We start from the raw sequence: 288,358 nt of genomic DNA on the forward strand, positions 1-288,358 counted from the left end.
ACAAAGTCTGACACAACTTGTACCTATGTCCACATGCGCATATCCGCATATCATCTCTACGCAAACACAACCAAAGCATACAAATAAAATAAAAACAAAGCAATGATAGTCTAAATTGAAATGGAGGAAGCAATTTGTCTACATTGTTTTTCTTCTATTGTCTTTATGTTTAGTTGGTTTTGTTTTTAGCACAACAAAGCAATTGTTTATATATTTATTTTACCCTGTTGTACAATTCAATTTGTAGATGGTTGTGTTGGTGGAAGTAGAGAGATGCGTGTATTAGCATAGTTGGGCACACATACCTCTGCATGCATACAAAGATGTGTGCTATTGTTTTATATATTATATTTAGTTATTTGCTTAGGAAAATGTATTTAACACGTAGACTCATACTAATGCAACTATGCAAATTGTTTGAATGTGCCCATGGAGCCACTGAAATGGCAGCGTAGCAGATATCTATATTCAGATTATTCTTAGGAGCATACAAAATAATTGCATAATACAAATGTCTGTTTTGATTAAATAAATAACGATTTTCATTAGTGGGTGGAGTGAAAAGTGAGAGATGAAAAATGAAGCAAGAAGATTGAAAACCCCATGCGACTCCGTTTGAAACCCAATAGCGTCAATTAAGCTTGAGAGTTTGCTCAATAGAAATTTGTTTTTAAAAATACTGGAGATATTACAAATCCCATACTTCCACTTCCATCCGGACTCTGATTGCAATTTATTAATCGACAAATGTTCGGCCTGGTTTATGTCAAGGAAGGCATATGAAGACTTATCTATTTATGCTGACATACTCATAGCGACATAAATGAGGAGTGACAGATTGGCTGGAGATACGTTTTCCGGATACTCTCCTCCGAAGTTAACAAGAGTTTGCATAGGTGACAAAAGTTGCAAAGACGTGTTTAGAAAAATCTCCAGCTGCTCGAAATAATAGTCTAAATAACTGCCTTCTCCTACAAAAGTTAATATTATATTATATTTCATAGGTCGCCTGTATGTTGGAGCTTAGTGCTGAGTACCCCATCGTAGCCGAATGAGTTGGTGCGTGGCTACCATTCGGAATTCAAAAACATTTTTCTATTAGGAAAACCTTCGAGTGTATTTCTGCCATGAAAAGATCCTCATAAAAATATCTGCCGTTCGGAGTCGGCTTGATGCTATTGGTCCCTCCATTTGTGGAACAACATCAAGACGCACGCCACAAATAGGAGGAGGACCTCGGCCAAATACCCAAAAAGGGTGTACGCGCGAATTATATATTTGTATATACCATCGAACTCTGTCTAATTCGCAAGGGTAGCTGCTAAAGTTGTGATGCTGGATGAACATACCGAAAGGAGAATATCACACCGTTCACAGGAAAATGAAAAAATTTTCTTCAATGCTGTTTGTAATATTTTATAATAAAATATCAATATTTCATGTTGGAATTCGAAAGTAGAGTTATAACAAATTTGCTTACTTTGACAATCTGAATTAAGTGATGCTTCTGATTCGGATTCCTGCCTGCCTTGAACAGCTGTTCGTGACCTGCATATTATTTAATTATTTTTGGTTTTTTATTTTAGTTCGTAGGAGCTTTGTTCAGCTGTGTAAATAAAAAATGTATACTCATATCTAAACTAGTTAGTTATGTCGTAAAAAACCATAACAATTAAAACCATAATAACTAATTCTGATATTTTCTTTCCCTTTACAGTTGACGCCCATTGCAGTTCATCACAGTACAGATCACTGCCATAACTAATCAATAATGACACAAATAGAAAACCTTGAATTCAAGTAGAGTACTAAAGTAAGTCTAAGTAATAATTAAGCACAGCGCAGCAAAATATATTAAAAAAACTAGCCCAACTCAATGTTGAGTTGGAAATCAATGTAAATGTCGCCGATATAAAATGACAAAGTTTAAGTAAAATAACAAAATATTGGACTGAAGTGATGATGGCACAACGGTAAAAGCCAAAGAAGCGATTGGTGAAGTACATAAGGCTAAGTGTTAAAGTAAAATCAACACACGCAACAGCACAAATTAGTTATAAAAAACTTACAAAATACATCTCAAATAAAGCAACGGTGGCACTTGGAAGCGGGCGTAGCAGCATAAAACTCTTGGGTTGTAATGAAAGCAAACAAAGAAATTTAGAAATTAATAGAAAAAACTTTATAACAAAATATTCCAATACACTTAAGTAAATAAAAACAACAAAATATCAACAGATATCACTGCAAGAAGCCGAGAAATAGAAGTTTCTCATACATTTGAACACAAAATCCAGTACTCGCCATATTACTAAGGCAGCTAAACATCTATACCAAAACTGAAATACAGCAGCGCTAGTTTTTTCAATTGACTGCAAAAACCAAAAGCTTTAAACCTGAATAAAACACTAATACGTTAGTGGAGGCTTTCGTGAGCAGATATCAGTTTGAGAAGCAGAGAACTTGAGAACACTTCAAAGTACTGCAGTTGAATTGGGAAGTGAAAACTACAAGCACTATTGAAGTGAAAGCTTAAACAGCCAGTGGCAAAACAGTACCGCAAATGAAAGAAAATGGTCTCGATCGACGACGAAGACGATCACAATCACCATAATGCCGAAACTGAAAGAACATCAGGAAAAACCACACTACAGACTCTCAAAACAAGCAGTGGTGACTACCGCCGCTGCACTGCGACTTACAGCGACAACAAACGCAATACAACTTATTCACATTTCTTACGCAAAACACGAAGAAAAAGCAGCAATCGTAGCTTTAAAGCATCCACGCCTACGTCGAATATACGTAAGTGTCAAGCGCTAAGCGCCTACTGGCATAATATACTGACTTCACGTAGCAAAAGCTTTATCGGCAACACACGAGTGGGCAGCTTTCACATTACGCAAAGTTTAGAAAGCTTGGCAGCTACTGAAAGCGATGTCAAAAGGAAGGCAAGCAATACCTGTACCAACAACAATCCGTTAAGCTTCGAAGGTGCGCGAAATTGCCACGAATGCCCTGAAATGAAGCTAGAATGGAATGTAAAACGCAGCAAGAGTGAAACTAGTTTAAGCAATAATTGCAGCGAAGGAGCTTTCAAGCACACACCAAGTTGTTGCAGTAGTGAAAGTGAAAGCGCTTTGAAGGAGTGTAAGCTTCGAGCAAGCGAAGTAGAAGTGAACCTAAAGCATTTTAAAAGCAGCGTGAGCAGCAATAAAGCTAATTGCGACAGCGCCAGCGGCAGCAGCAGCAGAAGCGGCCATAATAGACATACCAAATGCGCTTGGACTGACAGAAGCAAGAGCTACGTAACCGGAAGCAATAATAGAGAGACAAATGGCAGCTATCGCAGAAGACCACAAACCATTGAAAGACTGTGCAAACGCAAAAAAAGACGCTTGCGGCGGCGTCGAAAAAGAAAAGAATACACTAGTCAACAAAGTGAGGAGGAGAAAAATCCGAAATATACAATAGCAACAACTAGCGAGCAAGTAGCAACAACATATACAACAATTTTATCACCAGTAGTGGCATTTAATGTACACGAAACTCATAAAAGTGCAATTGATTCACACGCACAACCGGTAACAGCAACAACAGCAGCAACTACACATCACGACACGCTTGGCGGCGTGTCAACAATAGCAGAATTGTCATCAACATCAAATACAACAGAAATGCACAAAGATACATTGCCAGCTACAGCGACACTTCCCAAATTCACCGATTGTCATAAGCACAGCAATAAAAGTTGCTGCAGTGGCAATTCAACTGGTGTGCAACAACACTCAAGAAGTAGCAATAAAATGGCGACAATAAATACGTGCTCAGCAGCCGTAGCAGCGACATCTTCACTTTCATCTGCAGCATGCGACGCTGCATCGCCTGCCATATGCTTGTCGGCCTTTTACGCCACCACCACGTTGCGCCTATTTTTAACTACATTGACAACACTCATTGCCAGCACAACACCAACAACATTCACAGCTACAAAATACTCATGGATATTTTTATGGATATATGTGAATTTAACTGCTAGAGGTGAGTACCCCGAATATTTGTTCAGTCTTTATCTCAACTCTTGAATCAATGATCCAAAGGGGATATGCTTACATATATACTTAGTCCTGCCATAAGTTCTTTTACAAGTTGAATCCGTTACTTATATGAAATTATAATACTTTTTTAATGAAGTTTGGTTTATTTATTCATTTAAGTATTAAATGGTTAGCAATTCCTTTTACTCAAGCCTTGAAACGATTAGGCTATTCAGCTATTGGTGCACGCACGGCTTCCCCGGATATTGACGTCGCTGCTTGAGCTAAAGATTATTTGAGAATCTCCAAATTTTTATGAGGTCTTCGTCAGGCCAAGTTCTCTAATTCTGACTACAAACTGTAGTCCAATGTTTATTATTATATTTAGTTCGTCAAGTATTTATGGTTGAAATTCGAAATGTCAAAGCGCAGGACATGTTTTCCGGCCGGTATAGGTGAGTACGTCTGTGCATGATTACCATTCCGTTTTTCACCGGTTTGATATCTACTGTAAATGTAAAACATCAGATCTTTGTCTTATTGATTTTCTTAAACCAGTCGCTCCTCAATAAAGCAACGAAAACCTCCGAGTGGATTTCTGCAATGAAAAAAAAAAAGATTCTATTGAAAGCCATGCATTGATCACAAAAGGTGTTAAACCATAGTTATTTGCATTTTGAGAACCAGGTTTGCATCAGAACTTAAAGGAGAAGCTCTTCCAAACATGAACACTAAATAATAACTTATGTGTGTAACACCTTGACGCCGCCAGATAGAATGTGCTAAAGCTGGGTTTAGTACATATGCTTATACAGGGTGGGCCATATAGCGTTTGATTTTCGAATCGCCTATTTTTTTGAGAATGGTAACACAAATGACATGTCAAATGTGTTCATAATTTACTTAAGGATTTGGCATTTACGAAATGGGAGGTTATACGCTTGAACAAAATTGGGAAATATTTCCAAGTGGTGAGTCTTCTTCTTCTTTTCTGATTTTCACATCGGTGGCTACGTCGGCAAATTGTTGGATTTGGTGCACAGAAAGTCTACACGTTACTGTAGAGAAGCAAATGCATCCACAACGAGTCACTGTTTGGTGCGATTCTTGGTCTGGCGGCATCATCGGGCCATTTTTTTTTTTGAAAATGAGCGAGAAGCCGCGGTTACAGTAAATGGCGAGCGTTACCGTGACATGCTCAACGAGTTTTTTCCAAAAATTGAAGAGGATGACATGGACGACATTTGATTTCAACAGGACGGTGCAACTTGTCACACTGCCAAAGTTACACTCGAACTTTTGGCTACCGTTTTTGAAAACCGAATAATCAGCCGAAATTCCGATATCAATTGACCGCCTCGGAGCTGTGATTTAAGCCCTGACACGTTTGATGCTTGAAAACACGAAATCGAAGTTGCCATTCATGAAATTGGAGCCCAAACAATCGAAAATGTGCTTAAAAATTGGGTTTATCGAATGGCCTACTGTAAAGCCAGTCGTGGCAGTCATTTGAACGATATTATTTTTCATTCATAAATGACAATGTTCAATCTTCAAAATAAATAAAAAAATGTTTGAAAAAATATTGATTAGGTTTTTTTTTATAACCGATTCAAAAAGCAAATTTTACATGGCCCGCCCTATATATACCGCAGTATACGGCAGGTTCTTTTGTTAGGTCTCTGAGTGTGTTATAAAACCCAGTTATTTTTTTATTTATGATAAGATATTAATTCCTTATTACAATAAAAGATTACAATATTTAAAATTAAAAGGTGTAGTGAAATTAGATTATCAACCTAAGCAACCTTTAAATTGCTAGACATACATATGTAGTGGGTTGTCAACTAAGTAATTGCGGATTTCACTCATAGATGGCTTCAGTTGAATTTTTAGGTTTGCAGATGTAGTACAAATATAGTTGGCAATTCAGCTGTCAATCAGTAAAACAGTTTTTTCATCGGTTGCGTAGTTTTTGTTTGGCATGTATCAACTATCATACATGCATTGAAAATCACTTAAAACAACTTAGCTATGTTCAGAAACTCGATACATGGATTCCTCACGATCTGAAAGAAACGCATTTAACGCAACGCATTAACAGTTGCGATTTGCTAAAGAAACGTAACGAAAATTATCCATTTTTAAGGCCACTGATAACTGGCGACGAAAAACGGGTTGTTTACAACAATATCAAGCTTAAAAGATGGTAGAGTTGGCCAGGTTAACCAACTCAAACAACTTCAAAAGCTGATATTCATCAAAAGAAGGTTTTGTTATCAGTTTGATGGGATTACAAAGAAATTATCTACTTTGGACTCTTACCGCCCTCTTACCTCAATTCTGATGTCTACATTGAACAACTAACAAAATTAAACTTAAACTATGCAGTTGATGAAAAGTGGCCCGAATTGAACATCGTAAAAGTACTGTATTCCATCATGACAATGCAAAGCCACACACATCTTTGGTCATTCGGCAAAAAATTTTGGAGCTTGGTTGGGATGTTTTGCCACATCCACCAAATAGTTCTGACCTTGCGCCATCTGATTAATTTTAGTTTTGATCTTTACAAAACTTCTTGAATGCAAAAGATTTCAATAATGAAGATAACGTACCTGATTCACTTTTTTGCTAATAAAAACCAGAAGTTTTATGCTGCTTGAAAGACGACAAAAGGTCATTGTTCAAAATGGCCAATTCATTGCAGAATAAATTTATTTGAATATGAATTTGAAAAGGTCGAGCCAAGGAGCACCAGGAGATTTGGTGGCTCCTAAAACACTCAGGCTTAAAAGCCGATTGTATTTAAAGCTCTGGAAAGGGGGTAGATAGTCAAGGAGGGAGGGAGAAAAGTATCAGAGAAAGAGATAGGAAAGAATAGAGACAGAGATAGAGATAGTTAGTCCTGTGAGAATTTTCCAGATTCTTTGGCAAATCTGTAAATATCCTCCAGTTTTAGAGAACGAATATTACTCATTCTCATGACATCGGAACCCAATACTCGTAGTCGCGCTCTAGCAAAGGCAGGACACTCACAGAGAAAGTGCTCAGTGCTATCCGCCTCCTCCAAGCAGGACAGGCATACCGGGTCCTCGATGATTCCTATGGTGGTGATATGCTGACCCCATGGGTTGTGTCCTGTAATGATGCCGACCATCAACCGAATGTCTTTCCTTCTAAGTTTTAGTAGAAAGTTTGACAGTTTTCTGTTCGGACTTGTCAAAAAACACTTTGCAGTTCTGCAGCGTTATAGACCGGACCATCGCTCTTTATGTAGATTGCCTACATAATCGTTGATCCGATTCTTGATTCGTGCGGGACTGATTCCGATTATTGGCTCTGGTCCCTGTGGGGGCACCGCTGATAAATTTATTTAGTTTCATTGTCTTTGATTTTCTAAAAAAAAGCCGCAATTACTTAGTTGCAACCCAATCGAAGTTAAAATTAAATTTGAACAAAATTAATAATTACACAGGCCTGCAAAATCTCGCTTTTTTACAGCTTTTAAAACCGCTATGGGTGTTTCTTGAAGGTATTTTTATGCTGAAAACGAATATGATCTTGAAAATGTTCCAGCACGTCAGGATTTTTGGCAATTTGAGGTTAAATAGTCAAAAATGCAGATTTTGGCCATTTTTTTAATTTTTTTTGAGCAAGGTAAAGTTTTTTTTTTAATTTTCCACAACGGCATCGCAAAGTACTACTCTTTAGCTTTAAGGTCCTTTTTTAAAAATATTCAAAATAGTATAACTTTTTTTATATTAATCGCAAAAATATTTTTAAAAATGAGTTTTAAAGCTGAAGACGAGTATTTTGCGATGCCGTTGTGGAAAATTAAAAAAAAACTTTACCTTGCTCAAAAAAAATTTAAAAAATGGCCAAAATCTGCATTTTTGACTATTTAACCTCAAATTGCCAAAAATCCTGACGTGCTGGAGCATTTTCAAGGTCATATTCGTTTTCAGCATAAAAAAACCTTCAAGAAACACCCATAGCCGTTTTAGAAACTGTACCTCGCAGGATTGTGAAATATATCCGATACATTTTGGTACATAAACCTTAATTTTACTTAATTGTAAAATGTGAAAAATTGATGGGTGATATAACTTTTTAATAATTTTTTTCGTAATCAGGACACCAAATTACAATGTAATTAGTTAAAATTATCGAAAACATTTTTTGGTTGTTGGCCTGTGTTATGAAACTAAAATAACAAATATTTGATTTCTTACATATACAGTAATTTTTTAATTGCATTTGAAATACCTGTTTTGCCTGTACCAGAAAAGTCCAAATCCAAAAAAGTTTTGAGATAATTAAAGCCAGGCAACGAGTGGCCAACGAGAAAATCTTAAAAGTCAAACATTTCTGCAAGGAACATTCAACTTATTCTTTCTAGAAGAATCGGGCAGTCAATTTCGCCATTAACGAGATCAAAGACAAATGATACTGCCTCAAGAGTACCTCTGTCACTTAATGAGAAAAGACTAATCAGACGACAGTGAGATTCGTATGATGGTTTCGGGTCTGATAAAATGAGTGAATTGAGTGCGAAGCGCACGGACATCTTTTGAACCCTCTTCACTCGATTTACATAGACTGCATGATAAGGTCTCCAAACAAAAGCAGCATAATCTAATTTGGACCAAACAAATGTAGTATAATATCTTAAGTTTTACATCTTATAATTAATAAAATATTTATTTTACGTTGTTAGGGAGGTGTTAGCATCAGATTTTTGGGATACGAAAGGAATTTTGGTTGCGTATTACTTGCAAACTGGTAAACCAATAAATTCTGCATATCGTTGCAACCTTTTAGGCCAGCTTAAGGAAAAAATTCATGACAAAAGACTCAGTTTGCAAAAGAAAAAAAAAAAGTTCATCAGGGCTCAATAGCATTTTGACAATGGCTAAAAGCCATGAATTAAAGTTCGATTGTTGGAACACCTACCGTATTCACCAGAAATAACCCCTAGCGACTTTGAATTGCTTCCAGATCTTCGTCAAATGATGAGGTCATAACATCTGTGGAGGCGTATTTTACAGTCCTTCCAGATTCTCGGTTCGGAGATGGAATTCATAAATTGAAATCTCGTTCGAACAAGTCCGTTGATGCTCAGGCAGACTATGCGTCTTTTGTTTCTATGCAGAAAGGTATTTGAAGCGGCAGGTCACGATATTTTGTACAAAAGAAGTTAGAAGTGGTTTTATTACCTCTGTGGTATTTTTTACCCAGTAGCTACGAACGCCGGGGTAAAGGAGTCTACTACGCTCTAAAATTTTGGATCATCGTTATGGTTGTTCGATCTGGCTTTTCCAGTTAAATAGTTTTTTCTAAACCCAACCCCTATATTTTTAAAATCCTTGTCTTGAGTGCTGTCAATTAATTTTTTCGTAGTAAAGTGAGGTGTCTATACAGGAAAAAATAACAGGCATTTCAACATGCGGATCTCTCTATTAAAAATAGAGTCAGTTTCCAGCGAGTCCTACTTTTTTCACTCGTCTCCAAACAATTTGGAAACAAATCGAAACAAACACTACTGCCGATTATATCGTTTTTTTTTTGAAATCTGCTTTTATTCTTATTGGATTGAAGTGGGTATTTTTTGAAGGCGATGATAAAATTCTGGGTAAGATTTTTTGCTCATAAAAGAAAAAAATGAGGCACAAATTGGCCATTTTTTAAGGCATGCATTTTCAATAGTTGGCGGAAAATAGCTAAACAGCGTTAAAAGTTCCATCCTTTTTGTCAGTAGAGAATAATTCCTAGACGGTACCTTTTTCTGTCATCTTTTTGACACTTGTCAAGTAGACAAACGTACAATTTTACAGAGAAGAACGCGTTAAAATGATTGAAACTTATTATGAAAATGGTCGATCTTTAAGAGCAAAATACGCAAAATTCGTGATTGCTTTTGCTGAAAATAATATCCCTATGAACCGACAATTCAAAGGTTGGTGAAAAAATTACAAGAAAGTGGTTCTATCGGGTTTCGGAAAAGGAACTGGCAGACTAAAAACTGGACGTTCTGTTGAGAATATTTGAGAATATTGCTGCTCTAGCGCAAAGTGTTGTTGAAAAACTTTCAATAGCGATATCTCGACGATCTCAGCAATTAGGAATTCATAAATCGACTATATGGCGGATTTTACCTATAGATTTACTCATGGTGGACATTTAAATGATGTAATTTTGCATATACTTAAAAGAAATTCAAGTAGTTTTAGCTGAAAAAATCTTAATTTTTGCAGATTTTATTTTAAGACAACGTCTAGGTGCGTCTTTTGTGAGACGCTTTGTTTGTATTATTTTATTTTTTTTATATTTTTTTGTTTGTATTATTTTACATACGGGATGTATGCTTTTGCTTTTCCTGCACTTCCTACCAGGATTGATGTCAGTTATTACAAGTGAAATGCTGCATCACACTGAATTGTGGCACATGTCCGTCAATCAAGCACACGACTTATAAAAAAGTACATTGCCTCTTAGAGTAGGTTTAGTGATTTTTTCTGACCGACTTACAACTACAAATGCTTTCTTCGTAAACGTGCGCTTATCCCTTAAACTACATTAAATCCAGGTACACAAACGTATGTATATAGAAGAATCCAGCAATTTTGTATAATCATTCGCATTTGTATATGCTTCTATGCGAAAACCCAATAGCATTTACGGTGGCGGCTCGAGGGTATGTAACTCACGCCAAGGCACAAACGCTTGCTAACTCATAAATTTATTCACACGCTTACCCAACACTTAAGTTGTCTTTGGCCAACTGGCAAACTTTGTAATGGCTACAACACACCAGCTTTTACTATACTTGCAGTCACATGGTGAAGCAGTGAAACTGCAAAAACCGCATTTGGTTGCAGTCATCCGCCTAAAAGAAGACACGACCACCGCCAAGTGCGCTAACTGAGCATAGCCGTCCATCCCAATTTGAAGTATTTCTGACAAAACAAATTTTCAATTTTTGTTGTTGCACAAAGTTTCTGACGCATAAAAGCGACAGGTAGAATTTTCGTGCCATTTTATAGTATTTGTACTTGTATTTGTATTTGTTTTTTTTTTCTTCACACTTGTTGCTGTTTTCTTTTATTGCTGCATATGGGGCCCCGGGTGTGCAACAAAAACAAAGAAGGAAAAATTTCATGCACTGCTCGTGTTTATTATTCAAGGGTGTCATTGTGGCAGCTCTCATTGTTTAGTAGCTTTTGTTGCCCCAAACGCAAACACACACACACACATACAACTCATGCCAATGCAAATTTGCCTTTTTCGTTGGTTGAACGTGATTTCTTTGTCATATTCTTCCTTCCCGTCTCAAATAGTTCAGCTCAGTCAAGTCAGTTGAGTGTCTCGCTTTTGTGCTGCGCTGCGCGCTGTGCCACACGTAAATTACCCTTAAGTGCACTCGAGCGCCACCGAGTGCAACTCAAGTTCTACAACTTAGAAGATTTTCTTTAAAAGTCTCTTCAATTTTTAATTCAATACGAATTTGCATTGTGGCAAATGATAGGTGGGAGCTGAGTGCGGCAGTGCGCTGAGGAGTGGTAGATTGTGAGTGATTTGCTTGAACAGCAAAACAAACGGCTGAGGATGTTGATGAAAATCGAATTAATTCAGCAATTGATGACAGGGACATATTGGATGGGCTTGAGAAGCACTTTTAAATGGAAAACTCATGAAAGATTTGTGCCAATGCCACTCAAGCGTCAGCTGGATAGAAATATTTTAATTAGAGTTTTATTTTAAATTGAAGGTCGCCGTAAAGCATTGAATATACAAAATTAATAACTGTTTTTTAAGTATGTTTGTAATATTATATTTAGTACGCTGATATTAGCTCTCTATTTGATTCTACGCCATTCGCATTGCCCTAAGTGCACTTTTATATTAGCACCAGCACGACGCAGACGTAAATATAATATAATATTATATAATATAATAAGAAGTAAACTGAAAACAATTTAAAAATAATTGAACAATAACCAATAATAATTTAGATTTAATTAAAAACTTATTCAATGTTCAAAATTTGATATATAGGTTTTTAAAGTTTTGAAATTTTAGAAAAAGAATTTTGTTGGTAAATTTTTTCTGGTGAATATTTTTTTTTGTAATTTCTGGAACCCATCCCCCTCCTATTACTGTTAAGGGGGAACACCACTGTGGGGGTCAAAAAATAGTCGATTTTTGGGAAATCCTTTTTGTAAGTAGGAATGACTCTTCGAAGATCGGACAAAAGCAATTTATTATGGGAGGTTGAATTAGTTTTAAAGGTTTTTTTCGAAGATTTGGGGCTTTATTGTGAAAAAACGGTACAAAATATTTTATTCGAAGTATTGGCCATCGCTAGCTACAACTTTCGCCCATCTTTCGGGCAATTTCCGGATGCCGTTTCTCCAAAATTCTGGCCGCTGCTTGGCTATCCATGACTCAACCCATATTTTGGTAGCCTCGTACGAGGAGAACCGCTGGTCCGCCAAATCGAGACTCATATGCCGGAACAAATGATAATCGGAGGGAGCTATGTCTGGACTATACGGCGGGTGGGGTAACACTTCCCAGCCAAGCGTTCCAAGGTATTTTTTGACAGGTTGAGCAACATGCGGCCGAGCGTTGTCATGTTGCAAAATAACCTTGTCGTGCCTTTTTACCGTTTCCGGCCGTTTTTCTTTCAATGCCCGGCTTAAACGCATTAATTGCAGTCGGTAACGATCCCCCGTGATTGTTTCGCCCGGTTGGAGCAGCTCAAAATATACGACGCCGACCTGATCCCACCAAATGCAGAGCATGATTTTCTTGCCGTGAATATTCTGCTTGGCCGTCGACGTTGATGCGTGGCCGGGCAAACCCCATGATTTTTTGCGTTTTGGGTTATCGTAGTGGATCCATTTTTCGTCGCCAGTCACCACCCGATGCAAAAAACCCTTCCGATTTTGTCGCTCGATCAGCAATTCGCACGTAAAAAATCGCCGTTCGACGTCGCGCAGCTTCAACTCGTACGGGACCCAATGTCCTTGCTTTTGGATCATTCCCATCGCTTTTAGACGCTTGCAAACGGTGGATTTATCAACGCCCAATGATTCAGCAAGCTCTTCTTGGGTTTGGAACGAGTCCTCGTTTACCAATTCCCCCAATTCCGCGTCCTCGAACTTTTTGGGCTGGCCAAGACGCTCCTTGTCTTCGGTGTGAAAATCACCACTTTTGAATCGTCGAAACCAGTACTCACATGTTGAAATCGACGGAGTATGGTCTGGGTAGGCCTCCTGCAGCAATTCACGGGCTTGGGCTGTATTTTTTTTCAAATTGAAGCAGAAAAGCAAAGCTTCTCGCAAATTGCGTTTCGACCGCATGAAAGTTGACATACTCGGAGCACGAAAACACTGCGTTGTTTATACTTCAGCGAAATGACAGATACTGATAAACAAAGCCTAGGGATGAGGCTTTGTCATGAATATATATTCAGTATTGCCAACGCGATAAAGTGATAAATAGCGCCATCTGTGTGTCACCTTTAAAACTAATTCAACCTCCAGTATATATGTATTAAACTATGTTGATGTAAATTTTTATTAAAAAATATTCAAAATTGACAAATTTATGTAAATAAACGTAACGAGTTAAAAAACTGACATCGTCTGGAAACGATACAGCAATCAATAATCATATGAAATCAAAAAACCAAAAATTTTATTCATCTACACAATAGTGGCTATCGTTGTATACATACATAGCCGTTTTTTTGTTTTTTGACAAAATGGTGGTGATGTGAATTTCGATGCGTGTTTTGCACCATTTTTTTGATTTTCAACAGGCCCAAAAAAATAGTTATTTTCAAAATTTTGAAAATCGGCTAGGTACAACGATAGCCAACGCGACAAAAAAAATTTTGGAAAAAAGAAAATTCAAATCGGTTCATTAGTCTTCGAGAAATCGTTGCCACCGTATCAAAAAAAGTCGTTTCGAGAAAAACGCGTTTGAAATAAAGCATCGTATTGTAAGCGCTATGGGGCCGAGTCGACGGGCGCTCACTTAAGTGCACATACAATCGAGAATAAAACGAATTTTTACCACATTTTCTTGAGTAGTTATACTAACAATTTATGCAAAAAAATCGATTTTTTTGAATTTTCACAGTAGCGTTCCCCCTTAAGGTTTGTAATAAGTGTTTTTTTAAATGGCAAGCAAAACTGTTTTCCAAAAATTTTCAACAAAGAAAGAAATAGCATTTTCCTAATATATATATTTGAGACCAAAAAAATATTTTTTCTAAAAGCCGGCGATGTTTCACTTTAAAAATTTAAACATACCAAAATTTTCATATAATTTAAAGATTCCATGTGTCGCATCGAAATATCATCTATATGAAACCTTTTATTGAAAGTGAAAATCAGGAACTGCAAGATTTTGTTGCCGGCCGGATTGTAGTTGCCTAGTAGCTGTCATTAAATACTCCTTACAATACTGTAAGGGTACATGGCTCTTTGTGAAGCTCCTTGAAAGCCGTTCGGGCTTTACTTCTATCCTTCATAAAACTAAATAAAACAGTAAAATTAGCTGCGCTCAACATCCTATGAATTTTATAGTCATCACAAATTCATAGGCTACTTTTGTGGAAAGAAGTGGTAAACCAGAACCAAAATTACCAGATAGATACCTATGAAATGAGACTTTCAGCTATTAGTCCATAGATGTAGCTAGGAGTATTTTTAAACCTTCCCAAATGTCTTGTTTTTTTTTGTTTGTCATCTGTTAACAATATTCAGTTCATTGTTTGTTACGTTTCATACAACAATGCATTTTTGTCGCTCTTAAAAATGTCGAATTTCGTGCCTTCAAACTACGATTTGCGGACATCGTGAAACCACTTGTGAAATGCTGCTCTCCCGGTTCAAAAGGAAGTCTTTTTTGCATCGAATTGTTACGGGTGATGAAAAATGGGTGTATTTCTCCAATCCCAATCGTATGATCCGCCCGGCCACAAGCCAAAAACAACGGCCAAACCAAATCAACGGAGTAGGGAAGGGTCACAAAGGCCTTATAGGAAATGCAATAGTATAGTAGAAGCTAGAAGTACTGTTTGCTCCCATGTAGCTAGGAGAATAATATACAAAGACCGCTAAATATAACACAGAACGAAATGGACGACTGCACGAAAAAGCAAGTGAAAACTGAACTGAAAAATTCATATACAGAACTACTGACAAAAAACGGACTCAGTACGTATTTACGCTCTCACGAAAAGACTACAGAACTATTACAGGTATGCTGACAGGTAATAATCTATAGGCTGCACACGCTTACAATATAGAGATTGCTAGCAATGGGAAATGCAGGAAGTGTAGAGAGAATATAGAGGAAACTATAGAACACATTTTGTGGCTTTATTCGGGACTATCAAAAACGCGCCTGAAATGTCTGGGAACCTCACAGGTTGAGGGTTTCGGAGGATATCTGAGACATGCATCTTCCAGTGCTGCTTTAAATTGCTAAAAGCGTTGACATCCTACGTGATGTCTGCTTTAAATCTTAATAGAGGTCAGTCAGCCGGGTTAACCTAACCTGACCTAACCTACAGTGGGTTAAAGTTTAAAAAATTTGTATAGTAGCATCTGAAAAAATGACTTTATTTTTCAACACCAGGTTTTAGCTACCATAGGCGTTATGATTTCATAAAATTGATTTCATGTTCAACAAAAAAAAAAAAAAAAAAAAATTCGCGCGAATGATAATGTATTGAACATGGAAAAATCTATATCGCAATATCTAATCGCAATATTGCCTAACTTTTTTGTATCTCTCTTTTCGATTTTGTACCACACGCTGAATCGTATGCCAAGAACCATTTTAAAATTTAATTCGCTCAGCTTCCCCTAGCTTCCTTAAACTCAAATCCACTGACCTTAATTCGACACAAGTATATACTTACGATAATTAATTATGCAGCAGGCACAAACCTAGTATCTATTTGCAGGCTCTTCATGAATTCTGAGCGAACTCACCACCTCAGTGACAAAGTAAACAGAGAAAATAAAAAATGTGTCCCACTTTATTGGCTGCTAAGCAAAGCCGCCTCCTTTTCTCAGTTAGCAGAGAACGTGACACTGCGTCCTTGTGAGCCCACATAAATCCCACTAAAGTAAATTTTGAATAAATTCCTGCTAATTTCTCTATTATTGTACTTTAATAATTATATAAGTATAAGTGTGTATTCATACTCACATACATATTTATACACTTGTGGTCAGATAATTAAGTCACTCCGACTTCTGCAATACTCGCGAAATATTTTTCATGCAAGTTTTTTTTTAATTTTTTGCAAAACAATAAATCATTTTACATATACCAAAACTCTTTTAAATAAAAGCTTCAAACTTGGTTCTCAATTCACAAAAATTCAACGAATTTCAAAAATTTGTTTCAAAATTTTGTTTTAACTTTTAATCAGATTTAAAATTTTTTTTTGTTAATTTTTTATAAAAAAAGTAGTTCATTGTGTATCAAAAATCTTACAAACAAAAGTTCTAAACCTTTCACAACATTCATAAAAATTTAACAAAATAAAACAAAATTATCAGCAAAATTTTTAGCTTTTTAATCCGGATTGTAAAAAAAGATTTTTGGTGTGCAGTTTTATAGCCCTTTGAATTTTAGTTTGTCAGAGTGTAAATTTTCAGAAGACTAATTTTTTTTTGCAACGATGTTTATTTTATGTAAAAAAAAATTATCAATAACGTCGCAAAAGAAAAGAAATGTTTAAATCGCTGCGATTTTAAAGCGGATTTGAGTTTTCGCTTTCTTATATTAAAAATTTGTATACTATAAAATCGCATACCAAGAAATTTTTAAAAAAATCTTACTGAGAGGTTAAACATTTTTGATATTCATATTTTGAAATTTGTTAGGTTCTTTTTAATTTTTTACAATTTTAGGAATTTGATTTATAAGGTTTTTGTTTCACAATGAATTCTCTTTTTATAAAAATATAGAAAAAAATTAGCTCGAAAAATATTTCGCGACTATTGTAAAAACTAAGGTGACTAAATTGTGTGACCATAAGTGTATAAGTGCTTGTATGTGCATACTTTTTTCAATTAACTTAGCCTGCCAATTTGCATCGGCGGCCTTGTAGCCTTGAACATATCCAAATATTTGCTTTACGCTGAAGTGGCGCTCTACTCAAATCTACCCTTCTCCTTATTTGCCCATCTTTCTCTTTTCATTTTCATCATTTTAATTGGCAAAAAAAAGTAATATGCTTGAAAAAATTAGGTTAAGCAATATTTATGTATGTATGTAAATATTTACTATTCCGGCGTCATCTCGGATCTCTCCGCGCGCACTTCAATGCACAACGTTCCTTTATTTATTCACGAGTATGTACTAAATAGCCGCCAGTTAGCCTGGGCTTGTGTCAAAACTGCAAAATTATTTAAGCCTTATATTTACCAATGAAAATAAGCCGAAAAAATAAAAAAATAAAACAGTTTAATGAAAAGGCCTGTGTCGTAAATATTCGTCCCGAATAGCCATTCAAGCGACTAAGCCATTGAATGACCAATGGCAATTCAACGCAATTCATTACTGACCCAATGGCCGCGCTATGCCCACTGCCGCTTCCAGTCGGTGGATAGACCAAAATGAAGTTTAGTGTGGTTTTCCGCATTGCGGTTTGCTTTACTGTTTGGAAATTTATCGTTGCGCTTAATTGGCGAAAGTGGGGCAGACAAATTTCACTTTGCTTTTTTAGCAATTAAATTGAATACAGAAATAGATGAGAATGTTATGACTTAGTTAAAGTAATGGTTGTTTGCAATAGTAAGCTGAAGAAGGCGTGGAAAATATAGATAAGCATACAAACAAATAATTAGCGCCGTAGAGGATACCAATTTGCACTTTCGCTCTGTGCATCTGCCTGCCCGAATTCTTCTGTATGCATAAATCTTTACAGTAGGACAATTTCAGTTAATATTTCCAGTGCACGATATCGAACCTCGCACTCCCACGTCTTAATTTTTCAATTAGCCTACCATTCACAAATTTCTTATGGAACTCGAAACTTTCTTCCAAGAGATCTCACGCAAAAGTGGCCATTTCTTTTCATCAGCAGAATCGGAGGTTGCCTCAACAAATGCTATTCTCAAAACATATAAAGTTCAATATAAATTGCAAGTCGTAGCTTTCCCAGAAGTGTATTGAGGGACTTCTATAGTTCCTTTCCCAATCGCATCTATGTATTTATTCATCATCGACAGTATGCGCGCCTCTAGCAATTTGTCAAAATCGATTGGCTTGAACACCAACATTGTTAGTTATTCGGCTTCCATACTCGACTGCTTTATAGTGCCCAGCATTTTTTATGCGGCAAACTGTCAAAATTGGTCACATTTCTTAAGGCTCAAGAGAGCGCTCAAAATGAAAACAAATTTCTTACCAATTCGCTGTTCCAAATGAGCTCATTTACCGTTCTACTGTGTATGCAACATTTGGTTATTAATTCATTGCTACCCCCGTCTCTAAGAATTACCTGTTGATCTCCGAAACTATTTAACCGACTTAATTTCAATAAAACTTCACCAACGGCAAGTGATAAAGCAAAGTAAAGTTAATAACTTCATTGCAATAATGATAGACTTAATTTTTTTTTGTTTTTGTTTTTTTTTTTTGGTGGGTGAGGTAGGGTACAAAATGCCTTTGCGCTTACAGCGACCGTCCTCTACTGCGTCGGGTGGTGTGGCCACTAAAACGATCCCTCCTCTCCTTCTGGGGATACACCCTTCCCGGTCATCGCTCAGCGCTTTGCAGTATATGCACTTGGAATCGGTTTCCTTGCCCATGAGGTATACGTAACTCCGGAAGTATCCGTGGCCCGAGAGGAACTGAGTTAAGAAGTAGTTGACTTCTCCGAATTTCCTTTGGACTCATTTGTCAATTGATGGAATAAGTTTCGCCGTCCATCTGCCACTCGGTTCAGTGTCCCATCGGCTTTGCCACCGCAGCATGGTTTGGCATCTCCGTTCTGAGAAGCTAGTGATGGCGTGTTTCTTCTTGGAATCCCACGCATCCATTCATTCCCGGGCCATGAGGTCGACGGGTATCTGCCCACTGATCACGAAAATTGCTGCGCCTGAGACTGTTCGTTGACAGCCTCCAGTGCTTTGCGCTTCGCTTTGCAGTTTAGCACGATTCCCCATACTTCGCTGCCGTACAGGAGAATTGAGCTTGTGGCCGCCGTAATTAGCTTTCTTTTACTCTGTGTTGGCCCACCGATGTTTGCCATTAATCTAATATACTTAGCATACTTTTTATTTGCATGCTGGCCTCAAATGGCATGTGGCCTCGTGTCATAAGAATGACTTCAGTTTTATGTTTGGTGAGTTCCAGGCCGTGGTCCTCAAGCCATATTTGCGTCCTTTACATGACTTGGTTCAGCTTCCTTCTAGCGTCCTCAGTGTCCCGAGCTGGTATGACCGCCGCTATATCGTCCGCGTATCCCACTACATATGTATCTTCTGGCATTTCTATGCTCAATATCTCATCGTAGCTCAGATTCCAGAGATCGGGGCCGAAAATAGATCCTTGAGCTGCGCCAGACGTATCGCTTTTGTTTTCTGGCCATCTGGTCTGTCGTACAGCAGTTCACGCTCACTCAGGTAGCCCTAGAGAATCTTTAGCAGGTATACAGGTATTCGAAACCTTTCTTATAGTGCCTTCGTATACTTGAAATTAGTTTTTAGGCATCCAAGTAGTTGTAAGTCAAGATAATCTTTTAAGTATACCTCAGGCAATCAATTAAATATATAATATAAAGCCAGCGTGCAAACACCACTGCCAACACACTAACGAAGTATATACAAGGGAACACACACAAATTTCGGAATTAGCTTGTAATAATCTCGGGATCCCGAAATTTTTTAAATATCAAGTTAAAAAAAGTAAAAGTTGGCTTGTTACAAAACTTGTTAACAACAAAGTTTCCAAAAAAGCTTGTTTTAACTTACTATATCTGGTGTTTTTTAGGAGACTGAGAACTTAAAATTATAATACAAAACAGAAATATTCTTGGACTGAATTTTTTTCAATAATATCTACAATAGTAGATAATTTTATGGCATTTTTTTTAATTGATATCCGGCATGGATTCGCCACGGCTAGGAGTTACATGGTCTTTTCGATCAGTAAAATGTTTGACTACTTTTCCGAATAAATCTGTTTGATAAATCTAAAAGAGCCCAAGCAGCAAAAATGCGACGCAAATGGTGGTCATTTGGCTTAAATTCTTGCACGAGCTGTATTTTTTATGCACGCAAGCTAAGATCCTTGTGTGAAATGTTCGCATAGTTGAAGGATAAATGGCCACAAGTTGAGAATAGTCACGAATCGACTGTTTGGCGACTTCTTCAACACTTCTCTCTATGAACTTCGTGAATAGATTTATTTATTTCAATATAAATACATAAATTTCACCATAAATTTTCACAATTTGGAAACGTAGTTCTGGCGTTAAACGATTAATGATAATTTGTCAAACCTTACTAAACAGGAATGTCAACATAGTTCGCCATTTTCAACTGCGAAAAAATAGTTATCGATATCGATAGTTCTCATACATTGTTTTAAAAGAAGTATTTGCTGATGTATCTCAGCAATATTTTAAAAAAATTAATATATTTTAAATGCAGTGGTTCCACAAGTGATGTATCAAAATGGCGTCTATTGCGCTATTGGTCTGGGCTGTGTCACTCAGACAACACCTCCAGCACCACAATTACCATAGTTCATCCTACACTAAAAACCAAAGTTTCAAACTTTCTGCGAAATTTTTTAAAACTTATCAAAATTTCATCGTAACTCTCAACTTTTTTAACACAAAACATTTAGCATTTGTCTCGCTATGCAGTTTTAAAGGCCATTGGATTTTAGTGCTTTTTTAGAGTGACTACAAAATAACATTGACTCTTGACAATTTTTTTCGCTAAACCGTTACGCCTTTTTCTCATACTCAATTACATGCCCGAATTGGTTTGTATGGAAGGAAAACCCTTGCACTGCCAAAAAAAAAAATTGTAAATAACGTTATTTTGTGGTCACTTGAAACTACACATTTGTTATATGTAACGGACTTTGAAAGTGCATAACGAGAAAAATGTTAAAAATTCTGGCTCAATAGTTCAAAGTTTTGATAAAATTTTGAAGTAGTTTGAAATATTTGGAGCAAAGTTTGAATTTTTGCGTAATGTTGTTTTTGTTGTAGTATGAACTGTATGAATAGTGGTGAGTTTATAATTTTGCAATAAAGAGTATAGGAGAGTACATCTCTTGGGTAAAAATGACTAGTGGTTAGGGCAAGTGAGCCATAATATTTTTACAATTGTCTCAAAAGCGATATTTAATCGGCTGGTGCAATTGTACTCGAATACTAAATTTCCCCTTTTTGTCCTGCTACTAACTATGAGTGTGCAACATTGCCAATCTAAGATCTAGGACTGGTTTCTCCCGAAACCGGTTGCAAAAGTACAGAAAAGTTGTACGAAAAGTTATAAATAAGTAGTACAGGCTTAGTTTTCGTATATTTGTGTATATTTTATATTAATTATTACTTTTAAAAGCACCTTGTAATTGCTTTCCTATTTTTGATATAAGAATTTGTGACGCCTATGGGTTTCCACTAAATTAAAAAATCTATCACCTTAAGATTTGTAAGATTAGTAAATAAGCTATATAAATCAGTTTGTTTTAAATTTCAATTGGTTAAATGTTTCAGTTATTGAATTTTTATTTATATTAAAAAAAAGGTATCTCGCATGGCTAGCACCGGAACGGATCCCAGGATATCGGAGTTACTTCAAAAATATCTTGAAATGCCAGTATTATTAGCATCAGCATATGTGCATACATGCATGCGATGCACTTTTAAGATATACATAGGTATTTATGATAAATGGCTTGTTTGCAAATTAAAGGTATCGCTGTAGAACTATCAGTACAGCCACCACAACTGTTTATATGGAAATATTGGAACAATTATATTATTTGCACCATTATGGTTATTTATAGGAATAAGCATGCACTATATACAAATTTGAATATATTGTTCATATTTGAGAGTATTCACACGCACACACATGCGTGGTTGCAGATTTACTTATACTCTTATGCTGGTCATAAATTTCTTCTGTTCTGCATATTGGTATTTTATGGCAGCAAAGCAAAGTCAATATATTCAAGTTCCACAATTGTGAGTATGTGTGCACATGTATGAATAATTGAGGTGGGGGTACTCGATTCATATAAGATGAACCTGCACACATACAAAACATCGACTTGTTTGCATAATATTAGTTGGCATAACAGCATACTAAAATACAGGCTGTTCTCAAATTCAAGTAGGCATCCCCAAGCAGCAGCAGCAGCAGCAGCAAACAATGCCAGCGTCTATGCACCCATGCATGCATGCATGCATGTATTCATTATGCATTTGTAATATCCGCCATGCAAATATGCAAACTATGTGTGTACGTGTGTTCGTAAGCAGTTTCAACAAGCAACCAAGTGGGCACCCGTATATCGCACACACACTTTCATAGCAATAACAGCTGCTGGTCGCCACTCAACGTGCATATGCTTATGCAAATTCAGCTGCTTGGCATTTTCGTGTCCACTCAAGCATAATAAGCAGCTCGAGTAGCGCTTCCCTGCTCAACTTACATGCGTACTTAAGTAAATTCTATTTATAATTAGAGCTAACTTACACAAAGTATTTTGTGTGACCACCAACCCGCTTGCTTCAAATTTCAAATGCCTGAATAGTCATTTCCCAATGATGTGTCTACCAAGTCAGCACGCCAAGCGCCGTGTTTAGCCATCCTCCCACTTACTTATCTACTTGGCTCACACTTGCCGTGTTGACCAACGCAGTTGCTCACTTTCCCACACGCGCAGCTTACTTATGTATCACATAATTGTTTAACTAATTTAATTATTCAAAAAGCATTGCTAATGCTAATTTAGGTTTGTGTGAGTATTGGCATATAGGTATGTATGTGCATGTAAGTTGCTTTGTACATCCACTTGAGCTGTCATAGTTCCCCTCAATTCGCCGCATCCCACTGCTCTACTGTCCTTAATATGCAAAGTGAAATTTGTCACAATAGCAGAGTGCACTCGACGTACATTTCAATGGAGATTATGTTTAATTGGCAGTTTGAGCGTTTTGATTTCTACCAGCGGATAAGCAGGAAATTGGAGCAGCTTCAAAGTTATAACAGGCAACCTGCTTTACTGTACTTGCGTACTTTTTATGAAAGATGAGACAGAAAGTGATTTTAAATTGAATTACAGAAATGGGATGATAGTTTTTTTGGATAAAAAGTCACATTGGGTAGTCCATTAATTTTTGTGTTTGCAAACAGATTAAAAATGCCAAAAATTATTGGAATGCATGTCAGAAGTTTCTGAGAAGTAACAAATTTCAACGATAAAAAGAAAGATGTGAAAAGTTGTATTAGCTGTCACCTCGTGCATTATTACTCCAGGGGTTCACTACCATCAATAGAACCTCGATGATTAGAAGAGCCATTTTTGATGTGCAGCAACGAAAAACGAACGTGGAATTTTCTAAGGCTTCTCAAAAAGAAATTAGCTCTTCACTTGCAAACTGATAAAGGACCATTGACTACAATTATATAGCCACCATATTCGTAGCGGCCGCCGTAGCCGAATGGGTTGATGCGTGACTACCATTCGGAATTCACAGAGAGAATGTAGGTTCAAATCTCGGTGAAACACCAAATTAAGAAAAAAAATTTCTAATAGCAGTCGCCACTCTGCAGACAATGGCAAACATCCGAGTGTTTTTCTGCCATGAAAAAGCTCCTCATAAAAATATCTGCTATTCGGAGTCGGCTTGAAACTGTAGGTCCCTCAATTTGTGGAACAACATCAAGACGCACAGCACAAATAGGAGGAGGAGCTCGACCAAACGCCCAGAGAGGGTGTACGCGTCAATTATATACATACATATATATATATAAATATATATAGGCACGCAAAACAGTTTCTGGGAAGTAAATGTGATGGATAAATAGACAAAGCTGTCAGTGCTGCTAATGCCCGTTGCCCGTCATATAAGCAGGCAAACTTGGCCAGAATGGAACCATGACCGTATAAAATCGCTATCGATGAATAAAATAAAAGGGGTAATAGCAAGGCAGTGTTTAATTGGATGGCATGCAAATAAATTAAGGGTACCACATAATGACTGTCAAGTTATTGAAGAAAAAGAAACCGAAAGAAAAAGCTTTCCATGCTTAGATTCGTCTTTCTTGATAGCATTCAAGAGGTCTCACAAATATGGTTGCCGAATTTAAAAAAGTTCAATAAATCCACAGGTTGGTTAAAAGAAGGCTTGGGAGTGTAAATGATGAGCTCCTGTGGTATCACAATAGGACTGTTCTGGCCTAAGTGTGTTGTATGAAAGCCACTAAACGTAACCTAACCTAACTTAACCTAACCTAACCTAATGAGGTGGTGATAATACCGAATCATATTCAAATATCTGGTATTCGAAAAATGTGCTTAAGCTCTTTGTGGGAACTGTTTTAGCTGAACCTGGACTGTTGAAGCACAAACTTGTGGGACGAGCTGACTGTAAAGATCAGTCAAAGATCGAAATTTTTATGGTCTTCTATGTTGCCTATGGGAGTTTCCTGCAGCTCTTGATACTCAATACGGAATGCATAAAAGAAAATCGGAAAAGAACATTGATTTGATTTTATAAAAGTGCTCGTAGTACAACGGAAATGAAAGGAACATTTATTCGACGAGTGAGAACATGGAGTAAGACATGCACTTGCTGACTCAAATTGAAAGTTTCCCTGAAGTGAAGTAAATTACGCAGAAAAAAGCGCTACAACTCCTCAATGCGACATCTAACGAATTGACTCGTTCGAATCATAAAATGTCCATCACCTATCTATTCTAAAAAACAGAGAGACAGGCGGATGAAAGAATGAACGCAACGTCATTTGGCTGTATCATCTACAATAAAGGAAGTGTGCGTCATTTCGCTTGTTAGGCAAAAGTATGATACGATAGCAGACAAGCAATCAGCTCGACCGGCAAGGGACTGGAATTCAGTGAGTGCACAAAACAGACTTCCCTAAATTCCTGAGCAATTCACTTCCTCTCCATGCGTCTATCTTCTATTTTCGTACGCGCATATGTATGTGTGTGTGCACAGTGCTTAACACTTGACAACGCGTTGGTGTGCATTGGCGTGTTTTCGTGCCAAAATAAATTGCTTACTACCACATACACACATACATACAGATATATAAATAAATACGTATACATATTTATTTTGCAGCGCTGCTGCTCAAAAATTTCATTCTCTCTCTTTCTCTGTCCCCGCTTTGGCGATAGCCAAGTTACTGTTAATTTTATTTTATTAGGCGGTGCTTAACTTCAATGATGCGTTAACAGCAATTTCGGCTCTCTGCTTTACTCTTTTATGAACGATTTTTTTTTCTTTCCTTTATTGCTAAGCAGGCATGTATGTATGTATTGCGAGGTTGTGCGTAAGAATTATTCCTTCAAAATTGTTTTCTTTCAGTTTCTTTTGCTTTTTACTTGCTTGCTTCCGTGCTGTCCTGCCTTTTTTGTGAGGCCACGGGAAAATCAGGCGCACATTTTACGCTCGTATTATTGTCGTTGTTGTCGACTTTGTGTGTAAAGTAAAGAAAAAGCTTCTAAGCTAAGCTGTAATAAATGTGTATTTTGTAAGCATACAAACAGACATACCTACGAGTACATAACATTTGGAGACAAACTATGCTACAAGAACAAAATGTTAGAAGATTTATATGTGTCTGTATGTTTAAATCCCCTGCTTTCAATGACTTAGTTTTATCTAAAATGTAGGCTTAGGCATTCGCTGGGTAAACTCTTATGGGTGGGTGGATATTCTTACAAATTTTAGGTTAAACTCAAATTAAGAAAAATAATAATATAAAATATTTCTTCTCATGCTGTTTGCGTTTTAAGTTAGAGAGGTTAATTTGTTTTCTAAGAAAAAAAATATTTTTTTTAAGAGACAAAGTTTTGCTTTGAGATTATTATCACGGCACAATTTTTTTCGAAGCATTCTGGTGTCCAAAGTGTGCCATCATGTCATAGTTTTGGGAAAAAATATTTATCGCAACTTGACTTTCTGGAGACTTCAGCTTATACGCAAATCAAAACGCGCATCGCTCAATCGAAACACCCAAATCAAAGGTGAATCAGAAGGACATCGAAACCGTCGAAAGGTAACACAAAATAAACTTGACATTTTTAGACCTCTGTAATTTTAAGTTGAGTCGATTGCGTTTTTTAATATGATTGCAGGGTAAACAATAACCAGTTGGAATCAAAAAAGCTCTTACAGAATCAAAACTTTTGGCTGTCTTAAAAAAAATCTCTGGAAACCTAAAAGATTCATACCGTGATTTAATAAATAATATAAAATAGCTCTGAATAAGCTGATCCCATGGTTCGTGGTTTATTGACAACAGATGCATCTTTATGAGCTGCGCTACAACTCCAGAATAGAAAAGGTCCAGCTTTCTCATGATGAACATCGCTCAAAATGTGAGCTTTTCATCACCATTTTACAAGCGTGTGCTCTGTTAGACTTCCATTAAAGCGGCAAATGAAAGACGGACTATGGAAACTAAAAAGGCGTTTCAGCTGCTATCACTTCCAACGCAGCTTCACCGATAAGGAATTGAAGAGTATTGAGTACTACATCTGTAACTGTCACTTTCTGTCTGAATTGCGACAACTTTACGTGTAAAATACTTCCCTGAAAACATAGCGGAACTAGAAACGGGTAGCATTCGTAATTTTATACACTTCCTTAATCGCACTAAGTGGTTTTACTTCAAAGAAAAGTAAGGAAGCAGTGAAGTAAGAGCTCTTCTAATTATATGAAACACCAAAGTCAAATGGTCACTTAGCATTCACCACAACACAATTAAACGAGTTCTAGTCATCTGTCAGCTATATACTCACACGTTCTTGATTCACTTCTCCATATATTTAACATAGTGTTTAACACATTTTTTCACTTAATCCCTACAGCTGATCGGCGAAATACCTGCCTAGGCGATTTTAGGCGATTTCAACAAAGCGCGCCTTTACACATTTCCTCTGCATCGGCCTAGAATTAGAAAGAATTATTATACAAAAACCAAAGTCTTTCCCCACACTGTAATTCCGAAACAGAGGTTCTCTTAAGCAAATCTTGGCTTCACCAAAAGAGTGATTCGAGTCGTGCGTCCCTTTAAAATACTGAAAACGCGCAATTGACAGTTGTAATAAGAAATATTTGGCGCCCAGTTTATCGATTAAAAGACAGCTGCGTAGTTTAATGAATATTTTTGGCACCTGATGCTACAGTCTAGAAAGGCCTTTATAGGCCCAACGAAGTTGATCAACTTCAGCTCGCTAACAGAGGTTTCGTCGTAGACTGATTTTTCTGACTGTGTGGCAAACTGTACACCCCAAGGCTGACGCCAGCCAGCATGAATTTGATATCATGAATTCGGTAGCGCTTCTACCTATTTTCTGAACACTCACAAAAGCTGTGTTTAGTCGTGTGGTCTTTATTTTTCGTGATTCTGTGAGTAAACTCTGGTAAAAGTTTTTCCTGAATTGAATTTAGTCGACATTCTGATAGATTGAAGTGAACGAATTTACTAGGTGGCAAAGTATTTTTCCCATACAAGGCGCATACCAAATTTTCACTTTTTTATATGGCAGCTTTAGAAATCTTCTTACTTTACTCTGTTCGGCGCATATCTTAGCTGCTCTTATGGGGCATCACCAATTTGTGCACGAGCATCTACATATTAAGAGACTGGACTCACGGCTCTTTAGCCAAGCGCACAATTATCCAGTGGTCTCAGATGCACACTTTGAGCTAAAAAACAGGGCCTCCTCGTACCACCTACTGTCTCAAAGGGATAAGAACTTAGAGATGCGCAACATAACATTCGATTTGCTTCCAAACGAGAGAATGTAAAATATTCTTGTGCAGCTGCTTTCGCTTGATTACAAAGTATTTTCATGCTTTTTTTGCGTTTACCTTTAATTCAATTTTTTGCTGTTAACTTCCATGCTTTCGAGCTGCTGCTACATTAATGCTGAGTGAAAGATGCGTTTTAAAGCAGCTTCTGGGGTATTTGAATAATTTTTCACAGCGCACAACTGCATTTTTTTTTGCTTCTTTTCTTTGTCTTTTTGGTGTTGTTTGAAGAGCACTAAGTGAGCAAGCAATTTGGCTATTTTTTCCAATTTCGAAAAAACCAAATGCTGCACAAATCTTAAATTGCTACAGAAAATGCTTCCAGAATTGCAAAAAAAAACTAGTGTGAATGTATGTGTGCATGTCCAACTCATTTAAGGCGCGTTTTCGTCACGCTCCAAAGCTGATTTGTATTATTTTGGTGTTGTTAGCAACTCTATCAGCTGATTTGTCTCTAACGGCACAGCGAGCCGATATCAGCTTTCGATATTAGATTTGCAAGTGTGTTGAAATAAATACTATTTGTGTGTGTGCGTTTGTTTATGCTTAGCAGTGCATTTAAGTCCGTTTGGTAGAGAAGAATTCTACATATTCGCCCTGCTCTGTGTGGATGTGTACGCGTGTGAAGTTTCGTTTTTGCATCGCTTTCCTCATCCTAAACAATTTAATAGCATCAGCACTACGAAGCAACTACAACAGCTGTAATGCCTTCCCATCAAATATTCGCATATATTGGAAGCTTTTAAGGCGCGTTCGCTCATTAATGCAAGTCGCGGTCGCATCAACGCTCACGCCCGGCTCTCCCACTGGGTAAGGTTTTTACTATGCTTTTATGTGGGTGTGTGTGTGTGGACGTATGGACGTGTGGCTTGTGTGTCCATATTTGTTCCATCCGCAAAGCATTGCGGTGTAATTTATTATGATTTGTATGAAAATTAATATTTAATTTACGCTGTTGCGCAACTCGCCGCTGCGCTGCTGGCGCCTTGGTCCAGCATGTCGTAAATTTGCATATCTACCCCATGGCACATTGGACTTGCGTGGTGCGAGTTAAATTGTGAGTCCACTGCGACGTGGCGCGCTTGGCGTGTGTGCTGCGGTTGGTTTGTTGGCGTGCTTGCAGTCGTTTACACGGACACATTCTTTTGTGGGCAAGTGTGTATGGATGTTTATCAGTGTATGTGTGCTGCAAGTGCGCATGTTCGTGTAGGTTAATTGAATTCGCTTATAATTTTTGATTTATAATTAATTTAATTACAATGTTCATAAATATTTATAGCTTTTAATAATTTAATTAAAATTAGTGTGGCTGCGCACAAATTACGATTGACCAATTTAAATTAATTTCGGTTACTTTGAAATTGGCTAAAATATTTGATATCGATAACGGGAAATGAAAAGCGCAATTTGGCTTTAGTTGTTTTTTGAGCTTGAGCTGTTTTTTGTGCTTTAGCTGATATGAATTTAGTAAATTTAATGAATTTTGAAAGAATATGTAGTTGGAAAGCCCGAGGTGGCCCAGATCGATAGTCATAGCCATTTGAAAGAAAAAAAAATCAGATACAAATCAGTGTCTGAAGCATAATTATAATAACCTCAAAGCTGCATGAGCTGTAATATCTTTAATAGATAATTTTATGCAAACGCTTCTTAACAATGACTGCATAGACCTTTGACTGCATCTTTTTCCAGGTAGAGGGACTTTCATTTGTAGCTGAAACTTTATTTCTATTATGTAAATTGAAGGGCCGTAGCCGTGTGCGTGACTACAAGTTTCAATTATATCCATCAATGGCATAAACCAAAAATTATTGTAAGTTCAGAAATCCCATAAAAAAATCCCATACGAACTTTCAGGCTGTAGATCTGGTTTATTTCGTTTACTATAAGTCTAAAACATAATTATTGTTTTTTACAGACCACTTAGATCTAATATGAGCTTAAATTACTATTGTACTATATTACTATAATTATTAAATAAATTAGTAAAACGAGTTTATAAATTTCTAAAATTCATTCTTTCAAACCGAAAAGTCAAGCGGAATAGAACTCGAGATCTCATTGAATTCTCTTAAAACGTGGGTAATAGGAGCATTACGCGCATAATTCATGTTAAGAAATTTAAGATGAAATGGATAAGTATTGCGTAACGTTTTAGTAGGTGAAAGTAAATGCAACGTAATAGGGATGAGCAGTCCATTTCTCCTTTAATTACACTAAGCACTGCGCTATTTTTAGATATCAAGCAAGCATTCGATAAAGTTTGGCACCCAGGGTTACTCTATAAAATAAAAAATTGGCTTCCAGCTCCTTACTATTTAATTATAAAGTCATATCTTAGTGGTTGTACGTTCTACGTCCATGAAAAAGATGAATCTTCAGAGTTGTACTCAATTAATGCTGGAGTTCCTCAGGAGCGTATTAGGCCCCGTTCTATACACAATATTTACCGCTGACCTACCGATTAACAGTAACAGCAACAGATGCTGATGATACAGCTTTTATTGCCACAAACTGTAATCGTAATGGCGCATCACTTCACCTACAACAACAACTGAATATGGTTGAAAAATGGCTAATGAATTGGAAGATGGAGGTTAACACTCAGAAGTCTGTTCAGATAACGATTACTTTGAGAACCGGAAATTGTCCTCCCGTATTTTTGAATGGCTCTACCATACCTGAAAGTGAAACTGTCAAATACCTCGTTGTACATTTGGACCGAAGAATGACCTGGAAAACCCACATTAAAGAGAAACAGTAACAACTCAAGTTTAAAACGAAAAAAATGTACTGGCTCTTAGGCTAGCGATCACAACTTAGTCTCGTAAATAAAGTACTGCTCTACAAAGCTATCTTAAAGCCAGTATAGACATATGCAATACAGCTTTGGGGAACAGCGAGTAACTCAAACATTGAAGTCCTGCAAGTCCTACAAGTTTCAATTATAAGATACCAGGCTATGAAATGAAATCACCAAAGCCTCTCGAAGATACCTAGACAGACTGTCGTACAATGAAAACATACTAGCAAGAAATCTTCTACACAATAGCATGGATGTCAAACGCCTTAAAAAAATTCATATTTTGGATCTCTCAAACAGATTTGAGGAAACATAATTGATTTGTAGCGAATACAACTGTTTTACAATATATTGATTGGTCTCAATGGAGCGCAATCAATCCTGTCATAATTCTTATATTTAAAAATATTCCTGATTGTCAACTGATAGATTGCAAATAAAATTTATTCATAAAAAAAAATTACACTAAAAACAAAAGACAGTGAGAGTATAGACCTTCTACTCTCTAGAGACTTTAAGTTAATTAAAATCAAACGGGAATGAAATTTTAACGACCTGAAATAAAACCGAATGGAAACAAAGCGAGGCTAATTTACGTAATAGAATTGCATGAGAAACTCAATCAAATGGTTTAGAAAAGTCTGTATAAATACAATCGGCCTGAAAACCTTCAGCAAAAGTTCAAAAGCAGTATTCACCAAAAGCAGCCAAGTTGGAAACTGTAGACCTACCCGAGATAAATCAATGCTGATTAGGCGAAATTAAGCTCTTAGTTGCAAAGTACATTTTTTCTTTTACAATTCCTTCGAAAAGTTTAGAAATAGTAGAAAGTTTCGAGATCGACCTGTAGTTGCATATATCTTTCTTTTTGCCACTCTTGAAAATAGTGGTGATAGTTGTGATTTTCCAATCGTCGATAAAAACTCCCGAAGATAGAGATTTATTAAAACCTAATTTGAGAGGAAAGACAATAGCCGGGAAGTTTTTAAAAAAATTACGAACAGCCCATCCTTAACAGTCTGTGAAGAAGGTTTTAAACCCAAAATCCCAATCTCAATGTCCAGGAAAACAAGGTTTAAATAGACAAATTCAAGGATGAAAGTGGATTATCATGACAAGGAGAAAACAAGGACGAATCATCACTAGTGAAATTAGATTTGAAAAAATCGGCAAACAAATTGGCTACGTCCACAGGAGTAGACGCTGATTTGTCATTAAAGCGAACCCCGGTAGAGACTCCAGCGCTTAACTTTTTAGATTTAATAAATCGCCAAAAGGCTTTATTTTTATACATATTTAAAGTTAGTGACTTTTAAAATACCCTGTATATAGAAAAAATTTAGTAATACTCGATCAAATTATAGTTTCTTACTACCAATGAGGAACTACTAATGAGGAACTAATTTTTAAGATTTATTTTAATCTAAATTTAATGTTGTTGTTTGACGCCTTATGCTCTAATTGGAGTTAAAAGAAAAATATTAGTAATAATAATGTTGTTGATCTCAATCTTCTGTATAGCAAAAACTGCGCTATAAAATTTAGGGTCTTTACAAAGAACATCGATTTTCTTTATCTCCGACATCATCAGTGAAATAATTGTATAAATGTAAAGCGCATTTCCATACCACAAAAATCTGCGGAGTAATAATTTATTCTTTCTGCAGTGGCTTAGATTAGATTAGATTAGATTAAATTAGATTAGATTAGATTAGATTGGATTAGATTAGATTAGATTAGATTAGATTAGATTAGATTTGTGGGGGGTTGGACAAGTCCAAGCACTCAGTCAGTAGACCATTGTACTACACCCGGATATATTTCAGTAGAAAGAATGGTAGGACGGATATATTAGTTTGAGGTCACTCTTCCACAAATCTCTTGGATTCATTGATGAATATTAAGAGATCTGGAAGACGAAGAGTATGAACTTTATCCATACTCATTGTATCGCAACCCAATATCCTAAGTCTGATTCTGGCAAATACAGGACAGCTACAGAGAAAATGCTCTGCAGTGTCGTGATTCTCAAGACAGGATAGGCATATCGGGCTGTCTACGACCCCCATGGTAGCCATATGCTGACCACAGACGTTGAGCCCTATGATTACACCCACCAGTACTCTGAGGTCCTTTCTGCTGAGTTTTAGGAGAAAGGTCGCTGTTTTCCTGTTTGGTTCTTTCACAAAGCTCTTGGCTACTCTGCACGAGTTCAACTCAGACCAATGATCTCTGTGGGTAGACCTCATGAAGCCGTCAATACATAGATGACTCTATGTGGAATAGACACCTAGAAAGGGTTCAGGGCCTAGTGGTATACTTGAAAAGCCTTCATTTGCCAATTTATCAGCTAACTCGTTCCCCGCAATACCACAATGTCCAGGCACCCAAATAAGACTAACTTTGTTGTGTTTTGCAACACTGTTCAGTTTTTTTCTTATATTCACCGACTAACTTCGTAGAGCAGCGTGGGTTAGCAAGGGCTTTCAGTGCAGCTTGACTAACACTACAAATTCCAATACTGCCCCGCCACTTTTTCTCAATTAGCCGGTACGCCACATTCAAGATGGCATAGACCTCCGTAAGGAATACCGTGGCCATCTGTCCTGTGGCATAGTTTAATTTATTTGTTTTATTCTCCGATACGTGGAACATTAAAATAATTTATGAAATTTAAAATTTTAGAAAAATATGTATTATCATCGTTAAGTATTTTTTTTTAGTCTGCAAAAAATCATGTATAATATTTAGTTTTACTTAGAAAAAATAAACAAATAAAATGAAACTACGTGGCGATGCCATAAATGTTTACTATTTTTTATGATTTATTGTTGTAGAAACTGTGTAGAAACTGTGTTTCTATTATTTTTAAACCTAATAAACTCGTTTCTGATATCTCTTTTATTGTAGAAGTTATGTTACAGAATGTTAGAAAAATTACGACATTATTTTCATTAGAAAAAAAGCATTAGCATTTGAAAAATATATTTTGCGCTAAGATTAAGGGGGGACCCTCATTTATCGGGTCAAAAAAATCGATTTTTTGGAAATAATTTTAATCTATTCTACAACTATTTAAGAACATACTTTCAAAATTTCAAGTCGATATCTGTATTTTTGAAGGAGTGACAAAATTTTTAACAGGACGCGACGGGTGGCCTGATCGCCTGTATCCAAAACTTTAAACGCGTTTTTCTCGAAACATCATTTTACGATTTTGTGTACACAATTGAGAACGCTGTATTGAACCAATCAGGCTTTACAATAGCTCATTTTAAAGATAATTAAATTGTTTTCAATGTGACATTAAGTGTTTTTTTTAAAAAAAAGATTTTCATATTTTTTTGTAATTTTAAAGTCAATTTTTATGCATGAAAAATCACTTTTAACATAAAACTGGGTAAAAAATATCAATTTCGACATTTTTTTTTAAAATCAAAATGTCACATCGAAGGTATTATCCTAAAGTTTTAAAAAAAATTTGGTTTTTTTATTTCAGAAAAAAATTCAGAGCGCTAGAATGTACACAGATAGAATGAGGTGCCATGGACGAGGTGTATATTTCCATACTTAAAATGTTTTTTTTCTTCTCCGAAAATTTTTGTAGACAGTCAAGACATTTATTAAAGCACTTTATGAATTACAAAACGTTTGAAGTTATTTTACCTGAGAAAAAAATTCCCAAAAATGATGCATTTTTAGACCGTCTAAATGAGGGTCCCCCTTAAGAAGAAAAACTTGGATTTTTATAGAGCAAATAATTCTACAATATAATTAAGGAAAACATTTTTAAATTAATATTGTTTGATGGGTTAAAATGTTCAGCAGAAATCTGGGCCATGATTTCTTAACATAGAATTGTTGAACATATTATATCATATATCTAAGCTGTAAGGATCGAATATTTTTCTGTGCCGATTTACCATAAGAATGGATAAAAGAGTGACTACTTTCACGCATTTTCTTCCTAAAAAATACGTTCGACAATTTTTTATATGTTGAAAAATTTGACTGATATTGTGAAAAAAATTATCAAAAAATTAACGGAATTTGCACCTACTAGCACTCTTTCCAATAAAATTGAATGAGCTCTAACACTGTTTACCAAAAATTATTCTAAAAATTCTGATTAAAAAGTTTGAAGTTTTGGTGAAGATTTTCAGAATTTTCATAATTTTTGCACAAAGTTTGAAAAATCGATTTATATGGTTTTTTTAATGAGTTAAATTGATGAATGAGCTAAATTTTTATAAAAATTTAATAGACACTAAATAAACAAAAGTAAAATAGCCAAAAGTGTTCAAAATTCCGCACACCTATTTTATTGTCCACGAGTCATGTGTTTCGCTGTTGCCTTATTCCGAGCTACCCAGCTGCAATATGAGTAATGGAGAAAAATAGAAAAATAACTTAAAAGTTCCCTGAATATCTTTTCTGAAATAATCCACTCCTACTTTTAAAGTAGCAACATTTTATGTCTGCTCTAAATATTTTTTATTTGCTCAATTTTCGAAGCGACGTATTATTTGCCTAGCAGTCCAATACCTAATAAATATTTAAAAAGCAAAAATTTATTTAACTCAAACTTGTGCAAGTATGAGTGTTTTATGAGATATTCGCAACGAGAAAAATTACTGCGGCACAAATAGCGCAAACAAATAAAATTTATTGAACTAAAGCGAACACAACAGTCACTCTGCGCACAAATATATACCCCGCAGAGAAAGCTAAGCTACTCAGCAAATATTTTAATTCATGAATTGGTATTTCATGGAAGAAGGTTGAGCGTGACTAGAATGGAATTAGTTGCATGATGGCCAGTTTGAGGCTTATGTCAAAGAAATATTTTTCCATTGCTATTAAAATGCACTTATATAGGAGTGATTTTAAGGGTGTTAAGGTTGCACGGAAAAAGGCTTAAATAAAAATAATTATTGGCGGTGCCAATTAGTTTATTTTTCCTCCATTATGAACTAGTATAACACTGATGCATAGGCCGACTAGTTCGGGAACGGGTATGTGGGTGATACAAGGACTGAGAATTGATATACGCATCCTGCGCATCGCCATGTTAAAAGTAGCAGTTGGTAGCAGTGAAAAAGCATAGAAGACGAACCACTACAGCTGCAAAGTAAACTCGTCATCAGTTAGACCAAAACTAGTGGGTTTGACGGCAGGGTACTTGTTGCCAGCGAGCGCCACAAAAATGTGTTATTGCTGTGATTTGAATAGGCCATTTTCGATATGGAATTTTCATAAAAATCAAAAGCAGAGGAAGTGATTTATTTTGCATGTGTGTGATATAAAATATGAGAGTGTTTGCATGTAAGCATTTCTAGCGTATTTGTATGTGAATATAGGGGAGTTTGCGTAGAAAAGTCGACAGTTACACACATCTACTTACGGTGTATGTGAAAGTGTATGAAATCCCTCCCTACAAAGCTTACAAAGCATTCACACGTATTTACGTTATTATGTATGAAAATATGTGCAAATACATAAACACAGACATATAAAAAATTAGTTCAATAGTAATTTCACAACCTACTCCTGCTCATCTGGGCTATCGTCTCCCTATTTTATTGCGCTTGTTCCCAATTGTGTTTCCTATCTTTTATGGCACTTTCTGCTACTTGGCAAATATTCATATATTTATAAATTATCGTTCCTTGCTTTCGCATCCGTATTCGGCATTCGGCAGCAGCTTAACAAACGCAACTTTTCCGATTTCTGCTTCAGTAATGAGTCTAATTTTCAAGTACGCAAACATTTTTTCGGCACTTCGTTTGGGGCAAAACATTTTGTGGCGCCACTTTTATGCTACGTATGTGCATATGTGAGTGTGAAGCGAAGATAATTATCTTGTTTTTGCTTCAAACTATAACCAAATGCGAAGTGTTAGAACGTAAAAAATTCGACTAGGTTGGGCCAGAGTGAATGAACTGGCCCAACAGAAAGCCAGTCTCATGTTCATTACGATTTTGGTGTTCAGTAGCTGGATATGTCGCTTTAGTGTCATTTTACACTATAAGTTTCCACTAACAACCCTTTGGATATAAATTGTTGCTTGTATTATCTTTAACTTTCATATTTAAATAGAAAAAAAATGTTCTGCAATCTTGGCTTTGCGTGACCTTTGTGGTTAAGTTTCAAGGGCCGGTGTTGATTTTGAATAAAATACAATTTTTTTTAAGAAATTATTGTCATGTCTCTTTATTTTGTTAATATTGGTATGCATAAATTACGTATGGAACAAAATATCGGCCCGGCCTGGGCGGCACACCTCCATCCGATGGTCTAAATTTTCGATGACGCTGAGGCATAATTGAGGTTCTATGCCATTAATGTGCCAAATTATCTCATCCTTTAGCTCTTGAATTGTTGCTGGCTTATCGACGTATACGTTTGCTTTCAAATAACCCCAAAGAAAGAAGTCCAACGGTGTCGTTGACGTTTAGGTGTGGTTCACATCGGCCCTTGAAATTCAGCAACCCTTTACCTTATCTTGTAGACCTTGTATGTTCACATATTTTTTATTTGTTCATTTTTTTCATAGCAGTTTTGACTAACCTGCAGAAAGTTGGCTTCAGTACCAGAAACAAGCGTAAAAAGTAATATTTGCATCACGGTTTTATTATTTGCGCTTTCATGGCCTTCGAAGATAACTTACAACACTCTTAAGTGTCAGTGATGTATTTTGTGACACCAAATGCCTTTTAGTCAGAAGCTTGCAACATAGGTGATAAGTAGTGGCGGCTTTATTTGTTTATTATGAAAATTCTTATCAGAATCAAAATTATAATTTTACTTCAGTACTTCATTTAAAAACAAGTTACAAACATAAAGCTTAAAGACTTGGCCATTTGAAGATTATTGATAGCTGTGTAAAATTTCATTTCATTTTTCCAACGATTTTTTTTTCTACTTGCATAATCAAAATCAATTCATTATCAACGAATTATCCTATGATGATAATATTTTGGGATTTCCATTAACTCGTATAAAAGCAGACGTATGGCTCAAGAATTATTTTAGTTTGGTTATTTATAATTTATAGTTAAATTTGTAGTCAGTAAGAATTTTTGTACATTACGAAGAGAAATTCTCTGTTGTTACATTACGAAGAAATATTCTTAACTTTTCAAATATTGGATAAAGTTTATGTAATTCACTCTTTGTCATATCATCTTTCTGAGGTCTTTCTGTTAACAATTTTCATTATAACAGAAGGCATAAGGTAGGAATTGGAGGCTAGCAATAGGTGCAGTGCTTGAAGAGTGGAATTATCTCACAATCTTCACACCCGTCAGGCTTCTACAAGGCTTTAGACTTTTATTGAATGGCGAAATTTAGTTTCATTATGCAGTAACCGGTTACCGCACACATTCCTTAATAGTCACTACTTGAACAAATCCTTGGTGCTTCATCCTTATTTCTACTTTTTGTTATGATACTACAAAGCATCGATGTCATGTAATATTTTTCACTTACTCAGTGAAAGGTTTAGTATTATGAGGCTTGTTCTTAAGTATTATACAAAAATTATTTACTACATTAATGCTATTGAAATAGTTGGAGTTACGACGAGATTAAAGCATTTTAAGCAAATTCAACCAAAACCTATTAAATGGAAATTGTATCAACGGACCTTTTTGGAATGTTTAAATTATGCTAGATACAGTCTGTCTAATAGAAGTGTGACCACCACAACTTGGAAACTATTTGAACCATTCGATTCTAACAGACTGAACTGTAGGGGCTTATAATATTTATAATATGCCAAATATTCAATAAATTGTAAAGCTACCACCATTAGCTATAGTGGTTTCAAATGTTCGAGCCATATTTCGTGCCATCTCCAAATAAGTCGAATTTCTTCATATTTCGTGTCATCTCCAAATCAGTCGAATTTGCCTTCATAACTGTTTGGTCCTCTATATTTGTGTTCCCTTGAGTGTTTGCTAAACCATTGCCTAAACTCTTTGAATACGGTTGGCATCAGGCGACTGTGAAGGCCAACCCAATATTTCAATCCCATTTTGCTGTTTCCACTCTGCAGACCTTCCGCTGCGATGCTTGAAATCGTTGTCTTCTTATAAGGTTGGCTAGTTCTTCTATTGTAAAAATCTTTGCAGCTGTAGGTAATAATGCTTTTGGGTAAATTTTATTCATCAAAACTTCAGGCAAGTTGGCGGTACGCAAAAATAAACGGCCAAATCCTTTTTCGGAAAAGCAGCCCCAAGCATGAACCTTAACTGGATGGTTAACCGTTCGTAGAAGTTGTCGATTATCAGCAGTACACCATGACTGACATATACAACTATTCGCTCAAAAGGTGGATTCATTCGTGAATATTACGTTTCCCTAAGTCCGTCTTGAAATTGCCTTAGCCCATGCAAGTATTTTTTCAATGTGTGATAATGAGAGCAGCGGATTTTTCAATAAAAATCAATAAACTTCTGATCTTGCTTTTGAAAGGTATTTGTTTTTGGAATCATCCGGGGGAGCCGGCAACGTTTTTAACTTCGATATTCCGTTGGATCCATTTATTAATGAACATCTTCGATTTCTGTACTAAACAGGCAGTGCTTGGAATCGAATCTTCTTTATGTTGGGCTACCTGCTTAGAATATTTAATTAAATTATTCTTGGAATATTATACCTTTTTGGATAACGAGGAATTTGTACTAGTTTTATTAATAATTTCAAAATATCTTAATGAAAATTCGTAATTTCAAAATTTATAAACCAGACATTTTTAACTGTCAGGGCTTGACTCATACTTTACTGATGATTTTTATTACTTCACATGTGCTTTAACTAAAACTGGGAGAAAAAATGCAGGCACTTGAGCTAAATTTAAAAACGTTAACGTAAATTCGAATATTCCGATAACGGTTAGGGTTTAGAGGTTGTGTCATATAACCAAAGTAAATAAGCTTAAGTATCCAGAGCAATTTTCCCTGTAATCCTGTATATATATTTATATTTATATTTATATTTTTTAGTATTCTTTCCACCGTCTAGTCTATATTTCACTACAATTCTTCCATTCTGTATTCCATCCTATCATATAGCATTTATTTATCATATTAAGAAGAATGAAATGCTTCATATTCTTAGCGATAAGCTTGAACAGATAGTTGAATGAAAAGTGGGAGTGGCAAGATATGAAAAGCAATAATAAATTTAGCAGTAGAAACGCGACTGCTGGAAAAATTATCATAAAAAATGAGTGCACAAAATTATGCAAACATAAATTTTCAACTAACTCTCTCTGCCTCTCTTTGTTGCTTACACTGTAAGTAAGTAAAAGTATGCTCACCGTGGCAATTTCTTCTTATTATGCTTCCGTTTGTCCTTTTCGAACACCTCTTGAAGTATGTTTTCTATGCTTTTTTTTATTTTTTTGCTTTTTTCGTTTTTATTATTGTTTTGTTTTTGTTTCTTTTCTCTTAATTTAGCACGGTCGACAGTGACTTACGTGCTACACACATTTGCGTTTTCCTATTTCTCCACTCATTTTTCTTGATTTCATTTTTCTGGTCGCATTTAAATTAAAACACTCCAGAAAAACAAAGCGACGCTTACCCTCCAGCGTTAAAGTGACACCATGTTGTGTGTGTATTAGTGCGCGCAGACTTACATACTTACACACGCACATATATTATAATATATATATATGTGAGTATAGAAATTTACTTGAATGTGGGCATGTATAAGTGCTTTAGTTTCTCTCAAGGTGCCACTAGTGTGTGTTCGTGACAAGTGTCTTGCGTAGTGCGTGGGATGTGCGAGACAAGCTTGTCGCAATTCCAGTTAGTACGAGAAAATGTGGGAAATAAAATGATTGTGTCTAAAACTTTAATGTTAAGTAGTTGGTTGTAACGTAAGGATTTGTAGGCACTTCAGAAGAGTGAGAAAAATGTGAGTGAGTACTGCCCTGCAGGCAAAACATTGACACCGACTACCATCAGAGTGCAAGAAAAAATATAATTAAGCGCTAAAAATAGTTGACAATTTCTTAGTATGATACTTTAAACGCGCAATTCTTGCACGCGTAAGGTGTAGAACTTTAAGTCCGTCGTTTTTCGTTGGATGGCTGCAGTGGTAAGGGCTGATCGAAATAGACAGATCTAAATTTACTTCACAGTCAGTTTGGGCATCTGTGAATATCATCGCAATGGGTATTTTAAAAATTTACTCTCGGTCGAAGATGATATAATAATTTTTAGGTCGTCCCTTTTTGGAATTTTACATTTTCTGTTTCAATTGAAAAAAAAACTGCAGCTGCTGCACATTGAATGCTTTCCTTAACTCTGGAATGTTATCCAAATTTTTGTTTTGCGTCGAAAATGACCTACTTCAAACTCATATTAAATGCATTCTGTGTATAAATAATGCTAATAATGGATTTATTATTTTATTTTTATGTTTATTATAATAAATTTTTAACCAATCTTGGCAATTTATTTTTGAGAAATAATCAAGAAAATTATTCTTTGCCGTATCTCTTAAGAACAATTTGCCACTAAGCCCGCCGCTTTTTTTCTTTTGGACACTCAAATTCGTCTGTTCATGCTAAAAAATATCGAAAAAATCCATTCAGACTGCACCTGTACTTACTTTTTAAATTTTTTTTTCAACTCTTTTTATAATTTTCAAAATACGTTTTACGTTTCCATTTTTGTATTCATTTATTTTATTTTGCTTGGGAGAAATATTTTGACATTTGTAGGTAAAGTTGTTCAATGCTTTCCATGGCCAATCCCAATAGTGCCATAGTTGAACTTAGCAGCCCCTCAGCACGAAGTCGTATCGCTTTATGCGAGTTGGATGCAACTGAATATATATTGGTATATTTGCTTTACATGTAAATCTACATTTAAACGAGTGTTCTTTTGTAACTTCGAATTTTTAGAAAAAACGACCATGCACTTTTTTCTTATTTTGGAATATTACACTCACAGTTATTTCGTTTTGTTCCTGCACAAAAAATCGCCTACCTAAAAATAGATATTTTAAATTGGTATATAAAATGTTCAATGAAAGAATAAAAAGATTGTTGGCAATGTCTCGAAGAATTGTATTAATATAATAAAGTTTCATCTGGTAGATATCTGGTTGAAAATACTTAACCTAACTAAGTACGGTGTAAGAACAATAAAAAGTTGTTTTTTAAATTTTTTTGACACAAAAAAATGGTTTTTAGTTGTTTATAATTTTTTTTAATAATATTTCCGTTCTTTTTTAACGCTTTTTTTCTGCTCTTCTCCATCTGATCTGTTTTCTGTTCTTAGCAGCAACAAAAAACAACACAAAAAGATAAAATTCTGAGTTATACTGGTTTTTCGTTCTCGGTAATGCAAATCCTGCATGCCAGTTTGAAAGTTTTCTCTAAAAAAAGTGCATGTAGCGTAGTACACATAAAAGAAGTGAAACTTTCATGCAGACAAAGAAAGATGGGAGACCCGAGAGAGAATGAAAGAGAGAGAGAAAGAAAGAGAGAGAGAGAGAGAGAGAATGAGAGAGAAAAAATATATATCTAAAAAAATTCACAAAATTTGCAGAGAATACAAATAGACAAAATTTACAAAAAACGGAGAAGGGTCGAGCGGTGTAGGTAAACGCCGGACCCAAACCGTGGCAACAACGCGCACTACTCCAAGCGTTTATCACCTGCACTAGCGCAGCGATTCCAAGACCGCAGCAACGGCACAAATTACCGCAAGGCAGTACCAATAAATCTGACGCCGAAATGGATAACACTTTATAGTACGCACAAGCACTAGCGAAGAAACGGAAATAGGGGCCAAAAAGTAGGCATAAAAAAAGCCTAAAAAATTGGGACCAAAAAACGCCCCAAACAGTAGGGACCAAGGAAATATAAACCAGAAAGTAGGCACCAAAAATATATTTCCTACAAATTTGGTCCAAAAAGTAGGCAGTGTTATTTTTCACTAGAAATTAGCAACCGCAAGGAAAAACTCAAGAAAAATAGCCTAAAGTGTATCCAAGATATATAAAGTATAGCTCTCTCTCCTTTTCCTCTACGTTATATTTTTTTTTTCTCTCTCGCGGAACGAAAATGCCCAAAACGTTGCATGGCCTTGAAATTTTACTCTCCATTCTCGCTCGTCCATCAACGCCTAAGAAGTTTCATTTCTTAAATAAAAATTTGCTAGTAAATATCTGCAAAGAAAATGTTTCGTGAAGTAATTTCATCCTGACGGGATATTAGGCCTATATAAATTATGCGACTCATATCGAGTTATCATTTTTTATCACTCTTTTGCCTGCCCTACCTCGTGTAATAAGTCACAGATGGAAAAATAATTAATTAATTCCAAAAAATGCTTTCAGAAATAAAAAAAGCATAAGCTCCAAACACATACACACACACACATACTTACAAATGCTGCGCTTGCTGGTAGCTCCCGAATAGTCGTGCAAATGTAACTCTGTATGAATAGTATGGCTGCGTTTGTTTGTGTGTGCGTTTGTGTGTGTTCATAAGTATACTTAACATGCCTCACTGGATGGTAGGCCTGGCTCAACACGCCTGGTTGGTAAGCTATAAGCTGGCCGCCTGCCGTTTTCGCCGAAAGTGTTGCCGCAGCCGCTATTGCTTTGTTCTGTAAATAATTTTACTTTTTCGCTTTTTTTTTGGCAAGTTTTTTTGTGCGACGCCTATGCAAATTGCGACATGGCAGTAGCAGTAGAGTGTCCGCTGTAATGCCAACACTGATACTCGCTTTTTGTTACAACTATAACAATTTACATATGAATTGAAATGCACAGCCAAACCGGCCTACTGTGATGGCTTATCGCACTGAGCATTGCAGTTTGCACAGATTTGTTCTTCCCTTTCTTTTTTTGTGTTTTTGGGTTTTGGCTTTTCTCGTTTTTGCTTTTTTGTTTTGCTCTGCACGGCACTTCACACAAAGAAAGTGCAAGGCGTAAGAGTTGCATACAAAAGAACTTTCAAGTGAACAAAGTGCGAATGTAACGGCGCCACTGGCTGTTGTACCAACACAATGAAATGCAAATATAACAGAATTGAAATAAGATTAAAAAGCAAACAATGGTAACGGCATTGCAGAAAGGCCAAAACTATTATACTGTGACCGCAAATGGATGTAATAAAAAACGGAGAAAAGGAAATGTTTCGAAAACACAATAAATGTGGGCATCGCTTTAATTGCATTTAGCATGAAGCACCACGCCTGTTTACACACAAAAGAACTGTAAAAGTTTTATTATTTTATTAACTGTAAAATATGCACGAGTCTTGTGGGTACTAAATCCTGATTCTGATTTAGTTGGCGCAAAAATTGAATTATTAGTATTATTTTACTTTAAAGGGGTAAAGGGTTTTCCCCAAGGTGTTATGAATGAATGGATTGCGCTATCGAGACATGATTAACAATTTTTAATGGCTGAATTGGGTGGTATTGATTTGGACAACGTTTACTTTCAACAAGACGGCGCTACTTGCCACACAAGCAACGAAACTATTGATTCTTTACGGGAAAAGTTTCCGGACTGTGTTATCTCTCGAAAAGGTGATCACAATTGGCCACCGAGATCTTGCGATTTAACACCTTATCACTTTTTTCTTTGGAGCCACGTGAAAGAGAAGATCTACGCCAATAGTTCAGGGTCGATTCAAGACCTCAAAGATGGAATTCGTGAGACTATCGAGGACATGGGGCAGCTACTTTGCAATTCGGTTATGGAAAAATTTCATGAAAAGGGTATTGACTGTGGTCGTGGTGGTCACTTGCTTGATATTGTTTTCCACTATTAACCTTCCATACCTTCCTCTTTATAATGAAGTAAACATCCGATCATTTATATTAAAAAATAGCATTTTTCTTTGAATATCAAAATAACACCGCTTATCGGAAAAGCCTTTAGAATGTTTATCCAAAGTTATAAAATGCTGTATATTTTTGAGGGCGCAACCCTAAATGCAATGTGTCTCAAGCAGTCCTCAGTTGAGTCCTGTTTTACTTTTACGATTCTAAAAACTGATGGACAGACTGAAATAAAAGTAAGGTTGTCGCTTTAATCGGCACAAGCTTATGTTGCTTTGTCGTATATCCTCTTCTCTTCTACCCTAAAACCTTAAAAAAATATTAAATAACCAGTATAAAAATTTGTTTTCATCGTAAAGCTAATTTTCTATTTAAAACATTGAAAATTTTTTCATTTCACGATTTTTCGCTGTTTTCTTAGTTGGCATAGAAAATATATACAGTAAACCTCTCTTGGTCAGACACTCACTGCCGGTCAACTATTTTCTGCTACCGAGAGTTGTTCGTTTAAGAGAGGGTAATTCGTGCCGATACCTAAGACTTGTTGTTGCAGGTTTACGCCTTATAAATGCTAGGAAAGCGATGCAACGAACTGAGTATTATGGAGCGCGATTGTGAAGGAAGCACTGGCTCACCCCGAGCTGTAATTACTATGATGATGATGGCTTAGCAAAAAAGGTCCGTCCAAGGAAAGTGCGCGTCTAACAAAAGCGTCCGCTGGCAGGGGTTGCACTCTTGTATTTTCTATTTCAAATAAGAATTGAGATCACCATCACTGTTGCTTTTAAAAGACGCCGTAGGAAAATGCTTAGAAGTACAAAATTTTATATATTATTATTTTTTAGAATTAACAAAAAAAATCATGTACTTTAAAGGTATATAGAAATATGCCAAAAACCCCATTAGACTCCCTGGTTTTTTTTTAAACCAATGCTGGAAATAAAAAAAACTTGCCTACGTTTAAAACTCATTATCGCATAATAAACTACAGTGTGCCACTCGTACGCAGTAACTTTTATCGAGTCGCTTGCATTCTATGTGCACACAAGCTTGCGTTTATTTTTAATATTTTTTTTGTTTTTGCTTCTGCTGTTCTTCATTTGCTTTAATGAAACTTCGTTTGGTGGCTTTCCATCTTGCCAATGTAAACATTTGCTATTTGTGTTGCTCTCGCATTTGTAAGGATATTCTCTCATTTTTCTCTCACTTGCTGCCCTGCCCCGGTTGGCGGTTATTTGCATATTCTATTCTGTATTGCTTACATGTACTTTAATTTTCACTATTTGGTTTACTGGCACTGTAGTTTTCTGCTTGGCTGGTTTTATGGCTTTTAAGTGGCCATTCGAGACTGCTGCTGCTGGCTCACCGGCGAGTGCGAAAACACAAATACTCGTGTACGTAATAATTGTTGCCGAGGCACAGGGCAAAGCAAAACCGCAGCAAAGTCGCATTGCAGTCTGAAGTGTAATTGTGTGAAAAACATAAGATTATATTATATTTGCTTGCATAGAGCACTTGCCATTCTTTCTGGACTGTTTTTTTGTGTAAACCAGAGGTGAATAACCTAATAGAGTGTAAATTTTAATTAAATTTAAATAGTTCTATCTACAAAAATAGTGGCAAAAAAAGAGATTAGCACTTAAATAGCTCAATCTGGGTAGACAGTTTTAATATTAAGGCATGAAAACAAACAAGTTTCCCTTAGAGTTAATTGCGAATGGTAGCCGAGTGGGTTTCTGCTTGCCTGCTATTCTGCTGGTACAGACTCGATGGCCTATGTGGTCATATAAAGTAAATGATATTGCAGAAAAGTATTATTATTTTTGTTTCCTCAGCAATCAACGATGTACAACATGCATTAAAGCTCTTGTTTATGCTAGGTCCGCGGCAGCTACACAGACGACACCGGACAAAGAAACGGACTCTTAAGTTGACGTGACACAAGTCTGGTGGAAGGGTGGGGACTGACCTAACTGAGATGCTTTCCTGCAGAAATAAACAAAACTGTGTTAAAAATTTAAGTGCATGCAACTTTTGACGGACTGAAGGTGAATAGTAACGGACGTATAATCTAGTACATACTTAACCGCTTTCCGACGATTTACTTAACGGTAGTACCAGGAGGGGATCCTTACATGTAAAATGTTTAGTTAGAGTTCTATAAATAAAAAATAAAAAACACAAAGAACATAAACAAAAATTTCTCAACCTGTCGCCTTCAGAAATTATTTACTAACCTAAAAACCTGCACTAAACAGTAGGTCGCTCGATCTATAGGGAAGGTAGGGGGCCCACTTTGACGAAAACAGCATATCATTGTTAGGATAACAATTAAAAATACAGGGAAGAAAGGATAGGGGGAGGGGTTATGTTTGAGAGTCATGGAGAAGATCGCACTATGACTAGGGGAAAATGGGGAGTTATGAGACACAGGGAGTTGTGAGACATTGTTACCTTTCGGCATTATTCATTTGTTTACATTCGATTTTAAGTGTCAACAAGTGTTCTCGATGCGATCTCACTTTTCAGCTAGCATTGGTCATATTTACACGCATTCGACGCGTCTCTCCAGTTACTGTGTTTTGGAATTTCTCGGTAAGTTTTTTTTTTTATTTTTCATCTTAAGTCATTTTTATTGATTTAAACCATGGTGTCTCACAACTACCCACATTTTTGTATTTTGTATTATATTTTATATTATTATATACAATTTTAATTTTAAGGAAAATTGTAGTTTTGTTAAATAGGCCAAACCAATAGCTTCCAGTATTCATTGACTAAAGATTCCATCGTTGACATATGCAGAATATTAAGATTTTGAGTAATACGGGTCCAAAAACAAAACCCGTCTCACAACTCCCCATTCTCCCCTACTTATGGGTGTGTGAACCGCTTAATGCTATTACTAAAATGTATGGTGTGTGACATTTAAACTCGCTATGTCCGCATGTGTAGCAAAGAAATGAGAGCAAAGATGTCTGAATCTTAGCGTAGCGAAAGCAGGGCAGCTAAGAAGAAAGTGTTGGGATAATTCCGCCTCATCTTCCGAAAAACTATCATAAAACAGAAAAAAAATAGACTCGCAGCAATACCAAATCTTACCGAGTGGAAACCAAACGGACGATGTCTGGAAAGGACACACAAAACTCGAGAGCTGGTGCTTTATTAGTCTTTGAAGATCGTTCGAGCTTCGTCAACATACTTGTGGTTCACAAGGATCTCCCGACTTCGCACATTTGTGCACCAACCCATTACCAGTACAGTTAATGCGAATCCAACCATTTCAGAAGCAGATCATATGTTTTTAAGGTAACCCCAATTACCTCATTACCTCACGCTATCTCATCCGTATAGCAGTCTCCCATAATTTCGCTCCAAATATGAACCCAAATGAAGGTAATACCGAAGTACTCTGGTCTAACCGAAGGGGAACTCAATCATTCCTCGGCCACTTTCGAGCAAACGAGTACATATGTATTTCCCTCAGAACATCTCGAAATCAGAAAGCACCCATATTAATGTCAAAAGGGCAATGTGTCCCCAGACAATCTTGACTATAACAGTGAGAAACCAATTTTTTTTGCACTTCTCAGGAAAGTCTACTACTTCTTATTAAGTTATCACAAAAGATCCCTGGAAACATCTGAAAGCGCTTGGTTTGATGAAGATTACAATTTATTGAACTCATTGGCACATACATAAGTACAAGTATACATATAATCTGAGCTATGGAGAGCGCACAATAGATATTTCTGGTCGCAGTGCTAAATCCTCTCATAATTATAATAAATACACATTTAAACGTGCAAAGCAAATAAAATTAAAAAATACGAAAGGGAAATTTAAGAATTTAAAATCGCATACAACTTAAGTGCCTGTATCTGTACATTCGTTCATGATGTGTAGGGAAATTGACGTGAAGCAGCAACTTTCCATTCGTGTTTGTCACATAAGAATTTATGTACGTGCTTTTGCTTAAAAAGCCAATGCCGATTTATGTTTTATGTGTCTTGAAAGTGTGATTTCGTGTAAATTACAAGCGGCAGCTGCTAACTGCGTGTCAGACCAGCCACGGCTGTGCCTTATTGTGCATACATGGAAGCGTGGGGCGTATACGCAACTTTTCGACAGCTGGAACAACGCAGCTCAAACAATACAACTCGAGTAAAAGTTGAACAGCAAAGAGCGTAAATACAAGAGGCGTAAAACGTATATCAAAACATGGAAAAACTGATAAATAAGAACGGTAATGCATGCACCCACACAACAACAAAACATAACAGCAAAGGTAGAAGGTACGAACACGCCCAGTAAACTTTGCTAGTACTCGCAGGTGGAAAGCGGAAACTGGGATTTGTGTGCGTGTGGTTAAAGTTTAACGGCTGTGCCATATATTCTTGCATGCGAGTACACAGTCAGAAAATGAATATAAATAAGTGCGCATGTATGTTTATGTGCTTGTGCACGCATGTGTTGCCTCTACATAAACGCATGGAAACATACGCCAAAAAAGCGTCATGTGCACGTGTGTACTTGCGTGCATGTTGGCTCAAAAATACCATAGACAATGCGTGCGAGAACTTGCAGCAATACGTTGCAGGTGCCACAAATGCCACAAGCGACAGTATGGCTACCAGTTTCACTAACGCCTGCGCTATTTCCTGCATTCTTACACCCCTGCAACTGATTTTTACTGACTTTGTGACACCTTATTGGTGTTTTACTATTTCACAAGCAAAGACGCACACATACGCAGCTGCACGCACACTTGCAGAACAAATAAGCTTTATTGCGCTTTCATTCAATCGGAAGCAAGCAGCCAACAAATCCATTATTTACCTGGGTAACACTGAACGAGTGAGAGGGTTGCTACATCTGGTTGCCAGCTAACGAAGTCAATTCAACGGAACTGTAAGCAAAATTTAAAATTTAATATTTGGGAAGACAAATTTGCCATGACTATTTTCAGAAGTAATTGAGTATGAATCGCTTTGAGTTTTATTAGATTACACTACCTTCCGATTAATTTTTTTTTAATCTGCTTTCAACCACTTATTTAGACTATCTGAGAGAAATAATGAAGATTATTAAAAATAAGAAAGTTGGATATTTTCTAATTGTATATAAAAAAGAAATCGATTGTATATAAATCGAGAAATCGTAATATAAAGAAAATGCACAAGACCGCCAGAAAAGAGAAAAAAATGCAAGAAGCAACGCAATTTACCCACTTAAAAAGTGCACTTTGGTGTACCAAAATTCAATGGCCGTTAAATTATCTTATCCTTTAGCTCTTGAATTGTTGCTGGCTTATTGACGTACACCTTTTCTTTCAAATAGCCTCAAAGAAAGAAGTCCAACGGTGTCAAATCACTTGATCTTGGCGGCCAATTGACATGGCCGCGGCGTGAGATTATTCGCCCATCAAATTTTTCGCGCAAAAAAGCTATTGTTTCGATAGCTATGTAACAAGTCGCACCGTCCTATTGAAACCACATATCGTCCACATCCATATCTTCCAATTCGGGTCATAAAAAGTTCGTTATCATCTCAGGATAGCCAACATTATTCACAGTAACTGCCTGACCGGTCTCATTTTGGAAAAATAAGGCCCAATGATGTCGCCGGCCCATAAACCGCACCAAACAGTCACTCTTTGTGGCTGCGTTGGTTTTTCGGCAATCTCTCTTGGATTATCATTCGCTCAAATGCGGCAATTCTGCTTATTAACGAATCCACTGAGGTGAAAATGTGCCCCATCACTGAAGATGATTTTCTTCACGAAGTGCGCCATATGCATTTTGATTTGAACGCCCGTTTTCATAATAAGCCTGAATAGCTTTAACGCGTTGATCGATTGCGTATCTTTCCATGGTTCAAATTGAATTAATTTGAAATTGAAAAATGTCAAATCAAGTGCGGAAAAAAGCTTGACGTTTAGGTGTGGTTCACATTCAATATCGGCCCTTAAAATTTAACCACCCTTTATGTAATTTTGCTCGCCATAGGGCCAGCCCGGTTTTATAACTTGTTTATATTTTATAACTATTGCTATTTTGTTACATAGTGAGAGCTTTAATCTTAGTCCAATTAGCCATTTGTTTTTTATTATCTCTAGATAGATTTCATTTCAGTTTCATATGCTCCCTCGATCGAAGCTTACCCTGACTGGGTATTACCAAGTGTTTGTCCATTATTCAATGGAGCTTATTACAAATTGAAGTTTGGCTGCGATTTCTGTCGGCAGCGAAAGTGACGAAGCCTATTCGGGAAAAGCTATTCGGGGGTATCGGCAAGTCGCTAGTGTACAAAAGGTACAAGAAGGACCAAGAATGCTTCCTTGCGGCACGCAAATAAATTCTTAGTTGATTGAAGCATTATATATAAAAAACATATATTAGAAGTAAAACTGCTTACAAATTTTTAATCATAAAAGTAAAGAAATATTCTACTAATCTTCGGTGCCTTTTGATCAAAGCCAAAACCAATATGATCCGCACTTTTGCGGCGGTAGTTCAGTGGGCCTCCATTAACAGCATATCTCCGTCATTCCCTGAATTACCACTTTGTGTAGCAATTTGCTGATCTGAAGATATTAACGATCATTCAAGGAAAGGAATTATAAAAAATCTTCGAAATTTTTAGCAACTTCAAATTTGTACCTTATAAACAAATTTATATATTAAGTTATTAAACTGTATGCCGAAAATGTTGCTAAATACTTAAAACCGTGATTTTTTTATTTTATATATTTTTATTTAGTTTGAAATTTGGATTTGTATAGCTTTTGCTGGACCAGTATTTAAAACAGTATTTAAAAAAAAAACATATTATACTAAGGCTAAAAAAGGAAGAAAAATACTTAATCCTGTTCAAAATGTTAAGATCATCGTTGTTTCGCAGACTGTATATATATAAGTAGTATGGCATAGGCCGACGATTTCAGAAAACGCCACAAGAAAAATTCTAAGGAGCTGGATCAAATAGTGCGTGCTTGGCGCTCAATCCGCGTCAGCTCCACGAGAGATAGCCATACCCACAAATCGTTCATAAGAAATTTTTAAATTTGCATTACTGGCATTTGGCGATTTACAGATATTTGCCATCAAAAGTTTTCTATAGATTACTATTTTTATAGTTCTTAATACTATTTTTTATTTGATAACAAAAAATTGATTTAGTCAAATGAGTTGTTACATTAGTATAAAAAATATGCTATTAGGCAATGTAATTAACGCTTCATATATTTAATATTAAAAAGAGAAAAGGAAAAATATTCAAATTTCACTCATAAAAATTGACTACCTGCACTCGATGGAACGTATCACATCCGTCACTACCATTTTTAATGCCCAACAGTTTGCAACCATAACAGTAGCAACAGCAGCAGCATAAAATGTCATTAACAATTTTTGCTAATAGTTTTGACAACTTTGACAATTTTAAGCGGATTAAATGACGTTGACGTTGGTTTGGTAGCTGCTGCTGCAGTGGCAAGTATCGCAAGCGCTGATAGGCGAAATTTGCGAGGCAGACCAAAATTGGGGCACGTCGGCACAATGCAAAGTCTGCGAAAGTAGTGGAGCAGTGTTTGTGGCTGTGTGTTTGACTGTGTGCGGGTAGGGGTCGACAATTGCGCCATTGGCAAAATTAATTTTCCAACCAACTTGTACCCGCTCACTCTATGAAATCGCAGTAGCTATGGAAGTTTGCATGTGTCTATGTATGTGCGTATGTGTGTATGTGTAAACGAGTGCATGAATGAACTGCGCGTAGAGTACCAGAAAAACTTTAAAATTTCCACAATTCAACGGCAAAAAAAGTTATGCGCAGGAAATAATAAACTTGTGTTATTCAATATGATAATATTTTTTCACCAACAATAAATTTGCTGAGAGCAAAAACCAACGCATGCTGAAAGTTGTAAGTGCATTAATTTTGTGGGTGCTGGTGCTTGGTAAAAGTGCAAATATTATCATAGACGGGTGGGATTTGCAGAGTTTTTGGATGTAAAATTTCGCTATTAATCAATGAAGTGAAGAGAATTTGCTGAATCTTGATATTATAAAGGAGCGAAATGTAATGTGGATGAAGTGTTGAAATCGACATTTATTCGAAAAAGTTAATGAGTTTTTGTGTAGTAATTAAAAGTCAGTTTTCACAAAGTTTTGAGTTGACTCCATAATTAATTAGCTTTTACTGCAAAAATGTTTCACTTCTCAGATACTTCTGAATGTTTTGAACCGGGCTGATTATAAAATTTTAAGGGTGCTTACCCTCTTCTTCATCTTATTGGGCAGCGTAGGCAATATTTTGCCTAAAGTGTTGGGCTTCAGAAAGCTGTCTGCACAATGGGTGCCTCATTCGCTACCATTTTAACAAAACCTCATTCGAATGCGCCTGTGCGACTTTCTCAGCGTTTGTGGACTTTGAGTGTAAATTTATCACTACAGACGAGACTTGGGTCTGCCACTATGATTCTAAATCCAAACAGTAGGCTAAAGCGTGGTGTGAACCAAGTTCTTCGGCTCCGAAACGAGTTCGTGTCCAGAAATCGCCCAAGAAGGTGTTAGCATCAGTTTTTTGGAATGCGAAAAGAAGGTTGTTTGTGGATTACTTACCAGCAGTTAAAACAATAAATTCTGATTATTTAACATTTTAGAGCAGCTGAAGGGAAAAAAGCGTAAAAAAACTCTTTTTCATAAGGACAATTTCTAAAATCCATGAATTAAAGAACCCACCGTATTCACCAGATTTGACCCCTAGCGACTTCCAGACCCTATAAAAAATTCATAAAATTCGCATTTTGGGGCCTTCCAGATTCTCACATCAGGAATGGATTTTATTAATAGGAATCTAGTTGGAATAAGCATATTGATGTTTGGAGCGACTACATTGAATAATAAAAAGTATTTCAAACCATTAAACTATGTTTTTTTTTAACCTAGTACTTTAAAGAGTAAAAAGCAACAAACTGCAGTAATAAAACAGAAATGATTCTTTAAAATATGCAGTACTAAATTGAATTACGTGATTCGGTTCTTTGTTATGGCTAAAATAGACAATGGAAGACTGCAAATCTAACCTTATGAAAATATTTTTGAGCATTTGAAGTATCAATAATTTATAAATTTTAGAAAGGAATCTGAATTTTTTTCCCTACATTAGTTTAAAGCCAGCTCAACAGTATAAATTCAAGTCCTAAAGAATAAATATATCAGCGCTTTAACCCTTGAAACACGTGCTCACTTCTTTTACTTTTTATTTTTGATTATCCTAATTTTTCATTTCCTAAGCCACGTACATTTTTTATTCAGGTTCTTCTCCTGCGGTGATAAAAACGTTTGTACTATTTTTATTAGGCCAACAAATGTCACCTTGGTGCTATTAAAATGTTGGCATATGGAATAGCGAAACGTACGAATGCTATTTACCCTTTCGGCAAGAAAACAAAGACAAAAAAAAAAACACAGAAAAAAGCATAAAAAAACACAGGGAAAAGTGTAAAAAAACACAGAAAAAAGTATTAAAAAAACAACAAAAGAAACAAAAAACAGAGAAAAAAGAACAGCGCACGTGGACCATTCGAAGTCAGCGAAGCGTAAGAGGACGGCCGCCAAACCCTTGGCTGCCACAATTTATAAAAGGAACTCATCCTTTTTAAACTGAAATAAACCTTTAATTTTACTTACCTCTTACCTCTTGCACACATACACGTACTTATCTTCAATATCTGTACGCGTGTGGGAGTATTTATTTAGAATAAATGGCTCGCCGCTCTTTAACGGGTAACTCTTCTTTGTCGTGCCAGTAGCATTCGACTCGTCGCAACTTGTGCTGCTTTAACCATTTTCTTTGCATATAAAATTTCAGCTATTCCGCCGTCTCTCAACGCACCCATCTTCACCACATACGCATTTTTAATTTCTTTCCGGATGCTTTGCAAAACAGCTAAGAAATTGCAATTGAGCGCAAGTGGTTGGAGTTGGAATACTGCTGCCACTTAGCTTTTGTTTTTACTTTGACGCTGTCGGGGGCCTTAGCTTTGGCGGGTCTGCAGCGAAGAAGGCAACAACAATTTTCATTTTTATTGCTGTGTTTTGTAATTTCTTATATCCGGTGCGGAAAGTTTAGCGCCTTCAGTACGCAGTAATTCATATTTTGCCCACCTCTGCCCCGATTGTTGAGTACGACTTTCTGTGAAGCTTCAGAGTGGAGTACTCGTATTTCGCGCAAAATACCAATGACCGAGAAATTGTGGCTGCTGCCACACCCCACAGTCTACAGTCAACCACAGCTATTCAAACGCCACAACCAACGAAAAAGTTTCTTTCAAACAGAAGAGGGGGTGAAACTTTGCTGGTACGCGAAGTTTGGGGAGGCAGTTAGTTGTAGCAAATGACTACTTCAGTTTACAGTTAAATGATACTCGTATAAAATGTGCATTTTTAATGCTGCAATAACCGAGCTCAACAAAAGCAAATCAAGAGAGAAATGACGCAAAGTAGCAACACCAGCGCGTGAAAAATGTTAACTGGTTTTTAGAAACAATGAAGTGTCCCGCGCAATTCAAAATTCATTTTTGTTTTAAGTTTCTGTGTTTAATTCCTTTTACAGTAATTTTAAGAATATGGCGTTAAACTTATATTTTATGCAAAATATGTTGGTTTGTGAGTTCAAATAAACAGCTGGCTTAGAAAAGTTGTGTTTGCAAGTTGCCACGCCTACAAGTATACAATTGTTAGTAGCACGAAGAATATAGAAGAAGCATATAAAAAGCTCACCCAATGAGAGCAAGATCATGATTTTTCTGTTGAGAGCAACATTCCTGTCGTAGCATGGCTGTACCACTCAATTGAATAGCGGCTCATACCACGTTGTTCCTCTGGACAATTTCACGAAAGGAGTCAGTCATGACGATTGAGTGAGAATGGGTTCAGACAAGGACTTCTTAACTAAAGGGGTAAGAAACACAGATTGTGTTCGAAACTTTATTTGCAACATTTGTGAAAGTGCTCTTATTACTAGAATAATTTCAAGGTCAAGTGCAACTAAATGGGCAGCTGATTTTCCATTGATTAACTTTGCGTTATCCGACGAGCCACTAGACTACTCGTAATAAATGGAATGAGCAAGTCAACCAAAAAGATGAATTGGTCTATGTGTCTCATGCCGGCATTTTTTTTAAAACAGAACGAAATGCACTACTTTACTATAGAACTGCCAAAATCAGTACTTAACACAATTTAAAATCAAGTTCTAACCCATAAAACATTAGAAAAGAATGGCCAACTCCCCAGGACAAATTGTAGATTAATAACTAGCAGAGGTACTCGCATCGGACTCTTACTCCAGCTCACGTGTGTAACAAAAATTTCCTTGCCTAGTGAAATATGATTAGCAAGTAACAAATCTTGTGTTGAGGGCTAGCTGTTATAGTGTCTGCGCTATGGCCCACTTTTTACATATTGCGATTATTTTGCCTTGGTTCTGCGTTTTTTCACTCATTGCGTTAGGTTAGGTTAGGTTGGTATCGTTGCCCAAGGAGTGAGCACACTTGGACGTAGAAGGATTCGTCCTTTCTGATACCATTGTCAAGGAAGTGAGGTGAAGGGAAAGACCGATGAGGTGCAGGCAGGCGGGTAGAGGTGAGGATGGAATGGTTAGGAGCGTGCGGATTATGAACGATGACTATGTTTGCGTCAACCCCTTCGTGCTGCTGATGAAACTCATCAGATTTTTAATGCCAGCGCCAGCTATATCAGCAGGCGTGGCAAAGAAGTAAGAGCTAAGATGCCTGAATCTTAGCCCCGCCAGAGCAGGGCAGCTAAGGAGAAGGTGCTGAGATGATTTCATCTCATCCTCCATACATCCAGCACAAAAAGGACTCGAGGTGATTCCAAGTCTCACAGCATGCATTCCTAGCGCATTGTGTCCTGTGAGAGAACCCACGAGATTGGAGAGCTGATATTTTATCAGCCTCAGAAGCTCGCCCGAGCGCCTTCGGTCCGCACGTGGCCAGAAGGATTTCGCGACTTTACACGTTTGTGTATTTGCCCAGCGCTCGCTGAGTTGGCGTGATGCCCCTCCTTCCAGGAGCAGACCGCAGGTAGTCAGGGGGATCCCAATTTTTTCCCTCCGCGGGGAAATCACCTCACATGACCCTTGTATGACCGGCTCATCTGCCTCACAGTTTCCCGCAATGTCGCTGTGACTGGAAACCCAAATGAGGCTGATGTCAAAGAATTCGGACGCAGTCGAAAGTGAGGTCAAGCATTCCTTGACCAATTCCGAATGCACCGTCATAGACCAGAGGGCCCTTATTGCCACTTGGCTGTCGTAGTAAATATTTACTTTCTTGACTGTTAGTACGCATTTGAGCAGCCAATCAGCTGCCTTCTTGATTGCGGCTACCTCTGCCTGGAACACACTGCAGTGGTCCGGTAACCTGAATTTTAGTCTGATGGGGAGCCCTTCGCAAAAGACTCCTCCGCCAACCTTTCCTTCCAACTTCGATCCATCCGTGAACAAGTTCACCAGACCCTGCCTCCAAGTGTAGCCCTCCGTCCACTTTTCCCTTGACGGGATGTGAGTGGAGAATGTTCCGTTTGGACTAAATGAGGGTATGCACTGGTCTATTGACAGGGGGATGAACTCAAAGTTTCTAAGGATGCTTGAGTGCCCATAAGTGAGGTTGAGCTTATAGCTCCAGCCCCTCAGTCTGATTGCGGTACGTGTAGCGGAAATTCTGCCTGCGATATCTACGGGTACCACATTTAACATTGCATTGAGCGCCAGAGTAGGAGTCGTTCGAAGCGCCCCACTGATTCCAATGAGTGCCGACCTCTGAACTCTCTCCAGATTCTTCACCAATGTGGTCTTCTCTAGTAAGTTCCACCAGACCATGACTCTGTTGCGTTACATATTGAAAAATTAACTATTTTCTTAAGTTAACTCAACCATAAAATTAGCGCTTACATCATTTGTTGGGACCTACAGCTTATGCCGAATCCGAGCGGCAGATCATTTCTTATGTAGAGATGGTTTCTATGGAGAAATTTGCGGGGAGCGACCACTATTAGAAACAATTTTTTTATAATTTGATGTTTCGTGCCCGCAGTTCATAGTCACGCATCAACCCTCATTTACTTATAATCATCTTCAATGAGTATGGCTACGCTATCCTGGAGGTACTTCATATAAATCCCTGCCAGTTTCTTCAGAACACGTGCCAGTTTCCGTTGAGTAGGCTTAGTGGATTCAGTTCTCTTTTGTTTTAATTTGCATTTTATAAAGTGAGAACATAAACGTCACATAAAGTGAAGAGGAACACTTCCGTGGACACTTGAATGCTGCCTTTAGCGAGAAACCTCCTAACCGACTCTGCAGATTGAGAAAGCGCATTGTTTTTGTGGAGAACCTATGATTTTTTCTACCACAATTTTTTTATTCTTTCGCGAACTTTTGCCAGAACATAAAGCCAGTAATTTTTGCTAATAGTTTGACCATCAGGGAGATAGAAAAGTGTCAATCTTATAAATATCGAGAAAAGGTCATTCCAATTTCTGTGACTTCTTTTTTTTACTCTCGCTGCAGTTTGGTTCCTCCCGTGCGCGGATTGCAGCTTTCACTCAGAATTCTATGTAAAGAAAACAACGACTCGTCACATGCCATTATATTTGCCAATGAATTGGGGTAATTTTTTGTATAGGCGTTGCGAGTTTCTTGTTGTTCAAGAGTGAAAGAACATCATTGGTCCAATCGTTGTTAGTCTTAATCTTTTCCCGGTGAACGAGCGAAATGCCCATGACTGATTTAGTGAGAGAAGCGAGAGTTGCTGCAGAGCGATTTCTTGTGAAGTTCAAAGTATTTGGGCATGGCCTTAATGTTTCTGAAAATTGGCTTCTGAGACGCTTCTTACATATGAAGAAAATATCGAACTATGGTTTAACGGAGAAAATGAAAAAAAAAAAGTCAAAAATCAATGTTTTTTTGGCCATTTCAAATTTGCACTTTATTATAATAAAATTTAATAGGCTAAAAAAATGCGTACCCAAAAATTTTTCAATTAATTCTGATTAAAAAGTATGAAATTTTTAAGAAAACTTTATGAGTTTTTTTTTTAATTTCACCGAAGTTTGAAACTTGTATTTAGTTTAGCTCTTTAGTTTCATAAAAAAATTATTAAATTTAAATAAGGAACAGAAATTACCTAATGCTATAGCATTTTAACGCTGTCTCCATTTATATCGCGCACCAGATGAACTTCATCAGTAGAATAAAGTGATGAACACAACGGTAAATAATCACTGCTCGATCTTTGCTTTACCCCTAAAATATAGCTTCCCTATCTATTTTCCTGTTTTTCTCCCTTTTGGTCAAAGTTGGCTCTCGCTTGGGCAACCATATAAACTGACCTTACCTAAGGAATATTAAGGAGAACGCCTACCTCTCATAAGTTGCTGGTTTGAGCTCAAACCAATTAGGCAGAATGCTGTTTGTTTCCACTACTGATATTTATATTCAAGTACAAAATTCCTGGGTAACACTGGCGAATGGCCAACACTCCATTATTTACGTCTGCGCACGAACTGAAGACTAGCCAATTTATTTCAGGTTCTTTCATACTTATCGTTCATTTCAAGATTTTCATATTTCGCAGTCTTCATTGACACTTTTGATGCTGCCCTTAGTTTTGTTTTTGTTTCCTTTTTGTATCTATGATAGCAGCAACTGAGTGCAACATGTCAGAAAAATTTAATTACACACGAGTACGTCTATCAAAAGGACTCATGAAATGCATTTCACTTCCGAAGCTTTCAATTTAGTTTTTCATTTCACACTTCCCCTTTTCTGCAGTCTCAGCAGCAGCCTTACCGCCATCACCCAACCGAAACCGCCCTCGCCGCTAAAAGTACTGTCGAATTTATGCACCCGCCAAAAGGGGGACCGAAAGCATGATTTGCCACTTGCAAATACCTTTCGCTTGCGTCAGCTGCAGCAACGAGTCTTTAGCTTCTGAAGTGCTTACGTTTCTCGTTTTTGCTTCTTTTTTAGTTTTGCCGCTGATGCCACTTCGTTGCAAACGCATCTGCTGCGGATGGCTCCAAGAAGCAGTAGAAGGAATTCTAGTTTCATTCATTCGAGCTATGAAATGTGTCTGGATGGAAGTTAGCAACATATTTCTGCTTGTTTGCTTGGCAGCTTCTTACATACCGCATTATTTGTTTTTTTCGTTAGTTTCGTTAGCATTTTACTTCAGTTTGCTCTAAAGTATTTTCGTACTGTGACAGCTTGAGCCAACTTTTTTCTGCACGAAAATTCACTTAGTGCGCCACGAGCAGGCAAAAGCAGCAAAAAAAAGAAACAAATAAAAACGAAAGCATTTATTCACTTCACTTGCTACTGTTGTTGTTGTTGTTGTTGTGAGTGAAGTTAAACGGCCAGTTGTCAGTGAAGTAGCCCAGGCACTGTCGTTCGCAGGCGTCTTGCATTTACGTGCTCGCCTCGCTTAAAAGCTCGCACTTTTTGTGCAGCCACTTTCTTATCTACTTCATATCTAAGTAATGTGCGTGTGTGTATGAATGTATTCTAAACTTTTATGTGTTTGTGCTTGCAACAGCATGAAATTCTGCTAATTCGCACTTTTCTTCAAGCACAAAAGCAAAACCTTGCAACATTTTAAATGGTCCATTTTAGCTGCGGATTATTCACTGCTCTGCACACATACTAATGCAGCAGCTTAGGTAAGTGAATGGAAACAATGAGGTGATAGAAGTATGCATCGCACCTTAAAAAGTGCACTAGCACGGATTAGGTTATAGTTTTTTTATGCCGCGCCTGGAATTTATTAACAAACAACAAATAAAACAATTCATTTGATATGACTGCCCTTTTGAGCGGAAAACAGCTTTCACTGTGATCTGTGATATGAATTTTCTCAATAATTATCTTGCAGGGGCGGCATAACCATGAAAGGTCTTGGTAATTAAAAATTTATTTTCATGAGCCTCATTTCTTAACTGTTTTTCCTTCAACGGAATTTTGGAACCTCTAATTCACACTTGAACTAGAAATAGGAGCTCTATAATTTGCGCTTTGTTACACAAACAAATAGAAATAGAAAAATAAAATATTCCAAATTGGTTAAAATGTTGATGTACTAACCCATTTCGACGCGGGGTATATGCAGGTACGAGAATAGTTTGATGGCAAACAGATGACACTACCTGAGCGTATATTAGGGAAAAGCTACGAAACGATCTAAATAATAACCCATGGGGGTTGGGCTACAAAATCGTTATGACAAAGCTAGGAGCCAAATCCCCTGCTGCTGATATGGAAACCGACGTGGTAAGCAAAATAGTCGACACACTCTTCCCAACACACTGTGCTGAGAGGGAAGAACTCGAGTATGAAGCAACGGAACCTGTCCCATTCACAGAAGAAGAACTTATGGATGCTGCAAAAGCAGTGGCATGCAATAAAGCGCTAGGACCTGATGGCATAGTTGCAGAAATATTGAAACTATTGGCAATCGAACGCCCCATTTTGCTGCTAAACATGTACAACGCATGCCTAAAAGAAGGAATTTTTCCAGAAATATGGAAAAAACAAATACTATTACTAATCAGTAAGGGAAAGCGAGACCCAACATTAGCGTCCGTTTATAGACCGTTATGTATGCTGGATAGCGCAGGAAAACTCTTTAAGAAGCTGATAAAGCATAGGTTTAGTGAAGCCGTAGAGAACAGTGGCGGCCTTTCTGACAGGCAGCATGGTTCTAGAAGTGGCAGATCTACCTTAGGAGCCATCCAAGATGTAATAACTAGCGTAGAACATGCCCAAGCAGGTCATCGATACCCCAAACGCTTAGTATTACTAGCCACACTGGATATTAGAAATGCTTTCAACAGTTTAAGTTGGGACGACGTAATTGAAGCCTTAAAGGTAAAATTCAAGATCCCGAATAATCTATTGAAGATTATTCGTAGCTATCTAAGTACTCGCATGCTCTTATACGAAACGCGAGAAGGGTGTAAGACTAAACAAATAACAGCAGGTGCGGCCCAAGCATCTGAACTCTGGAATATAAGCTACAATGAAATCCTTCGAATAGAGATGCCTGAGGATGTGCATTTAGTGGAATACGCAGATGGCATTGCAGCTGTAATAATCGCGCGAAACACTGACGAAACCAAAAGGAAGTTAAATCAGGAGATGATCCGAGCTCAAACATGGCTAGAAGACCATGGATTAAAGCTGGCCACAGAGAAAATAGAGCTAATCCTTCTAACGAACCGACGTATCCCATTAGAAGTAGACATGCAAGTAATCGATGCCACTTTACCGACAAAAAGAGTGGTCAAGTACCTAGGAATGCAATTAGATACAAGGCTGACTTACTGAGCGCATATAAATCATGCTGCCACAAGAGCTACCAAAGTCAGCGGCATGCTAAGTAAGCTCATGGCAAACCTTGGAGGTCCAACGCAGAACAAGCGAAAACTTTTAATGGACACGACGAACTCGATGGATGCGAAATATGGGCAGATTCGCTTAAGGTGCAATGCCGGCGGAAAATTCTGCAATCTGTGCAACGCACCTGTGCTCTCAGAGTGGCGTCTTCATACAGAATAGTATCTGAAGCAGCGGTGTTAGTTATCAGCGGAACCATCCCTATAGATATTATAACACAAGAGCGCAAACGGAGATGGGAGGCAAAAATCACAGGAATCCCAGTACCACGTTTCTCCGATATTAGAGTTCAAACACTCACACTTTCGCATGCAAGATGGAACTCTGAACGGTATAGTAGATGGACAGCGAGACTAATACCCGATATAAAAAAGTGGGTAGAAAGAAAGCACGGTGAGGTTAACTATAACCTCACACAGTTTTGGTCCGGATATGGGACCTTTCGCAAGTATTTGTGGTGAATGGGAAAAGTGAGCCAACCAAACTGCATATATGCAGATACTGAGTACGGTATGCGGAGCACACCTTCTTTAAATGCGAGAGGTGGAACGTAGAGAGAACAGGTCTGCAACGAAAAAAGAAGCGTGAAATGGAAAGTTATGCTGAAAAGCATTGAGCATAGGTTTCTAAAAAAAAGGCGACCCTGGATGCAGGGTGAATACGTAAGTGTCCTTCTTAGGACGCCATCTTGGCTCTCTACCTCGAAGCAATGCGGAAGCAGACCCGGGGTGGAGGGAAAAATTCAAGGGAAGAGGAGGGATATTTTTAGTGGAATCACCACACACATAGTAGCGACGGTTACTATATGGTGCGAAGGCATTTTTAACCCAACCTTACTGCCCAAAAAACAAAAAAAAAATTGGGGTCAAAATTTCATCCGTCGGCGTATCCCGAGATTCGCGAGTTTCAGTGCATGGCTGTTCAGCAAATCCAAGGCACCCAGGGTACCCTTAGAAGGCAATTAGTTGCTAAATACTGATTTACTTTATTATCAATTTCGCCCAATTTTTGTTACCCTTCAAATAGTTATGATTTATTTTTCAACTCTTTGCGGCATCTCACTTGAAGCATTTAAATTGCTTGAGCTAAAAGGATTTTACGCTTAAATTTGCATTTTTTTTATTTTTAACGTTCACTTCTAAGTCTCCTTTTCGCCCCGTGCTGCTAGCTAACCTTCTTTTTGACCGAAAAGCTTTGAGCTTAAGTATTATCGGTTCGTGCATGCCTTCAAATAAAATTTATTCGCCTCTCGAAACATTTTTCCACTACAGTTTGCCGCAGTCAAGCTGGACAATTTATGCGCACATTTGACAATTTATGAGTAACCAATACATAACTAATACACACGCACACACGAAAAGCATATCGAAATGGGTATCTCTGTATAAATTGAACGTTTTAAAGTGGCCGGAAAAATAGTAAATGGGAGGAATGCAAAAGCTGCACAAGTAGTGGTGAGTGTACGCACTGAAAGAGCCCACTGAAAGCCTTTGCGTTATGCGCATGTATGAGTATATTAAATATTTGTAGTTTTATGGTATTTCCACACTCACACGCACACAATATATAACATACATACATACATATATCACCGTGGGAACCTTGTATTTCAGGCTTAACAGCGTTAGCGGCTTATCCTGCTTGCCTGCTTGCTTGCGTATTTATGCCTTTAATGTACCCGAGTATTTGTGTAGATTTATGTTTTTTTTGTTGTATTCCTTTTCATGAATGCAGTGCACATTTCTTTGTATGAACATAAATAGATATATAATATCCAAAGTTATTTTCGTGTGCTCTGCTGCTTATATGATTTGGCATTATCGTAAATTAGGCACTCATTATTTCTTACTTAGGCGATAACACACAAACGCCAAGTGGATTTTTATTATTTATTTTCGCATCTGTGTCTTTTTTCACTTTCTCCAGCACATTTCTCACTCGTTCCTTAAGTGCTTATTCGCTGGCTATAGATATCCAACTGGCACACACAAGCATACTTTTAGGCGTATTATTAACCTTTTGACTTCCTCTTTACTCTTATATATGGCAATCAAGTGTCTTTTGAGCATGCGAAGGTATGACCACATTTTACGCACACAAAAGCATTCAAACTTTTTTATATCGTGCCACTTGCATTGTCAAAATCAGCTGATTGAATTTTGATTTATGACATCGTATGGTTTGTCAGAAATGAAAATATGAAAGCACGCAACATAACCGCAAAAATCCACGCTAAATTGGATCTTAAATCGTTCGTACACATTGACCCAAAATGGAATCGTAAGGATATATTTATATTAAAGCTGAGTGTGCGCCCTACCGCACTCACACTTAAAAGCAATCAAGCGCCATAAGAGAGTGCGTTCGGGTATACGTACGAGTACATACACACACATCCATACAATAGTGACAACTCAATCACAACTGTGTGCGCAATCAGGCACACATTTTTCTTTTAACCTTGCCAGCTTTTGTAGCAGTTAAGAGGGGGAAAAGCGTGAACAGTGTGAGGGTAGCGGGCTCGTGAACTAAGCAGACCTCTTTTGTGGCTGTTTTTGTAGACTAATGTAAGTGCGGCATTTTTCGCCTTTTGCACACAATATTTATTGATTGTTCATATAATTCACTTCAACCATGACAAACGATTAATAATGTTAGTGGAAACCTAATACGAAGGCCTGATCATGTAATTTGTTGGAGCAGCTACGTTTTTCTGCTTTGGCTTTAAGGCACAGATGAGTTAATTAAATCGCATTGTTGTGATTTACTCTTTATTTATTTTACTTAGTCTAACACATCAACTGTAGCTTATATTCAGTGTCAGATACTAATTGCAATACGAGTATAACATAGAGGAATACTAAAATGGATAAAATTAGAATTTAGTATATACAATTTATCAAAATATTCGAATAGAAAAAGATCGAAGAGAAAAGAAAAGTACACAGAGATTCATCGCAGTAGAGTTTAGGAGGCTGACGCGTGTCAAGGAGTTACAAACCATCTTTCACTCAGCATAATAATGCATAAGTGACGCAATTTTAAGGAAGAAGGGAGCGGCAGGAAGGGAGTGGCAGACACTAAGGCCATGAAGAAGGGGGGAATTAAATTTTTATACAGATGGTTCCAAGCTAGACGATAAAGTTGGCTATGGAGTTTTCTCGAAGGAATTAGGACTGGAACTATCCGTCCGACTACCAGACTACTGCAGCGTCTATAAGGCAGAGGTTCTAGCCATAAAAGAAGTGGCTACATATCTAAATACGCACGCCGTAACAAAAACGACTTTAAATATATTCTCGGATAGCCAGGCGGCCATCAAATCAATGAATGATATTAGTGACGTATTCAAGGTCAGCCTTATTTGGGTTCCGGGGCACATGAGATATTGAGAGAAACTGTAAAGCTGATAAGCTAGCCAGAAAAGGTACTGCTCTTCAACTGCTCAGCGATAAAAGTACCATTGGAATACCTATGGCCATAAGTAAACTAATTATAGAAAACAACATTATCCAAGAGGTCATGGAGAAATGAAGATACGTGTCTAACAGCTAGGCTACTATGGCCGCAAATAAACAAGAAAAGAACAAAGGAACTGCTTAGTCTCTGAAGAGACAATATCTCGAAGATCGTGGCTTGTTTAACTGGCCACTGGCTATTTAGCAGGCATTCCTCGAGACTAGAAGTTTTCTTGCAGAAGGAGATGAGGAAGAGGAAGAAACAGTTGAGCACTTTCCTTGCAATTGTCCAGCTCTAGCTAAAATCAGAGCAGGTTGTTTAGGCAAATACTTTTTAATTCTCTTACAGAGCTGTCTGGCGTTTCATAGGAGCCACAAAATGTTTCCACGAAGGAAGGTAAATGAAGTTCCCGTGTAGCACAGTGATATCACAACGGACCTGTGGGTCTAAGTGAGTTGGTCGTGCAGACCGACTACCAACCTAACCTAACCGAACACAATTTTAAAGTGCTGTTCGATTTGAGTAGCCCTGAGCGTAAAAGGTTATTAGTTCCATAGGTTGACGGTATAAGTTAGCGTACCACAGCAGTAGGCAGCAACGGCAACTAAAGCTAAATAATATAAACACAGCGCAAACAACAACTTAAGAAAGCATAAAAGGTGCAGCTCAAGTGGCTTTTTTTTATTTGTTTTTGAGTTTTTCTAGACGAGCTCAAGTGTTGGATGAACTTGCTATAATACCAGAACGCCTCTTTGGGTTCAGAAAGGAACACGGAAGACCTAAGCAGTGCCGTCGACTTGTGGATGTCATCACAGATGCGCTAAAATATAAAAATTACTGTTGCATAGTCCTTCATGATGTACAGCAAACGTTTGATAGAGTTTGGTGCGCTGGTACTTTATATAAAATAAGAAAATAGCTTCCGGTTCTATTAATAAAATTGTACTTAAGTGATGGTCACTTTTACGTTCAACAACAAAGCGAGGAGGTATCCTCAATAAAAACAATTGATGCTGAAGTTCCACAAGAAATTGTTTTGGTAAAACCTATCAAAAATGTACCAAACAATACTAAATTGACAACATACGCTGCTGATATGGCTATTATTGCAATCAGCAGTTTTCCGCCAAAAACCTCTCAACATCTAGAATAAGAGCTTGACTTTACCGAAACGCGGCTATTGCAATGGAAAGTTCGAGACAATTTGGTTAGTTCAAACTACTTTTGCATTGAGGAAAGAAGACTGCACAAAAGTGTCAATTAATGGTTCGAAAATCCCCACAAATCGAAACTGTTAAATACGAGGGCGAGGGGTCAATAAGTCCGTGACTTTTTGTATTTCTGACCTCTTTAGTGAAAAAGAAATACTGCTCCTGTCAACAGGCATCTGTCAGTTGACTCCTGTTAAAATTTGAACGTGCTGCGTCAGTTAGTTTGTGTTTTACAGCTACCTTTATCGGTCGACCACAAACGCAATCGTGTAACAACTTCACAGGAAGGTTTGGCGTTGTTTAATCGTAATATGGAGGAGTTTTTGCGCCGTTTTGTAACCGTGGACGAAACATGGATCCATCACCACACATCAGAGACCAAACAGCAATCGAAGCAGTGGGTTTCTAAGGGGGAATCGGCTTAATAAGCACACGAAATTCAGTTTTTTCCATTTTCTCCTCAAACTACTGGGCAGTCTGATAAAGGTAGCTGTAAAACACAAACTAACTGACGCAGCACGTTCAAATTTTAACAGGAGTCAACTGACAGATGCCTGTTGACAGGAGCAGTATTTCTTTTTCACTAAAGAGGTCAGAAATACAAAAAGTCACGGACTTATTGACCCGACCTCGTATCTTGGAGTTCATCTTGATCGAATTCTAACCTAAAAAGTGCACAAGAAAGAAGAGCAGAAGCAACTTAAAATTAAAATCGAAAAAATGTATTGGCATTTGAGTCAAAATTCCCAAGTCAGTCTTGAAAACAAAGCGCGCATATATTGTACAAAACTATATTTTAACCTATCTGGACTTATGCCTTTCAAATTTGGGGTACAAGAAGTCAGGAATTTTACAAAAATATCAATCGGTACCCTTCGTACTATTGTAAGCGAAATCCATAAGTGATACACAAATCCATAGACTATTTTAGCACCCTACTAACTCAGCATTGAATTAGTCTAGATGATAGCATATTTTAAATCTCCTATATGGAGTTTAAATCTATTCAGAAACAACATATTTTAAGTAAAAAAATGTTAATTTTAAGAGTTTTATAGTTAGTATATAAAAGCTCATTAAAGACTAGCTATTCCTGGAGAAAATGTATTTTAACAAATTTGCTTATTGCCTCTAAGGTAGATTGCAAATAAGAAATGAGTACAAAGCGAAGAAAAAAAAGTTGCGCAGATGTAACAACGGAGGCACGTGCAAGCAATGCCAAGCACTAGCAGTGCAAAAGCGTGGGAATCGCTGATCCAGCTAAGAAGAGTCACTCGGCAATCCATGTGAGGAGCTGGGAATTAGGGAGAGAGGCCGAAACACTGATCCAAACGGTTGTATTAACTCCCTCGGCATTAATGGCTGCCCTTGCATAGCAAAGGAAATAAAATTTATTAAACCGAAAACGTTGACGTTCCAACATTACAAAGTTGAATTTCATGTGCAAAAGCTGTTGGGTGCCAAGTGAATCTGTGAATTAATTAAAAAATAAAAAAAAAATGTAGACTTACTAGGCTCATCGCATAGCACACATACCGATTTTATTATTAGTGAAAAGTACTAACGCGCCCATCTACGGACACAGATGCTATATGAATGTCCGGCTGTGGCTATGACGAAATTGTTTTTCTTTGAGAATTCTATCGTTAAAATCTTTCCTTAGGCAGCCGGTATGTCCCATCTCTTTTATACTATCGAACGAGAAATGCAAGTGTCCTTTCTTGCCGGTTTATCTCTTGGATGTGATAAGTGAATTCTTAAGACTTCCAGTTAAGGAAAAGGCCAATTCACGTCAATATGCTTTACATGCATAGTTATAGTCTGGTTGGCGAAACAACTTTTTAAATTATCATTATTTGTTATTATCTTCTATGGTTCCAGCGAGGAAAAGGACTTTTTTATAAAAGCTTTTAAATAAAAATTACAATATCGATAAATATATGAGAGGAATAACGTTGATTCGCAAATAATCATTTAATACATTAGTATTCTTAAACTAACTTTCATTTTCTCTTCTCTCATTGCAGTTGGTCTAGCAGGATATCATGAAAAGAGACTGCTACATGATCTTTTAGATCCTTATAATACCCTAGAGCGTCCGGTTTTAAACGAGTCGGATCCGTTACAATTAAGCTTTGGTTTAACTTTAATGCAAATAATCGACGTGGTGAGTACAATTCAAATTTAATAAATACTAAGCAAATCATATCGAAGTTTGTAGCTATTTAAAAAAAATTATATCTAAGCGTCCACGAGATCAAAGCTGCGATTTTCTGGAGTTTTTTCTGGAAACACGATTACATTTACTAACGTTGGGGTTAATATGGAAGCGGAATTTAATATTTTCTGATATATCTTTTTATGGTAGGTCCTGTAAAAAGGCGATTTACTTTGAGTAATATCTCTCTGAATTGCACCATTTAAAATCAAAAAAATTAAAAAGCATTTCTTTGACAAGGCTTTAGTATTTAAGCAGAAATCGGCCTTTTAGAAAAAAAAAAAACTGATTCTTAAAACAATTTTTTTAAACTTAAAGTATTTCTCTGGCCCTATTTGATAAAATAACTTTGCTGAGTAGATTTTTTTAAAACTTGCCAATATTAATAAATTTGTGGACTTGCACTTTTTTGTGTGAAACAGAAAACAGTTAACTGAAATTTAATGTAATCAAAATCTGACTACAGCATATATTAAATTTTTACTAAATCGATACCTTAAAAAAATGATATTCTTAATAAAAAAAATTAGTTATCTGACAATTAATCGAAAATCAAAAAATATATTGGAAAACATTCATCAGAAATTTAATCGAAGCCTCATCCATAATGCTATTGCAAATTTTTGCAAAAAATTATATTTTCAATAAAACAAATTTATTTAATATTTTATGAATGCGGAATTATTTATATGGCTATTAGTCGAGGGTGTAGTAAAAAAATTTCAAACTTAAATATTTAAAAAATGGAAACCATTCATCTGAAATTTAATTTAAAGGGGAACGCCACTACGCGGGGTAAAAAAATAGTCGATTTTTGGGAATGTTTTTGTAAGTAGGAATGATCATTCGAGGATCGGACAACAGGCAATTTATTATATATGTATTAAACTATGATGATGTAAATTTTTATTAAAAAATATTAAAAATTGACAAATTTATAAACAAACGTAACGAGTTAAAAAAAAATGCCATCTTCTGGTGGCAGCGATACAGCAATGAATAATCATCTGAAATCAAAAAACCAAAAATTTTAATAATCTACACAATAGTGGCTATCGTTGTAGGTAGCCGGTTTTCTTTTTTTTTTTTGACAAAATGGTAAAGATTTGCATTTCGATGTGTGTTTTTCACCATTTTTTTGATTTTTAACAGGCCCAAAAAAATAGTTATTTTCAAAATTTTGAAAATCGGCTACGTACAACGATAGTCAATGCGACAACATAAGTTTTTGGAAAAAAGAAAATTAAAAAAATGGAAAAAAGAAAATTAAAATACGTTGCCACCGTATAAAAAAAAGTCGTTTCGAGAAAAATGCCTTTGAAATAAAGCATCGTATCGTAAGCGCTACGGGGCCGAACCGACGGGCGCTCACTTAAGTGCACATAGAATTGGGAATAAAGCGAATTTCGCTTTAAAATTTTCTTGAGTAGTTATACTAACAATTTATGCAAAAAAAAAATCGATTTTTTTGAATTTTCACACTGGCGTTCTCCCCTAAACAATTATCGAAATAATATATTAAATTTTTGCAAAACCGATACTTAAAAAAAAAATTTTATAAAAAAAATTTAATTCATAAATTAAAAAATATTTATCTCATACTTATTCGAAGGAGTTGGTTGGTTGGTTTTAGTGGTGATTCTTCCAGAATCCAAATAGTGCTTCCGCACCATTTTGTTGCCACATTCTCGTTACTAATTTGTTTACCAGTTATTGACGGCGTGACTATATCCAGTCCGTGCGGTTCAGGAACCTTATCAGGTTGTTGACATCTAAGCCAGACAGTTGTTCGAGACTCTCGAACAGCGGTTTACCCAGGGTTAACATTCTGTCCTTCCATAGGGCAGGTCATTCACAGAGGCTTTTCCTCTGTTTGTTTCCTTTTTCTCCGGTTGTTTACAACTATGGCAGTATGTGTTGTGATGGATGCCCATTTTGGCTGATTGTTCTCCGATAGACCAGAAGCCAGTTATGACTGCCGTTAGTCACCAGGCGTCCCGTCGTTTCATGTTTATCAATGTTGACGATTGCTTAAGGTTGTAGGTGGGCCATAACGTTCTGCTAATTTTGCATTTCGTCTGGTTTCTCCATCTACAATCTCCTCTGCAGGAGCGTTATTCATGGCAGATCCCCTTCTTGTCAGTTCATCCGCTTTTTCGTTACCTTCAATGCTCCGATGTCCCGGCACCCAGATTAAGGTAACTTTATGGTTTTCACTCAAGGTGGTGAGACTATTCCTACATTTTTCCATCACTTTAAAGGTTGTAGTTGCAGCTTGGCTATCCGAAAGAATAGCGATATTGCCCTGAAAAGAGAAATCCGTGATTAGTAGCCTACAAGCTTCCCCAACTGCCAGTACTTCCACCTGGAAGACACTGCTGGTATTAGGGAGATGCGCAGATTTTTCAATTCCAAGTCTATGAAAATATATACCAGCTCCAACACCGCGTCCATTTTACTGCCATCCGTACAGACTGTAGTGTCGAAGTTGTTTAGAGAGAATTCCTTATTCCATTCTTCCTTAGATGGAAAGAGAGTGGCAAAATTCCTATTGAAAGTTACCGTCGGGACGATGTAGTCAGTCCTCACCGAGATTAACTGAGCTTGTCGCAATAATAGACTTGCATGCCCATAAGTTTTTTCCTTCCAGCAACCCACTTCATTTAACCTAAATGCACTCATGGTTGCCGTCTTCTTAATGTGTAGGACTATTGGAATAACGTGTGTTAGTGCATTTCATTCGAACGAGTAATCTCAATATTATTTTTAACGCCCTTTAAGCAAATTTAAAATTTTCCTAAGTATTTATCTGGAACTTCAATAAAAGCTTAAGCAAAATATGAATTTTTTACAATAGCTGTATTTTAATTTTGTGATTTTTTTCTAAAATAATTAGGGGCTCTTAATATAGATTATTTAAGGAGAAAAAATGCGAATTTTGCTGAAGAAATCAAAATTAGAATTTTTAACAAAACGGAAAATAGATTTTTTTTAATCTTTATATATGGAATATTTATGGAAAATATTTAGCAGTCATTTACTTTCGATGAATCATTTATACACCCGCTACTTTGTGTTATTTTTCTACTCTATTTCACATGACTCAAAATAAAACTTCTACTGCTACTTATCCGCATCTTTTAATTAATAAAATTGTGTGTATGGATGTGCAAGTACCTACACGTTTATGTAAGTATGCATGTATGTACGTGCATGTGTGCATGCAGAATTAGCAACTGCTTAATCTACTCGGCAATTGAAAATCCTAAAGCAAATTGTTTTCGTGCCTAAAAATAGGCTTAGCAGGAAATAAAAGGAATTTGTATGAGCGCCTAGTCAACTAGAAGTTTAATTGCGATGACGTGACCCACTAAAAAGCAGAAAGATAAACAGCACAAAAGGAAAAATAAAAACACACATAAAATGGGGAAACACAAGAGTTCCAAGGAGTAAAGGTGACAACCGTAACATAAGGAGCGACAGGAATAAGTGCCGGGCATTCACTTGCTTGTGTGGCTGTGCAAATGAAGTTGAAAAGTGAAAGTAAAATCTCGCTTAATTATTTTCACAGCCACTTTAGTGAATGAAACACGGGGTCAACTCAACACGTCAGCAAGCAGGCGACAGTGCACACCTGTGTGCATGTGTTAGTAGATAGATAGCAGAGAGTGTTTGTGCATGTATGTATGTGCGCTGTACTTCTGCTTGCTGTCAAGTAAAATTTGTATGCGCCAACTTGTGTTGCGCAACAAAAACAACAACCACAGCGCACAACTGGCAACAGCAGCCTGAATGAAAATACTGAATGGGCGACAAGTGACAAGCTCACGTGGACTAATAAGCGAAATCCCAGTGGGTGGAAGAACAAATAGTGCGACAAAAGCGAGTGAAGCAAAAGTATGGATGTCGTTTATATGTGTAAGTTTATGTCTACAGGCAATAATAAAAGAAAGTAAAATAGAATGGAGCTTAAAAAGGTAAAAGTGAATTTTAGGGAGTGCGCAGCGAGGAAGGGAAACCCGGTTGGAGCAAACGTTGGAGTAGCTAGGTCAAAAATTTTAGAAATGGGAATGGCATGAATGCCTAAGGGAGCAAGAGTCCAGTAGCAAATGGCGAAAAGAGTATAGCATGAAAGCGATTGATGCACAGCTGACACAGATACTTGGCGATGATCCTGTGAGACTGAAACTTGTAGGTAGTGGCGAAGTCCTGGTTATAGGCTATTAAACATATATGACTTACAAAAATACATACATATACGTAGTCAAGCTTATAAGAAGCTGGATGTGCACGCCTGCTCAGCTACGACTCATAATAAATATTTGTTTTACTTTGCTAATAAAACGTTACAAGCGAAGAAATCGCTAAATAATGGCGAAAAACAGGAAAGAAATTTAGTGAGTACGCAAATAGAATGACAATCCAGAGAAAAGGAGACGCAGGGCGAAGTTGTAAGTAAATAAGAACAGATATGAATCAGAATTCCAAAAGAAATTAAAACGGAACTATCACAAAATGGCAGCAAAAATACCTTAAAGTAGACTCTGTTTAATACGATCGCTTTATTGAGTAACTGAAAGTCGTTCTTAAAGCGCCAAATGAAATCCTGACAACTGTATTAAATTTATTGTAGCACAGCTTCCATGAAGTTAGAGCAGAAGTACTACATACGGGGATAAAAGTGTTTTGATGTAACGAAATTATTTTCTTTATATCCCATACTGAGTAGGTACTTTTTGAGCCAATTTAAGGTAGTAGTCTGGTAACTTATTTTGAAAATTTCGAATTTCGGTTTTTTACATATTTTGAAAGTGCGTTATATTGGTAATATACTGTACAAATTTTAGACCGAAATTCGAAATATTGACGAAATTATAGCATATACATGAGAGCGCTCGTACTTGCGCGGATCAATTGCTAAAACTTTAAACGCGTTTTTATCAAAATAACGTTTATCCGGATGGCCGTCGTGAAAACAAATTTTCTATCTAACGGATTGAGCTGAAATTTAGATATGTTTTTCTACACATCAATAGTTCTGGCGAGTAGTAGATTTAATTTATTTCGTCCCTAACTTTCCATTTTTTAGTCCGATTTCCACTTTAAAAGAAGGCAATTTTCTTACGAAGTCCGCCATTTTGTTATTTTTTGTCCAAATCATTTGATCTTACTACCCGCCAGAACGACAAGCACACTGATTAATTAATAAGCAATTTGTTTTTTCTGTATCAGATGACCACAAGTGACGAAATCACGCCGACCAGCCACTGTACCTCTTCTTTTTGCCGCTTGTTGCTGGTTGATTGGTTGGTTAGAGTGGTGATTCATCCAGAATCCAACTAGCGCTTCTGCACCAATTTGTTGCCACATCCTCGTTACCAAATAGTTTAACAGTTATTTGCAGCAGGGCTATATCCAGTCTATGCGGTTTAGGAACCTTATTAGGTTGTTGACGTCTACGCCCGACAGTTGCTCGAGACTCTCGAACAGCGGTTTGCCCAGGGCTAACATTCTGTCCTTCCATAGGGCAGGGCATTCACAGAGGAAGTGGAAGATTGCTTCCTTTTTCTCTGGTTGTCCACAGCTGTGACAATATGTGTTGTGAGGGATGCCCATTTTGGCGGTTTGTTCTCCGATAGACCAGAAGCCAGTTATGACTGCCGTAAGTCTACAGGTGTCCCGTCGTTTCATGTTTATTAATGTCAACGATTGCTTGAGGTTGTAGGTGCAGTGTACAAAAATAGTATCAAAACATTAAAAAAAAAAATTCAATCTTTTAACAATTTTAATAATTATTTTTCTAATGCTCGTAAATTATTTTGGAGAGATTGTCGAAAGTGTTTGAATTTAACATCTTCGTTTTTTTATTACATCAAAACACATCCTTGAATGTGGGTATTTTTATGAAAAACTCAAAAAATCTTTAAAAACAAAAATTATATAATATGTATTCGAATTCGGTTTGGTATTTTTATTGTTGTTCTAATCAACGGTAAATGCATTGCATCGATAAGCAATGGCAAATCTCCGGGTGTATTTTTCCCATGGATAAAGTTCGCATAAAAAACTATCTGCCATTCGGAATCGACATAAAATTGTAGGCCCTTCCATTTGTCGAAAAACGTCAAGGCTCGCACGATATATATATTATAAAAAACGAATTTTTTCTATGAAAACGTCCAAAAATTCTTTTGATTCCTGCCCAAGTATTCATCAAGGAGTGCCTAACGTCATTTTAAAATTGTTGTCAAACTCTCTAAAGATTTCGAAGTACCTTTTTCTTCTAAGGCTATTATTGCTAAAAGTTAAAAAAAAAATCAAAATACTACCCGCATTATTTTGTATGTTTTATGGCGTCTTACCTATATTTTGACATAAGCATTCCTTTAAACGAACTGTACACTGCGATTGACTTGAGTGTAATCGCGGAAACCAATAGAAAATGATCTCCGACAACTAACTGCAGGATCTCCAAAGCGCTCTGGCCTGACTTAACCTAAAAAGCATCAAATGTCTGCCAGTAGATCAACTACCGGCGTCCTCAGAGGTGTTATAACGGCTCACTGCACTATTGGCACCGTAGCCAGTAGAGTAAGTGTACCTCACAATGACTTCTGCAGAAGTTGTGAAGATGAAGAAGAAATTGTGTAGGTACAACACCTTCTCTGTGAATGTCCTGCACTTCCAAGAATCCGTGCCAAATATCTTGGCAATTATTTCTTTGAAAACTTGGGAAATTTGCAAATTGTCTCACTGGAGGGTCTTTAAAAAATCTAAGCGTTTTAAACAACTTAGTTAGGGGATAGATATCAAATGCAGATATCACAATGGGCTCCGAGCCACCGTGATAGACCAGAAACCTAACTGAACACGCACTTTAATTTTCTCACATATTTTTTTCAAATATTCGAAGCCGCAGCCAAAATGGAATAAACGGTGTACAAATATTGGATTAACGTTGGACGGAGAGGATCTGATAATAATTGAAAATTTAATGTTTTCTTCCTAAAGGGTTAAATTTTTAGAACTTTTATTAATCAGCCGAATTTCGTTCTGAATTCCAATTAAACAAAATCGAAGTGAGCTGTTATCTATTGATTTTGTTAACAGTAAAGCCAGTTGTTAAGGTCGTATGAAGATTTTGAGCTTTTATCTCAATTAATTTTGCAGTTCCGGAATATGGAAGGAAACGAATGCCAAATTCTATTTAAGGCATATAAAGCTCCTATTTTTTCAAAATAAAATACTAAGAATTATTTTCACTAATTCATGTAAAATGGAATTGCCATGGGATAAAGGGTGGTTAAGTTTCAAGGGCCGGTGTTGATTTTGAATAAAATACAATTTTTGTAAGAAATTATTGTCATTTCCCCCTTATTATGATAAAATTGGTATAGCTCAATTACGTATGAAGCAAAGTATTGGCCAAATGGTTGCCACGGCCTCGGTGGCACACCTCCATCCGCTGGTCCAAATTTTCGATGACGCTGAGGCATAATTGAGGTTCTATGCCGTTAATGTGCCGAATTATCTCATCCTTTAGCTCTTGAATTGGCTTACCGACGTACGCCTTTTCTTTCAAATAACGCCAAAGAAAGAAGTCCATGTTGTCGTTGATGTTTATGTGTGGTTCACATTCAACATCGGCCCTTGAAATTTAGTTACGCACTTTGAGTTTGGCTTAGTTGATATTTGGTGTGCATTATGTAACTGCACTTCACAAGTGTATTTATAATGATTACATTACATTTATTTATTATTATAATAGTATTTAATAAGCTATAAAATTGCTTACCCAAAGTCTTTCAATAAACTTGAATTAAAGCCTTTGAATTGGGATAAAAATGTGTATGGAGTTTTTCTAATTTTTGCATAAAAAGTAAAATTTCGATTAGTATGCTTTCTGTTAGAAAATATGCTGTACTTTTATTTAGAAATATGCAAATTCAAGAAAAATAAGGAAAATAGTAAAAAGTCGGACAAAATGCTGACGTGCTATCGTTTGTATGACATACGAGTTACATAAAATATGAAGCTTTTATTCCATTTACAAATTTATTCCTTTTTTTGGGTAAAATGAAGTTAGCACGGCTAAATTACATTGCAAAAACAACCCCGAGCTGTTCCAAATTAAAAATTTTAACCATAGTAATGCATACTGGGTTTGACTAATATGGAAAAAAACTGAAAACTGTTTAGTAATTCTGCTTCACTGCACACCCTCTGTACTAATTTTGCACTGAGTCCATCCAACTGTGTTCGTATAATGAAATTTCTTATCCCGCTTAATAAAATTACTTGAGCAAAAAATTAGAAACCAAAGAATAATATCATTAAGGGGAACACAGCAGCTCATTACAAAATAAAAAATAGTAATAATTTAATGAAAACGAGTAAAGATATGTAACAAAACAGAGAGAGCAAAAGACGCAAACAACACCAAAATAAGGAATCAAAGACAGGAAAGGAAAGAACTACAACAATAAATACATCCAAAAAGATGCTTAAGGCAATACAAAACCGCTAAAAAATTATAATTGAAAAAGCAAAAAAAAGCAACCTAGTAAATGTGGCATCGTAACACTCTGTCAACAGAAAACGCACACAAACACAACAAAACAACTACAAAACCAAATCTCATTAGCCACACTGGCACTGCAATAAAAATTGTGCACATAGAAATTTCAAATACACAAACGACTACAACAAAGAAAATTCCCATTAAAAATAGAAAAAGTTGGCAAGTCTTTAGCAAAAGTTTATTGAGTGGCAAATGAAAGAGGGCATAAAAAATTATTGCATTCAACACGCGACAGAAATAAAAATCATGAAATATGCGCTTGTAAAATATTTGTTTTGAAATTTGTATGTATGCGCATATTCGGATACTTACTTATTTATTTAGATATTTTAGGAAATCTGTTTGTTTTGCAGGGTAATAATAATACTAAAATTTTATTTATAAAATTCGTGTTTAAAGCTCCATAAAATAAATAGCTTTGGTTATATTTCCAGTCGATATGGCAAGCCAATGAAATAATTATGGAAAATAAACTGAAAGAAATAAATAAACTAAAAGAAAACTAATCAGAATGCCAGTAGGAATAAGTTATGTGCGCCAAGATTACCAATAAATTACAAGAATAAATGAGAAATTAGAAATTACTGAGCCTCCTTTAAGCTCTATTAAATGGCAATTTTGATGCAAGTTAAATGTCAAGTGAACGTACAACTCCAAGAGCAGATCTACTCCGATATTTCCATTCCATACAGTGTGTCAAGGCAGTGTTTTGACATCTATTAATCTAGCGAAGTTCAGTTATATTGCTCAAGAAAATATATATTTTTTGCTGTTAAGAAAATCTGTTTACATTTGCAGTTAATACCGTTTAGAGTAACTTCGAGTATTGTGATATAGGTAATCCTTTTTCTGCTATTACTCCATAATTTCAAGCTTTTATTAACTTATTATTGCTTAATACAGTGTATTGATGTATTGTGTACCTAATTTTGAATTTAGAGTATTCTATTTTCAGCCAACCGGCAGATTTTCCACTGAAACCAGAAATAGTCAAAAAGGGAGGTTTGTAAAATTCGGCGGATAATGTGATATAGTCTATTCGGGTAAAGTGATATATGGTATCACATTACACGCCTATACTCCGGGAAAAGTTAAGCCCCAAACAAACATGTACAAAAGTAAGACCCATGAAATTCGTTTATAGTTTCATCTATTATTCAGAACTTCAGTGAGTGACCCTCTTTCCGCTGACGTCATGCATCCAATAAGTCCTCAAAACCGCGACTCCAAATCCTCAACATACTTTACTAATTCCATTTCTAAATCACATTACCCTCCCATATCACAATACCCGAAGTTACTCTACTTATATGTTTTAAAAAATTAAATATGAGTCATAGACTGAATAGATTTTTCAAAATCGTAGTACTGAGCTTCTTGAAAATAATGTGTTTGAGCTATGCTCGACCTTTTCAGAGATTTTTTATAACTTTTTCTCTAAATATGCCCATAGATTTTATATTGGACTAGCGGACCCGACAGACTTCGTTCTGTCAAATAGATTTTGAATGTGTCAGTTTATATTTCGACCTTAAGACGTTTTACTCTGCTGACCCTTACACACCGCCCTATCATCATGGTGACGGTTCTGTTCAGGAGAATTAAAGAAAAGGGTCAGCTCGAGTGACCTAAGTGTCTTCACTTCCACGAACTTTGGCTTTTGGGACCCACTAACAACCCCGACTGGGATGTTTGCCAGAGGGCTAAGAGGGGAACTTAAGGTCCAAACCTGATTGGAAAATAATCTAAAGGGATAGTGGGAACTTAAAGGTGACAAATATTTATAAAGTGGGTGCTTCAATGAAAAAACAGAGAGATAATTAATTATTTATTATTATTATTATTAACATAGGGTTAATAACCGATATATATTCATAAAGAATAATAAAATAAAACGTATGTAAGTATTTTCAGTAATCGCTCTATTGTAAATCAAGTGAGTCATAATTATTAACAAACATCTGTTTTATTTTTATTGTAGTATATATATATATATATATATAATTGGCGCGTACACCCTTTTTTGGGTGTTTGGCCGAGCTCGTCCTCCTATTTGTGGTGTGCGTCTTGATGTTGTTCCACAAATGGAAGAACCTACAGTTTTCACCGACTCCGAACGGCAGATATTTTTATGAGGAGCTTTTTCATGGCAGAAATGCACTCAGAGGTTTGCCATTGCCTGGCGAGGGGCGACCGCTATTAGAAAAATGTTTTTCTTAATTTTGGTGTTTTCACCGAGATTCGAACCGACGTTCTCTCTGTGAATTTCGAGGTAGTCACGCACCAACCCATTCGGCTACGGCGGAATGAAATATTCCTTAACTCGTTCTGAAACTAAAACAGAAGAATGACTATTATCACTTTTCTGTGAGCGCGTTAGCTCCTCCAACTCAAACATGCACACACACGAAGGCGCCATATTTGTATGGGAAAAAGAAAAGGGCTATTTTAGGGTTTTCCCGGAAATTATTCGAATTTTTCTCGCCGTACAAACCATCCTTGGACTGCAAGGAACATTTTAAAAAAATACTTGTTAAGATTGGTCGATGCGTTGTTGAGTTATGCGCTTACAAACATTTTCAGATTCATTTTAATATCATGGATTAATATCCGGACTTTGGGCTGGTATATCCAAAACTTCAAAATATAAAAAAAAAGAAAGTGTGTGGTAGTTCACGGAACCCGCACGATTGAAGTGAAACTTCTTTTATCAACAAATCAATAATTTAACTATTATTTAAATATAATGCATGCAGAAGTCATGGAAAGCATGGAATGGAATTTTATTAAACAGAATTATTTATTTATTTTAATATAAAAAGAAATGAATTTATTGTACTCAATTACATTTGGTTCTCGGCATTGTCATTATCATTATTGGATTCGTTTTCCAAAAATGAAACAAGGGCTTTATGGTAACTGAAATACGTAAAAAATGATCTACATTCTAATCTATCAAGGTATCGATGAAATACTGCATCAATGGTAGTTCCGCATCTTGTTGTTGGTACTACAAATTATCACTTATCGTACAACCGGAGGATTCACTGTCACGGTGTTCAACAGTAGCTCTTAATTTTTTACGCTCCAAATACTCACGTTGCCGTTCAGCACCTGTTTTCGGTTTCCGTTTTTGTTGATTTGATGCCATATTTAACAGAAATCAATCAACAAAACAAAATATGTTTGTAAGATTTGCTCAAAACTACACACACACTCTATGACGCGTCTCGCGTTACTAATAATATTGTGTTTGGGATAACTGTCAACTGTTTCCACCGAAATGCGTTCGCAAAGTGTATGGTCTTTGGTATGGTAAACAGATTTATGATACATTATTTTGCGGCGACAGCACAGCGCGATAGCCCAGCGGCTAGCAATGTGGGCTTCCGATCCGAAATCCTTGGTTCGAATCACAAGAAAATTTTTTTTTTTTTTTTTTTATACATTTATTTCAATTTGTTTTATGATATGTTTATGAGCAGATTTTTTTCATGGCAGAAATACACTCGGAGGTTTGCCATTGCCTGCCGAGGGGCGACCGCTATTAGAAAAATGTTTTCATTAATTTTGCTTTCACCGAGATTCGAACCAACGACCTCTCTGTGAATTCCGAATGGTGATCACGCACCAACCCACTCGGCTACGGCGGCCATCAATCAAATGTCATATTTACAAATTACATTCGATAAGACGACGCGCCACGCCAGTCTTTTAACAGATGGCGCTGGCATAGCGTGAGTTTTACGTAGTTTAGCGTAGTTTTACTCCTCACAGCGTTTCATCCACGCCACGCTTTTAACAGATGGCGCTGGCGTAGCGTCACATATCGATGAAACGCTATGGTTTTACTCCTCACAGCGTTTCATCCTTCGAGACAAAAGAAGTTTCACTTCAATAAATAAATTATTCGCTCATAACTATTTGGCCGGGCTCCTTCTGCTACTTCTGGCGTGCGTCTTGATTTTGTTGCACAAATGAAGGGACCTACAGTTTCATGTCGGCCTCAAATGGGAGATGGTTTTTTGGTGAGGCGCTTTTTCAAGGAAGAAATACACTCGTAGGTTTGCCATTGTCTGCCGAGGGGCGACCGCTATTAGAAAAAACAAATGGTTTCTATCATTTTGCTGCTTCATGCAGGGATATTTGAACCAACACACTCCCGAATAGTAGTCACGCACCAATCCTATTCGGATCGACAGACCAATACTTTACTGCCATTTTTTGTCAGGAATGAAAATAAAGGGTTTCTTATAAGAGGTGTTATTTTGATATTCAAAGAAAAATGCTACTTTTTAATATAAATGATCGGATGTTTATTTCATTATAAAGAGGAAGGTATGCCGTTAATAATGGAAAATAACATCAAGCAAATGACCAGCATGACTACGCTTATAGCACAATATCCTTTTCATGAAATTTTACGTTCTCGATAGCCTGACGAATTTTAAATTCCATCTTTGAGGTCTCGAATCGACCCTGAGCAGTTGGCGTAGACCTTCTCTTTCACGTGGCCACAAAGAAAAAAGTCACAAGGTGTTAAATCACAAGATCTCGGTAGCCAATTGTGAACACCTCTTCGAAAGATAGCACGGTCCGGAAACTTTTCCCGTAAAAATCAATGGTTTCGTTGCTTGTGTGGCACGTTGCGCCGTCTTGTTGAAAAAAAACGTTATCCAGATCAATACCATTCAATTCCGGCCATAAAAAATAGTTAACCATCTCTCGATAGCGCAATCCATTCACCTGTAACTCCTGTTATTGGGAAACCTTTAAGGGGTTACATGGGTTTCGTTGGTTCAAAAAATCGATTTATTTTTTTTTGCTTATTAATTTCTACAACATCTCAGGAATATTATCCTAAATTTTCAAGTCGATCCGAATAATAAATTCGGAGATACATCCTTTGGAATGTGTGCGCTCCAAGCCACTTTTATTGTTACTCAAAACTTTAAACGCATTTTTCTCGGAACTGTGTTTTCAAAGTCGGTTGTCAAATTTTCTCGAAAATTACTCAACCGATCTTGATGACATTTTACACAGGTGTTCGAAATACAATTTACTCGTGCTTGAACGAAGGATTTTTTTTTTTTCAATTACAACTATTTATAAAAAACAAAATGTCAAGCAAATTTGACCGAAATTTTAATTTTTTTGCAAAAATGTCTGCCAAAATTCCAATTTTTACTTTTTTTTCTTTCCTTCGTTCAAGCACAAGTTTATGGTCTTAACTAAAGCACTTATTTTTGTTGTTGTTGAGCCTGTCAGGAGTTATGCTGACAACGCGGACGCACCTTTTTTTCGAGGGGTCACCGGAAATGACGTCACAATGGAGGAGTTTTAATATTTTTTTTTTGAAAATTTCAGAAATTATTCTTTAAATATGTGTCTATAAGACAGAAAAAAGTTTGAATTAAATAAAAAATTTTGACATAGAAAAAAAAAATATTGAAACTAGGCCTTTTTTTACTCGACGAAACCCATGTAACCCCTTAATAATATTTTTTTTTTAATTTTGTTCATACTTTAATCAAAGCCATATAAACCAAACTCTAAAACTTTATACAAGGTTTAGAAAAATTGTTTACTTTTTAATTTTTAGAAAATTTTTGCAGACGGCATTTGTTCTATTTTCCACATAACTAAGGAATGGACTCAAAAAATATTATTCGGGCGAAAATCGTTATAACATCAAATTTATATAAAATATCAAAATAGTTTTTATTATTATTTTCTTGTTTATTAAGCACGCACGTTAAACAAACAACGTATATCAATTCTTTGATATAAACAAAATGGCGCAATTTAAGTTTGACTCGTCTCATTAGGCGATGGACATCAGTTTTTGTTACGATAGCTGCATTCTCTACTAATTAATTTTAAGCTGTTTTTCATTTTTAATTTATTTCAATTCATCTTTAGCAATTTCCTTTTAACAATTGCTCCATTTTTTTGAATGAGCCGCAATCGAGCGCCATTTCTGAGTTGTGGTCTTTTTGAAAAATATTTAGCCCGTGACTTTCAGGCCAGTTTATGACAAGATGGTTATAGCTAGACTAGCCTAAAAAGTACCAGAACGGAACTGTGATTTTATTTTATTTTATGAATGGCAGCAAAGGTTTTTGCAAAAACTGATTCACATAAATATCTTGATTTATAATGCCATTGATAATGAACGTTTTGCTTTTCATACCACACTGGCAGATGACTGGCCAAATCAAATAATTTTTATTGGAACCTGTCCGAAAGTTTTAAATTAAAGGCACCCAGGACACTTCTTCTCTTCCATTTAGTACACGGGCGCTAAGGCCTGAATCTGCTTAAAGACTGTTTTGACGTCTGTTCCAAAAGTTATTAGCGAGCAAAGTCATTAAAAATCAACTCCGTTTTGGGCGCCCAAAACTTGCACTTATTTTACTAGAATTTAACGAGTCTTATTACTGCATATCCAAAATTTTTTAAAAGATGCAAATTAAAATGTTCAAAATTTAGATAAAAATTAGTGAATTTCTTTATAGTTTGCATACAGTTTGAATATTTGATTAATGGGGATTTCAGTTAACGTATGAAAAAAATCTTAAAAAGAAAAAAAATCGAATAAAAATATTAAAAGATAATAGTCATGCAGATAGTTATGCTCGTCACTGTACATACAGTGTTGCCCATATTCGAAGGACCCGACGGATTTCGATGACTCTTTGGGCCCATTCCAATCGACGGGGCTTGTCCGCAGGCAACAATCTTTGCGTCAATTGAATCTTATACGGGAATAAATACAAATCAATGCGGATAATTCGTTGTAAAGTGGTCCGCGCAATGTCCAACTGCTGAGAACGGCGATTTTGGGATGCCCTTGGCGGCGCCTTGGTCGGTTTTGATTTGGCCTCTTTGGATTAAAAAGAGCATCACAGTCGAAAACCTTTCGTACAAACGTTTAATGGTGTTCTTAGAAGGCGCACTTTTAACATTATTTCATTTTTTATACGCACGTTGAGTTTTCACAATTGACTTCTTTTGTTGAATGTAAATTTCAACAATTTGGGAGCGCTCGCGTGGCGTGTACTCTCCATGGTAAAAATCTGCTTGGACTGACAAATGCAAATGAATAAACAACACCAACAAATCTGAACATAAGCAGACGTGTGTGCATATTTACATATGAGCTGACGGACGTCCGAGACGAGTTCAAGCATTTGAAATAAAGACTTGTGTTTGAACTACTCGTACAAGTAATGTAACCACATTTGTGTTTCCGTGCGCTATTCATTACAGTATACATTTGTACTATATCGGAACATAGGCTCCGCCAATCGCCTTTGTAAACAAGCGTGGTCGCAGATAGGAGAGGCCAGAAGCGAAAGCCGTTGCATTCTTCCCATTACTATGAAAACACATCCCGCTTATTTGTTTGCCACACATAAAAACTGGCTTGTAATGCACCATGCAAATATGCACATATGTGTGTATGTGTGTACGCGTGGCCTAAATTTCAAAAGCTTTCACTTTCATCCTTTTACATTACGCATTTGAACAAACTGACGCATCCTGGCGCACTTTGATTTATCCTGTGCGGCAACACTCCATCCACACTTCACGCGCGCCAAAGTCTAGCTTCCTGATTTGTCTGCGCTGTGCACATATTGAGCAAACACAAACACAAACACAAGTGTCTATGTGCGTACATGTGAGCAAAGGTAAACTCATTCAGGATTTTTCGTTTGGTTTATCTACTTTCAAATGCACTTCACTAGAGCATTTGTGTGGTTTTACATAAGGAAATGTAAGTGTAAGTGTGTGTGTGTGTGCGGGTGGTTGGCAGTTTTCAATAGCTCCCTCAGGAATGTGTATTTAGCTTTTCCTTCAACTACATTACAAATATGTTTTCACGCTACGCTGACACACACACACACACCCATTCCTACCCATACATACGCATGTATGTATGTTGGTGTCAGTGTAAAGAAAAGCTGCAACTATGTTACTTTATTATGGGTTACCTGTGGTCACACACAGCAGCCCGCGCCTGTGCACAGTTCAAAATGGGGCGTTACAAATATTTCTGTTAAAGTTCTGCAATTTTGCTTACATTTTTACCCGCATCAAATTTGAATGAAAATATCAAAAACAAATCAAAATTAAATTCTATAAAAATGCGTTCGTATATATTTGTCCTATATACGGCTGTCATGCACACTTGCATAATTCTTATTTATGCATCTCCTTACTGACACACTAAATATTCTGTTATATAACATGACGACCGTAACAAATGAAGTATGCATTTAGGCTTTCAGTAACAGTTTGCCAACCTGTACGAAGCAGTCGGTGTGCTTAGGAGTCATAGTTGCTCATACATAACTACACACACAAGGCAACAAGTGCAACTTTACTTGACACTCGATAATGGCACAATCACGTTGCCACATTTGACAGCTGAGTAAGAGCACACACACACACGCATATCCATGTGTGTTTGCTAGCAGTGTGCCAGTGTGTGAGTATGCAAAAAAGGTGAATTGCTGAATCACAGTTTGTCCTGAATTAGAAAGTACGCTTTTGTGCGCATATGTGGCGCATTGACAGTCCTTTCAATTTCTCCAGTGACACCGAAATGTGGGTCGTTAAAAGAAAAGTCATTGCATTTACAAATAGGCTGGAATTGCCACAGTAATGCGCTGCTTTAATTTTGAATTGAATGGATATTTTGAAATTTTTAATTAAAAAATGTTTAAATTGTTTAGTTTTGGAAATGATGAGTTTGAGTGGTGCAGATTTTTATCAATTCGATGATTTTTTTTTACATTTTGTATTATATACAGGATTAATAGGAAAGCCGTCCTAGATAGTTAAGGGCATTAGAATTTAGGTAACTTTTGAGTAATTTGGTTCTATGACAAGATTTCCGAATCTTTACTGTTTTCAAGATATTCGGTTTTAAATATTGTTTAAGAAAAATTTCTCTTCTTTGCAGTCACTTTTTTTAATTCTTTGCTTAAGATTTCGATTTTTTTCTGTTTTTGGTTGGTAAAAGATCATCACCACTTAGCATTAGCCTTCTCTACGATATTCCAGTTGGTTACTTCGAGTGTTTTTAGGTCTTCTTCTGTGCAGTCCATTAATCGCCTACGCGGGCGACCTTTACTTTTCGTAAGATTTTTATCCATAGATTTGTGCTGCATTATTAGTCTTTAAGCATGCGTATCTTGCATTCTGCCCAATCCATCTTGGCCTTTGCGCTTTGATGAATTTGACAATGTCTCCGCCATGCATAAATTTTAGTAACACTTCGTTGGTTCGTTTTATGTAATCACCTAGTTCGTTGAGCTTGGTGCCATATATCCCCCTGAGTATCTTTTCTCTAAGACTCAGAGCGATTATTCTTCGGGTGCTGTCATGGATCACACTTCCGAGTCATATGTAGCAATGGGTCTCACTATTGCTTCACATACGAGTATACTAAGTTTGCAAGTTCTAGCTAGTGTCTTTGATTTAAATAGGTCCATGTGGCAAGAGTATCCTGCTAGTGCTAAATATTTCGTTGTATTCCGGCTGAATTGTGGCTTTTACTTGTGTGCCCCTTACGCCATTGCAAGTCTAGTAAGCTTTCTGTAAACTTCAAGCTCAGTAAATTCCTCTGGGATTCTTTTATTCAGTCCGTCGCAGCTACGAGTTAGATGGTCCACTCGATCAGTCAAATTTTTGAATACTTTTTCCGATGAATCTGACAGTGTGGCAACAATGGTGGCTTGAATATTGCAATAAATCGATTGTAAAGCGCGCAGTATGGCAAGCTGTGCCGTCTTGTTGAAGCTGAATGTCGTCGATATTTATCTGTTTAATTTTTGGAATTAAAATTGACTTAGCTTAGCTCGATACGGGCGCCACTCACCGTAACGGCAGCTCCTTCCTCATTTAGAAAGAAATAGAAGCCGAAGATGCTCCATGAACTTCTGGCACAAATTTATTTTGTTTTTGAAAGGAAATTTCCACAATTTGGAAGCGTTGTTGTGGTATAAGCCATTTATGATGACTTGCCAAGCCTTACTGCACAGAAATGTCGACCCAGTTTGCCACTCCCAACTGTCAAATCAAAGTTATCGATAACGATAGTTCTCATGCAGCTAAAAAAATACCCGATATAATAAAATAGGCATTTAAATCAGTATCGTAGATTTCATATTCTCGCAGAAATCTTTAGTTATTAAAGATATGAAGAAGTTATCCACTTAATGTCGAATTAAAAAAATATTCACTCCAGTCCTTATCGAACTTAAGAGGCACTAAAAATGTTTGCACCTGTGAAGTTTCTTCTACGAGTACTTAAAGTGCAGGTGATTGCAACTCTAAATACATAATAAAATGAAATTTTGTAATCAAAAACAAAGGCGAAAACTTAAAGCGGCGCTCAAGAATGCTTTTGACATACTAACCCAAGTGAATCGTTGACACTCTTCAGCACTTTGATGTGATGCCTGCTTGACTTGTTGGCGCTCGCCTGCGATATGATGCGTTGCCTTGCATGTGTTACACATTTTCAGTTGAATTGTTGCTCCACTTCAGTCATAATAAAGTTTGTTTATGTTGGAAGTATGGATACAAAAAAGCTTTTAAACAAAAAATGGCAAGGAAAATAAAGAAAATTAATGAAGAAGAATTCAGACGGCAAATGCCCGTTTCAATATGCACGGAAGCGGCTGAAAGAAAAGCAACAACAGCAAACTATATACACAAAGAGCAACTGCATGGCCAACCCCACCAATTGCGAGAGCTTAAGCTTAAATGAAGGCATATCCTTATTGTGCCTATAGGAGTTTACAAGTGCATTACTCGCTCTTGCTGTTGCTTTTTGACGCCGGCTCCCACGGCGTATATCCGTTGCAGCGACAATACTTCGATGCTTTGTACCTCCTCTCATACAAGCACATTTGTGTGCACATAGTGATGTACGTAGGCTTGGCTGTATAGTTAAGTGCATAGTTACCTGTATTTCATTTTTAAAGCAGGTTGTCGTTTTCTGGACAAACTCTGCAACTCTCTGGGGTGATCTTTAGACATATGGGCATATGAGTGTGAATATATTTTGCTATATTTTGTACACTTTGCATAGCTTAATTCGTTTTTAGTAATGCATTTTTAAATAGCTCACCGTTCACTCGTTTTCCGAAACTTCCAGATTTTTCTAATTCTAACGATTCTATTGTGGTAGTACAACGTCATGCCTCATTTTTGATAAAGTCAATTCTTGAAAATGTTGATATTATCATTGAAATCGCCAGTCTGACTCGCATGTGGAGATTCCCTAGAAAAAAACTTGAATCCAACTTGGCTAATCTTTGGTTTTGTTTTTCTACAAACTTTTAACTTTAAATTTTCGCGAACTTTTTTAAACCCTGAAACATCATTTTCACAACTTCTTATAATATGTTTTATATGCTATTTACTTTATATATGTTTTATTTTTGTTTTCAAATGTACTTCACAAGTTTCGCAAGTCGTTGCATTTCCCTAGTGTCCATCACCGCAAACTTTTCATAAGTGATTGCATTGAAGCAAACGACATTTTTTTCAGTATACTCATTTCTCAATTCAAATACAGCAGATTTTGCTTCAATTCTCCAACTTAACTTTTATTTATTCCATTAAAAAAAAATTCCATTAAAATTGTACCACAGAAATAAAAACAAAAACACTGTTGTCTATGTACATCAATCATTGAGGACTTTGCTTTATTGCAATTCTCTTAAACTCCTAGATTTCAATTTCCCTAATACAAACTAAAACCCACCTTGCAGAGGTCAGCACTGCTATTTACAAATTAAAGGTTGCCTCTACTCAAGCACTAAAAAAGAAAAGCAAAAGTAATAACCGACACCAAGCGCTTGTACTCGTAACAGTATCCACATCAGAAACAGACCAGACTCTCAAGGAAAAGTAAGAAGCTACATGCGCATAATTTCCACACTTAGAGAGGTCAACTGGAAAAGGACATATGCATTAAAGTGAAGAAAAACCACAGACAAGCAAGGAGACTAAAGTGGAATGTACAGCTACATACATACATACACGCGTACATGCACAAGCACACTCGACACCCTCGACATAATAAACGAGCACGCGAAACGAATAACAACCGTAAACTGCCAACCAACCAACCGACCAACCTGCCAACCAGCATGACAATGTTAAAAGCGCAGCATGTGAGTACAGCAAGAAAATAAATACAAACATATGCAAATGCACACACTTACGCTGAAATAATAGCATCTTAAAAGCAAGCGCGTAACAAAAAACCAGCGCATGTCCTGCAAAAATGACAGCTGAAAATTGTATTTGAATAAAGGAGTACCACAATTTATGGCACTCGTATTCGCTTTCGCTTGTGCTGTAGCTGGCAGCCGCAGCCGAAGCCACTTCAGCGCCACCTTAACGGTGTAATTTAATATACAAGTATTATATATATTCCCGTATACAGCACACTGGTCTCAATTCAACATTTTGCGGCACAAATATAAAATTTCCTTAAAAATTATATGCGAAATTCGTATTAATTTTCGTTAATATTAACAACTGAATTATATTAAATGAAAAATGTGTTTTGAATAAATTTTGAAATAATTACAAAGCTGATTTTTATAACGAAGTTACTATTTCTCCAGTAAAGAGCGCTGCTGAAGTTTTCTTATAAAACTTCGTGTCTGATGAAAATTTTGACGATATTCAATAAAAAATCTGAAATTTTTTATATGTTTTTTACTGCTACCGATTTTTATACTCACCAAGAATATTAAAATCTCGCTTTTTCAGTAATTTTCTTTAAAAATTATTCCACTTTAGCGTTAGTGGAATAGTTGCAATTAACTTTGAACAAATCTCTTTCTTATGGCATTTTATTGATGACTGCAAGATGGTTTACAATTTTCTTCTTCTTTATTTGCGCTGTAACCGCCTTAGCAAAAATGTTCCGTAAAATCTTTCTCTCAAACACTCCAAGGGACGCCTCAATAGATGTTGTCATCGTCCAAGCTTCTACGCCATACGATAAGACTTTTCTTACTACTTGTTAATGCGGTGAGTCTTGTGGCTCGTAGGCCATTACGCTTACTGGAAGCAGCATATTTAACCTGACGTGAGCTGCCATGGAATTGGCAAGCAGCGTGCAATTAGAATATAATATAATAGTTTCTAGGCTTGTTGAGAAGTGCAGAAATGTGAAAATTGAAACGAAGTAAGTCCCAGTGGTGTAGAGCTCGAAAATTTAGGGTATTTTCAGGATTTTTTTTTTTTAATAAAAAAATGAAAAACGATATTTAAATTTTTTAGGCTTTTTCTACATAAAAAAATGAAAAAAAATTATTTTTTTTGTTTTTCAATTTTAATAATTTTAAAAATCGCGCTCAAGTTGGGGCTCCCAAAAAATCGGAGCTGGACGGTTTTGCCCATTTTGGCTCTTCTATTATATTTAACTGAAACACAAAAACCAAAAAAGTTATTAATCAGTATGACTGTAGCTATGTCCCGTACTAGAATAAAAACAAAAAAAATTGGCCAAAAGGCGCGGTTTTGAATTTGACACTCTAAGAATCGAGTTTGTTTCAGTTTTTTAATCAAAAAATACGAAATAATTCAAATAATAATATGATTCTAGTCCGGGCGATAGCCATTGATATTGTTAACAAAATATGAAGATTTCGGACGATTCGGTTGAATAGTTTTTTTTACAACACAAGGCCGAAGCAAGTCGTTTCGAGATAAATGAGTTTAAAGTTTGACGTACAGGAGCGCGCGGACCGCTCTCTACCTAGTTAATGGGCTGTAAAAGCTATAATATTAGAAAGTTTTGCATAGAAATTTCCTAGTATACCCTTTGATCAAAAAGTACCGGGAAGGTGAAGTTGACTGTTTGCTTCGATTGCCAAGGCAAAGTGCACCATGAGTACATTCCATCGGGCCAGACAGTCAATAAAGAATATTATTTATCCGTTTTGAAGCGTTTGAGAGATGATGTACGTCGCAAACGGCCGGAAATGTGGGCAAACAGTTCTTGGATTTTGCATGATGATAACACGCCATCGCACCGAGCCCAAATTGTGCTGGATTATTTGACCAAACACCAAATTAATACCATCGTGCAAGCACCGTATTGACTTCATATGGCCCGGTGTGACTTTTTTTGTTTCCCAAGTTGAAGTTACCACTTCATGAGCGGAGATTTCAGTCAATAGAGGAGAACAAAGAGAATGCGACGAAGTAGCTGAAGGTCATCCCTTCGTCGGTCTACCAGGGGTGCATGGAAGACTGGGTTAAACATTGGCACATGAGTGTCGCTTCAGACGGGTCATATTTTGAAGGAGATAAGATAAATTTGTCTGAAATTTAACTCTGTTTTGTTTTATTTAAATATTCCCGGTACTTTCTGATCATAGGGTATTCTTAAGATACTATACTTTCGAAATATCGAAAAAAACAAAAATCGATTTTTTGAAATTTCTAGACCACCTCTTAAATACTAAGCAAATTTCATCTCAAATTTCATACTGCAGGCGAGAGATATATTAGAGGAATTTCATGTTAAATGATCTAAGAGTTTTGGATATTGTCTCCAATTCATCTAAAACTTGGTTTAGTATAATAAGATGAAAACTTAAAAAAAAAAAATACAAATTTAATAATTCAATGTTGAAAATTTTGGTATAGATTTTTTTATAGTTAAATATCTTCGGTTATTTCAAACACTTTTAAAAATTTTTAGTTTTATATTTTAAAATAACGAATATTTAAAAAAATGTAGAAAAAATTAATATTATGTTATAAATGTTCAACAAATTTCCTGAACATTTTATTTTGACACCACAGAGCCCTGTTTTTCACTAAGTAGTATTTGAATATAACTCGAAAATGTATTGGGGTCCCATTATGAAACTTGCAGAGATTACTGGTCATAGTCTCAGCTGTTAACAAAAACGAATAAGAAGCAAATCTAAGCTGCGATGTTTTCAAAAATTAAACAAAAAAAAACTCCAAAAAATTTTGAAAAAGAAAAATTTTTGTTACCGATTTTTTTAAGCACATACATTTATTAATATTTTATACATATTACATATATTATATATGTTAAAAAATTAAAAAAAAAATCATTAATATAAAATATTCAAAGCAGCCGAAGATATTTGACTTTAAAAAACTCTAAGCCAACATTTTTGAAACATTTTCGGTGTACTTCTTATTGCACTCAATCAATGTCCATGGATCATTGGATCATTCGTCATGGTATTGATTAACAAGAATAAGTCAATTAAACATCTTAAATTGACATTAGGTTAGGTTGTAATGATTGCCCAGAAAGTTGGACAAAAATGTTTGCTTCATTCTTTGTGATATTAAATTGACGTCAAAAAATCACCAATGACAGACTTTTCTGAATCCATAATTTTAACCAATCGTCGTGGTATTCAATTTGCCTTCCCGCAAGGTCAATATTTAGTTTGCAATTTCGGGCACTGCATTTTTAAAATTTCTTCTGTTAACAAAATATGAATAAGTGTTTTTCTGCTCAATTTTATACTTCAAAAATGTTAGTGCTTTTTTACAACTTTCCTGGCTTTCATAAATATACAGGACAGTTTCTACATTTACGAGTTTTTGACAAAAAAAATTAATTTTCGACCAGTGTGCGCTCTTACGTAGTAAATACCTAGGTCGCGCCTGTCCATATGCTATGCTTTGTCTTATTCTTCTTTCCCGCAAACTTACACACACACACATACCACATCGGCATACACACCTATATACCTATGAACAACATAAATATGAATGAAAAATAATGTATATGCCACTCTTCATGTATTTGAGACTTTATTTAAGCGCATACGTATGTGTATGTGTGCGCGCGCATGTGTATTTATGTGCGTATGGGGACATGTCAGCGACTGTGTCACTGTAACAATGAACAGGTTGGCTGCTTATGCTACGTTCGTTAACTTTTGTCTTTACTCGAGCTTCGCACTTTGTTTGCTATAATTTTGCATTCAGTCGCACATTAATTCTTGTAAATGTCACTTGCTTTCAAAGCACTCCCCACACACACATACATGCACACGTGCAGATATGGGTAGTGTGGCAGAAGATGACTTTAAAATTAATGACTTTTGGCTTTTATTTGTCTTGCTTCTACACTTACTTACAAATATCACCGACGTAAGGCGCCATTCATTAATTTTGCTTTTGGACACTCTTTCGCATCACAGCTTCCTTTGCTTGCGCGTTCAGTTGGCCAGCCAGTCGGTCATCATTCCAAGCTGTCTGTGACGATGTCTCTGCCGGACATGCTGACATGGGTAGGGCAGCGACAACAATAAAACATTAAAACATAACTGTAAATGCACAAAAAACAAAAATCGTACAAGAATATATGAAACTGTGTCGTAAAGTTTATCTGCATTTGTTGAGATATGGGGCTTTTAATAAACCAACAATGTTTTTTTTTATTAAAAGAACAATAAATCAACTTTGTGTGGGAGACTAGTTTCCTTTAACCAGCTGTCTAAATAAAATTTCTCGGCAAACCGTTTTTCCAACCGGACGAAGGAAATTAGACAAACCTTAAGTATAGCTGTTAGACAGCGCACAGTGGAATCGATTAGGCAATTAGGTGGAAAAAATTACAAAAATCTAATTAAGCAAACCAAAACTTGTCCTGAATACAATTACTCACGATTATCCATTGAGAAATCTTCTGCACTGTCTTGCTGAACGCGACTGCTGTAAGTTGCTTACAGCGCGTACCTGAGTCTCCGTTAATATGCAGTGTTTGTTTCAACTAATGTCTTATCTTAAAATTGTGTCATTATATTTTTCATTAAAATTAGTGCAAAATATCAATGGCGCACCTTTAGAAGCTGCAAAATATAAATTTTATCATTTCTATGATAAATGAACACTTGATCCTTCTGTTGTCTGTTTTAACGAAACTTTTCATATTCTTCTGCAGATGCAGCTAATCGTTTTGCAGATTTCTTTCGCTCAAAAATTGATGTAGACTGTGATTCGGCTCATAAGCGTCAATTGAACATAAATTCCTTTGTTAATATTGGTTCGTTAACCTTAATTCTTTCTGATGTTGAAGATGGAGTTCCGCAACTCACGGCATCTACAAATTCTGATGCAGAGTTAATAGGGCTATCTTTATATCTTTATAAAAACTGTTCAGAAATTGCCTATCCACTTTGGGTAAAAAACAATCTTAAGGCATTTGTTGACAAACGTTTGAGGGCATCTGCTTATTTTCTCCGTTCGTAATAAGAGGGACGATTTTACGCTGGTATTGAAAATTTAAGGTTTTGTTCTTAGCGACGAGAGCGCCACAGTCGGTTTAGCGCTGTCACATCTTTTTCCCCCAATTTAATTTTAACTAATTTTTAATAAAAACTTAAATCGTTCTTTGATAGAAAAAAGGCGAGTAAATGTTCCTAACTCAGCGAAATCATCAAATTTTTTTCAAAATTTTCAGCTTTTTAATCAGTTATGGGTATGCAGTTTTATAGCTCATTTGATTTTGATGTAATAAAGTATTCCTTCCATCCATTGCAAAATAATCATTCTGGTTACGAGTTTTTCGATCAGGAGACAGCCATGTAGCTTGGTGTGGAATCTGGTGCTGCAGACTAGTATGTTTCGAGCTCTGGCGAGGTCGATCAGCCTCTGTCCGTTAACGCATGTTTCATTATGCAGGTCCGACTGTGGGACCAAAAATTCCCTCCTTGCTCACCGTGTCGCTAAGCACGATTTTTATGACGCAGCATAATATTGGGTCGCATCGTCCTTTTCCCCGTTGGGACGTGGCCGCAAATCAGCAAGAGATTGAAGAATCTCGCTTTGACGTGGATTATTGCGAGACTCTCGTACTTGGCGACGAAGTCTCTCTCCCACAACAAATCCAACACCGGATTTTCGCTCATTTACATGACAACTGTAGTAGACGTCCCACCGTTCAATTTTTTTCTTGCCATGTCTGGTCCATCACATCTCTTGAATGGCAGTTATGCCAGCTTTTGCTCTTGGGAGGACACCAACCAGCCGGGCAGAGATATGTTCGTAATCTTTAGTATAATATTTGGTATATTATTCAAAGCATAACGTAATTGACTTGACTCTGCAGCTAATCCAACAAAATGGAACATCGACTCCAAACACTACCTGTTTAGTACAGTCAGGTGAACATTTTTCTGCAAGCGGAAGGCGCTTTAGGTGTGCATTCTGTTTTTTAACCGATTCTCTCTTAATTCGAATAAATAGTTCCTTAAAAAAATTTCGCAGTCCTCGGCAATCAATTAATCAAGTAAAACTAATGGCTCACCCAAATAAATAAAAATAATTCTGATCCACACATTGGCGCTAAACTGAGATGACTTTTACGTTAACGCACAATAAATCGGCACATGTTCATCCACAAAGCCTTAGATGTTATCTTTGTAGGCTGCTCAAATATTAACCAGTTTGACGTTCAATTCATCGAAGCAACGAATGCATTGTAAAAACCACTAAATTATCCATTGTTAATAATAGCAGACAATTACGGCATTTTGTTGCCTTATCGATATCTAATAATAAACTCGCCACTAAGTTCATCATCAATGGGCGATCGTTAATCTAGAATTAAAATTAATTGACTGCAAAGGCGCAATTTAATATACTCGATAGCTGCACGGCCACCAAAGGATGCCAACTCCTGCTACACTTTCACATACCAACCCAGTAGCGTTGCACTCACCGATGAGTATATCGTTGTTTTTATTTCTCCAACACAGTGTCGCAACCTGTTTGTCTCTGCTTCGGCTATCAAACAATCTACTCATACTCAGACGACACGATTCATCGATTGCTGGACTGTCAACAACTTTGCCGATAATGATTTTGTAATGAACTGTTCGTCACACAAGCACACAAAAACACTTAAACACTTAAACATTTCTACTTTTACACATACATACTCGTGCTTATAAATACATACATGTCTACGAGCGCATAGTAGATATGTCAACATTGAATTTACGAGCACTTCATCTCTACCGATGTTCTCATATATTTATCGTTCATAAGGCGTAAGCGTGTACATGGCTAAGCATTTGTTGCTGTTGTGGAGGTTGTTGCTGGCATTAATATTGGTGACAGTAATGATGCAACTCTGGTTGGCTTTAGCATGCAACTCTGGCTGGCTGTTTACTGCAGTAATAATGATTAGTTAGTTATTCAGTGGTCTATGATTGAGTTTCACTGCAGCTCTTTAAGGCGTTGATTAAATGCAGCTGTTGCTGCTGCTGTTGCTGTTGTCCTTTTCTGTTTCTTTGCTCTTTTGTTGAGATATGTGAAGTGAAAGGCAACAAATACGAGCTGAATATATTGCCTTACAATCATAACAATACGTTTAGATATATCTACCCTGCATTAGTGAAGCACTCGCCCTGCTTAAATGGATGCCAGATATCCTTTTTATGCTTAGAGGTTTATATGTTTAAGTACATACATAATTTTATCAGTTAATTAAATCGATTTTAAGTGCTTACTGTTTGCATTTAAACTCCGCTGGTGTGTTATTTCTATCTAAAAATATAATTACGAATTATTAGTTCAGTACTTGAAGAAGTATTCGGTGCGATAAAATTACAAAGGGATAATACGATGTAGCTAAAGTAAAAGGCTCTAAGTCTGTAATCAATTATTACAATATTATAGAAATATGGGAATATTTGATTAGAAATTTCATAAATTGCATTGCATTAGCGTAACGTATCCGTCTGTCGTGCGTTAACTTACATGTAAATATTTGAGTGGAAATAAAAATTGCATGGCGTTAAGAATGGCTTATTTTTATAACTTAATTTTCTATTTCTTCACATTTAGAGTCTCTAGCGCTTATTCAAGTTAAAGCCAAGTTCAAGTAAGTTCGTGCTCTACTTAACACGCATCATTTTGTGCAAAAAATGTGAAGGACAATGCATTTTTTTCTATTTATTTTTCGGTCTATTCTGATTTTTTCTAAAAATTTATTTTCTATTCTATTTCATTTTTGTTTTTGGGGTACCCCATAGTCCATAGGGGTAAGATGAGGCTACCTGGGTGGAACGATAAGACAGGGTATTCTCCCATTATTGGCATAAAATAATCGTTCAGCACGTACCGATAAGATACCTCTGTGCTTACTTGCCCTCGACGATTTGCAAAAAAATAAAGTGCAACTACCCCACTGTTGACAATGCACATCAAACCGTCACTTTCGGTGACTGTGGGTGTAGACTGTGTGTGTAGATGTTTTAATAGTACTAACCAATAACAAACAGTGTTGTTTATTTACATAAATATAAAATTCCTGAGAAGTTCAAATGAACGCTGCTTATTTTTGTACATATTTTGCTAGTGTTCAGAGACTAGTCTTCTATGAATGCAAAATGCAGCTAGCTAAATAGCTCCAGTTAGTAATATTGCATTGGAATAAGTCCGACTGTATTTTAAGCGTCCATACGTTTTTATTTCTTAGCTACAGCCAGCTACTGTCTCAGCGCACTTTTCACTCAGTTAACTTTTTTTCATTGCATTGTTCAAAATCTGGTACCGAGGTATTTCTGGCTTTTGCTTTAAGCAATATTAGATATGTAAATCTTTTTATCAGTTATTTGTATTGCTCAGTTGACTCAGATGCCTTTTTACAATGCAAAATCTACTTTGCTCGAAGGCCAACCTTCAGATCAGCTTACTAGTTTCCATGTTTTCACACTCCTATGGAGACAAACAACATGATAAAACGGGACAAAGGTACAAAATTAATATTTTAAGAGACAGAGCAAAACGAGATGGCTTGAGTGCGATGCAAAATGATGAACACCAATTTCATTTCAAATGGAAATTTATTGTAAATTATTAAAAGCTCGAGAAGGCATCGAATGTCAATGTTGAAAGAAAAATGAGTTTTAGCAGGCAGTAATAAAGAAACTGTAAAATGTCAAAAGTGATGGCAACAAGCAATAAATGCAGCCAGAGCGCAACGTAGAAGTGGAGGAGGAGGGGACGAGCGGGCGAATAAATGTATTTGCCAAATGAATGAAACTTGAGTAAGTGCACTAAGAGTGGCATACAGACACTCGTATATAGATACATATGTACCGTTACACTATTTTATTGGCACATGAAGCATATTGCTTACATATGTAGTTGTTGATAACGCCTGCCAGTCTGCCTGCCAACGCGATGGCTGTTCCAGGGCAGAGCAGAAGAAGTTCTATCGTTTCACAGTATTGCACTTTGCGCTGCCAACTCTTGTCACTTTCGTCACTACAACACATCGCATGTTTGGATGGGTGTGCGGCTACACAGAATGTTTGTGTGAGTATTGAGGGGCAGGCGAGGAACGTTGAAAATGTAATAAACTTGCGAATTCAGAACTGCAGCCACGAGGCAATGATTGCAGAGTCGTACACGCCGTACACATACACAGCTGCATTTAACTTTTTTTGTGAATTTTACGTTTTCAAAGTTGCATTCATGTGATCATTTTTAGCTTTGGGCCTGTAATGATGACTGTTTGTATACTTATGTGTGCATGAAGGTAGGAGTGTGAACATGGAGGCTCGTATGAATTCTGAAATATACACAAGCAATGTGTCTGCATATAAAACTATATTTACAAAAGATTTGTTCCGCAACGAGCTGCCAGAAAGCGTCAAAATTTATTTTACCTTCAAAAGTCATTCAAGCGTAAATCAAACATTTGCCATTACTGAGGTATTAAATGACATTTTTTTTTTGCAATTTCATACTCTAGTAAATTGCGTTGTGAAAGGGAAGGCTACAGAGATACTGGCGCTGGTAATCGAATTAAGGGAAGAATAACGTTTTCGTGAATCCAAAAAAGGTATCTTACGCACTCAAAAATGTCATTTTTTGAAATGTCACAAAAGATTCGACTCATATCAGTACAATATTCTCGTTAACTGCAGTGGCAAATCTGCTCGTAATTGAATTACTGCAGTGCAATGTGCTGAATTTAAATGTTACAATATCAGGGGTAAGAAATCTGCTAACAGATCAATGTTAAGATATCAGTGCTAAAATGTCGATGTTAAAATATCAAAGTTAATAAATCACTTTTAAAAAATCTCTGTTAAATGGCAAATGTTAATATACCAATGGTAAATTACACTGTCCTGCATCGGTTTTGCGAATAAGATGGGACCTAGTGATCCCGAAGGGAATTTTCAAAAATTTTCCATCATGTCAGGTTTTCGAGAAAAAGGGGGTTGAAACCCCTAAAAATAGCGTATTTGGCCATTTTTCAAAAATTGTGGAGCAGAACCCTGACATGCTACGATCTTCGTTATTGTCAGTAATTGAAGGTTGAACTTTGCCCTTTGAAATAAGCATAAACCCAAATTGTTCGCATGCACCCTTAGAGTAGGGGGTGTACTTATGTCTACGGGGGTAGAGAAAAAAATGAACATAGGAACTTATCTACACCCAAGATAAGATATAATGAAAAGTGCAGTGTTCCTAAGGTATTTAGTGTCGCTGATTACACGTTTATACGTATTTTTTTTTTAATCTCCATTTATTTCATACAATCTCTCATAACAATAACAATAAGTACTATTTTTACCTACAAGAATAACTTAAGAGTAAGAACTCCCAGTGAAATTCGTTACTTAATAATGAACATCATATAACATATATATTATACAATTTTATAACTTATGCATTTACGTATATTACGTTTTAAATCTTTGCATTAAATCGTTAGGCTGACATTTTTGTAATCTTGAAGAGTAGCTTATCTTGGAAAGGTTATTTGCTCGGTTATTCGCAAGTCGGTTGTTGTATCTCTGGCTGAGGTTGTTTATTTCTTCGAAAACTGCCGTAACCTTTAGGTCACGGTGTAATATCTCGTTTCGTACAAACCATGGCGCATTGGCACACATGCGGAGCACCTTTGACCGAAATCATTGTATAATTTCTCGATTTGATTTTGCAGCTGAGCCCCACAATTGAACTCCATACGTCCATATCGGTTTCAGAATAGATTTGTAGATAAGCACCTTAATGTCTAGTGTAAGTGCTGAATTGTAGCCAATTAACCAGTGTAGTGATCGCAATTTCAGTCCAAGTTGCTTTTGCTTTAAAAATATATGCAATCGCCCAGTAAGACGCCGGTCTAATAGAATACCTAAATATTTGCCATTATCTGTTTGAGGTATTGGAACGCTGTTAAGAGATATGGCAGGGCATGAGCCATTTCAAAGTGTGAATGTTATCTGCGCGGATTTGCTTTTATGCGCGATTTTTTCATCCAGTCGCTAACACTGTACGGAATTTCTTGTAGATAATCAGAAGCTATTGAGGGAAGGGTACTCCTGGCCATGACGACAGTATTATCTGCATACGTGGCTGTGTACGTGTTTTTTGATAGGGGTAGGTCTGCCGTGAACAAAGTGTACAAGACGGGGCCTAGAACACTTCCTTGTGGTACACCTGCTCTAATTGCGTGAAGGGTAGTGATTTCGTTGTTTACTTTAACAAGAAAATGACTATTTTGCAAGTATGATTTTTTGAGCATATAACAGTTGTGCGGTAAACCTTGCTTAAGCTTGTATAGCAGGCCTTTATGATGCCAGACTTTGTCGAAGGCTTGTGTTATTACTAAAAATGCCGCTGCACAGTGTTGCCTCCTCTCAAGCGCTTGTCTAGCGAAATCATACACACAATTAACTTGCTCTATGGTGGAGTGATACTTACGAAAACCAAATTGGTGGGCTGGAAAGAGATTCCTTTGCGCAATAATTGGATTTATACTTTTTAAAAACAGCTTTTCGAAGAGGTTAGGCACAACAGGCAACAGACTTATTGGTCTGTAATTGGAGACCGCGCTCGGGGTCTTCCCTGGCTTTTTTATAAGGATGATTTCAGCAACTTTTCACTGAGTTGGGAAATACTTTTGTAACGTATAAAACTGTAATTTATAAATAAGTATTGGTATAATAAACAAATTGCAATTAAAAAATAAGCAATTTCATTACTTCGTACCACTCATTTTCCACTTAATTCTATTTTATTTTAAAAGAAATTAAGTTGACCACAAAGAAGCCATCTGCTTCAAAACGTACCATAGTTTATTCAATATTAATATTTATACTTTTGGGACAGTTTGTAGTTAGAATCATATTTTTTAAATGCCTTGTATTTAATTAATTTGGAACAAACTAAATTTAAATCAGAAAAATTTGTTCTCAAAAGTACGTGGAAGGAAAAGTGATAATACGAGTACCTTAAAAGAAAAATCTTTGAGTTGAGTTATCTAAATTTTCCCAGAACTCAACAATATCGCTTCCACTATAAAAATGAATCTCGCTTAGTAGGATTATAATTTCTACTTGACTTTCAAAATCACACAAAAGGCATTGCGTATCACCAAACGAATTTGCAATCATCAAATATTTTCTTCCAATCATTTTATTCATATTTCCAAATATGTCGACTATAGCATAGGAAAATTACCAGCATAGCCGCGCTTATGTTACTTCGTTGATGTCAGAACAGCAACTGATTTTAAAAGCATGAGAATACGCGGGTTGGGTGTACTGCTCGCACGAGTAAACTTTGCTGGTCTCCGATTTAAAGGGTGACATTGTTAACGGTTTTAATGCTAGTTCCTCTTTTCTAAATTTGCCTCAAGTCCAATAAAGCGTCGTAAATCTCGCTAGTACTCTGCGCCTAACTTTAGGCAGACATGACTTACGGTATGAACTCTACATTTCGTCTCTGCAACATCTGGCAGCGTATATCCAACACAGTACCTATGCCAGAAAGTGTGCTTGCTTGCAGAAGTGCGAAGTAGTACTTGGAGGGAACAGAATATAATCCCGACAAAGGAAGGGAAATCGTTGATTTGAACTTTTTAGAAAATGTAACAACTTTAATTAACATTAACATAACATAATATACTTTAACATAACATAACATAACATAACATAACATGACATAACATAACATAACATAACATAACATGACATAACATAACATAACATAACATAACATAACATAACATAACATAACATAACATAACATAACATAACATAACATAACATAACATAACATAACATAACATAACATAACATAACATAACATAACATAACATAACATAACATAACATAACATAACATAACATAACATAACATAACATAACATAACATAACATAACATAACATAACATAACATAACATAACATAACATAACATAACATAACATAACATAACATAACATAACATAACATAACATAACATAACATAACATAACATAACATAACATAACATAACATAACATAACATAACATAACATAACATAACATAACATAACATAACATAACATAACATAACATAACATAACATAACATAACATAACATAACATAACATAACATAACATAACATAACATAACATAACATAACATAACATAACATAACATAACATAACATAACATAACATAACATAACATAACATAACATAACATAACATAACATAACATAACATAACATAACATAACATAACATAACATAACATAACATAACATAACATAACATAACATAACATAACATAACATAACATAACATAACATAACATAACATAACATAACATAACATAACATAACATAACATAACATAACATAACATAACATAACATAACATAACATAACATAACATAACATAACATAACATAACATAACATAACATAACATAACATAACATAACATAACATAACATAACATAACATAACATAACATAACATAACATAACATAACATAACATAACATAACATAATATAACATAACATAACATAACATAACATAACATAACATAACATAACATGCTGTTCAAGCAAGGTAACGACGCATGAGCAAGATAACGACGCATTTTTTGGTGCGTGCAGCCGGCTACATAGAATTATAAGACGTTATCACGTCAAAAAATAATAATAACATTAAAACAACAGGTATTATTAACAAACTTGGTTTTATTTTAAATTCTTCAAGTAAATCAAATTAATAATAATCAATAAGAAGGCATATGCAAATACAAATACGTGAATTTATATTATATATGTACATATGCGCATATACATACACATATACGCTCACTTAAGTAGGAGAGAGCAAGATGTCGAACGTTGCCGTTCGTTTGCTTTGTTTGCTTTGTCGTTCGTTCCGCGCTTTCGCTTGCAGTTCATTCAAGGTAACGGCAATGAGCAAGGTAACGACACATGAGCAAGGTAACACTAATGAGCAAGGTAACGACACATTTTTTCGTGCGTGCAGCCTGTTAAATCGAATTATAAGACGTTATCACGTCAATAATCTTTAACTAAATTATCCAATATTTTCCTTTGAAAACAATTCATTTAAGGGATGCAAAACAAATCACTTGCCGCCTGGTTTTCATTTAAGAACTAAATACACTCCTCACAAAAATTAAGGGAGCAAGAAAAAAATTCAAATTTTTTCAGGTTTTTTGACGGACTGTATCTATGTGAAAAATGATCGTACCAGAAATTTAAAAAAAGCATTTTGAAGCTCCAGGGCTCTACTTTTCGAATCCGTGGAGCAAAAATTTTGCCAGGCCACGGTTTCAACGCAATCTGAAAAAGTATGACGAAAAAAAAATTTTCCAAATTTTTATCTTTCTTTCTTGGGCTCCACGGGCTCGAAAAAAATTTTTTCGATAAAGCGATCATATGGACCAGAAAGCCTGATTATTCAGCTTCATTTTTCTTTTTTTAAATTCTTCCTACGTCCATGTGTCACGGAGATATCCGGAATTGAACAAGAAAGGACCCTTTTGTCCTCAAGCAGCGATATCTCGACAACGAATGGTCGCATCGGAAATTGGAGGACGGTTTTGGAATCTGCAATAAATTCCCCATAAAATTCCGTGTAGACGTTTCACGGCGAAATTTTTTTTTTCTTTCAGTACTTCCCTGCAAAAAGTGGAAAAAATTGAATTTTTCTCTTGATTTGGAAAATCGGCTGTATCACCGCAAATATTGAGCATTGAGCAACGGTTTTCAGGGTTTTTTTCACCTTAATGTATCCCTAATAACCCTGTAAATTTTTAGATTGATCCACTGAACCGTTTTTCCGGGCCGATCAATCAAAATTTTTAAAAAAATTTAAGGAACAAGATGTTTACCCTTAAACATTTTGTAATTTTTTTGAAATGGAAAAATCTTTTTTTCTCTCACTTTTTTTCTCAATTCTGCACCAGATACTGCATTAGTTCAAAAAAAGAAACACAAAAAAAAATTTCGAAAATTTTCGAAAAAAAAATTTTTTTTGAAAAAATTTTTTTTTTAAATTTGAGTCAAATACTGAAATTATTCCACATAAAAGTGGATTGGAACATCCACCGCCGGCATTTGCGTTACCCAAAGCGCACCACGTGGAGGTTGCTCGGTCGGATTCACGCTTCTTTTGTGCTTACGCACGTGTATGTGTGTGGTTTTCTCAGAGAATGAGACCCCGTGGCTCGTCACTTCCACAGTATTTTGAGACTCCAAACTCATTCTCTAAAGATTGTGTGTGTGTGTGTGTGTGTGTGTGTGTGTGTGTGTGTGGGCTAATACCGCGTATTGCCACCTCTGTTCCTCTTAACAGCCTGCAACCTTTGAGGCATATTCGAAATGCAGTTTCGAATCATTCTCTGCGGAATCCGTCGCCACGTTTCAACTAACGCCCGCTCTAATGCAGGTAAGGTTCTAATGTTGGGGTGAAACCGACGTAATCGACGCTTCAGGATATCCCAGACATGCTCGATTGGGTTAAGATCAGAGCTCATCGCTGGATGCCTCAACAACGTTATTTTGTGTCTTCCAAAAAACTGACGGGTGATGTTTGCTGTGTGAGGGCGAGCATTGTCTTGCATAAAAATGAATCCCCTAGTGTTTTGCCGTAGAGGCAAGACAACGGGTCGCAAGATGTCGTCAATGTAACGTCTAGCATTCAGATTTTGGCGGATAATAACCAAAGGAGTTCGCGTGAACCGTGAAACTCCTCCCCAAACCATTATTGATCCTCCATTATAAGCAGCTACGGACTGAGTGAAGTTTCGTGAATCCGACCGAGCAACCTCCACGTGGTGCGCTTTGGGTAACGCAAATGCCGGCGGTGGATGTTCCAATCCACTTTTATGTGGAATAATTTCAGTATTTGACTCAAATTTAAAAAAAAAATTTTTTCAAAAAAAATTTTTTTTTCGAAAATTTTCGAAATTTTTTTTTGTGTTTCTTTTTTTGAACTAATGCAGTATCTGGTGCAGAATTGAGAAAAAAAGTGAGAGAAAAAAAGATTTTTCCATTTCAAAAAAATTACAAAATGTTTAAGGGTAAACATCTTGTTCCTTTAATTTTTTTAAAAATTTTGATTGATCGGCCCGGAAAAACGGTTCAGTGGATCAATCTAAAAATTTACAGGGTTATTAGGGATACATTAAGGTGAAAAAAACCCTGAAAACCGTTGCTCAATGCTCAATATTTGCGGTGATACAGCCGATTTTCCAAATCAAGAGAAAAATTCAATTTTTTCCACTTTTTGCAGGGAAGTACTGAAAGAAAAAAAAAATTTCGCCGTGAAACGTCTACACGGAATTTTATGGGGAATTTATTGCAGATTCCAAAACCGTCCTCCAATTTCCGATGCGACCATTCGTTGTCGAGATATCGCTGCTTGAGGACAAAAGGGTCCTTTCTTGTTCAATTCCGGATATCTCCGTGACACATGGACGTAGGAAGAATTTAAAAAAAGGAAAATGAAGCTGAATAATCAGGCTTTCTGGTCCATATGATCGCTTTATCGAAAAAATTTTTTTCGAGCCCGTGGAGCCCAAGAAAGAAAGATAAAAATTTGGAAAATTTTTTTTTCGTCATACTTTTTCAGATTGCGTTGAAACCGTGGCCTGGCAAAATTTTTGCTCCACGGATTCGAAAAGTAGAGCCCTGGAGCTTCAAAATGCTTTTTTTAAATTTCTGGTACGATCATTTTTCACATAGATACAGTCCGTCAAAAAACCTGAAAAAATTTGAATTTTTTTCTTGCTCCCTTAATTTTTGTGAGGAGTGTAGTTTTGCATTGAAGATTTGCCTGCCTCGCTCAGAACTCCCTCCAGGGTGTTTTCGTATTAGTTACAAGCATTAAGAAAGCACTTGAGTGTCTTGTATCGACTGAAATCATATCGTCAAATTGAAGTCTCCGGGCATTCTCTAGCCATAAATGCGTGTAGAATAGGAGCCCAGAAATTCAATGGATGTGTGAGTGTAAGTAACTTGTAATATATGCACACAGCATTGGGAGCTCGGATGCGTGTACAGATAGACAAACTGCTAGGCAATTTTAAATGACAGCTCCTTGTAAAGGATTTAATAAAATTTGCAACGATTTAGCTCTAATTGATATTTTCGGCGAACAGTCAAAGCGAAATGAATGTAAACATAAAGGATGATTGGCAGCAAATATTCGAGCAACGAAATGTTTTGAATTTTTTGCAAAAACAATTTAACTAAAGGCGTAGTTTCATAGCGTTTGTGCATAGCGGAAGAGTAATTCATTTATCAAGCAAACACACAGCTATGGACAACGAATTCCAGCAATTCCATGCAGAGTTGGGGCTTATTTTACATACATACGTTTAGACTTCTGCTGTATGTGCACACAAATGTATTTAGTGCTATTCCAAATACGTACAATAACAGCAAAATGATCGCAATTAATTGCTTTTAGGCAAAAACAATAGCAACCACGCCATGCTGTTCGTACATACATGCATACCGAACAAAAAATAAATAAAAATGAATCAGCTTTTAGGCGTATTTGCCAAAACTAATAACGCACTATCTACTACAGCTACAAGGCTGCAGCGCCTAAAACGCCTTTTGAGCATAAATTACGTAAATAGAATTTGAATGTTGGGGATTTCAGCATCAATATTTCGCTCACACAAAGACAATATTTAGTCAGTCAGCTAAGCGGAAAGCGCGCGTCAATCCAATTCATTCAAATGATACAGCTGTTGGCCTGAAAATATGCTACTTTGTTTTTGTTTTTTCTTAATTTGCGTCCTTTTCAAATACGTAGCTTGATTTGGTAAAAGGATTAAGTGACTAACAAAATAGTGAATAGCACAAACGTATATAAATATTGTGTAAACTGTTTTATCAGCAGATTTGCCAAAGTACATTTACTCGTCTGCTTTACTTTGAGCCCAAAAGTGTGCTCAGAGTGATATCATTTAGTTTTCGTTGGGCGCTGCTATGCGATGCTGTGTGTTTTACGTTAGATATGTGAGTTATTTATGGCAATGCTTCTCTCAATTTATGGCGTTCGACATTGCATTGGGTGCGCTGGGGAAAAGCATGGGTATAGCAGTAAATAACTGGCTTATATAATTAATATGTGAGTACAACCGGTGTTGCCTTTATGATTTGCTACATTAAATATGATTTGCAGAAAGTCGGTTTAACGAGAAGAACTTAACAGGCGGTTGATAAATTTGCAATATTTGAACTGCCCTAAGCCTACAGTCACAAGCTTCCTATATTTTTGTTATAACTACTATAAATAATTCGCGGCTTGTGGGTGTTTGGCCGAGCTCCTGCGTCTTGACGTTGTTCCACAAATGGAGGAACCCACAATTCTAAGTCGACTCCGAAAAGTAGATAATTTTTTGTTACCGAGCTTTTTCATAGCAGAAATACAAGCGGAAGTTTGCCATTGCCCGCTGAGGGGCGGCCGCTAATGGAAAAAAATATTTTCGAAATATGGGTGTAGGCTGTAAAATAGCAGCGCTTCATTATATATGCTTCAGACATAGAAATAGATTAATTTGAGGTTTTCACTTCGACCTCAAGGTCTTTTGTGTCCTCTACTCATCACAGTACCTCATCCAGACACACTTAATTATCAAACTTAAGATAGAGCTGAGTTGGGCGAGCGTATGTACCTTTCTTTTGGCTGCGACCTTCTTTACGCTATTAGCGCTGCATTCAAAAAGGAGGTGGGGGTGCATTGGAGTCTGCTCAAAAACGACAAGAATCAGTGGACCATACCCCGGTTATGTGCAGATGACTACATAGTCTGCAGTGGTCTGTGGCAATGCCTCAAATTATCCTTAGCTAGGGTTATGAGTTGTCTAAACCTCTTTTGGTTATCATCTGACTGCGCACTCTAGATACAGCATTTTTAAACGACGTAGCGGACATAGCGCATCTAAAACTAACGAAGCTCTGCTCGTTTATTAAAGCTACCGGATGGTTTGAAAAGGAACACGTAGGGAAAGGATATGCTCCAGTAGTATCATAATAGACCTGCGAAAGGTCTAAGTGTGTCTTTATGACAACCACCCTACCTACCTATCTTCTGGCGTAGCCCCATAGTTAGGTGCCAGATAATCTCCCTTAGCTTTAGCTGGGGCCCCAACTCCTCTTGTTAATGCATCCGCCACTTTGCTCTTAGCTATACCAAATTAGCCGGATGCGATTGTGCGTCCCTAACAGATTCAGTTTCTCAATACACTCAAGCACCAGTGAGGACTTAATCTCACAGTGTGGCGTAGCTTTGAGCATTGGGTGCCGCTCAGAATGGCAAATCGCTTATTCCGGAGATTTTTCTCTAAGTTTATCTTTTCATATAGACAGATGACATTATTCCTTCATTTTTTTAAGTAATTTGTGGAATTTTAAGTCTTAAGTAAATTTTATTTCCTTTAAGTAGGTCAAAGACTTTATTGAAGAAATTTTATAGTATATGAACTGCAATGCTCCAACTTTCAGTTAAAAATGTGTTCGTCAATTCCAGTATATTAAAGTCTGTATTTTGTTTGAAATTCCAATTAGAAAAATCCAGTACTGGCGTAGAAGTCATATCATGCAAAAAACTTTAATTAAAATGTCGGAACATTTCCAAAAATACTGGAAATTTGTTGCCTAAGTGCAACTATGAAATGTCTATCATTGACCTCAAATTCATTTCACTTGGACATAAAAAATGTGAAGGTATGCGAACTTGTAGAGCAAAAACCAAAACCGAGCAACGTTTGCAGCAAAAGTGCAGGGCTCACATGTGCACGCCTAACAATATGCAACAAACTTTAATTATACTTCCAAATTTTCTGACATGCCCAACTTAAAATCTTACACATAAAGGCTAAAAAACTTGCAAACTTTCAACAAGAAGAAATATGCCAAAATTTTGTACAATCAGACAAAATGACATACCGATAGGACGCACCAAAAGAAGAAACATGCAGCCCGGCAGATCCAAATAGAAAGTTTCGGAAATCACAAGAAGAATAAAGCAAAAGCAAAAGCAAAGGTAGAAGCAACAAAGTGAAACACTCAGCAAACAATTGCCTCCACCAAAGCTCAAACTCCAAACGATATGCAGCAATAAATAAAGCTCACTATGTTGAACATAAGTTTGAGCTGAAATGACAGCAATTGGAAGATTGTGCGCCCGAACAGGTCTTAGCTTCTCGCTAGCTTTGAGAAAGTAAAAATAGGAGAAGGGTGAGTAAAATGAAAAATGGAAATTTTAAACGCAGCCGAAATATATGCAAATATTCTGCTTAACTTTGAGAGCCACTCACTCACACGCGTGCAGCCATCGACAAAGCATTCATCAGCTGACATACTTTTGGGCGTAAGCAGATAATCGCATGAGTTGGTGGATAGAATGGCAGAGTGGCATAATAGCTGAAAAGTATGCAATAATCTGCGCATGCAAAACACAAAAGCGAAGGTTGCAGTAGCGCAGCAGTGAAAAAAATGTGATAAATTAAAATTTTTGCTGCTAAGAAGAGAAGAGTGAGCTGGAGAGGATCAGCTGAGAGTACAAGGTGGCGGATAAGTATGTAAAATACGAAATATCAATTTGTGTCCGTATGCTTTTGCACTTTCTATGCAATTTTGTATGAATGCACACACACTTGCAACCCCATTTGTACGCCCATGAAGTGTGCTGGGTGTGAAAAGTGCATAATGCGCATCGAATTGAGCTGCCAGCATTTGCATACTTGCACATGTAGCAGCGAGCATTCGATTGAACTTCAGTACCATCCCCTCAATCTTGCACACGCACACACACATACAGGCATATCTTCTCCACCAACGACTGCGTCTCAAATAATAGCCTGAATGCTATCCCAGCACATGGCTTGGAGCGCCTGATGATCCTTGACAACGTCAGCAGCAGCAGCAGCGCAGCAGTAACAGCGGAGGAATCAGCTACGGTCCAAGGCGTTACACGACAAATTGAAAAATTTATGAAATTCATATGCAAATATGTGCAGATTTTGACATTTTTCTTCGCCAAAGTAAACATTCAATGGCATTTATACTCAGAAGGTTATGCTAAATAAATGGCAGGAGACACAGAGTACGAAAGTAAAACAAATGAAATGCGAGAAGCAGAGGGCAAAAAGGTGACACTTTTGTATGCAAATCGTATATCTAAATGTGATTGGAACTATAAATTGTCGATAAGAGGCTAAAGTGAATGCTATTTTGCGCAGTTGGGGGCGAAAAAGCTGTTGCGCCTTCAAATATGTGACGTTGAAGATAAAATTGAAAGTAGCACATAACTATAATGAATGCATGCGCATTTGGTGTTCTTAGCGTGGAAACAGTGTAAAATTTTAAGTGCATAAAGCGCTTATGCGCCAAAGTGAGGGAGATACACAAAGTTTGGACCTTGAGTCAGATTATGAAATTGTGAATTTATGATGACTGTTGACTGATGTTAACTACAAACAAACATGAGCATTTGTAGGAAAAAATACTATAAATATATAATTAGCTATGGATAAATTAGTTAAGCGTTATAAAACAGGCTCGATTATGCTTTCGAAACAGAAAACTTCTGTGGATATTCAAAATGATTTAACACTTTTCTGGAACTTCTCCATATTACAGGTATTGGTGTCTATATAAATTTTCTTAATAATTTCTACAAAGTGGGACCATTGAAATACACAACGCATTCGAAGTTAAAATGAAAAGTATCATTTTGATCAGCCAATCATGCCACGGCTGACCGCCTATTAATTGCCACTGTAAATTGCCCGCTATTGGCCAGTAATTGAAATTAATTATGCACAGCATTTCTCGCAATTGCTTCGCTTTCTCCATCCTCCTGTATATCCCTCCACTTTTCTTATGCGCCAGCAAATTCTTGCTTTCCAAGTATGATGAGGAAAAAAGAGAAAAGCGAAAGAAGAAAGAAATGCTTTGCTCAGCAAACAGAAAGCGAGAAAAGCAGAAGTGGTAATAAAGAGGTACTGCAAACGTTAGGGTATAAATAAATTGCTAAAATAGGATATACTTGAAGATACTCAACAGCGTAGATTATTGATAAACTCAGCTGAATGGATGGTAGTTGGGAGGCCAAAGCGGGCTGCAGCTGTCTGACCAGTGCAAGTAAAGTGGCAGCATAAATTAAGAGATAGAATAAAAAAAAACTTACAATTAAAAGGAAATAAAAAATGCTGCATTGGTGACGTAGATTAGGTCAGGTTGCCGTTAGGCGGTAGTCGTTATAAATCTAAAAGGCCCACCAAAATGAGTTTGCTTCGTCTGTGCGGCAGAGTATGTGGCTCACAGTTCACTTCTTGTATGTATTTCTGTATGCATCCAGGTGTTATCTCAAAGAAGCGTCTAAATTGGAACCAGCACCTCGAAACGGTGATAAAACAATTCATTAGAGTCATTTCAAATTGGCGCGTACACCCTTTTTGGGTGCTTGGCCGAACTCCTCCTCCTATTTGTGGCGTGCGCCTTGATGTTGTTCCACAAATGGAGGGACCTTCAGTTTCAAGCCGACTCCGAACGGCAGATATTTTTATGAGGAGGTTTTTTTCATGGCAGAAATACACTCGGAGGTTTGCCATTGGTGTCTCACCAAGATTCGAACCTACTTTCTCTCTGCGAATTCCGAATGTCAGTCACGCACTAACCCATTCGTCTACGGCGGCCACCAAAGCTGTTACATACTAAATGTGAAATAAAGAGTTTTCCAACAACCGGTGTTATTTAAATATATAAAGGGCTATCGAGAGATGATTAACGATTTCTTATAGGCGAAATTGGATGGTATTGATCTGGACAACGTTTATTTTCAACAAGACGGCGCTACGTGCCACACAAGCAACGAAACCATTGATCTTTTACGGGAAAAGTTTCCGGACCGTGTTATCTCTCGAAAAAGTGATCACAATTGGCCACCAAGATCTTGTGATTTAACACCTTGTGACTTTTTTCTTTAGGGCCAAGTGAAAGGTCTACGCCAACAGCCCAGGATCGATTCGAGACCGCAAAGATGGAATTTGTGAGGCTATCGAGCAGCCACTTTGCAATTCGGTTATGGAGAATTTCATGGAAAGGATATTGTCCTGTAAGCGTGGTCGTTCGTGGTGATCACTTGCCTGATGTTATTTTCCATTATTAACGGCATACCTTCCTTTTTATAATGAAATAAACATGCGATCGTTTGTAACACCTCTTAATGGAAAACCCTTTATAACCAGAATTTGTTTAAAGGTTAGTTTAGAAGAAGAAAAATGAAATTTTAAGCAAAAAGGCACTAAATTTAGATAGATACATTTCTCAAGATTGCTGCTGTGCTGACAGTTAAAAGTAGTGTATAAATCCAGTTCATTCTGATCAAATGGAATCCACTCACCTTTCCATTGCTTTTATATATATTAAAATTTATTTATAAGTCGAAGCGGGCAGAATAACAATAATTTAATAATTTAATGAAGCAGGAAAACCTGTTGAATATTGGACGGAATTATTTTCAACGGGGCATATTTTTGCTCTGGGTGATTGCTATCCAATTTTTAAAAATCTGAAAGATATTAATTTCGTAAGGTCCATAGAGGCTTAAAATATTCCATAAAAATTTCTCCAAACATTTTTTTTATTCCTTTTCATCGCACAGTGTAACGAGTCTCTCGAGTGCCATTTTTTTTTCAAAATTAAAATTTGGCACTTATATCGAGTAGGATTTCAATATCTGTTTAGTGATATAAGTACATGGTAGAGGGCTCATAATTTGCAAATGATAATTCATACAATCCAAAGGTACGCTGCGTAGGTGCTTGCAGATGTCACTCCTTCATCAGAAGCTTAAACAATTTAACGGGTACTTTAAAATTTCTCTGGGTATACAGTTTTAAAGCCGATTAAATTTTAGACTAACAAAGTGATAGGCTTATGTGGCTACAAAATACCGTTAATTTTTGATACCATTTTCTTTTTTTGCTCAGGTGTCACGCTTTCCTTTCATACAAAGCAGATAATACAATTTTTGAAAAAAGGTTGTAAAAATCCATGCTTTTATTTAAATCTTAATCCGCAAATTGTGCTTTGAGGGTTGTGCTAGGGCTATCTTTCCTAGCAGGCAAGATTGGAAAGAGGGGGGAGTTGGTGCGGACATAGATGCCTCTGTTTTCACTGACGGATCCAAAATGGAGTCTGGAGTGGGAGCGAGGGTTTACTCTAAATTAGTCAGCACTTCGGTCTCCTTTAAACTGCCGGAGACAAGCAGCGTCTTTCAAGCAGAGGTCTTCGCGATACTGCAGGCATGCAAAATGCTTCGGCATCGCTGTTAGGAGGGAGACATTAATATTTTTTCCAATAGCCAAGCTGCAATCAAGGCACTGTCGTCGCCGTATTGCTGCTCTCTTCTCGTGAACTCCTGTAAGGAGGAACTCAAACGTCTCGAACGTGCAGGAAACATTTCCCTTATCTGGGATCCTGGACACAGGAACATAGAGGGAAATGAAATTGCCGATGAGCTTGCCAGGAAGTGGTCGGCCGAACCGGTCCCAGCTGCCCCCTTCTCAGACATCGGTATCCCCTTGGCCGTCGTTAAAGGGAAACTACACAACTTCTTTCTAAGAAAAGCGCAAGACAGATGGAGCTCTGTCTCATCGTGCACTATTTCGAAAACACTATGGCCTCAATACGATAGAAACAGAACATTTAAGGTGATGGAAATCCCCCGCCATTCAATTGCCGAACTAATTGCGGCGTTCACTGGCACTCATGCGGAGAAGCTTGGAATTCCATACAACCCCTATTGCAGAAGCTGTGGGTATCCTGCAGAGAAAGAGACTGTGGAACACTTTCTCTGCAAATGTCCGGCTCTGGCGGCTAGGTGCTTGAGATTCCTTAGCATGCCCTTTGGGGATGTTTTGAAGAAATTCTCCAGCCTAGATCCCTTTTCTCTCCTCCGCTACATCAACAGCACTGGATGGCTGTAGACGGTTTTCTCACCTCCCTAAATCCTTTCACAGGTAGTGCTCCACATTATGGTATCAAAACGGCACGTAAGTGCTACTTGTAGTGTACCTGGGGTACTCTTGCCATCCTACCTACCATTTAAATCTTATGTTGAGAGGCTTAGAGGATTTTGACGGCTAAAAAATTGTTTTTAATAGTTCTAAACACCGCCGAAATTATTTTTTATATATTTTTTCAATATATGTTTGTTATTTTACATCTAAACTTAAAAAGCAATTTGCCATTTTTGCAGTCTCAAGGAGTTCTTTATTTCGCGCCTGTGTCCTTTTGAGTGCCAAAGTTGTTTTAACGTAGTTGGGTCAGTTACCTAGAGCTGTTTTCATGTAAGATAATATTTTTGATTCACCAAACTGAAGTACTTTACAATGCATTGAAAGTTTGCTTGTAAACAATTTTTTTTGAATTCACTAACCCAATGTTATAGCACTTCAAACGTTTACCACTGAAAGTGTTTGAAATTAATAAAAAAAAATGATGCAGCTGAAAGACGTTCGGTTGATGGTCGATATTATTACAGGACACAGCCCATGGGGTCAGCATATGACCACCATTAGAATCATGCAAAACCCAATTTGTCTGTCATGCTTGGAGAAGGCGGATAGCACTGAACACACTATTTATATGAGTGTTCTGCCTTTGCCAGAGCACGGCTACGAGTTTTGGATTCCGATGTCGTGAGAATGAGTAATATTCGTTCTCTAAAACCGGAGGATATTTACAGATTTGCCAAAGAATCTGGAAAATTCTCACAGGACTAACTATCTCTATCTCTGTCTCTATTCTTTCCTATCTCTTTCTCTGATACTTTTCTCCTTCCCTCCTTGACTATCTACCCTCTTTCTAGAGCTCTAAATACAATGGCACTTTTAGCTTGAGAGTTGTAGGAGCCCCCGAATCTCCTGGTGTTCCGTGGCTCGAACTTTTCAAATTTCAATTTCAATTCAACGGTTTCCAGAAGGAACAAAACAATCTGTTTTTTTGTGGTTGTACACTTAAAATAAGCTTCGAAATCATAGGTAAACTTTTACAACTGTACGACATGACCAACTACCCGGTCTGGGGCATACCATCGTTAATGATTTACTGAGAGAGGATTTCATTTCATTTCAATTTCTTAATGGTAACCTAGTCCGATATTTCTAATTTGATTGAATGAGATTTAAAACATGGCATTGAAGTGGAATGGTTCATTAAATACCTAATTTTTTTTCATGTTCCTAATTTGTTTGTCTTATTGCTCAAGAGGAAGCATTGAAGTTAACTGCCGAATGAAGGCCACATACTCCATGGTATGAAGGCCCTACTATGACTAATTACAATCCATAACAAAACCATAGGTGACAATTGCATGAAAATCATCAGAAGATTCTTTTCGTAATCAGCCATTTTCTTCTCCTCATTACTATGCCACAATTGAGCAATATAAACTCAAAAACTAGCAACTTAACTTGCGCAAATTTTAATTGCATTTAAATATGTTGATTTTACATGCATTCGTGCCAAGCCTTGGTGTGCGCCTAAATGTATGTCTGGAAAGCTAAATTGTTCATGCATTTCCGGCACAGTTCCAATAAAGCAAGCACCACCTCCACTACTACTGGCGCTTGAATGGAATTCGCACTGCAATGAACCAGCAGACAATTTTCGCCAACATCTGCTGCCAGCCAGTCCACCAGCCACCAAATGTTTTGCTGCTGTTGCGGCTTGTCGCTGGCGTTTTTGTTGTGGCCAACTTACATGTGTGTTGACAAGTTTTTAATTAGTGAGCGCAAAGATGTGTGCCCGCATATTTATGCTGCATGTAAGTGCATATGTGTGTGTGTGTGCAACATGCATATCTGTAAGTGCGAGGTTAGTGACACATGCAACATGTCGCTGCCGAAAATTTGTGCGCTCACAAATGCAAATTTATAAGCTTTTATAGCAAACATATGCAAGAGCGTAAGTTATATATTATAAGTAACTTTCCCCTTTCGCTCTCGCTCTCTTCATTATCTAACTGGAATAATTATTATAGCTATGTAAGTTATATATTTAATTGTTGTAATTGTTGTAATAGTAAATGGGGAACTCTTTCTCTCTTCATTTTAAGTATAAATCTAACTGTTAAAATAAATTGAATAAGTATAGTTTTTAATGTTAAAGGCAGTCTTCAAAGTCACCTTGAAGAGTAAAGAACAAATTATTTTGAAGTGTAATCAAACTTGTTCCATTTTAATAAAAATAAAACTAATAAAAATAAAACTTTAACAAATTTATTTTATTTTCAAAAATAAATTTAACTGGCGACGAGGATGGGATATGTTAGTTAAAACATATCCAGTGATAATCGGAAAAAGAAAATGTTAAATTTTTCAACAAACCGATGTGAACTGCAAATTACAAGCGATTTTGGTGTACCAAAAAAGTAGAGCTAAGTAGAAGAAGAAAACGGAACAGTAAAGGAAATTTTTTAATTCATCTGTAGAAAAAGTACGGTTAAAATTGTGAAAGTGATCGAAAAATATATAAGAAGGACGAATTGGTAAAAGTTACTAAAGTGTGGCAAAAAGCGAAATTTTTGTAAACTTAAAAACTAAAAACTAAACCAAAAAAAAAAAAAAAAAAAATATTTCGTGTAATAACTAATCCGAAAGAATAGTTCTAACAAATTTATGATCGTTGAAAATAATTTGAACTTAGCGCAGTTGAGTGCAAAACGGCAAATTTGTGCATAATTTGTGAGCAATTTTACTGCCCAAATTGATATGACTACTGTACATATATATATTTAAAGCGGACAAAATCTTTGACAAACAAGAAAAAAGATTGGCTTCGTAAAAAAACAAAAAAAAAAAGGAAAAGAAATTACTAGAAGTTAAAAGTTAACGGAAAAAGAGAAGAAAGTGTACGGTGTGCATTCCAGTGCTAACGGCGTGAAAGACGAAAGAGAAAGCAAGCCAGCTATCATTAGAGAAAGAAGCAGAGCAGCGTTTGCTTAGAACAAACAACAACACCCACAATGGCTTTGACGCTAGCTGAGAGCTTGCGTGAAGCGAGGAGCTTGCCTGCATTTAACGGGAGCAGTGAATATACGCTCAGCAACTACCTGAGGGACGTCGCAACTGTGTTGCAGCTAACGCCAGCAGAACATGTACAGACAATAAAAACAGTATTAAGCAACAGACTGCAAGGTAAGGCGTTAAAGGCGGTTGAAACCTTATTTAACCCTACATGGGAGGGTATAATAGTTAAGCTTAAGGAGGAATTTGGAGTAAAAAGAAGTTTTTTTAATTTAAGAAGTGACGCTCTAAACGAAGAAGCTAGAAACATTGAGGAATTACATAATAAATTAAGTAAAATTTTAAGTTTAATGAACACAAAGTATAGCTTAGAACCTGACATTTTGTATACACCTGAAAATAATGAAAAATTAATTTTTGATATTTATGTAAACTACTTACCTATTAGTATTAAATCTCTTTTGCTACAAAATAATATTAGATCTATTAACATAGCTTATACATTTTATTTAGAAAATAATATATTAAAAGATATAAAACTAGTAAATAATAAACAAGCGAATAGTTTTGTGCATAAAAGTTTTCAAAACAATAATGGTTATCCAAATAACAATACCTTTCCAAATAATAACTTTCAAAATGCAAATAATTCATTAAATAGGAATGGTTTTCAAAGATTTCAAAATTCAAGCACCTTTCCTAATTATAGTAGCCGTAATAACAGAAATAATAGTGGTGGTTTTAATAATTGTAACAGAAATTTCAGAAATTTTCAAACGCAAACTTTTAACACTTTTAACAGAAATAATCAGCAACAACAACCCCAAAATTATGACTTAGAAAATTTTAGTAATTTACGACAAAATCAACAAAATTCATATAATAGACATTTAAGTAATAATGAAGAACCAATGGAAATTGATGCAATTCACGTTACAGAAAATTTTCCTGTGCAGCCTCGAAATTATCATTACCCATAGTAATATTAACTATAAATAATACAAAAACAAGATGCCTAATTGATAGTGGTGCTGCTACTACCCTCGGAGATTATAATTTTTTTTCCAATATAAGAATAAAGAAAAGTTTAATAAAACCAATTTTATTAAATACCCTGGTCGGTAATAACATTATTAAAGATGAAGTGATAGTAAATGTGCCGGATGAATTTAAAGAAAAAAATAGCACCATGTCTGTTAAATTAATTAATTTTATTGATAAAAAATTCGATTGCATAATAGGAATAAATATTTTACAGCCCTTTGGAGCTATAATAGATTTTCAAAATAATACTCTTAAAGTAAATAATAACGAAATAAAACTAATTGACTATAAATTTAACATTTCTTATGAGGAAATTAATTATATAGAAAAATTTGAGCTGGATAAATTCAAAGATTTAATGCCTACAAACTTAAATAAGGAAGAAAATAAGTTATTAGAAAATTTTTTACATAAAAATAAAAAGACGTTCTATATTAAAAACCAAAATTTAACTACAACTACCTGTGTAAAACATAAAATAATAACTACTTCTAATAAAATAGTATACTGCAAGAATTATAGGCATCCACAGATTTTAGAAAATGAAATAGAAAAGCAAATAAATGAAATGTTAAAAGAAAATATAATACGCCCCAGCAAATCGCCTTATAATTCCCCTTTGTGGATTGTTAAAAAGAAGTCCGATAATTCGAACCAGCAGAAATGGCGATTAGTTATAGACTTTAGGAAGCTAAATGAAATAACTGTGGATGACAAATTTCCTCTGCCAAATATAGAGTCATTATTTGACAAGTTAGGTAAGGCGCAATATTTCTCGTCCTTGGACCTTGCGAAAGGCTTTCATCAGGTTTTGATGGAGGAAAGCGACATTGAGAAAACGGCTTTTTCAACGCCCCGTGGTCACTTCGAGTTCATTCGAATGCCCTTCGGTCTCAAAAACGCGCCCGCTACATTTCAGCGAATGCTAAACTACATTTTGGCTGATTATATAAATAAAATTTGTATAATTTATATGGATGATATACTAGTCTTTTCAACCTCGCTAACCGAACACTTAGAAAGCTTGCAAAAAGTATTTAATAAACTGAATGACTACAATTTAAAGGTTCAAATAGATAAGTGTAGATTCTTATCGAAAGAAACAAACTTTCTTGGTCATATCATAACAAATAATGGGATAAAGCCCAACCCCGAGAAAATTAATATAATACAAAACTTGGAGCTACCAAAGTCAGTAAAAGAAATTAAATCGTTTTTAGGTTTAACCGGATATTACCGGAAATTCATTAGAAACTATTCCTTTGTTGCTAGCCCTATAATAAAATATTTAAAAAAAAATAGTAAAATTGATATTAATGACAAATCTTATATTGACGCTTTCGAAAAATTGAAGAAAATTTTAACAAATCCACCAATATTATGCTATCCAGACTTTAATAAAAAATTTGTATTGACCACGGATGCAAGCAATGCTGCTATTGGCGCGGTGTTGAGCCAGGATGGCAAACCAGTAAGTTACGCCAGTAGGACTTTAAATGGACATGAAAAAAACTACTCAACGCTGGAAAAAGAATTATTAGCCATTGTATGGTCAGTGAAATATTACCGTCCATACCTTTTTGGTCGAAAGTTTCTAGTTCAAACTGATCATCAGCCTTTGAAATGGCTTTATTCACTTAAAGAGCCCAATTCTAGAATCATCCGATGGAAAATATTATTAGATGAATTTGATCTCGATATTGAATATATTAAGGGAAAGGAGAATAAGGTAGCTGATTTTTTGAGCAGAGTTGAAGTAAATCATAGTACGGAAGAAAATGTAAATATTAATTTCTTTAGAATAAATAAAATTGTTAATAAATATAGGACGCAAATAAGAATAAGTAATAAAAATAAAGAAACCGAAATACTTTTTAAAAAATATAAAATAATATATGTGTCTGAGAATGACTTAAATAATACTCATTATTTGAATGATTTATTTAGACGTGAAATAAAAAGAGGAAAAATTGGGGTATACTCGGAGCTTGACAATAATAAATATAATATAATACAGAACAAATTAATTGAATTATTTTCTAGTAACAATAAAATAAATTTCATAAATTGTACAAAAGTTGCTAGTGATATTGAATCCGAGGAATCTTTATTGAATATCATTGATGATATTCATATTAAAGGTAACCATAGAGGAATCCAGGAGAATTTCGAAGAATTAAAAGATAATTATTATAATCCTAAATTATTAAAATTTATAAATAGATATTGCAATAACTGCAGAATATGTAATGAAAACAAATATGACAGAAAACCAATAAATAAAATATTTCAACATACTCCAACACCAGAAAAACCAAATGAAATAGTACATATAGATATTTTTCAGATACAAAAGACTAGTTTTTTGACAACAATAGACAAATTTACGAAATTAGGAACGGCACATAAACTAAATGACAAAAATATGGTAACAATTAAAACTAAAATCGAAGAGCGAATCGCATTTTTAGGAAAACCTGATAAAATTATTATGGATAATGAATTTAATAATGCACTTATAAAGCTGTTCTGTCAAGAAAATAATATAGAAACTCATTTTACAACACCGAATTCGCACACAGGAAATTCAGATGTAGAAAGAATGCATTCGACTCTCTTAGAGCATATAAGAATATTAAAAAACGCTGAAAATATTAATGACTCTGAAGAATTAGTACTAAAAGCAGTTAATTTCTATAATAATACAATTCACAGCACGACTAAATTAAAACCAATTGATTTTATAAATAAGTTACACATAAATTTAAAAGAGGTTAAGGTAAGATCTGAAGCAATTAAAAAGAAAACCATTGATAGAGAAAATATTAAAAGAGAAAATATTACACTTAATTTACAAAAATCTAATTTATATATTAAAAATCCTACTGCAATTAGACAAAAAACTGCTAAAAGATTTAACAGATACCACCACAGCAACCCTAATAAAGTAGACACTGCACAATTTAGACGCCCATTAAAGTCTATAAAATAAAATAAAAATAAATAAAAAAAATAATAATAATAAAAAAAATGAAATGGATTTGTAGAGCAAAACATGGAAAACTATTCGTTAATATTTTTTTTATATTAAATCACACTATATTTATTTTTTTAAAATGTAAACTATAGAATAAGAAATGAATATTTATGGCTAATATAGTTTAATATTTATCTTGGAAAAAAAACCGCTAAACAACTTAAATATATTTCAAGTTATTAGTTAAGTGTGATTTAAATCTGTATCACTATAAGAAACTATTAAATTTTCGGATTGTATATTATATTTGTAAAAGATTCGACGAGACTCGAATTCTTTAAGGAGAGGCGAGTTATATATTATAAGTAACTTTCCCCTTTCGCTCTCGCTCTCTTCATTATCTAACTGGAATAATTATTATAGCTATGTAAGTTATATATTTAATTGTTGTAATTGTTGTAATAGTAAATGGGGAACTCTTTCTCTCTTCATTTTAAGTATAAATCTAACTGTTAAAATAAATTGAATAAGTATAGTTTTTAATGTTAAAGGCAGTCTTCAAAGTCACCTTGAAGAGTAAAGAACAAATTATTTTGAAGTGTAATCAAACTTGTTCCATTTTAATAAAAATAAAACTAATAAAAATAAAACTTTAACAAATTTATTTTATTTTCAAAAATAAATTTAACTCGTATGTATATGTGTGTGTGTGTGTGTGCTCCACGGAAGCAAAAGCGACATACGCAAGCAAACTAATCTACATATGGACGCACACACACACACAAAACGGAATTAAATGTGTATTTGATTTAGCTGTTGCGCTTCTTTGCATGCGCTCGCGAACGAATACTTGTGTGTGCGTCCGTTTGAGGCAATAAATTTGTGTTTGTATTTTGTTCTGCTGTCATGAAGCGAATTTATTATAGTTTTCCGTCTGCCGCGCAGCCGACCAACCGCTCGAGCAAAATTGAGAGGCGCAAAAAGGTAAAGAGAAATTTGACTTAATAACAACAAAGGCAAAGCGCAACTCTGAAGCTATGAGTGCTGGATTGTGGCGCGCGCAGGAAAAAAATGTCATAAATTACCTGCCTTCCACACCGCATACCCGCAGCTGCTGTCCGTGACTTCGCCGGAGTCTGACATCCATGACCGCAGGCAAAATATGTCCGAATTAATGACATCTGCCTAGCAATGATCGCTGATTGGTTGCTTTTTTGGTTTGACTGCTGCGAAATACCATTCCCATAAATGCTTGTTTGCCTTATTTGACTGGGAGACTTACAGTGCAATTTCACATATTTTTTTCCTACGAATGCAGAGGGATAACCGGGTAGAAAATCAATGTAGAAAAGCAATATGGAAAAAGCAACAGTAGTGCTCAACTAAATTAAATATATGTATGTGTGGTTTTTTATATAAGTTGGAAAAATCATTGATTTTGCAAAATGTTTAACTAATGAATAGTCCTAAAAAAAGAACATTTTGTGCTTAATACCAGTTTTCCATTGCTATTTACGTGGTTGTGTCAAAAAATTTTGCACTTTTTACATATTTAAATATTTCATTCATTTTATATTTTAGAACAATCTGGCCATCGTTTACTTTCATCTTCAGATAATTTGATTGATATCTTAATAAATTTTGTTTTTTTTTTTTTTTTGGCTCAGAAAATAGTCGGCTAGTTAACTTATTATACAAATTGTCAGGTCAGGTCAGTCCATTAGTTCGTGCGTTTTTTAAAGATGGTTTTAAAATTAATAAAAAAGATGTTTTAAGTATTTATTAATCAATATTATATTTTCCTTCATTAATTATAATGTCTTTCCAACGTTTAGGAACATTTTTAATTCCCTGCTTAAAAAATTTGTTGTCCTTGGAGCCAAAATACGCTTAGATATCCCTTTTTATAGCTGCTTTTGAGGAGTAGTTCTTGTTACTCATATGGGATTGAAGTCCACGCCAAAGGTGATAATCACAAGATGCAATATCCGGAGAGTATGGTGGATGCGGAATTAGCTCCCGTCCGAGCTCGTTCAGCTTGCCAAATGTTTGCCTTGCGGTATGAGGTCCGGCGTTGTCGTGGTGAAAGAAAACTTTGCGTCTATTCACTTAAGACCGTCGATTTTTGTTAAGCGCCTCAATCAGGTTCGAAAGCTGATGGGAATAATAATCAGCAGTTATTGTCTGGTTTGGTTCCAGAAGTTCATAATAAACAATACCGGCCATATCCCACCAAATAGACGGGAGAATCTTCTTGGGGTGAATGCCATCTCTTGGGGTCGGTTCTGGTGTTTCATCTTTATCTAACCATTGGCGTTTGCGAACAGGATTATTGTAAAGGACCCTTTCACCCCTCATCACCAGTAACGATACGGTTCAAAACACTTTCATTTTCAAGCCGTTGCAGCAGCTGAGAACACACATTCACTCTCTGCTGAAGGTTGGCGACGGAAAGTCTATGCGGAACCCATTTTCCTAGCTTTGAAACCTTTCCCAACTGAACCAGGTGCCTGTGAACTGTTCCATACGATGAATTTAACCTCTGAGCTATCATATCGACTGTCAAATTTGGCTCAGCTTCCACGAGTTCGAGCAAGGTGTCGGAGTTAAAGACTTCAGGACGACCAGTGCGCGGGGCATCCTCCACGTCGCTGTTACCATTTCGGAATTTTGAAAACCACTTTTGCGCAGTCCTTACACTGACGGTATCCTCTCCGTGAACAGTGTTTATTTCTGTAGCAATAGTTGTTGCATTTTTACCACTTTTATAAAAAAATTACAAAATATGCCTCTTATACGCGGTCGAAGATTCCATTTGATTTTTTAACAACTCGTGCTTCTATCCGCGATTAAAATCACTTGTTGAATGCACAATATATCGAATATAAATAGTTCCGTTATATTCCGCGAATAATTTTTTGGATGCAAAAATAGTACAAAAGTGAAATTATGGGTGAAATACGCACGAACATATGGACTGACCTGATATAATAAATCAAGCAGAAATTTAATAATGCAAGTTTCAAACCTTCAACAAGATTTATGAAAATTTTCAAATTTTCAACAAAATTCCAAAACTTTTAATCGGAATTTCAAAAAAAAAGTTGGGTACCCTGTATTTTTGCCCATTCAGTATTTGTAATATCTGTGACCGATCCCATTCCCATCTTTCCCCACAATTTAGAATAGTAATGTAAAGCGGAGCGAATGCTTCAAGAAAAATCCTCCTTTAAACTTCCCAAATCAGAAACTAAATACTGTTAATGCAACTTTGACCCACCAGATAGTGAACATATTAAGTAAAATAAAAGCCATCAACATGGAATTTAGTTATTCAATGGGTAAAAGCTCACCTGAGTAAATGGCCAGCATCGCAAAAAAGAGAGATCGCAAGTAGAAACTTTTGCTGCGATGGTAAAGACTAGCCGAGCTTAGAAAATGGTGTTGAAGTATAAGAAACGCATACGTAATGCTAGATTAAATAGAAACAAAAATCAGATGCATAGTTTTGATAAATAAACGCAAACCCCACTGATATTCATAAAAACACAGAAGAAAAGTATATTCGCCTAACATTCCATAACTTTCATGTTGTAGATTAACACATACATGTGTGCATGTATATGTGTAGCAAGCATTGCATTTCGGAACTTCATCTCTAACCTACCATACCAACAAAATTTATTAAACTTATACAAAATAACGCTTTTTGTTTTTGTTTGGCATACTCTAATTGCAATTACCAACTTCTCACACATCTCAACTCACATGTCAATGAACCTGCTGACATGTGGCTGTAGAGGGAGAGCACATTGAACTCAAAGCATGCGAAGACCCATTAGATGGGTTGGAAGTTGCCACATTAACCGCAGCTACCGACTAGCACGCCAACCACCTGCTATCAGGTGACGAAGAGCAAACACTGCACACTATTTTTTTCCCAGCTATAGTATACTCAAAGGCGCTTATACGTCGTATTAGCTTCGTTTGGATACAAGTGGTGCCACGCAGTAGCAACATACGAATTAAACTGCACTAAGTCAGCCAGAGCGTTGCGAAGAAGAAATAGGAAGTCAAACATACAGAAGTGGAGGAGCTGCAGTGGCACGTGAGCTCTGACCACAACCGCAGCTGCTGAGCGCAGCAAAGCAAAGTAGACGAGCTGTATGCATGAGTGCTGGCTACAGTCTGAGCCGCTTATTTAGACACGCGTTTGTGTATGGGTGGCTTGCTTTTGCCCGACTCTAAGGTTAACTTGGAGCCAAAAGTATGCAAATGCAGATTTTCACACGCCAATCAGAAAGTAACTCAAAAAAAGAAACTCACAAATGCAAGTACACACAAATGCACATACTTGAAAGTGTCAAAGCACTGGAGCTGGAGAGCTTTAATTAAAATTACAAATTCTCATGGAATGCATAATTGGTGTGAAAAAATGCAGTGAAGGCGAGGCACGAGTGCCGGAGTGATGGCAGCAGTTGGGTAGAACATTTGCGGTTTGTCACAAGCAGCAGCAAAAAATCAAACCGTGCAAATGAGATGGCTTTAGTGAAGAAATGTGAAAACTATAATTTAGACACAAAAAACTGCCACCTCAGGCGTCAGGCGGGGAAACCAACTCCACTACTGGAGCGAGAAACATTTTTGCCCTGCAAATAATTCGCTCGCCTTCGCAGTTTCTACTACCCTTTCAAATTGCGAGGCTCATTAATTGCATAATTTGCGCTTTTTTCTGCAAGAACGATTTTGCTACAGACAAGAATTCTTTCTTTAAGAAGATGCAAGTAAAAAGTGAAAAAAAAATTATGAAAAAAAAGTTCAAAAGAAATGCGAAACCACCTCGAGGAATTGCCTCTGAATGCAATGTAAATTAATATCTGAGACAAAGGCGTTGACGTTAAGCGATGGCGTCAAGAAAAAATTAGCGAAAGAGGAAAAAGTAAGCGCTGAGGAAATCGAAAAAGGAAAAATGGAAGTAAATAAGCCGGTGACGAATGGCGAGCAACAACGGGAATAACAAATTAAAACTTTAATGAGAAAACTACACAACTACAAATGTAAATTATAAATTCACTTGCCTTGCCGCCGACAAGTAATACGATGTAAGCTGAAAAAATTGTTGCATATTTTAGGGCGCATGAAAAATCTCAAATTTATTTGGGTTGAATTGTGAAATGGCATCTAGGGATAGTTTTGCAGGATGCAAAAGTAAATTAAATTGATATAAATTTAAAAAGTGGGTTTTTGTTTGACTTTAAATAGTTTTCAACTTTTTTTCTTACATTGCTGCTAACGGAGTGTAAGCTGACGTACGAGTAAGTGTGCAATGCATTGCTACAGTATTATTTTGCAATGCTTTTCACTGGTTCGCAGTGCAGATGTGAATATTACTCGAAAAGTTATGGGAATCCCACCATGAAACTTTCGGGCATTACTGACTACAGTTTCAGCCATGAAATAGTTGCCATATTGTTAATAGTTATAAATAATCTTTGGTATTTCAAATTAAAAAAAAATATGTAAGCCGGCTTTCTTGCATTAGTACCTTGCGTACCAATCGTTACTTGCAGCGCGGCGAGACTCAGAGAGATAGGAAGCTGGACACCAAGGTTGTAAGGTCACAGTAAGATCCTCCTACAAAGACCCTCGCTGCTCAAAAACAGATAAGACTACACAGTCCCCGACCTTAACTTCAAGAAAGACTTTACGGTACGTTTTCCACCGAGAGCCGAATGGAGCAAAGGGAAGGTGATTGAAAGATACGATATCGAAATCTATATCGATGGTTCTAAGATGAACTGTGGTGTGGGAGCTGGCTTCCATTCGGAGCCGCTCAACCTATCTCAGTCAATTAGACTTCCTGACTATGCCAGCGTAATCCAGGCTGAACTTCTAGCGGTCAGAGAAGCATGCAAATCATTCAAGCTCTACAAAGAAGTTGGTGGCTACTCATCTTTTCAGACAGTCAAGCAGCTATAAAGGTCTTAGACTCCAACCCCATTTCATCCAAACTAGTCTTACAGTCTAAAGAGGAACAAGAATTACTTAGTCATCGGCTTGAAATTACTCTGATATGGGTTCCCGCTCATGGGAACATACGGGGTAATGAGATAGCAGATGTGCTAGCAAGAAAAGGTTCAACACTAGAAATAGCAAAGGCGGTGACAGTCTGCACCCACTGAACACATTAAAAGCATCCATTGCTTCACACTATCATGCTTTAGCTGAAAGAAGATGAAACCAAATAACTACATTTATTACAACAAAAAACACATGGCCGTCATACAAAATCCAAAGGACGATACACCTGTTAGGATGCTCTCGGCCAAACATTTCACGCATCACTGCAACTCTTACAGGTCATTGGAAAGTAGGGGATCATGCAGCTAGGCTCAATCTACCCTTCAATCCTGTCTGCAGAAGCTGTCGAGCGGAAGGAGCGAAGGAAAGTCTTTTCTACTACATATTTGAATGTCCAGGGTTAGCTAGCGCACGACTCCCCTCCTTCGGCAAGCCTTTCTTTCAGCAAATTAATGAGATCTCAGACATTGAGATAAAGAATTTGTGCTATACTTGGACCTCACTAAATGGATTTGACTTAGAACAAAAAAAGTCAAAGTTACTTGAAAAGTACATTTTATCCCAAAAATTGAAAAATATGTATATAAAATTTTTTATAAAGACCGGAGACATTTCATTTTAGAAACTGTGTACCCAAACTTTTGATATTGCATAAATCCCGAAATAGTAAAATTTTTTTAAAAAATGTTCAGTTTACTTCCTATTATATACCAACATACAACTAAACTAGTTTTGGATAAAATTTACTATAACGCCCCGAATACTTGGATCACTTTCTTGACCACCTGCATGCCACTACAATGCGCTTAGTTGAGCTGAAACTTCATCCGTGACAATAACAGAAAGTCGCAATGGTGATATCAAGGCTAAAGGGCTAGTGTGGCAGAGTTGCAGACCCTTTTTTCAGTAAACTTCCACAACGAAAGATCGTCCGCTGCAGTGGAGTTGTGCAAGAAGCAAACGATCTTGGCATGTGCAGGAAAATCGTGAAAGCAACTGCCTTACAATATCAACAAAACTGGTCAGTTGCTATCTCTTCGACGGGAGCTTATTGATAATGACGGACGTCGAAAAAACCGATCGATATTATTGTACCTTTATATTTGGCCCCCTTTTCCACACACCTAGAGCCATAATCCAATATCGAGTGCGAATCTCTAGTAAGGAGAATTGCGAGAATTGAATCACTCGTACTACAAACAACGGGCTGTTAACAATTTTTGAAGAAATCTACTAAAAATAAAGATTTCCGGGATTGTTTCGTAACAGATTTCACTAAAATTAGAGTACTTATAGTTGTTTGTAAAGTGAGTCACTCAACTTCATGACCCAACTGAAAAACGTGTTTCGAAAAAAAAATTATTTCACTTCGACTGGAACTAAAATAAGGTCACTATTTCCTCTCTGTTTTCTTTAACGACACGCCGTCCGAGTTTTAACTACGAGTATATGCTCCGTACTGGCGGCCGCTGTAGCCGAATGGATTGGCGCGTGACTACCACTTCGAATTCGAAGAGAACGTGGGTTCGAATCTCTGTGAAACACCAAAACGAAGAAAAAGTTTTTTCTAATATCGGTTGAGTGTATTTCTGCCATGAAAAAGCTCCTCACAAAAATAAAAAAAATATCTGTGGTTCGGAGTTGACTTAAAACGGTAACTCCCTCCATTTGTGAAACAACATCAAAACGCACGCCAAAAATAGGAGGAGGAGCTCGGCCAAACACCCAAAAAGGGTATATGAGCCAATTGTATATACATATATCGAGGGTCATTTTTAAAAACTCAGAAAAGTGAGCGAAAATAATTGTTTTTCTTTCGAAAGAGCAAATATTCCACTTATTTATGGGAAAGGATTTCATTCGTGCAGCTCCCATGGTGACGGCTTCTCGCTGAAACCTGAAACTTACGAATGGCTTACTCGATATTTGCCCTTAAAGACCTTAAACGTTAAAGCACTGATCGCATAACAGCGGGCATTTAAAGAGTCAAATCGAAGCTCCGAGGTTGGTAAGTTCCATCTACAAGACGGCTGATAGCACGATAAAAGCAGAGGTATTCTAAGTCCGTGCCTTCAATTTATCCCCCACAAAAGGCTGTTCATAATGTATATGTAGTATTCATCGTTGACCGAAATGGCGCTTTGGCACTGACATTCTGTCAAAATATTAGCGGTGAAAAGCTGTCACTGTGAAAATAAAATATATTAAAAAGAAACACTGTATGAACTCGCCCTTATACTATATACATATCTAAAGGCCAGTTGATATTCCCTTTAAAATTTCCAACCACTGCCATGCAGCTTTTATATTGGTTCACTAACAACAATTTCAGCCAATTTGAGTTCAAATTATAATTTTCAAATAAAATATTCGTACATGGAATCTAAATTTTTAATATTTTAGAAATGGCTAAAACACTTCAGGCACTCAGAATTAGTTATGAAGTGTTGAAAATATAATGCAAGCAAGAAATTTTGTCTTTGTAAAGTATTCAAACTACTCAATGCTTCCAATTAAAATATCCCAAGACTAACTGTACATATAAAGTCATATGAAAAAAATTGTTAAATTGTAGTTCAACTATTTTTGGTAGTCGCTATATGCTTCAAAGCAATATTCCGTTATTCTCATAGCCATATGCTTTTAGTAAAACTCATACAGAAACAAAGAGATTAAATGGCTTGTGCGTTTATAGGCGGCAATAAAAGTTAACGCACAGAAAGCATAAACGTACTTCCTTGCACATCCACACACACACATTGCTTAAGCTTGCAAACGTGCATATAAATATTTTTATATAAGTTCAAACGCCCAGCAAATGCACTCAAATACATGCAACAATGATTTTTATACACTTTTCTTTACTGCAAATGAACTTTGTTGATACGAATGCTCGTGTTATTGCTCGTACAAGACTACTGGCCAAAGTCCAGTACCCATTCGAGGAGTTTTTGAATTGCGCTACAACAATTACAATGGCCAGGCAATTTACAAGTCAATTTTTGGTCAACCACATTTGAATTGGCATTTTGTAGTGTCAGCAGCAGTTAAACACTTTGTCAGCTGGAGTAGCAGCATCGGCAAACACAGCACTGCAAATGTCATCGGACGTTGTGTTGTCGGACGTTCGACACAGTGCTGCAATTCAAAGTGTGATTATGTGCGTAAGTGGCAGCGAAGGAATATTAATTCCAAACTTTATTCGTTTATGTAAACTGGAATTCGAGTATGGACCTATTATTTGTTACACTACTTTGATTTGAAGCAGAGTAGTTGAGACGCACCATATCGCGGAAATAAGGAGCAGGTTGTAGGTCTGTTGTCGGTCTGTTTTGCGATCAATGGAAGGATAAGGTTATGAAAAACAGAGACTTTGGGGATGGTTTGGCATATACTGTACGACCTGCTTATCAAAGTGCCCTGGAGCTAAGGGAACGGAGACTTTGGCAAGAACAAGCATTTGGCTGTTCTAAAAAAATTTAAATATTTTTGAAAATATGAGAATATCGCAGGAATGCAAAAGAGAAAAAATACAATAATTAAAAATTCAAATTGATCAGAAAATGAAAATGTGTAATGAAATCCATAATTTCTCGTGCATAAGAAATGTTTCCTGAATGGCAAAAAAAGTAGCCTTTTGAGACATAAGGCAACATAGGTATTTGCGGTAAACCGTATTTTATGCAGATAGCGAGGCTACCTTATCTAATACTGACACCAAATCTTCAACATTTATATGTTCTCTCAACCAGTAGATTTCTAATAATTTTAAGCAGTGGCTATTCATTTGCCAAGCACATATTTAGGATAACTAAGTCAGCTGACAACTCCTTTTTCTCATGTCTGGAGTACGAAGATATTGTTCTTCACTTTATCAGTAGTTGTCAGACATCCTCACGCGTCAGGTTCTATAAACTGTATTATGATTTCAATGAATTAATGCAAAGGTATACTCCCTAAGTGCGAACGAATGTGGTGCCCTTATAAATTAAAAACAAGTAAATAAAAAAGTATGATATCTGAGCGACTCCATGTCAAATGATTCAAATATTTTGGACCTGGGCTTAAACTTTTCTGAAAATTGTTTTATTTGCAGGCTTGACTATAATAAAAAGTAAACTGGAAAAGTTTTGAACAAATAACTAAATTTTGAATACAATTTTATTATATATATATATATATATATATATATATTTTAAATTTTGTTAAAAAGAACAAAAGGTATTTCACTTTAAAAAATTCAACACAAAAATTGTGAAAAATGAATTAATCTTAAAATTATTGAACTTTTTTCTCAAACATAAATCTAAAATTCTATTCAAAATTTAGTTATTTGTTCAAAACTTATATATATATATATACTTCAAAATTCATAATTATAACTTTTTTTTAGCTATATTTTATTCTAAAAAATAATAAAAAAATAATTTTTTTGAACAACTATTTTATTTTCTTATTAAAAATTTTTGGAAAAATATTTTAAATTCTTATATTTGGAATAATATTTAATATTTTTGTTAAACATTTTTGGTAAAAAACTTTTTCTTTTAATTTTTGGAAGAACATCTCGCCCAAATATTTTTCCTACTTTTTTTTCTTTCATTAATAACTGAGACTATATTTGGCCTTCCCTGAAAGTATTTTTCACATCAAATTGATGAAAAGAAAATTTCACTCAAAGCTTTTTAACAAAAAAAATTTTTTTCCAAAAATAATATTTTTTAAAATGTATATTTTATCCAAAAAGAGAAAAATAAAAATATTATAAAAAAAGAACCTTAGGTATTTGACTTCAATAAACTCCATACCAAAATCTTCAACATTGAATAAACCTTAAAATTATTACATTTTTTCAACATTTTTTCAATTATTTCTACTTACATAAATAAATATATACTTAAGCCTACAACCGAACAAATTTTCAGAAAAATTTAAGTCCACGTTCAAAATACTTACATCACTTGGTATCGAATCTCTTAGAGAAAAAGGAAAGGACAAACTATTTATTAAACTCTTCAGAGAAATTATCTTCCAAAATGGATTGGGAATAAGTGAGAGAATAAATTCTATGAGATTACGAGACTCAGCGAGCGTTTGCCAATCGGTACTACTTGCAATCTGGTTGATCTGTAAAAGTTCAACTCTCAAGAGTTTCTCTTTTCCTTGTTCACTTCTCTCGGACCTCGACAAAACTCATTCTTGCGTTGGGTAGGTGATTTGCCTGGCGCTACCAGTCATAAGTAGTCGTTGGTTAGGAACAGCGCCTTCTTACTGCTAGGAGCGCCATCTGTGTTTCACATTTTTCTGGCAGAAGGATCTCATAGATGGTTAAGGACTTCGCTAAATTTCATGTGTCTGCTGGCGCCATTGACGTCATGCCACTGATTTTGCTTGTTTTAGCAGTCACAATGCAAATAATGCGCTGACTATTGTGAGAGAGTAAGGATGGAAAGTGTAAGGTTTTGGGGTTGAAGATTTTTTTTTTAGAAACAGGAAAAGTAGGTAAATTTGCCGCTGGCCGCTATTATATGGTCTTACTCAATTCCTGTATCAGTTTTGTAGTAGGATAAAAGCATTTACACTAGAGACTATGCCGATCAAAGTCCAATCTCGCTATTAAGTTTCTGTAAGACCGAATGTGACTGGAGCGGAATCGGAACGCAACTTGATTGCTACGGATAGTATGAATGCAAACATTTTTTTGCTATATGTTTCAGACTGGAATTACTAAGCTGAATTATGTATTTTAATTTTTCAAGGGCACTTAAGCATTTGTTGAAACAACAGTGTGCAGTTCCTAAGTTCTTATTTCTCTCCAGAAGTTTAGTTTACCATACAGGACATAGTTTTTTTCTTCTATGTTTTATCCTGTAAGAATTATATTTACAACAATGTTTGTATTTCTATTATGTACGGTCTTTTAACCATATATATATATATATATATATATAATTGGCGCGTACACCCTTTTTGCGTGTTCGGCCGAACTCCTCCTCCTATTTGTGGCGTGCGTCTTGACGTTGCTCCACAAATGAAGGGACCTACAGTTTCAAGCCGACTCCGAACGGCAAATATTTTTTATGAGGAGCTTTTTCATGGCAGAAATACACTCGGAGGTTTGCCATTGCCTGCCGAGGGGTGACCGCTATTAGACATTTTTTTTCTTAATTTTGGTGTTTCGCCGAGATTCGAACCGACGTTCTCTCTGTGAATTGCGATTGGTAGTCACGCACCAACCCATTCGGCTACGGCGGCCGCCATAACCATATTAACCATAGATTCTATTAAATTAATGAAATTAAATTTAACTGAAGTTGGTAATTTCATTTGTAGCCTCGTTTTAATTGCCTTTTTAGTGCCACTTTTCAGTTGCGACCACTCCCACGCGAATTGAAAAAATAGGTTAGGATTTAGTAACGCTTATAAGAGCTAAAAAGAAAAAAATCTGTATGCTGTACACAGCAAATAAATTGCATTTGAAACTCACTTTTCAGTCGAAAAACACTACGTCACTATAAACAATCAAGTTTTCACTTTGTGTAGACTAATTGACACATATGTTTGTATACTGAGTTGATGGGATAAATATCCCAACGCCTACACACACACAGACACACCTAGCCAAACTTCATGCAGCGTAAACTGAAAGCTTTCCAACTCAATAAATGCAAACGTTTTTCTTTTTTCGGAAGCAAACACGCGTCTGTGTGTGTTTGTATGGAAAGGAAATGCATCAAGCAATGTCGGAAATTGGGTTAGATACGCAAGTTGGTCAGCAAAATACGCATAGCCACACACAAACATACGTGCGAGACAAAACACACGTGCGCAAAACACTAAACTTGCTTTATTTGTATTTAAAAAGTTTAGCCTCGCACCCAAACTGTGCTCAAAGAAATCCAAGAGTTTTTTTTTATTTATATTTTTTGTCACAATATTTCTTTTATAGAAAGTCTGTTGGTCGTCGAAGGCATAGACTACGCATTCATTATACGAGTATCTCCCTTTGTATTTCCCCCTCACACTTCCTGAATTTTGCTACTCTTCATAAATGTCGCTCAAGCTTCACTGGACGCCGATAATTCTGTAATTCGATTAATGAAGCGCATCGCAATCAGCACCGCTGCTGTCTTCCTTTGATTGACGACTGCCAAGGAAGTATTAGCAGTAGCTGTGTGGAGCGAATTGCGAGTGAAGCAAGATGAGAGTGGCTTCCCGGATGTGAAGCTTAATGACTCGTTTGCTGCTGCGGATGAAACTGCTGCGTCTGTTGTGTGTTTGTGACTGTTAAAGATGTTTTTTTCTCGTACTCAGTTTTCTATTAGCACTGCTCGTATGTGATTTCTGGAAAGCGCTACTCCCACCAGCGAACAATTTTAAACTTGAAACTTTTTTGGAAAATTCATTTTCCCATTTTGTGGCAACAACTTTTGATTTGTTTGAAAACTTTCAGGGAAGTGGGTGAAGGTAAAAGAAAACAGTTTACAATTTCTCAATGGACATTTTTAGCTAGTTTCTAAGACACTTTTTATAATATTGAATTCAAAATATTTAATAAACACCGAATTTTTCGTTTTTTCTATATTTGCAGGATGAGAAGAATCAATTGCTCGTCACGAATGTTTGGTTGAAATTGGTGAGTAAATATTTATGACTTGCGATCTTAGCAAAAAATGTGTACTCATCTTAGGTGGAAAAAAATTAATAAATTCAAAATTATTTCATACATTCATTTAAAAATAAATAATAAAAAAATTAAGATAAAGATAAGACTCTTGAAACTTTCTGGGAATGATTAATACCTACAGTACCTGCAATCATCGAAACGGCATAGATACATATATTTTTTAGCACATAGACTGGTCTTTAAAATTGTACGAAGGTCTGATTCTGATGGGCATAAAATAAAATTAGTGCCCTTAGCTTGTCACAAAAACACCAACATCAACTACATGACGTAAACTTCAGAGAACTCGAACCTTTTCAAAAGCTAATTTTTACCCAATTGATTGGGCATTTCAATAATTACAATAATTTTTTACTGCAAATATTAAAAACATTTCTGATACTAACCTCACTTTTCCAATTTTTTTTGAAAAATGTAAATAAGCAAATGTTAGCTTGATATGATTTTTGTACATGCAGAGCTCACTTAGTTCCTAGTGAGTACAAAAATTTCAATAGTTTTCGAAACTTGTGAACTATCTGCATAAATAATTCAGCCATTTTGAAGTTGAATTTCCCAATACATGCGAGCTGTGCACTCAACTAACTTCTCAAATCTTTGAGCGTCAAGTCAACAAGTCGAGTATAAATTTGGAGCATTAGTTTTTCTAACTACGTTAATATATATTTTTCAAATTATTAATCTACGAGTTTGTAAGGTATGAAGCCCTTAGGTATGAAGCCCTCACAAAATCGAAATTTTTTTTCTTCACTCATCTTATAGTAAATCATTTCAAGAATGTTGTGTCAAAATTTTAAGTGGATCGGAGCAGAACTCTCAAACTTATAGCCTTTGTAGGCACTCTACCTCGAATGCGGAGCATCGATAATTTCTCAGAGTCATTTTTTCAAACGCGTTTTTCCCGAAACGACTTCTTAAAAGTCGGTGCCAATCACAACTCCGAAACTATTCAACCGATTCTTTTCAAATTTGGCACACGTTTTCTAAATCAAAAATACCTCCCCCCTACACTGTTTTTTTTTATTTTTTGTTTTTTAAGGTGGTTTTTCACTTACAAATATGGCGAAATTTTTCGCCAAAAATGCTCGTTTTACGTTTTTTTTGCCACCAAAACTACAAAAATTAAAAAAAAAAATTTATTAATGTAGGGGGGAGCATTACGTCATACTTTAACTGAAAAATTCGACTTTTTTAGTTTCAGATGATTCTACGACGAATGCCGATTGGCACCGCAGAGCACCTCTCGAAAAACATATCTCCAAAAAAACTCTGTCATGGGCTTATTTGTCAATATTTTATTATTAATATTTTTTAAAAACTTATTGAAAAGATGTACAATAACATGTAACTGATTTTATTAAAGTATCTTAAGCCATATTTCTGTAAAAAATTCACAAAAAAAGTGTTTTTTTTTAGCGCTAAACCCTACCTCCCCCTTAACTCAGCGTGCGCTGATCAAGTACACAAACTTGTAAGGTCGCGAGATCCCTCTGGCCACGTGTGGATCGGAGGCGTTCGAAAGAGCTTCAGAAGTTGACAAAATCTCAGCTAACGAATGTCGTAGGTGTAATCATAGGACACTATCCGCGGGGCATGCATGCTGTGAGACTTGAAATTATTTCGAGTTCTTTTTGCGGATAGAGGATGGGGTGGAGTCATCCCAGCACTTTTTCCTTAACTGCCTTGCTGTTGCGGGTTTGGATTTAGGCATATAGGTTCTCACTTCTTTGCTACGCCTGCTGACAGAGTAGTCCTTGATATTAAAAACCTGATGAGCTTCATCAGCAGCTTAAATCGGTTAGCACAATCGTAGCTCAGTCATCGTTCGTACTCAACGAATACTCTACCCCCTCCATCCCGCCACCCCTCTACTCTCTCTCTCTCTCTCTCTGCATTTGTTCTATCGGTTTTTTCCACCTTACCTCCTTTGCAAGGGTATCACAAAGTTGAATTTGATTTCTTCGTCCAAGTGTGCCCACTCTATGGACAAAAATTTTAACCTAGCCTAATAAAATAAAAAACTTATTTATTTCTTATAACTACTCGCATTAGTTACTCACGGTGTTTCGCATTAGCGGATATTTTAATTTAAATTAATACAATTTTTGCCATTTTCTAGTTTTTTCATCAAAAATTTCTGCATAAATACTTGCTTGCTTGCTTCACTTCCTCATTTAAAGAAGAAATAAAAAACTTTAATTCGCTTTTCGCAAACAACTAACCAAATTGGCTGTTGACCTAATTCCTTGCCTCTTCTAAACGCTGCTGAGTAGTTTCCAAATATCAACCTCATTCACTTTAAATTACACTCACTTCCACTCCAAATCCCACATGAAAAGTGGTGCCAATTTAATATTTTATTACACCACCTACAACGGGGTAAAGGTGTGTGAGTGTGTTTTCAAAGTTATTTATCTGCTCCTGTATATCCTGCCAATTCGATGCAAACTGAATGGCGTATTTTGGTAGGAAAATACCAATTGATTCCAGAGCAAATTAACTGACATTTCGAGCGAAAACTGAAAAGTGAAATTGGAGCATGCACACAGCCGTGCACACATACACACACAAGCGCATATACAGAGCACCGTAGACAAAGAGCAAATATTTTTTGTTTTTTGCTTTTGTTATGAAGAGCAAATGCAAACAAATTCTTTAACCAACTGACAATATCCTGGATTACGTTCGCATGTGGCGGAGTGCGGTTACTTATAAGCACAAATACACTTAACAGTATTATGCACATTGGATGTTGTTGTTGACAAGAATTTTGTTGTTGTTGCAGTTTGCTATATTACGACTGCTGTTGTGTTGTTGTGCTGTTGGTTTTATTGCTGCACTCTGTGGTTAACGGAAATGCATTAAACTTATCTTGTTTGCATTTTTGTGATAATGGAAAATTCGCATAGCATGTCACGCCATGCCCGGCAGCAAGAAGCGGATAGACAGACAGATTTACATACTAGCATATTGGCGTACTGGCGTACTGGCGCACAGGCAGCAGCCGAGTGAAGGAATGCACTGTGTAATCGCACACAAGCGCACTTGTACCTAAGCCATGGCATATCCGTGTGGTCTCACATCTACTACCTCATCGATTTGTTGCTGCTTTTGCCACATTTCACATATTTGTTTGAAAAATATTTTATGCAGTTAACCGCATCTGCCACTACCCCACAAACTGCTTTCTCCATCAGCTCACTGACTGTACACAGCTACAACCACTACGGCAAGAGCTCAAATGTGAATATAATACACAGATGCCCAAGTACACTTGTATATGTGTGTGTGCATACTTACGTGCTCCCTAGCAGCAGTCCATGCCTGAGAATACTTCAATTTAACCAATTCGTTTGGAAAATTTTTGCTACCCGCACTTACTTTTTCCTCTGTCTCGATTAAGTAAATTAGTTTCATGTTGCAATAATTGAAAAATGTGTAGATCTAATAATTCTGCAGTGCCTAAGTGTGGCAGCACTTAAGTAAAGTGTATTGTGACTTTTCAATTAGAATCAATAAAGGGCTATTTGTTGTTATTATCTTTTACAAAAATATTTATAAAGCTCTACAAAGAGTCTGTAAGTAAAAATATTCATTTATGCATATAAATGGAGAATATTGATATTAATAATGAAATAGAAGAAAATTGCTTCAGATGGCTGTTCTGAATATACTTGAATTGCTTGCAGAAGAAAAATGTGGATTTCTAGAAATCCATTAATTTCTGTGTAGGTAATTTATTTTACTTTATTTTTATTTATTTTTTGCTCTATTTTTTTCTTAATTAATTTTGAGATTTTTTTGTGCAACCAAGTAAACAAGCACTCGGCTGGGTATTTATTTCTTTATTTATAATCAAAAACACAAAAGTTCTTAGTGACCCTTAATTATACTACTACTACTAATACAACTTTTTGTATAAAATAAATAAAAGAATTATGACTAAAATAATCAATAAATTCATAAATGTATATGTTGCATTCTATAAAAACGACAAATATTTTTTTTGTTTTGAATGGAATTCGGGCTGTCATTAAATTCACGAAGAACTGGAAAATTAAGTGCATTGGGCGTGAAATCTGCTTTTAAAATCTTGTGACTAAAAGCGTAAGAGCTTCGTAAAGTTTTCACTAGGACAAGAGAATTCATTAATTACAATCAATGTGTCCTTGAATTAAATTAAACACAAAGGGCAACCATAGATACGGAAGAGCGTTTTTCTCTATTCAAATAACCATAAGTTGATTGTAATAGCAAGTGGGGGCTATAAGAAGGAATAGGAATAGGATAGATCCATTAAACAAAAAAAGAAACGATTTGTAGGACAGCTGATGGTAGCGCACCGTCGCACAGTGCCTTCATTATCAGTGAATCGTCGTCCAAGAATGAAACGAATACCATCCAACAGCCATCGAATTCACCTGATCATGTTCCCTCCGATTTTTTCTGTTTGATCGAGTCAAAAAACCACTAAAACAATACGGAGAACGCGTTCTAATAGCTGCAAGGAAGTAATGGAAAAATCGAAGCCGGCTCAGATGGTTATACTGGAAATAGAGTTCCAAAAATGTTTCGAGTACTGTATTAAACGCTGATATAAGTGCGTTGCGGTTGATGTGGAGTAATGTGAAGGCGATAATATCACTTTTGAGGGATTAATTATATTTTGAATTTTCCGAATATATCCCAAGAACTTTTTAATCAAGTTCGTATTCCAACTTAGAGTAAACGAACGGTATTAGCAGTAATTTATTTCTATTTCGTCCACCACACCTAAGAGCGATCATCATTTTGAAATAATGTGCAATGAATGAAGGTTGATGGGACTTGAGAAAAAGAAACTCGATTCAAAAATTACCACCACATCTTTGAGAAAATATGAGAAACATTTTTTAGAATATGAAATAAGTTCATTAAGATATGAAGCCTAAAAACGGAGCAAACAGATAAAGGCATATTATATAAAGGCGTTTTCTATAATTTTGCTTTGATTTATTTTATATTATCTTATTTTATTTTATTTTATTTTATTTGAGCTTAATCCATCTCGGCTATTGCCGGAGATTACACATCCCATGTCTTCTAAGAGATTTTGGCAGTCATACTTCTGCAAGTTTTTTATTAAATGCTTAGGCACTAATCCAGTATAAGATATAATTATTGGTATTATATTCACTTCCCTCAGTTTGTTCATCCGTTTCAGTTCTATGGCCAAAGCTGCATACTTCGATACTTTGGTGGAGTATGTGCTTTGGATGTTGCGATTAAGGGGCACCGCTATATCGATTACTTCGATCGTTTTATTTGTCTTGTCGAACAAGATAATGTCAGGTTTGTTGGCAGCTGCTGTTTGGTCTGTGGATATAAATCTGTCCCAGTACAGTTTAAAATTTGCATTTTCGATGACTGCCTTTGGTTCATAGTTAAAATACAAGACTTCTGCTTGTAAGAGACCGTGTTTTATCGCAAGTTGTTGGTGGAGGATCTTTGCTATATTGTTATGTCTCATGACATATTCACGGGGGGCAAGGACGCTACATCCAGCAATTATATGGTCGATTGTTTCGCCGTAAATGCCGCACCTTCGGCATCTATCTTCTATTGCCTCGCCATGTATCGGCCTTCGGAAATTCCTTGTTGGAATAACTCGGTCTTGGATAGCGATTGCGAAACCTTCTGTTTCAGAAAATAGTTTTCCTTTTATCAATCATAAATTGGATGATTGTGCGTCTATCCATTCCATTTCGAGATCATGGGGATGGGCACCGTGTATTGTTTTTGCCTTCCATGCTGCGATCATTTCTGCTGGGGATTTAACCCCCTCAGGTACAGGGAAATCCTGCTCCATCAGACTTAGCGGGGTAAAGCCGTTATCTGCCATAGCTATAGCTTTATATAGATGAGACTCGTTACTTAGAAAATATGTACGTAGCTTTAAAGTTTGCGAGAAGTGTAGACGCGCTATATTAATTATTCCTCTTCCACCAACGGTTCGAGGAAGCGATATTCTTTCCACAGCGCTTTGAGGGTAATGGCTTTGGAACTTTGTAAAAGTGGTGCGTATCAGCGTTTCAATCCGAAGGATATCTGTCTGAGACCATTTTATTACTCCAAACGAGTATGTCAAGAGAGGTATGGCCCAGGTATTAATTGCTTTGCATTTATTTCCACTGTTCAGACTAGTTTTTAATACAGCTTTCAGTCGTGCCTCAAATTTGTTAATGAGGTTTTTCTTTACTAGCGTGTGGTTGATTCCTTTAAGTTGCAGAAATCCTAAATATTTATACGATTCGCTGCTATGCAAGTTGTCTATAATAATATTTTGATCTACTGCGTAGTTTTCTTCGGTTTCATCAAGCTGACCTCTAATTAAATGTATTATTTTGCACTTATCTGTCCCAAATTCCATTCCTACGTCATCACTGAAAGCTTTAGTGACATCTATCAGCTCATGAAGCTTATGCTTTTTGTTTGCGTAAAGTTTCACGTCATCAACAAATAGAAGATGGTTGAACGTATGCTCTCTTATTTCTGTTTTGAGTGTAAAGCCGTTTTGCTTATGTGTAAGAAGCCTGCTAAGCGGGTTGAGGCCAATGCAGAACCATAGGGGGCTTAAGGCATCCCCTTGGAATATACCACGTTTGATTGAAATTAGTTTTGAAACAGTTCCATTTAAAACCAGTTTAGTATTCCACTTGCTCATTATGCGACCAAAGAGGGCAACAGTGGCAGCATCGACTTTGTAAATTCTTAATATTTCTAATAGGTAATCATGCGGCATTGAATCAAAAGCTTTTTTGTAGTCAATAAAAGCAACGCTTAAGTTCCGCCTTCTTCTCAGAGCTACTCCTGTGATTACAGTGTCTATAATAAGCTGATCTTTACAGCCCATTGTGAACTTCCTGCAACCTTTCTGTTCTTCACATAAAATGCCGTTAATTTCACAATGTTCGTATATTCTATTAGCAATAATTTTTGTCAAGAGCATGTATGTGGTACTCAAGCAAGTAATTGGGCGATATTTTGCTGGATCAACAGATGGTTTGCCCTTTGGGAGGAGATAGGTCACTCCGGCTGTAAGAAATTCTGGGATGACAGCTGTATTTTTCAATAGCTCGTTGTAGCATCTTGCGAGTGCTTCATGCATTACTGAAAGCTTTTTAAGCCAGATTTTGTATAGCTGATCGAGTCCAGGGGATTTCCAGTTAGCTGTAGTACATATACTAATCTTTATTTCCTATGCTGTAATGTCGCTACGCTGCATTGGTGCTACGTTGTCCGATTTTTCTTTTTCATTGGCTAACCAATTCGCATCAGCATTGAAGTGTTCTGCTTGTACCCATATTTTCTCCCAAAACTGCTCTATATCTTGTTGTTGTGGATACGATGTCTGAGATTCCGCATTGCTTTTTTGTTCCAGATTTCTATAAAAGCTCTTTTGATTTTTGTGAAAAAGCTGGTTTTCCCTCCGTCTCTGATTACTTTTGAAGTATCTTCTTAATCGTTTTGAGTAAGCGGCAAGTTGCTGCACTTTCCTATCAACTATCTCGGATAGTTGGTCAAGTTCTATAGTCTGAGGTTTAAGCGGCGTGATGATTTTAGATATATGCCTACACAACCTTTTAGATCTAGCACCATTCTTAAATGAAGTAAGCCTCCCTAAAGATTCTCTTAGACCGGCAATTCGTGTTTCGAGTCTTCTTTGCCACTTGGGAACTACTGATGTTTTTTGCGTTGTTGTATTTTTAAATGTTTGTACCTTTGGGTGCTTCCCCAGTAATCGTACAGTAGTGAGGGCAGAAACATAAATAAGAGTGTTAACATATTCCAAGCTGGTGCTATTGTCCACATAGGTTGGCAGAATTTTTCAGTTAAGTGTTTTTAGCACTTCGTTTAACTTTTCCGATGCGCCTAATCGGGGTATCCTTGGTCTTTGTAAAGGATCCATACCTTCATAATTCGCCAGATAATTATTGAAAGTGTCTTTTACTTTCCGTTCTTCATTAGTTTCTGGACTATCGCTTTCAGTACTTTCATAAATCAAGTTAATTTCAGGTCGCAAGTTGGTGAATTCCGCTAAATTTTCAGGCTGTGGGTTGCGGGCCTCGGTTATATCTGGTATTATTTCTTCTTCACTTCTTTCCACTCGTAGCTCGTTGTGTATTGCACTTTTAATTTCCTCTTGCTTTTCTTTTCTTACATATTCGTGTTGGAAGATTGCTTTTTTTCTTGTAGCAAGGCTATTTTCGGTAAGCTTCCCATTCAGATGTCTATATCTTCTTAGAAACAGGTCTAGCATTCTCTCACGATAGGTCGTCATGTACTCCGGTTCTTCACAATTTGTGGAAATGTAGTAGCAGCGCAGCACATATTCATTCATTTCCGTTGTCTATTGAATACGCTGTCTAACACGGCCTGCTCTTGTGGTCCCAAGATTAACTTGAGAAACACTTGTCGCAGTGTTGGGGTTTTCGTGTTGTTGTGCCACTGGCGACTCCGCTATCTGATGTCGATGAGCAGAGCCCTCGCCGGCAGCCGTGGCTTCTGCCGACACTTGAGCGAATATCCTCGCTCAGCTGCAATCATTAGATTCCTCTATAATGCGGCTCTCCGTTTTTCGAAACGGGTAATTGCATTTTAAACCTTCTGCCAGGTGGTTTACAGATTTCCTTCTGGGTTAACTGTGTCCTTCAGACATGCATTCACACAGCCGGCATGTTAGGCATTTTAGCGGTATGTTTTCTTCTTCGCTGAAACTTCGGAGCCGTGGAGTCGTTACTTCCAGCACCCCTCGGTGAGGGATTTCCGTGCGGGGTCGTGACTAGAGGCCGCGGGGTTGTCATGCCCGTCAACTCTCTAATGAGAGATGCCCTTGCGGGGTTATTTTTTTATTTTATTTTATTTTATTTTATTTTATTTTATTTTATTTTATTTTATTTTATTTTATTTTATTTTATTTTATTTTATTTTATTTTATTTTATTTTATCTTATTTTATTTTATTTTAATTTAATTTATTTTATTTTATTTTATTTTATTTTATTTTATTTTATTTTATTTCACCTTATTTTGATCTATATTAATATCTTTATTTGATTTTAATTAATTTTCTTGTATTTAGTTTAATTTAATATCTTTTTTTCATCTTATTTTATTTTATCTTTTTTTAATTATTTTTTCTTTTTTGTCTCACAACATTTTATTTCTTTTCACCCCATTTCATTTCACTTTATTTCACTCTCCCCCAATCCTTTCAACCACATTGGGTACGTAATTGGTTCACCCTATTTGCTCAGATATTTGCTTCCTTCATTTTTACAACCCACACTTTTCTCTTTTTTTCTATGTGTGCCCTCCAGGAGTGGAACGATATGAATCTGCGTTGGAATACATCCGATTATGGCGGTGTTAAAGATTTACGTATTCCGCCGCATCGGATATGGAAACCGGATGTGCTGATGTACAACAGCGCCGACGAGGGTTTCGATGGCACATATCAAACGAATGTGGTGGTGCGCAATAACGGTTCGTGCTTGTATGTGCCACCAGGCATTTTCAAGTCCACTTGCAAAATCGACATCACGTGGTTTCCGTTCGATGATCAACGCTGCGAAATGAAGTTCGGCAGCTGGACTTACGATGGATTTCAGGTTTGAATCAGATGACAACCAATAAACACATAAGTACACACACGCATACACATACTTATAACGCACACAGTACCATAGATATTTATACACAAGCCCATGTATGTATATAGAAATTAAAATGTTAAATGAAGTGAACAATCGGATTGAGAGAATGAAGTGTTCCCCACGGGAAGTGGAAATCCAAACGACAAGACGAGGGTGACCAGCTGTGGTGATGGAAATGCCATGAAATGAAAAAAATTCTGGTCAAGTAAAGTTGTAAATACTCAATGCATCGGAAGGAAGTATGCAGCATTTAATTCTTTATGCAGCGAATGTTTTTAGTCAACTAATTTTTATACGATTTTGAATAATTTGAACGAAATTTTAATTTCTTATTTTGTTCCTTTAAAGAGTTTGCATTCAAAACATATTGAAAACTGGTGTATTTATTAATCATACTCCGCACTTTCAACAGCTGGACTTGCAATTACAAGATGAAACTGGCGGTGATATCAGCAGTTACGTGCTCAACGGCGAGTGGGAACTATTGGGTGAGTAGCGCCATACTAGAACCTCTGTAGTAGTTGTTGTTGTGTTTGTGTATAACTAGGTGACACAAGCACAGATTGTGGTTGTTGCTGTAATTTTGCCTCAAACAGAGGACATCAAAAATTCATTCATATGTGTACACACGCACACACTCTCATAAAAAATAGGGGCATACCTCCTTCTGGCGGTAATAAATACAAATCTACTAACTCTTTACTCTACTCATAAAATGCTTCAAGCTCTTGTGCTTCTTTATAAAGATATGTATCTATAAGTATTCAGCTCTACATATGTACGTACAAATAACAACAAACATGTCAACGCTTACAGATCAAAACTTTTCGCATTGTTTCCTTTATTATTGTACTATCAAATTTCTTCATTAAAGAAAACTACAGCAGCGAAATTTCACTACCCTCTCCCTTCATGTGTCTCTACTCTAAGTCTAAACATTTCCCTGCTTCCTAACTATACAGCTTACTTTGAACCAACCGCTAACTTAATGGATACAGCAATTTTTCAACAGCCCAACAACTCTGGAAAAGTATGTGCAAGACCAAAAAGTATAGGGAATACGCTTTCCTCAACACTTTTCTGCCGAATTTAATGAATTAGCACGGATATTTTACTGAAACTAATTAATAGCATAAACTAAGCTCAAAATAAAAATATATGATACTTATGTACATACATATGTATTAAAAATACTATCAAATGACTACTTAGCTAACTTACTTTTATTTTGGACGAATGAGTGCCCCCTTTGCTCGATATACGTGTTACCGCGAAAGTCGTCCTAGACACTTACAGATATTATTATTTGGGTAATTTCTGATTCATTTGGTTAAACTTACAACAGGACATCCAAAACTGATGTGTTTTTGAGAAAGTCGGTTTTTAAGATTATTTGAAGAGAAGCATTTTTGTGTTTGCTGGTGCATCCTCCTTTTCTAGGTGTTGGTTCAATTGTCTAATTCTTTCTGTTTTTAGTTAAATTGTAAATAATTAATAAAAATCATCAACAAAATTTGAAACAAGTGCTGACAGTTGAAAATGGCAGTTTGATAAAGTTTTGAGTTTACGATTTATAACGAAATGTTTACTACTTAACATCATGAAAAAACAATTTTATATGGAAACTTTTCTGAAAAGTATTAGGTTGGGGAACAACTTCGTAGCGTTTTTTCCGAAGACTTTTATTTGAACAAAACACTAATAAGTATATCAATAAGTTAATCAATTATATATTCACCGTTCCTGTTTACAATCTCTTCCCAACTCTCGACCAATTGCCTTGTCTAGTGTCAAAGAAGTTCTTGAGCCAGTTTTTAAGGGCGGCTTTGTTATCGAAGGCAATGCCCTTCATATGGTTTGACAGGGACCGGGAAAGATGATAATCGGTTGGTGCAAGGTCCGGAGAGTACGGCGGATGTTGAATGAACTCCCACTCGAGCTCTTGAATGGCAGCTTTGTGCAACACGAGGCCTGACGTTGTCGTTAAGCAGGATGGTTTGAGCATGCCGATCAGGCCATTTCAGTTGAATAGCCTCAAACAGGCCATGTAGCTAGGCAATGTAAAGCTCCTTGTGCTCCCGGAGCACTATGTCCTCCCAGTCCCACCAAACACATGCCATGATCTTCTTTGGATGAAGATCCGGCTTGGCTCTTGGCTTTGGCGTATCTACTGGAGCCACTCCTTTATTTGCTTCATATTGATGTATAAGTACCATTTCTCATATCCTGTGACGATTCGGTACAAAAAGCTATGTTTATGACCGTATATTTCGTTGTGTTGTGAGAAGAAGCAATTTGAAGGCGACTTTCTTTGTATTTTTCGTTGAGCTCGTGAGGCAGCCAGGCTGCCAATTTTCCGATTAACACCATCGAATAAAGGTGCTTGAGAATCGTGCGCCGATCATAGCTCATTTTTTCGGCCAATTCACGACAAGTTCTGGCGACTGTTCTCCTTCAAAAGTGATTTGAAATGTTCTTCATCGAATTCAGAAGATCATCCGCTGTGGAGAGTTAAGTATTCGGACAATAGCCACTTCAGGTCAGAAACGGAAGTAACATTCACGCCCTATTTGACTTGACTCAGGCTGATAGGCTGATGGCCTATGCTGCTGGTTGCCTTTCAAGCAAGTTTCAAGTAAATGAAAAACTAATAAAAATATTAGACTTGATAGGTATACTGAAATTCAGTCGTATCTGGCTGCTATTTGAATTACAACAAACCAACGATTGTGGTTGCATATTCGGCAAAAATATGGAGGGAACTTTTCTAAATGAACACTTACTAAATTTTATAAATTACTCTGTACATTATTATTTTTTTTTTAAGTTTTATTAACACTTCATGGAATAAAAATCAATTTTTAAGAAATTTCAAGAAAAAATAGGAAACCCGCTATGTGAAATCGATGCAGCAGCAAAACTTAAACAGAACAGTTTAAGTTAAGCGCTCTCAAGTATTGCTTGTTGATGGGCAAAATGAACTCCAACCCAAAACATCGAACAGCAAATGTGGCTTAGGAGTTACTCGTATTGAACATTAGTAAAGTGTACGGGTCGGCATGGCGTATGAGTTATGCCCACTAGCTTCAATTTCAGCGATTTTCTGCTTTCAAAGCGAAATTTTGCAGAACGATTATTTGGTTCTCAGAAGTTATATAAAAAAAACAACAAATAAAAACTATAAATAAATTTATAATTTAAAGCTATTCATGTTAAGCCCTTTATTGGCCTCTTTTCAACCAGAAACTCAAGCCTAACTCCATATTTTCTCTTGATCAAGCGCGTGTAATATACTTTTTAGTACTCGTTTAACCGCCAGCGCGCTTGATTTATGCACTCATTTTTCAATTGCTATTTTGGATAACATTTTCCTTTCACAGCCTTAACTGCGAGTAAAACTCCAACAGTTCGCAACTGTAAGTATCATTTTACTTCCCCCAAAAAATAGACAACTTAAAATTTAGTGCCAGCTAACTGGCTATGCGCAAGTATTTATACGGCAAACAGGAGCATAAATACTTAGGCACATACAGAGATACCAGTGTGAAGGAACTACCGAAATTTCACAAACCTACCGTCCCACCTGACAAGTCTGGTGGTAAGCCTTAAAATCCGCAAGCAGGCAACAGTCGCCGCGCCGCCACCAAGAGAATTTATAGCGCATTGGGTTTGCAGATTTTATTGGCATTTATGTAATTTAATGTTCAACGTTTGCGGGCAGTTTTTGCCACTTTAATTGAATTTATGTATTGAGGCGAGTTACTGGTGCGGCAGCAAAGTGGGGGAAAAGGGTGAGAAATGTGGTATATTTTTGTAAATCTCGCAAAGTGTGCAAAAGCTCTTAAGTATAGCCGATTCGGCAGAAAAGTAAAGTGGTCATTTGATAGTCAAATTGTGTTATTTATGTTAAAAAATTGTACAAGAAAATTACTCTAGAGGCAGTGCTAATTACTTGAGTTCCTATTGACAATTTACTTGTTATTTCTCTACTTTCCTATCTCAATAATTTCCTAAAACGCTTTTGCTTTAAAACAAACATAACACAACTACAACAAAGCCCATACAGAAATAACCATACCTATAAACTTTTAGAACTGCACAGTCGAAAATCTCTAATTTTTTTTACTAAAACTCATTTCCACTCTAATTCATCGAATTCATGCGAATTGACAGTTTAGAGGGCTCACAAGCAAACTGCAGGTTTATTCATTCCAAACTGTAGTTACCAAAAAAAGAGAAAATACAAAGCTCACCCACTTTACCCACTCACCAATCAAACGAAAATTGTTTAAGCTAAAAAACAATTTCGTACAAACCAAAAATAAAAAAAATACAAAAAAAATAAAAAATGTATTCAAAAGGGCGCTTTAACTATTCAAGTCCGAAATAGCCGCGTAAATGTTTCGCTTTGTAAAACTTTGATTTTGGGCAATAATTGAAAGAATTTCAGTGAAAATAGGCAACTGTGTATTCTAATACAAATTTGTGCCATTCAATTTGTCAAAGAATACGCATTTGCGCATTTTCCTTTTTCAAAAAAACCTAAATCATTTAATTCGAGGTAAGCTTTTTCCCATCACCAATTCATAGTATCTCTATTAAATTTCCATCATCAATGTATGTAAATATGTTTTTTGAAAAAATAAAAAATAAAAATGTGATTACTTTTATACGATTTTGAGGCATGCGCGCATATAAAATTGAGCAAAATTATAGCAGCATTTTAATATGTAAATATGGTATTGATGAAAACGAATAGTTTTCTAAATGCAAATGCATTTTAATGACAATTTCAATAGTGAAATAAATTTCTGAAATGTTTTGCAAATATAATTGTAAGTACATAAGTATTTATTTAATTATTTAAGAAATGGCACATCTGAAAACAATATTTTCTACACTTGCGTCCACATAATAAAGTCACTTTATAATTCTACAATATACGCAAACTATTCTTCGTAAATTTTTATGAAAATATTAACATTGCAGCAAAAACCATGTAAATCAAAGCTACAAATTTTGTGCAAAACCAGCAAAAAAATTAAAAAGTATATTTTAAGGTTTTCAGCTTTTTAATCAGAATCCTTAGAAAAATTCTGCGTATGCAGATTTGAACGCCATTCTATAATAATTTTTTTTTTTTTTTCCTTGCATGCAACGTTGACAATTTTCTTCCATATAAAACGAATGTTCGGAAATCATTTAGTTAGATCAAGTGACTGGATTGTGTGAGCACAAGAGTATGTCGAAATTCGTGAAAAAAAATATCTCTCTGAAAGATTGATCTAATAACTTGACCCTAATAATACATTTCCACTGTAATGAAATCAAAAATTTCGACGTCGAAATCTCACTAATCCATTTTGATGTTGCCCGGTTTTGTAGACTGTTTTTTTCCACTTATGGTATCGGTTGTGTGTAAAATGCACAACGGAATAAAATATTTTCTCCATATTCTGCATTCAACATCCACGATATTTCTTTAAAAACCTGCCCTGTTTCTCTTCATATCCCGACGAGGCAAATCGAGGCCATGAAAACCATGTATTGATTGCATTCTTATTAATTTTGATACGACGATCGGAGTTTCGGACACAGGGAGTTATTTAAAGGGTTGTCAGTGCAGTAAACTCCGTTCTTGCTTCTAATGACAAACTGGTACCTTGAATCTCTTTTAGAAGTCTGTATGCCTTTTCTGAATATTCTAATATTAAAATATTGAAAATGTTTGTCTGTATTTTTTCTACAAGAGAGTATTAGAGCAATTCGTAAACTCCCTTAGGTGCTCTATCAAACTTTCTACACCGAAGTGTAAGGAAGGTTTATGCAGAATCAGAATATCGATAATCTTAAAGCACTTTATCTAAATTTAGTGCTTGCCTTAGAGTTATTTGCAGGTCCATGCTTCTTTCCTTAGCATTGCTTTTAGTTCCTGCGAATCTTTTAAGAAATTTATATATTTTAGACTCCACAGCCAGTGGTCGTGATGAGGATTTTTTACCAAACCTGTCCTCCGTCAAAACAGAGTTAAGCCTTAAATCAATTTCACTTTAAAGTAACTCCAGTATTTTGAAGTTGATGCACCACACAACCCTCAAAAAAACTTTGAAATTTCTCCGATCATATTGGCTACTGGCTTCTGCTTTCACAATACTTTACAGCAACAAAAGTGATAAGTTAAAAAATTCCAACAAAGTATTGATTTTTTTTCTGAACTACCTTAAAACTTTTCTAAGGAAGAAAAAACATTTGTTCAAAATCGAACGCAAAGTTCTACGTTTGCTAATTTGAAATGTGCGTTTGGCAGTGCGAGTTTTGTAGCAAAAAGTGTTTCAAACAGTTGAAAATTCATTACGTATATATGCACGTATGTATGTGTGTATGTGTGCGTGCATATATTTCAACTAAACTTGCAGTTCTAAGGAAAAAAATTACTTAGAACTCGGAACAAAGCAAAACTACCTTGAATAATTTACAACCATACATTCACCTATGCCTGTATGCGCTTATGTGCCTATGTATATGTGTTTACGCGTATGCCTGTGATGCAATGCAATTGAATGAACTTAAATGCCTACCTGCCTGCCTGCCTGCCTGAATGCTGGCATTGGCATGACGGCAGATACGTTAGACGAAAATTGCTAGAAACTGAATTCCAACTACCCTCAATAAACATCTGTTTCTGCTGCTGGTAGGCATACATTTGCATAGAAAACTTTATGTTCAAAAGAGTTAAGTTTTACTTTTGATATTTGAAGCAGAGAAAAATGGATTCCGGCAATTTTCTTGTAATTTGAAAATTAGAATATTAAAAACGCAAACTGAATTTGTTTGTTGTTGAAAAATGAAACTGGAAATTTCATACATAACTGCCGTTTGAAAAATGCACTAAATGTGCCAAATAAAAATACTCATATGTGTAGGTGGACTAAGCCACTTTAAATAAATTTTTGAAGCTTAACTCTATTTTTGGGTAGAAGAAACAAAACTGCCATTTTAGATTCCAATTCTTAACTCTATGTTACTTTGTGCTACAATATTTACCATTTTTATAAAAGTGTGTGAAAATCCACTCAATGTTACGTATACGAACAACTATATGAGATCCCACCTGCGAGCGACTCCACGTCAAGTGATTAAAGTATTTGGCACATTGGCGTCAACTTTTCTAAAAACCCGTGTATTTATATGGTCGAGTGCAATAAGAAGGAGGCCGAAAATATTAAGCAAAATTTTTTCATATAATAATTTTGAGATTTAATCAGTATTGAAAATTTTAGTATAAAGTTGTTTAAAGTGATATATCCTCGGTTATTTTTTTAAATTTTGGGGATTACATTTCAATTTTTTTTTTTTTTTTGTGTTTCGATTCTTTTTTATTTAATCCTAAAATATACTTGAAATATACATACGTAAAATAACTTAATTTAGGGAGAAAAGTTGGTTTTTGTCAAGTTGTCAGGACAATGCATTATCCGTCTCTAAGTATAGGGTTTTCCAATAAGAGGTGTTATTTTGATATTCGAAGAAAATACTATTTTTTAATATAAATGATCGGATGTTTATTTTATTATAAAGAGGAAGGTATGCCGTTAATAGTGGAAAATAACATCAAGCAAATGACCACTACGACCACGCTTACAGGACAATATCCTTTTCATGAAATTTTCCATTACCGAACTGCAAAGTGTCTACCCTATATCCTCGATAGCCTCACGAATTCCTTCTTTGAGGTCTTAAATCGACCCTGGGCTATTGGCGTAGACCTTCTCGTTCACGTGGCCCCAAAGAAAAAAGTCACAAGGTGTTAAATCACAAAATCTTGGTGGCCAATTGTGATCACCTCTTCGAGAGATAACACGGTCCGGAAACTTTTCCCGTAAAAGATCAATAGTTTCTTTGCTTGTGTGGCACGTAGCGCCGTCTTGTTGAAAATAAACGTTGTCCAGAGCAATACCATCCAATTCCGGCCATAAAAAATTGTGAGATTATTCTCTCGATAGCGCAATCCATACACCAATAGAACCTGTTATTGGAAAACCCTATATTTTGTGGTTAGTCATAAAAGCATAAGAATACAGCCTGTGATAAACTGCAAGTAAATATTTCTATGGGTTGAGAGAACTCAAATTAAACTTCCTCCTCTGGATGATTACCGACAATGCAATAAACTCTTTCCAGAATTATCAGAGTTTGATAAAATTTGATGTAGTGACAAAACCGATTATTAGAAATTAGGCTTTGGCATTTCTTCCAATCTTCATCTAATAGATTTATCTGGCAAATAGCAAACCAGTTGCAAAACAATAATATTGAATACACACTAAAACTCTGGCCGCTATTCCGTGAGGTTACGTTGGAACACCCAAAAGTTGTTGAACATCAAGTGTTCTACGAGACTCCCTGAGAGGAGGAAATTTAAAAATATCAGGGGACTGGGTTCAAGATCTACTGCAGTAATCATCAGTAGCCCAAATATAGGTAATAAAGTTGGTAGTGGGCTTTGCTTTCGCTGATCTTCCGTCTACGACTCCCCTGCCTGTGTTAAGAATAACAAGAAGGGGGCTCTTTAGTTCGGATATGTACTGCTCTCAATGCAGTCTACCATAATATACTTTGAGATCCATTTCAATTGCATCTCATTGAAAGTAGCCATGCAATGTAGAAGCTTACTGAAACAGATTTCTGCGATTAATGCGACGAATATGGTATGAACCTCCTTATGAGCTGCCAAGGAAGGTGATTATGTTCTAGTCAATAAGCTCTGCTCATAACATAAACTTTCCTCTATCTGAACGCAAGCTCTGCCTTAAACAGCCATGCCCTATCGGCCTGCCAACTGGCAAACTAGGAAGCAAACGAATTTGAGCCTAAGACAATCTTAGGAGGACGTATGATAAACGTCTAACTATCTGCTTGAGCTATAGAGATGAAGAGAAGGTGGTCATCGGCGCTGTCTTGCTCTGTCAAAAGTATGACATCTCTATCTTAGAAAGCATTGCTTTAAATGCCTGCCATATTTCGAGTTAACGGACAAAGTGTGTGAGAGGCAAAGATGATGTGCCTCTCGGTAGCCGCGAATGGTGGTAACCACTGCATCTTAGCTGAACTTACCAAAAACACGTAGTATGAGACAAAGCTCATTAATCCCCTTCACTTCTGATTCCTGAGATATGACGTCCTATTTTTTCCTATTTTTTCTGCATATCTCCGCGTAAATTCGCGCTGTGTCTTATTTCCGCCACGACTACCACGCCAATTAAAATTATCGTCTGCTTTCCATAGAGGCTGGAAATTCTCTCGCTTTACTGCATCTATTATTTTTGACTGCGCCTTCACTTAAGTGACAGTTAGTAGAGCAGCTCAAGTACTCCGTTTTCAAGTTTATAAACTGAACTTAGCATTCATTCAGCTTCCCCTAATACACTGTAAGTATCTATGTAGCTATGCTGCTGAATCAGACCTTGCACTCTTAACTACCAGAAACGAGAAGAAGCTCACAAATCCATCGCCCCCCCAATAAATGTATTGCTGTGCATGCTGCGCCTGTTTGTATGCAACAATAAACTATTTCACAAAAATAAACCCAGGCATTCATTCCCGTCTCCCATGTTGCGTATGTGTATGTGTGTGTGTGTGTGTAAAAAAAAGCAGGCACAGCACGCTATGCAAAGCGGTATCAGCTGGTTAAAAGTTTTGTGCAAGGCTTTGTTTTTCAAACAGAAAAAAAAATTGAAAACAAATTCTAAAAGTAAAAAGAAAGAAAAAATCAAAATGGAATGCCACGAAAGTCGGTTGGCTTGCAAGCAAACACACACAAACGCACAGTGTTCGACAAAAAATCGTAGGTATAGCGAGAAAGTATGGAAAGTATGCTCGAGGCTGGGGCAAACCTGAATGTAGAGTTTGCGTGCAACAACAACAAAACAACAGAAAGCAACAGCTACCAGCTCGCTACCTCATCGGGGCAATCACTTTGCGTAACTTTGTTGTTTGCTTTTGAGCATCGCCGTACTGCAAACCGATCACTTTGTACACTTAACTCTTCCCCCCCTTCCAACCGCTTGCCCCATGCAAATTCCCGCTTCGCACACTGGAGGCAATTCGGCCATAACTAATGCTACTTCATTGTTTAGCAAGCGAGCGAGCGCGAAAGAGAGAGCAAGCAGCTTTTGCTGGTATTTTATTTATTTAGTGGGGATTATTTTTCATCTTTCGCACAGTTTTTTCGTTCCGTTTTATTTCCACTCTTTTGCTGCTACCTACCGCTCCTCTGTGGGAACGCGCCATCGGGTAAATTTTCATGGCGAAATTTTTCGCAAATCCACCAGCTTTTGTGGTGAATTCTTTACAAGTTTATGCAAATGACAATTTTCGTTAGTTTTCATGCACTCTCAGTATGTACAGTTGTGTCGCAGCTCATTGCCGCACCTTCCCGCTCGCGGCATCTCGTAAATAATGGCTTTGTATCAGCGTGTATTGCATTAGTATGTGTGCCAGTGTGCTGCTGGAGGCACTTAAACTTTAATAGACCGCAACTCTGTGAAAGAAACAACAATAAAAACAAGAAAACGATGAAACCAACAACACGAAAACAATAGCTATAAAAACAAGTTAGCATAAAGTTGTCAGTGTTCTAAGTGTGTTTCTTCCTCTCTCTCCTTATTCTGCATCTTCCCCTTTTCCGGGTTTATTAGCCGGAGAAATGGTTTCAGCTTTGCTCGCATTTGACATAGCGAACATGCTTTGTTCTATGGAAATAAATTAATGGCCGTCTGTTTATGCTTTAACGTATCAACGAAAATAAATTGACTTGTGTATGTCGGGAAATTCCCATTGAGCAAATGAATAGGAAAAAATGTTATGATATACTGCGGAAATATTATTAGTTTTCAAAGCAAACAGCTGGCGTATTATTATTAGAATATTTTGCAATTCATAATAGTTGACCCAGTTTGGTTTAAAGTCTCTTTTGTATGATTTTGTATTTCTTATATTCTTCTTTCGAAATTCTGACGTTAAGAGTTGCATATCGAACTATCGTGCAAAGAGTACTCTCAAAGATTTTTGATCACATAATAAAGGGTGGTAAAGTTTCAAGGGCCGGTGTTGATATTGAATAAAATACAATTTTTTTGGAAATTATTGTCACTTCTCTTTATTATGATAATACTGGTATGGCGTATTACATATAGAACAAAATATCGGCCAAACGGCCGCCGCGACCTCTGCGGCACACCTCCATCCGATGGTCCAAATTTTCGATGACGCTGAGGCATAATTGAGGTTCTATGCCGTTAATGTGCCGAATTATCTCATCCTTTAGCTCTTGAATTGTTGCTGGTTTATCGACGTACTCCTTTTCTTTCAAATAACTTCAAAGAAAGAAGTCCAACGGTGTTAAACCATATGATCTTGCCGGCCAATTGAAATCGCCGCGACGTGACATTATTCGGCCATCAAATTTTTCGCGCAAAAGAGCCATTGTTTCGTTAGCTGTGTGAAACCACATATCGTCCACATCCATATCTTCCAATTCGGGCCATAAAACGTTCGTTATCATCTCACGATAGCGAACATTATTCACAGTAACTGCCTGACCGGTCTCATTTTGGAAAAAATACGGCCGAATGATGCCGCCGGCCCATAAACAGCACCAAACAGTCACTTTTCGTGGGTGCATTGGTTTTTGGGCAATCACTCTTGGGTTATCATTCGCCCAAATGCGGCAGCCGCAATTCTGCTTATTGACGAATCCACTGAGGTGAAAATGTGCCTCATCACTGAAGATGATTTTCTTGGAACGCACGTTTTCATAATAAGCCTGAATAACTTTCACGCCTTGCTCAATTGTGTGTCTTTCCATGGTTCAAATTGAGTCTGTCTGAAATTTAAAAATAGCACATGAAATGCAGAAAAACTTGACGTTTAGGTGTGGTTTACATTAAACATCGGCCCTTTAAATTTAACCACCCTTTATTTATACTGTTTTTATAGGAAAATCAACTCAATTTTTTTTTTCACCTATGATAACATGGGTTCCTGGCCATTGTGACATTGGGGGGAACTTCAGAGCCGATGAACTAGCGAAAATCGGTAGCAAATTGACTGATGAGTACATAGATAATGATAAAGGTATACCCTTGCAAACATGTAGACTACGTATCCGCGAGGAAATTATCAGAGTAGCGAATAAAAGATGGCGCAACGAAGCCACTTGCAAAATAGCCCGACAGATGTGGTCGACTCTCAATGCTAACCGCACGGAACTTCTACTAAGAAGAGATAAGCACAGTTTTAACACACTGATTTTAGTTATTACGGGGCACTGTCTAATCGATAGGCACCCCCAGAGAATGGGTGTGCAAACACATGGCTTCTGCAGAAGCTGTCTAGACGAAGAAGAGACGATCCCGCACCTTCTGTATCACTGTCCCGCTCTGTCCAGACGTATACTCACCATTTTGGGCGGACATTTTTTCAACGAATTAGAAGACCTTGACTCTGTCGAAATTAAGGATCTTGCGAAATTTTTGAATAGCACACACTGGTTTCAGGAGAGATAGGGGCTAGTTCCCGACCCGGCATCACAATAGGCCATGAGCCTGAGTGTGTCCTATATTACAATGGACAACCGTTTCAACCAAACCTCACCTATGCAAAAATTCAGTGATCAATGAAACTGAAATTTTGTGAAAAGCCTGCTCTTCATCATGATTTTGAGTAATATTTGTTGATTTTGTTTTAAAACTTATCCATATGTTACAGTTGTTGAACGAACTACCTGTATAGCAGACTATACAAGGTTTTCTCAATAAAAGTTTTAGGCTTCGCAGGCTACGTGTATCCCATTTTCGAATTGGTATAGGTGTTCTCAAGACACATATGTGGACATTATATTTTTATGTATATATTTATTAAAGTTTTAATTTTTTTAATTATGTTTTTAGTGGTTTTTCGCATATAAAAAAAATTAAACTTATTTTAGTTTGGCTGGGGATTTTCTTATCAGGATTCTCATATATTCATTTTGAGCTCAACAGCAGTTAATTTACGTCAATAATTTCCAGACGTACAATATCGTCTAAAATAAAACTCCCATGATAGTGGGGAGAAGTGACCGAGACCAAGACCAAAGAAATCACGCCAAATTCAGTTAAATATGAAGGTTTTGTTCACTTTTTTCTTCGATCACAATGATATGGTGCATCGTGACTTCATGCCAGAAAATAAGATAGCGAATCAAGAGTATAACTCTGAAGTAACCCCGGCCATTACAGGTACAATATATACCTATGAAACCGGAATGTCTCACCAAAAACATTTATGATTCAAAAATTATAAAAAAATATAATATATTACTCGAAGTTACAGCCATTGTGAAATACACATTTATGAAACCCTTTTAAACACTTTATGAATACCTTGGCAAAACCAAAAATAGATTTTCGAAAAAATCTCACCAATTACCAAATCTTTAGAATGCTTCTGACAGGGTATTAACGCAGTAACGCTCAGCTAAGGGCGCTCAGTCTGCTCCTACTGAGTGCTGAATAATGACAAATGAAGCGTTGTGTATTTTTCTCTTCATGCATATATCCATTGATTAGACTAAACTAGGTTCGATTACTGCGAGGACAAAAAGACAAACTCAGTATGAACTTTTGTTTCATGAACCCTAAACCATAAATCTGCATTATTTTACTTAATCCACTTCTTTTTCATCAAACGCTGAATCACATAAATCAATGAAAAGCCAATAAAGAAGAAATTACAGCAGTCAAACTTATTTCGTATGCAAACTCTCCGGCAAATCATCACGAAACTTTTGCTACCGAAATTGTTGCACGCAATTGTTTTAATTCACAAGAAGCAGAAGCATTAAAAAGGGAAAATAAAGCACAAAAGACAAAGAATAACCCTCCTTTTAGTTCTGAAGGATAATAAACTTTCGAAAATGCGAATCAATCAGACAGAGCTGATAATCAGCTTGCGAATAAAAATCAGCTGGAGGGAAATTGGAAATAATCAAACAAACTTGCAGCATATTTTGCATTAAATTTGCATTTGCACTTTCAACATCAAGGGAGGATAGTCAGCTGGTGTGGAAAAACTACTAATGTTCACAATTTGTCTGCCCGAAAGGTTTTAGTTTTGGCGTAATTCCATTTTTATTTATTTTTTTTCTAATATCATCCTTTAAAAAAGCCAAATTATTCTTTTCCATTTCCATTGTCCATATCACTCACCTGCATTTGCTTACAGCAATTCTGCCCAAATAAATGGTCAGGTGCAGCAATTACTCTTTCTCCACAATTTGCTGCTATTTAATCCCGACGGCAATAAATTATTGCTAACAGCTGCATTCATTGCAACACAGAAATTAATTTGTGCAGTTGTACATACAAATATTTGGGAGTTAAAGCATAGAGCGCTACCAGCTTACGCCAACAATGATGTGAGCGCACGAAAGTATGCTTTGTTTTTCGCTTTGAAGAGAGAGCAATAAATTCTGCTTTTGCAGGGTATTTTCGAAACGTGTTTCTTTTTGTTACTTTTGTTTTTTTGTTTTTCAAAAGGTGATTAGTGAATTTTTGGAAAGCAAGCGGAAATAAATGGTCAAAATTCTAAAAATATAAATGCGTAAATGTAGCAAAGCATAAAACAAGTAAGTAAATTGATGGCGTGGGAATGACATATTCTAAGGTTTGTAAAAGGCCTCACCAACAATTTTATAGTTGCTCGAAATGTATTTAAATAAATTAAAGAGTTATAATTTTCGAATGATTGCGTGTACATTTTTTTAAATTTGGTTTCATGAGATATTCATGGTATAGAGAATAAGGTCAGATACTTTTTAAACATTTTTCGTCAACCAATGCTTTTCCCCCCAACCTCCTTGTAAAACTCTAATATCATCCTAAAAATGTTCAACTTTTTCGAGGCATGAAAAGGATGTATGTAGGCCCGGTTAGCCAACATTCCTCAAGAAAATTGGTAAACAGTAGAAAACTATTTTGGGGATAAATGGCAAGTGAAATAGGACATCTTATTTTAATGCTTGCAAATAGGTTTTCAAATAGTTTTTCCCTGGATTTGTTAAAACGAGCGAGCATTAGCTTCTTGATCGCGCGATTTGCAAACTTAAAGAAAGCCCCCAGGCTTTTAAAATCTCATAATGAAAAACGTTCCTTAGATCCCACCAAATGTGAATTGTAAACTTTATCAAAAAGTGTCGCCTATTGAGTAAGGGCACGGTAAGTGAAAACTTCTTTCCACAATAATAGAGCGATTTGTCTAAACAAGCGCGGTTTTGTTAAGGTCGATGGCCTCCAATCTTGCGGAGTTTATGGAAGATTTGTTCGCTGATTTTCGAAGGGGATATCTTTTCGTCAGGATTTTCATTGATTTTCTTAAATATTTGGTGAATTTTCGCACAGAGTACCACTTCCTAAGGTATCTGGGAAAAGCACGGGTCACAAATCATCATTTAGGTATCTGGTACACAAGCGTTTATTAGACCTTGATCCTTTGCCATCTGTCATTCATCACCCAAGTAAAATCTAAGCTAGACTATTTTTTTCATAAAAGTACTGTATGTAGATTGGAGCTACTTTTCCCAATAGATGTAATTTTAGTGCACCATTTTAAAGCCGCAGCTTTTTTTCGTTAGCCAATTCGACCCCTGTTTAGTACAAAAATCTGTTTTAAAAATTATTTGACGATTAAAGTGTTTTACTAAACTATTTTTCAGAAAATGTCTAGGGCTATTACCGCAGATACAGAAGCCGTTTAGTACAAAATGTTTAGCACCAAATTCAGTTTTAATACTTTATTCTTATAGAAAATGCCATCTGCTTAACCATTTCGGACCGGGTAACAACCACCGGGAACATTTCGAGTTTAGTGATATGTCTAGCTTCAGTGCAGGCTCTGAAATTAGAAAATCTGAAAAGGAATTCACCCACCACACCGCATGGGTTCTAGGGGGGTGGGATATATGTGTTCCATTAGGTGTTTTGAGCGGCATCTTTAAGTCCCATTAGGTCTCTATATCATACTAATAAATAAATACCAAATAATAAGTTGGATGTTTCGCATCAACTAAAATTATGTATTTCATTTATTTTGGAAAAAAAATTAAGTGCAATTATATTTCATTTTGAACAAAAATTAAGTGAAATTATATTTCGTTCAGATATTATAGCAATCAACGCTTATGATAAGAAGTGAAACAATTGTTGCATAGTGGAAATTCACATTCTTCACATATTGTTTTAGTACGCCTTTCAACATTTTTGAGTCGACAGCCAGCGCATCGTCGTCTTGCGCTTCCTTCGATTGGTAGATGAGTAGCGAACTTTCCATAAGTCTTTTTCTTTTTGGAAATGTAACGAGACCTTCCACTGCGAATATTGGCGGCCGTTTTCTGACCTTCGGCTATCAGCTCTTCTGCCAAAATTATTACAAAATCAATCAATGGCATCTTTTGACGACGTAGCTCTGAATATAAAATCCATGAATTCACACCGGACATCATCAAAAGTCGATAAAAAACTTTCTTCCACCACTTATTGGATTTTCAGTTCAAATCATATAAGCCGGCCATTTGATCTGCTCTATCGACTCCTCACATAATTTCACGATAAAACTGTATCATCCTAGGACATGGTGAAGGTATTATTTAGCCATCCCTCTACCTTTTTCCTATGGTTGTCATTTCATCATCGTGACAGCTGCTTAGGAGGCGAACTTCTTTTGTATCCAGCCATTTCGTGTACATTAGTCCAGAGCTGCTGCTCCTGAACACCTGCTTTACCTTTTTTTCAATTTTTGTGTTATCTTTGGCAAATTTTTCCTATTTGCCATACAAGTTCCAAGCGGAGGAAAGGCTAAACTTTGTAAAAGGTTAACGCTTATAAAAAAGCAATCAAAACATAATGTGACATCTGCTTCCCGTATGGTGCTTACCAAGGTTAACTACTCGTTCGCCTAGCGTTCCAATAGTAGGCCCTTCTTCTTTTCCACAGTCATAACAATAACCTGTCAGGGAATCGCAGCGCATCCACATTTGTATACCTCTCTTTGTTGGTTTACTGCTTCAGAGATGAAAGCTCTTTGAATTTTGTCATTGATTCGTCAATGCTTTGATAAGAGCTGCCGGCGCGAGCTGCTTGGAACAGGCTTTTCAAACATTTTACCATATCATCTACATAATATGTTTTGCTAGCACCAACAGGTTTTTCCGGAGACGAGAAATACATTTTCGAAGAAATAGTTAAAAAGCGATCGCGAGCAATTGCCGATTTTATAGCTTCGTTTCCCATTGCTTTATGTTTGGACCAGTAGTGCCTCATCTCAGGTAGACGCATATATGACATGATAAGTGTACACCCGATAACAACTTGGATTTCACCGATATCGGTACGCTTCAACGAACGATACTTCGGAGATTTACGCAATAGCTCGAGGAGCTCGTTTGTGCACTGTGTTGTGTAAATAAGCAAGCTCCATTTAATTTTCTCGACATATTTCAAGGTTTTTCTAAAACAGGTTTATGATTAAATATGTTAAAAATTTCGAAAGGTTATAGAATGTCGACAAGCTCTAAACGGGACATATTTATACCAATAAATAAACCTAACGGGACACATAGATCCCATGAATAAAAATAATCGAAATAAGACTTAGAAACTGAAATAATGCTACATTAATTAACTTACCCAGTTACGGTGATCCAATTCGAACTTAGTTTTAGTAAAATCTACTATTTTTTACATTTATTTTCACTGAAATTGATTCAAGAACAGTCACGTTTAGAAGCGGCGTTTGTTTACTACTTTAGCATAAAAAAACACAGAACCGTTACCTGAACCTACCCTCTGGTATAGACGGGACAGTTTTCAATGAGTTTTAATGGAAAATTTAGACTATAGTTATAAGAAAACTTTTGCTGGGACGTATGTGTCCCAACAGATCCGAAAGGGTTCAGGCAATATAAGGAAAAGGTAAATTAATGAGATTTTAGTTATAGAGAGATAATAATTAATTTTCATATTTTTCAATCCGTCCTCATGCTCATAATTCTCAATTAAAACACAAATTTTGGTATAAATACTAATATATATTTTTAGTATATTTTCACATTCTCTTTTATAAAATATTTGCAAAACATTTCAAATGAGAATTTATAGCAAATTTTTGGCTACAATTTATTTTGCATTGTTTCTGTATTTAGAATGTAAATAAGTTCGATAGCAAGTAATGAATATCAATACGCTTTTGACATGCCATTTACGCTATTTATAGATCAAAGTACAAAATATGAATTTATGATTTTTCATTACCTAAGATATAAATTATTTACATACAATATGCACACTTGATTAAACAATCCTAACAAATAGCCAACCATTCATGCAAATCCAACCATTTCTTGAGCAAATAAATCACAATACTGAAATATGCACGAACACACACACACATGAACAAAGTGAAATGAGTTAAGTAATGCAGTGCAGTGTATTAGAGATAGTTTGCTAAGGAATATTCACTTACCATTTACCTATATTTTTTAGAAATCATACGTTTTTTACTCAGATTTCGTTTACATTTCAAGCATGCAAAAGTTAACCACAAATCACTACTCATAAAACCATTATTGGATTTTTGCATTAACAACAAATATAATCATATACAAATATATCATTTCAAATATTCACACACACACACACACAAACAAAGTTTAACGCTCTTAGCATTCACTCACTCGTTCGCTAACATTCACTTCGCTTCGCTTTTCACTTCGGTCCGCATAACATTATTTCACGAGTATGCTAGCTTTCATTACAGTTACATTTTCTACTTACCATTTATCAATTTTTAAATTTAAATCAATAATAAATTAACTATTTACATACGCTACATTTCACGTCTCTCTTGCTTTGTTTGTATTACTCGCTCGAGTCATTAATCCAGCAGTCATATTTTTTAAAACAATTTCCATACGTTTTTGTTTTTCTCTTTCATTGAATAATTCCATTGCAACTAAATGCATTTATAAATAGTATTTCATCAACTGAATTGCAATTTTCCACTTACTTTTGTCATGTAGGTAATTTTTACTAATTCCATTTCCATTCAACCCATCTCGCAGGTGTTCCAGGCAAACGTAACGAGATTTACTACAACTGCTGCCCCGAACCGTACATCGACATCACATTTGCCATCATCATCCGGCGTCGTACGCTGTATTATTTTTTTAATTTGATTATACCTTGCGTACTGATCGCATCAATGGCGCTGTTGGGTTTTACGCTACCACCAGATTCGGGAGAAAAACTGTCATTGGGTAAGTAAATATTAACAATTTGCGTGGAAGAGTCAAATACTCTCTCACTCCTTATCTCTCAAACTTTACTCCCAAGTAAGCTTAAAGCATATATGGAACTGGTCGTAGTAAGCTATGAACTACTCGCGGTACACACACTTTTTACCTTCGTTATTCCGTACAGGATTCAATTTCGTAGTGATTATTTCAGAAATGAGTCAGCAAAGGAATATATGAGAACAATAGATCTACTAAAAAAGGATTAATATATGGAGATCACAATTAATATTGAAGATCTTTGGAAGCTTAAGGGGTTACATGGGTTTCGTCGGGTAAAAAAAGGCCTATTTCCAATATTTTTTTTCTCTGTATTTATTCAATTCAAATTTTTTTCTGTCTTATAGATACATATTTAAAGAATAATTTCTGAAATTTCCAAAAAACAAAATTAAAACTTCTCCAATGTGACGTCATTTCCGGTGACCCCTCGAAAATAAAGGTGCGTCCGCGTTGTCAGCATAACTCCTGACAGGATCATTGAAAATGAAAAAACAAAAATAAGTGTTTTCGTTAAGACCATAAACTCGTGCTTGAACGAAGGAAAGAAAAAAGAGTAAAACTTGGAATTTTGGCAGATATTTTTCCAAAAAAACTAAATTTCGGCCAAGTTTGCTTGACATTTTGTTTTTTTTTTTAATTGTTGTAATTGAAAAAAATGCTTCGTCCATGCACGAGTAAATTATATCTCGAACACGTGTGTAAAATGGCATCAAGATCGGTTGAGTAGTTTTCGAGAAAATTTGACAACCGACTTTGAAAACACGGTTCCGAGAAAAACGCGTGTAAAGTTTTGAGTAACAATAAAAGTGCCTTGGAGCGCACGCCTTCCAAAGGCTGTATCTCCGAAACTATTATTCGGACCGACTTGAAAATTTAGCAGAATATTCTTGAGATGTTGTAGACAATAAAAAGAGATGTTGTAAGACAAAAAACATCGATTTTTTGAACCCACGAAACCCATGTAACCCCTTAAGAAAGGTCAAAAGCGCGATGAGATTGAGAAAGAATGAAAAATGGGGAACTGAATCGGTATTAGGAAAACACCCGTTGTGAAACCGGAATTCAAACAAATTCAAGCCTAGGTAGCGCTGGGTGTAATTTTAACCAGCCGTGTATTTTTAAGATTTTAACATGTGCTAACAACATACACACCATAATAAAAAAAATTAAATTAATCAAATTGACCTTTCTTTCGTCCAACCTAACCCAGAATACTGGCATCTCAAGATGATGTTCCTTGTTAAGAATGCTTTATCGTACAAAGTACTGAATAAAGGAAACGGTAGAGGCGCCTAATATTAAAGAGACGGCGGATCTCACTTGTGAGGCAATTAGAAAGTGTGCACAGACAAATAAACGAAAATTAAAACGCGTGTCTAGATGTTGTTTCAAAACAAAAAAAAATTTAGAAATTTAGATTCTTGCAGGTTTCACAATTTTCATTCAAAGTACGGCTGTTAACAACTATATAGATAGTAAAAGTACGTAAATGAAAAGTTATATCATTCAAATGCCCACCATGAGCATGTCTCATTGAGTGCAGCAATCTCGATCCGAATGCTGTGTTTGAGCTTTGCAATCTTTGTTAGCTTATTCACATAGACTTTACTTTTCAAAAAACCGCACTCCGGTTTGTCAGTACTTTTTTTATACTCGAGACAACCAGTCTCTTGAAATGTTTCACCAACCTTTGAATTGTTGACTCATTCAGATAATTATTTCCACCAAAAAAAATTAAGGATTTTGCTGAATTTTGTTCTTAAAGATCGATCATTTTCATAATAAGCTTCAATAACTTTAACGCGTTGTTCTATAGTGTAAAACTGTACCTCTGTCTACTTGAGAAATATAAAAGAGGAAAGAAAAAAACAGGTTCCGCCTGGGCGTTATTTACTACTAACAACGATGTGTCTCTTTTTAAAGATCGTTTAGATGCCTCATCCAGCTGGACCGACCTTCAACGATGGAGTACTCACTTGAAGAACAGCTTTCTGTTTCCAACGAGCACAAGAACAAATCGCTCAGTGGCTGATTCAGCTGAGAATATGAACCATTTTTTATATGCGAGATACTTTTAACTGCAATGTAGTGTGCCCTTCCTTTCATGAAATAATTTCTACAAAAATAATTTCAAGGCAGGTCTTAGTCATAGCCCAATAAGGTGTTGAGGTTCGGTGTGATTTTCTTATAGGGAGTAATGAGGTCAGGAGGATCCTTATGATAATACTTTTCCAAATATTGACCATTAGCAATAAAAAATAATTAATTTAGGGACTATTTCGTTCAGAAAATATATACTATTTGGCATCCACGTAGCAAATTGGGTGCTAAACACTCTGGACGTTCTACATCGTGTAAAAGTCCCAATATGCACATAAAGAAAAATTTGTGTCAAATTATGGCATATTTTCCACATTTTCGAATATTTTTCTTGAATGATTTCCAAGCTAAATAAAAAAGTATTGCAAAAATTTAATTCTCAGTTCCTTCCATTATAACATCCATAGCCTTACAAAATAATTTCAAGCAATGAGCGGCTACCAAACTTTCCAAAATTAGTGAAGATATTTTAGGTATTTTGTTATGGGGAAATTAAAACAAAAAATTTGTTAAAGCAAGAATAGTAACAAATCTGTAAATAGCTCAATTATGATCAATGGCCTAAACGAAGTGAATTATATTGACTCTGCACAATCTTTCGTCCAAAACAAAATTCAATAGCTAAACTGTACAAATTCTTGAAGTAGATATTTGCTTGAGAATAACTCAGTCATATTGAATATCGTCCCTATATTTCATGAGACATCTCTATACTTATGCAAGCGAGTGAATGTGTGACTAAAACCGGCTGCAGAAAATTGCATATTTAGCCTTAAGGTGTGAATTATTTGCTCGCAAGTATAAACTTTCGTTAGTGTAATGCAGCTGCATATCCTAAGAAGTTACTGGAAGCTGTGTAATTGCGGAAATACTTCTCCACTACTTCATGTTGCAGAATGCATGCCTATGCCCACGCGTGTCTACATTTCCATATAAGCACGTTTGTATGTATGTAAGTGCACTTATAAAACATATTCAAAGCTACAGTTGCTTCTCCATCACTGGATGCTTGCTAGCGCTGTGGTTGGTTCGGTAATTTCTTCTTCGGAAGTATAAAACATATTTTCTCAGCTAAATCATCTTCACCGGCGTCGCTACTTAGTTTGCTCGTTATCATCATAAACTTTGCCTCCTAGTTATTTTATCATTTTCGAGTAGTTACTTCATCATTGAGAGCAAAAAAGAGGAATTAGCGAATGCTTTCTGTGAATGTCTTGCATATTTTGCTAAAACAAAACTAGCATTGCATCAAGTATTTAGCTAAATATGTAAGCAGCAGTTGGGAATGTGCGAGTGCTTGAATCATAAAGGCAGTGCGCTTGCCTATAGATACAGGGTGTGAGAGGTAGATCAATATGAATTCTTAAGAGAAAAAGGCTCCTGATAATTGAAATTACAGATTGCGCAAATTTTTAGACGTGTACTGGCTTTTGGACCCGTTGCGTTTTCAACTGTGCGAGATGATACCAAGGCAATGGGGAGTAAAGAACGGCTAATTATCCATGTTTTTGAGAACTGATACCTATTAGATCTGCCATCTTGAAGTAAAGTCACTCATATGAGGATTGCACCGAAAAGAAACTGCCCACTTTCAAATTCAAATTATTAGCAAAGTCGGTGTTTGATAAAAATCATCTGCCATTCCCAATCGGCTTAAAACTGCAGGCCCCTTCATTTTCGGAACAACATCAAAACGCGCAGGAGAAGTTCTGGATGTGAGCCCAATTATAAAAAAAGGTGTTTGAATGCAACTTTGGTAGTACCATTTGAATAACCATATGAATTATTTTTTTTCATCACTTTCATATTATTTCTCTCATCGGTTCCTTTCTCATGTTATTTCTTCTGTGGACCGATTGTTTCGGGTCTCTTTTGAGCGCATTGTGATTAGTGATGAAACTTACGTCAAAATTGGCTATAGATCATTACTTGGTCCACAGCACTAAATAAGAGAGAAAGTAGTACAGTGGATGAGTAGGTATGATGCATAAAAGAGCAAAAATTCAGAAAAAATATCCATATGGCAGGCTCTTTGTACTTCTAGACAAATGGTCTAGAATCTAGAATCGGTCGGAATTTACCAAAAAGAGTGCCCTAATCACCGCCTTATTCCATTTTATAAAAAACACAATATTTCAGCATGACGTTGGTCCAACTTAGCTCCTGTGCATTATTGAAGAAGAGCAACAGTCAGATATAGAGCAAAATAATAGAACTCACTAAACACGCCAGTATTGAGACCAATAGAGAGATATTGGGCTATTGTGAAACAAAATTTTAAGAGGGATAGGTAAATTGCTGGTAATCTTAAAGAGTTAATAAAAACGTGACTCAAAACAAGCGGTACGATCCCAAAAGTGGAAGAAAAGGAAAAGTTCAGCAGAAATTGACAAAATATTTGTAAGCTTTGCGTACTGTTGTGAGTGCTGCCGCTCACATGTATACACTAATATAAGCTTAGTATACTACACAGAGAAGAGAACGATAATTGAGGAGATTGCACTTGTTTATGCGATGAGTCAAGTTTGTGAATTCAAAGCAGATGGTCGATCTACAAAAGCAATAGGAGTAAAAACCTTTAATTGTTGATTTTTCTATTTCTAGGTTAGTCGACCGCGTGCAATTACTTGTTATGAACTTAGTTCGATATTAATAATAAAGTTTCTATTTCTAGATAAATCGTATTGTGTGTTTATTACTCCCAATAAAACAACATATTCCATATTTTTTTTACTTACGTCACTAAAAATAAATAAAAAAATTTAAAACACAATTTTTCTTAACGCACTAAAAAATTAATAATAAAATTGGGAAAAAATTTTACTTAACTCCGTATAAAATGAATAACAATATTCTTTACTTTATTAGCTAATCAATGTATGCAATTTCTTTTCGGTACAATCCTTAGTTGCACTTATGCAGGTAGATATGAAAGCTTATTTCGTGATACATGCGCAATGCGGGTTATCTATTGCCCCATAGCACATCAAAGTCCTTATAATTTCTGGGAACTAATCAATGGGCACATACCTGGTATCTCGAACACCATCTTAGAGTCTGTTCAAAGAGCTTTTGTGCGTTTTGCTTTGCGCTCGATGAAATTCAGTGATCCCATTCCGTCCTATCGCTCTCATTGCTACCTAATAACTCTCATATCCTTAGAGTCTAGTCATGTTCTGTTGTCGGTGTGTTTTGTCTTACATATTTGTGCAGACTACATAGATTGTCCGTATCTGGTCAAAAAAATGCATTTTAGTGTTCTCTTACGTATTTTCCTTTGTAATAAATTGTTGGATGTGGATACTGATAAATCTGTTTATAGGATGAATGCTTCTTTTAGAAGGACGCTAGCTCAATTAAATGCTTATTCTTCTTCCTTAGACTTTAATTTTTCTCACTCTAAGTCAACTTTTAGGAAGTTACCTGATTTTGATTTTTCTTACTCTTAGTCTACTTTTAGGAAGTTAACTGAAATACTGTTGTCATAAGGCCTTTGGTCTGTAAGCATCTTATTTGTTGATTAATTAATATATAAACCTAAAAAAAGAATGAAATTATCCACATTTATCCCCTGAAGCGGTATTGACTTGAAACAAAGCACCGTCAAGCTGCTAACGCATCAATTGACGTCGATGCAAACATTTTTGAAAGAACTTCTCGTAAGAACTCCGCATGAATCCTAAATTTAGGTGGTACAAACAACTTAAACTTTGTTTTCGTCAACACAATTTTTTGTGCCAAAGCGCTCGAACAGTGGAACTGGTCTCGTTTTTGCGCCAGCCTTAGACAAATTTCGCTCTATTTATTTACGGCTTTTCAAATCAAGTTGAAAATACTGAGAAAAAAAAAACGTTAAGAATTCTAGATACTTAAAATTTATCATTTTTCATATTAGCTCTGTGAGTTCTGAGTGAGGTTGGCAACTGAATTTCTCCAGCTGAAACATCTCAGACCTTTAAATTCAGGATTTATTAGTATTCCTTAAATGGGAGAATATTGGACCTGATTTTTGATATGATAAGGGGATATTACCAAGTTCTGATCGGAACCGTAATAAACTAAAAAGAAATTTTCTTATTTTAAGAAAAGTCGATCAATTTGCTGAATTCAAGAAGCCCTCGAACGATGTATACTAAAAGCAACTGAAAGTTTCGAATGATCCATTCAGTTTTTACATTTTTGAGTTAATTTAGTACTCCGTTCTCGATTTTAGTTCTTTTTTCATTCTTTAAGCAAAAGTATTTCCCAGCCCTCAGTTGGATATTCTATTCTTAAGTGCCTACTTTTAAAAAATACTAGATTTCCTTCCTTGCTTCAGTCATTACCAAAAGTGTATTTACTTATTACCTGCACTCAGCCCCTGTACGCTAATGTTCTCTTAAGTGAAAGCATATTCATTTGAGCAATACAGATACTGCGTGTGCAGGCAAAACAAAACTCCAGCCGGTAATAACCAGATGTAAGGGGAGGGAGGCGACTTGTGTGCAATGAGTGCAAGTCAAACTGCTGCGCGGTATTTAAAAGTATTTTGCAAATAGTTTACGTGGCGAATGATCAACTGTAGAAAACATGGCGGCAATCTAAAGATGCATTCTTTAGTGGACGACCGGGGTGGTGTAGATGAAGTGTTTGTGTTAAGCAGCATTCCTTGGCAGAGCATCTAAGTGGAGACTGAGCACTGACTGATGGTGCAGTGCACAGTGAAACATTAAGAAGCGATTTTTTCTTAGTAAGAAAACTTAGAAGATACAGTTTGAGGGTGTCTCGAATTTGAAATGAGTCTCCAGCTACATTTCTACAACTTCAGACGGGTAATTGAAATAAAAGCTAAATGATCTAGTTGTAGATTGGGTCAAGTGGGGAACTTCGTTTGAATATTTTCTCAAAGCTAGCGTGATTAAATTAAAAATGTGCTCAACTCTGTACAAAATGAGCAAGTAAACTTGGGTTTGCCACATACAATTTTTTTCATTATAAAGGGTGATTAAATTTCAAGGGCCGATGTGGAATGTGAACCACACCTAAACGTCAACGACACCGTTGGACTTCTTTCTTTGGGGTTATTTGAAAGAAAAGGTGTACGTCCATAAGCCAGCAACAATTCAAGAGCTAAAGGATAAGATAATTCGGCACATTAACGGCATGGAAGCTCAATCATAATAAAGAGAAATGATAATAATTCCTTAAAAAAATTGTATTTTATTCAAAATCAACACCGGCCCTTAAAACTTAACCACCCATATACGATTTTTTCTCTAATATTAGCATTGCAAGACCCCATTTTCCTCCGGTTCGTTTTAGAATTAATTATTTCTTATATGACAGAACCAAATCCAAATCCTATAAAAATGGATTAAAATTCCGTTCGTTTTGCGCCAAGCATGAGGAAATCACTGAGTGAGCATATATTCAAATGCCGTAATGATGTCAATCTGATTCGAGGGTTGCCACTTAAGGTTTGAGAGAGAGGTAAATATTTATGCTTAAAATTTTTTTGTCCTAAAATAATGTTTGTGATGATCAATACGCTTCTGCTCGCACTTGAACCAATTTTCGCAGCAACCGCCGTGAGCCCTTGCCAAACGGTATTCAATGCGAGCAAATCTTGTCGTCAGCTAAATATAGGGTGATCAATCATGAGGTGCTTTTTTCAATAGTTAAAAAAAAACAAAAATGTAAATTATGTTCAAAACCTTTATTTATCATTTGAAAGGACATTCTTTGACATTTACTTTTTGAATATGACTTCATTCAAATGTTGGCCGCAACTACGCTTAAGGTGGTCCATTCTGAAGGTCCAATTTTCAATCACTCGTTCGAGCATTTCGACTGGTATGTCGTGAATAACACTATAACCGCTATATTCTCAATGCTTCTTGCTGGACGTGGTCTATTCGGTCGAGAATTATCCACCAATGAATATTCGGATTCAAATTTGTTGATGGTAGTTATGTCGAATAGTGTTTAAGCAGGCCGATTATGTTGACCATAATGCGGTCTAAGCGCACGAAAAACATTTGTCACAGAACGCTGATTTTCATAATACAGTTGAACAATTTGTAGACGTTGTTGCGGTGTGAGTCTTTCCATGATGAAATGCCAAACACTGTTCAACAAATCCACGATGACAGTTTGCCACAACTCGCGCGCGATCTGTAAAAAAAACGCAAATGAAAAAAACTCCTCTTAATTGATCACCCTATATTAATGCAATATTAGATTGATACAAGTAAACCTAATGGTGATTGTGCTAAGATGTAAAGCGAAATATTTATTATTGTTTAAGAAAAAAATCAAAGTTACTTACTTTTCTATTTTAAACTAGATTCTCTTTTTAAATCCTTTAGGAATAGTTCCGATTGATCAAAATGTTGTGTTCAAAATTTTCGTACTTGGAGATAGGCAGAATAACAGTTCTTGAATTTGAAGATAACGTCCTCAAGCAGGTCAATGGGGAAAATATGTGTGAAAATGCCAGCAAACGCTATTTTGGGCTAAACGCAATCGGGCTGGGAGTCTTCATGCAAGGAGCAAAAATCTTGCTTTTATGTCATACCATGAGGTGGATTTTAGAGCAATCGACAGAAAGAATATTCCGAAAGAAAAAATGCATGCGCTTTACATCAACATATGTTGCCTTAGATAGATAATGTGATGTGAATTGATAGTGTTCGATGTGGTATTTACATGCAGTGGCAAGGAAAATGGAAAAATCCTTCTGAATAGGAAAAGGTGTGGCTAATTGATGCCCATCAGCAAAAGACTATACTCGACTAAAATTGTTTAAGCGGCTAGAAAGCTTTAAAAATGGCACTCAAAGTAATTTGATTTCTACTGAGAACAAAAACCTTTCCTACTTTTTTTTGCGTAGTTCTGCTCAGCAATAACGCCACCCAAACTAACTTTGAAGTAGGTAGGTAGGTAAGATGGCAAGAGTACCCCAGGCACACTCCAAGTAGCACTTACGTGCCGTTTTGATACCATAATGTGGACCACTACCTGTTAAAAGGCACGCCAATGAATCTCAAGCGCCGGACATTTGCAGAGAAAGTGTTACACAGTCTCTTTCTCTGCAGGATCCCCACAGCTTCTGCAATAGGGGTTGTACGCAATTCCAAGCTGCTCCGCATGGGTTCCGGTCTCCCAGTGACTAGTGAACGCCGCAATTAGTTCGGCAATTGAATGGCGGGGGTTTCCCATCACCTTAAGCGTTCTGTTTCTAACGTATTGAGGCCATAGTGTTTTCGAAATTGCACACGATGAGACGGACCTCCATTTGTCTTGCGCTTTTTTTTAGAAAGAAATTGTGTAGTTTCCCTTTCACGACGGCCAAGGGGACACCGATGTCTGAGAAGGGGACAACTGGGACCGGTTCTGCCGACCCCTTCCTGGCAAGCTCATCGGCAAATTCATTTCCCTCTATATTCCTGTGCCCAGGAACCCAGATAAGGGAAATGTTTCCTGCACGTGCGAGACGTTTGAGTTCCTTACAGGAGTTCACGAGAAGAGAGCTGCAATACGGCGACGACAGGGCCTTGATCTCAGCTTGACTACCGGAAAAAATATTAATTTCTCCCTCCCAACAGCGATCCCGAAGCTTTTTGCATGCCTGCAGGATCGCGAAGACCCCTGCTTGAAAAACGCTGCTTGTGTCCGGCAGTTTAAAGGAGACCGAAATGCTGACTGATTTAGAGTAAACCCCCGCTCCGACTCCAGACTCCATTTTGGATCCGTTAGTGAAAACAGAGGCATCCATACCCGTACCGACTCTCCCCTCTATCTAATCTTTCCTGCTCGGAAAGATAGCCCTAGCATAACCCTCAAAGCACAGAGAAAGAAGGGGAGATCTGCTTCAAGATGCTACTATGTCCTACAGGAAGTTGTCTCCAATGGCATATTTCCTTCAACCTAATGAGCCGCAATGGATTTAACCTGCAGATCCACAGCAAGTAAATGCAGAATGACGTTGAGTGCAGCAGTGGGTCATGTTCTACAAGCACCAGTGATGCCCACACATGAAGTCCAAAGTACGGCACGTGGCTTGAGACCCCATTTTTTACCGAACATAGATTTGCAGGCGTAGAAGGCTATACTGGCCTTTTTAACTCAATTTTCTATGTGCAGCTTCAGTGGAGCTTGGGGTGAAGTATTACACCAAGATACTTGACTTCCGATAAAAGAGTAAGACACTGGTTGTTAAGTCGTGTATTTTCTGGTGAATAGCATCAACTCCGTTCTCCCATCTACTGAGGCCAGAGCACCTTCCAAAATTTCCGCCATTACTGATGGGAAGGGACCTGAGACCATTAGAGCCAAGTCATCGGCATATGCTACATTGGGGTTGGGTAAACCCTTGTTTAAGCGAGTTAAAGCTTCATTCACAGCTACTAGCCAAAGGAGAGGCGAGAGGACGCCGCCCTGCGGTGTACTCCTATGTAAGAATCTAGTGATTCTAGCCCCTCCTGCCACATCATTTATTTCTCTACCGCCAGGCAGGGACAAGATCCAGAGGTAGAAAGGTATTTGCACCCCTAGCCTATTTAGAGCAGTGACAATTGACTCGGACGTAATATTATTAAAGGCGCCCTCTATGTCTATAAAGGCCGCCAAAGTGAATTGTTTTCCGTCCAGAGATTTCTCTACGGTCCCTATTACCTCATGTAAGGCTGACTCGGTAGATTTCCCTTTCAGGTAAGCGTGTTGGGCTGGAGAAAGTGATAGTGATGTGATAGTCGATCACTCTTTCAAACACCTTGAGAATAAAGGAGGTAAGACTTATAAGTCTGAAGTTCTTGTCCAGGACGTGGTCTCTCCTTCCTTAGTAATGAAGACCACCTTGACTTTCTTCCAGCTAGCAGGAACGTGGTTCAGCGAGATACACGCCGAGAAGATCTTTTGAAGAGCGGAAACCACCAAGGTTTTAGTCTTCTGAAGCATTACTGGGATGATACCTGGAGATTTGAAAGGGGAAAAGCTCTCGATTGCCCAGTTTATTCTGTTGACGGACAGGACCGGTGTCAGGGACATCGCAGGTAACCCCTCCTGCCGGTTCTTTGAAGTAATTCATACAAAAAATTATCCACTTTATCCATTTTTTTGATGGAATTTTAATAAATACAAAAAAAATTAGGGTATCTCTTTTTCCAATTTGTTATGCAATTTTAAATTCTGCCCCACTTTTTTCCACGTGCACTCCGCTGCTTCAGACTTAAGCGTGGCGTACTCTTCACTAGCGAATTTACACGTAGTTTGGGCACCAGTAATTTCCGAGTGGTATGTTGGCTAAGTATTTATGTTGCGCTCAAGTGGATTGAAATTAATGTAGTTTAATTTAAGTTTGAAGCTGGTAAGCGCAGGCTCTCAAATGTATGTAAGTATTTACTCTGCAGATATACAAAACAATGTTCCCGTAGTACATAGGATATACACACAAATACAAATACACGCTGCGTTTAGTTGTCAGTAGTCAAATGTGGCCGCAAAGTAAGCGAAGTACTTCAGTTTTACATGACTACTCAAGTAGCGTTGCGGCATAGTTTTCGCCAGTTTAGGGATCGACAATTTAGCGGAAAAAAATGCGCTTTTGCAGAAATTTTGCCTGACTGTAAACGCATAATTGCAGCAACATTTTACTTAACTTCGGAAAATGTTTTCCACTCTTTTTGTTTACTTACTCTTTTTTTTGTTGGTATTAGCGGTAAGTTGTGTAAAACTCCGTGCAACAACATACTCGGCAGTGCTGCATACTTTCTAGCGCAACTTGCTTCTGCACTTGTCTACACACATCACTCACATATACATATAAAGAAATATTCTGCAGGCGGACTTGTGTTTACAGTAAAAATACCAAATGAAAATTTTTTGGCTTGGTTGCTTTTCTTTCCTTTGTTTTATTTTTTCGCATTACAAATATTTGCTTCACATTAAGCAAAATTTTAGTTTAATTGCTCGGTTAGCTGGTACACGCACGAGTACTGATGAGTGCACTTCTGGCCTTTTCTGCCTTTTGTTCGCATTGTTTTATTGATGAACGCATTGATGCATGTAAACTCTGGTTTGCTTTAAAATGCTTTAGCATTGAATTGAAGTGCATAATGAGCAAATGCAACACAACGCTGGCGAACTTTTTAGGCTCGGTACCTGTTCTTCAAACTCCGAAGAGCCTGTTGTTTTTGTTTATGGCTTACATTTACAGACATGAACAGCTGCGCCCATAAAAGTTTGTGGGAAAAAGTTCTGCATTATGCTATGGCAAGTGGCTGCTGTAGAATTTTCAAGGATTAGCTTTTAATTATAATACGTTTAAGTCTTTACGCCTAAAACTAGGCAGCAGATGCAAGTGCAATCTCTACATTTCACACTCACACAAACACGCGAACTCAAACAAGGTTTTATTTCCACTTAATTTCATTCATTTGATTGCAATATTTTATTTCAGCACTTCGCCATAAATTGTGAAAAAACTAAAATGCTCAGTAATGTTTTAATAATTGAGTCACTGCAGCAAAGAAATACTTGCGGGTACTAAAATTTGATGGTGGAAATAAAAGGAAGATCTTAATTAAAATAAAGACTAAACTAAAAACTACTTGAAATATTTAATACATTTTATTAATTTCATTAATTTTATTTACGTTTTTTATGTTTTTTTTTTAATTTTCGTTTTTGTAAATTTAATTAATTAAATTTCATATATTTTGTTTTTATTAACTTTATTTTAGTGTTATATTTGATTTGTTTTGTTTTCCTTTTGTTTAATTTATTTGTCTTCATTTAATTTAGTTTTATTTTATTTTAATTGATTTATTGTGTATATACATTTTTTTTCTTGTAATTATTTTATTTCTCTTTTATTTGTTTTTTTTTTTTTTTGTCTTTATTTAATTTTATTTTAATTGACCTAGTTAATTTTATTGTAGAAATATTTTTATGTTTTTTATTATATTTTTATAGGTACTTTCTTATTTGAGTTCTTTCTTGGCTTTATTTAATTTAAATTGATATGATTTATTTTATTCCAAATACCCAACTTGCGGAATGCCACATAGACCGCAAGTTGGGTCCGTTGTGTTGTCGTAAAGCACATTATATTATATGATTTCCCCACCTAACCGAGATTTTTACTATAGATTTTGGTCCAAGATATTAATTCGCTTCGAGAATTTAATGAGAGATTCGATTTTCAGGTCCAAGAATAGTGAAAGATTTTCAATTGTTGGAGAGCCTAGAAGAGCGAGTCGACTTCTGGCTAGACCGGGACAACTACACAGCAAATGTCTGCTCGATACTTCCTCATCTTCGTCCTCGCAGTATCTGCACAGGTCGTTTTGAGGAACCCCGAGCCGACGTGCGTGAGTGCCCAAAAGGCAGTGGCCGGTGATAAGAGATATTATATGCCTTAGTTCGTGTTTCGAAAGATTATAAGGGTTTTTGTCTGTTTCAGATTGTAAGATGGCCAGATTTGTCTGGTCGTAACGCAAGCAGTTTTCACTCGCCACCTCCGATCAGTTTGTCTATACTTAATTTTATTATATTTTAAATTGACCTCATTCTAATATCCTTCTATAATATATAATCGTTTTGTTTTCATAATTATTTTATTTCTCTTTAATCTAACTTTTTATCTTTATTTAACTCAATTGATCCGGTTTATTCTATTCTAAATAATTTTTAAATTTTTACATTTTTTTTATTGTATTTTTATAAATTTTTTATTCCTCTTTTAGTAGATTTATTTAACTAAATTTAAAAATAATAAATTCTTTTTTTTTGTAACTTAATTTAATTTTACATTTTATTCCTTTAATTATATTTTATTTTTAAAATTATTTTATTTCTCTTTATTTGAGTTTTTCGATTTAATTTTTATTTGATTTTATTTCAGATGATCTGATTTATTTTCATTCTACATAATTTTTTGGTTTGATTTGTTGTTTGTGTATTTATTCAATTAACTTTTGTCTTATTTACCTTTTATTTGTTTTTGTAAATTTAATTTTTATTTGATTTAATTTAATTTAAATTCAATTCATCTTATTTATTTTATTCCGTATAATTTTTTTAACATTTTTCATACTATTTTAAATAATTCTTTTAATGGCCTAAATTTTAAAAATTTTAAAGTTAGTTTGAAATAATTTAATTTTGTTTTCTTTCAATAGATCTGATTTATTTTATTCTATATAACTTTTTTTGTTTGATTTGTTTTTTGTTTTGCCAAAAAAAAAACTTTATTTAATTTTGACCTATTTTATTTGAATTTGGTCGTATCTTTGTTTAATTGAATATAATTTGAGTTCAATCGATCCGTTTAATTTTTTTATTTTTATTTCTATCATGTTTGTTTCTAATTTGTTTTAATTATTCTATTTTACTTCACTTAGCTCATTTTAATGTAATTATTTTTCTATTATTTTTTAATTAGCTTAATTTAATTTAATTTAATTTAATTTAATTTAATCTTTTGTGTAACAGAATTTCTTGTTTTTGAGAAATTGAGTTATCTTTTTTTGTTATCTCAATTTTTTTCAATTTTTCTTAAGTTTCTTGATTTTTTTTTTTTTTTTTTTTTGATTTTGATTTGATTTTTATTTATTTTTGTTTTATTTCAGTTTGCCTTTATTTAAATTTTTTGTTTTGTTTCATTTCACATATTTCCAAACATTGCATTCTTAAATTATCCCATTATTTTAAATACTAATTTTTAATATATTCAAATCCACAAAGAAACTGTTCCCCATTATCATTCATTCGTACAGGAATTGGTGAACGAATTCTACGTCTTAATCTGACACTCTCACAGAAATAGTTATGTGGGGCTCTGAGCCTGATAATCAATAGTTTAGTGCCTAAGTAAGCTCTCCACAATTCGTTCTTCAATTGTTTGCCAAGAGACATTCGACCCTCCTCATGTGACCACAAAACCACCTATCGTAAGTAGCTTCTCTCGCCTTAAACCAGCTAGCGGTAACAGGAAACCAAGAGCGGCTTGTATGCTTGAACTCGGCTCGGCTATCCTTTCTCAGACACTCGTTTGCTTCCTCATTTGTGAAAAGGTGAAATGACATTAACCCAGTACAGACGGCCACTGTGCCAGATAGATTGTAAATTAGGAACTTGAAATTTGAGTAGGTTGCATAACTGGCGCATACATCCTCTGTTGGGTGTGCCGGCTGAACTTCTCTTTCAATTTAGAGGGTACAATTGAAGTTGTGCTAGAGATGAAAAGCCCTACAATTTCCTGCTTCTGATCGACACGAAATGACAGAAAAATACTCGGTTTCTCTTTTTCTTGCTGGCTGCGATAGGAAGAACACAAGAATGATATTAACGCAAATAGCCACAAAGCACAAGCGACCAACTTTTGCCTCGGAAATTTCATAAAAATGCATCAGTATCAGACGATAGCCATTTCTTGAATGTAGTGTTTTCATATATTTTCACTGTTGCAATAAAAATTGGCTTCGTGGACCCCTTTTATATTTAGGCGACCCTTTTATATTCAGGCAGTCGCAGAAGGGCAGTCATATAATCCGCTTCCTACAAAATTTCGCCACTGAGTGTTAAGGTTAAGCAGAACGCAAGAAGTCCAGTAGTAAAAAGATTTTACTTATTTGTTGTAACAAACTCTATACCACAACTACAAATCAGATCACATTTAAAGCAAACAAAACAACAAAAGATGCTACCAACACTGATGGCATTAATTAGTAAGCTAACAATGCACAATTAGAACAACAAACAATCATCACGAGCCAACAGCTAGAGCAATAAAATGCAATGGAGAGCAGGAAACGACTACAATGAGTTGTGCAAATTATCCAGTGCAAATCCTGTCATCATGCAGCAACAACAAAATTACACGACTAATGCAATGACGGAAGGAAACATTGAGACAAAAAGGCACCGAGACGGACCGGAGTGACTGCCGGCAGTCACGTTAGCACAACTAAAAATGTAATAAGCAACAACAATACTGATAAAAAAACTGTAAAAACACGGTTGGAAAGAGTAGCCAACTACGCGTCATTAGTATAAAATTCAGGTCAAGCTGAATTAAAAAAGTCAAACTTATTGATATAAAATGAAATTCTGCATTACTAAAAATTTCTGTTTGCAAACGAAATTCTACCAAAAATCATACATGAATTAAATTATTTTCATAGGATTTGTTCGAAATTCTGTTCTACATAGCAACGACATTGTGCCTTTATACGACTTTGTCGCACTTGTCCCTGCTGATTCATTCATCGTATTTCTGCTTGTTCTTTCTCGCTCTTTGGGCAGTTTTACTTTTGCCAATTCGACATAAATGAAAGGAAAAGAACCAAAGAAAAATAACTAAAAAGTAAAGTTGAATTGAAGACAAAATGTCCCAAGGGCCAGTTAAAACAAATGGTATGCCACAGCCTTTGACCGAGTATGATTGAATTAAAATGTAGCACACACACACGCACACATACAGCACACCTACAAACTTCTAAGGAAGTCAATTGTGAAAAGTGTGGCATTTGCTGTGTAGCAGCATGTAGCTACATATAAACGAAAGTGTGTTGATATTAGTTAGGCCGAGGCAGGAAACTCAGCTGGAAACGACCGAAAGCGTACCCCTTCGATGTTTGAAGATAGCAAGTGGCAGAATGTTGGTGAGGTGTGCATAACATGCTGGCGAATCTCTGTGGTTTCTGTTGGTTATCAGCAAAAATGAGTTGCGGTGGTGCTGGTTGGTTGGTGTGCAAATATTGACACCCTTTTAGAATAGCAATACTCCGAGGACGAATGATGAATTGCCCGCATACAATGCCAGAAATTGTGAGGGTAAATTTCATGCATAAATATATGTAGATATTTCTGAGTGTGCGTAACAAAGCATTGCCATCTTACATACATACGATTATATTATTTATATCTACGAATGTATTTAAGTACATGAAATAATAGAGACATTTTCGTTTAATGCAAAACACTAAGAAAGCAAATGTGGGGGTTTCGAAATACATATGCACGGGAATATATATATATGTATGAACATATGAAAATATATATATACTATATATGTATGTATGTACAATACGTATGTATATAAATGCACGTACTCGTACATGCAGTAGATGGAGTGTGGCATGTGCTGATCACAAATCTTTAAATGAAGTGTAAATATCTTCCACCACAACCACACAATCACATTTCACTGATTCCAAATGCTCGTAGATTCCAAAGTTGTTGCAGTGCAAATACCTGAAAAGTTAAATAGTGAATTAAACTTGGCAAGGACATGCCTTGAATTGTGTATATTTGACAGAAAGTAAATTTGTCCTTGGTGCATTTAGACTGGTGAGAAAGCAAATAAAAGAATGAAATTGTGAAACAAAATTAACACACATGCCTGCCTGAGTTGGATATTGGACGCCTGTCAGAGAAAGAGTTGCCATGAGAAAAAACTGTAATCAACGATTTTCGCAACTAGAGAAGCAATGCACTAGTCTAAATGCACCAAGGCCAGCACTTCTTCAAACTGCTATTGTTTCACCCCAGCAAATCCCAAAGGGGTTGATGAAATGTGTCCGAAGGGATAGACAACTGTATTAGCAAAAGCCCAATAAACTAAGCAATGCCTTGCAATAATTCCATTGATCATTACTTCATGAGAAACTTAGGTACGATGACTACATGACTCTATCTAAGAACTCCCACCTTAGTTGGGAGTACCTTCCTGAGTAGTTATACAGCTAAAGAATCAAACATACCTTTCTAAAGCGACAGCACAATCCAACTGCTTATACTTAAGTACTTTCTGGAAGAGATCATTTGCGTATTCCAATTCGGAAGTGATCAACAAAATAGAACAGCGTTGGATGAAGTTATAAGCCTAAAAGTAGACACTGTGGGCAAAAAGTAAGGTGAATTTATTTATCAAACTTCGCGGGATTAAAATTTCGCTCTAGTTATTTTTTTTCATGATTTGGCAGCACTGTTAATAACATCTGGGCCAACTTTCATGTGAATGTCATTATCAGTAATATATTTACGCTTGTGTTTACCAAACGACCAAGAGTGCATTTTTCGATTTTTACAATGTCTGATTGGATTGAGCAGAGAAGTGCCATCAAATTTTGTTTGCGGAATGAAATTTCGGCTGCGGAAACGTTTAGAATGTTACAGAAGGCATTTGGTGATTCGACCATGTCGCAGAAAAATGTTTATAAGTGGTACAAAGACTTCAAAGAGGGTCGAGAACGTGTTGATGACTTGGAGCGCTCCCGACGACCATCGACGTCAACAGATGACCAACACGTCAATAAAGTGAAGGAGTTAGTGCTCAAAAATCGTCGGTTGACTGTTAAAGACCTTAGTGATATGATCGGAATATCAGAAGGATCTGTGAAAACCATTTTGAAAGACCATTTGGGCCTACGAAAAGTCAAATCTCGTTTGGTACCGAAAACTCTCAATTTCTTGGAAAAAAGTCGTCGCGTTGATGTGTGTGAAACAATGCTTTCAGAATATCAGGATCAGCTTAAATGCATCATTTCGGGAGATGAGACTTGGATTTATGCTTACGATCCTGAAACAACCGAGCAATCAAGCGAATATCGTGCTAGAGGCGAGGCCAGACCGAAATGAGCACGTCAAAGTCGTTCAAAAATAAAGGTCATGATGACAGTTTTTTTCGATTTTCGTGGTGTGGTGCACTATGAATTCCTTCCACCTGGCCAAACTGTTAATAAGGAATATTATTTGAGCGTTATGCGTCGTTTACGTGAAGCAATTCGTCTAAAAACATCAGAATTATGGGCCAACAACTCTTGGTCTTTACATCACGAAAATGCACCGTCTCTCACTGCACTCGTTCTTCGTGAGCATTTCGCAAAAAATTCCACGCATATCATTCCGCAACCACCGTATTCGCCTGATTTGGCTCCGTGTGACTTCTGGCTATTCCCAAAACTCAAGAGACCACTCCGGGGAAGGCGTTTCGAGTCGATTGAGGAGATAAAAGCTGAATCGAAGAAGGTGCTGATGACTATACCGGAAATGGACTATTTGGCATGTTTCGGGGATTGGAAAAATCGTTAGCATAAATGTATTTCATCGAGAGGTGATTATTTTGAAGGGGATGAAATTGATTTACAAGAATAAATAAAGATTTTTCATTGTACAACCAAATTCACCTTACTTTTTGCCCACAGGATAGCCCTGGTAGTTAGTGCGATTACATTAAATTAATCTACATTTTGAATTATATTTTAATATGTAAGTGAGTCATATTTCTTCTTCTTCTTAGCATCACAGTCCGTAGTGAACCATTGCTTCATTCAGAACCTAGCGCCATATGTCTTTAACTAAGGCTACCTCCTTCCACTGCCGCACGTTTAGCTTTTCAAGGTCAACGTCCACGCCTTCGAGTCATCTATTTTCGGGCGTCCTCTTCCTCGGCCTCCAACAGGGCGTAATTCAACTGCCTCTCGAGTTGTTCTCTTTGGGCATTCTAAACACGTATCCGAGCTATCTTATCCTATGAGATTTCATTAATCTTATCACAGCTTTATTTTTTTTCTAATAGTTCCAGCTCATGATTATAACTAACTCGATAGGTACTGTCTTACAGTCTTACAGGTCCATATATTTTTCGCAATATTTTTCTATAAATAATAATAATAACAATAAAAAAAATGTATCCCAAACAATTAAGCGGTTATTATTTTTACACGGACTTTTCGAACAACCCTCGTAGTCAGTGAGCCAGCAATACAAGTGACTTCCAATCGTTTCAAGAATGTGAGTTGAGGTTAAGCTCAGCTGTTGGAAAATGAATTAATTTGTGTGAGAGGCGTAGCACTGAGATGTTCTTGTATCTCATACGTAAATAAATTATTGAATTTTTAGGAAATTATTACAGAACTTTTTTTGAATTATTATATGTATGTACAAGGTGGCGCAAAATTAATCACCTAATTTTGTTTTGTCATACCTTTCTGGCTAAATAATTACTTCTCTGTTTGTATGCCACCATTCGCAAATACAGGGTGGCTGATGAAAGCCGCTACCAAAAAAAAATTGAATAACTTTTTTTCTTTCTAAGTTATCTGTTCCGTTTTTGTTTTAATTTGCAGATTGATCTTTAAAATTTATTAAAATGGATAACTGGGACATGCAAACAAGAATTTGGATAGTCCGCCGCTATGACGCACTGGAGTCCATAGTTTTGGTACAGAGAGAGTACAGGCGGATGTTTGGCGGCGATCCCCCGAGCAGATGGACCATAATGAGACTGGTGAATAATTTTGCTGAGCAAGGAACAGTCACAAGAAGGCCTTATTATCGAAACCCACCAGTTCGGATGGAGGAAACGATCGCTGCTGTAGCTGCAGCTATACAAAGCAATCCAAGGGTTTCAACAAGAAGCTTATCTGCTCAACTTGGTGTCAGCCGATAGTCTTTGCAAACAATAATGCACAAAGATTTAGACTTATTTCCCTACAAAATTCAAATGGTTAACAAACTGAATGCAGCAGACTTGCCGATTCGCTTGGAATTTTGCCAGAAGATCCTGCAAATGGTGGAAGAAGACCAAAACATGTTAAACTGCCTTTTCATGTCTGATGAAGCCCATTTCGAATTAAACGGCAATGTGAACAAACAAAATTGTCGAATATAGAGTACTTCTAACCCACAGATACTCCACGAGACGGAATTGCATCCTCTTCGCGTGACAGTGTGGTGTGCGGTTTCTTCACGCTGTATTGTCGGGCCTTATTTTTTTGAAGAAAATGGTCACACCGTTACGGTTACTGGAGACCGTTATTTGAAAATGCTGAAAGAATTTTTCTATCCATAACTACGCCGAAAAAGAATTCCTTTCAACTCTGTGTGGTTTCAACAAGATGAGGCAACGTCTCACATAGCCCAGACTGTTATGACAGAGTTGCGACGAAAATTTCCCAATAAATTGATTTCAAGAAACTCCGAATTTCGTTGGCTCCCAGGTCGCCTGACCTTACTGCACCTGACTTTTTCTTGTGGGGTTTATGTAAACAAGAAGTTTATAAAACAAAACCAACAAATTTGGATGAACTAAAACAATCCATTCGGGCAACAATTGCGGCTATTCCTGTCGCAACTCTCAAAGCAGCAATGAACAACTTTTTACTATGATGCCGCACTTGTGTCAACGAGCATGGGGGGCATTTAAATTCAATTATTTTTAAAACTAGTTAAGCTACATTTAATAAAATTTAATGACCTTCAACTTGAAAAAAAATAAATGAATTCCATATACTAAAAAAAAAATTATTTGAGTTTCTTAATGTAGCAAAATTCATCAGCCACCGTGTAATATACATCTTACGAAAGGGTGAATAATTTTGCGCCACCTGGTATAAACATAAGAAACACTTTATTTAGCAATTATTTTAATATTCTTCTTTTCTTCTTTATTCTTTAGTATCAATTATATTTAACAGTGAAAAACTTCTTTTTAGGTGTCACAATTCTACTCTCGCTCACTGTCTTCCTCAACATGGTGGCTGAAACAATGCCCGCCACATCCGATGCCGTGCCACTCTTAGGTAAGCGAACATAATTTTCCGATTTTGATGTGCTTTGTAAGTGTTATTCTATGTTAAGTTACTGCGAGTCAAATGTAGCTAATTTTAGTTTGGAAGAAAATATTTAAAAATATATGTAAATCTAATATAAAAACTAGACAAAACTATTTGACAGATAATTTCAACGTTTTTCAGTTCTTTAAGAGAAAACACACTCATTAACATTAATCTGTATAACACCAGCAATGAATTTTCTCTAAACTGTTAACAAAACTTTAAACTAAATTCGTGAAACACCCATAATACTCAACTCTGCTACTCCACTACTCATCTTCACACAAGTAACAGCATCGTTTCCATGCTAAACGCGTACTTATGTTAATTTACATGTCCGCTTACATTACATGCACACAATAACATTTGCGAAACTCGTACTTATGTCAACTTACATGTACTCTCACATTACATGCGAACCATAAAATTTGCTATCGTTAACTGTCGTTCTCGCTGTAGTTTTGTCGTTGTACTATCATTTTCGTGTTTGGTGTGTTACCCGTTGAGCGTTGCGCAGACATCTGCGTCCAGCTACTATTAAATATATTCATGCCTTATCAAGCATTTCAACCAAAAAATATACTTACTATATTTAAAATAATATCGATGATTTTATAATATTAAAACTTTGACACGTTAAAAGTTAAAACTTTAGCAAATTAAAACAATCAACAGCTATGACAAATTTTTACTTGTGTGGCCGTTTCAAGCTAAGCGCCATCAGAAAATTGCAAAAACAAAATATATTGAAAATATGAAATAAACCACGTTAAGCTTGCTTCGCGCGACACAATGAGGCTGTTGAATACTAAAGAAGGAAATAATAAACAAAATAATGTGTTGCAATTATATGCGCCTTTTATATAAAACTCATATCAGCTAATTAATATGCACCGCCATTACATAAAAAAAAGAATACGAACAAATTATATTTAAATTTCAAACAATTCGTTTTATCTCAGCTCATAACTTCACTATAGCGGATAAAATCAGGATACGAAATTGCATTTTTAATTTAAATTATTTCTTATTTGTATGAATTCTCTTAAATATGGAAATTTGTTACTAAAAAATGATACAAAATTCTCATTACTCACTTGCATCTACTTTTTTGCTTTGAAACTTTTTATTCGACTTCATCGCAGAACTGCACATTTTCAGATTTTTTGCACGTTTATTAACTATAACTATTTCAATTTAAAATCAATATCAATGTGTGTCTTTAAATTGTAAAACTATAAATATATTTATATACTTATACTCTTAAAAAGACAATTAAACAAGCTATTAAATATCAATGAAAACCATTTGCCCAAAAAATGTGCACAAATTGAATTTAATATTATTGGCATTTAAGGGCGACAAATGTCTTTGGACACGACCACCTTACCTAACTAAAGTTCGACATATGAAAAAAGGCTTACTAAGCATATATGGATTATTTGAGTCATATTCCACGTAGACGAATAAATGAATCTCTAATCTCTACTGCTAAAGAATGCCCTGCCTGGCTGAATTCTTTCAGTCGAAGTTCTATAACTCCTTCAGCTTTCCTTTAATTTGCTTGAAATTTTCACAAAATTTTGACGTTAGCCTCTTTAAATTTGTGAAAAACACAAAAATCGGTTTTAAAAACAATATTACTCTAAGATCAAGATAGTACTCCCCAAGGCGTATCTATTGAAGGTACTGTGATTAGAGTAGTTGATTTCTTCTTCTTAATTTCGCTAGTAAAACGGAATGACGGAAATTTGTTATTGTGTTGTGAATGCGCGACAAACTAATTTTATCAAATTGTCATTCATTCCATTCTTTTATTATCTTTCTCTTAGCATTTCTAATTTTAAAAATTTTGTTGTTGCTCGAATGCCAGCATCTTGAATATATTCACTTTGGCACTTACATTGTAAAATATTCCAAGGCATCTATGAATGAGTAGAGGAAGAGGAAGGCCTCCTCTGCGTTGAAAAGATCAGGTGGAGAAGGACTTGGCTTCACTTGGTTTGTCCGCTTTGTTAAACTCGGCCAAAATCACATAAGCGATTATCGCGCCAATTAAGAAGAAGATCTAAGAATGCAACACCACAGCCAACCTACTTCTCTGTTATTAACTGTAGAAGAGTGGCGAAAGAGAAAACACTGAATGCCACTATTCATAGAGGCAGATTGTTTTCAAGTATGTGAACAAAGCTCATCAACCAATACGTTCGTATTAAACTGCTTGTAACCTATTCTGAGGGGCCTCTTGTCCTATTGGGGTGGCCGCAGTTCCCACCTCGTGAATTCTACAGCTGGTTCTTCGCTATATTTCTAGAAAGCTTCTGGGAAAATACGAGCATTTTGCAGTCGTCTGGTAGTGACTGTATGCTCAGATTTGGTACCGGACCACCTTTTTCTAAATTATCCACTTCACTGCACTGAGTATTTCAAAAACTTCCGAATGACAAACCGTTGGGTCAACAACCAGCAAGTACGAGAATCTGTCGAATTGCTCCAGACTTTATTGAGCTTTTTGTTGCTTTTTCGATATTTCAGCAGTATGCGAATATATTTCGTCAAATTTTCAAAAAAAAAGTATGCCCTACCACTCGATTGTTCTCTAAAAGGCAGACTTCCTCACAGGAACTACTTCTGGTACAAACTACGATGGATGTTTATTCAAAACTATATAATACCTGTTATGCGCTCCTGTCATCCAATACAATAAATCACATCATATCCCAAGATAGAATTCTATGGCCGGTGAAAAACTTTGAGCCATACAAAGCCGCCGGCCCAGATAGTATATTCCCTGTCATGCTGTGAAACACTTCAGAAACGAAGCCACTCCAGTGGCTGGAGGCCTTTTTCAAAAAAAGCCTTATGCTAGAGCCCATTCCAAAAAGCTGGAGGGGCTTAAGGTGATTTTTATCCCTAAAGCTGGTAGGCGCGGTCATGATACAGTGAAAGACTTCAGACCCATCAGCTTCTTCTTCTTCTTAATTGGCGCGATAACCGCTTACGCGATTTTGGCCGAGTTTAAAAAAGCGCGCCAGTCGTTTCTTTCTCGTGCTAACCGGCGCCAATTGGACACACCAAGTGAAGCCAAGTCCTTCTCCACCTGATCTTTCCAACGCAGAGGAGGCCGCCCTCTTCCTCTGCTACCACCAGCTGGTACCGCATCGAATACTTTCAAAGCCGGAGCGTTTGTATCCATTCGGACGATATGACCCAGCCAACGAAGTCGCTGGATCTTTATTCGCTGCGCTATGTCTATGTCGTCGTAAAGCTCATACAGCTCATCGTTCCATCGTCTGCGATATTCGCCGTTGCCAACGTGCAAAGGTCCAAAAATCTTACGCAGAATCTTTCTCTCGAACACTCCAAGCGTCGCTTCATCGGATGTTGTCATCGTCCAAGCTTCTGCGCCATACGTTAGGACGGGCATGATGAGAGTCTTGTAGAGTATTAGTTTTGTTCGTCGAGAGAGGACTTTACTGCTCAATTGCCTACTTAGTCCAAAGTAGCACTTGTTGGCAAGGGAGATTCTACGTTGGTCACCATTCAGGTCATTCCATTCAGAGTTGACCCATCAGCTTATCCTCCTTTATACTCAAAACTCTCGAGCGATTGTTGGATGTATATCTCAGAGAGAAGATTACTAGCACACCGATTTCACATTCCAACCTGCTTACTTCAAAGGAAAATCCACAGAGACAGCTCTTCATGAGGTTGTAAGTGCGATTGGGAGGAGCATAGAATACAAAGAATACTCACTAGTCGCCTTCCTCGACATAGAGGGGGCGTTTAACAATGTTAGCACAAGATCCATAATTAAGGCTCTTAATATGTTAGGTCTCATAGGTCTCAACGAATGGATAGAGAAAATGCTTAAAACTAGAATAATCATCGGTGAGGTAGGCAGCAGTAAATTAAAACGCTCTGTCCACAGGGGAACCCTTCAGGGAGCGGTCTTATCCCCTCTGCTGTGGTTATTAGTTATCAACAATATCAAATATCTACGAAATTCAACCGAAAGGGAATTAAAGTAGTGGCGTACGCGGATGACATAGTGCTCTTGGTATCAGGAATGTTTCCAACCATAATCAGTGAGATTATGGAAGGAGTTCTGGTATTACTCAGTAATTGGGCCACAGAATGTGGTTTAAGTGTAAACCAGAGCCAAACTTAACTGATGCTATTCACTAAGAAAACAAAGATACCAAACTTTAATCCCCCAAAACTAAACGGCGTTAGTCTTACGTTAACCCAATAGGCAAAATACCTAGGTGATATCTTAGATCCTCAAACTCAGCTGGAGGTCCAACGTAGAGTACAGGGTAAAGAAAGCGTATATATCATTTTACACGTGTAAGAGAATGTTGGGAAAAAAATGGGGTATCCAACCAAAACTATTCAATTGGTCCAACACAGCCATTGTAAGGCAAATACTAATATATGCGGCACTAGTCTGGTGGCCCGCAACAGAAAAGAAATACAACCAAATCTAGCTGAACAAGATACAAAGAACAGCGTGTATCTTAACTACAGGAGCGCTTAGCACCAGTCCTACTGAAGCACCTAACGTACTAACTCATCTGCTACCATTAGATTTACATATAAAAACAAACGCCACCTGCCGCCCGGTGAAACTCAGAGGCATAGGAAGTTGGACAACAAGGTCGTACGGTCACAGCAAGATCCTCCTACAGGGACCTCCTCTGCTCAAAAACAAATCAGTCCCCTACCTTCAAGAAAGACTTTACGGTACGTTTTCCACCGAGAGCCGAACGGAACAAAGGGAAGGTGATTGAAAGATACGACATTGGGGTCGGAGCTGGTTTAGGAGCTACTCAACTTATCTCAGTCAATTAGACTTCCTGACTATGCCAGCGTGTTCCAGGCAGAACTTTTAGCGATCAGAGCAGCATGGAAGCAGGAACTAGAATTACTTAGTCATCGACTTGAAATTACTCTGTTATGAGTTCCCGGTCATAGGAAGATACGGAGTAATGAGATAGTGAATGAGCTAGAAGAAAAGGTTTGACACTAGACACTAGGCACCACCTGTTATCCGTTCTGCTACTTTCAGATTGGTAAAAATTTCCGTTTGGAAAACAGTTGCCCTTCCTCCCATTGCGTAGTGGTACTTATATACCATCCAACTCCAGAACCTACGCCCTTCTTGGACCCATCGGTAAAGAAAATATGCGTCAAATTTCTTTGAATGCTGTCTGGATTACTTCATTGCTCACGCAATAGAAATTTGAAAACAAAAAATTATCTATCAACCCATGAAAGTTCCATCAAAATCGGTAGAGCGGCTTCGTAGGCTATTCGCTCAAACAGACAGAAGAAATTTGGCAGGTTTTATGCGCTTTTTGAACTTAAAGCAGCCTTTGCTTGAAAATCGCAGCTAAACTACTGGCCTTCGCGAAAGATTAGATTATATAAGCGACACAAAGTGAAAGTTCTTTAAATTTCTCGCTTCGTATGATTTATGCTGCTCAAATTAAATGCAAAAGTCTTTGCACCCCCCGCTCTTTTCATCTCGAAAGGCAGGCTTTTCATGTCGAACTTAAATGCCAACACATCAAAATTGTCCAAAATTTTATTAAACCAAAAAAGAAAAAACCATATTAAAGATGTATTTTCAACTAAACAGAGCTTTAAAAATTGTTGTTTTTGAATTATTTAAAAAGTAATGTTAACTTAATACATATTCACGAGTATTTACTTTGCCGCTCGCTCTTCTCTATATACCCCAGTGTTTAACTATTTAATAAACTTTGTTTACAAAATAAAAACATTCTTTAATTCCTCTTACAAATATATAAATGCAGCCGAGCTTTCTTATCGACATATTGTATCTGTATATGTACGTGTGCAGAGACTTTATAACATATTAATGTATATGTATTTGTGCGTTAAAAATTTGAAGTTTTGAAAAATTGTCATATCTACTCACCTTCATATCTCACTAGCATACCAGTATAAACATTTATCAAATATTAAGTAAATTTGTTGAAAAATTTAAAGTTGACAAACTCTTCTTAAAACAAGTCGGTTATTTGCTCTACTAATGTACATTTTTTGTATATATTTTTCTTTGTTCTTCTTCCTATTACATTTCTTCGCTAACTTAATTAACTCGCGACCCCCAAACTATCAACCAAACCACAACCACTGAATGCCATTGTTCCGCCACTATTAAATAATAATAAAAACTAACACGAAACACCGAATACCGCAATTCTAAATCATATTCCGCATATGTTTCTTAAATTTTTTTTGGAAATTGTGTAAAAACAAAAAAAAAAATCGCCTGAAAATATGAAATTCTATATATTTTGCACAACGAATCGCGACATTTTTTAATGAATAAATGAAAATAAATCGATTGCGGCAACAAAAATTAATGTAAAATATAAAAAAACAACACTAAACTTTTTTAAATGAATTATTCTACTGCGTTTTTCAAATATTGTTACAATTTTTTTTTTTTTCAAATTCGATTTTTAATTACTGAAAAACACCAAATCCATAAATGTCTTCACTCTGCACTTTTCAAACCGATAAAACTAAAACAATCAATCCTTCAAATAAACCAAACTGTCATTTCCAAAACCAAAAAATAAAACAAAAAAATGTTTTTTTAATATAAAACTCACACGCCCAACCAACCAACAGGTACATATTTCAATTGCATAATGTTTATGGTAGCTTCATCCGTTGTGTCAACGATTTTAATATTAAATTATCATCATCGAAATGCTGATACGCACGAAATGTCCGAATGGGTAAGTTTTGTTAATGCAACAACAGCAAAAACTACTACTACTACTACTCCTATAACAAGTACAAAAAACATTCATTCATTCAATCAGTCACTCGAAAGTGTCAACAAAATTTATTAGGAACCAAACTGCTTCAGCAAAAATGTATTGATATGTGTTAAGTAGTCGCGAAAACACCTAAAAGTATGCAAACTTGTGCGAAAGTATACTTTTCGCCTACTTTTTGTGTTTTTGCCTAAATGTATGCTTGTGTTTTGTGTTACACTGTGTTGAATTCAATTTGCTTTATATTGTTGTGCTCCTAGTGTACTTTTATTTTTTAACTTATTATTTTTTCACAGTATTACATTTTCTATTTCTTGTGGATGTTGTATCTCCAAATATTTTACTTTTAATAAAATTAAGATCAGAATTCTATAGGTTCAGGTTTATGTAGACACAGCCTTAATAAATGCATTAAGTTCAGCGCACAAAAGTATGCAATAATATCCAGCCGCATTAATCATTTACGATAGATAGGCAGACACTTTTTCGCTTCACGCTGCCACTGAATTGCTATTTCAGACTTCCAACGAAATAAAAATAGAAGGTCATGGTTATGCGAGTAACGCTATTTGCTTAATATTATATTTCAATCGGCTAACACACCTACATTCTATTCCTGACTGGCTAGTGACTTAACAAAACCTTACAACCATCGAAGATTAGATGAAATAAATCATCCGTGGGTCTCATCAAACGGGACGTTTACCCGTTTAAATCCCCTGATCTCCGAAATTCTCATCAGGCGGAACTGATAAAATGTGATGATCTGGGTACTTACTGCTAATTCTCGGCTTAACTTCAGCTTAATCGATTAACTGCTCAGGGCGGCAAAAGCCCATCACGAGCTTACGGGTAAAATCACATAATATTATAAGTTCAGTACGAAGCTTCATCAATATCTATTTTGTTACCTCTCTGATATAATATACTTGTGTCAGCGCTTTCACTAACCATTCATTCTCATATGCTTTTGGCCCAATTTTGTGCTCTTCCGCTTTCTAATACTTGTACGCTACTAATCGCAGACCTCTCTTTTAAGAGCAATATTGCTATTTTTTTAGATAGCCAAATTGTAATCCAGGCACTGGATTCGGTTCCATCATCACTGAACTGGTGGAACGAGTCAGGAGCAACCTGAGCCTAACCTTAATCTGCGTCCCGGGACATGGCAACATTGATGGAAACGAAAAAGTGGACGAGCTGGCAAGAGCCAACATTCACGCAGAATTGGCATTCACCCCACTGGGATGCTACATATGAAACTGAAGAATATCTACAGACTCACGGCAGCGATATGTGACTTCTGGTCCATAAGGGAGCATGCAGCCAAAATGGGTATCCCTTGCAATATAAACTGGCATAGTTGTAATTAACCGGAGGCACGAGAAACTATCATCCACTTCTGCTGTGAATGCACTGCCCTATGAAAAGCGATTATGTTAACACTTGCTAAAACGGTTTTTGAAAGCCTTGAAGAGCTGGCTGGTGTAGATGTAAAAAAACCTTATCAATTGCACAGACTGGATATAGTCGTGTAGGAATAACCCGTAAAGCTTGTTGGTAGCGAGGATGTGGCAACAAAGTGATGCCGAAGCGCTAGCTGGATTCTCGGAGGATAACCAATTCAACCTAGCAACCAAGTTCCCTTAAGAGCGTCCCAGTTATGTGCACATTTTTCTCAAATATTGACTTTTACAGAAACTCTACTTTTCAGTCAATCTCAAGTAGATTTCCTCCTTAAAACGTCTGACTTAACTAGTCGGTGGCCGACTCACAACTGTCCCACTAAGTAGAGTGCGCGTGCCACCTTGAAAGCCAAAAGATTTGCATATGATTACTCCCATTCCAGTAAGACAACGCACCGATTTGAGTACGGAAAACAGCAACTCAATTAGGGTTCCAAATGTGCCACATCAGTCGAGCTAGTGCGGTTCACAGGAACTTGGAAGCTTTCAGGCCACATTGTGGCAAGTTTTGGATTAAGATTTTAATTTCTTGTTATTTTATTAAGATCAAAATTAGCTCAAACGAAACTCTGAGGCAGTGAAACCCCTTCGGTAGGGCTCTGGAAAGTCATAATTTTTGGAAAAGCCCCGTAAATAATGCTAGAAATTGGTTCTGCAATTACTAATTTATTTGATTTTGCATAGCAAATCTGCAATACTTAGAATAAGTGATATGAAGCTTTTCTGGGATAAATGTATTTCAAATTAGATTAGTTTCATTCTATTTTTGTGTTAGTAATCCAGTCTTATATTAACAATTCTTTTGATTCTTTGGTGACCAGAAGCTGACACTAATTTTATACGAAGACGAATAAACTTGCCGTAATAATTAGTTAAGAATCGCATTGCGTATGCATGGAAAACTGCCTTCAAATCCTTGAATCTCAGATGAGATTATAGTGGATTCCACTCTTGTAATATCCCGCAACAAGCTTCCACTGGTACTCTGCTGATTAACCGAACTCTTGCTGGATTTATTAAATTAAAACGAGTACCATAAAGGAGTTAATAACTAACAGATAGGCGAGTGTGTCCAAAAACTCAGGCACTTTCCGAGAATAATAAAATCCGACACCAATTCTCCTGTACTGCATACTTCCAGGCGCGCCACTGCAACTGGCATAGGATTCTGATTACAAAAGCCACTTCAGTCCGCCGATGTAGGCTGCTTGTTTTCTTGTACTCGTACTTATTATTTATTCCATATTTTACTTCACTCAATTTAATTTCATTATTTCATATAATTTTTTAATGTCTGCCTACTGCCGTTATTATGATTATATATTTTTTTGTATTGTTGTTATTGTTAGACATATATTTACATAGTATACGAAATCAAAAGAAGAAAATGAAATTCATCGCTGCCATTAACGAAAAAAAAAAAAATACAAAAAAATCGCTCGCTATTGTGTGTGTGTATTTTTTGTGTGTTGTCGTTAAACGTCCACTGCCTACTATAAATGTAATTTATGTAATGAAAAATATCGTAATGTTGATGTTGGGCCCCGTTCAGTGAAAAAATAAGAATAAAATGTAATAAAAAAATGCGAAAAAAATTACAAACCTTAAATCGTGTGTTTGTGTGTGCTTAAGTCGCCGCTTTGTAACGGTGTGTGTATGTGTGTGTGCGCACACTCGTTGGTGGGTGTGCGCGCCCAATGCAACACAGCCTGTAGCAACACCACTGTAGTTCTAAAAAACACTAATCAATAGCTTCTCCACACAGCTAAAAATTTACCTACTTTTGGTGTGTTCATCTGCTTAAAAAATACTTAAATATGCAAAATAATACTAATTTTTATTTTTGAGTTCACTGTGCTTGCATTTCGTGTTTGTGTTACGCAAGCATAACACAAGGCGTGCTGACCTTTACTCACACACTGACTTTGCTTGTACTTTTTGTGCTTCATTATACTAATTCTACTACTCAGCATTTCGTAGTTAGATTATCTACTAAATACGCTTATGTGAATACTACTTAATTATGTAAAAAATATATACTAATTCTTTGTTATCTGTATTATACTATTATTTATTTTAGTGGTATTTAAAAACTTTTTTGACTAGCATTTAAAAGTTTTCTGAAGCCTAAAAAATTTCGGTCGTAGTCTAAGCTTGACGTCGCTCAATTTATCTGCCCTAATGCGCGTTCCACCTACATGAAGTATGTCTGGTCGTCCTCTTTCAATTATTTGGCAACAAGGGACTTTTTCGATCGTATTTTGTTTCACTTAACCCTTTTTATTGCGCCATCCAAAAAATCCAAATTTTTGTCTGAGTATTTATTTTAGGACCAATAACAATACAAATAATTTTTTTTTTTTATTTTTTTTTGTTAAGTGCTTCTTTTTAATGTTGCCATATGGCAACAAATGTTTTGTATTCGTTTCAATCGCAAATAAACTTCTTCTGCAATCTAATGCAAGTTAACAGCTTACGAGAAATTTGTTGCCATATGGCAACAAGCTTAGTTTTAAAAATTAGCACAGCTTTTAAAGCTGCGAGCGAAAAAATATTTATATGCCAAATGACAGATTGAACATTTTTCTATATACTTTATTCAAAAATTGTTGAAAACATTTGCCCAAAATGCCTCAAAAATCTAAAAATGCAAGATACAAATTTCAGAGTGAAGTGCTTTATGCCAGAAGGCTTTCTTTAAAAATGTTGTATTACCGATATATAATGGGCGGTTATTATTTATTTTATTTCTGTTTAACCATTAAACTTCAAATTTTGAAAATATGTAACAAAAAAGTTGATATTTTTTTCAAGAGAGTGTTGACGGCCTTTTAAAGTTTACTGTTGCCATATGGCACCAATATCGCGAAAGGGTTAGCACTAAAGATATATTCCGATAGATCCTCGACACGAGTTCTAAGGACAAGACCTCCCCACTACACCCGCTGTATTCAAGTATTATTTACCATTCAACTGGCATTCAGTTTTGCGCAGAATTCATCACTAAAATCTAACTTTAATAATGATGTCATAAGATGTCGAGAATACATCTTTGCATCCTTCGATGATACTCAGTTTTTCCTCATCGGCGTATAAATGATTACATATTCTCAAAATATAAATTTATACAGGCTGCGTACGGTATTTTTTCACACAACATTAACTTATTAAATATCTATAAAATGATATGAAATTTCCACTAGCTACAATAATCTTCTCGATTCAAGTGCGGAAAAGATTGCATGTCCGAATCAAATGCTCTTTAATCATATTGATCATAAAGGTATTAATTTCAGCCTTCAGAGAAGAAATTATATTATGAGGATGCTGATTGGTTTCCCCTGCTCAACTATGCCTCTTACGTAGTAGTCCAGGGAATTAATGTCAGGCAATGGTTTGAGGACATGGAATTTTTCAGCCGCAATCTTCCGTCGCCTTTGCTTCGTGTGAAGGAGCAGAGTCTTACTGAAAGATAAATAAGCTATATAAGCGTACACTATCTATCCAGAGTCTCCCTACTGTTTAAAGAACCCCGCTATATACAAGAAAATTCGATCAAAATGCTTGACTAAAACTAGAAACTTAGTGTTCATGGCAAACAGAACCTCTGTAGGATTGGAACATAGCCATCTGACATTTCTGCGGTTGGTTTTTTGGTATTGGTCAAAAATTTGTTCGTCAAAAAGAAACCATAGCATCTCTTTGTATAAAAGACGTTTTAATTGGACAACTCACTACTCTTGCATTTGACCGGACATAAATTGTCTTCTGCACACATCGTACCACATTTGTACCGTAGATCTTAATGGACAACTCGACGGATAAGACTCTAAGCAACAACAAGCTCCCTCGCAAATGCCCTCATTGATATTGATGGGTCCTCGTCAATGATTGCCTGCACTTGTTGAATAAATTCTGCAGATCGAACAGTATCAGAAGGTTCTTCGTGTTTTGCATTTTGCAACAGATTTTGCATCGCCGGCAAACCTTATGAACGAATGAACGGGTGCACTTAAGAGAATTAGTTATTTCTGAATTGTTGTGATTTTCACATTCAGTGACGATAGGTGCGTGTCTCTTCATATCTCTTATCTCAAAAAGAGCTAAAAGAAAAATAATGGCTTTGGAAGTCAAAAAAAAGATTTCAAACTCGCAACTTAAACTGAGGAATAATGAAAATATATACTTAATTAAACCATAAGCTTACATATAACTAAATTAATAGATAGAGTTCAATAGTACAGCAAATTCGAGATCTAATCAAAATCACACAGTGTGCGTTCAATAGGGGCATTGGTTGTGAACTTATTTAGATATAAAGAAGAATCATTTTTGGAGGTGTAAGAAAATGAATATTTGAAACAAAATTTGGCAATTAATCAGTCACCCTTATTAACAAGATTGCAAGATTTCTTAGAGTAAGAGTAGCACCAAGAAATCTTAGTACTATATTTAATACTTTCTGCAACACTTCATGCCGGAAATGCGAGAAAGTTTGAATGAGGTTTTCGAAATAGTATAAACCGACTACTATTTCGAAAAATCTTATTCAAACTTTCTCGCATCTTTGAGACTTTGAGTTCTCAGTAATGTTGAAGTAATAAAGATGGCGGTTGTCGTGTCATTCCTGCGCAACTGATTTAGCATTAATCACCACGAATCTTTCATTCCTACGATAGTCGATTCTACGTGACCGGAATGAACCGGATTTATATTCGGCCGAGAACTTATCACTCCAGCACCATTCCTCGGACATGTATGGAAAATATTTGTGATATAACATCACAAATCTCTATCTTTGCCGCTGTGTTGTCTGTCGTTACAGGTTGCTTACTGAGTTTGCTGTCTTGTTACCTTGAGTACCAATGTATAAGTCCAGAATTTCTTAATAACCCTATTTTCTCCTCATTTTGCTTCCACCTTTTATTAGGTGTTTGGCCGAGCTCCTCCTCCTATTTGTATTGTACGTTTTGATGTTTTTCCAGAAATAGAAGGTCTTATAGTTTCAAGCCGACTTCGAACGTCAGATGGTTTTTATGAGGAGCCTTTTCATGGCAGAAATGCACTCGGGGGCTTACCATTGCATGTCGTTGGCGATCGCTGTTAGAAAAAACTTTTTTTATTATGTGATATTCATTCACGGATATTCGGACCTGTGCTTTACCGAATATTAGTCACGCACCAACCCATTCGGCTACGGCGGCCGCCTATGTCTCTTACTAGGCTCATTGTATTTTATTCATTCTCATTCAACTGAATTATTTACCAGGATAGCTGGTTGTGCGTTGGGTTTGGGACCCGCCACTTAAAAATCCCCCCCAATGAAAAATTTAAAAAAGCCTCGGATGAGACCTCCCTATACTGATGACGACCCCTGCAAACGAACTAAGGACTATGATTTCCCCTTAATGGGGAAGGTGCCTCTGCCCGGCTGGTTGATGTCCTCGTGAGAGTAAAGGCTGACATCACTGCCATCCAAGAGATGCGATGGACGGGGCAAGGAAAGAAAACCATAGGACCTTGCAACGTCTACTACAGCTGCCATGTAAAGGAGCGAAAATTCGGTGTCGGATTTGTTGTGGGAGAGAGACTTCGTCGCCAAGTACTGTCGTTCACTCCGGTGGACGAGCGTCTCGCAACAATCCGCATCAAAGCCCGTTTTTTTAACATATCGCTAATTTGCGCCCACGCCCCGACGGAAGAGAAGGACGATGTGACCAAAGATTCCTTCTATGAGCGCCTGGAACGTTGCTATGAGCGCTGCCCCCGCCACGACATAAAAATCGTGCTTGGCGACTTCAACGCCAGGGTGGGCAAGGAGGGAATTTTTGGTCCCACAGTCGGAAAATTCAGCCTGCACAACGAAACATCCGGTAACGGACAGAGGCTGATCGACTTCGCCGGGGCCCGAAACATGGTAGTCTGCAGCACCAGATTCCAGCATAAGAAGATTCACCAAGCCACCTGGCACACGCCTCTGTGCAGCAAAAAACGTACATCTACCTACGCAAAGAATGTTCGACATCGAAAAGCTGCAATCACAACAGACAGCCAGAAGATTCGCCACTCGACTCTCACTCCTGCTCTCAGAGAGTACTGCCCAACAAACCGGCATGCACGAACAATGGAGCAGCATTTCTCGTTCTCTACGTACCGCCGCCGAAGAAGAAATCGGATTCCGGCGAGCCCGAAAAAACAATTGGTACGACGAGGAATGTCATGCTGCCGCAGAAAGAAAGGATGCCGCCTATAGAGCTACGCTGCGATCGGGCGCAACGCGAGCCATGTGGGATCGCTACAGAGAGCTGAAAAAGGAAGAGAGACGTATTATCCGAAAGACGAAACGAGAGTCCGAAATACGTGAGTGCGAAGAGCATGAGATGCTGGCCAATAGGAACAACGCCCGAAAATTCTACCAGAAAGTTCGGCGGCTTACAGAAGGTTTTAAGACCGGGGCGTTTTCCTGTAAGAACAAAGACGGCGAACTGGTGACTGACGTACCGAGCAATCTTAAATTATGGAGGGAACACTTCTCGAACCTATTAAATAGTGACAGCTGCGCATGTCACCGAGAAAGTGAAGATCCCGATACCCCAATCGTTGACGACGGAATTGTCGTTCCGCTACCCGATCATGACGAGGTGAGAATAGCGATAAAGCGGCTAAAGAACAACAAAGCCGCGGGCGCCGATGGACTGCCGGCTGAGGTATTCAAACATGGCGGTGGGGAGGGGTGCATGCAGTGGGGGTAAGGTGCATGCATCAGCTCCTATGTAAAATATGGTCGGATGAAAGCATGCCTGCCGATTGGAATTTAAGTGTGCTCTGCCCAATCCATAAGAAGGGCGATCCTGCAATTTGTGCCAATTACCGCGGGATTAGTCTTCTAAATATCGCCTATAAGGTTCTAGCGAGCGTATTGTGTGAAAGGCTGAAGCCCACCGTCAACCAACTGATTGGACCTTATCAGTGTGGCTTCAGACCTGGAAAGTCTACCATCGACCAAATATTCACAATACGTCAAATCTTGGAAAAGACCCATGAAAGGAGAATCGACACACACCATCTTTTCGTCGACTTCAAAGCTGCATTCGACAGTACGGAAAGGAGTTACCTGTATGCCGCGATGTCTGAATTTGGTATCCCCGCAAAACTAATACGGCTATGTAAGATGACGTTGCTCAACACCAGCAGCGCCGTCAGAATTGGGAAGGACCTCTCCGAGCCGTTTGATACCAAACGAGGTTTCAGACAGGGTGACTCACTGTCGTGTGACTTCTTTAACCTGATGTTGGAGAGCATCGTACGAGCCGCAGAACTTAATCGCTCAGGCACAATATTTTATAAGAGCGTACAATTGTTGGCGTATGCCGATGATATCGATATCATCGGCCTTAACAACCGCGCTGTTAGTTCTGCCTTCTCCAAACTGGATAAAGAGGCAAAGCGAATGGGTTTGGTGGTGAACGAGGACAAAACGAAGTACCTCCTGTCTTCAAACAAACAGTCGGCGCACTCGCGTATCGGCTCCCACGTCACTGTAGACAGTTATAATTTTGAGGTTGTAAAAGACTATCTAGGAACCAGTATTAACACCGATAACAATGTCAGCCTTGAAATCCAACGTAGAATCTCTCTTGCCAACAAGTGCTACTTCGGACTAAGTAGGCAACTGAGCAGTAAAGTCCTCTCTCGACGAACAAAACTAACACTCCACAAGACTCTCATCATGCTCGTCCTAACGTATGGCGCAGAAGCTTGGACGATGACAGCATCCGATGAAGCGAGGCTTGGAGTGTTCGAGAGAAAGATTCTGCGTAAGATTTTTGGACCTTTGCACGTTGGCAACGGCGAATATCGCAGACGATGGAACGATGAGCTGTATGAGCTTTACGGCGACATAGACATAGCGCAGCGAATAAAGATCCAGCGGCTACGTTGGCTGGGTCATGTCGTCCGAATGGATACAAACGCTCCGGCTTTGAAAGTATTCGATGCGGTACCAGCTGGTGGTAGCAGAGGAAGAGGAAGGCCTCCTCTGCGTTGGAAAGATCAGGTGGAGAAGAACTTGGCTTCACTTGGTGTGTCCAACTGGCGCCGGTTAGCACGAGAAAGAAACGACTGGCGCGTTTTTTTAAACTCGACCAAAATCGCGTAAGCGGTTATAGCGCCAATTAAGAAGAAGAAGAAGATGGTCAATGAGTGAATTTCGTGCAAAATAAGTAGGCCTTGAAATAAATGAAGGCAAAACAAAATATCTGAAGGTCTCCAGCAGCGAAGAAAACGAAGTCCTGAAAGCATCCAAATCGGGGCATTAACCTTTGCAGGTGTTCAACACTTCAAATATTTGGAAGTATTAATAAAAAATGACAACAGTAGTTACGACACAATATAAGACAGAATAATGGCAGCAAACAAAGCATATTACGCCCACACGAAATTGCTGAAGTCCAAACTGCTCACACGTGAATGTAAACTCCGCCTCTACTAGTCAATAATACTACCGGTGCTGTCCTACGGCTGCGAGTGCTGGACATTGACAAGCAAAGACAAAAGTAGCTTAAGAGTTTTCGAACGAAAAGTACTCCGAAGGGTGTTTGGCCTCATGCGCCGCAAACATACCGAATACGCTACAACGATGAGTTGCTAAACTTATGCCAGGGAGAAGACGTCGTGAAATACATTACATCCCAAAGGCTTCGATGGTTAGGGCACACTGTGCGCATGGAAGACAGCCGCCCCCAAAAATCTTTTTTATCAACGAATTGTCTAATGACTCGAGCCCGAGGACGTCCCAGGTTAACCTGGCTTGACCAAGCCATAGCCGACCTGAGAAAGCTACGAATTAGGAGCTGGAGATCTGTTACTACGAACCGTGCAAATTGGAAGAGGATTGTGAATGAAGCTAAAGCTCAACCTTAACTGTAATCGCTACTTGATGATGATGATGGTCAATGAGTTCATGAAAAAAAGAAGAAATGTGAGATTAAATGTGAAACAACTCATGCTTTTCAATAGATTCTTCTTTGACCCTTAACCGCATAGCAGGTCTTTGATATTTCTCTCACACCATAGCCATACCCGAATAGCTCTTGAATATCATCAAAAAGGTTTTATTTTCAGTGATGTTCCTTTTTCATTAAAAAGTATAGTATGAAGAGAGGAAATCTATACTTTAAAGAGGGATTCAAAGGCACACTTGCGTGAGGCAGCCATCACAGTAAGACTCTTGTGAACGGTCGTATCGTCTTTCAAAATATGTAAACACAACTCCTTTTCTTCTTTTATCCCGTAAATACTGGCATGTTTGTCTTAATAAACAAATAATGGCATGTCTTCTGAATCCTAAAGGGGGGCCTCTACTGTAAAACTTAAAAAAAATCGATTTTTTACTTTTTGTTGAAACATACTCAGAAACAACTCCAGAATGTTCCATGAAAATCTTAAAAAGAAATCTTGAATAGTTTTCAAGTTATAAAAGTTTTAGCAAAGCAGGTATAAACTGAGCGCTCGAGCGGTTTACGGTCATATGCGCTTGATCAAGAGATAAGACGTTCCCTACTCCACAATCGTCGTGAGAAGAAAAAGGTTAAACGTCGCTCTGAATCCACCCACGAAGCCCGAAAAGCTCGTACAGAGGCTCTTCTTGAAGAGGATAATGAAATATTAAGAGCAGACGAAATGTTATATGGGGCAGGAATAGCTGATTAAGCTGTAAGTATGAAAAATTGTTTAAGCGTGTTTTTCTCGAAACCACGTTTTCAAAATTGCCCACATCACAGCTCCGTGAAAAATTAACATATCAAGCTCAATAACAATATTTACTAGTTTTTAAAGCTATGGTGGGAAAAAATTTATTATTTATAACCCCTTTTTTAATAACAAAATGACAACAAAAAAATGTCGATTTTTTAAAAAACTTCAAAAATTTTACAAAAAATTTTTTTTTCTGCAAGTAATAGGCTTAACAACTAAAAATAATGATATATAATAAAAAAAATTTGGTTTTTTTCATTTCAGATTTTTTTTAACCCTGCAGTAGTCGCGCGGTCTACATATGTAATCCACCATTGTTAAATTTTAAATTTCTTGAAAATCGTGCATCGATTTCATCGGAGATTTTTGCTACTTGTAACTAACAAATTGAGAGTCACTCTCAGTTTTCCGCTGTTAATTGTCGCATGCAGTTGTGTCGCTAGAGGTTCGTGAAATTCATGGTCTACATATGTATGCCGCGCGACCGATTACGTAAGTATTTTAAATTAGGTTTTATGCTAATAGCTAGTTATACTTTGTAAATAAAAGTGGACTTTTGGCATAATTTTTCATTTTACAATTTTGTGGAACTTTTCTTATAATATTTACATATGTATGCTGCTCTGCTGAAATGACTTTGGACGAACAACTCTTGTCCTTCAGGGGGCGTTGTACTTTTCGGCAGTATATTCCAAATAAACCTGCTAAGTATGGACTGAAAGTTTTTGCACTTGTAGATGTTCATTACATATACACCTATAACTTAGAAATTTACGCCGGCCAACAACCCAAAGGTCCATTTCGGTTAAGCGACGAGAGATTTGATATCGTGATGAGAATGGTGCAACCAATTTTGAATAGACATATCATATTACTATGGACAATTGGTTTTCCTCTCTGAAAATAGCAAAGCAATGATTTGATAATGGAATTACAATGGTTGCTACCGTTCGAAAAGATAAAAGAGAAGTTCCCCGGGAATTTAGAATTGCCTCTAACAATATGCTCCTCAAAATCACTCACTCTCCATATACTCTGATTTCTTATGTACCAAAAGCCAACAAAATAGTAATAGCCATGTCTACAATGCACAACGATACAGCGATTGATTCTGACACCGGAGATCAACGAAAGCCGGAAATAATAACATACTATAATCGCACTAAAAATGGCGTTGATCTGGTTGACAAGATGTGTTCTCTTTATGACGTATCTAGGAATTTGAGAAGGTGGCCGCTGACTAAGTTCTATAATCTTGTAAACCTCAATGCTCTCAACGCATTATGCATTTACACTGCAAACAGTAACTATGAATCTGTCAAAAGGCGTGATTTTCTCATAGACTTAGCCTTGTCTTGGATGAAACCACTGGCTCACCAAAGATTAACACTTACCACGCTACCTAGAACACTGACATTTAAAATAAAAGACTTCTTGGATCTTCCACAAGTTGTAAGTCATCAAGGTCCAACGCACAATAACTACGTCGGTCGTTGCTACGATTGTGGAAGGGCCCTTAATAAAAGCACCCGTAAAGTGTGTAACGTTTGCAATAAATTCATTTGTCCTGATCATTCCAAGACTGTATGTTCGTCATGTTTCGAAAACAATTAAAACATCTCAATTATCTTCTGGTTATTTTATATATATTTTATACTTTTGTGAAGTATCTTAATTTTTTGTTAAAAAATGAAGTTTTGGTTTTTATTTATTTTATGTAAGAACAGAAAGTTTATTTATGTTATTTTTGATTAATATTAATAAATTAAACAATAACAAGAATACTTAAAACAAAAGCAATGGAAGAATTAAATATTTATCTTTTGTATTTTTAATTTTAAAATGGATTACATATGTAGACCGCGCGACCAATTACGTCAGTTTTAAGGGCGCGACTACTGTAGGGTTAAATGCGCGACAGTGTGGGCAGATTTCAAAACGCGTTTCGGGGGAGCGGCTGTACAGCTGCCATTTTGAAATGAAAATAAATTTAAAAAATTTTTTTGTACACTCAAGACCTGTGTTTATGTAACCCTAAACTTTTTTTACTAATTAAATTAATACAAGTATGAAAACAAAATCCATGAAAATTTGATTTTTACAGTAGAATCCCCCCTAAAAGAGAGGAGTATGCGTATAAAAAATTCATAAATGCAGTCCCTAAAATTTTCCCTATTCTTCTGTTAACATGCAAAAACTAGCGGCAACATACGATGCGCTATTGCCACTGAAGCGGTGTGTGCATTCGCGACACCAATCATGCCTAGGGGCATCACTTTCCTTGACTGCTGCCAATATTGATCGCAATCAATTGACTCAGCTTGCTTTAATAGACTGCGCATCAAATATATCGCAGTTTTTCTTTTACAAGTGTGCTCGTAGGCAGAAGACATTAGTTTCATATTTCCAAGAAAATCAATCTAATCGGTCTGTATGGGATATTTTGTTATTTCAACATACCAAATAAATTGTAAAAATATACCAAACAACTTTTTTAAAAAAATTATATGTTGGAGAGCTGCAGGCTCGGTTTGATGGCTTGAATTTCAGTTTACAAGAAAGAAACTCTAAAAAGCTTTACCTGCGTTTAAAGTTCCAATATTTTATATTATTTTTTTATACCGTTGCAATAAAGTAGTAATTGCTCAGCAGAGTCTTCATTCAATATTTATGGATACGTACGCATCGATTACATGCAATAATTAATTATAAAAAATCGCTTCAAAACATCAATCTCCCATTTGCTGATGACGAAAATTAAGCCGCTGACAGCGAAATGCATGCAATTAAATTACACGCAATTATTTATGCAAAATTGATTGTTAAAAAATGCAGAAATGCCAGACAACAAAAAGTGCTTAAAGCCAGCAGGCGCTGGCTTTATGGGATTTGCGTATACTCGCATATACAGTATGTCAAAAAAATGTCGGCAATTGGTAAATATGGCAAAAAATATTTAGTATTCCTTCAAAGTGCTCAAAGAGCCCTTCCAAAATAATGCACTTAGAACAAGGAGAAATATAATCGTCAAACAACTTTTCAGTTTAAAAAAGCGCAAAAATGTCAGTTGGAGCTACATTAAGTCAGCGCGGTGGTTTTTCCATGATGTTTGCTGTGCGTTTAACCTGCAATTCGATGACCTGTTGAGGCGGCACAGGATCTCCAGATGTTTCTTTCACAAATCTGTCATTTTTCGACAAGTTTATACATCATTTCAACTTTTTTTGAGTCTCGACATATCTGGTGGCTTTTAACTTATCAATTCCCGATAACTTTTTTGACAGAATATACCTTTTATGAGGGTGGAGGTAGTTATAAGCACGCGCTTGCTATTTCACGGTGCAATTAATTATTGTAATTAAGTAAGTAAGAGCGACAAAAATAGGGCAGAAGTCAAAAGAACTCGAAAAGTTGTACATTGACAAACACTTGGTGTAAAAAATTGTAAATTTACGTACAAACAGCAAACAACAACGGAAGGCAATCAATATGCGGTAAGCCATAACGAACTTTTTTGCGAAGTCACCTGCATTTATGTACATACATACATATATCTATCACGCAGAGGAATCCATCACTTTGTAGCAAAGAAGAAAAAATTATAAAAGCGCAATACAAACAAGTATGCACATATACATACATATAAAATGCAAATTGTATGTTGCCGACACAGGCGGCAGCTGCACACAAATTACACAATACATTGGATATTTTGCCCACGCTGAGGGTAATGATAGTTTAACTTTGAAGAGGAGTCATGCAAGAATTTCTCTACTCAAATGTATTGACTTTTGTATGCGTAGACAGTATGCAGGCGCAAATGACACCAATTGAATGCATTCCAAAGTAATATTAATTTTTTATGTGATATCTTTTTTGCGAGCATATCCACGAGCTCTGCATGTGTCAGCAAGGGCTGGTCATTCTTACATATTAGTGCTTTAAATGTAAACTGAAACTTTAACTTTAAATCTTTTGGTTTCAACTAAAAATAGTAAAAAAAGAAAAATCAAAAATATCAACATGTCCCGAAAAAATTAAAGATAAATAGGTTTGAATATTATTTACTAGCAAACATACACTCGGCATACTCTGCTCTGCCGTTAAAACAAATACCATCCGTATTCAAAATAATACCCCCCTCCATTTAATACATAAATACTCGACGAAACCTCTTTTATGGAAGAACGTGTTCAACTATCTTTGCAAAAAAAAATCTCCCTAATCAATGCTTTTAGCGCCTTATAATACAGGGTTTTCCAATAAGGGCGGGTATATGTTGAAATGGAATAAAATGACGTTTGCTGTGTGGCACGTAGCGACGTCCTGCTGGAACCATATGTCGTCTAGGTCCACATGGTTCAATGTGGGCCATAAGGAATTGGAAGGGCCACCACGTCTACCGAAAAATGGGCGCAATGCGCGCAACGTTTGCGTTAATGAACACTCATTTTGTTTTATCATTTGAACGTGCTGTTCAATCGTGTAACTTGCCATGATGATTTGGCATAAACAACTGAATAGTAAACAAAAGATTTGACAGATGTCACCAAAACAAAATGGCTGCCACAGGGCGCCAAAATCGACCCGGATTCATGTAAGGATTCTTGCCTAACCCTGAACTATCATACAAGTTCATCAGTATCTGGAATTGCTTAAACTGTTACAATAACAACAATAGGTTCTTATTTGACTACTTTTGACTTATTGGAATCACTCCCATGTTATTTTTAAACTAATGGCCCACAGTCAACAGAAAACTAAAAACGAATTCTTCCAATTTTTGGCTGTACGCTAACTAAATACAAGTTATTACCAAATTCCAATCAACTGTTTTTAATTTGTGGGTCGAACGTGGGAAAACTAACATAAAAATAGATAGTTGATGTCATGAAATGTGAAGTAACTCAGTGAAGTGGGCATTGCTGCATAGAAAAGTTCATTTAAAATGCACGGATATTTAAATTTAGAAAAGATTACTACGATTTTCTAATAGCCATAACGAGCAATGAACGAAGACATATGATTCCTATCTACACGTATCCACAACACATAAATGTAAATAAAAAAAATTGAAAAAAATTCTATTTTATGGTATTAAAACCTCTTTTCATTGTTCTTCCGCCTGCCAGTGCGCTCTCACCCCCGCACTCCTTACAATCTATTGTTACATTACACGATGCAATTCGAATAGCTTGCATTGTCGTACTGCCACATTGAAGTTGCAAGTTGCAAATTCGAAGTTTGGGTTATTGAAATAGGAGTCAAGTTGCATGCAAAGTAATCGTAGTCAACTTGAATAGATTTGATACTTGAAAGCAGCTCGTTGTAGCTCACATATGAACTCACACACACGCGCACACACACATGTGCACACTTTCTCAAATACATCGCGACAGTTGTGCCACCTATTGTCACGTGTTACACCCGCCTCGCCCTGTCAGTTGGTGTGTTCGTTTCATTTCGTGCCTGTCACAGCTCTAACAATGAGATAACGTATCAATTTCCCATTCAAGTATTTGCCACAAAAGTCGCAAAGAAAGTGGTTTGAAATACATGCATGTGTACGTACATGGCACTCGTGTGCTTGTGTTGGTATTGGAGTTGTATGTGCATGTAGAGAAGTTTACTTTGACATGCTAACAAGGAAATGAATATGAAAGTTACACAGAAAATAAAAATGGAAACAAAAAAAAATAAAAAAAAAATAAATAAATAAAAATACAAAATATAAAATTATAAAAATATAGAATAAAAAAAATATATCTTCAGTGAATTCAGTGATAAAATAACCAACTTTTGCTTAGTTCTTTGGAGGGAAAGAGTAAATGTGGTATTTCTGTATGGTACTGATTGCTTCTCTATTTCTCTATTTTTTAGTACAAATTTTTTTGCTGCTCTGATTTCGATAGTATCAACAATGCGCGAAGCCAGTTAGCTAACTTGTCGTTAATAACAATTTTTTAATGAGTTAACAACATTGCCTGCCCACCAAGTCAAGAGAGTATGAGGGAGAAATAAGTATTAATAATCGAAAACGGCTTTATAGTTTTCCATTCGTATCAATACTATTTTACGTCTCCGAATGGGGTAACATCAAAATGTGTGACTTCAACCCGTCAACCGCTTCTTCAGGGATCGAAAAATGTTGAGTTCGCTTTTCATATTTGATCAGCGGGAATAAAAAAACTTCTTGCATCCCATGATTCAATTATTAAAGGTTTGCTCACTTGTGAAATTAGATTTTTGGCACTCCCTTGCAAAAGGTTACTTTTAAGAAAGTGAGAAAGTGGCAAAAATTAAAACCTTTTTGGTAAAAATGATATCAACTGCGAACGGTTTAAAAAATAAAAATTAATTAATATTTGAATGTAAGTAGTAGGCAGTATTAAGATACATATCATTTTTCATATATGAGTTCCTTAGAAATAAAGAAATAAATAAAAAATTGGTGAGTACACTGCTGTTATGTGTTTGGCCAGCTTCTTCTCCTATTTGTGATGTGTGTCTTGATGTTGTTCCTCAAATGAAGGGACCTACAGTGTTGAGCTGACTCCGAACGGTAAATAGTCTTTTGTGAGGAGCTTTAATGGTACACAAACGCTCGAAAGTTTGCCATTACTTGCCGAGGGTTGACCGCTATTAGAAAAAACCTTTTCTATTAAACAATTTTCTTGGTAGCAATTTGTATGGCTGCTAAAAATCAAAATTTCATATGTTGGCAACAATTTTAATGTGCATTGAAACCAGAAGGAAAATTATCCGAACGCACTTGACGGTAAACCGTACTTCAGTATCTTCTCCGACAAGAAAAATGATGAGAGAAAGTAAAAAGTGTTCTTGGTCTCACCATTCTGGCCGGTTTTAGTAGATGTAGAACTTGGTGGCAAAAGAGCTTTAGTGTCGTATTTCCAGGTTCACGTTGTTAAGATGGTTGATGGTGGTTGCTAAGTAAGCGAAGTAACATAGCTTCAAAGACTATAAGAGACAAAAGTGACATACGTCGAGAGATCCATATACGCTCGTCTCTCTTCAGTCAACTCTACATCTATAAGCTCAGAGACGACAAAATTAGCCGTCCGATTTTTAAGGCTAATATGAGAATCAGCATGAATAGCGGTACACCAGCAATTAGAAAAGATTCATAAAAGAAAAGGTAAAAACGTGCATTGGCTGCATTGCTTATATAGACCAGATTCCTTTCTTAAAGTCATCGGATCATTTTTGAAAAGTGTTTCTTCTGAGATCTGTTTGCGAGTATAAGAGTTAATCAATGTTCTCCCTGAAAGATGGTGCCATTTTTAACACTCTCATTTATAGAGAAATAAAAAATGTATCATCATTGTCATCATTGGCTTGACCACTTTTCGCCTACTGCAGCATATGTCTCCAATTGTCTTAATTTCATGCATGGGTCCTCCATGCTCGAAACCCCAAAAAACCTCTGTCTTCGTCTACGCCATCAATCCATCAGAGCGGCAGGCGGCCCCTTCTTTTAGGTCTGTGGCACTTTCCAAAGAGTATTTCTTGGGGTGTGTAATCGGTACTAGCCCGTAATATATGACCTAACCATCTCAGTGTGTTGATCATTATTGTGTTTATTACGAAGAGTGCACGTACAGTTTTTCGAGTAGCGCTTCGGAGATTCCCCGTTATCACATATCGCGCCAAAGCTTTTTCGCAGAACTCTCCTCTCAAAAATAAGCAGCTTCTGTTTATCCGCATCTCTGAGTGACCAGGTTGCACTAAAGTATAGCAAGGTAGGAATAGTAATTGAGTAGTACAGAGGAATCTTCGTTCTCGTGTCTAGAAGGTGCGCCATAAGGATCTGTATCCAATTTCTACAGAAGTTTTGTTGTCATGATTAATGGTTACTCTTAGGTACGTAACTTCCTCCACTACTTCGAATTCATATTCACCGATTTTGAGTATTTTACCCACTTTGAGTCTGATATAGTCCGAGGAAATTGAAAAAAGCGCTTTAGTATTCCTTCTACCTTTTCAAGGGTAATATTAAAAAAAATATGGCCTATCTTTTAAAGAAAAACACAAAACTGGGTCCCATATGTGGTTTCTCGATCAAGCAAAGGGATTTTGGCACACCTGGTTTTCATTGTCCTTTCCTGGAAGATTCTTTCAATAATCATCTATTTCTCTCAGTGTAAATTATTCATTTTCCAGTTATTGTCGCCTATTTGCAGCAAATCGAGTACACAAAGTACAATAGTTGCTATCAAGTGGAAAAGGAAGTGATTAGATGTGAAAATGTATGTTTTGCACGAGGCATTCATATTACAGATGTTGGTGGTAAGAGCTCCTCATAGAAATGCACTTGAACAACAATAACAAACACGTGCACATATAAATAAAGGTATACATAGGAATATGTTTATCCGTTCAGTTTTTGTTATTCTACCCCGTAGCTTAGTGCATTTTCGTGTTTTTCTTAGAACTTCAATGAGGATTCTTATCCGACAAAAGTAATTGCAACGCGAACGGCAACATTCAAAGTGCTTTTTGCTATCGTTGATAAGATTCGTTTATAAATAGTATTCGTACAGGTGTATGCCATATACACACATACATATGTATGGGCTTACGTACGAGTATTTTTATTTGCACAGATGGCACCAGGCGGTGCCAGCAGCAGCAATAAAGGCAATCGAGCGGCAGGCCTGTGCAAATTGACAGGTGTAAATATTTGCAATTTGCGGAATATATTTGCATTTATTTGTGTGCTTGCATGTAGCGGTAGTCCTTTGTGCCGCCTTTCTATGATTTTCCATGTCAGCATTTAATTTGAGCAAAAAGCTGAAGCGGAAAGCAAAGCCATGCCAACCTTATCAGTGTTTTCGAAGAGAATTTGAAGCAAAGTTGCAATGAGCGCTGCCTTCAGCAACAATTACGCCATGCTGTGTGTGCATATGTTTCGTTGTTTGTGTGAGTGCGTGTGAGTGTAAGTTAATATATTCCCTAAACATATGTGCAAGCAATGAGAATAGCCAATTTGCAAGTTATCGCTTTCTGTGCTCTTTTCTCATTTTCTATAAACCAAACTAATGATTTGCCATTAGCAACAATTTCGCCCAACAGCAAAGCTAAAAATAATACTTCTCCACTGTGTGTTTGTGGGTGCTTGATTAACGGAAATGGAATACTAAAACATCGTACATATTCATACAGATTTGCATGTTAGTATGCCCTAGTACTGCTGGCAGTCTGTCTGTCCCTCTATCATGTGGCAAAGGTTAACCTCAAATCCTGCAGCTATGCATGCAAATATTGAAATCGAAATTTCGATTAGCCGGTTATTTGTGCACTATTAGCACAAGAAAGTTCACAAACGTATAGAAATGCAGACACGCATACTCACAAATATGCTCTTCCTATGGCTTACGCTATGCAGAGCGAATTTCAGTTACCTGCAGAGAATCTGAGAATTTCGAACATCAAGTTGATATGGTCCGCTCAGGCTAATTGCTTTTATGCTGATTTGCATGTGTGTATTTGAGGGTGTACACGAATTCATTTTACACTTTCGAATAAGTTGTAACAATGAAAAGCTAGTACTCAAACAAGGAAGTTTGGAATATATTTAATGATTATACAATTTGACACGAAAAAGCTTTTCAAGAATCCCATCCATCTTCCTAGGTGACTTAAAAGTTTCCTTGCTTGCCTTTTTAGGCAAAAATCAAGATGAACATCACAAGTTAAAGGAAACTCTCGGCCAACAACACCTAACAAAAGATGTATATTACTACACAGGGTGATATGAAGTGTTACCAACTTCACACTGCTTGTATCTGTAAAACAGCTCATGACATCAACGTCAAAATTGTTCTAATGACAGTTCAATATTTTTTTTTTATAAACCATCAAAAGCATTTGCGTCTCAGTTTTGTTAAATTTTTTTTCTGTGATGGAACTCAAACGTAATATGTGATTGAGTTATATCTGGCTGGAAAATCACAACCAGCCATTGTTCGTGAGCTCAGTCATCTCAAAGTGAACAAAATGTTTGTGTATCGCACTATAAAGCGTTACAATGATACTGGTAGCTTTGCAATACGCTGTGGAGGTGGACCAAAAAATACCGCAACGACGCCAGAAATGGTTCGGAAAGTGAAGGCTCGACTTGAACGAAATCCACATCGAAGTGGAAGAAAATTGGCCAAAGAAAAATGAGCTCAAGGTCAAGGCTTACAAGTTCCAAAAAGCGCGCGATCTTTCACCCCAGCAAAAAAAGTTCGATGCGAAAGAGCAAAGGAGTTGTTGCGCTTGCACGAACGAGGCGAATTTCCTAACATTGTGTTTTCTGATGAAAACAATTTCCCAATTGAGCAGTTCATAAACACTCAGAACGATCGTGTTTACTTGACCGAACGCTCATACGAGAATTTGAGCCTACGTATGGCCACTCGAAGCAATTTCCCATCGCAAGTAATGGTTTGGGCCGGAGTGACCGCTGATGGACGCTCTCCAGTCTTTATCGAGCCTGGTGTCAAAGTGTATGCGACTTAATATCGGGAAGATGTTTTAGAAGCTGCTTTAGAGCCGTGGACACGCAAAAATTTCGGTCGTAGACCATGGACGTTCCAACAGGTCTCGGCACCGTCTCATAAAGCTCGTGCGAACCAAGAATGGTTAAAAAATCATGTTCCACACTTCATTTCGTCCACACAATGGCTTTCGCATTCGCCAGACCCAAATCCGATGGACTACTCCATCTGGTCCATTTTGAAGAGCAAGGTGAGGACTAAAAAATGTGCCAGTATGGATGCGCTGAAAAAAGCGATTATACGAGAATGCGTCAAAATACCTCAAGATCACATTCGTGCAGCATGCAACTCATTTTTTGACCGTTTCAAGGCTATAGTCAAGGCAAAAGGTGGTCATATCGAGCTAAAGTGAATATATGTTCAAATTGTAATCATTTTTGAACAATTTTGTCTTTTGTCTCCCCTCTTCTTTGGACTTTGGCAGTTAACTCCCTGTTGCTGACCCTGGAAAGAGGGGGCTGCCACGTCACAGCTTACGCAGATGACGTAGCAATCGCCGTTAAGGGCAAATATCCTAACACCCTTATGGATATTATGCGCTCTAACATGGCCACGCTTAGAAGCTGGACTAAGAGTAGGGGACTCGATATAAACCCCTCAAAAACTCAAATAATTCTCTTTACAAAGAAACACAGGCTCCCTACAATCTCCCCGCTAACTTTTAAGGGTGTGGAGATTCCTTTGAAAGAGAACGTCAAGTACCTAGGACTCATATTAGACAGGAAACTCACGTGGAGATCTAATATTGAGGAAAGAGTAAAGAAGGCCAACGTTGCATTATACACTTGCAAAAAAGCGGTCGGTATCAAATGGGGACTTACACCCCACATTACGCACTGGCTCTATACTTCGGTAGTTAGGCCAATCTTAATGTACGGAATACTTGTATGGTGGCCATCTGCTCAAAAGGCGACTTACGCTAAAACCAAGAGTAAGGTCCAAAGAACAGCTTTTTTGTGCATCTCTGGCGCCCTAAGGACTACTCCAAACAAAGCGCTGGAAGTGCTAATCAACTTACCTGCCCTAAATCTGGTAGGAAAACACGTGGCCGCCGCCTCGGCGCTCAGATTAAAAAGTATGGCGCTATGGAAAGACCGGTGGTTTGGCCACGCTTCCATTTTGCACTCTGTGAATAGTCATAAACAAGAAATAGACTACTCTATCCCTAGACTCACCTTTGAAAGACTCTTCAAGACGAGTATACCGTCAAGAAGGGAGTGGCATACAAGAAGGCCATGGAGAAGGGGGGAATTAAACTTTTATACAGACGGCTCCAAGCTAGACGATAAGGTTGGCTACGGAGTTTTCTCGAAGGAATTAGGACTGGAATTATCCGTTCGACTACCAGACTACTGCAGCGTCTATCAGGCAGAGGTATTAGCTATAAAAGAAGTGGATACTTACCTAAATACGCACGCCCTAACAAAAACGACTATAAATATATTCTCGGATAGCCAGGCGGCCATCAAATCAATGAATGCGGCATTACTAAGATCGAAGGTTGCACAGGAATGCCGGGCAGCTCTAAATGATATTAGTGACGTATTCAAGGTCAGCCTTATTTGGGTTCCGGGACATAGAGATATTGAGGGAAACTGTAAAGCAGATGAGCTAGCCAGAAAGGGTACCGCTCTCCAACTGCTGAGTGATAAAAGTACCATTGGAATACCCATGGCCACGAGTAAACTAATAATAAAAAACCACTTTATCCAAGAGGCCAATAGGTCATGGAGAAATGAAGATACGTGTCTAACAGCTAGGCTACTATGGCCGCAAATAAACAAGAAAAGAACAAAGGAATTGCTTAGTCTCTCAAGAGACAATATCTCGAAGGTCGTGGCTTGCTTAACCGGTCACTGGCTATTTGGCAGGCATTCCTCGAGGCTAGGAGTCTTCTCCCATGAATATTGCAGAAGTTGCAGAGATGAGGAAGAGGAAGAAACAGTTGAGCACTTCCTCTGCAATTGTCCAGCCCTAGCTAAAATCAGAGCAGGTTGTCTAGGTAAATACTTTTTTAACTCTCTTACAGAACTGTCTGGCGTAGGGTTGGCATCAATACTACGCTTCATAAGAGCCACGAAATGGTTCCACGAAGGAAGATAAACGAGGTTCCCGTGTAGCACAGTGGTATCACAACGGACCTGTAAGGTCTAAGTGAGTTGGTCGTGCAGACCGACTACCACCATAACCTAACCTAACCTTGTCTTTGAAATCAATAAAAATTCGTACTTTTTTGGTGAAAACAATCGTTCAAATGGGTAGACAATTCAAAGATTGGTGAAAAATTTTAAAGAAACCGGTTCTGTCGAGCAGGGCCGTAGAGAGAGTATTCGGGCCCCGGGGGAAATTTGAGATACGGTCCCCTTCAGATTTTTTTTTTTGTTTATCAAAATGCGTATTATGTTACATTTTTTACATTGATTATTTAACAAAAAAGAAATAATTTTAAACTTACTGGTTACCTTACCTTTGTTATCTTCTTGGCTTACTACTCTTATATATGAACTATCAAAGTTGGTGATGACAGGACCAGCGGCTTACAGTTGATTGTGCATGAAACTACAAAACCTTAAACCGATAGCACCTGTTTCTTACTGGCGCGCTAGGTGGCACTGTGATACAGATTTTCTTAATTTTTTTATTTCTTTATATAGTTTCTTTTTTTTTGCAAATTGATAACTTCTTCTGAATGTGAACCAAATTGAGTCAATAATACGATTTTGCTATATAAATAGACCCCAGTGACACCTAGCGGGATATAGGGTACCCTATGTCCGGACCGAATATCTACGGTATAAACCAAAGACGCTTAATTGAAATTTATTTAGTACTTTTTGAGGTAATTGAGATATTTGATATATCAAAAACTCTCCGTATAAAAGTTAAGTATATTGCGTTTGGAATTCAAGCCCTTACGCCATCTTCCTTTTTCGATAGTAACCTTCAAGCTATAGGTCCTAAAGCTATAAATATATAAAAATGTGCTATAAAAAATGATTGAATAATGAATGCTGTTTACTAACCTTTGCATAGGCGCTTATGTCATGCATTGAGGCCATCAGAGAACCGCCGTTAGAATCTTAGACTATTTCATTCGCTTGGAGATAATTGGCTTACGCGTTGAACCGAGCGGACCTTTTTCTACTCATATTCCCTCAAGCGATGAGTGGGCGGGGTGCAACATTTGGCGGCAATCATGTTCACGGATGGCTCGAAGTTGGACGGAAGGGTTGGTGGGGCAGTATTCTGCAAGGAGCCTCCCATCAAACTTAAATTTAGGCTCCCGGACCACTGTAGTGTTTTCCAAGCGGAGGTATCCGTAATTAAGGAAGTGGTGGACTGGTTGCTTACTTCGGTAATTACCGTAAAGAAGTAAATACTCGATTGCATCCGAATACTTCAACATCAGCTTATTTAGGTTCCCGGTCACACCGGGATAGAGGGAAACTGCTGGGCTGATGAGCTGGCTAGACAAGGAACTTTTGGAGACGGTTTCGTCGCGAAATGAGAGAATTGGAACTCAGCCACCGTTGGCGTCGTCCTAAAATGCATGATCATTATCGTCTCAAATCCCAAGGCTCCTTCTTCCTTCCCTTCTCTTTTCTCTGCCCCCATGTATGGCATCACAACAGACGAATTTATAATATTTGTCCAAGTGTGCCCTAAGCTAGGGCAGCCGCTTAAACTAACCTAAGCGTTAAGCCAATTTTGATGAAATAAAGGTTACATAGTGCCCTCAACTACGCTAAACTTACGTGCGATAGGTAGGTAGGTAGGTAGGGTGGTTGTCGCAAGACACACTTAGACCTTCAGCAGGTCCATTGTGATACCACTGGAGCTTATCCTTACTCTACGTGTTCCTTTTCAAACCATCCGGTTGCTTTAATAAACGAGCAGAGCTTCGTTAGTTTTAGATGGGCTATGTCCGCTACATCGGTTAGAAATGCTGTATCGAGAGTGCGCAGCCTTCTCATAGCTAGGCTTTCACACTCACATAAAAGGTGTCTGACTGTTTCCTCTTCTTCTGTATTAAGACAGCTTCTACAGAAATCGAAGTAAGGGAGTCCTAACCTTCTAGCGTGGCTGCCTATTAAGCAATGACCAGTTAAAACACCTATCATTTTTCTTATAGATTCTCTGTTGAATCGTAGCAAGATCTTCGATCGACCGCTGTTCCAGTTCGGCCATGTCTGTCTGCTTAGTTCGCATGTTGTGAGGTTTTGCCAGATTGTATTTACCTTTTTGATGGTTTCCCTGTCTATAAGTAATTTACAAGTGGCTATGGGCATGGGTATCAGCGCCTTATCCGGTTCGAGACCGAGCGTTGTACCGGTTCTTGCGAGTTCATCCGCCTTACAATTTCCTGCAATGTTTCTGTGGCCTGGTACCCAGATAAGGTGCACCTTGTAGCACTTAGATACGTCATCTAGTAGTTTAAAACATTCTAGAACTGTTTTTGACGAGTGTGTTTTTGATTCCAGCGCTTTTATTGCTGCTTGACTGTCCGAGTAAATGAAGACTTCATTTGCGGATAATACTCTCGTTTTTATCTCTTTAAGCCCTTCTTTTATGGCAGTGACTTCCGCCTGAAATACACTGCAATGATCAGGCAAGCGAAATGATTGGCATACTCCGAGTTTGTCGGAGTAGACCCCTCCGCCTACTTGGTTGTCTAGTTTTGAGCCATCTGTGTAGATGTTTAAGTCATTTATCTTGACAATGAGCCCGTTATCCCATTCCTCTTTGGAAGGAAATACTGTGGCAAAGGATTTATCGAAATTGATGTCCTTGGTCTTACAGAAATCCGTTGTGCTGGGAATGCAGGGGAATTGTTCCAAAATTGAGGAGTGCCCTCTTTGGTACGTTCTGAGTAGGCCGATTTCTCTTAGTCTGAGAGTTGCTTTGGCAGCTGTTTGCTTACCGTACTGCTCTATTGGTAAAATGCTAAGAATAATATTTAGTGCATCTGTAGGTGTGGTTCTGAGGGCCCCGCAGATGCAAAGACTGGCCATTCTTTGTACGTGTGCCATGGTTCTTTTGACGTACAATTTATCTAAAGCTGGCCACCATACTAATATGCCGTATGTTAGGATTGGTCTGACAATTGCCGTGTAAAGCCAGTATACGATAGATGGGGAGAGACCCCAACTTAGTCCTATTAGCTGTTTACAAGAGTATAGTGCTATTGTCGCCCTTTTTACTCTATCTTCGACATTTGCCTTCCATGTTAGCTTTCGGTCTAGTATTAGACCTAGGTAGCGGGCCTCATCATTGAATGACAGTGCCGTTCCACCTAGAGTCGGAGGAATTATATTTGGAATTTTGTGTTTCCTGGTAAATAGGATGAGTTCAGTTTTATTGGGGTTGACGCTTAGCCCATTTGCTTTTCACCAGTTTTCAACCATGTTCAGTAAATCCTGCATGACTTCTATGAGTGTATTGGGGAATTTCCCCCTTACTACCAATGCAACATCGTCCGCATAGGCTACAACGTGTTGTCCTCTCTCCTCTAGGCTCTTTAGCAATGAGTTTAGTGCCAGCACCCATAGGAGAGGGGACAGCACACCGCCTTGAGGTGTTCCTCTGCTAACTTTTTTCTTGATCTCTGAGTCCCCTAGGGTTGCGATCACCAATCTGCTCAAGAGCATGTTTTTAATGAACTCAACCAGAGCGCCAGAGATCCCGAAGTCCGTCAGTGCCTTTATTATGGTATCCGGTAGGATGTTGTTGAATGCGCCCTCGATATCTAGGAAGGCTACCAGTGTGAATTCTTTATTATACATTGACTTCTCGATTTCTGTAACAAGTGAGTTAAGTGCTGTTTCGGTTGATTTCCCTTTACAGTACGCATGTTGTGAGATGCTGAGCTTATAAGGGCTGATGTTAGCCCTAATATGCTCTTCTAAAATTCTTTCTAATGTTTTTAGCAGAAAGGAGGATAGGCTTATTGGCCTGAAATCCTTAGGTGTTGTGTGTGAACTTTTTCCCGCTTTAGGGATAAAGACCACTTTTACCTCTTTCCATGTTGATGGGACACTTTTCAGTTTCAGAGCGGCCTTAAATATGACCGTCAACCACTCCATGATGTAGTTTAGTGAATGTTGTATTTGGGCCGGGAATAATCCATCTGGGCCCGGTGATTTAAATGGTTTGAACGTGTTCACTGCCCAGGTTATCCTAGCTTCAGTGATTATTTCTTCAATGTCAGAGTTTGGTCTTTCTGTACCATTGTTGATTAACACGTTAGATGATTCGTTGCTGGGAAAGTGTGTGTCCACTAGCAACTTCAGAGTTTCGTCACTCGAAGTAGTCCAACTCCTGTCCGGTTTTTGGAGGTATCCGGTGGTATAGTGTTTTTTTGAAAGGATTTTACGCAGTCTGGAGGCCTCTGTGGTTCCTTCGATTTCTCCACAGAACGTTCTCCAACCAGACCTTTTCGCTTTCCTAACTTCTTTTTTGTAAATTTTTAGCTTAGTGTAGTAGCAGTCCCAGTCTTTACTCTCTCGTGTCGCTTTCGCTCTATTAAACTGTCTTCTGCTGTCGTTTCTTAGTGTAGACAGGTCTTCTGACCACCAGGGCGGCTTTTTCTTCCCCTTATACTTAATTAAGGGGCAAGCCTTGTTTAGCGCAGTTCTACAGACCTCCGTAAGGATTTGTACGTGTTCGTTCAATGATTCTCTGTCTTCAATAGTAATATTTTGGGAGTTTGGAAGTCTTTCCTTAAGTTACCGTTTATATATATGCCAGTTGGTGTTTTTCAAGTTCCTGCTGGCGGGCGGGGCCTGTGAGTTTTTTCCCCCAAATTTTATTTCTATGTAACGATGATCGGAGTATGAGTGTTCATTCAGAACCCTCCACTGCGTCATCTTTTCGTAGAGGGTTTGACAAACTAGCGTAATATCAAGAACTTCTTGTCTATTGCGCGTAATAAATGTAGGTTCGTTGCCTTTGTTACACACTAAAAGCTTGCTACATATAATATAATTAAAGAGAGACTCACCTCGTTCGTTTATATCCGAGCTCCCCCATACGGTATGGTGGGCATTGGCATCACCTCCTAGGGCTAGTTTGCGGTTGTGTGCTTTGCAGTCTTCCACAAGGCTTCTTATTAGCGGCGACGGCAGTGGACCTGTGTCGTCTCCGGCAAAGTAGAACGAGGTTAGCCAGATGTTGCTTCCGCTCACTTCCCAGCTAACCGTCGTGGTATCTGCGTTACTGAAATTTTGAATCATAAATATATTAAGATGTGCTTTCGCCATTATGCATGCTCTTTTAGTACCTTCACCATTGGTCTTGTATACTTTATACCCTGATGTCCTCAGACCGCAGATTTCGCCATTCCGTACCCAGGGTTCCTGGATGAGGACTACGTCCGGCTGATCTTCTGCCAGACGCTCCAGGAGGGCAAGGCAGGCTTCTTTACAGTGATGAAGGTTTATCTGTAGAAGATGCATCAGCTGTTAGCGTAATGTCTGGGTCTTCTTTGCTTTCGCATAAAAGTTCCCTTTCGGAATACTTACGCTGTTGTGTGTGGTACTTACCCTCCCGTTCGAAGTACAGCCTCCCTAAGCCCATTTCTGAGCCTGAGGAGGCGTATTCTTCTTCGGTGGGCCGGTCGTCTTCGCTCATTGGCTCGGTTTCGCTCATGGGTTCTGGTTCGCCCATGAGCTTTTCACCTTCCTTAGTGGCGAGGAACTCAATTGCATCTGTGTCTGTTTTGTAAATGTGAAGCTTCACCTTTACGAAACCGTATCTCAGATGCCCATCGCATTTCGCTAATGGTTCGGTTGAGTTCTCTGTGAGGAGCAGGAGAGCCTGCATGGTGGCGCGCTTCTGCTCTTTCGATTCTTCCGCGCTATTTTTGCTGGTGAGAGTTTTGACATACCTCCATTCCTGCGTTGGGATGTCCGGATTGCAGACCCGAATGAGCTTCATAATTTCATCCGGGTCTTCGACGGTTGAAGGTAACCAAACCCTTGCTCGCGGCCTGGACGGAATATCCTTCCTGTCCACGACCACTAGCTTGGCATTTGGGTACACTTCGCCGACTTTGGAGATGGCCTCTTTATACAGTTGAACCGATCTCTCATCGTCGCAAGCTATAATTTTTATCTGGCCTTGGTGCCAGCCTAAGTCTTCGCACGCAGGCGGGGGACCGGGGTTCTCCAGAATAACTTTCAGTGCCACTTTCGTCAGCTCGGCCTCGATCCATTTCCACTGGGCTCTGGGGATCATACCTTCTGGGTGGTTCTCGTCCAGGACTCCTATGATCAGGCGGTCTTTTGCAACCTCCGCAAATGATCTTCTGGGCGTCACGCCCATTGATTTGTGCCTTTTTGCGTTTGGCTTATTTTCCTCCGAGGACCGCTGTCGTTTCGGAGCCGATTGTGTTGGCTTGAAGTCAGGGTTGAAATCAGGGATGATCGCTTTCGCTCTATCAATCGCCTCTTTCAACTCCTGTGTCATTTCGCTTTCTTTTGGGTGAGTTTCGTGCACCCTCCTTAGGAGCCTAGCCGCGTTTCTGCGATCCTGGTAGCTCGCTTTCGCTGGGTCTACCACCCTCACAAGCGGCCATCCTTCGGTACCGGAGCTAGCAGTAGCATTGCTTCCGGTCGGGACCGTTTTTGGGGGCTGAATCGCAGTTGACTGCCGGGCCAGTGCCCCCCTACTTGTACTTGGACCTGTGTCCAGTCCTGAGTACGTGTCAGCTGTCCTCGCTTTCGCTGAGGCTGTCGTTGCGTGTTTGGATCGACTTATTAAGCCGATGGATGGCGTTTTCTTTGAGCTCGGTGCAACCGTTGCTCTTGTTGCGGAACTGTTAGTTCCTGTCGGTCTATTAGAAGGAGGACCGATCTCCTTTTTTTTATTTATTTTTTTTAAGTCTGCTTGCATTTTGGACCCACGAGTGTCGGAGAAAGGATGTCCGCCCGTGCATAGCTCCGAACTACACGGGTAAGGCTAATTATTACGGAGGGCGCCAGTTATCCGTAAGCTCCGTTCGAGACTTGGTTATTTTATAGAAGGGCCCCAAGCCTGACAGATTCTCGGCACGGGTCGCATCACACCTTAATCCAGCCCTTCACCCCCGACCACGTTAAAGGTACTTTGAGTAGTGCTGTACTATTGAGGAGTATCGAACCCTACCCATAGTACCCTTAACTTAGCTAAGTACCTCCTGAAAATAGGAAAACTGTGGTACTTATTACCAGCTGGCACCCTCGGGGAGGGTTCAGTGGAGGATTTTCGCCAGCCCCACGTGCGATAACTCCATGAAAATTTCTCTAGCAATTTTAGAGATTAGTGTGCTTAAGTAGATACCTAATTTCCTGTTTTGTGTACTCAAATGCACACCCTAGCCAGCACATCACTTATACTTCTTCTTAGGTTTTACTGCTTACTCTTTCGCCAACACTACAAACCCGTTGATTATTGCAGCGTATTATATTCTTTTTTATAAGAAGGTCTCGAGATCGAGGCTTCAACACGCTCCCTTATATAAGCTTTGCGCGGTAGACTTGAGCTTTTCAAGCCCGTGCTCCGCATGATAAAATTGGTAATATCTAACGGAAGTCTCAACAAAAACGTATCGGAACACCATTTATATTTTGACCATTTCATCAAATATTTCTGAAGGTTTTTCAAGGCGCAACCTTCTGTCACTTTTTTTTTTATAAACCTAAAAATGCTTAGAGTCTTTGCTTTATCAATGCTGCCTGAGAAGTAGCATAGCAGGTGCTCATTCATATACAAATTTAATTAAATTTTCAATAATTTTCGAGTGTCTGCTATTGTTGACAAAGCCAGAGAAAAAGCCATTTTTCCAAGGTTAAGGCAGATTTTGAGTCACTTCAAACTACTAAAATTCAATGGGCTATAAAACTGAGTACGCAAAATTTTTCTAAGAATTTTGATTAAAAAAGTTTGAAATTTTGATGCAAGTTTCTTCTAAGTTTTTTTTTTTAATTTACACAAACTGTCAGTACTTGAGCCATAGCCCCTGTGCGATAGTTATTAAACGCGCTGCATATATATATGTGCATCAATTTCTTTAAATTTGCATGCACCTATGCTTCACCGACACACAACTTCGGTTTCGAATCGTTTGTACATATCAAGCAATCAACTAATAACCTACTTTCCCAACTTCGACCAAAGAAACTTTCTTTACTGCTTTTGAATTGCTCACCTTTGGGGCATGCATTGCCGGCATATCAATACGAAAAGCTAGTACAACTTTTACTAGTTTAGAATTGCACGAAATGTGACTTTTGAATGCTCTGCGCATAAACGCTAAGGAACATTTATCTTCATTTTTCAAAGTTTCTTGCACCGAAGTTGTGAAGAATGGCGTGCAACCTGCACAACCAATAAACCCTAAAACTATTATTGCAGCGATAAGACAAAGCTTCAAACTGGTGAGATTAATTATAATTCCTGTTGAAAGTAATTAAAATGTTTGCTTTGTGGGAAAGTATTTGAAATTTATTGGAGGCACTTACATAAGTATACATGCACTTTACATAAGCACTTACGTATGTATGTACTAATAATATCTGGGATCAGATGGATGATAGACACTGCAGGGGATCTAAGAAAGTAAATGTCAAATATTATAATTTGGTATAATAAAAGCAATTTGACAAAATAATTGTTTAAGCCATTGCGATCTTCTCATTCTTCATATTCTATGTATATCTTCAAATTTTGGTGAAATAGTAAGAGTCCGGAGTTTCTATCTAAGTATCAAAAAAGTAGAAGAAAAGAAAAAAACTATTGAGTAGGCTGACAAAATTGTATTGGCTTTGAGAATTAAAACTGCTTGTATAACAAACTTGTCTCATTCTTTAATTTCGTTCATTTTAAGTCTAAAACATTATGTATTATAGTTTTTGCAGACCACTTAGAGCTACTTTAAGATGAAATTACTAAATATATTTACAAAAAAGGAGTTAAGAAAATAAATGAAAATTATAAAATCATTTTGTTTAAAGATTTGGGTCACTCTGTGTAAGTAAATAGTAAAAAAATATTATAGGTGAGTAAGCATTTTTTTGTCGGGTGTTATAAATTACCATGGCAATATAGAAATAAAATATATGTGCACACGTTAATTAACTATAGCGCAGGGTCTTATTGACAAGTTTTTAAAAATTAGTTCTCATGTATATACGGTCAAAACAATATCGGGAATTGTTCATTTAAATAGAGCGCGTCCCACATACATAATTAAAAAATTTATTTTATGAAAATATAGTCCACTCTCTTATATCAGGTCAGTCCAAAGGATTTTTTGTCTTTGGAGCAAAAAAAAACGCTTCGAGATCCCTTTTTATACCTTCTTTTGAGGAGTAGTTCTTGTTACTCATATGGGATTGAAGTCCACGGAAAAGGTGCAATATCCGGAGAGTATGGTGGATGCGGCATTAGGTCCCATCCGAGCTCGTACAGCTTGCCAAATGTTTGGCTTGCGGTATGAAGCCTTGCGTTGTCGTGGTGAAACAAAACTTTGCGTCTATTCAATAAAGACGGCCGATTTTTTTAAGTGCCTCATTCAGGTTTGATAGCTGATGGGAATAATAATCAGCAGTTATCATCTGGTTTGGTTCCAGAAGTTCATAATAAACAATACCGGCCATATCCCACCAAATAGACAGGAGAATCTTCTTGGGGTGAAGGCCATCTCTAGTGGTCAGTTCTGGTGTTTCATCTTTATCTAACCATTTGCGCTTGCGAACCAGAATATTGTAACAGACCCATTTTTTATCACCAGTAACTATACGGTTAAAAAAACTTTCACTTTCAAGGAGTTGCAGCAGCTGAGGACACACATTCACTCTCTGCTGAAGGTTGGCGACGGAAAGTCTATGCGGAACCCATTTTCCCAGCTTTGAAACTTTTCCCAACTGAACCAGGTGCCTGTGAATTGTTCCGTGCGATGAATTTAACGTCTGAACTATCATATCGACTGTCAAATTTGGCTCAGCTTCCACGAGTTCGAGCAAGGCGTCGGAGTTAAAGACTTCAGGACGACCAGCGCGCGGGGCATCCTCTACGTCGCATTTACCACTTCGGAATTTTGAAAACCACTTTTCCGCTGTCCTTACACTCATGGTATCCTCTCCGTGAACAGTGTTTATTTCTGCAGCAGCAGTTGTTGCATTTTTACCACTTTTATAAAAAAAAATACAAAACATGCCTCTTCTACGCGTTCGAAGGCTCCATTTTATTTTTTAACAATAAAATCACTTGTTGAATGCACAATATATCAAAGAAAGTATAAATAGTTCCGTTATATTCCGCGAATAATTTTTTGTATGCAAAAATCGTACAAGAGTGAAATTATGGGTAAAATACGCACGAACTTATGGACTGACCTGATAGAAGTCACATGAATCCAAGTTTCACATTTTTTGCAAAAAAAAATCAACAAATTTTCTACAAAAGAAGAAAAAAAGAAGAAAACCCTCACCGCTGACAGAAAAAATTATCCAAAAACATTGCGATTTTTGAGCTACTTCAAATTTTCTTTTTGGAGTATTAAAATTGTTGGACTATAAAATGATTATCCGAAATTTTTAAAAAAATTCTCATTAAAAGTGTAAAATTGTATATAAGAATTCTGATTAAAACGAGTGAAATTTTCAATCAAAATTTGTTGATTTTCGTGTTTTTTTAATTTACATACAGTTTTTATTCATTAAAAAAAATATTAGTATTAAATCGGAAACAAATAAGTTGTGTACACTTCTCAAAAGAAACACTAAATTTAAGAAAAAGTTTTTTCTAATAGCGGTCGCCCTTCGGCAGGCAATGGCAAACCTCCGAGTGTATTTCTGCCATGAAAAAGCTCTTCATAAAAATATCTGCCGTTCGGAGTCGGCTTGAAACTGTAGGCCCCTCCATTTGTAAAATTTCGGCTGCGGAAACGTTTAGCATGTTGCAGAAGGCATTTGGTGATTCGACCATGTCGCAGAAAAATGTTTATAAGTGGTACAAAGACTTCAAAGAGGGTCGAGAACATGTTGATGACTTGGAGCGCTCCGGACGACCATCGACGTCAACAGATGACCAACACGTCAATAAAGTCAAGGAGTTAGTGCTCAAAAATCGTCGGTTGACTGTTAAAGACCTTAGTGATATGATCGAAATATCAGAAGGATCTGTGAAAACCATTTTGAAAGACCATTTGGGCCTACAAAAAGTCAACTCTCGTTTGGTACCGAAAACTCTCAATTTCTTGGAAAAAAGTCGTCGCGTTGATGTGTGTGAAACAATGCTTTCAGACTATCAGGACAAGCTCAAATGCATCATTACGGGAGATGAGACTTGGATTTATGCTTACGACCCTGAAACAACCGACCAATCAAGCGAATATCGTGCTAAAGGCGAGGTCATGATGACAGTTTTTTTCGATTTTCGTGGTGTGGTGCACTATGAATTCCTTCCACCTGGCCAACCTGTTAATAAGGAATATTATTTGAGCGTTATGCGTCGTTTACGTGAAGCAATTCGTCTAAAAAGACCAGAACTATGGGCTATCAACTCTTGGTTTTTGCATCACGATAATGCACCGTCTCACACTGCACTCGTTCTTCGTGACCATTTCGCAAAAAATTCCACGCATATCATTCCGCAACCACCGTATTCGCCTCATTTGGCTCCGTGTGACTTCTGGCTATTCCCAAAACTCAAGAGACCACTCCGGGGAAGGCGTTTCGAGTCGATTGAGGAGATAAAAGCTGAATCGAAGAAGGTGCTGATGGCTATACCGGAAATGGACTATTTGGCATATTTCAGGGATTGGAAAAATCGTTGGCATAAGTGTATTCCATCGAGAGGGGATTATTTTGAAGGGGATGAAATTGATTTACAAGAATAAATAAAGATTTTTCATTGTACAACCAAATTCACCTTACTTTTTGCCCACAGTAGTATATAAAAGCCTGCAAACCAAACAAAGCAGTACCACGCAATGTGGCAACATAACTGGCATAACATCAAAACTTTTCTCTATTGGAAACATGAACTTTAGTTAGATTAGCAGACTATTTTTCTGAAATAGGAAAAAATATTGTTTGGAAAAACAATTAAAAAGTCGAAAAACAAAACAAAAAACAAAAAAAATATCAATTTTTCAAACGCCATCAAATACACAATAAAAAAATTGCCAATTAAGCACCAAATGTCAAGTCGCGCTATACACATTTATGTTGCTGAAAATATATGGCTGACGCTAATTAATTGCACTTTCAAATTTCCAATTTTTCGTTGACTGGCAACCAATGTCCAACTGCAAACGAACCCTGACTGAAGTTCATACTAAATAAAACTCTGAATTTCGTGAACTATCTTTTTCAATTCAGCAACCGAAAAACATTGAGGGATGCTCACACTTTAGCAAAAGTAAATGCTATAAAAAAATCAGCAAATGCATAACCACAACACCTTTCAACTAGTTGCTCTCCCACTAACCGCCCAGCTATCGTCATTTGTTAATTTAACGCTACACTCATTTGACACCTGCTTCCTGAATACCAAATTCCGCGCGAGCACCCAAGCGCTGGTGGAGAAAAAACGAAAAAAGGGTAGCAAACAGTGGCAGTTGCTAATGCATTTGCGTTACAGAATTCCCAGAGATTAAGCTCAGAGGAGTTGGCGCAGCATCAGCTAGAAAACTGGTTCAGCCATTGGCTGCTGCTGCATGTGAGGCATGAAGTGGCAAGTGAGCATGCCACCGCAGGCACTTATCATCCTGTTTGCACTGGGTGTTGCATAACCAACTGTAATATCAACAGTTACAAATCCATACATGCCTATGCATGGAGCCAAATACATGTTTATGTATGTATTAGTTTAGCACTTAAATACTGCTGCCGGAAGTTGCAAGATGTTTGCCACTTTATTTTATTTCATTATTCTCATTCGCTAAAACATATATTATTTAGAACTTAATTTGTGAATAATGCAAGATTAAAAAAAAAATACAAAAGATTAAAATAAAATGAGACTAAAATAAAAGCTGAGCCTATGAATCCGTACACATATGACAGTGGATCGTCTTATGTATGTAGTAGTATTCTTCTAACTCTAATTCATATATGGTTAAACTCTTATACCGATGCTCTCCAACTATTCTCAAAACTAATGAGATGCAATAAGAATAGTAGACTTTATTGATTTTTAGTATGGTGAATGCCATAAGTAGGTTTAAGTGAATGCGTTGCACCATCTCACTGTTTTGTCTGTTAAAACATGCGCCACCTTTCCGAAACGATTTATCATCATAGCCTATGCCTCGAATAAATTGCCCTCCTAATTTTACAGAATGGGTGAAAAACTGTCAAAAAAAGTTGGTTTTCGTACCAAATGGACTATGACATAATCCACACACAGAAAGTGTGGCAAGTCTATGAATTAGTTTAATATGAAAGACGAATACATACTTAGCTTTTTTTAAACCATCATAGCGCTGGGCATCTGGTAGTAATTGACACTATTTGATAATCAATAGAATAGAAAGAAACTGCGGAAGTGATTCGAATGTACCGATTTCGGACCAAGTCTATTATGGGCTGAACTCTCTCCTTATACATTTGACTGAGTCTGCTGGAATGAACAAATTTATTTCCAGCGAATCCTTAGCAACTTTTTTTACTTGTCCAAATACATTTTTTTCTGCAAATTACTTATGTAAGGCACAAAGCATCCCATAAAAAATTTGCATATCATCAATTTCATCACAAATCCCACGTGTAAGATTAATAGATTAGACCTTCTGCCTCTTCTATGCCACTTCTCTGCTCGCTATCAGTCTACTCGGCTAACATGACAAAAAATTTGCATGTGAAAAGAACAGCAAAGCTGTCGGGAAAGTTTCGCCGCTGTAGAGCATGGTTATACTTCATAAAACTGGTATAACTCACTCTATTCCAACCTTGCCGAGATATGTTTATTTATACCAGTTGCTTCATCTATACGCCACTTGCTAACGCTTAGCGAAAAGAAGAGGACTTTTTGAAGTGAAAACTTCTTTAGAATCGTTGGGAGTGATTTGAGGAAAAGTGAAACGAAAAAAGCGACCAACTTGGCTACGAAGCGTTATATTATATGTTGATATAAAAGTAGCGACGAACTAAATAAAAATAACTTTTATTTTTTTTTGTGATTCGAACCAAGGATTTTGGATCGGAAGCTCACATTGCTAGTCGCTCGGCTACCGCGCCATGCTGTCGTGGCTGGCCTAAAAGTTGTTTAGTTACGAAGCGTTATATTATATGTTGATATAAATAATTTTTGTGAGCGTGTAATTCTCAAAAGTTTTATTAGGTTTATTATTTAAAATGTATTGACTAGGTAGTGTGGTTATCAGCTTAACATCTGATAGATCCTCCATCAGAGGACAACAAATGTTAAACTGATTTTTGGAAATGGGCGGAGTGTTTTAGGGGCTTGCTCCTTCTCTGCCACGGGTTGACCCGGTATTGCAGTACCGCCGGGATTTCGGCTTTGAATAAATACAGGATAAAATATACTAATACATTTAGCTTTGGTGGGAAGAGCCATAAATTTTTATATGAATACATGTAGACGAAAATGGAATTTTTTTTTTTGAAATTTGCATTGTAGGACATTTCTGATTATTTATTGAAAACAGTTTTTTGGTTTAGATCAGTGCTGTCCATCCCATACATCAATTGATGACACGTATTCTTACTCTCCATCGTTCAGTCGTTAGCAAACCAGCAACGAATAAACACCACGTTTGTCCGCGACGCTTAATGTATGCAATACAATGCCCTGTGAGAACTTTTTTATGCTAGAAAATGCCTTTGGCGACTTGCAATGTCTTTTATGTTACAAGTCCTTCAAAGGAAGCTATAGATATAATATCAAAAGGCATTTCGATTCCTCCCACAAAAATTTTCTACTCCAATCCAATATTTATTTATTTTGGTTTAAATTTCCCACTGGACTGCTCCCATTCTCTCGTTCTCACTTATACACTCACATTTTTCATTTTGGACAGCACTGGTTTAGATACTGAAAGTCAGTTTAAGTGAATCGGTATAAACATTTCGTACATTAATTTTTGTGAGAGTGTAATTCTCAAAAGGTTTATTAGGTTTATTATTTAAATCTATTGACTAGGTAGTGTGGTTATCAGCTTAACATCTGATAGATCCTCCATCAGAGGACAACAAATGTCAAACTGATTTTTGGAAATGGGCGGAGTGTTTTAGGGGCTTGCTCCTTCTCTGCCACGGGTTGACCCGGTATTGCAGTACCGCCGGGATTTCAGCCTTGAATAAATACAAGAAAAAATATACTAATACATTTAGCTTTGGTGGGAAGAAACATAAATTTTTATATGAATACAAGTAGACGAAAACGGAAGAAATTTGTAAGTCTGTTTCTTCGGTCCGTTTGGGTATTTTTTTTGACAACATCGAAACCAAAGCATTTGTATCATATTTCGTCCCCTTAGTATTAAAATAGCCTATAAATTTTTTGATGTTTTGAGAAAATGAATTTCAAACTTTTTGTCGAAAGTAGCTCTCACTCAAATCTCGTTATGTCTGTAAATATTTATTATTTTTTGATTGATGTTTTGACCCACTTTGTGGAACTAGAATTTGACCAAATTTTGACCACATGTAAAATCGACGATGGAGAATCCAAAAATTCAATAAAAAAATAATAGCCTATGAGCACATAGGCTATTGTTATACTAAGGGGACGATTTTATCTATCATGAGCCACTCGTATCATTTGTTGAAATTGAAAACATTGAGGATGAATAATGACAAAATGAAGAAAATAAAATATGAACTTTATAGCAATATTATAATGAACCTATAATTATCCCGCTCCTAATGTTGCTTTCGTCTTATTCTCTCTCAGTTTGTTTTACTGTTGGACTTAAAATATTCACCTTCGAGTTCTTTAGCAAATTAAAAGTCACTACTTTACTATTCAAGAATATCTAAGACCTTTTGCATGTCTCATGATAAGTCGAGGTCTTTGTAAGAAATTGATCAAAAAACTCCTATTATTATTATTGTCGGCCAAAGGCGGAAAATTTTATGGTTAAGTAAAAAAAATTGTTTTATTATTTCTAGAAGAAGAGTTAAAGAGTTTTTAATGTTAAAGAAAATTTCGATAAAATAGTCGAAGTTGATCAAAATATTACTAGTCATAGCATCGCCCAAGAGCTAAAGATCGACCGTAAAACAATTTTAAATCGTTTGGGCGAAATAATGGATTTCTTTTTCCCCAATATGAATAGAAACATCCGGTACACCGTACCGCCTTACAAGACAAAAAAATCAGTTCGATTACACACCTGAGTCTGAAGTATTTTTGTAAGGCAATTTCGGATATAAAAAAATTTGTTTGGCCGAGCGTATAACTGGGTAATTGAAGTCAATGCATTTTGAAACAACAAAACTCTCCTTCAAACAAAAACTTCGTAATATCCTGCTTTAATATCTGACTGTAAATTCCGAGGATTTGACGAAAAATATAAGAAAGCGATCCCTATGATCGATCAAAAATGTGAACTGCCTTCAAATGGAAAAACTTTCTTAGCAAAAGTTTAATGATTTTTGGCGAGCTGTAATTTATGGTCATTAGAGTGATGCATTAGGGTGGTAGAAACTGAGATCTGGCGGGTAAGTGCTTGAACGAGCTCCTGTTAGTCAAGCAATTTTGCAATAAGCAAATTGGTTCCTCGGGACAAAAATATCGATGTTCAACTCCTTACGATTTACTTTTCGAAGTATTCCATGCGGAATATATAACAAAAAGTGTAAAAAGGCGACTCTCTTTTTCGGTACGGTCCAATACACATTTAAAAAATTTTATTTATTTTTCATTTTTATTATATATATATATTTATTTATCATAAGGTTGTTTATAAAAAAATTAGAAAACAATTTATTGGAAATTGTGCTGCTACGCAGGAACTGCAAACTATTTTCCATCTTAGACTTCGCAAAGTGTTTCTCTCAAAATATTATCAGCTTAGTAATTTTTCAATGCATCTATCCTTTATGTGTTAAACAAAAATAACACTGTATATATTATATAAATAAGCCACAAAACCAGCAAAATACAAAACAGCAACACTTAACATGACCAACTCAACACAAACACAGGCGCAAACACACATCGTTCGCCTTGTTGAAAAATCCCACACTCTCTTTTTACAACTCGCACGAAAATAGAGAAATGTGATTAAATTCCCACCCACACTAAGTAAATAACAAAACAAGTAAACAAATTTTCGATTTCACTAGCAAACAGTCAAGCAAAGTCTGGTCACCTCGAAGTCAGCGCGCCTTTAAATATGTTACATGTTTACTTGCTGGAATGTTTGCATGCACCTTAAATACGCTTAAATGTGTACACATATTTACACATATACCGTAATTGTGTATGTAACTGTATTTGTAACATAAAAACCATCCATCAAATGGATATTTTCCAATAAGTATATGTATAAATAAGGCTACGCAAGATAAATTTTATATTTATTGAAAGTGAAAGTGAAGGCGTAAGTGTAAACGACTGCTTGGCTATGATGAGAAAATGCGGCACGAAAAAAGCAAAAAGGAGGAAGAGGTATAGCCCAAGTGGGTATGGGAAAATTAGAATTTCAGCCAACAATGATCCATAAATCATACGGATGGCATACGCCTAACAGTATGCCTGACCGCCTACATATTTGAAGCAGCAAAATACATTTTCCCTTCATTTGTGTGTGGATTTAAGTCAATGCGAAGGCGTTTGAACTTGCTGAAAATTATTATCTCGTTCAAAGGCATTCGCATGCAGTTATTTTGAAGAATATTCAAATATACAATACGCCTTATAAATGTTACAAAACTGGAGTACTTCACTATGAACAAATATTAATTTTAATAAACCACATTTTACTGCTTTTTCACTTTTATATGTGCTTTTGTGAAAACATCAACTTTCATGTAAAAAAATATCATCGTATTTTGTGAAATTAAAACACTCACACAACTTTGACATTTTTGAAAATATTTACCTCGATTTTTCAATTATATTATATATACTAACAATGCCGCATGCATTTCATTTATTTACCTATGAAATAAAAAATAAAAAACACAACAAAAAATCCCATACAACCGGCCCCTACTTAGATACGCATCGTATTTTTATGTTGGCTGCCATGGATTCTACGCATGAGTCGTCCTGGTAGGCCACTCATATTGGAATTTCCTACGACACCCTGCTCGGACACATCATCGGAACGGAAACATCAGATACTGTCCGATGTTGAATTGAAGGAGCGGTAGGCAAACGAAAAATAGAAAATATTTATGTAGCGAATTTTATTCTTTTACTATAATAAGTATTTTGTAAAAATATTTACTAGTTTTTCTATAGCAATTAAAGTGTTGCAATTACATCATGCTTCCCTGTTCACGATAAGCACTCATTTATTTAATTTAATTTTTTTTATTTGAGCTTTTAGCATTTAGCTTTGCAACACTTTTCGCTTTAGCTAAATATAAATTTTTTATCATTGTACTAAATCGCTCATTTTATTAATTACACTAAACCAGCTCTTCGAAATCGCTGCTCGCCAATGTGCTCGACATCGATGATGATTTCCGACACAACTGCCGCCCGATGACGCCCGGCGGCACCTTACCGCACAATCCCGCTTTCTATCGCACCGTTTATGGGTAACAAGCACAAAAGCCGACGAGAGAGAATGAAGATATAATGAAATTTGTAATAGAGTAGAGTGTGACTGAGAAGGAAAATAGAGAAATTCATTTTTCAACTCAAAATATTATAGACTCATTCAATATCACATTTTTTACCAGCCACAAGTAAACTACTTCTTATGCAGTTCATGTTTTATCCTACCTCTGCAGGCACACTCTTCTTTATTACCATAAAATTTAGAAAGTCATTTACTTAGCAGTTTGTATTTGTCCACTATAGTCAAGGTGATGATGGCAGCATCGGTCCGATCGGTAGCACCCGCATGCCGGACGCCGTTACGCATCATACGTGTATCAAATCAGCAACGGAATATGAACTAGGTTTAATTTTGAAGGAAATTCGCTTTATAACCGATCAGGTACGTTGGAAAGTTTTTACCGATTAAATACGCATTTTGATTTATTATTTAATTAATTGATTAAATTTTTTAAAATTATTTTTAATTTTTTTTTATTTTTTAATTTTATTACATTTTTTCTGGTTGCTTTTGTATTTGTTTTTTATTTCATTTTGTTTTGATTTCATAGTTTTTCTTTGTATATATTTTTTTTAAATTTATTTATTTTATTTTACTTAGTTTTATTATATTTTATTTTATTTCATTTCAAAAAAATTTGTGCTTTTTTTTTGTTTATTCTATGCTTTGTAATTCACTTTATTTTATTTTAATTTATTTTACGTTTTGTTTGGTGAACCCAATTTATTTGTTGCTGCTCATGAATACTCCCGAAAAACCTTTTGGGTATATTATATTACTATTTTATGAGACGATGATACCACTTAAAAACGAAGCCCTTTCCTCTCTGATTTTATTGTAATTTCATTACGAAGAGTTGCAATTGGCACGCATTTATGTAAATTAGGCTGTTCCAAAAAAAAAAAATTATGATAGCCCCTAATTTGTTCGATGCTCAAAATAATGAGACGTTTAAGTTATACTGGGTTGCCCATATTCGACGGACCCATGTGTTTTTTTTTTTAATCAAAGAAAAACACAATTTTTGTGATGTTGACGATAATAATCATTTTATTTGGTTCAAGTAGATTTGTTGACATCACTTTTTGAATATGATATCTCTCAAATGGCCGCATGAGCCTGTATGGCGTAGTGTGCCCGTTTTGCAGCATTTTCCATAGTTTTAGCTAACATTTTGGCTGGAATAGCGGCTATTTCCTCACGGATGTTGTTCTTGAGCTCTTCTATGGTCTTTGGCTTATTAATACAAATCTTTGGTTTTAAATATCCCTACAAGCAGAAGTCAGGTGGCGTTAAATCGGGCGAACGTGGTGGCCAGTCAAAATCACCATTTTTCGACATCAAACGACGAGGAAACAATTTCTTCAAAAAATCGATTGTGGTGCGAGCTGTGTGTGGTGGAGCGTCGTCCTGTTGAAATCAGACCTGCCTCATACGCTTTCGACAAATAATTGGCATCACAAAAGTGGTTATCATATCGCGATAACGCTCCTGATTGACGGTAATAGCTTGACCATCTTAATTTTCGAAGAAAAACGGCCCAATAATCGTTTTCGCACTAACGCCGCACCAAACAGTGACTTTTTCGCCGAAAAGAGGTACCTCTTGAATTTCGTGAGGATTTTCAGTGGCGTAAATACGGCAATTTTGCTTGTTTACCGTGCCATTCAATAAGAAATGAGCCTCATCGGACATGATGATTTTGTTCTTCTTCTTTTGACTTTTTTTGTTGAATGTAAATTTCAACAATTTGGGAGCGCTCGCTTGGCGCGTACTATAACATGGTACAAATCTGCTTGGACTGACGCTTCCAACGCGGTATGTCATTAAGCGACCTGATATCTCTGTCAAAAGATACAGGGTTGCCAAATGGGTCCGTCGAATATGGACAACCCTGTACCTGCACTTACTTGCTGTCAACGCTTTGGAAATTTCCATAGGTCTTCCATGAGCAAAATACACTTTTCCTCAAATTTGGTATAAACCCTTTACAGGTCGATATTTTCGAACTTCCTCCTTTCAATTGTTTTTGCCAATTTTGGAAACAATTCCATAGTTTCCTTCAAAATGAATGTAATTACCAGGCACTAAGCCTGGAATATACGGCAGATGCGATAGAACCTTACATCCAAGCTCTCGGAGCTGCTGGGTCGTAGAAGTTGATGTGACCTTTGTTTGTTAGAACGCAAAATTTTTCCTATTCGCCGTTTCTGTCAACTGCTGGTTGATCACCTACCCCAAACTGGTCAATTATTGAGAGTAAATTTCTGAATTTGGTATTCGATGGCAGATGCTCATAATGGGCTGCTATGCCCAAATGTGACCTATTTCGACCAGTTTATTTGTTTTGGAGAGCCTTGATAAGCTTCCCTTTCTTATTTGATCGAGTGCCAGTCGATGTGAATGCAATACTCGGCCAGTGTACGCCTGTTATTAGCAGCTATTCTTGGGTTCTGTCCAATTTGCAAAAATAGAAAATCCAGCGAATAATTAGAAAAGGGACTCAGCTGTATTGGTATCTAATTATTGATACTCAGTTACTTAATTTTTTTTTATATTTGTCATTTATGTGATTTTATATTTAAACTAATTATTAAATAAATAATAATTATTATTTAGTTAATTATTTTATTATTATTATTTAATAATTAATATTTACTAATTAAGTTAGTTTTTGTATATACTTAAATAAACAAAATATTTATGATATATTCTCGATATGAAAAATTAATGAATATTTTAAAGTGAAATACAAAATGCATGACTTTAGAAAATATTTGATATTTCATATGAAATTCCACACGTTATTCTCACAATTGTAGCTAATGTGTCCTAAATCCCTTGAAATTCCTGAAATTTTTATAAATATATTTACATGCATATATTTGTACATCTACTTTTATATAAATATTTTCAAAGTGCCTAAGCTACGTTTATAGGCAAAAAAAAAGGGATGCAAAATGAAAGTAAATAATTTCCGTTTATTTTTCTTTATATTTTCTCTTTTTGCCTTTACTTATTTACGGAAATACTTGAAATGCAATAACAACAACAAAAATTATAATAAAAATAAATCAAATAAACTGCGAATCAAATAATAAAAAATCTCATCAACCATAATAATTTGAAAAATTGAAAATATGTATGAAAATTTGTGTAAACTTTCTCACACAAATCCAGCTACGTAAAGAAGACGAGGAAAATGACATTGCCAATGATTGGAAATTCGCAGCTATGGTCGTTGACAGACTGTGCCTTATCATATTCACAATGTTCACAATATTAGCCACAATAGCTGTACTACTATCAGCACCACATATTATTGTCTCGTAGCCATATGAGCGAGGTTATTGTTATTGGTTTTATTATAAAATCAATTTGTTAATTATTAAATTAATAACGAAAATTTTTAAGTAAACTTTAAAATTTAAAACCAAAAAAAACGTAAAAAAATGTAAACACAAACAAACGGAAAACGCAACACAGCCAAAAGACGCACAATACACATGCAAAGTACACATTTAACACACACACATACGCTGATATACACACTCAAATGCAATTTCGTACACATATACACACATACACACGCGAAATGTCAACTAAACGCGAACTAAGAACAAAAAATTAGCGAAAATTAATTTCTGCAAGAAAATTGAGAAAAAAAACACAAAAATTCAACGCAACAATCAAGCAAAATTTATAAAAAAAGGTGAAAATCTAAACATGCAAAGTAATCAGACATAAAGGAAAACAAATCATGAATCGCAGAAAAATAACACAATCCCCAACAACAACAAACAATCAACCCAAAACAAGCAAACTTGCAAACAGTAACAGAAATACACTGGAAAAAAATCGAAAAAAATAATTAAAAATGCTTAAACTATTAAACGAGTTTAAACAAACAAAAAAAATCGTAAAACCAATTAAAAACAAAAATAAAACACAAAAATCGTAACACATTTAAACCAAAAAATTAAAAGTACTTTAGTTAAAATATTAGTAAACAAAAACTTTTTCTCTTCCTAAACAAAAACTTAGCGCGTAAATAGATTTTTTAATTAAATATATTTAAAAGAAAGATTTGAACTCATTTCAGCAACTAGGAACAAGCATGAATAAGTTAAGCAGGCGTTGAAAAAGTCTAGAAAGTAAAAGAAAGTGAACTCTGTAAGAGAAACAGTCACTCCCATTAGAATTCACCCAACTATCTATCCAAACACCCAATTACCCGCTCAAGAGCAAATTTTATCCACGAACTTTCATACCTTTTTGTTTAAAGTTAAAAGAGAAAAAATGTAAGTCGTTTGAATAAAACCCCTCCTTGTGAACAGCTTCCATAAGCTGTACTCTCGCGTAACCGGACAAGCACAAAGACTTTTAGTGCGCTATTCTACAAACGGGCATCCTTTCTGAAGTACGGGAAACTTAGTCGCATGTTTTTTAGTTTGTTTTGCAAAAAAGCATAGTTTTTTTTATTTTATGTTCAGTTTTTTTTTTATTATATTTTGTATATAAGTGAGCTCTCCAGTATAACGAGCATCAAGTCATTCACCAGTCAAGTTTCATAGTGAGACCTTCTTCTACTTTTAAGTTATATAGCAATCCACAACCAAGCTCTGTTAGACCTTCGATTGCATCTAACTTGCATATCTAACACACATTATTTTGAATTAACGTAACGAAGTATTCTTTGCATATTCAGCTCTCCAAAGAAAAGTAATTTCTTCCACAAAAAATTGACTTACAAATAATATTTCGTAAAAATTGTTTAACAAACTCTATGTATATCAGTTTCTCAAAAGCTTTGGAAGAATTCGTTCTTGGGACAAATGAAATAACAAAACACTGCTCTGGAAAAGCTTCTTCCAATTCTAATTACTTCATATCCAGTCTTCCTGAAATTTATTTTATGTCTATTAAGTTGATCATTATGCTTCAATTATTCAAATAGTAAATGTAGTGAAACCTCGGTTGGTCCACCCTGTGGAGGTGTGCGCTTAAAAGAAAATAATTTCTTGCGATATCGAAGACTTGTTATAGGAAAAAATGTCCGCTCAAGGGAAGAGATTGCACCGTTAGAAGAGCTTGCAATGTGCTTGACATTTATATTTGTATTAAATACAATTTATTATCCTACAGAAACCAACTAGCATTACTTAACTAGGTGAAAGCTTAAAGCTTCAGCCAACAGTAAAATATAGAAGACCGATTATGCTACAAATAAAGTAGCAAAATTTGAGAGTTCTTCACAAAGTAAGCATAGGTACTAAAAAATGTCGTTAGAAATAATATTCTTGTGAGAAATACACATAAACACAAATGAGAAGCATCAGAATTCGATAACTCGATAACTAAATCTGCCACTAAAGAAGCTATAAATAAATATAATAGAAGTCTTCTGAAATTGCCGTCTCTTGAAAGCTTAAGCTACTAAGAACGCTTCCAGTCATCTAATAAATAACCAATAAAACCAGCTTGCTTTCCTTTGTTCGCCAAGCGCTGATGCCTTTCAATCAATGCAGGCAAATGAATTATAATCTGCTCTGCTCTATTTTCAATGATCACTTTAAAGCTTGCCAAGGTATATGCAAAATACATATAAATGTAAATTGCTTTTTTTAATTATTTATTATTAAGTCATTTTAAACATAAATTTAACTGAAAAACTAGTTTCTTAATCAAATCAAATGTTAAATGGAAAATATGAATTTCAACTCAATTTCTTTTTTTGGAAAATTATAATTATGAAAAATTAAAAGCTCACAATATATTAATTTATTTATTTAGTTTTATTTATATTTGTTTATTTATTTATTTACTAGTTTCATCAAGTCGATATACGCAGAAAAATAAGCTTGAAGCTTTCACTTAAGCACACACACAAAATGATTTACAGCCACTTCATAGACGTGCGACTATTTACACCATTTACAGCTCTCAAAGCTTTTCCATGAAAGCGTCTATATAACTTGCAACCAACGCTTAATTTAATTTCCACAAAAGTCCGAGCTTCCACGAGCTTTCAGAGCTTTTCCATGAAAGTGCATATATATGTTTCCCGCAATATATTTGTATTATATTAGAAATAAAAAAATACATAATGTGACATTGTATGAACTATTTTCACGAAAGCTTTCAGTGAGCTCTTTCTTTAATTAGTCGCCTATGTTATTTTAACCAAATTTTTTTCATATGGAACATAGAGTGGTTCGCAAACTTACTGTAAACGAAAGCAAAACCGAAATATTTTATGGAAAAATATTATCCTAGTACCTATTGAACACTTTTTAAATGGCGTCTCACCTTTCAACGTCGAACTAAGTACTCGTATGTTAGTAATGTGAAAAGAATCACTGTATCACTTCGAGCAAGGAAACTGCTTTTGTACATAAATACATACATACTTACAGATACATATACGAAGTAAGATCTTATTGAGAAGAGTGCATCATAAATAGCAATTAAGTTTCATGAGAGAAAAAAAAAGTCACATACATAAGTAGCTAATTCGACTTCACAATAAAAATCATTATGAAATAGCGCAGAAATATAAAAAAAATATACCCAAGCCATTTGATGACGTCATAATAATAGCAGGCAGATCTACACGCAGGCACACAATTAAATCATATGTAGGTGTAGGCGTATGTTCCATAAACGTACTTAAATAGTAGCAGATTTTATATAATAATAACAATAAAATAAATTGATGTCGTAGCAGTTAGCAGAAAGCAGATAGAAAGTCATACGTGTAGTTAAAAAAGCGATAAAAAATTATATGATTTTGTTACAAAAATGTTTTATTTATCACAATAATTTGCTTGCATTTCCGAGAGGTTTCCACTAAACAAACGTCATAAAGCGTTAAGCGCTAATTGTATGCAAAATATCGCAAACTAGCAAATAAAAATAAAAAAATTAAAAAAAATACAAATACAAACATTGAAAAGTATAAATAAAAAGCCGTTAAAACTGCCAATTGTTTATAGAAATAAAAACTTATTAAATAAGCGTGTAATAATATGAAATTTATCGCATGCGATATTTTGCATATCAATTAAGATAAAAGCACAATTAAAACCCCACAAATAAAATAAACTCCCCACACCATTAAACAAACGTACAAAACCAATATAAATAACCCAAGAACTTTATCTGGGGAAAAATGCAATGAAAATACAATAAATAGAAATACGCGAAAAATATCATGCGAGATAATTTCCAATTGCGTTCAAATAAATGAATAAAAATAGCAACACCTCAAAAGGCTCATAAAAAACATACGACGCGTCACCACATGCGTGTGTGGTTTCGCTGACGCGTGTGTGTGGGTCCGAACTGCGTGATCCCAAACAAAATTAAATATTACATTTACACACATACATAAAAGTATGTGGCAAATACTGCGATAAATGGTTGCGAGCAATAATATTTGCGTGTTGATGACTGCAAAAATGAATATCGTACGAAATGCGTTATGATCGATCGACTTATTGTTTGGCTACGGTTGGGGGCAGTACTCGCGGTACAGAAGCCACCAACTGGGTTTCGCAGGTGGGATTAATTTCGTTATATTCTTGTAGAGCAATTGGTGCTACGGTGATTTCTAAATTGCAAAATGAAGAGTTGAATGACGCTAATTTGTTGATTTCAAAAACAGAATAAAATTCATAACTTTCATACACACAAACATTACGCAGGTAGAAATTCTTCCCATTTTACACACAATGAAAGCAGAAATGGTGTGAAATCAAAAAGTAATTTATGGAAGTCTGAGGAGAAAATATATAAAAATTAGAAAGAATTATTTTTAGAAAAAAATTTAATTTTAATATAATTTAATTTATTGACATTTTGATTGATGTGCAGGCGGCCATAGTGTATGATTGCCTGTGCCAGCCTTCGCACTCACAGCGACTAAAACACTTGAATCACTTGACATAGAATCATTTGACCTTATCTCCTTCCACAGCTGATTTTTAACGTCCCCAGTGGGAATCGAAACTCGATGGGTCACGCGCAAAGAATTCGATAGAGCCGCCTTAAAATATCTTAAGAAGAAACTACAAAACTTCTGGCGCAGCCACTTGATCGGCGTAGAGAAAAATATTATTGCTCAACATCTTCGGTCTTGAACTTGTATATATAATACTAATAATAGCATTTCCGATTTTGATTAGATGTCTTCTTTTCTTCCCCAAATGAACTCCCCAAAGTTTTGTCGCGTCTCTCAAGAACGACAAATAAATGAATTTTATAGAATACCGACTAAGAGTGTCAATATGATGTATGAAGCATGAGAAAAGTTTTTCTAAAATCACTTGTCATTTCCTTTCCACCTTTCATCAAAAGTCACTTTGTAAATAATTTTGTCACCCTACTCAGGACAAACATTTGTAGTCCAGCAAAACTCCTCTGCCATAATTTGGTAGATTGAAACATTCATGAACCTAAGCGGTCTTCGAAAATTTAGTTAAAGTAAATTTAGTAAAGTAAAAAAAAGTAGTTCTGGGAGAGTTTGATTACTTAAATATAAAATAAACTTCGTTCAGGAACGGTCTGGCATAATGTAAATCGGTTGTAATATTGAAGACTTTTACTCGCACGAAAGTCGTAACAATAAGCTACCAGAGCGAGGTGAAGTGAATGGTTCCATCACTTGAACCACCCACCAGTCGCTATTTTTTCCGATCATTTAAATTGCAGCACCAATAAATGCAATATATGGAGGCCTGACTCGCAAATCTTTAATAAGGCAAATCCTATTGGCGGCTTCCCATTCTTCCGAGACTTTTGGAAAATATTCCATCCAAAATAAAGCACACCATCTTATTTTGAGGAAATGAGTTCTTATCATCGCCTTCATTAAACGCGGGACTCTATTCAGTACACACACTAAGTTTCTCAATTTCCGGCCTCTTGAGGAGGTTCATTGAGGATGTTTCTGCCTCTTCAATGTAGCACTTTTTAGGGGCCCTCGCCCAAGTTGACTCTGTCTGAAACTCGCCTTTTCTCTCTCTCTTCCTCTCTTCTCTTTCTACTTTGACCTTCTACTTCAGACGAGCCGGCTAACGCATTTTGCATGTGCATGGTTTTTTTTTACATGGGATTGCATCTATGCATCATATTCGCTCGAATTCTGAATATATAGAAACAAATTTTATAAACAATCCCAATTTCTTAAACTATGTTTCTTGCTAGGCAATAAAGAATTTCAATTTTTACCAATTTGGTTATTGTACTTCCATTTATGAAATTTTAAAATCTTGAAGTTATGAATCTCATTCCTCCATTGAAATCAACAAACTTCAAAGCTCAAATAGTCAGGGACCAAACAAAAAATCGCTCGTTCATATCAAAGTACAGCAAAATAAATGCAAAAATAATATTGAGAACTTCTGCCATACTAATATGATTTCTTTACTTTAATTTCTTAATGAAATCTGCTTTATAAACACATAAAATGTAGATACAGCAAAACGCAAAAACACACGCACCTAAAGCGGTGAGTCATAACACAAAAGCACCGATAAACAAAGAGCAAGACTTTCACTATTACAAATCCACTGCCGACAGCGAACAGACCTTAAAAACACAATGAAATCACAAATTAAGCAAAACAACTCAGCAAATAATGCATTCAGGAGAGATTTTGTGCTTTGCCATGTGCTTGTGTAGGTACTTGAAAGCTTTCATCATACAAAGCGCTTACACGGTTTGCGTTTACTGCGCAAGCTTTCAGCATGTGAAAGCACCAAAGCTCCAGTACTTGAATGTATTGCAACTGAGCTTAAACAGTGCAAACTTTTTTGGCTTTATTTTTTAATTGTGTCTCTTTAGTTTAGTATGGTTATTCTGCTTCTATTTGTAAATCTTGTGGAATAGATACAATCAGAATTTGCTTTGAATATAAAACAAAAACAAATATTCTTAACAAAATTCGTGCAAAAGGCTACGCTATCAACTAGAATACATTTGCATGCAATAAACACACACTAGTGAATAAACTGCAAAACAACAACAACTAAAACCACTATGTAACTACGTATGCTAAAATAAGTATTACACTGAAAAAACGGAAAAAAGAGCTATGCAATAAAAACAGTAATAACAATAAAAATATTTAAATAATAAAAATATGCATATAGACCATAAAATACATTTGAAGAAGAAATATTTGCAAAGGTATTTGTGAATTGCAGAAAGTTACAATTGAATGCAAAAACTGTGCAAAAATAGAATTTGAAAAATCATTACGCATACAAACATACTTAACACCTTATGTAAGTCACCGCAGAAGCGAAATGCAAAGAAGAAATTTTTGCTGAAAAATAGAAAATCAATCCTTACCCGCACGCACACAGACCCTGGAGAATGAATTTGCAAAAGTAGTTATTTAAAAAATAAAACAAATATACGAGGAAATAGTTAATATAACAATACATACATACATACATATATGTAATTGCGATTTTATACAAACGTAATTTATAATGCATTTGGATCTATTTGAATTCACAAGTTTCAGACAGAAATTTAGCAGAGAGCAGTCAAATTCAAGTATAAGCAATTTTCCACATATTTTATAAAACTTTTATTTTCTAAAGCTTTTACTTTTTTTGAAAATGTAATTTTACGAAGTTTATATTTGTATTGCATAATGCACACACGCACACATGCAGACTACTTTATAATGGATCTGCGTATAGATGCGGCAAGGCATAATTATTCAATAACTACAAATATATGTACTATGTATGTATGTACTAATGAGGATTGTGCGTAAAAAGGTTGTTTCTCGCATACTTTTACTTCTCACTCACCGCAAAAGCAACTCTGTAACATTTGATTTTTCTTTTAATTTTTTTCTAAATAAATCACTTTTTTGTTCTTGGTAGTCATCTCCGTTTTTCCCCATGAAAACTTTGTATGACTTCATTCTTGCAAAATTGTCTCAAGAAAAAAGCATACAAAGCAATATATCCGGCGTTTTTTTAGCTACTTGAGAACTCTCGATTTCGATAACTATGGCTTGACAGCAGATAATAGTTAACTGTGTTGACTTTTCCGTTCAGTAAGATATTTGCCAAGTCATCATGAATCGTTTGACGCCAGAGCAACTCTTCCAAATTGTGCAAATTTACTTTGAAAAAAAGTTTACCCATGTATTTAAACTGCAAATCAGAGAAAAACTGAGAAAGTCATAAAACTTTGACTGAAAGAATTTAGCAAGGGCATTTGAATATTTATTTATCCTATGCCCTGGTGAAAACAGGCAGTCGCAGTTATGACGTTCCATTTATCAATTATTTATTACTTAAAATCCTTTCTGTTTTCAGTCAATTGAGAAATCAAGCGATGGCAAGTTATCGTCCCACACAGTTCTTAACTACAGTGCCTTCCTTATGTAAATGCAATCTTCATACCATTACGTGGTATGCTTACTGTAATAATTAGCCGAAGGCCTTGTGCCGCAATGTTGCCACGTATTTTGTGCATATTTCCCAGAAGTCACCTGTACGAGCTTCTGCCCCATACGGCAATAAATGGTAGTACGGAGGCGAGCTCATAAATCGCCGCACATTGCAAAATTGTTTTATAAAACGAGAGTTTCACTTATTCCTTATACTCCTCCACGAATCATTCAACGCCAACTCAGAGGCACCCTCGAAACACACCGAAAATTCAAAATAAAATTTTAACGGCATATCCATTTTTTGTATTTGATAATTCCCAAGGAAGCCCACTGACATCCTCGTAATGCACCAAAAATTCAAATGTGCTTTTAACGACATATCCAGTTTTTTTATATGTATGTTAATCTACCAGGAAGCACTCATCACCAACATACGAGGCACCCTCGGCATACACAAAAAATTCGGAATCTATTTTTTTACGATATTTCCATTCATTTACTATGTATTATCCACACGGAGAGCCTTCATTACCAGCACAGAAGCAGCCTCGTAGTACACCGGCACCTCAGAGATTTTTAGTATGCAAAGGGCAGGGCACTTTTATTATTTATATTGATTGCATTTCTTACCAACTGAAAGACAATTTTTTAGTCAAATAAATATAAAATAAGTTTTAACCCCACAAATTTTAACATAATTATTTTTTACGGCAGTATTTTATATGCGATTTATTTTTAGTTCAAATTCACGACCATTTCAGTAAGTTTATCTTTTTGACATTTTTCGCTATTCAGGGCCAAAATTCACCAGCTGCTAAGTTACATTTTACTTATAATTCTCCTACGAAAAAGTCAGAAGTTTATAGAATTTTATAATTATAATAAATAAGTAAAACTAAAATATATATACACACATACATGTATATATAAATATATATAAATTGATATTATGATAAGTAACAAATGAAATTTCAAATAAAAATTATAGGTCAAAAAGGTATTACATTTTATACGAAAAAGCGATTTGAGGGAATTGTAGTGTACGAATGTATTTTTTCGATATAATTTTTTATGGATTTCTAAGTTTCAAATTCGTTTAAGCAAAACCAAGTGTGAACATAAATTTGCTTAAAAGGGTATAAAGCCAGAATTCTAAATTTGTATTAAAGAAAATTATTAAAGACAATGGTGACCTCGGTGAGCTGCTGAATGCGCCGAGGCAATCATGCAAATGCGAAAGAAAAATGAAAAACTAAAAAAAATTATAAATGCAAAAAATGGAGTTAAATAAAAGTTAAATAAGCAACAATAAAAACACACAAAATAGCACAAACGCTGCCACATGAAATAACAGCATACGAGTACATATGCACGTATGCATGTATGTGCAACACTAAGCGATGCGGTGAACATAGAGTTTGGATATTTTTATTTGGAGTTCAATTTTTTTAAGTAATCAAGCATAAGTAAACAATAATTAAATTTAATTTTTTACGAACGAAAATATTTATAACTAAATAAAATTAGTATAATTTGTATGCAAAATAAACACAAGAAAAAAGTAGGCGAGCATAGTGAGATAATCCAATAGCATTTTTATGAAAAAATATCAGTAGCGGTCGTACAACAATGTAAGGATTCCAATAAAAACAAAAAACCAGCAAAGATTAGAAGAATTTAAGGAGCAGGTGAATACATGGACGGAGAGAAACTCAATTGAGAATTCACTTAAGTAAAGCTGCGCCAGTGGGAGGGAGCTTTTGAAACACAAAAAACAAAATGAAAAAAAATAACAGTAAAAATAAAAAGCAAAGAGAGTGACACGAAAATAGGCATAAACAAAAAGTTACAGTACGTACGAAAACTAAACGACCCAGCTACAAAGTGCGGACAAATCGAAAATCATACTACAGAAGCAGCAGTTTTTTCAAATAAACACATTTTTTAAATGAAAAAATTAAAAAAAAATACAAAATAAAAACTGAAGTTTTTCTCAATAACTAAGTAAAAATACATAGAACATAAAAATGATGTATAAATAATAAGCGAACTAGTTGCATTTAATAAATTTTAAATATTTAAATTAAATTCAATTTTTAATAAATTATAACTATTTATTAAAAAATACGGACATAAAACCTTAAACAAATACTTCTTTCTCTATTTAAACTTTAAACTAGAAGCATGAAAAACAATAAGGATTGATTATCTAGAATTTTAATAAATTTAAAATAGGTTTAAATTAAATAAGGAATGGGTATAATATTTGAAAAAAGTGTAACTATGAATATTATAGTAAACTAAAAAATGTAATACTGAACAATTTTCAAAGTCAAGCGCTGATTTTTTATGTCGTTATTAGTATTTAATTGTAATTAAAAAATAAATAAATAGAAATAAACGCAATTTAATAAGAAATAATGATTGTATGAATGATTGAGTGCAGCATCTAAAAATAAAAATAAAAAAAATTATAATTATAAAAAATTAAAAATATATAGACGTATTTGGGATTTCAGTCATTTTGACTTTAATTAGCATTAAATGAACTAATAAAAATTAAATAAAAAAATAATTAAAAGGAAAATTGTACATTTTTAACAAAATACCAAAGGCAACAAATAATAAGTCTAACGTATAAAACTAAAACAAGAAAAGGAAAAGAAAAATTCGCAGAAAATAAATTATAATTATAATAAATTAAATAAATTGAATTGCAAATTTTTTGATGCTGATTTAAGGAGTAACTTAAATTTAGTAGTTATGAAAAAATTAATCAACTGTAACATTTAAAATGAAAAAAAAATAATAATATTAGCAGTTTAGTATTGAAGGATGATTAAAAATGGTCTTGGAATTTAATTTTTTGAATTTAACATAGTGTCGGCGATAGCGGCGAAAGCATTGCAATTGAGAATTACGAAAATAAAGAATAATACAAAATTTATGTTTTTTCGATCAATTTACTTAGCGCAGGCTTGAAGCACGAGAAGAAATTACAACATCTCATTTTTAGTTTGAAGCTTTCATTTTCAAAATTCAAATGAGCTTTAGAAAGCGCTCAAGCTTTCATAAACGCTGGACTTAAACTTAAAGCGCGCACGAAATATTTTCGGCAAAATCTGCAGCATTTCAACAAATAAACTGCTTTTAGGCACTACAATGCAAAAACAGTTGAATAAATTTGACTCAGAACTAATGGAAAAACGTGGTTGCCCAATATGGAGCTCTGCGCAAGTTGAACATACTGTAGTAGTAGTAAAAGCTTTCCAGCGAAAATAGCGCAATGAAGACTGAGTTTTTTTGCATTCACATACCTGAGAACTAATCGGAAGCCAAAAATGACAACAAAGCAGAGGTAAAGAAAATCATGCAGATTACTTCTTTTATTGGAAACAAAATCAGCACCCAATCGGAGGAACATTTAAAAGAGTGGTGATTGTTGGAATTGGTGAATATCGGCGAATCACAGCAACATTTTTGGAGCACAGAAGATAAAAAAGTGTCTGTACTTTCGGCACTGAGTAGAAGCTGGATGTCGTACATGGATGCAAATTTTTAAATGCTTTTAAAATTTTGGCGGATATTGATTTGATTTGAGAGGTTTTTAGTTGGGTTAAAAGTGCAATGCATGTCTTAGCCTAAGTATATCGCTGTTGTTAGAGGCAGCAACTGCAACCTGACCTAACATAATCTACGTGTATTTTTGTTATCTTGGAATGGCATACACAAAGCAAATATATGAAACCCATGACGTGGTGTAACGACCAAATTGGTTCCAGCATTGCCCAGTGCAAAGAGTCTAGTCGAGATGCAGCAGCAAAACGATTAAAGTCACAAACATTGATTTCTCTTAGACAGGTCAATATGTTGTAGATGGTTTATCGCTAACTTATTGCAAACAATTTTCATTTAACATAAAATGTCACCAACAAACTAAAAATTTGTAAGCAGAGCGCATACATTTGCACTTTTTATTTAAATGAAATATTATACTTACTGCATATAGAAACTTATATATAACTCGTGATTTCAACTTCATGCTCTTTATTTAGTTTTCACAACACCGAAAAATAATATACAATAAAAACAAACCACAAAAGGTAAAAACAATTTTTTTGCAAACAAAGAAAAATTTTATATTCAAAGTAGTAAAGTTTTCTATGTTCAATTTGGAACAAATCTTTTATGCGATGTAAGAGAATTTAACAAAAAACAAGCAAAAGAAAAGCGTAAGCAAATTCAGAAAATTTTACACCTCAAAATTCTGATGGCTGCGCAGTTTGTCAACAAGCGCGTTTGAATAAAACTAATTCTTTACAATTTTCATACATAGTTGCAGCTTTCAAATAATATAAAAACTACGTAAAATACTTTCAAGTCGATAACTCATAAAGGTTGCAGAAGGTTGCGAATTTCCTTGAAGAAAAGCAGGTGAAGTGAATGCCACCAGTGGAAGGTGAATGCTTTAAAATATCTTCTTTTTCTATATATTTTTGTTACATACTTAGATTTTCTTAATTTCTCTAACATTCTGTTATAAAAAATATTATTTTTTGATGAGAATTACACTGTAATATTTCCGGCCGAAACTATTTTTGTTGGCAGATAAGCAAAATTTAAATTCCGTGCAAAAAGTAAAGTAAAGAAAATTTAAAAATTTGTTAAACACTACAGTAACCATAAATTCAATAGGTTTTAGTATAATAAAACAATATTTGGAAAATATTTGGCGAAATTAAGCTATTCACAATAGAATACCTGTATACGGCCATATTTTCCCTGATTTTCATTAAAATCATTTAAAATGAAGAAGTCAATATATTTTTTTAAAATTGGCATACAGTTTATTGATACATTAAAATAATATACATTTGTTTTTTTTTTAACCATTTAAAATGGCGGATGTACACTCAATTCTTTCAGGAAGGTCGCAGCGAGGCTTCTCAATCGGCGGGCATTGTAGCATCGGCGTCAGTGATCTGAATACAAAAAAACACAAATTTGTTTATTTATTAATGTCATAATTTCTATATGAATTAAAAAAAATTGGAAAAAAAATTCGCGGAATAAAATGCTTAAACAAAAATGAATTTTGGGGCGAATTTTTCTCCTATTTTTCCTTCGAAAAAATTATTAAAACTTATTTTCGAAAACTTGAAACACATAGAAAGTAATATCATAAAAAAGTGTGTGCAAAATTTTAGGGATATCGGTCAATAACTTTTCGAGTTATCGTGTACGCCAATTCGAAAAATATAGTTTTGAAAAAAAAAAACGCGTCTAAAGTTTGAATACATGAAAATTTCTCTGCCAGCGCTAGAACGCAAAGAATTGAGTCGTCACGGTTGACGCTCTATAATAAAAGAAATACTTAAATTTACATTCTAAAAATTTGTTGACATATTCTTAAAGGATCATATTAACATTTTATGCAAAAAAAATTTTTGTTTCGAAATTTTACAAGTATCTGTCCCATTAACAGCAAATCTTCGTAGGCGCCTCAAAAAAATGTGGTTTAATGATGGCGTAGCTGCCAATTGGATCATCTAGAATATAAAAATTCAAATGATTTTACTACTTCCTTTTGCTAGGGGCAACGTTGTAGAATTTTTAATTTCGATGAATTTTTTAGTAATTGTTAATAAAGAAAAATAAATTAAACTTAAATTTGAAAGCCAAATATTAGTTTTTTGCTATTATATAAAAATTCCTAAATTCGTTTTTTTATTAAATACTAAATAAATAATATCATATATGAGTACCAAAATCTTAAAATCATCAAAGTGCTAGATTTTGAATTGCAGAAGTCATAAATTTTAAAAATTACGAACCTAAAGAGTGGTTAAGTTCCAAGGGCCGGAGTTGATTTTGAATCAAATACAATTTTTTACAAATTATTATCATTTCTTTTTACTATGATAATACTGGTATGGTTCAATTATGCATGGAACAAAATATCGGCCAAATGGCCGCCCAGGCCTCGGCGGCACACCTCCATCCGATGGTCCAAATTTTCGATGACGCTGAGCCATAATTGAGGTTCTATACCGTTAATGTGCCAAATTATCTCATCATTTAGCTCTTAAATTGTTGCTGGCTTATCGACGTACACCTTTTTTTTCAAATAACCCCAATGAAAGAAGTCCAACGGTGTCAAATCACATGATCTTGGCGGCCAATTGACATCGCCTCGGCGTGAGATTATTCGGCCTTCAAATTTTTCCCGCGAAAGAGCCATTGTTTCGTTAGCTGTGTGACAAGTGGCACCGTCCTGTTGAAACCACATATCGTCCATATCCATATCTTCCAATTCGGGCCATAAAAAGTTCGTTACCATCTCAGTATTCACAGTAACTGCCTGACCGATCAAACAGTCACTCTTTGTGGGTGCATTGGTTTTTCGGCAATCACTCTTGGATTATGATTTGCCCAAATGCGGCAATTCTGCTTATTGACGAATCCACTGAGGTGAAAATGTGCCTCATCACTGAAGATGATTTTTTTCACGAAGTGCGCGATATGCATTTTGATTTGAACGCCCCTTTTCATAATAAGCCTGAATAACTTTAACGCGTTGGTCGATTATGTATCTTTCCATGGTTTATATTGAATAATGTCAAATGAAGTGCAGAAAAAAACTTGACGTTTAGGTGTGGTTCACATTCAACATCGGCCCTTTATAAAGGGGCTACGCAGCTACTGCGGGAGGGCAACAGGCAATTAAAAATCCATATCTCGGTCTGACACCGATAAACTTGAATTAATTCAATTTTTGCACATTTTGAATATAAAAATTAAAAAAAGTTGAAAAACCTGACCCCGCTTCTCGTCCCAAAAACTCAAAAAGGAGGTTTTTTTACCAGCAAGCGGTAGGTCGAAAAATACTAAGCATTTGGTGTCTGCGAAGAAAAGTGGAACTATCTTCGAAAAATGTTTTCTCAGACATATTACCGCGAAACATTTTTTTCATATTTTTTATTTGTATTTGAGTTATTAAAATGATTTTGAATTTTATAAATTCAAATAAAAAATTATTTATTTTAAAGAAACTTATAATATACTGAGATATTTATAAAATTGCAAAATCCTCAGAGTTTACTTCCATCATAAAAAAGCTCCTTATCTGTCGTATTGAGGCAGCATAAAACTTGTAGGGACCTGTAGGAAAACTTGGAAAAACCATAAAAAGATGCACACCACAAATTTTATTTTGTTTAAGAAGAAGAGGCGGTATCCGTAAGGCTACAGGCTTTTTGGTGAGGCTTTTTTAGCCTTGGAAATAGGAGTAGGAGCACCCAACAAAGGGTGTAAGCGTCAATTGTATAATTAATAAAATATATTTCATTCATTCTTTGTACTCTTTTTTAATGTTCTCATTTAATATACTATATGAATGCACCTTACAGTAAATCTACGTTTTTGGGTTTTGTCCAATAAGTCAGAATTTTTCCAAGAACCTCATATTTTAAGCTTATTGCGAACCAGAATTAAATCTAGATAAGTAGATATTAAATAAATACAAAAAATACAAAAACGTTTTTCTTATGAAAATGTTTTAGAACTTCTTCTTAATTTTTCATCGGTGAGAAATACTCCACAAAAACTCTTGACGACCTGTAGTTTAACTGAAGTTATTTTACACCAGTGATGACCTCTAATTATCTTTAGAAGTTTGTTATTTTATTCAAAATATTAAAATGAAATCTCGGTCCTTTTATTACCTATTTCTAAAACTGTTTGTATTTAATTACTTATATATATAGGGTGGGTCATGTAAAATTTGCTTTTTGAATCGGCTATAAAAAAAAATCTAATCAATATTTTTTCAAACTTTTTTTTTCTATTTTAAAGATTGACCATTGTCATTTATAAATAAAAATAATATCGTTCAAATAACTGCCGTGTTACCATTCTCAAAAAAATAGGTGGTTCAAAAAGCAAACGCTATATGCCCCACCCTGTACTAGTTACCATAAAAATCGTGGTCTTCGAATTGAGTACTTTTGGTTGACACTTTTTTTCTTTTTCTTTTTTTTTTTTGACATTGCAAAAGTTTTGGTAGGGACAAAATAAATCGAGCTGCAGCCCTGTATTGAAAAAATTATACCCATCATTTTTCAGAAACATTTCCAATCATCAGTCATCATCAATTTCAAATCTTTTTAAATAAGTATGTCTAGCAATCACCGTTCACTCACGCATGCGCAGTAGAGCTTAAGCTATGCTTTCCTATTTATTTTTAGAGAAAAGCTTATAAACCAAGCTTTTAATATATTTCTAATTTGCATGTGAATTTTTAATAAAAAACCAACAAAAATTGAAAACGTCCATCCACTAATATGTTTTTCTTTTTTCTATGCAATTTATCGCCGCCATTCCACAACTATGACAATGAGCATCCATTGATTTGAGAGCTGGTAAGTTTCCTTCGAATGGATAATTTACAATAAAAGAAAAAAGGCAAAAAAAATATATATTTATTCATTCATTGAGCGATGGCCAAAGTGCACGCGTTGTGTGTCATAAGTGCAGTTACTTACAGCAAATGTATTTTCATCTCTAATCAAAAATTAGCAGCGTAGCCCCTTACTCTTCCTTCGTTGAACCAGAGCTCAGCTTGATGACCATAGGCTTGGCTTGTTAGCCAATTTGGAGGAAGATGAATCTACCAAACCCAAGAAATTGAAAGCACTTCTGAAAAATAGCGCCAATTCGATCACAAAGTAGAAAGGCAAGGAACATCAAATTAAGAAAAATATACGAAAAATGTTGTGTCTCTATAAAAACTTATTTTGGAAAAATTGGATTCGAGAGATATTTCTCATTATTCGAAGCTTGAACGGTTTAAAAATTGACTAAGTGCTGATGTGTGCTGTGACTTTCGTTTGATTCGTCGTATTAAAAAATATCTCATCGCTGGCTTATTTAAAGGTAGATGAACCTAAACGCGTGCATTCATTCAATCAGTCCGTCTGCTTCTACGATTAAAGAGTTTCTCACATATTCCTCAAGCCCCATTATTTCCAAATTGTTGGCAACAAATCAATAATTTTTCCTCACAAAGATGATCGAGAAGAAAACTGAGTTCTATTGCCCGTTGTTGCTGCGCTGAAGAATGCAATCACAGAGCTATCAAATACGTTGATTACCTGATGATTAATTGCCAAATTTTCTCTCTCGCTGGCCGCCACAGCATTTTTAATCTAAATAATCAATCCACATATGCCAACAAAACACTGATTTCTGTTAACAAACATTTTGATTTCATACCTACATCCGACTGTGAGTTCCAATGGTTCGAGAATTAGCCCTTGTTTGGTTTTGTTCTCCTGAAGATGATTGATTGAGCGTCAGGTATTGACAGGGAAAAATGTAAAGCCAAATTTGGCGATATTTAAGTAGATAATTTAAAACTTATTCATAAACTGATATTTATTAATGTTTTCATTTTTTCTCCCTTTATTTACGATATCACTAATTTGCCTTTAATTTCTTAGCACTTCAAATATGCTACTGGGACCTACATTATTGGAAAGCCCCTGGCTATCACACGGAATGCAACAAATTCACGCCAAATATGTCAACATGTCACATTTCTTCATACCAAGCATCGCTAAAAATACTTCGACAAAATTTTTGTAACTAACAAATATTAATGTATTAATTTTTTTATGAAATCCAGCTTAGTAATTTAATGTTAATAGAATATAATGTAAATTTACTCTTTACTTATTGTTAAATTCGGAATGTAGAATATTTGATTGACATATCAAATTAATAGGTGAAAATGTTAATTTATAATGAATAAACAAAGTGTAAATGGATGTCGTTAAAAACGCATTAAACAGCATTTTTTTTGCATCATCAAGAGCAGTTGGCTGTAAACTAAAAACAATTTGACGGCATCAAAATAATACTATTAAAAAAAAATTAAGTTTTTTAATTTACGTTTTAATTATTATTTTTTTATTTTATTGTAATTCTTATTATTTTATTTTATTTTTTATTTCATTTTCAATTGAAATTGAAATTTGAAAAGGTCGAGCCAAGGAGCACCAGAAGATTTGGTGGATCCTAAAACACTCAGGCTAAAAAGCCTATTGTAATTAAAGCTCGGGAAAGAGGGTAGATAGTCAACAAGGGCAGGAGAAAAGTATCAGAGAAAGAGATAAGAAAGAATAGAGACAGATATGGAGATAGTTAGTCCTGTGAGAATTTTCCAGATTCTTTGGCTGTAAATATCCTCCAGTTTTAGAGATCGAATTTTATTCATGAAAAACATCGGAACCCAAACTTCGTAGAATTGTTCTAGCAAAGGCAGGACACTCACAGAGGAAGTGCTCAGTGCTATCCGCCTCCTCCAATCTTCCTCTTCTTCTTCTTAATTGGCGCTATAACCGCTTACGCGATTTTGGCCGAGTTTAACGATGCGCGCCAGTCTTTCTTTTTCGTGCTAACTGGCGCCAATTGGACACACCAAGTGAAGCCAAGTCCTTCTCCACCTGATCTTTCCAACGCAGAGGAGGCCTTCCTCTTCCTCTGCTACCACCAGCTGGTAGGTCTACGTTGCCGTAAAGCTCATACAGCTCATCGTTCCATCGCCTGCGATATTCGCCGCTGCCAACGTGAAAAGGTCCAAAAATCTTACGCAGAATCTTTCTCTCAAACACTCCAAGCGTCGCTTCATCGGATGTTGCCATCGTCCACGCTTCTGCGCCACACGTTAGGATGGGCATGATGAGAGCCTTGTAGAGTGTTAGTTTTGTTCGTCGAGAGAGGACCTCACTGCTCAGTTGCCTACTTAGTCAAAAGTGCCGATTCACGAGTGCGCCGACTGTTTGTTTGAAGACTGGAGGTACTTTGTTTTGTTCTCGCTTTGGCCTCCTCCAATCACGACAAGCAAATTGGGTCCTCAGTGATTCTAATGGTGATCATATGCTGACCCCATGGGTTGTGTCCTGTAATTATACCGACCATCAACGGAACGTCTTTTTTTCAAGTTTTAGTAGAAAGTTTGAGTTTTCTGATCGGATCTGTCACAAAACAGTTTGTAGTTCTGCAATGTTCTAGACCAGACCTTCGCTCTTAATGTACATAGATTGCCTACATAATCGCTTATCCAATTCATGATTCCTGCGGAACTGATTCCGATTATTGGCTCTGGCCCTGTGAGGGAACCGCTGATCTACGGTTGGCCAATTCATCGGCTATTTCGTTTCCTTGAACACCGGAGTGTCTTGGACCCCATATAAGTACAAGCCTGTATTGTCTTGGGACAGAGTTAAGCTTCTTATTACAGTCTTGAACAATCTTTGAGGTTTGTTTCGCGTTCTCCAGGGCCTTCAGTGCAGCCTGACTGTCACTGAAAACTCCAATCTGTTTCCCGCTCCATCTTCTCTCGATTATTCATTCGGCTACTTTCCGAATGGCAAAAAATTCTGTTTGGAAAACAGTTGCCGTTTCTCCCATAGCATAGTGATACTTATTACTATCGTTTAAGTACCATCCTACTCCAGACCCTATTTCATTCTCGGACCCATCGGTAAAGAAAATATCCGTCAAACCTCCCTGCACGCATTCTGGACTGCTCCATTGTTCACGCAATGGAAATCTGACATCAAATTTCCCTCCAAATGAAACTGTGGTATCAGGTCGTCTTTAGGTGGCAAAAATAGTGGATACTGCTCAGAAAGCAACTTAAAAATTTCTCTGTGTTCCCGGACTACGGACTTAATCACGCTCGGTCGCCACCAGACCACAGAAGCGTAAGTGATAATTGGTCTGATAAGTGCCGTGTATATCCATAGGACCACAGCAGGTTTCAGACCCCAAGTTTTGCCAAAGGCTCTACGGCATTGCTGAAAAATCTTCAATGCACGATTCACCTTCAGTGAAACGTGTGTCTCCCAGGCCAGCTTCTTATCCAAGATTACTCCTAGATATTTAACTTCATCGGAGAGACCAAGTGTCCACCTTTCAGTGTTGGGATTTTGTCCAGAATCCTCTGCACTTTCGTGCAAAGCCTCCTTAGGGATTTATCCGATGTTAGCGCACAGACACTACTTAATTCGATTAATTATTTCTTTCTTCAAATGTTATACGTTTCATCAAAGCGCAGCGGTCACATTACAAGAATGGACGGTACGAGGGCGCAGAAGAAAATTGTAGAAGCCAGAGCGTTCAACAATAGAGCAAGAGGAAGGCCGTGAACAAGATGGACCGACGAAGTAGAGAACGACATCAAGAAACTTAGGATAATGAACTGGAAAAAAGTCGCAAGCGTTCGAGACGTATGGAGGTCCCACGTGTCTCTGCTAAAAAAATTAGATGACTAACTAAAAAAACGGTTGACTCCTGTATAACTCTGTATAGAATGAATTTTGGAAGATATATTGCAATTTTTAGGTCGATTGGTTAAAAAATTTCGAATTATCATGACCACCGTTTTTAAAAACGTGCTTTCGAGAAAAATGCAAAATTAAGGTAAAGAAACCTCTCTATGCTTTCCTGCACCTTTCCCTTTAGCGAAAGCATCTTGACCGATTGGAAAACAATGTTTCCTGAGAGCAGTTTCGCATGTTTAAGAGCTTTGTGAACGCTAATGTTGCCGATAGTCGTACACATATGTGTCTGTACTATCAGTAAGAACTCATTTGTTAGATACTTAGCAAAGTTATTTAAGAAAAACAAAAACCCATCAGTATTGGACGGCAATTTTTTCGACTATCTTTTGCAGACGAAGAGAATCAGCTGTCTTGAGACCTGCGACGACTTATCCAAAATTGACTCCGACCTTCTCAATATACATATGTGCGGCATGTGAAGGACGGCCGACATAGCCGAATGGGTTAGTGCGTGACTACCATTCGGATTTCAGAGAGAGAACGTAGGTTCGAATCTCGGTGAAACACCAAACAACAAAAAAAAAACATTTTTCTAATAGCGGTCGCCCCTCGGCAGGCAATGGGAAACCTCCGAGTGTACTTCTGCCATGAAAAAGCTTCTCATAAAAAATATCTGCCGTTCGGAGCCGGCTTGAAACTGTAGGCCTCTCCATTTGTGGAACAACATCAAGACGCACACCACAAATAGGAGGAGGAGCTTCGACCAAACACACAAAAAGGGTGTACGCGCCAATTATATATATATCTGAAAGTACACCGCACCATCTATTCACAACCCCTTTAAGCGCACTCATCTCACACCTCACACCCTCTGGATCCAACCCGCCGAAACAGCACGTTTCCTGGAACTACCGTTCGATAAATTCGACGATGACAATCGGTGACTACACCACACTGGCAAAGTCTAGTGAACTGCTACAACAACAACTTTTTTTCAGAATTCAGCAATGCGATTTGCAATTTTTTCAAATTATTATAACAAAAATTAAAATATATACTTTAAATAATATAGTTTTTAGCAAACGTTGGATTAAATCTTTATTCAAAAAATTTCGAGCAAATTTTATACCACCCCTGTCCATATTTGCGCATAAGTAACTTCCTATAACGCCTAAATAGGTGGGCATGACGAGCTGATTTTGTGTAGAGACTTCTAGAATAAATATAATACGACTGGAAGTGAACAAATAATTTGAAGTTAAAGTTACAAAATGTTAAGTTCAAAGGGCTAAGATATTCCTAAGAATATTTACATACTTTCAAATAGGTTAAAATAATATAATATATAGTTTTTTTTTTTAATTTCATGTTGGTTTACGCCTTAATCCAGCAATAGGGAGACTCTCCAGCTGAGTCAAATTATAATCTCAAAATTTTTATAACTCACATTTAACCACTTCACACCCTGGGTCGTTCAGACCCATATTTTTATTTATTTTCCAAGAGGTTTGTTTAAACAGAGTGCGTAAGTACATAAGGAATGTATGTCTGAAAGTAAATAAAAATCTTGCAGGTATTGCGCCTTCTCGAAGCAAAAACAATTCAGTCAAGAGCAGACGATTTTCTTTGCTTATTACTTGGGTCGGAAGCGGTTCAGATCTGTTTAGCGCACTTTTCTCTATTCCTGTATCTATTCGATTTATTTTATTCCGACCAAAATATATTTATTTTTGTATTGAAACATTCCTGGTGGTAAATAATTTTTTTAAATTTTTTTATTTGTTCAAATAAAATCTTACTACTGCCCGTAAAATAATGTAATTAAAAGTTACACAGCTTCACGTTATACTCTCACCTATACTAATAATTTCAATTGCATCCGACAAAACACACTACCGTCCACTTAATAGCAACAATACATAAAACAAATGCGATACTCTACTCGCTGTTTGCAACCCCTCAACCGAAAATGCGCTTAATAGTTTTCCGACACTTCAGCATTCACAGCAATTGACTGCAAAATCGATTTCTCTTCATTTGCATTTGCACGGGAAATTTAATTTGAGTAGCCACTGAAATGATTTAGCCGTGACCACCACAACCACGCTCACAGAGCGGCCATGCATGGAGATACAACTAAATTTGGTGGCATGTGTACATATGTACGTATGTGTGTATGTGTTTGTATATGTATGTAGGCAAGTCATGCCAGTGTGTTTGAGTGTATTACAATTAATTTGTGTGGCCACTGCATTGCTATTTTTAGTTGAGTTGGTAAATTTATTTCGCAATAACTTTCAGCCACAATTACGGGCGCAAGTGGCTATTGCCAGGGTGATGGAGGATAATGGGGCTAACTAGACGTACCAAATTGCATATGTGTACGTAAAAGTGTTTATGTTATGAAATCACATGAAAATTCTTCACTGTTTTGTGAAGATATTTAAATTGTTTAAAAAAACTTTATAAGGGTGGAAGCGCGAACTAAAATGAATATTGCCTATAGCGCCGCGTAATTAAAAAGGAACACCGCACTCGTCCGATTACAATTCAAAAAGTTTAGACACTGTATTAAAGAATATCAGGCATTTATTGTCATACACCTTTCTCAAACTTGCCAACGCCTTTGGATAATTTTCTTCCGACATTTGGAAGGACTTTACTGTGCCTAAGGCTTTACCGTATAGACATGATACTAAATGATTAAATTTTTCAATATCCGGGATTGTGGGATCATTGTGCACGAAACTCTTAAACAGACTCATAAAGTTTTTAAATTCGGAATATTCTCCTTTGAATGTAGGTAACGAAATTTTTGGTAGTCGCGAGCTGTGAGGTGCAATAAAAGATGCTTCGGCAATTGACGATTTATTTCTCGCCAGAATGGACTTTATAATGGACTTTGTTTCTACAATTAAGTCCTCTAACTCTCCACGGGCAATGTCTTCTTCGTCGATTTCCTCAATTTTCGACTGACATTTCATGAGTTTTTCGCTGTGGGAGTTCAATATGTCGAGTCCGCACTCCAATTCGATTGGATCTAGCGACATGGTCTTTTCAAGGAGACCCGTTTTTATGCGCACTATGCTGGTTTTTGCAACAGTTCTCTGGCACTTTAAAGACTTTAAGTCCATAATCTCCTTACTTGGAGAGAAACTTGAAATAGCCGACTTTGGTTTACTCATGTTTTGAGATTAAAGTTCGCTGCTTTAGCCTGTGGCTTTTGTAAAATGAAAACGGTTCTGGAAGTTTTCAGCACGAAAACGAAAACGAAAGTGATAAATACTGAAATACATATATAATAGCTGAAACTTGACCAGAACCAACGAAAACGAGACGAAAATAAGCAGCGAACAATTGAGTCTTTGCTCAAACAAAATTTGTATTGTGGGAAAAAAAAATTTTTTTTGAAAATATTGCGGCTGATTAAGAAACCGCAATTTCGTTTCATTTTTTGAAAAAACTCCCGAAAATAAACCGAAAAATAGTACTCGCAAATTATTTGGCGACAAACAAGTTCCTCTGCCTCGGGTCCCAATGTATCCTTCACTTCATAGGCAGTATATGTATATGTATATATATATGTATATATATAAGTATATAAGTTTATTTGCATATAAGAAGTGGATACACGAGATGCCAATAATTGAAGCCCTTGTACTGTGAGACGATTATTAGCAACTGTAATAATCTCGGTCAATCACAAAGCCAATTTCTAGCTTCAATTCTTCGCACTCAATACCTGTTTATCGTGTACTGGTTTGTTTCCAGCTTCAACTTCCCTTTGGCAGGCCACGCAGTTGCAGGTCATTCCTCCCTCGATGTCCTATGTAACGGTGGATATTGGTGGCGAACAGTTGGTGAATATGACGTATAGAAGTTTAGCAAACATTTTGGAAGTAGTAGAGGTGTGCGTATTTGAGTATAACACGAAAAGTTACTAAAGGTTAAAAATATTACTGAGCATAGTTTCAGCTATATACGAAAAAAATTTTTTTTTTAAATCTGAGACAAAAAATAATTCTTTTCCAATTAGTTTTGAGGAATTTAATATATATTTATTTGTGTAAATGTAACAAATATTCATTTGGAGAAAATGTTTGACCACATTTTAGAATATTCCTGTACGAACTTTCATACAATAAACATAATTTAAGTCTCATCAGAACTCTAGTTTTATTTTGCTGGCTCTTTTTGGACCTGTAATACTCGAAAGTACATTTTATGCTAAAAAATTTTAAAATAACCAAAAAAATTTCGGTTTCAGAGATGTCAACTTTAAATAACTCTCAAAATTATTATTGTAAATATTTTTAAATTTTTTTTTTAACTTTTTATTATGATACATTCTACCCTACAAATAAGCGCATTTTTAGAAAAATTTACGACAATGTCCAAAATTCTTGTCATGGAATCGTTCAATAGCTTCATGTGTTTGTTAAGATGCATCGCTTGGAAAAAAATTCTGTTTCATTTAAAATGGTTGCAGCTGCTACAAATCTTAGGACAAAACATTAGCACAATCGCTACTAATCATTCCTTTTTATTATGAGAGGTCGATTATCGAACATATTTTTCGTAACTTTAAATTTTAAATTTCTTAGAGACCTGCGGCTGTATAGAAACACTGACTCTCTATTACTCTATTTGCAATGTTCATCTAGAATTATTGAACATCGATTAATAAAAAATTATTGACAACCGATGTAAATGTTTCTATGTTTCTTTCTCAAAATCTGGCTCCCCTTTCCCCACTTCCTACTTTATTGGTAACTTTTGTCTCCCTACTTTGAATCATATCTCAGAGCTGAGTATAATATTTGACTCAAAGTTTTTATTCCTAAATCACATTAATTGGACCATTGGCAAATCCTATGCTTTGTTAGCTTTCATTCGCCATTTTAGCTCTGATTCTAGTAATCCCTATAGCCTAAAGCTCTTGTATAAGTGCTAACTTCGGTCCAAACCTAAATATGTGATTTTCATTTGGATACCTTATTTCGCTAACCACATTAAAGGACTTGAGCTTATCAAACAGGTATTTGTTCCCTTTGCCTTCCGATATCTGAACTTTGTGGACGCATTCCCATTTTATAGTGCAGATGTGAGTTAATTAACTTAAAATCATTAACCTGCAGCAGAACTAGTCTTTCTCTCTTATTTATCTTTTTCATCTTAAGTCGTCATCAACTAAATTCCATTGTTTAAATCGAGAAGCGAGCGTTTCAGATTGTCTTCCCGATAGAAGTAAATCACTAGAAAGATCCTGAAAATCTGAATTTGATACAATGTGTCGTTCTGAAGACTTAGAACCAGACGGAAAGTACTCTTCATCATCAGGTTTATTGTTATCAGTTTGATCATCATCAGCAATAAGTTGAACTTCCTTCAGTTCATGACCTGCAGTTGAGTCAAACATATCGTCCAAGACTACCGGGTTCTTAACAGTTGCAACATCAGCATACTTTATGAGTTTTATAGTGATGACCGTTTACGTCCGTTTTACAAAAATAACAATCATCTGGTTTATGATAAGGCTGATGATGCCACATCATCGGATAATATTGAGAAATTCGACTTTTCTGGCAACGTTTTGATTTATATCTCTTGAATTTCAATGAAACAAACAATAAAACTTTGATGTTTTAATAAGTTTAAATTATAATAACAAACTTCTTTTGTTAATCAATGTACAGTGTGAACTTTGGTACACTTGGGAGCTTTTTCATATTTCTATTGAAAAAAATGTGCTATAATATGTCAGATATTTTCGTAAGTTCTTACCAGTTCTGTTGTATGCACTACAGTGTACTCTTATGTATACATATACACTCCAATAAATATTATGTATCTATAACAACGCATCAAAACACGTCCTTATTCCCATTTAGCGTAAGCTATACCTACATACCAAATTAGTAAAAAAAAAAAAAAATTTTAAAACTCACACAACTCTATTAATTTTAATTCAATTACAGTCAAATATAGCTCATTCGAAGCAAAATTAAATTTACTATAACAGTAGTGTACTAAAAAAAATCCTCAATATCGGATAATATCGTAAAAATTATGTCAAAGTTGAAAAAATAAAGAAAAAATAAAAAAATTCCAAATACTTCCGTCTACAGTCTCGTCAGTTGTCATTTCAGAAAAATTGTTAACACACTGTCAAAAAGGCTTGTTTTTGTTCTTTCGAACTAAAAAAGCAAATTCGAAATCGGATGGAAATTGGCGAAGTTAGGAGTTATTCTTCACATTAACCTTTTCAGTAGGTTTTATGGCCATAAAATGAGATTTTGGGGGTGTATTGGAAATTTCTCCTATACCATTTCTCTTAGTTTTACTATACCTACAAGTTGAATTAGGTCTCCATAAAAGTATAATTTCACTGTCGCACAGTGTTATTAATGGAATAATTGAAAAAAAAAAATTAAGAAAAAAATGTTTCTAATAGGGTGTACGCGCCAATTATATATATGCCTCTTTCTTCTAGAATAAGTCTAGTTAGTCTTCATATCCCTCAACGGCGCGCCGCGCTCGGAATAATGATCTCTTTTTCTTGGAAGAAGTTAGAACTAGTCATGCTATAAATGCTCCAAGTTGGAGAGCTTAAGGCACTGAATTTCTTCTAAAAATCGTCGGTCTTTGATATATTTTCGCCTGAGTCTAATTATTTAGTATTCTTAAATGAATTTTACAATTAGTTTCAATTAGATACCTTCAAGCTGCAAAAATAATTAATCAAAAAAACAAGTAAATTAATTTTACAGTAAAAAATTTTACATTTGAAGGATACTTTCTTCCAGTGGACGAAATGCCTAATTCACAGGTGATTTAGTCAAATAAGTCAAAAAGGTCGCAAAGTTAACTTGCCGAACTGCCAACCACCAAAGAAACAAAATTGGTGTAAGTACCCCTAATGTTACAAGTCCAACATATAAATACGTAGGTAGCTACTAGTGCACTTGTATCTGCTCAACTGTGCAACCTTCATTGTTTACAACAGTACTTTGGTCTAATGTACCAGCGACTGCCAACAAGGGTGCCGTAAATTCAGATTAGCTACTGCTTAACACAACACATTCCGCAGACTTTTTGCTTTTTGCCTTTTTACAACAAAATTACAGTTGGTTTGAACTACGAGTAAAAAGTTTGTTTAGCAAATCCATCGCTTTGATGGAACTATAAGTATGTAAATACTCGTACATTTGTGTGTTCCTTCCAACAGTTTGCGACCTGCAGTGAGAACAGCTACTTTTGAACACTTAGAGCTATTAAATACAGTAGCCGTTATATATTGCGCGTATATCCTTTTGTGTTGTGCGTCTCAAGCCGTCTCCGAACGACAGATATTGTTTTTTTCAAGAACATTTTCATGGCAGAAATACACTCGGAGGTTTGCCATTGCCTGCCGAGGGGCTACCGCTGTAAAAAAAAACTTTTTCTTAATTTTGGTATTTCACCGAAATTCGAACTCATGTTTTCTCTGAATTCCGAATGGTAGTCACGCACCAACCCATTCGGCTACGGCGGCCCCCAAGGCGTTACTCATTGAAATTATAAACTGTTCCTCACTTTAAAGCGACCTTCGACTCTTTCCGTTTTCTCAACAATTCCTAAAAAAAAGTTGTCAATTACGAAGCTGCAGCCACGCGAACTTAAATTATTTAAAAATTCCAATTTAAAACCAGCTATAAAATTTTAAAAAGAGACCTTGAATGATATAGGCCCGAGGCTTTTAAAACCGCTTGGAATAAAGAAAATGTGCTCAGCGGCACTTGAAAGTGGCCGTAGAATTAGAGATTAGTTGAGAAAATGGCGCTGAGTGAAATAAAATTAATATTTCAGCATAGTTCGAAAGCCAGCAATCGCTGCACATGGAGCATAAATTTATAAAAATTGTTTGCTTATGTGGCTCTTTAATCGAAATTGTGAGCTAAATGAGAAAATTATAGAGGGAACTGAAATTCAAACAACTGCGGTCATACTAACGTCTGAGCTAAAGTTTTCCTTTAATATGAATAAAAATAAAATCTAAGTCCAAAATTGAAAGTTGATTTCACCAAAACAGATGTCTCTTGGTGATATTCTACCATTCTTGCTTTACTAAAAAGTCAAGGAGGGACTATTTTATTAAATAATAATATGGGCTCCGAAACATAGAGATATTGAAGAAAAGTGTAAGGCCGTTGAGCAAGGCAGAAAAGGTATTCCACTGCTTGGAAACAGGGGCAGTATTGAAATTCCTTAGGCAACTTGCAAATTAAGGACAAAAAATAGTATTCTCCAGGTGGTTAATAGGTCAAGGAGAGCAGGAAACTCTTGTGTTAGAACCGCTAATAGATAAGAAAAGGTGAGAAGAATTGCTCAACCTCTGAATAAAGAACATCTCGAAGGTCGTGGCTTGTGTTAGCGGTTAGGTAGGCACTCTTTTAGGCTAGGGATATTTTCTCACGAATACTGCAGAAGTTGTAGAGGCGAGGAAGAGGAAGGAATAGCTAAGAGTTGAGCAAGGTTGTTAGGAAAGCATTCATTTGTTAGGAAAGCATTCATTTGTTAGGAAACAACGGAAGTACCCGCTGTTGGGACAAAACCTATCTTACGCTTTATAAGAGTGTCTAAATGGTTCCAATGATGAATAAACACTGAGGTTCCCGTTTTACGCAGTGGTGTCACAACGGACGCACAAGGTCTAACTGAGTTGGCTACTTTAAGCTGACTGCTACACAAGCCTAACCGAACCTAAAAGTATGAAGTATTCTCTTTTCGTTCATAATTCTTCGGACAGATACTGTATGCCCACAGTTGTAAGTGCCTAGCTGTCGTGCACATTAACACATGAAAAGGAACGGCTCAAACAAAACAATAATAAAACCCTTTCCCCTACATCTCATATCTTGTTCAATCAAACTATTATGACCCACTAAGTTGACCATTGTCTAGTAGAGGTTCCTCCGCCTCACCACACACCCACCAAGTGGGAAATTGGCCGCGCGCAGCCTTCACTGATTACCGTGAAATATACCTTTATTTAGCGCTGAATGTTTGACCTCTAAGAACGCGCTAATGCAAGTAATACTCATACAAAGAGCCGCCCACCTCAACTCCATTAAAAAATACTGACTACCAACAAGCCAATTTAGCTGCTATTATTTTCGTATTGAGGCAGGTGAACGAGATGGGAGAGGTAGATATGGACTAAGCACCGTAGGCCAATGATTTGTACGTAGCTGAGGAGTTGGAGTGAAAAGAAGCCATTCATTATTATGTCAATGTATCGTTTTGCTGTACGTATGTATGTATGTATGTATGCATGTGTGAATGTATGTTTGTTTGTATGAACAACATTACAGGTAGCAATGCAAAAGGGCATAAACACAAATATTCTCACATACCAATGTGGTGGTGGCAATGGTTGGTATTTCTGATGTTATTTTTATACGATGACAATGAATAATAAAGCACACACACACACACACGCAATATAAACTAAACCGAAAAAGGGCAAAAAACAGCGGAAAATGTGAAAACAGCTGTTCGGCAGGAGGTTATCAAACTACATGAAAACAATCACACATACACATCTACGTACCCATTAACCCACTCAACCCCTTTTTGGTGGAAACAATTTAGAATTCCACAGCAAACGGAAAACTCTATGCGACGGACGACCTGACAAACGTAAAACGATTGGTAATGGCTGCCTCTGCTATTGGTTTTCCCTGTGACAGTTGAGTGTTTTGCTTTCACTCCTCTTCTTGTTATTGGTTTGATTTTTATTGTTGTTAGGTGTTTAGTAGCCGCAGGCTCTGGAAGGTTTAATTTCACTGCGCTGGTTTAGTACGAAATTTGGCGGTTGATTAGAAGGGCCGTTTAGTTAAACTTTGTGAATTAACGCCATATGACTTGCAATATGAAAATGTGTACATGATTGTGTGTGCGTGAGTGCACGGGTATTTGTAGTTGTACTATTAACAGTGATTGGCAATAAATAAGTAGATAATAAAAACGCGCCTCAAATTAATATAGTGTTGATGTTGTACGTTTTTGGTTTGGGAAAAGACCCGTTTATGCAAATGAAAAGCAAAAAAAAAATACAAAACTGTGAGATGGAAAACTTTACAAATGTAGTACAAATACACAAATACACACAAGTTAGCAATTATTAGGAAATTAAAAGATCGACGAAATTAATCGAAGTATTGATGACGGCTAAACTGGAAAAAATTACAAAGGTAAGTAGTACAAGTAAATAAAGTGTAAGCATTTCGTGGAAACTGATTTGTTACTCTACTTCTCAAATTGTTACTAAGTGAACATAAATATTTTTCAAATAACTGACAACAAATAAATTATTGACACTTACACCTTTTTGGGTGTTTGCCGAGCTCCTCCTCCTATTTGTGGCGATCGTCTTGATGTTGCTCCACAAATAGAGGGGCTTACAGTTTTATGTCACCTCCACATGGCCAATATTTTTTTAGATTCTTTCGGAGGTTTCCCATCGCCTGCCGAGGGGTGAGCGCTATTAGACACAATATTTTCTATAATTTTGTTTCGTGCCCGAGGTTGCGAAGCCGGCATTTCCACGCTCTATAGCAGGGAATGCATTTGATGACATTGGCATTTTATCAGACAGTCAGGCAGCTTTATAACATCCATAATATATTGTATGTGCAAGCTCGCTGAGGAAGATCACCGTTATTATTAGACAGGGTACCAAGTCACGAAAGCTATAATCGCAACAAACAGGCGGACTGCTTAGCGAAATTAGGCACTATTTCAAAATTGCATGGCTCATCAAAGCCCACAGAGAGAAATTTATTAAAGGCTGGAAGGACAGGGAATTCACTCGACCCTGGTTGGAGAGGCAGGGCAGAGAAAGGCTAACGTTTATACGCGTCTCCAGAAGAGCATCCAAAAAGCATCAGGCTCCTTGATATAAAGGGCTAACGAACTCTTACTTACTAGAAGGAACAGATATCTGCCATCTTTGCGAACTGGATGTTAAAACCCCAGAGCAAAGTTTCTGCGAATATGCGGCTCTCGCAAGGCGAAGGGTCTTACACCCAGCTGGTGCGACTATAAATCCAATGGTAATATGGAACGAAAAGGCTAAGGAGATCCTCAAATTTATTAGAACCTTACAATTTTAGGCTTGCCTTCAAGTACACATCAGAGGTCGACCAGAGAGCGAGTGAGGACCACATGCATCATGGTCCAACAAAGGTAATCACTGCAATTCGATCTTCATATTCAGAATTAACATCGACTTAATATACCGTCCAGACGTAACACAAAACTCAATAGTCCGGGAGCCAGGGGTCATTTCGACCTCATCATTTCATGCCGACTAATTTTAATACTGAAGGATGACGAAACCAACCGTCAGCTGGTCCAGTAGCGGTGGGTACGTGCGTGGGATGCTGCAAAGCGTGTTGAAAAAAAAATTTTAGCAACTCATTTAAAACCGGCTGAAATTTTTTTTGTGTTTTGTTGAAATTTTGTAGAATAAAAAAAATAGTCAGCCGCGCCGTAGAGGGGGAAAAATACATCAGCTAAACAGGCGAACTTGTAAAATAAATTAACTAAGTAAAACTACATTATGCCGATTGAAATTTTTTTACATAATTGTGGACACATATGAAAATATAATAATGATGGTCAGCTGCGTTTATAGCGGGGGAAAGACCGTATTTTCCCTCCTCTACGGCGCAGCTGACTATTTCTTTTTATTCTACTAAATGTCAACAATACACAAAAAAATTTCAACCGGTATAAAATGAGTTGGCAGAAATTTTTTTTCGACATGTTTCGTACCCTCCTACAATCACATCCACCGCGGGCGCGCCAGCTGGCGCTCACTTTCGTTATTCATAAGAGCTAAATCATAAGTATAGTCCAGAATTGAACGGTATAAAAACGCAATCCAAAATCGACCCCTGGCTCCCGGACTACAATTGATTACAAAGAAATTATCTCCAGTATCCTATCGTCATCATCATCGGTGAGCTTTAGCTTCGTTTCCATGCATCCCGATCCTCGATAACAGTTCTCCAGTTTCCAACACCCTGTGTTCTCAGGTCCATGCAAACCATGTTAGTCCTGGACGTCCTCGCCATTGATATCTGGAAGCGGTCATCTGTCATGCGCGCAATATGACCAAACCAACGTATTTCATGACGTCCTTGCCATTATATAACTGCAGAAATACTTCTTTGTAGCGTAAATACCATCATGCAGTCATAGCGGACCATACATCCTTCGCCATTATCTTATACGAAGAGTGAAACTTTTTTATACATAAAATTTTAAACAAAAAATTGTTTCCCAAAAAAGCGGAATCTTGTAATCAATACCTTATCCATACCCACACATGAAGGTACATTTAGGTGCATAGGCCTATTGTGATACGATTATTGATACGTATTTTATTTCTCACATTCCTTCTAAAAATAAAACCAGTATGGACGTTCGCTGTTCTAAGGTCCGCCGCAAATAAAAATAAAAGCGTGATCCGGATCTCGAAAACTAAGATTAAGTGAGAGCTTCTAGGTTAGCATATATTTAAGGCTAAGATTAGGTCATAATTGCTGGAGAAGGTTTTAGTGGAAAAGCCGATTTCAAATATGAAAAACTGCGTAACATTAATTGGTACCTAAAATTTGCTCTGTTGTTGTCAGTCGCATTCCCCATTTTTTACTGCATTGATTCTAAATTTAATATGGCATGACTGAGCTTTACTATAAAATTCTGCTGACGGAAGACTAAATAAGATTTTAAGGGCTCATACGAGACTTTATACTCCACTCCTTACCTATCGGAGACTAACAGGCATGTAAATCAGCACTACTAGATAGCTCTTCAATCCTTCCCTGTTTAATCTTTCTGTCCAAACAAGGTGAGTAAAGCGATGCGAGTGAAATTTGTTTGGTATGTGCGGTGAAATTAAAGCTTTACAATCCTACACTAACCTCAGGTGTTTTTTAGATAAAATTATTTCCAATCAGCAATGCACTATTAGGTTTGTCATCGTTTACTCAGACAACTACGTTCCCATATCAAATCTATTTGTGGAGCAACATCAAGACGCACTCCACAAATAGGAGGGGGAACTCGGCCAAGCACCCAAAACGGGTGTAAGCGCCAATTATATATATGTGTACAAGTTAATAAATTCCTATATTTTTCAATTACATACCTCATGTGTAATGTGCACGCGCACACTTCGGATTAACAGAAGATATGTGTCTGTACAGTGGCGAGCACAACAAAGTGCATGATGATTTTTTTATTTATACTTATATATTTTTCAAGCTAAAATTTTCTTGGTATTGGCTTTTTTTAATTTCATTTATTATTCTTTAATCCAAACTATATAAATCAAGCTTTCAGACTGTATACAAAAATTAGTAAATTTTTAACCTTCTTAATCTGAATTTTGAGAAAATTCACAAGGCTGAAAATAACAAGGCTCATGAATTTTTAGAAAACAAAGTGCAAGTTTTAATCGTCTAAAAAATAGTTTCGTTTTTTAGTCATTTCTACCCTGATGATTTTCTGTTCCTTAGGTTAAGTTAGGTTAGTCTGGTTGGCAATAAGCCACGCATAGACCTTTTAGTCCCTAGCGATACCAAATGGAGACCGATCTCTATGGGTACTTAAAGTAGACATCAGGTAGGATGTCAGCGAATCTAAGTAGGGACATCCGCTTTTTGTACCTTAAAAAACGAAAAAATAATTGTCGCATGCACTTCTGTTATGTGTTTCGCCGAGTTTCTCCTCTTATTTGTGGTGTGCGTCCTGATGTTGCTCCTCAAATAGAGGGACCTACAGTTCTAGGCCGACTCCGAATGCCAAATGGTTTTTATGAGAAATACACTCGGAGGTTCGCCATTGCCTACCGAGGGGCGACCACTACTTTTTTCTGAAACTTATTCCACATAAAAAAGCATTTATTGTGGAACAAAGTACTCTGGTTGCAACAAAAGCAAACTTTTATAAATTGCACCAGTTATATGAAAAACATCATAAACCCCGTCACCAAAAAAAGAGTTTCTAAAAATCAATGTAATTCTTTAGCCGATTTAAACTTGCACTTTGTAAAACAAAAATTTAATGGGCTATGAAATTCCATAATTGAAATAGAACTAAAAATATTCAAAATTAAAAAGTTAAAAATTTGGATCAAAATTTGTTGAATTTTTCTAAATTTATAAAGCTTTGAAATATTAATTTTAGAGTTAGTTAGAGAAGAAACCTTTCGAAAAAAAAAACAAAATTTTTAGCACGTAAAACATCATAAGTTTAAAATTCTTCATTCATTCACACAGTTTTGCTCGCAAATGTATACTTGGATAATGACCATACTCGTCTACTGGCTTTTGTGAATAACTGTCTTCATTCCGCCCAAGGTTTGACATTTGAACTGTTCAAACTGAACGGCCTTCAACACCAAATTAGAGAAATTTATGAGTTCGAAAATAGCGCAATGGCGTAAGTCAGTCGTCGAATTCAATTTGATACAAAGCAGCTAATTCCATCAAGCGTTGTCTTTGTTTTTCCCTTTTATTGATTATTTTATGTTATTGTCACGATATGTACATATGTGTGTACGTGCGTGAAGTGAATGGGTGGAAAAAAAGCCACAACGGCGTGCTATCTAAACTATAGTACTGTGGATTAGAAGCTCCAGAGTTGAAAATCAGGTACCTATTTTAAAAGGCTTGCAGTGACTACTTTATTTTCCATATACTTTAAAGTACGCAAGAAAGTCAGCTACTGAGGGAAAAATTTAGTATAATGTATATCGCTTTGAAAAAAAGGTTAAAAGGGGGGGATAGAGGGGTGTATCCCCATCTCAAAACTGAAAACCGAACCCTCCGAAGCCTTAAAGTTTTTAAGTACAATAATTTAATGTTAAAGTTCTACAATTTAGCGAAAAGTTGGTGTTGCCATACACCTGAAATAAAAACGAAGTTCGTATGCAAAGAGGTTCAGTGGAGGGTTGATTGTAATACTGGCGTATTTTTTGCTGTAATTTAAAATTAAGAAATATTTTTGAAAATAAAAACATACAACTCATCGAAACTTAAATACAATGATATTAAGCGTATCACAAAAAATAATAAAGTAATTAAAAGCCAAATAAGCGGCCGCCGTAGCCGAATGGGTTGGTGCGTGATCACCATTCGGAATTCACTGAGAGGTCGTTGGTTCGAATCTCGGTGAAAGCAAAATTAATAAAAACATTTTTCTAATAGCGGTCGCCCCTCGGCAGGCAATGGCAATCCTCCGAGTGTATTTCTGCCATGAAAAAGCTCCTCATAAAAATATCTGCCGTTCGGAGTCGGCTTGAAACTGTAGGTAAAAGCCAAAAATTACGCTTTATAAGTGTATTGTATTGCTTCGAGTTTTACAAACGGCTCCTCATGCCTTTTATAAGCAGATTTTCTCCAAAAATATTCGATTATCATGTCTGCAAAACAAATAGGGTGGTTATAGTTGTATTTATTAAAAAACCCCTTTCAAAAAAATAACCCTCATCAACTCCCGCTACGCAATCCACAGTAGTTTTGCGTAGTTAAACCCAATGAACCCAAAATTAAAACTTCATATGCGTGTGTGTAGTAAGGAGGCACAATAACCCCCATCCCCATCATTAACACTAAACTAAAATACTTCACTTTTGTTCATATTTTTGTTTTCATTTGCAGGCATCCGGCAACACCATACTGTTGTCATTCCAATCTTCTTCTTATTCGCGTTTAAAATTGGAAAGTGATTGTATGGACAAATGCATTTGCATTTAATTTTAATGAAAATATTTCGAATACAAGTATAAAAATAAGTAAAAACACGCATGTGAGTGGATATTTAGTGAATTTTAGTGAAGTGTAAAAAAGTATATAGGGCTATGTGCCAAATTTTCCAATGAGCCCAGCACCTAGCAGCACCGGCCTGGATAGCATTTCAACTTGCATTCCGGACCAGTGCTGGTTGCTGGATAAGCGTCGCCTGGCTTGGGCCATTGACTCCTTTAGGTCCTTCAAGTCGGTGGAATCTGCCATACATACAATCATGGAAGAAATCGAAGAGTCTCTTCTTCAGAAGGAGTTTGCGGTAGGCGCCTTCCTTGACATTGAGGGGGCTTTTAACAACGTCCTTACCAGGTCTCTAGGTAAACTAGGGGTCGAAACCGACCTTATAAGATTTATCCACAAAATGCTTAGAGACAGAACTGTCACGGCAGAGTGGGGCGGTATCTCCATCCACCGGCAGGTGAGTAGAGGCACTCCGCAAGGTGGGGTTCTCTCACCATTCCTCTGGGTTGTTGTTCTAAATGTTCTGTTGGAGGAGCTGGTGAAGGGGGGCTGCAGGGTAATTGCCTACGCGGATGACGTGGCACTAATTGTTAGAGGAAAATTTTTGGATACTCTGTACAACTTGATGCAGGGATATCTGAATGCAGTTGTTAGATGGGCAACGGATTGTGGCCTGTCGGTGAATCCTCTTAAGACGGAGCTCGTCCTATTTACGAGGAAATATAAAATACCCAGAGCTCAACTTTCCTCAATAGGAGGCGCTCCTCTGATGCTTTCTGACAAGGTGAAGTACCTAGGTATTATCCTTGACAGCAAGCTTACATGGAAGCCCAATATTGAGGAAAGGGTGAGGAAGGCAACAATCGCCTTGTATGGGTGCAAGGGCGCAATTGGCAAAAAAAGGGGCCTCTCGCATCGAGTTGTTTTCTGGCTGTATAATACTATTGTAAAGTCTATCTTGTTATATGGAGTCATAGTCTGGTGGAACTCACTAGAGAAGACGACATTGGTGAAGAAGCTGGAAAGAGTTCAGAGGTCGGCACTCATTGGAATCAGTGGGGCGCTTCGAACGATTCGTACTCTGGCGCTCAACGCAATGTTAAATGTGGTACCCGCAGGCAGAACTGCCGCTACACGTACCGCAATCAGACTGAGGGGCTGGAGCTATAAGCTGAACCTCCCTTATGGGCACTCAAGCATCCTTACAAACTTTGAGTTCATCCCTCTGTCAACAGACCAGTGTATACCCTCGTTTAGTCCAACCGGAACATTCTCCACTCACATCCCGTCAAGGGAAGAGTGGACGGGGGGCTACACTTGGGGGCAGGGCCTGGTGAACTTGTTCACGGATGGATCGAAGTTGGAAGGAAAGGTTGGTGGAGGAGTCTTTTGCGAAGGGCTCCCCATCAGACTAAAATTCAGGTTACCGGACCACTGCAGTGTGTTCCAGGCAGAGGTAGCCGCAATCAAGGAGGCAGCTGATTGGCTGCTCAAATGTGTATTAACAGTCAAGAAGGTAAATATTTACTCCGATAGCCAAGCGGCAATAAGGGCCCTCGGGTCTATGACGGTGCATTCGGAATTAGTCAAGGTGATTTCCCCGCGGAGGGAGAAAATTGGAATCCCCCTGACTACCTGCGGTCTGCTCCTGGAAAGATGGGCATCGCGCAAACTCAGCGAGCGCTGGGCAAATGCACAAACGTGCAAAGTCGCGAAATCCTTCTGGCCACGTGTGGACCGAAGGCGGTCGGGTGAGCTTCTGAGGCTGACAAAATATCAGCTCTCCAATCTAGTGGGTTCTCTCACAGGACACAATGCGCGAGGAATGCATGCTGTGAGACTTGAAATCACCTCGAGTCCTTTCTATGCTGGATGTATGGAGGATGAGGTGGAATCATCTCAGCACCTTCTCCTTAGCTGCCCTGCCCTGGCGGGGCTAAGATTCGGGCATCTTGGCTCTTACTTCTTTGCCACGCCTGATGAGATAGCTGGCGCTGACATTAAAAATCTGATGAGTTTCATCAGCAGCATTAAGCGGTTGACGCAAACATAGTCATCGTTCATAATCCGCACGCTCCTAACCTTCCCATCACCACCTCTCCCCGCCCTCTCCCTGCACCTCATCGGTCCTTCCCCTCTCCTCACTTCCTTGACAATGGTATCACAAAGGACGAATCTTTCTTCGTCCAAGTGTGCCCACTCCCTGGGCAACCATACTAACCTAACCTAACCTAACCTATGTGCCAAACTATAGTGAAGTTCCCGAGGGCACTTTGAATGCAAATAATTACGAAATTAATATTTCCCGAATAAATTGGAATTATAAAGATTGTTCCTTAACGCCTCCCTAACATCTCCACTTAGTTTCATTAATAAAGAGATTATAGTTTGCCAAAAATTTCCCAATATACATTACTGCGAATCACAGCCGCTGCTGAGAGTTGAATCTTGAATTTTGCGGTTAAATATCTCGATTTTTTCTTAGAAAATAATAAAGTTCTATGAAAGGGCACATTAATGTTAGATTAGGAAAGTTTCACGTGACAACGCCAATAGGTCGTAATTTTTAAAACAAAAATCACAACACAATAGAATTTGGTATGAAGACTCAAGAAGGAGACTATTGGAGGTAATGAGACCTGAGGAGGTGATGACTATTGGCAAAGTGTGGTGGCACTGCCGTTATGATAAGTTTGTTTTTGATTAGTTATAACTTTTAATATATCTGATTTCTTTGTAAAAACAAATTAGGTTGACCAAACAAAATAGACACTTAGACATTTCTTAGACGTGGCTCTTATTGTCAATTCTGAGCTCTGGCATTACTACGAAAAAAAGGCCGCCAATGCTATGCAAGACATTTTTTCTTTACCTGGTTACCCTTATGTAGTATACATTTGTATGTAAATAAAAATTTCCCTTTGATCAGTGTTGAAATGCAGCGCTAAGACTTTTATTTTTTTTTTTTTATTATTTACTATTTTTTTTTCCGCCGTATAGATTTTCGTGTTTCATTGTCCAGTGCTATCAATCCGCATTAGATGTTTCAATGTATTGACATTTCTGATTTTTTCCGAAACACATTCAAATCGCATACATATGCACGTACATTAGGGCAGATCAATTAGTTTTTGAAAAAAAAGTCGGTTATATTTTCTACTGACGATTGCGAAAAAAAGTCAAGGGAAGCGAAGCTGAAGAGTGGATTTCGAGCATCCTTCTTTCTAATTTTAGTTACTAGTCTCAGATAAATTTTAAAGTTGTTTGTTTGGAAGAAAATATTTGTATTTTGTTTATGCGTAAGAGAAATGCATTTGTGAGATTTGTTTAGTAAAACCCTACGCCCTTGAGCGGAAGGTTAATTCAAATTTTAGAGTATGCAGCATTTCCTGGGTATCTAAGCCTGAGAAAAAGTATATTTAAAAAAATTTTGTTTGCCGCATCTTGTAATATTAGAGTGAATAAAATTATTTCTGAAATTTTATAATACTTCAATTTTTTTATTGTCAATTACTTTTGAGTTTTTCTTTGTATGTAATTATTTAATAATTTTAAATAAAATAATTGTAACAAATATTTTTATATATAAATTATTGGAAATAGTCAAAAGCAGAGAGCTCTGAGCAAAACAAAGATCACAAACTAATTTCATAAACTCAAAATCCACATGTGTACATTCATTTTCATCAAAAAAAATATACAAAAAAAATTAAAAATTATTGGTGATTAATAAGAAAAATTAAAAACATTTTTGAGCTATGCTTCTTTTGACCAGTTTGGTTAGAATTACCAGTAGAATACTTCAGTCGGCTCTATTTTTTAAGAACTAGTTGATCTACCCCAATGTACGTACATATGTATACGATTTGTGGGTTTTTCGAAAAAAATAAATAATAAATAATAAAATAAATAAAATTCTTAGCGCTGCATTTCGACACTGAACAAAAAACTATTTTTATCAGTCGCCGAAACAAAGTAGATAAAATACATAACCCACCCTAATGTGCAAACAAGCAACATATGTATTCTTTGCATGCCAAGCAGATGTTTATATTAAAAATTTGTGCTATTCCGCACGGGTGTTTGACGCAAGAAGCTCGCCTGATATTATATTTCTTTTGGAATTAGCACCTTTTCAGCTGACTTTTGGAGCGGTTTAGCATTATGAATTGAATTTAGCTTTTTATTATTTCATTATAACGTAAACTGCTAATAAATGGAATGCTGACGAAGCTGATCGTTTAATTTGAGGTATGTGCCTTCGCGTTAAGTTAAGGTACGCAGAATTCTATGCCGGCACCAAGCGACAGATGTTGACGTATATTTTCACTTTTGTGAATTTACAAATTGCTCCAGAATATACATGCACACATACAATGAACTTCTTTAGAATATATACCCATATATAGTCAGAGAGCTAATAATCATTCTTGAGTCCAACAGAAAAACCGGACATACCAATAAAGAAGCTATTCCATTTTTCAACTTATTTACTACAAGAAATATAAAATTTCGGCAAAAGATGCAACACTTCCAACAAAAGTTAAGTCATCAAATAATCTGCATATTTCCACTTCTTGTTAGGCTTACTCCTCGGATGCATTCCCCCACAAGTATCGAAGATTTTTATTATACTTTGAATGACTGTAGGAAAAGTGCAAAATTTGTCACTCTATGACACGAGAGATCTGCATCGGCAAGAAATTGAAAATCAAAATCTTCCTCTGAAGAACTTTTCCAAATCATGCACAGATGGGAAACAAAGAGATGGGTGAGGGAACAGGGGATATAAACCTGGCATGTGTTGTCTACTGGAGGCTAAGATGCTACATAACACTCTGGATATGAGCTATTATAAACCTCGTAAATGTTTGAAGAGAACATTCGTACATTTTAGATGAGATGATAAAGTCCCAGCTGGGAACTCTGAGTGGTGTGATACCCCTCTGCTTCTGGCAGTAAGGAAAACGCAGTTATGCTGTGCTGGTTACCTGACATAACAGAGTCTGGTAATGGGCAGACAACAGAAGCGTTGGCAAGCGTGCGAGTACTTAATGATCTTGGTTTGTTATCTGTCTGGTTCGTAATTAGGTTAGGTTAGGTTGACCTGGCTGGCTGAAAGCCCTGACACAGACCTACTGGTCCTTAGTGTTACTAGATGGAGCTAGGTCTTTATGTTTCTTTGTTATGTTTCATCTTGTCTACTTCGTCTGCGTCTTTTGCGAATCAGAGTAAACTCTGAAGCTCTATCTCCGAGAGAAATTCTAACTTCTCATATTGAAAAACTCCTAAGCATTTTGATCTGATTCTAGCTAACGCAGGGCAAGAACATAGAAGGGTCGTAATTACTGAATGTGCAAACTACTACTAAGGAATTTTAAGAAGCATCAGAGAGGAAAAGATTGTATGTTATCAGTACAGTTTTAAGGACATTGAGTTTCTCGATTACGTACATACTGATGACTTAACGTATAAGAATTGGCTGGGTTAACCGACAGTTTGCCCACTTTGTCTTAGGAATGAATTAAAAGCGGAGAATAATTGAAACATTTACACTTTTGAATAGCGGAAATCCAAAGCATAGACATTTTCTATTTTTCGGCTTAAGCAATTTTGTTTGAATTTAACAAAGTGCGCCAGTCGTTTCATCTCATGCTAACCGGCGCTATCGGGCACACCAAGTGAAGCCATGTCTTTCTCCATCTGATTTTTCTAACGCAGGCCTTCCTCTGCTACCACCAGCCGATACCGCATCGAATACTCTTAGAGCCGGATTATTTGTATAATATCTATTCGAACAACATAACCCAGCCACAGAAGCCGCTAGACCATGTCTATGTCGAGCCCTATGAGAGCCCTTTCAAGTGTTAGTTTTGTTCGTCGAGAGAGGACTTTACTGCTGAATTGGCTACTTAGTCTAAACTAGCAATTGTTGGCAAGAGAGGTTCTCCGTTGGATTTGAAGGCTGATATTTTTAGCGGTGTTAATGCTAGTTGCTAGATAAACGCAGTATCTTACAACTTCAAAATTACGATACGCGAGTGCGCCGACTGTTTGTTTGCTGACAGTAGGTACTTCGCCTTGTCCTCGTTCACCAACAGACCCATTCGCATTACTTTTTTATCCAGCTTTTTTGCAAGAATTATTGCAAAAAAAAGTTTGTTTTTCAAAAATATTTTCAATGAAAATTGTGTACTATATAATCAATGTCGGCAAAAGCAAGAATGATTCCGAATAATCGTAGAATTTCGCATATTGGATGTGAAATCTGCTGGCGACTTGTAAACAAGACGAATAACTCAAAAATTCCAGCGAACTCAAGCTACTGCCAAACTAAATACAGCGTCAAGAAATTAACAAGAAAACCGTGAATCAGTAAAGTAAATCTTAATAGCCACAAAATTGGCAAATGTCACCAATTTAGAAATATAAAATTCTTCAGAAGCACTCAGTTTTGAATTATCCACGCGAAAGCACGAAATAAACATTTAAAACAACCCGGCGCCAGTGCTGCCAAATATCTTCACTCAAAAGTCTCCAACTTGCACATACACACAAATTTCAGAAAGCTTTTGCTCGCCCAGCGTCAAGTTGAGAAAGCTCAACAGCGGGCTTTTGCTGCCCCACCTGTCGCACAGGCCGGCACACGAAAGAATTGGGTGGCCGCAGCAGCCGATAGGCGTGCGCCAAACATAAACCCACACCGCCGGCCGGGTACCCATACACACTTGTCACCAGCCAGCCACTGAAACAATCATACGGCTATCAATTCAGTTGCGGTTGAGGTGTCGTACGCGTTGGGTGCACCCAAAAAAATTGCGCTGCAGTAAGCTTTGTGAAAATATTCAACTTGTTTGTGTTTGTTTTGAAATGCGCTTGCAGGCAGAACAATCAAAAAGCTAACGGATTTTTATCACAGCGTACGCGTGCCAACTCTTCCGCTATTTTCTACGCCGTGCTAAAGCCAACTGGAGCAAAACTACCTAGAAAGTGAAATCAATGTTGGCAACGCGAATGTAAATATTTGAAAACTTGCGCATGTGTCTGTTTGCATTGAAAGTGAGTGCAGCTCCTGTCAAAGGAGATTCGCACAAGCAGTGCTATGAAGAAAGTAAACAGCGATAGAAAGTGAAATGTTTTGAAATTTGAATTTGAACTACTCAAGGATACGCGGCCAGCGCAGCAGGACAAGCGCGCGCGGTAGTCAAGCGGATGGTGTTCCACTTTTCCCTGTCAGCAGGGCAGAGAAGTAAGCAAACCAATGTGAAGCAGAGAAGAAAATTTAGTGCTATGAAATGTGCCGATAAAAGTAGCAACGCTAGCCAATATTTGCATATTCAAGTGTTTACTGTGTTTTTATGTTGATTTTATTGTTGTGTTTAGTTTTTACGGTCTCTAATGGTTTTTGTTGCGCTTTTTTGTACCGATGCAACCGGTAGAATGCAATAACTCCGTGTTGGTATTTCAATTAATGTATTTTCAGTTCTCTACGGACATTTGAGGACGCAGCGTGAATTTCTAAGCAGCACGAAGAAAGCGCGATCTGGCAGGGAGAGCGAGTGTCTTGTGAAGTTTAATGTGTTTATATTTATAATAAATTAACATCGGAAATATATTTTAAGTGCAAGTGAATGTAATTGAACTACATAGAAAAATAAAAACAACCGGATTTGGTAAATAAAGTAACAAAAATATAAAAAAATAATAAACCCAAAACAAAAAAAAAATTTAAAAATTTAAAATAGAAATATTTTGATAGATCATATTTTTAATATATATAAAGGCTCAAACTCATATTTTGAAAAAATCGAATTTTTAATGCTCCGAATTAAAAAATTATGGCCTTATTATGAAATTTAGAAAAAAACAAAACACAACTTGTCCTGGTTTAATGTGTATTCAGTTTTTCCCTTTTTCTTTAAAGTAACAAAAATACAATAAGAGTTAAAGTCTTTCTATGTGAATTAAGGATATATTAATTTGGCGAAAAAGAAATCCATTATTTTCTCGGTAGATGGCTGTAGTGATCGATATCTCGTAAACTATCGATCAAACAATTTAAAGTTTATGCCCGTTATAAAGGTGGCATTTCACACTATAGAAATTGTTTTGCTCTTTTTTGTTTATTCCATACACCACAACGGACGAGTTTCTTAACATTTGTCCCAGTGAGCCCTTTAGCTAGGGCAGCCATTTAACCTAACCTTTATTCCATACAGTTGTGAATTACGGGGGGTTAACACTGAAAGTCAACAAAGGGAAAATTCAGTCGAGATGGCGATAATATCACAGAAATAATCGAAGTTGACCGGAATGTGTAATAGCCTTAGCATCGCTCAGGAGCTAAAGATCGACCACAAAACCGTTTTAAACCATTTGCGAAAAAATTGCACGCAAAAATAATGGTTATCAACTAATAATAGAGGAGCTGAGAGAATACCTGACAAAAAATTAGTTAATTAATATTTATATTAAATAAATTAATAATACCCTCAAAAGACTTAGAAAGTTAAAAAAAAACAAAAAAATTTCCAAATATTTTCTTAAGCATTTGCGTACATATGAACATGAACATTTACAACCTAGAAACGCTGAATGATGTGGTGATATACAAAAAAAAAACAAAAATACTTTTTTTTTTAAATCGCAATCCTTTGCTTGTCCTCAGAAAGACTACAAAGTGTCTTTGGAAGCACACATTTTTTGAATAATGTAAACTCAAATATATATTTAAATAATAGAAAAATCGACAAAAAGCTGTACTATTTGTCAAAATAGTCATTTTTAACAAAAAACTGAACTATTAAAATTTCCTGCATAAAAACAATGAAAAACTATTTATTAACTGTTTTTTTTTTATTTCACAATTAATGGATTTTTCAGTGCGCTTCTCTTTTTAACAGTATTTTGATTTGACAGCTGTCACAGTTCGATGGCTTCTCTTTTGACAGACGATGAGTAGAAAATCTACAATTTACTACAATAAGAAATCTTATTTCGCTCGAGAGCCATGCAAAAATAAAACAATTGAAAAGAACTATGAAAATTTTCTAAAATTGTGGATATTTTGGGTTGTTATAAAAGTTCAAAAGCGTCCGCGTTGAAAAAAAAAATTGTTTGACATTTTTCTCGTCTTACTCTATTTCGGTAGAAGGCAGGTCTGCCCTGGCCTTGGTATTGAAAATATCGCTGCTGTAAGTGAAAGCATGAAAGTAACTCTTGTAAAATTCGTCAGTTGAGCCTCATTCACAGCGTACCGAAATATATTAAGAACATTCAATCTTTGGCATATCATTGTACGGGTGGTTTTATCAAGAGGGTGTGAAATGCCAATGCAGCCGACGAAGTAATCAATTTATTGCAGACGAAATTTAACGATATTCTGCAGCGATTTAGCAGTTTGACTTCTAAGACCGTCTGATGTTAAAATAAATTGTAATTAAATAAACAGGAAATGAAGGTTTAATCACTTACTCAAAATGTATCTTTCAATTATTAGTAACATTCGATTTTTAGCACTCCCTTACAAAAAAATAAATTTTAATTAATATTTGAATGTAATTAATGGTATAGATAGATATTATTAGCGGAAATTGCCAAGTCTAATATTAAAACAAGAAATTATTTCATACAATCCAAGATTTTATTAAAAAATTAAATTTAAAACGGATCGCGCAGTTTCACCAATATGAAACTATTTGTTAAAAATAATTAAATAATTAGCACGTACAATTCTGCTAGGTGTTTCGCCGAGATCCTCCTCCTATTTGTAGCGCGCGTTCCACAATTGAAAGGACCTACAGTTTTAAGCCGATTCCGGTAGATGGTTTTTATTAGAAGCTTTTTCATGCTGGTACTGTGCTTTGCTAAGGCTTCTCTGGACACTTCACCCATCCATGGGCTCATTGGAGACATGTTCTGTCAATCCCAAATTTTTTATAATGAGGTCTACAATGTTATCGATTGCGTCGGCACTATCCTATTATTCTTCCTGCCGTAACTCTTTAGCAAACGCTAGCTCTTTGCAAAACATGAATTCCGTCTAAATCATCACAGAAATAAAGCTTTGTGAATTCTCCACTCATCGATCTCGGATTCAATTACTCTACCATGTCCTGACTTAAGCGGAATGTATTTGATGTCATACTACCATCGTCCTGAACATACCGATGAAAACTCTTTAGCGAGTTGTTGCTCGTAAGCAGACCATTTTGAAAATGAAATGTTTTTCTACAATTTTTACTTTTCCTCTACTTTTACTCAAAATTTCTAGAGCTTGCAACCCAGTGTCTTGCTAAGGGAGCCGATTTGTCAAGAGAGAACGAGAAAGTTGCTTACTGAGCAAACCTTTTATCATTAAATTATGCCCAAAATATATGTATGTATTTCAATAAACTTCAATATCAAAGAATGGAAGGAAATTCCAACTTCAAAGACACCGAATAACAAAAAATTTTGTATTCGAAATTTTGTCAGACATGCCTACATAATTACCCAAAATTCATCATCTTATTTTATTTTTGCGTAACTTTTTTACTAAATAAAAAAATGATTTTGAGTAATGAAGATTTTTATTTTGACCTTTACGCGCTCCCTTGCTTGTCTATTTGTGTACTGCAGCTGTCTACTTCACAAGCGTCAAATATGATTCACGAAAGATGCCATTTGCAAAAATTATAAATCTTCCTTGTATTAGGGATGTATTTTGCCAACCACACGAAATGTGAATAGTGAATTTTAATAACCCCACCCTTTATTTAAATAAAATTATTTGCTATGAATACTTTGCAAAAGCTTAGGCTGACATTTTTAATCATAAATGCTCGCGAGTATAAAAAAAAAACCAACAAAAATCGCCAAGATCATCTGAGACCTTCAGCAAAGTAATCAATTAAATACTTCAATTTTAAACTAACCGCATTACGTGGAATTCATAATGTGCATATGCCACTCCTGTGGCTCCCTATTTGCTAAACTTGCTTATTTTTGATGGCACCCATAACTGCATATTTAGAAATACCATATAAGCATCTTCTTAGACCAGCTCATAAGCTCAAAAAACACCAGCTCAACTCACATATACTTCTTTATTTTTTCATTGGAATCAGCTCAATTTACTTTATTCAAAACACTCACTTTTCGGTCCAATCATTTTGCATGGTTTCAAAAAATATGACCAAATGCGTTAGAACATAAGCCGGGATGATTTCCGGATGACCATCAAATATATTTCTTTCAACATTGAGTATTTTTTCCGAAGAGATAAAAGTCATACGAAAAAACTTCTCATAATATAACATCTGCCATTCGGAATAGATTCCTCCATTTCTAAAATAACATCTAATCACGCACCATCAATTAAAGAAGCTTTAAATATATATTTTGAATACAGTCATATCGAGCTACAGACAGCTTTTTTAGAAATATTTTGAATACAGCACTACCCGGAGAGTAATAATTTTAGCATAAAAAGCAATCCATTTTGACCTTTTCCGAAAGTTTCTTCACTTTTCAGTGGAAAGTTCCCTAAATTCTGTTCATAAAATCCGGAGATTAAAGCATTTAAGCTGAAAAGTAGGCAGATAAAATGTTTAAAAATGTTTTCCCTATGTTCTGTTGGTACCATTACTTTTTTGATAATATTTTAACCACGACTGCAAATGGTCATATAACTACTCTTAGCCACCACAGCAAGAAACCATTACTAATTTAATACTGTATTTATTTATAGAATTAATAAATCTTGATTCATCTGTTCATCACTGCTGTTTCAAAACTAACTCCAACCTGTACGACACCCATGTCCGTATTTAATTCGACCGCAAAAGGTTAAATGCACAAACAAGACGGTCGGACAATTCTACTACCGTAAAAAATAATACCCTTTACATTTCATGTGGGCAATAGTTACCTCATGACTCACGTTATGTATTTTTAATTTATTTCCATAAAAATATGCACGCCGCCAGTAACAATTACTGCAAATATTGAAACTTGTTTTTCTGTAAATTATTTATGCTTTGCCAAACAATGGAACTTTATGGAGTCATTTCAATGACCGACATTGTCTCATCTATTCATTTTTATTGCCTCAATAACGGTCTTAAAGTTTTAATGTAGGAAAATGATTTGTAAATTTATTGAAAATAAATTTGGGAAAACAAAAGATAATGGCAAACCTTTTAATAGTTTCTTATAAAAAATCGGAGAGACGTCCTTATAAAAGTAATAGTCGGCGCATGCACATATTAAATGAGTAGCTTTATGATAAAGTTGCCACATATTGATAAGTTTTGACTATATTTCTTTTTTTTTTAATTAATTTTAACTAATTTTGAATACAAAATATTTCATTCAATAATATAGTAACAACCACTCAATTCCGAGTTCAAGCTTTATACAAAATTTGCAATACATCCATCCAATTACCATCAAAATTTACCCATAAGGGGAGAGAATTTCTAGAAAAGTTTTGGGTATTCACTTTTATAGTCCATTAAATTTTAGTATAACAAAGTGCAAGTCTGGAGTGACTCAAAATTTTCGGTGAATTTTGATAATTTTTTCCTTGACGTTTTTGCGTATTTTCTCCATATAGCGAATACACATACATTCTGATTATTCTCATAAAAAGGTTTGAAATTTTATTGAAAATAAGACTGATTTTCATAAAATTATATATTATATTGTAAATAAATAAATAGTCAAATCTTCTCAATATTCTCGCTTTTATAATTATGTCCATTTGTGGAACAACCTCAAGACGCACGC

At 36.4% G+C, this 288,358-nt stretch overlaps 2 protein-coding genes and 2 pseudogenes across 2 annotated transcripts; 3 read left to right on the plus strand and 1 right to left on the minus strand.

Moving 5' to 3' along the window:
• The first annotated feature begins 2,573 nt into the window (after nucleotides 1-2,573).
• LOC129247286 (uncharacterized) lies at nucleotides 2,574-239,327 on the plus strand. The gene is made up of 12 exons (XM_054886346.1): nucleotides 2,574-4,041; nucleotides 68,918-69,057; nucleotides 135,763-135,807; nucleotides 145,217-145,507; nucleotides 145,965-146,040; nucleotides 164,709-164,903; nucleotides 186,524-186,610; nucleotides 193,313-193,422; nucleotides 235,423-235,574; nucleotides 235,849-235,971; nucleotides 236,237-236,375; nucleotides 239,175-239,327. Exons 1-12 carry the CDS (start codon nucleotides 2,574-2,576, stop codon nucleotides 239,325-239,327), a joined length of 2,979 nt encoding a protein of 992 aa, XP_054742321.1.
• On the plus strand, nucleotides 231,579-231,762 carry LOC129249562 (U2 spliceosomal RNA; annotated as a pseudogene).
• LOC129249524 (U2 spliceosomal RNA) lies at nucleotides 232,375-232,557 on the plus strand (annotated as a pseudogene).
• A 22,979-nt stretch (nucleotides 239,328-262,306) lies between the features above and the next one.
• On the minus strand, nucleotides 262,307-262,948 carry LOC129247287 (uncharacterized). The gene has a single exon (XM_054886347.1). It carries the CDS (start codon nucleotides 262,946-262,948, stop codon nucleotides 262,307-262,309), a length of 642 nt encoding a protein of 213 aa, XP_054742322.1.
• Nucleotides 262,949-288,358: the final 25,410 nt, after the last annotated feature.

The sequence above is a fragment of the Anastrepha obliqua genome, chromosome 5 (genome assembly GCF_027943255.1).
Source record: "Anastrepha obliqua isolate idAnaObli1 chromosome 5, idAnaObli1_1.0, whole genome shotgun sequence".
Taxonomy (NCBI): Eukaryota; Metazoa; Arthropoda; class Insecta; order Diptera; family Tephritidae; genus Anastrepha; species Anastrepha obliqua.

What these genes read in the sequence shown, in the direction of transcription:
- LOC129247286 (XM_054886346.1), top strand. Translation starts at nt 2,574, where the DNA reads ATGGTCTCGATCGACGACGAAGACGATCACAATCACCATAATGCCGAA. An exon ending in GATGTTGAATTGAAGGAGCG is followed by an intron (nt 235,575 to 235,848) that starts GTAGGCAAACGA and finishes ACACTAAACCAG; the next exon opens with CTCTTCGAAATCGCTGCTCG. An exon ending in TTCTATCGCACCGTTTATGG is followed by an intron (nt 235,972 to 236,236) that starts GTAACAAGCACA and finishes TGTCCACTATAG; the next exon opens with TCAAGGTGATGATGGCAGCA.
- LOC129247287 (XM_054886347.1), bottom strand. Translation starts at nt 262,948, where the DNA reads ATGAGTAAACCAAAGTCGGCTATTTCAAGTTTCTCTCCAAGTAAGGAG.